General features: G+C 40.0%; 1 protein-coding gene across 2 annotated transcripts; it reads left to right on the top strand.

Annotated features, from left to right (window-relative positions):
* Positions 1-140,238: 140,238 nt before the first annotated feature.
* On the top strand, positions 140,239-276,880 carry KCNK2 (potassium two pore domain channel subfamily K member 2). 2 transcript variants are annotated; one of them, XM_016224668.2, is made up of 7 exons: positions 140,239-140,475; positions 201,189-201,499; positions 216,866-216,983; positions 238,453-238,613; positions 240,072-240,258; positions 251,541-251,680; positions 274,706-276,880. In XM_016224668.2, exons 1-7 carry the CDS (start codon positions 140,442-140,444, stop codon positions 275,021-275,023), a joined length of 1,269 nt encoding a protein of 422 aa, XP_016080154.1. In that variant the 5' UTR covers positions 140,239-140,441; the 3' UTR covers positions 275,024-276,880. The 2 variants fall into 2 exon arrangements, with proteins under 2 accessions (XP_016080154.1, XP_087683800.1); XM_087827674.1 differs by lacking the exon at positions 140,239-140,475 and adding an exon at positions 198,105-198,195.
* Positions 276,881-288,358: the final 11,478 nt, after the last annotated feature.

Below are 288,358 nucleotides of genomic sequence, written 5' to 3'. Positions count from 1 at the left end.
CTTTGTTTACATTGGGTACCCATTCATTTTTAGCAGGAGGCAAATGATGTTGATAAAAGCCATCCTGCCCACCGGATTGTGTCTCTACGTAAAACAGCCTGGAAAGGCTGTGTCCTAGGAGCTCTCGGCAGTTCCCATTATTACCATTCTTCATAATTAAACATTTCGAGGACATTCTCTAGGTCCATTTTTTGAAGATACTTACTCTCTTTGACTATGTATCTTTGATGCAATGCTTTGGTCTTTGTTTCCTCAGGGTAACTAAATAATTAAGCTCAGTGTAGTTTTCTTTGCCGTTGCTTATGGAAATTGAAGTAATATATTTAGCAGGACTCCAGATCTGTGGTCACTGCTGTGCTCATGACAATCACGGGTTTCTGCAGCTCCCCAGGAGCCTGGGGTTACTGGATTTGCTTTGATCTTCCCAGGCTGCCCTTCTGTGTTCCAAATGTCAGAGAGCCCGTGGTCAGGCAGGACGAGCCCTGGGGCTTGCCTTTCTGCCCTGGGCCTGGCCTGTACTATCCTTTCTCTTTTTCTGCATTCGGTCATCTGGGTCCTGCTCTCGATTCAGAGAGTAAGAACTTGGAGATGGCCCTTCTTTCCCTCCCTCAGGACAGTGCAAGGCCTTGCTCAGGATGCGTTTGGAAGGAGGCTCACTTAGCCACACTCCTCGCAACAAGCCTTCCTTGTTGCTTTCCCAGTAAACCTTCCTCCTCGCACCCAAAGGCTTTCCTTCTGCCGCAGAGCCATGGTGTGTAGCTCCTGGATACTGTAACTGGCAGAGGGGGAATGGACCCAAGGGTGACCCTGCTGAGTTCAAAGTGCTGTCACCTAAATTGTGCAGTTTGTGGTCCACATTCCTGGTGCTACTTGGAGTTGGGTGTATCTGCACCATGCCTGGGGCCCCCTTAACCAGAATAACAGTGCAACAGAACTTTAGCTTGAAGAATGACTGGTCTACTTTTAGTATTGGCAACTAACTTCCTAATCAAGTGTTTAAGTTGTGCTTATGAAAACACCACAAGTACATTGGAAACATGAAGTATTTTAATAGCAATTTTCTTTGAGGACTTAGAAAATCCATCGTAGTTGTCAAAAGCATTGTTTATGGTATTTAAGAAACAATACAGACGTGCCAATATCGTCCCTGGTCTCAGAGAGTGCAGGTCAGGTGCAAGGTGGTGTGAAGGGAGCTTATGTGCATCTAGCATTTTATGGAGAAACCTGTGGTATGATTCGGAATGAGGAAGGACATGGATTACTAGATTTTAGAACATCCAAACACAGAAAAGTTCTGTATTTTAAAAATAAAACAATCACAGTATTAGATAGAGGAAGACATTTTTCTACTCTTGACAGAGGAAGAGGGAAGAGGCTTTCCCAAGCAGATACAACATCAGAATTATAAAGAAAAAATGATCCCGCTTTCTCCCAATAAGGACATATTGCAAAACTATAGTACAATAATGCAGTAAAATATAGAACAGATATTGATAGTCAAGATGCATAATATTTCCATCATCGCAAGAAACTTCCAGGTTACCTTTTATAACCACACCTACCTTCCATGTAACCCCCAACCCCTTCTTAACCTCCTACAACCACGAATCTTCTCTATTTCTAAAATTTTGTTATTTCAAAGATATTACAGAAATGAAATCATACGGCATGTCATCTCTTGGGATTAAAAAAGAACTTCAGCATATTCTCTGGATATGCACCTAGGCCGTTGTGTGTATTAATAGCTTGTTCCTTTCCATCGCTGAGTAGTATTTCATGGCCTGGATGTGCCACAGCCTATTTACTCATTCACTCCTTGGAGGACATTTGTGTTGTTATATAAACCAAACATAAGATAATTAAAATAGAAATATGACTGGCTAAAACTAGTATATGAAATGTGACATCAAATTCAATTTAAAGCAAAATGATAACGTTAGAGAAGTGTTGCAAATTTTATGGTTCAAAATATAAAAGCCTTGATGAAAAAAAATGTAGTAAAACATCAGTCAATTTATTGTTTCCTATAGTTATAAGAAACTTTAAAAAGAACATAACTTTGGAAAAATTTTCATCCTACTGCGATGTCTCTAGTGGTTAAAAAAAGAAAATGTTTATAAACCAAAATGACAATTAACAGTTTACATGACTGTCACAGAGCTACGGGAGATTCTGGTAAAATTAGAGATGTAGAGAATGTTCTATTTTTTGTTATTTTTGTGAAATTCACAAAGGAGAAATAAAATTAAAGCACTGGAAGTACTCAGATAAGAATTCCTTCCAAAGGTGTAGAATTCTTGGTAATTTAAGTGAGATAAATTGTCTCGGTGAGAGTTAAATGATCTTTTTAGGGTATAACAGAAACATGCTATAATTTACTAAATGCATCAAATGACTGGGCCCCACGTAAGGAAAAAAACATTGTCTAAATATAAGTTTCCTTTTAAGGTAAGGGCTTACTTTTCCTGTTTCCCAAGATGCCTGCAGCTCTTATGTGCTTTTTATATGCAGTTTTAGTTGCTCAACACAATGCTCTTGAGAATTCACAGCACATCTCGTTTCCTCAGAAAAGTATTTTAGAGGATTACATTGCTTGGTTTTGTGTTACCGGCCCCACATAATCCCATAAGTTTTGTTTGACTGGATGAGAACTGCCTTGGAAGGTTTGGGAAATTTTACGGATGATAATGTAGATCTCTATTTCAACATCATATCTGCAAGTGACATTCACTTTTCTCCAAGGAAGGGGGCACAGGCACAGGATTAATCTCTAAACTTCATTTCAGCTTTGTTCATAATAAAAAGCTACTCAACTATAAACTATCAGGAAATCTAGTTTGATTTACACTTGCTTCTACCTGTCTATTTCCTGAGACAGTTGCTAAATGCAATCCTGGCTAGAAATAATAACAAAATGACTTGATGAGCCACGGTTGGCTGGAAAATTCTCTTCTCAAATGATAGATTCTGAATTAACAAATGTCTTCATGTCATGATGTAAGCATAAAATAAAAGTAACGATACGTGATTAATTAATGAATTGTGGAAAAGCGATGGCCATGCAATATTTGACAGCCTGAAAAAAGAACATTTCTTAATCTATCAGTGTATTCTCTGTACTGAAAGGTGGTGTTTGAACAGAGCTTTTAGGTTGGAGCCGTAGGAAATTGCCATTCTTGTAGGTCAAATACTGACAGTTTTATGTGGTTCAATCTATAGAGACCACACATTGGACAAGACACTTCTAAAGAGCAAAATCACAGGCCGCTCTCACTGTGGCGGGTGAGTAGGGATGAGATTGGGAGGGAAGGTGTAGCGGCTGGATCACACGGCGCAGGAAACAAGGAAGCCAACTCTTCTGTGCAGAGGGTGAGCAATTTTAAAAATGCTGAGCACCGTCAAACCCTTACCCTCGCCGGCACCTCTGTGCAGAGGTGTTCAAAGGTGCACTGAGATCAGTCGAGAGCATGAGGAACCCGCCAGCCCCAGCATGAGAGGGACCTGCAGCTGATGCTAAAACAGCATGAAACAAACAAATATGGAACCCCCCAAAAAAGCAATCATGGGAAGATATGGAAGTACAGTAATAGGAGCGGTGCCTCCGATTTATTTCTATCCTGGCATGTGACATGTTATATTTATTTGCCGCTTTATAAAATAATTCCTGTCTGCAACCCCCAACCCCCACCCAGATCTGTGGGCTGTCCTTGGGTCACTTGAGAACGGCGTTGGGTTTATGAACTCGCATGCTCCAGGGAGGAACAAAGCCAGGGTTCCCTGTTTGAAAGGGAGCTGGGTTTCCAGAATGAGTTGTTCTGGTCGTTGGCACAAGCAGCCCATGTCCATTTTAAAAATCATACAACCTCCTGGATCTAAATTTCTGTTAGCTGTTCTTTGCCCAGCACACAATCTTTGGTGTGTTATTAAGATGTACATTGGAGACTACAAAATACTCCTGAATGTGGAGCACTGGCTGCATGCAAGAGGAATAAAAGGAAAGCAGCCACTTTGTTTCTTTTGCAGGGCTCAGTAATTGTCTATGCTCACTCTAGCTGAAGAGGGAAAACAAAGAAGACATGAAGCCAGACAGAGTTTTGGACTTCTTCCTTGTGCACTAGAAAAACCACTGCACAGAGTAAATAAAATAAAAATTTAACACACCCTTATAAATCCTGTAGAAAGGGGCCACGTTTCTATCCTTGTCTGACTCTGAGTGACTGGGAGGAATTGCCTGGCGCTGCCTTTTAAGAGAAGGCTCAGACAGCGACCAGCTGAAAATCTACACTCGTGGAGAGAAGCTATTAAAAAGGGGAACAATTCTGAAGTGAGACTCGGAAGGGGAGGGGAAAGTGGGATCAGTACAGGCGCTCGTTGCTTTCTACAAAGCTTCTTTCTGTTAAAAAGATGAACTGAGCTTTCAAAGATTTCAGCTATGTCTCCTCAAGAGGCTATTTACTGCCTACAATATGTCACTCAAATTAAAATGGAAACAACCACCGAAAACATCAGTTCCATACTGAGTCCTCGTGAAGAATCCAAATTATTTTTGCATTTAGCGCACTTTCAACACGTGTAGATTGTAACTCAATGTTCACGCGCAGTGCACACTTCACTCCCACACATCTATCATGTACTAGAGTGTAAAACCAGGCATCACGCTGCTGACATTGCACATAAAAGGGTAACGCAAGGAGAAAAAGTTGTGGCAAATCTTCAAAAAAGGAGCGTTAACCGGATTCTTGCACAGTTTGAATCACTTCAAAACCATACCACATTCATTGCAGAGATGTCTTCTGCTTCTGATTTGGTTACCGGAAAATACTTAAACTCACGTGAATATCATTAGAAAATTCTGAGGAAGTCATAGCTACTAAGATTGGGATATATTATTATAATATTAGATAATATGAAATTGGCTGAAAACATGTTTTTTTTGAGGACAGATTTCTGGTTTATTTCTTAGATGGCACACCCTTGTGGTCAAAAGAAGTGCAAATGTTTATCACCCTACTGTATTTTACTAATCATTCCTCTCCCTAGGCAACGCAGACTGACGTGGGCTGGCCAGATAGCAGGTATGAAAACTGCAGTGTCCAAAATGCTGCAGCCTGAATGAATAAAGCTGTTATTTGAAACATCAGATTAACAAATTACAACCTATTAACCACGTGGAGGGATTCCATTCTCCCACTTGATGTTTTCCTATATAAAATATTTATTTAAAAATGTCTTAGGGGAGATGAAACCTTGTAGATGATAAGATTTCAAAACATTTCTGTTTTTTTCATGTTTTCAACTAATCTCTGTCTAGCTCTTGACAAACAACCTTGGCTTTAATTTTATAGACAAGACTGAGCTCCACATTACATGCATGTTTTAATTTTCCTTCTTGTCACCTCTAAAATCCCTATGTGTAGCCACTAAATCCAATGACTGGTGTCATTATAAGAGAAATGGGCAGGAGATTTAGACACAGAAATACAGGAGAGAAGGCCATGTGAACACCGAGTCGGAGATTGGAGTTAAGCTGTCATAAGCCAAGGAAACCTAGAGCTACCAGAAGCTGAACGAAGATTCTCCCCCGAGCCTCAGAGGATAGGTGGCCCTGCCAACACTTTGATTTTGGACTCTAGCCTCTGGCATGGTTAGAGAGTAAATTTCTATTTTAGCAAGCTACCAAGTTTCTGCTGGCCTGTTACAGCAGCCCCAAGAAACGAATCCAGTTTGCTTGCAGTTGTATTTGTCAGCTGTCTCCACTGCAAAGTTTCTGGTTTTCCCTTTCTACCTCACCGTATGGAAGCAAGTTGCTAAGTCCAGGCCACACTCACAGGGCAAGGAGATTAAGCTCCACATTTTGAAGTGAGGAGTATTGACATATATTATTTGGCATTTCTCTGTAAGAAAGATTTGTCTATTTTTTCCCCATTTATTTATACAATTATTCATTTATATCATTTTGGGCTTATGTATATTTTTCTTAAATTTTGGTCAATGGGAGTTCTTTCAGGTCGGCTCCTGTGTCCCTTTGACATGTCCCATCTTTTTTTTTTTTTTTTGAGTACTCCTTCACTTACTGGTATCTCCATAGATTTTTGATGCCACTAATTATTTACCAAGCTTCCAAACACGTTTTATTCTCTCCTTCTTGGTGCGTTGGGTGTGTGCGTGAGTGTGTGTGTGCCAATACCGTGCTGTTATTACTACGGCTTTGTAGTTTGTCTTAGCGCTTGGTAAAGAGGGTCCCTTCATCTCCTCTGTACCTGTTGTTCTTTTGCAAAATCATCTTAATTATTTTTATTTATTATTCTCGAGGACATAAAGTTCTTGAGAACTGTGAACATTATCTGTGTCAGACATTGTTGCTTGAATGACCCCAAACATTATTTCCAGCAGCTTTTTGAGCTGCCGAGGATTCTCTAATGCAATATTCTGATTATCTAGCTAGGGATGGTCTTGTAATAACAGTTTGCCAATGAAATGTAAGCTGGAGTCTGTTGTGGAGAGCGTTCCTGTGAAAAAATTTTGCTTTCCTGAAAAACAAGATGGATCCTTACTTATGTTCTTTTTTTTTTTTTTGTATTTCAACTATAAAATTTCTTTTGAATACTGCTTTAGTGGTGTCCCACCAATATTGACAAGCAGTGCCCATATTGTTTTTAGTTCTTGTGTGTTTCAAGCTTAATTTGCTCTAGGACCCATTTTTTCATCTTTCTGATAGTCAAGAGTATAGATGGAGCCCTCCTCGGACTCTATATTTCAAATAAACCAAATTTTTTCCTATCAGCCTTCTTCACTGTCCAACTTTCACAACCATACGTAGTAACCCAGAATCTATGGGTGTGAACAATCTTAGCCTTGGTCTCTACTGATACATCTTTGCTCTTGGTGATCTTTCCTGAATCTTCCATTTCTGCCCTTCTGAATCTCAGCTTTCTGTAGATTTCTTGGCTGCAGTCTCCATTTGAATTGATGACTGAACTAAAGTAAGCAAAATCTTTAACAATGTCAATGTCTTCATTGTCTACGTTAAAGTTGTATATTCCTTCCCTAGTCAAGATTTTTGACTTCTTGATGTTCAAATGCAGTCTTGCTTTGGCACTTTATACTTTCACTTTCCTTCGAAGTTGTTTAAAATCATTGTTACTTTCTGCACACAATGATGTACCTTGTCATTTCTTCTTTAGCCTGGGTGTTATTTCTTAAAATATCTTTTTGTTTCCGGATACGTCTGTTGTCATAGCTTTGTATTATCACCTCTGGACCTGTCTGTAAGTTCACTGAGACTGTCTTTCCTTACAATACCCACCACAGATATTTTATACCTCTATAAGGGGTTTTGCGCTTTTATGATGGAACTGGTGGTTCTCAGTAGAAAATTACAAAATTGATGTTTACATAGCATCGTTGTCATTGCAGGCTATGATGATTGATTTTCTTTGTGTCAGACTGTAAAGAATTATCCTCTCAAGAAAGTCATACCCTATAAATCTCCCAGCTGAAGAGGTCCATTGAACAAAAAAAAAAGCTTAAGAATTGCAAGTAGATGATTATATTCTTACTTTTGATGAAGCTCATATATCAACCTAGTCATTGAGCAACTTTCTCCCTCCTTTTGTTATGGGGGAAGCAAGCCACAAGGCTATGAAGGGCTGGAAAAATAATGACAGTGCTGATTCCAGGTCCATATCTATTTGTTTGCCCAACTCAATGAAGCCAAATAACTTATACAGAACTATAGATGCTACCACTTCTTGTTTTAATATCCCATAGCTTCACACGTATGGCTATTTCACTGTCTGTTGAAGATATTTGAAATTCCTCTCCACTTTAAATAGATTGTTGGGGGTTTATCACTTTGCTAGATATGATGAACTAAGAGTCATTATTTGTGGGTCCCCAAAAGGCATAAATATGTATAAATTTCCATTAAAAATTTTCTCAGTTAATTTTAAAGTGCAGAGACTAGGATATGAATAACAGGCATATCTTAAATCACTTACTGGCACAAGGCATTCATAAATAGTTTGATCTAACTATCCCTCCACTGCTGCTTCTGTGCTATTTATTATCCGGACTCTAACTATTATTTATGGATGACAGCCTACAGACAGTGACCCAGGATGCACGACTGCTCTGCGGCATCTGTTGGTGAAGAAATCACTATGGAAACTGTGATCTCTTTTCCCCTCCGCTTTCCCACCCTCTTCCCATTTACTGTTCAAGAGCTTCTGGATGCATTCATGCCCACCGCCGGGCAGTGGGATTGTGAGGCAGATGACCTTAATTTTGAATGCAGATCCAGGTTCCTTGGGGGAAAGAAAAATGTCTTTGTTTGATGTAAGGAGATGGATTGGGAAAGAGACACATCCTTGGGCATAGTACATTTGAAAGAGCCCCACCAAGTCCAGATCAGTTAGAGGACCTCCACCCTCCCTGACCTCCCCTCCCTCCACTCCAGCGAAAGGCACATTTATATGTAGTACTTAGTTGTTTGTAAAGCACATATGTTTGTGCTTTATTTTTAATTCTTTGGGTATGAAATATGTTTCTAGACAGGAAAACTCAGTTTGTAATATTGTGCCTACAGGGAATCATGGCTCAGCTTAAAACACTGCGACTTGTAGCTGTTGTCCGAGGAACCAATAGGTTGTGAATCACCCGGGGTCTATTTATTTATTTATTTATTTATTTATTTATTTAAACATATCTTTATTGATTCCAGAGAGAGGAAAGGAGGGGGAGAGAGAGAGATAGAAAGTCATTGATCGACTGCAGCCTGCAACCCGGGCATGTGCCCTGACCGGGAATCGAACCCCAATCTCCTGGATCCTTGGTCGATGCTCAACCGCTGAGCCACGCCCGGCTGGGCACCGGGGGTCTTTTTAAATTCAGCTTCTGACTCAGTACCTCCGGGTGGGTTCTGAGACTCTGCATGTGTAATGAAGGCTCAGGGGATGCCCACGCTGCTGGCCTGTGGACCACACTCTGCAGAACAAAGGTCTAGGTAATTTCCGTGGGTTTCTTGCAGCTCTAGATTTTAATGATCTAGATTTTAATGACAGTTTAATGGTCTAGAAACTGTCATGTTTTATTCCTGCAAACACTCCACTATCTCTTCTCTGCATCCTCTCTGGTTTATTAGGGATTCAATCACTTATTTAGCGAATGTTCTTTCAGCACCTACAGTGTGGCTGGCATTACTCTAGTGAAAGAGACTTATCAGTGAACAAAATAGACAAATACCCCAGTCCTTAAGGAAATACCAGAGTTTAAGTATCACTTCTAAATAAAAAACAAATGGCATTGTCTTTTATACAGTCTTTCCTCTGTTCCTAACTTCAAAAAATAACACTTTAAATTATTTTTACATGACAAAGACCACTAGCCCTACTCTAGCTTACCGTTGGCTCTATGTGGTGGTCTTTATTTAATGCTGTTTTAAATTTTATTGGGAGTTTTAAGAATACTCAAACTGTTTATAATAGTACCTTTTTTAGAACGATCAACTTCCATCTTTTGGTTGAAAGTTATTAATAGGATAAACCATGAAAAAAAAAAAAAGAGTGCTAAAACTCTTGCAAAATAAGCATTTTTTTTGATAAAAGAAAATCTGATTTCTGTATCTCTGCAAGTTTCCTTTTAGACTGACTTTCCCTCACTTATTATTTGGCTTTTCTTATCCCCCCCAGGAAGTAATTCTCAATAAACCATAAAATTCAGGGTGTCTTGGTGTGTGTTTCTCTCCACACAACACACTTCAAGGCAAAGCTTTTGAAGTGGAGGAAACTTCAAAGTTGAATCCCAAGCTTTTGAAGTGGATCTACCCGAGACCGATTTTTAAAACAAGAGGCTGATATGCTTATTTTCTCTTGTGCTTCACGCTTGAGAGAGAAGAAATTTGTAGGCATAAATAACGCCTCAACCAAGGCCCAAAGAATTTAAACCAAGACGCACAAGTATCCAAATGGTTTAACCTGAGATTTTGGAGGTGAAGTAAGGTTGGAGGCCCTCTTTACTATCTGTGAACACTGGGTTAAAACAACTGTTTAATATTCAAGCTTGATCTGAAAGATGTAAAAATGACTGTGAGATGACTAGAAAAATGCAGATTTAAGATATTTCTCTCTACACATATTTTAAAATATGTTTTTTTAAAATTGATTTTTAGAGCGAGAGGAAGGGAGAGGGAGAGAGAAACACTGGTTGGCTGCCTCCTGCATGCCCCCTACTAGGGATCGAGCCCACAGCCCAGGCATGTGCCCTGACCGGGAATCGTACCGGCGACCTCTCAGTGCATGGGGCAATGCTCAGCCAACTGAGCCACACCAGCCATGGCCAAATTTAAGATATTTAAACTAAACCATCTCATTGAGCTCAGGTTTATCTATGTTTAATGTGTTTAAAATGAGGTCAAATGACCTTTGAAACAGAATAAAACAATATAAAAAGATTATTATAAAAGTACAATAAAACCACAATATCTAGTTCCCTTAAAAAAAAAAAGTAAAAATATTGATTGGATAACTGACTGTGATAAAATAGTTCTAACAAGTACAAATCATAACTATGTAGCAGGTTCCCTTGTTTTCTAAATGAAATTGCAATTTTCTAGAGCTTTCTAAACTCTAGATATTTACATTAATCAATGACATGTCATGCTGGAAATAGTCTAAAACTCAATGTCTTTTAATTTCTAATTTATAGTCTCCAACAAGGGCTGTACGAATTCAATACAAAGGACATGCAAAAGCATAAATATTACAGTGCTAAACTATGATAAATAGATGCATTTATGAGAGATGAGTATGTTATTTTCACCTGAGCATCACCTTAGAAGCTAGGCCTCTGTTACTCATGTTATACTTATTAAAACAAAATGAGGTAAATTCGTGTTATCCCATTTCATTGCTGAGGAAACAGGCTTTTTGAATTTGAGTCACTTGCTCAAGGTGGCATGTCCTAAAATGAGGAGCTGAGCATGGTATGAATTCTGTTGGTCTCCCAAGTCCATTCACTATGTCGTTTGCAACATATATGAACAATCCCTGTTACCTCAACTGATCACCCCCAGTCTGTGCAGACAAACTGTTACGATGTAATTCTATAGATGGGGAAACTAAGACTCAGAGATGTATTTTTTTCCATGAAGAAAAAAAAGGTCATAGTGACTTGCAGAAAAACAAAACTAGTGAACGGAGGGGGCGGGCTCAGTGGGGATTCGTGGGCCACCTCTTTCTGCAGCACAGAATCTTAAAGAATCAGTTCCTAGTCCCTGGTTTCTGATCTCTACGTTATTAGATGCTAAAATTTATCTGTTTCTTTGCTCATTGGTCAACAAATATCTATTCAGTGCCTGGTAGTTTACAAGGAAGGTTAAACTATTTAAGGTAGTTGACATATTTAAGATGCTTCTCTCTAACCCTTGTCTCCAGGAATTTAACAAGAAAATGTGCATTTCCCACGTTTCTTGTTTGAAATAAACAAAACAACGAAATCTCCAGGGAGCACCTGCCTCAGCTTTCATTTTAATTTTTACCATTTTTATTTCAGCTCTGGCATAAGTTGGGTCCAATTTCAGGGAAAACCGTGGACTTGCAGTCGCTGAGACATGACTTAGTTAATTTTGCTGGCAAATTGCCTCCTTGACTAAGGAAAAGTCAAGGCCTGATCGTGCCTGTGGCCGGAACGATCTCCGTATCCTGGAGGACACGGCCTTGCCCACGCTAAAGCGAGGAACAGGCTCAAGTCGAAGAAGGGCTCGAGGCGGCAGAGCTTTCTTCGTGCTTGTGGTGGTATGAAACCGATGCGAAAACGACTGGTGTATTTTTATAAAGAGTAAAAAATACTTGGGATCGGGGTAGTATTATTTGTGATCTTTTCCAATTTCTTTGATTTTTAAAAAAAATTTTTATTTGTAAAACTAAGACATAAGACAACACTTAATCTTAAGGCCCCTCTGACCTTTACATCCCCCGTGTCTTTTACAGCTGCGGTCTGACTGCGAGGGGACGTGTTTGGGGTGGGGGTACTGGCTGGGGAAGAGGGTTTATCATTAATGTTTTATTAATGTCAAATGAACTAAGGTACAGCTACGCAACTGAAAGGGCATCCTGGAAAAATAATGACGTGGAAAATGCTCATGAAGTAATGAAAACTAAAAAAATCAGAAGACAATATCATACTACGGATTGAGACCACAGGCCTAGTGGAAAGACTGGAAGGTAAAACATCAAATACTGACTGTTACCTCTGGGTGGGGATGCTTACTACGACCTTAATTTTTTTCTAGTACTTTCCTGTGTTTCTAAATTCTCTGTGGTGACCATGTATTATTACTTTAGTAGTCAGAGAAGAGATTTGCCAGGAGAAATCATTATTTCCTGATTTTTGGGCTTGGACAAGATTTCCATTATATTCAGATCTAGTTGAATTTGACTCAGAAACCTTGTTTCCCTCACTGGCTTTCTGTTTCTTTATTCCATTAATGAATGCCGTGTATCCCTATAGTACTACTCAGGAAGAGATGAGACACTTAAATAACATCCCCAAAGAGAGAAAGCAGCAAAGAGACGGCACATTACAGGAAAATAGGGGGACAACCGGGGCAAAGGTGCAGAATCTTGCTTTACGTTTCACAGTCCGCCAGCGATTCTCTTGATATCCTTCTGTCTTTCCTCACGTGCTTCTTTCCTTTTTCCATTTTCCCCTTTCCCTTTTCTTTCTCATATTCTCCTCTCCTCTTTCAAACCTCTGATCTTTTTTTTGTTTTGATAATGATACTAATTAGAACCAGCTCCCATGTGCACTGCAGTGTAAGTTCATAAGGGGCTGAACCAGGATCCAGCGCAGGTCCTCGGACTCCCAAACCCTCCTCGTTTCTCCCTATTGAAACCCAAGGGGAGCCCAGCTAGTGTGGCTCAGTGGCTGAGTATCGACCTAGGATCCAGGAGATCACAGTTCGATTCCTGGTCAGGGCACATGCCTGGGTTGAGGGCTCGATCCCCAGCAGGGAGTGTGCAGGAGGCAGCCGATCCATGACTCTCTCATCATTGATGTTTCTATCTCCCCCTCTCCCTTCCTCTCTCTGAAATCAATAAAGAAATATTAAAAAAAAAAAAAAAAATCCAAGGGGAGAAACTGGTGTTTGATTTTTTTTCTTATTGTTAAAAATAAAGGAAAATGCAGATTTCAAAAATGCTTGTGATTTGCATTCGAACAAAAAGAAAACTAAACCCAAAGTAGTCACATCTTCCAGCCTTTCCAATATCTACGGGCACTGCAATATGTGAAACAGAGATAGGTGCCATCTTCCAAATCAGAATACAAGCTAGAGCAGCCAAGTGCATAAGCTGCTGAAAACAAAGGCCGGACCCAAGCCACAGACATTCGCATTCACGTTTCTAAATAGCTCTCATCCATTATTCACTTAGATAGAATTCTCGTCTTCAGCTGAGGTGAAAGGAGGGGACATTTCCACTTGTTATGGGAGCGGTGTTGAATCAAAAAGCAATTTGTTTTTTGTTAAAAGATGAAGGCGCCGCAAAGCTTCCCTGTGCAAATGTGGCAGGGATTCGGCCTCAACAAATCCTCCCCCATTCTCTGGACAATGCTGTTTCTCCAGTAGACTACAAAACAAATTTGCCACTTTGCTTGTTATGTTAATGACAGTGGTGCTTTGGCAATGCTGACTGTCCTTCACTGTGGATCCGATCTTTTGGAAGTCTTTCTGTCAAGATTTTTGAAGAACATAAATTGTGTTGGTTATTACAAAGCTTAATTACAGCTCAACTAATTGGCAATTCACGCCTAAAGCTTAATTACATATGGAATCTACTGGTTTTTGTGTAACAAGTGTTTAAAAATAGTGTCTTAATTTAGAGTGGTATTCGCATCATCGAAAACGAATTCTTTTAAAGCGAACAATTCAGTGGCATTTAGCACATTCACAATGTGTGCGGCTCCACCTCGGCGTAGTCCCAAACCTGTCCCCGACTCCTAAGCAGACCCCCATCCGTCAAGCAGTTTCCGCACACCCTTCCTCTCCCCAGCCCCTGGCAGCCGTCGCGGGATTTATCTTTTCTGCGTAGTTCACGTAAATGGAATCATATAACATCTGACCTTGTGTTTCTGGCTGATTTCACTCGGCATAATGCATTTGAGGTTCTTCCACATTGCAGCCCGTGTCAGTACTTCATTCCATCTTCTTCCAGCTTTACTGAGGTGTAACCGACAAATAAAATTATATTTAAAGTGTACAACGTGATGATTCCATATTCATACACATTGTAAAAGGATTTCCACAATTGAGTTAACACCTCCATCACCTCCATCGCCGCGTATATTTACCTTTTTGTGTGTCTGCGAGAACCCTTACGGTCTATTGTCTTAGCGGATTTCAAGTATTCAATACAGTTTATTTATTATTTATTTATTTATTTATTTATTTATTTATTTATTTATTTATTTATTTTTCTTACTTAATCGTTCTTTTGGGCTTCCCAGTTGAGAATCCCAGTTATACTGGCTGCTTAGAAGCCAGACTTTCAATAGCAGTTAGTAAGGTCTGTACTCAAATCCCTTCCAAGGAAAAACTGGGAGAAGGGTGTTTTTTGTTTTGTTTTTTAAAATAGGTTTTTATTGATTTTACAGAGAGAGGAAGGGAGAGGGAGAGAGATAGAAACATCAATGATGAGAGAGAGAGTCATTGATCGGCTGCCTCCTGCACGCCCCCGACTGGGGATGGAGCCCGCAACCCGGGCATGTGCCCTGACCAGGAATCAAACTGTGACCTCCTGGTTCATGAGTCAATGCTCAACTACTGAGCCACACTAGCTGGGCAATTTTAGAGCTTTTTAATAACTAAGATTGATCTTTAATTAAGTTCTAACATACGTGGTTTAGAATTAAGCAGTGTACTTACATCCTTGAACTCGTAGTGGCCGGTAGAATTTATAAGGGAAAGCTGATGGGAAGAAATGGACTTTCTTGTATATGTTAAATTATAAGCTGCACAAGCACAAAAGTACTTTGTTTTATGTAGATTCGTACTTGACTGTGAAAGGATGATTGTCGTAGTCAGCCTGGCTGCCATTACAAAATACCACGGACTGGGCTGCTTAAACAACAGGAATTTATTTCCCACAGTTCTAGAGGCTGGAAATCCAAGATCAAGGTGCTGGCTAATTTGGTTTTTGGTGAGAGCCCTCTTCCTGGCTTGTAGACAGATACCTTACGTGGCAGACAGAGAAAGAGAAAGAGGGAGAGAGAAGGCACTCTCTATGGCATCTCCTCTTACAAGGGCACTAATTCTATCGGATCAAGGCTCTACCTATATGACCTCATTTAATCTTACTTCCTTAGAGGCCCTAACTTCCCAACAGGCACACTGGGGGGAAGGTTAGGGATTCAACATATGAATTTGGAGGGCAGGGGCACAATTCCGACCATAGGATTGATGAACTCTTTTTCTTGTTTGTTTATTTATTATTTATTAATTTATTAATTTATTATTTATTTTTCTTGTGTTCTCTCTTTCTTTCAACACCTCTTCTGCTGCCCAACCCCTAATCACACCCTGAGAATGCCCTAATCAATAATTAGGTGCTGGGACCAGGTAGCCTTTTTAGCGCCATGTGATCAGGTTCCCCAGAGAGCACCCTCTTTGCAGTGGCCTGAAGGCACTGGATGACTCTGGGAGGCGAGGAAGAGAAGTGCTCTTATATATCACAACCTTTCTGTAACTCCTGACATGTCAAATTGTCACCTGGGAGTAAAATGGAGAGTTTCTGGCCCCCTAAGAATGTCTGAAACGTCATTCTCAAATGGAAGAATTTTAAGGAAGCCCCTGTTTGCATTACAATTCCCTGTTTTAAATCCATGTGTATGTGCAAGAATCCAAATCTTACCCCATCCATGTATACATGCCAGACTCATTGCAGGATAAAATAGGAAGGTACTTTGCAAATCATTTAGCAAGAATGGCAATAATTAACACTTTTCCTAATGAAATATTTTAAATTCTTACTATCCGACTACCAGATCAATCCATTGCTAACTGAGTAACCTTGAGACTTTTTCACTCGGAGGAGCATTACAAACCGTCAGAGGGACACAGTTTTGCATCTCAATTTGTAGCAACTCAGCTCTTAGCTGACCTTTGACTAGTTCTGGTCCCTGAATTAAACATAAAGATAAACTCGTGACTCATCTGGGTTTTAAATTTTGGATGCTGCTAGGAGAAAACGTTAAAGTAAACATTGCATTTTAATATGCTTATTTTTCTGAGGCGGGTGAATTGAGCATTTCAGATTTTCGAACCCATAATTCATTCCTCTATGTTTTTCAAATGGAAAAACGAGCAGAGGAAAAAACCCATCTTTATTATTTTAGCTCGGTATCATCTGACTTTGTGTTCAGTGAGATCATTTCGAAAAGGTTAAGTGACTTGGAAATTTACAAGATGTCCTTAATTTCATGTCCTATTCAGTTCTCCCAGGAGAGGATGTTGAAGACACTGCCCATGTTAGTCATCAGTATTTCTGACCTGTGGAGCCATTTAAGTAAAGCTGTACTCAAGGAGATAGGAAGAGAGTAATAAAGGAGTAGGAAGTTCTGATTGAAGGAGAGCAATAAAGATAATATGTATCTAGAGCTAGGGCAGGCCGAATAAAATATGAGGCGATTCCTGCACATATGGTGCTTTAAAAAAGATACTGTATTTCAGAGTGACATAAAAATTATAGAACAAAGAAGACAGTGTGTAATTAAGAGCTCAAATCATGTGGCATAAATTGTAAATGCTAACAAGATTCGAAGAAAGGAGACATTAGTGTGGGTTTAGGGGACGCGAGACAGCCAGCAGACCGTCCTGGGGCTTTGTTATCGAAGGGGAGGAAGGAGTAGGTGCTCCCCAGAGGGAGCAGCAGCCAGCAAACATGAGGAGGTGACAAAGGAGTGCTTTTGCCCCGTGGGAACCTACTGGAGGAAGTTCTGATTGAAGGAGAGCCATCGCATGGGAGTAGAGTTGAAGAAGATGCTTTCTCATGATGATAGGACCCCCTAGCCCCCCAAATAGCTGTTGGTTCTGGAAATAATTGTTTTCTATCATGCCAACTTGGGAACACACATCCGAGGACGGGGTTGTGAATAAATAAGGCAACCGTTCTGGTGGCCTGCCTCCTGGCGGGCTCCCCCGGGCTGCGTGGCCTTGGGAAGGTTTCTTCTCCTGCGGAGCCTCCTGGCCTCTCTTCTTTCCACTTACCTTGCTTTGCTTCCTCCTGTTTGCCAGCACACACCTTTCACACGCATCCGGCTGATTTCTGCCTCAACCCACACACTTCTACTTTCGGGCCTTTACGCTCAGGTCGAACTTTTAATTAAAAAAATGCCCTCCTGTTTGTAACATCTTGACGAAGGCTTGAGGCCTTTGCAGGTTATCTGGGCCTCTTTAATGTCCCTCTTTTCTGGACTCATGACACCTTGAATCTGTAGCACCCCATTGAATCCTTACTCAGACGCTGTCTTATATTATGTATATTTTTGGGTGTGTGTTTGTGTGTCTCACGCTTGGTTGCAATATTTTTTTTTATAGCAGTGACCATGATGTAATATGGAACCCACAGGCGATGCTCATGTGCATATATCAGTTAAGTCATTGGGTGGATATTTCTCAATTTTTGGTGTGTTTTTTGGTTATTTACATTGACATTCTTGAGGATTGTTTACTAAAATATGTTTTTAGAAGTTAGGGCTGGGGAAGAAGTTGCTGTATCCACCAGAGTTTTTATTCCCCTCTCCCCCCCATTTTTTAGGTCTTTCACAGCAAAAACTGAAATAGGAAATAAGAGAATGAAATCCTAGAAATAAGTCTAGTGAAACATTTAATAATAAAATCTATTTATAGCATTTTTAATAAAGCTTTCCCAGATGATGTTTTCGTAATTTTAGGTGAATAGTCACACAGCTGTGTTTTTCTCTCTAGGAAATTTTATATTTTCATTAGTAGACCTCCTGAATATTATCGCAACAGGGTTCATTATATTTTAATGTTTACTCTTTATGTAGTGAGCTTCGAAGATTATCACATATTAAAAGTAATTGCCATCCCATTTCCTTAGGCACTTATGTTTAAAAAAATCAAACTTTTGCCACTAAAATGCTCATCACTAGGTAGATGATTATGATCAACTCAGGAAATTATTTGCATCTGAATGACTAAAACAGATTTATAGGAATTTTTATTAATGAGCGTAGATGTATCACATCCCAGTAAATATGAAATATCTTCATTGGAAGTTGGATGGAATAATCCATATTTCTCTTTTCATGTGTGCTTTCTAAAGAACTGAAAGATTTTTTTTAAAAGCAACCAAATTAAAACAATTTTGCTTTTTTATGTGATTTGCTAAATTCTTCTTAAGAATCTTATTAGAACAATTGTTGCAACATTATACTCAAGTTACCAATGTAGTTTTAACAACAGAGCAGATTAATTTATTTTCCTTCACGTAGCATTTACTCTTCAGATTCTGCTTATGTTGGTAACGCTACTTTTAACACTCTTGTGGGCAAAGCTAGACCTCTTCTTTTGTTAAAAGAGGGTGTAATACTTGTATTTTGGGAAAAAACAATAATACTCACAACCCCTTCACATGGTTCTTCAAATTGTACATGTTACCAGGCTGACGTGGCACAGTAAACTTGATCTTTTTGACAGGGTGGCCACTGTGTGTAGGATTTTTAAAAAATTAAGTTTTGAATAATTCATGCACATATTAGGTACATAATTCAAGTGTTTCAAAAAGAGATATAAGGTAAAACAAATTTTCAACTTACCCCTGTCTACCAGCAACTCAATTTTCAGCAATCAGTTTATTGTATGTCCTTCCAAAGAGCCTGTGCTTGCAGATATTTAAATACAGTGCTGCCTCGGTTTTCGAGCATTTCGTTTTCCGAAAGCCGTAAACCTGGAAGGAAATGCTTCGGTTTTCGAACACGCCTCGGAAGTCGAACATGCCCCACAGCTTCCGCTGAGGGCAAGATCCTGAGGCCCAGCTGTGGGCTGTGGATCCCTCGGTTTTAGAATATTTCAGAACTTGAACAGGCTTCCAGGACAGATCACATTTGAAAACCGAGGCACCACTGTATATACATATTCTGTTTTTCACTCAGATAGTGTCCAGCACAGTTCTCCATCATTTTCACTTAACAGCATTTACAGGGGGTTGTTCAGTTTCCGAACCTGTGGAGTTGTGCTTTTTAGTGACTGTTTATTGTCTGTTCCAGGCACCTGCCAAGAGGCATGTAACCAGTCCCCTGCCAATGGGTTGTCTCAGCCTCTTTCCTAATCTTTTGTTCACGCTCAACAAATAGCTTTGCACCTACAACGCTGAGTTCATTTTAGAGTATGTCTAAGGACACATTTGTACATGTCAAGTTGGCACAAAGAGACCGTGCCTTTTAAAGTTCGGTGGACATTGACAGACTACGGACATAAAAGTCGCTCTAGTTTTACACAGGCGAAGAGAATAAGGGCCTGTTTACCCCTACTCTCACCCAAAAAGTGTCAAATGTCTTGTTTTTTGGAGTTCTGATTTAGTAAGTTAATAAATAAGGTAATAAATGACTTCATAGTTTTATGTAGAATTTCTTTTATTATGAGTGGAGTTCAGTATCTTTTAAATGCTTGAGCCACTTCTATTACATTACGATTTATCTGTTCACACTCTCTGTCCATTTTCCCCCCTCGGTCTGTTGGCCTTTGTGGAAATGACATTACGTATGAATGGACAAGGACACGGCCCTGCAGATGTATATTCCTATTTGTTTTATGCCATGAAGAAATGGATTTTTTTTTTCTATACGTTTGAATATGTTAATGTTTATCTCTTGGATTTCGTGTCATGCTTAGGAAGACCCTTTTTACCCTGAAATTAAAGAATAATTTTTTTTTCCCATTGGTGTTTGCTAATGCTTTATCATTTTTCTCCTCGGTTTATTTAAAAATGTGTTAAAGTTTTGCTCCATCTGATATTTACTTGGATATAAAGATTAAAATAGGAATGAAGTAATTACTCCTCATGTGGCTACCCTGCTGAGATCGCGTTATTTGGTGAGTAATACATTCATCCAAGAATCCGTCTTTAACTTTTGGGATGGAATGACACTTCCATCAAATTCTAAAGACTTCGATGTATTTGTCCCAATCTCTGGATTCTTCCTTCTGATCCAGTGATTAGTATGTCTTCACTACTTTATTGCTGTCACACTGTTTTAATTAAGGTAACTTTGAAATAGATTTCAATATCTGGTTGGCCTAGTCATCATTTCTCTTTATTTTTTCCCCAGGCTTTTCCTATGTATATATTTTTTCCATGGGAAGTTTAGAATCAGCTTGCCTATTTTTTAAAAAAATACACACCTCCTGTTTTATTTTAATTATAATAATAACAAATATATACTTGTGTAGGGAAAATGGGCATCTCTGCAACACTGAATTTTCCTATCTATTAATATTAATATCCATATTCATTCTGCATTCTAAGGTATTAGAAAAGGCACCAACTTTTGAAACAGACTTTGATTCTGCCCCTTAATAGCAACAGGATCTTGTACAAGTTAATTAACCTCTTTGAACCCCGTTTGCTCATTTGTAAATGAAATAATAATAGTGCTGCCCACACATGATTGTTGTAATAATTTAGCACTTAGGATGAGCTTAATAAATGGTTTGCTCGAAATAGATATGGAATACAAATGAACTGTTACCGTGAATTCCTTCATGATCCAGAACGTTCACTGGAGAATAACATAAAAGTGCTCCCCTTCCTGAGAAGTCCTAGGACTTCATGAGTCAGAGGATCCTGGGTCATATCCTAGGAGGACGCCGACACATCACCCTCGCAGCCTCTGCCTCACTGCTCTGCTCCCGCATCGCCCGACCGGCAGGCCCGAACGATTGACCTTTAGAATGTTTATAGATGTTTTGTGTGCAAAGGGTTTTGTAGTAAAGAAAAATTTACAAGAGCTAAATTAAGTGTTCTTTAAGGAGTAATTCTCGTACTTTTAGTATGCCATGAGTATGGTATAACTTGTAGCATTTTCCATCCTTATTTGACCACCAAATCCTTTTTTCTTTGCTTGCATCCTGTAGGATTGATTAGTGAGAGTTTCTCAGGCTATCCTTGAAAAAATCTAGGACCATTAGTTTCTAGTCTTGTGACAATGTGCTATGAAAGTAGCCCATCCAGTGGACAGGATGCTCTTCTTTAGAATATAGAAGAAGGGGTGAGAATAGATTTATGGATAAGTGTGACATATTCCTAAAATTTGTGCTTTGTGAGAACAATGGTTACTAAAACAATAGGTGACTAACCAATGTGATGCTTAGATAAAAAGGCAAATGTGAAAAATTTGCCTTAATCTCCCTGCAACCCTTAAGAGGCTCAGATCACTAAGTGTAGAAGTTGTTTTTTTTATTTTCTATTTTTTTATTTTTTATTGATTTCAGAGAGAGGGAGGGGGGAGAGACAGAGAGAGAAAGAGAAACATCAATGATGAGAGAGTCATTGATCAGCTGCCTCCTGCACGCCCACCCCTGGGGATCGAGCCCACAACCTGGGCATGTGCCCTGACTGGGAATCCAACCCTGATCGCCTGGATTATAGGTCAATGCTCAGCCGCTGAGCCATGCCAGCTGGGCATGTGTGGAAGTTTTAATTGGTGTGCTGGAGAGAAACAGAAAGCTTGTTTTCATTCTAAATGCATGCCTCTTAGAAGAGAAATTTAAGCATAACACGAGTAGAACCCTACAAGTGGAACTAGATATAATATAACATCTTGCATCCCATAGCCAGGGTATTTTATTTTTGACTCCTTATAGGGGCCAGAAAATGACAAAACTTCTATTTATTGGATATTATATATTGCAAGTTGAGGCCTGGTTGCCATTTTCAAAGTTTTGAAATTCTTTGATGAAGCTGAGAGGTTTTTTCCCCCACATGTCACGGCTGTGAATATCTGTTGGAAGCATTAAATAACACTTTGTGGATATTGTCCTAAATCAACATCTTTTATTATTGCAGTTTACTTTTTAACGATTTCCAAGAGCTGATGTTGAAATGTTGAGCTCTCCCTAAAATGTTTTGCTTGGACGCTCCATGCAATAATCTGAGATATTGGAAACAGTAGCCCCAACATTAATATCCCCTTTTTCTTTATATTTTCTCTATATTTTCTCTTTCATTTTCTTTTTTTAAGCAAAAACTTCTTGACTTTGCAATGCACTTTTCCTTCCTGAGGCAGAAACCATTAATATTTCTCTTTTATAAAACAGTCCTGGGGAGTCAGGAGCTGAGGATCTTCTGTGACATTGTCCACACACATTTTAATATTATGTATGTAACTTAGAAAGGCAACATTCTATATCATAAGGTCTATAGACATTTTTTTCAATTTTCACATTTACTTATAACGTAGGCAAAACAAAGAATAAAATTCTTTCTCAAGACTTAATTTTTCTACCTTTAACAACATTTATTGAGAATTTACCCTTTGCCAGACTTCAAAATAATGATCTAATCAGCACAACAATCCCTTCTTACATTTGAGAAAATTGAAAAGCCTGATGTCCCCTGGGCAGTGGTCCTCAGAGCCTGGTTCTTATGGTCTCCATCCAGTGCCCCTGCCAGCTGTGAGCAGAGTCTAAGAGAATCACTGGGGAACAGAGCCGTGCTTTCCTCTCCATCCCCCCTCCCACCTCGATCTCTCCTCTCCCCTTTCCTTAACCCTCAGCTCTTGCCTGTAAAGTAAAAATACCCTGTTACCCTTGTGAATAAATCCCCGAGTAGGGGTAAGGTGTGTAGTTGAGGCTGGGGCAGAGAGGCGATGCCTGCCTGCTCCTCATGTTTGGGCCCCAGCTCAGCCAGCCATACCTGCCTGGTTAATGATGAAACTCAGGCTAGCGTCTGGCCCCCTCTCCCAAGAGACCTTCGCCCTAGGGGGAGGGGCTGAAAAAGAAGTTAAAATAAAATAAAATGAAATAAAGTAAAATATGCACCGTTAAGTATCTCTTGAAGAAACTGAGTGAATATGCAGAGTTGGTCAATAAGATGTGCCACCAGTGGATCTCCTCCGGGTGAGCCCAGGGACAGTGAGAATTATGGCTGAGGCCGTCGGCTTGGCACTTGAACCTGAGAATGGGAGCGTCAGGGGAAGGGTGGGGTCAGCCAGGGCCCTCTGTGTGCCTGTGGGAGAGGCCCTTGAATGTCCCTGGGCCTAGAGGAGCTGGTCTGGCTCCAGAATTACAGTGAACCTGGAGGTCTGTTAGGTCATTGTCACCTTTTTGTATCCTCTAGTCAGGGAGATCTGGGTCACACAACCGGATGTTGATAAACCTGTTAGTGAGAAATTTAGATAAGAGGGTCTATACTCTCAATATGCCAGTGCTGTGCTTATTGAGCTATTCGATCTAATGAGGAATTTTTCTTAATTTAGGAACAAGAGAATCTAAGGATTCTGTTGGTCATTTTCATACTTTTATTTCTATTTTCCACATATATCATATTTTCATTTTCTTAGGGTGGTCTTCAAAAATCGATGAGAGATTCACACTGTTTGATATGAACAAGTAGGTACGTGGGTTGAAGTCTGCATCTACGCATATGAACCAGAGTGAGGACCCAAGCTGTTTTTTTAAAGTTCTGGTTTCTGAGCCACAAATTCCTTCTTTGCTGAAATTTTCTAGTATTATCGTGTCATCTCCCGAAATTCCCAACCAGAGAACAAATGTTTTCCTTCTAAATGGAGATGAATTATCTGCCATAATTTTTGGAAACACGTTTAATAGGGTCCCTTATGGGCTTGTGGAAAATAAATCCTTTTCAAACTGTTCCTTGTCCCCCCAAACTCTGCCTGGCTACCATATACCAGGTGACTATTAAATAGATTATTATAAACTTGGAAGTGGTAATTTGGGTAAAAAGGTATATAGAATTTTTTTGAGGCTTTCACATATACATTGTCAAGCTATTCTATAGAAATATTGTAATAATGTTATTTTAAGGAAGGAAATGACAGTTGATGATCGAGGAAAGGCCTTTGCATTTCTTGAATGAAAAGCACTGTAAATGAAGACTGCTCACACCCTAGAGAGAGCCATCAGGAACTGCAGACTGTTTGGAGAGACGTACAGAGGCCTGCCTGCCTGACACAGTTGTCAGGATAAGGCCACCTGGCCGCAGCCTAGGAGAATAAGTGTCCAAAATCTATTTACTGACATCAAAAGCCTGCGAGCTGTCACCGAATCTTGCTACTTAGGCGGAGTATGTGATGTATGACTTGACACTGAAAGACATTTGAGATGGAATTTTAAAGGTTTGGGTATCTTTTGGGAAGCTGAGAGAATTTGGTGGCACAAGAGTTCAAGCTCCCTTCACGTTCAGCGTCTGCAATGAAGTATTAATGTCCTTTGGCTGTGACGAATGAATGGTAACAGCCGGGAGTTTCTAGTCAGGCGTGAATGCATTACCACGGTTTTATGCCAGTAAATCTGACAGCGTGCTTATTTTCTATCCTGCTGTGTTTACTATGAAATATGATTAGGAAAAATAAAGAACAAAGGAGCTGTTCCATATTGCTGAGCAATTAAACCAATTAATCTTTAATAATGACTGAATTTCTACACGATACACAAAAAGGATTTAACTTATAACACATCTAATGGTTGTGGATATTTAACATCTCTTATGAAGCCCGTAATTTAAAATTCATTAAAGCCTTAGCGTCTAGGGAAGATACTTTAGTGTGACGTGTTACAAATAAATCAAAGAAATTTAATCAAAAATTTCATTTCAGATTCCACGACAACAAGGAATGACTTCTTTCAGTAACTGGCTCATGGGCCTATTCTAGGAAATACAGAGTGAACAATCGCAAACATAAGGCACCAGCCTAAGGTAGACGGTGTAACATTGAACTGGAAGAAAGAAAGGCGCACCTGCTGCATCTGGGGTCCTACAGCCCGGGGACCACGTGGGACCTCGTTATGTTATAACCAAGGCGACAGGCCTCTGGCCCCTTTCCCCGAGCGAGGCACCGTCTCCAGGGCTCACGTCCACTCCCGACTCTCAGGCGGCTGACTTTGCTTTCGTGGCGTCCACATGAGGAGCCCTGGCTCTGAGAGGATCTGGAAACACAGAAACTCAGGCTGAGTCGGTGTCCACAGGTGTGGTCCCCCAGCCCCCCCAGTCCAGGGAGCAGCGGGAGAAGGCGGCGGAGTTGGTCTCGAGTAGGCGCTTTTGCCAGGTTGGGCTCAGGACACTCAGGTTCTTCTCTTTACACAGAACCCACGTCAGCTTACGGGTTGGAGGTTGATGTGTTGACTTTATGAACCATTCGAATTCCATCATATTTGGGGCTACCTGCCTGGAGCTTCGGTATCCACAAAGAAAATATTTAAACTACTTATTTTTAAATAAAATGAGAAGGAAGTCCACACGTAACTATAATGCAGAGTGCCGTGAGTGATGTCAGAGAACAAAGAGGGAGTGCTCTGAAAAATTCAAGAGAAGGAAAGATTATGGTTCCTTTTTTGGTAAAGATTTGAAAGGTATCGCGGGGGAGGCGGCATTTGAGATGCGCCTTGACAGATGGCTGTAACTTTGACAGATGAAGATGTGACTCTATAGGTGGAGAGAACATGACAAGCAAAGGTACAGTATCATAAAATCACCGTATATGTTCGGAGAACAGAAAGTCACAAAGTCCTATAGAAACAGAGAGAAGTAGTGAGCATAGTGCCAGAAAATTCATCCACGACAAGAGGATATCACTTAATTTGTTAGGGGAATGATAGAGGTGGAGCGACGGGAGATGGGTGTTAAGATTTGAGGGGTGAAATGACATGATCCGAGTCTACACATGGTTAGAATGCTCTGGCTTGGATATCTTGGGTTGCTTACAATAGAGGGAGGCTGAAGGTGGGAGACAAAACCAGAAGGACATGGGGAAGGGGGGAAGGCGGTGTGTACACATTCAGGATCCCAGCTGTGAGCAATAGAAACATCTCTCCTTGGCCTCGGCTGAAAGGCAGTGTACTGGAAAGGCCGGTGGGGTGGCTGGAGAAAGGAGCACAGGAAACAGAATGCAGAGGAGGGAAGGGGGCTGGAACCATTGCCAAGGTGAACCCGCATGGGTAGCCTGGCTAGTTGGAGTCCTGCTGCTGGCCCTTGTTGGTGAATGTTATTGGCTTATGGATGAGTTTGCTGTTGTGCATACTTTCTAAAGTGTTCCTGCATGTTTACATCACATTAAGTTTCATAGGCCCAGGGAGGAGAATCTGACTGTCCTCAGGTGCAGGGGCTGGAAGGGAGGCGCCTCTGCTTTGGCTTCCAGAATGGGATGCGGGGCGCTGTACCTCCTCGGTCCTGCGCACGCTGAAGGGGGGGGTTGGTTACTGGGAGGCCAGAAAGAGAACAAGTCGGTGTTCACTGGGTTCTGCCTCTCTGGCTGCTTAAGAGATGTGTCCTTCCCCTGCACTTACACTGGAAAAACAACAACAACCAAGTGATATTGCTCAAGCACCCAAGAAGCTATTCACGCTCTTCAGTGGGAAGTCACTCAAAGCCTCGTCGTATTCTACCCCTGATTCGATGTCTCTGAGAAATGCCCAGCTTTCTTCTAGGTGTACCTTATCCTATCTGGGTACTCTGCTGTCTCTGAACTAATTTTTTAAGTTGAGCATCACCAGTAAAACTTGTATACAATAATGGGACAAAGGGCAAGGAAAAGAAAGGGAAAAGTTTGTGCACCTGGTTGAGAGGCTGTAATTAGAATTAATGACATGGCTTTTTCACGACCCTTTTGATAACCCATTGCCTCAAGTGTTCAGGGGGCCAGGATAATCTTAATCTTGTCTTTGAAAATTTTTTTCTCTATTAAAATGCCTATTATAGTGCCTGGCACAGAGTAGGTTAGTTAATCAACATGACCCCTGTATGTGACTGTACAGGGGGATTCCACAGATGGTGATCTGGGTTCCAGCCACCCTCTTTTCCTGTCCTCCAGGAAGTATCTGCTAGTCAGAAATAATCACTACTACCATAGCATCCTTTCCCTCATTTTTACCCATTTTCAGGAGATGCCTGAAACTGTCAGCTTCCAATGTAGGGAACCCTTTGTTGGGTTCCTCAGATGTGCTCCTGTTTCAGAGAGTTTGCTGCGTCCTGCGCAGTGGCACTCCAACCTGGCAATGTTGAGTCCTTTCAGGCACCATAACCAAGTCCCTAATAGGCTCAGTATATAATGTGGGCTTCCTGTAGATGCTGTGGAGTATGATAAAACCAGTGAATCCCCGGGCACCAGCTTGCGGCCTTACTCCTCTCGCTATGTGTGTTTATTTATCTAAAGAAATGTTACGTATGCTCTTACAGTGAGGATTGTTCAGGGAGTTCCCAAGGGTGGCTGTTCTATAATTTGCTTGTGATTTTGATGTGGCTGTGGGAGGAGGTGAGCTCAGCATTTACCTACTCCACCATCGTGACCAGAAGTTGCCAAGAGGGTTGGAAAGAGCCAGCAGAATAGCAGGAGCTGGCAGGTTGGGAGGGGTAAACAACTTGTTCAGGCAACTTCCTTGTGTCTCCCAAACTTGCTGGGTCCCAGTTCCCTGTATATCTTTTTCTCAGGAAGATGGATATGCCAGAATTTATGCCACCCAGCTCATATGTACAACTTAGACCACCTGTGCGGTCACCTGTGTCCTACTATAAGCCATTCACTCCGAACCTGGACTTAATAGCAAGCTGAGAGCTTCTAAAGAAGGCCTTTCTCTCTGATTCTCCTCTAGGACTTGGTTACAGTCTCCATACAACATCCTGATCTACCTGAGGCCCTTTGAGTTCCCCAACATCTTCGGGTCATAAGGTTGATTGTAGAACTCCTGGCTCTACTGTCTATCCGGCCAGAGAGCATTATCTTGCCACTGGCTGTCAGGTCACTTGGTAAACACATCAGAGAATTTCCCCAAATGTGACTTATTTGCCTTCTGTATTTGAAGAGACACACAGTGTACTGTGCCTCTTTTTTTATTGGTGGGGTGAGGAACTTGTCTTTTCCTTTAGAAGGGCTATCCAAGACACCTAAAACCACTAACCCTGACTTGTCTTCTTTACTGAGTTATCAGGCTTCCTTAATCCTATAGGATCTATTCCCTGCTCTCTAGCACCTATACCTCTTTCTAAGGCATTGAATACCTGCTATTTCCTGCTCTCTAGGTCCTGCCAGCATGAGATGACGTCATCAAAGTAGTAGTGGCCAATGTTCTGTAGACTCAATCATGGCACAGATCAGAGGGTTGACCTAACCCTGGGGCAAGAATGTTAAGGGACACTGCTCTCTTGCTAAATGACAGACATTGACTTCTGACATAATCTCTATACTGGGATACAACAGAAGCACTTGCCAGATTAAGAGCTGCATTCCAAATGCCAGACCTCTATTACTTTGCTCCTATGAGGAGACAACTTCCAAAACAAGTCCTCTTTTCCTGTCATGTGATTCAGCTTCTCAGAATCCACTTGTTTCCAAGACCTGTCTATGTTCTGCACTGGCCATGCTGTAAGAGTTAAATGGGGTGTATTGGGTCACCACTCCTGAATCTTTTAAATCTTTGATGATGACATTTTTCTACAATATCCCCCAGGGAAGCAGTTAGCACTTGGTTGTTTAAGTTTTGGATTTACCATTTTGGTGAGGAGGAGGGGAAGGAACAGACTTCTACTTCTCTTTTTTCCATCTTGTTTCTTATTTTCATGGTCTAGTGAGCCAGTACAGGGAGGCTTCCAGTTCCTGAAGATATCTATTTCAGCTCTTGGCTCAGAAACTGGGGGAAAAAACCATAAATGTGTTGGAAGATTTACTGAGATTACCATGTCTGGACTCTATTACCAGGTCTGAACTGCATTTGTTGTTTGTCACATCAGGCCTCTATTTATTAGGTTTGGAACATTTTTTCTTTTAAAAAAATCCACAAGTAGTATCTCAGTGAGCTACCCATATAATCTGTCCTTTGGACCCCCAGGTCACTGCTGAAGAACTTGGTCATTTGATTGCTTGCCTCGATACCTATTAGGGAAGCCACCTTACTGGGCTGCTGGAGATTAAGGCGTCTCCTCCTCCAGGATCCTTCAAATCCAATTAAAATCAGAAGGCCCATTTCAGTATAGTATCTTGCAATGGAATCCCTAGCTTATGCAGATCAGTGACTCAAAGAGCTTTTCATAGATATTGGCACTGTCCTCAAAGGACTCAGTGAAGGGCGTGCCTTCTGGATCACTTTGGGGCACATAGTCTGAGAGTGAGTGGGCACGGGTCATATGATAGATACACTTCAGCTTTGCTGTCTTCCAGAGTTTTCAGGGTCCATTTACCACGTTACACTGAGGAAGTCCTGGCACTTCAACTGTGCTCAGTGTGGTCCGACAGCAAGCGGAGAGTTTTGTGAACCAGCTGAGTGCTCTGTTAGAACCACACCCAGCTATTGAGCAGGGACATCAGATCCCGAATTTCTGCTAAGTGTGCTCGTGTTGATAAATTCAGCGCCAATATAAAGCTACATTCTTTTCTTCTGCCAAACACCTTAAAATACATTCTTATATTTATTCCCTAGAGTTTGGCCAACATAAGCAAGTAACATTCTGAATTGTTTTTGGTGTATTATAATTCTTTATTTTGGGGCTTGATTTTCTTATTGGCCCCTTGGGGCATGTTTGGATCTGGCTGTAGTTATAGCACTGGTGATAATAAGGTGGGTGTGCGTGTGTGTGTGTGTGTGTGTGTCTGTCTGTATTCACATCCATGTTGGGGGTGGAGCATAAGGAGAATTGGCTTCATCTTTACAGGTAATTCTCTGAGCCAAAAAAAAGATACCTTAAAATTTTATTCCACATAGATACATAAACTGTAGAGACATAGCATAAAAACCATTCAGAAAACATTGCCAAATTGTTGAAATCTAATTTCCCAAAGGGTTCATTATCATAACATCTCTTTTCCAGACTAAGGTGGATTTCCCTGGGTCAAAGGGGTTATATTTGGCTGGAATAGAACTGGTCTCTTGCATTCTAAATCAAAATCAAGATGCAAATAATTCCACTGAGACCTTGTCTCGATCTAATAGTCCTTGGGAGCAAAGATTCCCTTCCGCTCTCTGTAATCTCAGTGTTTTCTTCTTTCCTTTTTCTTGCACTGAAGCATTCAGCTTTCCCTGAGAAGATCAGATGAAGTCGTTTATCATAGATAATAACATATTAGATTTAAACAAGAACTTGATTTTCATATATTCTCTTGGGCATACAAGCATGTAACTGCAAATGTGAATCAATAAGGAATTTAATGAACATGTTTAAAAGTAGAAACAGAAGCCCTTATACATCATTTATGATGACGCTTATTTTTGTACAAAAATAGTCAACTAAACCATAAGAGAGTATAATAAATCAGAGACATTTCTCCAGTAACAATTACAATAAACAATTAAAGAATTCAGACATGAATGTATCCTACCCAAATTTTACCAAGTAGACTTTCTTTTCCCCAAATACCATTTGTACTCACTTGCCTGGGGATCTGTGGAAACTGGTGGCAGAGCCAAGTTCCTTTGATTCCTGCTGAGATTCTCATGATGCCAAGTCCCAGCTCACATCCCTGACCTTGGGCTGATGCTCTTGGGAGAATGCTATTTACCTAGGAAAGAATAAAGTAGCCACTCAAGTTTACATTTTTATATATTATTTCTTTATTTTTATAAAGGTATTATCAAAACAACTATAAAACATTGGGAAAGGAAATAAATCTCCAATTTTAACTCCCTGCAAAAGCAGTTGTTTTCATTCACTTGTGTTTCCTTCATTTCTGAATCAGTCGGAACACCCTTAGGGCTCTTGGGCAGCTCACCTTTCTTGGGTACTTCGTAAGCTTTTCATCTATTTGATTTGAATCAGTTTCATGTGTCAATAACCATACTACAGTTTCTTTCTAGACTCCCATACTTTTATACCCTCCCCAACTCTCTCTGCTCCCCTTGATTCTCTCTCTTGACTAAATTGCTAATCTGCAAAAAAAAAAAAAAAAAAAAAATGTCAGTACTACATGTCCAAGGAGGATTAACAGTAGGCTCTGCCCAACCTTTCACAGCTCTCTCTCTCCCTCTGTGTGTGTCTCTCTCTTGTCCTATGAAAAGGCTTTCTTGGACCCTACACCCTTAGCTGACCGTTACTCCCTGGTACTCTAATCCATTCAGAGATCAAGCCTTCTGACTTGATCCCGGCTTCAAGGCTGGGTTTTAATCAGCCTTGTTACTCAAAGCATTTCTAAATGTTACACTTTACTATTAGGGGCTCTTCAAATTCATGGACTCTGTTATCTTTCTTTCTTGCTTTCAAACTGGGCCAATTAGTTTCCGAGCTCCTCTCCCTGCTGCAAACGTGGCCAAATGCAGCAACAGCAGGAGCACACAGTGTTAACAGCATTTCCTCATTGCTTCCCCCCAGAGCTGTAAGTTCAGTAGGTGTATGACCTGCTCTCCACGTTACCACCTGTGACAGATTTTTGCAAGTGTTTGCCCCTGTATAACACCAATTACCACCTTTCCAACGTCTGTTAACAGTCTTCTGGCTGTCTGCCAATGGACCGTTAAGTTTAGGCTTTTATTAGGGTTGCACTCCACTGGTAGGTACCAGTTTTTATATCTGTCGGAACAACTTGGTTCTGGTGTAGCAACGAACACCTCTAAAACCTCGATGACTTAACATGGGGAACATTTACTTCTTGCCATGATGCTCAGAGACGGCTGGCTCATCGTGGCGACGGCATCAGGCTGATGGAGAACCACCCGAGCACGTCCATGGGTGGTTGCCGAGGCAGGAGGAAGGGGATGTGCAGGGTCACGGGCTGAAGTGACACACATTCGTGCTGCTCACGTCACTGGTTATGATAAATTACATGGTCAGACCCAACTTCAATGTGCAGTCTCACCCCCTCCCCAAACATGTGGAAGTCCTAATCCCCAGTACCTGGGGAAAGGGACCCTATTTTGAAGCAGGATCTTCACAAAGATAATAAAATTAAAATGAAGTCATCAGGGTGAGCCCTCATCCAATATGCCTGGTGTCCTTATCAAAAGGGGAAATTTGGACAGAAGCAAACATGCATAGAAGGAAGAAGATGTGAAAACACGGGGAGAACCTGATTTATAAGGCAAGGAAAGCCTGAGGCCAGCAGAAGCCAGGAGAGAGGCCCTCAGAAGGAATCAGCCCTGCTGACACCTCGACTTTGGACTTCCAGCCTCCAGAACTGTGGGAAAATAAATTTCTGTTTCTTAAGCCACTGAGTTTCTGGCACAGTAGCCCCAGCAAACTAATACACCGACTGTATCCAGAAGAAGGGGGAAGTTCGGAAATTTGTGAACAGCATGAATGACCATCCTGATGTCTTAATTTATGGAAAATATACATAATTTTACTAGTTTTAATTCAAGTTTATAGAAAAATTTCTTCACTCAGCATTATTTAACATGTCTTTGTGTTTTTATACTGACATCTTATTTTCATTATTAAATTGCTGCATTATGTAGTCTCAAGTCTTTAATTGACGATTTTTGTGCTGTTAACAAGTAGTATGAATTGCAAAATCAAACATTTAGAAAAGACTATAAAGTTTTCAGTTGCCTTACCTGGTTTCGGTCAGTGGTTAGAGCGTTGGCCCGCGGACTGTAGAGTCCTGGGTTTGATTCCTGCCAATGGCATCTACCTCTGTTGCAGGCTCAGTCCCCGGTCCCGGTTGGGGCGTGTGTGGGAGGCACCAACCGATGTGTCTCTTTCATGTCGATGTTTCTCTCCCTCTTTCTCTCTCCCCTTCCACTCTCTCTGAAAAGCAATGAAAAGAAACATATCCTTGGGTGACGATTAAAGTAAATAAATAAATAAAATTTTCAGTTAACATCAATTTCCAATAAATCAATAATTCTGAGGTACCCAAAGGGTAAACGCATTATCCAGTATTGCAAGGAATGTACCTGATGCTAAGGTTTAGAAAGTCAGATTATCGCCAGAACGTGACTGAGTTTATTATCAGGTAGATAACACGTACCAATCCGTTCTGTTACTAGGCTTTCTTAGAGCTGATAAAAAATCAGAGATAAAAATTCTATCCCTAAATATTCTAAGGAAAATTTCAGTTTTATCCCTTAATTCAGAGATAAAGAAAGAAAGCCCTTGTTTTCTAGGGAACAGTCGATGAAAAAATCCAAAGTAAATTTGTTCTTATTCTCAATACCTGGTATTGCTCAAGAAGAAACTCCTTTGATTTTTAACTCTACTCGGATATATGTATCCTTGAAAGGGATGTTGTATTACATGCTGGAACACTTTCTTCTTTCCCGCTCCAGCATTAAATTATGTATGACTCCCTGGTGTACATAAATATTTCCTTCTAGTTGGAATCTCACTTGCAAATAGTAGAATGTCATAAATATAAGTGAAAAAATAGTAATAGGCTCAGCATACTCAAGGTATATTAATCTCATACATGTACGAAAAATGCATGAGATTCTTTCTTAGAGTGATGATGCCATTTTTATTTCTTATCTATATCTCACCCCAAGAAAAGTGAACAAAATGACAGAACAAAATGAAACATTTTCTTTAGGCTACATTTCATGGTTTCAGGGTTGAATTAAAGAAATTCTTATTTAGTGCCCTGAAATTTAGGTGATGTGCTGAAACCATGTGTGTACCAAGCCCAATTTAATAAACTTAAAAAAGCTTTCAGCACAGTGCATGGGAAATAAGGTTCTTAACTCTTGTAATGTGTGTGCGATTCTTACTATATTTCGTAAAACTCCAGATATGGGGAAGTCCGAGTTCTGGTTATCTGAGAATGTTCCAGGAACAGCCCTGTACAATCAGTTTCATAATTTTTTCATTCGCATCAACCAACAGCTTTGTTGTCACCACCATCAGGACACGATTATTGTTTACTGAGCAATTGCTAAGTGCTGGGCACTGTGTCGAGTGTTTTACATGCATCAGCTCACAGAGTCTGCTCAGGGATGGGATGAAGTAGGTATTGTTATTCCCACTTTATAGATAAGGAAGCTACAGTGTTTTACATGCATCAGCTCATAGAGTCTGCTCAAGGGTGGGATGAAGTAGGTGTTGTTATTCCCACTTTATAGATAAGGAAACTACATTGCAGAAAGATTTTACCAAGAGTCCCTATAGCCAGTGAGCACCTGAATGTGGATCTGAGCCAGCTTGCTGCCTCAAACTATTCACCATTATTTCAATAATTTCCAACAACTATTCATGTAATAACACTCGTAGGCAGTGACAATGTTGGTGTGCAGACTAGGAAAACTGAAGGGGATTGGGAAGATTTATCCTGGGGCTTGGTGCGAACAAATTATTATGTTTTCCCCATGTTATATATAAACTACAATAAAAAAATACAAGAATGAGAAAAATATTAAACTTTGACTTTTTATAAAACTTATAAATGAAATCTCGTCACAGTTTAGATAAGAGACATAAACTCACTTCCATGACCATTAATTTTTGGTATCAGGTTTTAGGCTTCAAACGATGAAACGATTTTTGACCAGGTTTTTTTAATGACAATTGCTTCAAATTCTTGATAGCTATCATCACTTGGAAACATCTTATAAACAGGTGAAAACATTTGAATTCATTTTAATGGTCATTTACAGTAGCTGAATTATACTTAATAAATCTGAGGATTTCTTTTATAATGTTGAAAGAATCAGTGGTAAATTTTGTGTGAAAACGGATAGGTTTGAATTGAGTCTTTTTCAGCTCAGGTATTTGGGTGTAATGGTAAAGCTTTGCTTTCTCCTGGAGCCGTGTCTACAGGAGTCCCATCCCCGCAACTGGGGGCTCTGAGTAGAAGATCTTACATTTTAAAGGAGTTATTGAGCCCAGTGTGGCTCAGTGGTTGAGCGTCGACCCACACAACAAGAGGTCACCGGTTCGAGTCCCTGTCAGGGCAAATGCCCAGGTTTCAGGCTCAGTTCCCAGCAGGGTGTGTGCAGGAGGCAGCTGATTGAGGTTTCTCTCTAATCGCTGTTTCTATCTCTCTCCCTCTCCCTTACTCTCTCAAAATCAATTAAAAAAATGAAAAAATTTAAAAGAGTTATTGAGTGAGTACTGTGTTGAGAATATGCTGTATAGAGGCAAAAGCCGAAGAAAGGACACTGAATATAGTTTTGCAATAAGATTTTTTTAAAAAGAGAGAGATTAAAGACAATAAATTTTGGCTTAGACAATTGAAGTCACTTGTGCAAGTTCAGAGAAAATAAACTTGGATTTGAACCCAATGTTCCAAAGCCTGAGCCCTTGACTCAAATATTCACCCATCAGCTAACATTGTATGCTCAGTGCTCCTATCAGGGTTCTTCACAGTTGACTGATATTTAACATTAAAAAAATGAGCAATTTCTAAATGCTGTTCCAAGTCTTGGTTAATCTTTTAAACCATGAGATTTACATCTTTGCTTCTGCTACTCTAGATATGAATAGTTAAAGGGACCATCCTGCCTTATATCTATCAACAGTGCATTCCCAGAACAGCTATTGCCCAGAACAATATGGTATGAGTGTGCATTCATGATTATTGATTATCCAATATGTGCCAAGCATCACGCTAAATGGTGGGATAGTGTACCACCAATTTAGTGGGGGTGGGTGAGGGGAGGAAGTCCTGTAAATAGAAGTGGGTTGCTCCATATCATATCCTTACAGAAGATGATGCTATGAACTCTACTTGAGGGCACATAAAAGGCTTCCTAAAAAGGTGACATTTGAGCTGGGTTTTGAAGTGTGAATAGGAGTTCGACAAATAAAATATGTATGTGCATGTGCTGATCATGATAATCTGAGTTTTACCCATGTGGTGAGGTGATATTATGATATAGTGGAAAGAACGCCAGGCAGGAAATCAAGAAACACACGTTCCTGTCCCGAGTTGTACACTCCGACTTCTGGATAAGTCATTCAACATCTCTATCCTGCACACAGGTAACTCTCACCTAAGTCTAACGTTCAGTGAGAAGCAGTGACAGGTGCCCCCAAAGTGCAGCCTGAACATAATGCCCACAGAGTGCTATTCTACTCGCACCCCACTTTCTTTTACCTGATCTCATTTGATTCTCACAACAGAAGTGGGATGTAGGAAGGTATCATCTTAGTTTATGGGTGAGAAACCCAAACTCGGGGAAGTTAACTCGCTTCCCCAGAGTCTACAGTAGTGGGTGGGGCATCGGGGATTGATTTGTAAGCTCAGCGACTTTTTCATGGCATCGACTGGCGGGATACAGATGTTGGAGGCTGGAGGGGGGATAGAATGGGACTGAGTGACAAGTTCTTGATATGGCTTTTCCTTTTAAAGAATTCTTGGTTAGTTGATTTCCAGTGTGGGGATGTGGGGATGAAACCAACCACCTACATCCCCAGTTTCATGGATTAACCAACAGGTGGCACCAGGTCCCAATGCAAGCCTTTCTCCCTGAAGCTTTAGCACCAGACCACTGACCTTCCCAGAGGCCTTATCAGTTAAGCCAGGCAGGTTAAAGTAGTTATATAAGGAGCAGGCTTTGGGGGAAATAAAGCCTAGAAGAGGATCTCTTCTGCGGGTGACAGTTACTTCAGCGAGCTGCCTATCACTAAAGCAGAGATGCCAAGGCATTCTTCCAATATGCTCTCTATCTCCCGTCTCTTACTCCAGCAGCCAGAAATTATTAGAATTTAAATCATTCCAGCAAGGTCTTTCAGACATAGCAGAGTGCCTGCCCTTGGACTGTATTGTTCTCTTCATGAAACAGGCATGGTTAGAATTCAGGAATCCTTTATGGACAAAGATCACATAACATCATAATTGCACTAAATTCAAGTCTCCTATAAAGATAAAATAATAACGTGATAGGAAGTTCAAAGTTAGGCCTAGATTCCATCGCTCCTCTTTGCTTCCCAAGTCCATAGAGTGTGTCCATAAAGACGAGACCATATATGTTTTCCAGGACCACACAACAGTCCTTTCACCTGTTACTAAAAACAGTGCCCTTTAGTAAGGACCGAGCTGAGAGTGCCCCCTGAGAAATGATCCTGGGGCCCATGCTATCCTGGCTCGCCCACTCACCTGAAGACAGAAAGCTGCAGGGGGGCGAGCTTGCTGAAGCAGCTCTCTCTGCTTGCTGCATGGGGGAGGAAGCCAGGTTGTGTGTGTGTGTGGTGGTGTGTGTGTGTGGTGTGTTTTGTTTTTTTTTCCCCCCAGGCATCTGAGGCAGGTAGCCCACAGGGAGTGAGGCATGGAGGAGCCTGTCTTGATTTTGAGCAGCTTACGGGTTATAGGACCCAGTCTCGTTAGTCCTGTGACTTCAACACTGAGAGACCATATCCTTCCTCCTAAGGAAGGGGTGAGATGAGAGGTTGGACAGTGTATTCCCACTGCTCCTCCCTGCCCAGTGCAGCCAGCGTCCCCTCTCCCTGTGGACACGTGGGGCAGGGGATAAACGCTAACCTAGCTCTTCCTTTTCAGAAACTAACTTTTGTTGAGCACCCCTTATTTATCAACCACCAAATCAGGCTCTTTTGTACACACTTCTCATTAATCCTCACAACAATCTAGTGGCCAGATATCAAAAGCATGTTCTTTGATCTCCAGAAACCATTATTTCTCTCCTCCTCGCCACCCCTCAGAGCAGGGCTTTCTGATCAGGATTAGGGATGCAAGTTGGCCACTGGGTTAGGGGTAGGAGGCTTTCTTTGTTTTGTTTTTCTTTGTTTGTTTGAAAATACAGGGGTTAAATTATGTCTTCAGTGTGTTTTAGGTCAATTTTTGCTTTCGTAGTTCCTTTTGCTTTGTTATTTTGGAAACTCTTTATCTGCAGAATTCTCTTTTGAATCCTGTTTCTCACCTAGCTGGAGGTGGTAAGAGATGCTCACATCAAGGGACCAGCCCTATTGATCAATTATCAGTCAGTATTTCTTTGCAAATTCCACTTCTGAGGCAGATTTTTTAAGACCAATTTGAACATCCCTGAGCCTTGATATTGCTGTCACTGAATCAGCGAATATATAAGTAGCAAGAGCAGTATTTTCAAGCCAGGAGGAGGGGGGCTGGAAATGTGACTTTATTTTTCTATAATTTAACCTGATTCCTACTTTGAGCTTTATTTTTTCCTGGTAGTAGTACATTTACCTGGTTAATTCCAGACCATCACACATGAAACTTCCTTATTCTTTCCAATGTCACATTTCTGCTCTATGTATAGTTCATTTAAAAAAATGTTTTAATGTCTTTATTCACTTCAGAGAGAAGGAGGGAGAGGGAGAGGGAGAGACAGAAACATCAATGATGAGAGAGTCATTGATCGGCTGCCTCCTGCATGCCTCCCACTGGGGATCGAGCCCACAACCCGGGCATGTGCCCTGACTGGGAATCGAACCGTGATCTCCTGGATCCTAGGTCGACGCTCAACCGCTGGGCCACACTGACCCAGCTGCATAGTCCATTAATTCTTTAAGCTGAATCCCACTGGTAGATATCCTTTGCTACCTCAAACACTGTGTGGTGAATAGCCTGGCACATTTGTAGGACTTCCAAACTGCTCTCTACAGTGTCTGGACTGTCCATTGTCTCTAAACTCTTATAAAAGTTGTATGAGATTACTGCTTCCCTACAATTTCACCAACACTGAGACCTATCAAACTTTTGATATTTGACAATCTGATAGATAAAAAATTGTACCTCATTTTAGTTTAAAATTTCATTTTATTTTTTTCTGACTGAGATTGGGCGTCTTTTCATGTACAAAAGAGCTATTTATAGCTTTTGTAGTTCATATGTTCCTGTCTCTTTTCCATTCTTCTATTGATTTTCCTGAGGTCATTGTGAAGGAAATTATCTCTTTGTCTAGGATATGAATTTCAAATACGTTTTCCCTTGACTTTTCACGTGTATTTTGACTTTGCTTATGGTGAGTTTTGCCGTGCAGAATTTTAAATTCTGTTATTATTAACTTTATCAATTGTTTCCTTCGCCATATTACAACACCTGTGAATATTTAAAACTGGGACTGTAGTAAAATAAGTTGTTGTTTTCTTTCCCTCCCTGCCAGAACTGAAAGCAGGGGGCAGGATCACTGTTTCTTTGAAACTTTACCTTAAATAGTTCCTCTGCACAACTATAGCAGAGTGGATTTGAAGTGTTATAAACCTAGTTTTCACAAAAAAACACCTTTTTAGTTTGTCCCAATTTACAGACTTACTAATGCCTTGTATTTTTGAATTTCTGCAGAACTGTAAACAAGATTTTTTTTTTTTAAAGAGTTTTAAAAGACTCTGCACCCCCCTTGACTGCTTTGGAAAGAACTACCTTCAAAACTCAGCTCAAATCTCACATCTTCTCTGGATCCTTAATAAGTCTTTCTGGACAAGTTTCTCTGAAAAAGAAAGAAAAAGAAAAACAAAATCCTAATGGTGTAGATTAGTTACTTGACCAGTGGCATGCGTGAGGACACAGGCAGGTTTTGGCGTAACTATTCCACTATCGGTAACTGATGTCCTCTACTTCACTGCCCACGTTCATAGACAAGAATAAAATACGGAGGAAAAGAGAAGGTAGTGCTTTTTGCTCTCATTTCTTGATGGCCTTCAGTGAAATAGAAAAGAATATTCTCTACAACATGTTCTAACACTTATAACACTTTTCCAAAACCTCTACTGTGTTAATGCTACTGGATTATGGAGGGTAAGAATTGTCTTCTCATAAGAGACTTCATTTCTAAATGCTGCAAACCAGAGCTTGTCAGTTCCTTTTTTCTTACTGGCATTATTTTAAATAACCTGGCAAGACTATTCAAATAATTGGGTATGTGCCCTCTTGTAACCTCTTCTATGTTGACCGCAGGGTTTATTGTTAGGAACAAAATATGGCCTTAAAAATAAGTGAGCCTGTGGGCTCATTATTGTCAATAAGATTGACTTAACAGGAGCTAATGAAAGCTGAAATTACAGTCTTGGTTAGAAATTTCTCCAAATGTAAATGTAATGAAGCCCTACAACCACCTCTCAACAGAATGTAGCAAAAAAACAAAGGGGAAAAACACCATTTGGCATTGCAACTCATTAATAAAGAGATTGTAGCACATGGTCTTTTAAAATGTTTAAAGCCACACACTGACCTGTATTTGCTATTTGTTAGAAACCCTCAAACTCTTCTGAACATCACGTGGCTTTCTTAATGAAGGGGCAGGGACAGCCTGACTTAGGGATCAGGAGGGGATTGATCAGAACCACCAATTTATTTTATTTTCCTTTAAAATTATTTGGCTCCCAAGTAAGAGTCTGTTCCTTAAGAGTATTTTGGAAAATTACTGTTAATTGACGTACATCTATGCAGTTGTGACTAAGTGTCCAGGTGCTTAAGCATATTTAATGGTTCAAAAAGAAAAATCTTGGCCCTGGTTGGGTAGCTCAGTTGGTTAGAGCATCATCTTGATACCTCAAGATAACAGTTGAGGTTTATGTATTTACTTTTGTCTATATAGATTCCAATTTTTCTACTACCTTTGTACAAAAGATTTTTTCCCCCTCATTGAACTTCCTTGGTATATTGGGGGAAAACCAACTGATCATCTATGTGTGGTTCTGTTTCTGGAATCTCCATTTTGTCCCATTGATCTATTTGTTTATTTTAGTAGCAACAGCACACTGTTTTGATTAACATTTTTATGGTAGTTTTGAAATCAGGCAATATACATCTTCAACTTTGTTCTTTTTCAAAGAAGAAAACTGCTTCAGATTTTTTGTTTTTCCATAAACATTTTAGAATCATCCTGTCCATTTCTTCAAAACAGTCTGCTAGGATTTTAAGATTGTATTAAAGAGACCAAGTTGGGTAAAACAGACATCTTAATAGCACTGAGTTCTTCAAACTATGAACATGGTATATCTTTCCATCTTCTTTAAATTTTCTCGGAAACTTTTATAGATCTTAGTATAGAGGCTTTGCACATCTTTTGCTAGAATTGTTCCTAGGTATCTGATATTTTGTGTTGTTACTGTGAATAGTATTAAGATTGCACATTACAATTATTTTTGTAGTATATAGAAATAGAATCGAGTTTTGCATACTGCCCTACTGTTTTCTAACCTTTCCAAATTCACTTCTCAGTTTTAATAGGATTTGTGTTAGCAAATTCCATGAGGATTTCTGGATACAAATCATATTATCTGCAAATAATGACAGTTTTACTTCTTCCTATTAAAACTACATGACTTGTTTTTCTTTTTCTTGCCCTATCACCCTATCGCTTCTAGTACAATATCACTAATGTACTAGAAGAGAGTGATGACTATAAATAGTAAGAGTGAACATCCTGGGCTTGTTCCCAATCTTAGGGAGAAAGCTTTCAGTGCTTCACACCGTAAGTGTTAAATTAGCTGTTAGTCTTTTTTATATTCCCTTTATTAGATGGAGGTTTTCTTCTATTCCTTATTTGTTAAGTGTTCTTTTTAAAAATCACGAATAAATGGTGAATTTTGTCAAATGCTTTTTTTGGTCATCTTTTAGTTATTAAAACTTTTTAAGAGACAATGTTTAATAAATTCTAGGAATCAAAACAAATCTATGGTTTGGTCTCACTGATCAGTACAAACCTTACATTCACTGATTTAAAATAACCCATGAATTTTTTCCCCAAAAGTAAGATGATAATAAAAAGATTTAAAAAAAATTTCCCATGGAGGCTGTACTTTCTTTTCTTGTTCCCGCAAAGTATGAAGATCATAAAAAGAAGTTTAAGAAGTTAAGGTGCTTGGTTTACTTAACTTTTCTAATCACCTTTTTTACTTTTTAAATAGTGTTTTTCTTATTTGATGTCTGCTAACATTGTGGGCTGCCTCATATATATATTATTTTTTCCTAGAAGGATTATAAAATAGATATATAACTATCCAAACATTGAACAGATTGTTGTAAGTCATTTTTATAGTTCTTCCCATAAGATGTCACAAGTCAGAGGCAGGGCCACCCTTCCTGCAGTGTCAAATTATGTAGTATTTCTGTAGGGAAACAAGAAGTATTGTGGAGAAATGTAATGAGTACGTAGACATGTGATTCTATCTCTGTTCCAACAACTTCTGAATTTGTATCTCCTGCCAGGCTTCTCCTTGGCTGTCTTGTATACCCAGCTGCTAGGCAATGTTCTCACGTATATCTAAATGGCTTCTCAAGGTTAACATCCCAAGCGATTCCTGATCTTCCCGAGCATGTCTTACTCTCCCATGACCTTCTCCTTTCAATAAACGGCAAGGCCATTTCTCTGGTGAAGCACTGTGGAGTCATTTCAAATTCTTCTCTTTTACTCATGACTCTTACCTGATCCACATAAGTCTCACCCACCACATCTGCAAATTCTATCCTGAAACTGACCCTGTGCAATCAATTTTACTGCTACAGCCATGATCCAAGTCATTGTCGTTTGCCACCTAGTTCCTTAAGGTGGTTTTCTAACTTCTGTCCTGTTCTTTTCAGAATAATCTCAATAAGTCAAAGATCTTATTAAAACATAGGTCACTCCTCTGCTTCATCCCCTGTTCCAAGCTCTCCAAGAGCTTTCTTTCAGTCTGATTTAGAGTAAAAGCCAGAGTCTTGATAACAGCCTATAGCATTTATATGACCTGCCTCCCCATCACCTCCCTGAGCGCATTTTCTCCTACTCTTCTCAGCTCTCATTCCACTCACAGTGGTCCCTTGCTGTTCTCTAAACACGCTGGAAGCCTCCAGGGCCTTTGCACCTGCTCCTTCTCCTGCCTGGAACACTTTTTCCAGGTATAGTCATGTGCTAGTCTCGTCACCTTCTTTCATCCAGTCCCTCCCACATGCTCCCCTCTGACAAGACTATATTTTTAAATAGGTCCTATTCACAGGTCTCTGGCAGACACAAATCTTAAGGGGAGGGGACACTTTCAACTCAGTATGAGTTGCTTATTGTCAGTATTTACCTTGCTTATTGTCTGTATTCCTCACTAAAATGTAAAATCATGAGAACTTTGCTCATCACTGCATTCCTCATGCATAGAAGAGTCTGAGACACCGTAGAACTTAGTAATGTTTGTTAAATAAACAGTACTTTTGGTTGGTTATGCTAGATTTCATTTAGACGGTAGATGCCCAGATGTATGACAGCTGGTGATTACTGTGTTATATAAAGGAAGTCGTTTTTCTAGGTAGAGTCCATGGGCTAGGAATTCAACTATAATACTTTATTCTTTGAGCTTTCCCCTCCTAGATGTACCCACAGGCCTTGGACTAGCCTCCAATAACTTTTAAAATAAAAATAATTAAATTAGAAAATAATACCTGTTGTAAAAGACACTGAGATCTTGAATAAAATTACCACATGCCCTCAAGGACCATTCTTTTAAGACCATTCTAATGCCCCTTGATGATAGAGGGCACTAACGAAACTTCTGATGTACTTCTGCCTTCCCTAAATTCCCTGGATAAATAATAAAAAGTCAAATAAGACAGTCCAAGAAAAATATTTCCAAACAAAGCAAATAAAAGCCCCCGACATACTTTTGACTTCAAAGCAAAGCTCTACTCACATTTAATCCTGGCGTGTAAACTCTTGGGTACAGATGAGTCAACATCAGCTAAAGTAACAGATAAAACATGAAGCCTCATATCTCAATATGAGCCTTCATATCCCATTCAGAGAACTCAACTTTAAGGCATACATTTTTTTCTCAACTAGTGGAAATGACATTTGATTAGCAAAGGTTGGCACTCAGGGCACACCTTATGAAGATAACAGCAGAGATTGAGGTGATGCTTCGATAAGCTGAGAAATACCAAAGATTGCCAGCAAACTAGCAGAAGCTAGAAGAGATTCATGAAACAAATACTTCCTTGTAGTGTTCAGAAAGAACCCAACCCTGCTGACATCTTCTTTTGTTGATGTTGTTCAAGGTTTTTAAAATTTTTTTTATTGATTTTTAGAGAGAGAGGAAGGGAGAAGGAGAGAGAGAAGAGAGAAACACAGATTGGCTGCCACCAAATGCGCCTTGACTGGGGATCGAACCTGCAACCTGGGCATGTGCCCTGACAAGGAATTGAACTGGCAACACTTTGACACTCAACCAATTAAGCCACACTGGCCAACGTCCTGCTGACATCTTGATTTAGAGCTTCCAGAAATCTAAGACAATAAATTTGTGTAGCTTAAGCCACCAGGCTATGGTACTTTGCTGTGGCAACCCCAGCAGACTAATACAGGGACCTTTCCAGCTATAGCACATATAGGTGGAGATAGGCTATCACCTTGGAGTTGCTGAATACGGCCTCCTTTGGTTGGGTGCTTTTAGGATAAGTAAACCTGGAGTTGTCCTAGAGCAAAGATGCACAAGACCTTTTGTGCCTTGAACAACAACCCCCTCCATCCCTAAGGTGTTGGTCCACAGGGAAGATGGGTTCTCTGGGATTCTGGGTTTTTGTGATATTGGATGCTGAAATCAGGCCTGAACGTGTGCTTTGGGGCCTGATATGTCCACAAGAAGTAATTAGGGAAAATTGGAGAGTGAATCATAGAGAATGGGAAGGCCACAGACTCAAGGCCACCACAGAACAAAGGCCTTGTGAGTGGCTACCAGGAAATTATCTTTCTTGACAAAATCATTGTGAAAAGGCTGGGAAGTGAAGGATTTATCTCTAATTACTGACTAATGCACTTGACTCTTGAGGACAATTTTGATGGTGCAGGAAATGCTTCTCCTCCCAGAAAGTCATGGTTTCTTCAAGAGAGTCTGAGTTGATACTTTTTCAAAGCAAGCTTCTATCTCCTGCTGGGGGAACCCCACTGTCTTCACATTTCTGACCTGCCTTGCTCCCCAGCATCCCTGGTCCACAGCAGGCCAAATTCAGAAATCAAGCTTTCATCTTTCATCCAATTCAACCTTTTCTCCTCTCCCTAGATTGGGCGTGACCCACAGCTCTGCATCCAGCAGGCAAAGAGGCCAGTGGCTTGTGCTTTCACTCCCCTCCCTTCACCTTCTTGCTCACCCTGGAGGGTCAGTATTAGAGCACATAGGAGGCAAAAGAGAGGAGAAGGGAATAGGTCCTCTTGCTTATTATAGTTCTCTTGGCTGATAATGTCAGGTGTCCAACTGAAAATTCTTCTCTCATGAGGCTACTCTTGTGGGTTCTTCTGGGCCTCCCTATGGGGACCTCTGCACTGTACAATCTCCTAGCTCAGTGATGTTCTTTCCTGCAGGTCTCAGTATGCTCCCAGATCCTGTGTTCTGGAGGACATGCTACAGGGGCTCTTTCTGCCTGGAATCCCTCAACCTGGGCTGGGAATGGGGTGAATTGTGTTGTCCCCAAATTCCTGTGTTGAAGTCCTAAGCCCCTGCACATCAGAAAATGGCTCTATTTGGAGACCGGGTCTTTAAGGAAGTAAGTGAGTTAAAATGAGATCATTATGATGGGCCTAAATCCAATATGACTGATGTCCTTATAAGAAGAGGAAATTAGGATACAGACACACACAGAAGAAAGATGATGTAAAGACATAGGGAGAAGGCGACCCTCTACATGCCAAGGAGAGAAATCTCAAAAGAAACCAACCCCACCAACATCTTGGTCTTGAACATTCAGCCTTCAAGAATCTTGAGAAAAAAAAATTTCTATTGTTTAAGCCACCCAGTCTGTGGCACTTACATAAAAATTATGGCAACTCTAACAAACTAATACACCTTGGGAGACGCATGGGTGGGACTCTTTCAATATGTGCCCAAGCTGGTGGCCTTCATGGTGTCTACTTGGACAACAGAAAGATTCATGCCTTTCTTTTCTTCTGAACTCCCAATCCCTCCTTCTATTTCCAAGCCCTGCCTTGTCACTCCTTTCCTCAGAATTCTCTATTTCAGCAAATAGGCAGCCAGGGGTGTGATGTCAGGCTCTCCTTTGTAAAACCCCAAGCTCGCTTGAGGTCCTTCTCATCTACCTGGGAAGTAGAGACAAGGCTACATAAGCAAAGAGGAAATGCCACAGCACTCTCTCTGTGAGTTCCACACAACTCCACTCATTCATTGGTATTTATTCACCCTTCTCTCCATTCGTCCCATTGGCAAATATTTGTTGAGTGTCAGGCCCGAATCCAGACATAGGAGTAAGCAGAAATGTTTCCTGCTCCCTTGTAGTATTAAGGTGAGGACAGAAACTATTAACAAATATACAAGATATACGCTATGTCAGATGATGTTAGGGGCAAAGAACAATAAAACAGACTATGGGAAGGTTGGTAGTTCTCTTGTATCTAAGGTGATTTTATATAAGAGGAAAGGCCTCTTATATAAACATTTGTGCGTGCACTTGTGGGAATTGAGAGTAAAGGAGTCAGGCTATTTGAAGGATGAACTGTCCACGCTGAAGGAGCAGCAGGTACAAAGGCTCAGAAGGGACAGTGGGCCTGGTTTGTTCCCGGAAGAGGAGCGACAGCAGTAAGGCTGCAGCCCTGTGACCAGGGGAGCCCCGGCCGGAGATGAGTTTGAAAGGCGGGGTGGCTGCAGATGCGGAGAGGGCTGATCAACAATTGCAGGAACTTAGGGTTTTACTCTGAGGGAGATGGGAGGCACGGAGTTATTTTGAGCACAAGAGTGACATGATCTGAATTTTAATGAGAATTCCTCTGGCTGCAGGTGAAAAACAGACTGTTCAGAGGCATTACAAAGAAGAAGGGAGATCGGGGCGAGGAGAGCCTGTGAGCTGCCTACTCAAGGTCCACTCTCCTCTCTCACTTAGAAATTCCGGATTTCACGGAGGCGGTAATACACTCAGATAAAAACACACAAACAAGCAAACAAGCAAACAACAACAACAAAATAAGAATAAAATAAAAACCCCAGCTGCATTTTTCAGTCTTTCTTGCACATAGGGGAGGCCCTGTGACTAGTTTGGCCAATGATATGCAACCATGATTTGTTCGGTGGGGCTTCGAGGAATGCCCCTTAAAAAGGCTGCTAGCATGTGCTTTTTGCCTGATGTCTTTCCCTTCTTCCTAAAGTATGGGTATGAGGATGGAGCTGAAGGGGCCATCCTTAGAAAAATGCAGTTTAAAAGCACAATCAGATACCTCCTCCTACTTACTAGAATGGTTAAAGTTTAAGGAAAATGATAGTACTAAGTGCTGGTGAGGATGTGGAGCGACTGAAACTCTTATACACTGCAGATGAGAAATACAAAACACGACTCCATTGAAAATGTTAAAAACTTTCTTAGAAATTTTAACCTATCCTTACTATACGATCTAGCTATCTCAATCCTAGGTATTTACCCAAGAGAAATAAAAACTTAAGTTCATATACAAGTCTGTACACAAATATTTATAGAAGCTTTATACTAATCTCCCCAAATTGAAATCAATTCAATTGTCCTTCAGTGAGTGAATGGAGAAACAAACTGTGGTATGTTCATACAATGTAATACTAGCCAAAACCCACAGGAAAAGGAACTATCGATACATGCAACAGCTTGCATGAATCTCAAATGCGTTTTTCTAAGTGAAAAAAACAGACCCAAGGGGTATATATTACATGAGTTCATTTATATGACATTCTAGAAAAGACAAAATAGTGGGCATGGAAGAGAAAAGAATGGAGATAAAGGTGAGGGATGGGTTATTTACAAAGGGAGAGCATGAGAAAATTGTATGGGGCAAAGGAACTGTTCTGTACCATGATTGTGGTAGATACACAACTCTCCACATTCGTCAGAACGTGTAGAACTGTACATCGCAGAGTAAATTTTACAGAATGCAAAGGAAGAAATATATGTGTTAAAAATGGGAAAAATGGTCTGGAAAATTATCAGTATAAATCTGTCCCTTCTATTAGAAAAACAACCAAATGTGGGAAAATAAAATCATTGTGAGTCCTGAAATTCGGTGCTGTGGTTCAGATAACAGATGACTTAGTTTCTCCCCATGGAGTAGTCTTGTTCCCGTTTAAAAAATAAATACATGTGGCCCTGCTGGGTGTGGCTCAGCAACTGAGCATTGACCTGGGATCCAGGGGATGGAGGTTCAGTTCCCTGTCGGGGCATTTTCTTCGGGTAGCGGGCTAGATCCCCAGTGGGGGCATGCAAAAGGCAGCTGATCAATGATGACTCTCTCATCATTGATGTTTCTATCTCTCTCCCTCTCCTTTCCTCTCCCTGAAATCAATAAAGATATATTTAAAAAATACATACATACATACATACGTGTGTTAGGAAGGCAACATGGAACAGAAGAGTCTGAGAAGTTGGATTTTGTTGTATTTTTCCTATCATACTATCTACTGCTAAAAACATTTGGAGAGAGTCAGTCAGAACTGACAGATAAACTATATCTTTAGCTTCTTTCCTCTCTGGTACATGAAGTTAATATGCCAAGCAGATTTCACTGTGACAGTTGTGGGGATAACATAGAGATATCAACTTTTATTTTCCAGAAACCTCCCTCAACTGAGAAACATAATGTAAAAAGTTTTTATATGTAAATGATTTAGAAATACTGGGCTATTTTTGTTGTTAGAAATGAAAATGACCTGGAAGAACTCTTTAGCGCTGAGGAGCAATCTGAAGAGACAACTGAAATCCTGCAAAAGGGTGGAGAGAATTGGGGTCTGAACAAAAGAAAGCCACGGTCTGCTCAGCTCACCAGGTGGAGACGGCTGCAGGTCTCTTTCCCCATCACCAATTACTCCCCATCAGTTTTATTTCCAGGGACATGCTAGGAAAGTTCTACTCTTGAAAACACACGTGGAAAGGCCTCAAGTAATTCCCTTCCTTGCCCTAAGCTGTTCTGGGTCTCTCTCCAGGAGGCAGGTGAGAGCAGTTCTGGTGTAACTGGCAAGGAACACAAAAGCAGGAATGACCCTCAGCAGACAACGTGCCCTCATGTGGTGCAAATCTTATAGGGAATAAAGTAGATCTATATGGGGAGCTTTCTAAAAGAGCTTTCTTAGAGGCTAAGATAGACACTGTGTGTTATCCATGTAGAAGAGCCTGTAAAATTAGTGATGATGCCCTCATGTAGAAATGTCGTCGTGGCATTCAAAGTTGGTGTTCAGAAGGCAATATGAGCGAGCTGTCTTTATGAGTGCAACCCGAGCTGGAAATGTAGGAGAAACAGGGAAGTTCCCTTCTGGAAGGGCACCCAAAGCCCTCCTGATTATTTTTAAGCCAGCCAGAGCCCCGGCCTAATGTCATCTGGCTCTTCAGTAGACTGCTAAATGGTTCAGTATTCTATTTTGAAAGCCATTTCTTGGTCCTCTGGGCAGTATTGGCTCCCAGCCCCAACAGTCATCTTTTCCAGCTGTGTAAGTGTAGTGCTGTCTGGAAGGGTGAGGTTGAGGAAAGAAGAAGGTAGGATGGGCCAAGTGATGAGAAACATACCCATTGCTGTGCATAAAACCCTTCCTTTGTGACCTGAAACACACCTGACACGTAGGCCAGGACATGAACATTAGACTTAAGTAGAGCTAACCCAATGACACTTGCTAAATTGTGATTCCACATAGGGACATTCCACAAACCATCAGCAGAGGTGAAATCGGAAGTGTCAACAGAAGAGAAAAGAGAAAGTGTTTGCCTTGCACAGAGTAGAAATTCTCCTTTGTCCCCAACCTCCACCCCCTATGCCAACCTTCTTCAGAGCCTTTTTCATCTCCCTTGTGTCATGGCCCTATTTTCCATTTCTCGCCCAGACTCCCACAGTCACCTGTTGACTGTAATGTCTTGCTTCTGCATATCTTGTTTCCACAGTGCATCCAGAGTGATCTTAGAACTAATACACCTGATTTTGTCACTCCCTGTTGAAAGCATCCAGAGATTTCCTTTTCTCTTAGAATAAAACTCAACATTCTCATTGTAGCTAGCTTACAAGGCCTTGAACTCGCAGGGCTTCTGCTCACACCTCCACCTTCAATCTAGAACACTTACCAACTTATTCATGACATTCCTGGGCAACACTTCTGTTCTTCAACATGCAAAACGCTCTTCATTCCCAACCTTTGCCCTGGCTGTTCTGTCTGGAACGTTGTTTCTCCAGCTCTCTGCATGGCTGGCCCCATTCTTGGATAAAAGCTCAAGCCTTCCATGACCACTCCATCTCAACTGGCCTTCCTCAGGTAGTCCCCGCACATCACCCCATTTACTTTCTTTGTAGCACTTCCCAGAATAGGTACTTATTTGTTTAACTGCCTTCCATACAAGAATATACACACTATGAGGGTAGGTGACGTGTCTTATTTAGTGCCTAACGCAGGCTGGAATGTTGAAAGGAACTTTTAAAAAATATTTGTTGAGTAAGTCAGTAAATATTAGTGGAATAAACAAATGAATGACTAAAGGACCCACTGTTTTTCTGATATTTTGTTTGTCATCTTAGAAAATTTTTGATGATGGTTTAGCTAAAAGATAACAGGTGCTTAATAAAAGTGTGTTGACGGGTGAATATCCCTGGACTCTCCTTCCATACATTCAGTGGCGGTTGTTGCGAGACCATGTTTCTCCGTGCTGTTCGATCCTGATGCCCACTCTTGGCCTTCCCTCTGTTTGACTGCACCCTGTCTGTTGTCCTCACACCCTGGGTAATCCCCCCCCCCCCAGCATACTAAGATCCTGGCTCCTCTGGTGTCTGCCTCTTGGCCCCCAGGAGCCAGGTTCAGTTTTAGGCCAGCTCTTCCAGCATGCCCCAACCCACCCATCCCTGCTCAGTTGTTTCATTAGATATAGCAGCAACTGGAGAGAAAACAGGCATTTTTCACAGCCATCATTGAATATAAGCAAACTGGAGCACAAAGATGAAGTACTTGTTTTTAGGTAGCCATTCTGATCATGAAGGAGTCTTAGGCTATTGGTAGCTCATGTGTCAGGAACTTTTCCAAACTCCTAATTTCCAAAGGCTGTAACTCCATAACAAACTAATGGCAAATAGGTACGTTATCAGGGATAAGATGTGATATTCAGGGTCTCGGTAGGTAGATTGCCACTATATCTTTCCCGTGCTTGAAAAATGAGTCTCAAAAGATGCAGTACTCCATCAGCCTTCCCATTCATTTTTCTCTGGAGGCCTCGATTTTAGGTGCCAGGTCTGCCTAACATTGAAGATTCCAGTGAAACTCCTGAGGCTCTGCTATCAGCTCAGGTCTCAGAGGTTTGATTTGACTATGAGAATCCCCTTCTCACCCCTTTCCCCTCAGACATAACTTGCAGTTCACACTTACCCATGAAACATCAAAAAAGTCACTCAAATTGGATTTTTCCCCCAGTCAAAATGTCAAAAATAGCAAGATTCAGAGAGGAAAGAGGTTGTAGCAATAATCCTGACCCCTTTCCTCCCTCCCGTGGCTGCGCTTTCGCGTTCCCCTCTCAACATTGCCATAGAAACCGCCGACTCCCTTCTTGCCAGGGTGATTATACCTTTTCAGATTTTGAAAACTGGGAGACACCAGCGAAAGAAGCCTGGTCTAATTCCGACTCCCCTCCCACCTTGGCACTGCTATGCAAATGGGAGCAAATGGGCTTTGTTGAGTTTTATTTTGTATTCTGCTAACAAATACAGTGCATCTGCTATGCGCCTGTGTGAGAGAAGTGTACTGGTTACCCAGCCATATGGGGAGGCATCGGATTTTCTCGCTTTTATTATATTACTTTAACTATCTGCTTGACAGATACAGTCATCATTACAGATGGGAAATACCTTTGTCAGACAGCAATTTCCTGTGATGGGCAGCCTTATAATCCCGCATGATGTATCGGGTTGACAGCTTGTGGGGAGATGGGGGGGGGGCTGTGAAAGGGAAGAGCTTATTTTAGCCAACAGACGTGGAAATTTCACAGACGTTATAGGATTCTTTTAAAGCTACGCATGATTTCTCCTCATCAGCTGCTAATTAAGGACATTAATTTATCTATTTGTTTGATAGTGGAAACATAAGGCTTAGTTCAGCATGAGTTATAATTTATCTTTTAGCATCTTTTGAGTAATTCAAAATTATGCTTTGCAGTAAGTGATTTATGAGGGGTTTATAAAGATTCTTATTAAATCAGCATTTTTAATGTACTATTCTCTGGCATTACGTACCTCTGGAGACTATTAAAGTTTATTACTCAGTGTTCCTTTTAATAAGAACCTTCTGATGTCCCCAAGGGCCTGAGAAAAACTAGCCATAGGTTTCTGCCGAATATTGAATGTGTCTCTGTGGTCAAACAGTTCTTTCTATCAACACGTTTCAAAGGGAGAGAAGTCAGTGGATGGTCCAAATTTCAGCTTTTATGGCACGATTTATCCCGGAGCTTCCTAGCCCTTTTTGCTTCATGACTCACTTGTAAACGTCTAAATTTGCATCAGCAACACTGGCACGCAGAGAATGGGTGCACATCTGGAAAGACAGCTGTGCAGCTAGCTGCCGGGAAGGCTTACACTGGATGCCAGTCCCATGCACCTGAAACTGGCTGGGTCCTGAGTTCTGACTATGGTGGAAGAACAAAGGGACATGGACTTGTGGGGACATCAGAGAAGGTACTGGGTTGCTGGGCCTGCATTGTTCTGGAAGCATTTTAATTGAAAAAATTGTCTGAACTTCAGTAAAAAAGCCAAACTTGCTTCCCAGACAGACAGAGAGGGCAAGATACACAGACAGGCCCTCCACTTCACCCCGCTCCCCCCGTGACACCAGTGTAGGTTCCAGTTAGGATATTGGGGGCTTAACATTTGCCAACAGGACTATAGACATTCCTTCCCTTCTGTTTGGTATTTTCATCCACTATACAATAATTCACCCAAAATGCCTTTCTTAGCTGAATTTGAAGCGATGTCTACTGGCTACCGCTACTGCTTGCCAGCCAGTAGCTCAGCGCTGGCCGTATAGTAGTGTTTGTTTCTGTAATTATTTGAATAAATATTTTATTACATTTCATCCTTAATATTTAAACATGAGTGGAAAAGAGGAAAGCCAAAGTGTTGACACTAGTGTTGAAACTATTGAGACAGAGAATTGGCCCCCCAGAGTGTTTAATTTTTTAGCTTTAGTTGGGAACTCGTCAGACTGAAGAGTTGTTTGCAGCATTCAATTATAAAGGAAGAGAAACATAAAGAATAGGCTGGCAATGTGCCGTTGAAGATGGTTTAAAAGGCCGTGTAATTAAGGATTTTACTTTATTTCGTAGCTTTTTTAGATTAGGACTTCTCCTTGTAATATGTGAGGCTGTGGTTCAACTTTTCTGTACTTGGCTTTAGTGTCTTCTTCGGAATTCATCATGTGTAAAAATTAAAAATTGTCTTTCTACAAAGGGATACCCCCTTTGTTTCTTAATATACCAATACAGCTACTTAACATTATATGTGTTAAACTCCATGCATCCATCTTGCCAAATTTCAAAACTATTAAAACTCATTTTAGCAAGTTGTTGACAACTATTATTTTTATTTTTTTTTTCCTTTAAATAGATAGGGGGATTCTTCCTGGGAGATAACTTATTAGAATTATCAAAACTCAACTATAAACTACCCTGGTACTTTAAAGCAAAAGAAAATAAAACAATAAACCCATTAGATATTACCAACCTTATTTTAAAACATTAATTTTCTAAAATGTTTGCTTTAATGACCTTGAAAGGCATAGGCAGGAAATGGAAATGGGTGGGTAGAGGTTGATTATTTCTTTTTTTATTTTATTTTATTTAATCCTGACCTGAGGATATTTTTTCCATTGTTTTTCAGATAGAGTAGAAGGAGGAGGAGGAGAGAGAGAAACATTAATGTGAGAGAGACACGTCGATTGGTTGCCTCCAGCATGTGCCCCAACTGGGCTGGGGATCGAGCCTGCAACCGAGGTATGTGCCCGTGGCCAGAATCGAACCTGGGACCCTTCAGTCCACAGGCTGATCCTCGAACCTCTGAGCCAAATCGGCCAGGGCGAGGTTGATTATTTCTATAGGACTGATTCCTCAGAAGTAAATTGAAATTGTTATTCGCTTTCTTTAAAAATAAAAAAAGGGCAACATTCTGTGTTTTACTGGGAATTCAGAGAAATGAGGTCCAGGTAGACATTTGTCATTGTCAAGATATGCACTTGAAGAGATTGTATAATTTTGGGGATTCAAAAGACTTTACTTAGTGGCTTCCAATAGATTTTTACAAGCAGAAGAGAGCGTGGGTTAGCACAGGTTAGGAGGTAGGCTTGGTTTTGAATCGAGGCTGATTCCTTGCCTCATGACCGTGGGGTCGTTGCTTCTCTCAAAACGTTAGTGTCAGTCTTGCATTGGGTAACATTTGTAAAGTGCCCAGTACAGGGCTCAATATGTGACTTCTTGGAAACTGGAAATATGTTATGTTAAATGGCAAAAGGGATTTTGCAAATGTGATTAAGTTAAGGATCTTGCGGTAGGGAGATCACCCTGGATTATTTGGGTGTGCCCAATGTGTTCACAAGAGTCCTTATAAGAGAAATGTAGGAAGCTTAGGAAAGTCAATGTGACAAAGGAAGATGCTACACTACTGGCTTTGGTGATGGAGGGTGAGGCAATAAGCCAAGGAATGCAGGCAGCTTCTAGAAGCTGGAAGAGACAAGAAAACAGATTCTCTCCTAGAGCCTTCAGAGGGTATGCAGCCCCAATTTCTTGATTTCAGCCCAGTGAAATCCATTTTGGACTTCTGAGCCCCAAACTGTAAGATAATAAATTTGTATTGTTTTAAGGCACTAAACGTGTGGTAATTTGTTACAGCAGTAATAGGAAGTGAATACACTGATTATCATTTTAGTAGCACAGGAAAATGAGAGATGACCCCACCCCCAGAGTCCTTTGGGACGAACCACAGTTGGTCTAAGCCAGGGCGTGGTAATCTACTGGCCTTTGCTGCTCATGGGTTAGCAGTGGACATGTGACCCAGTGATTCACAAAGGGAAGGCTGCTGAGCGGGGAGATTTTCTGGGAAGGATTTTGCTCCCTAATAAAAAGAGCTGTTGCGATGAGAAGTCCTGCCCCTTCCTGCCTGCCTTGAATAAAGTTAAGAGTGGACATAATGCTTGCAGTTGCCTTGAAAGACCGTGAATCAGGATGGTGAAGGTCAGAAGGACTGACCAGATAACAACTAGTGACTGATTGAGGTGAAGAGAAACTCAATATATTCTCATCATCGAAGCATCAAAAAAGAGCATGGAGTTTGCAGTCCAGGCAAATTATTTTTCTGTAGGGAATTTGTGGTTGATTCAGGAACATTAGGTTATGAACTCAAGATGTTCAGTCAGAAAATAAGCATCAAACAATACACTGGTATGATTGTTCCAACATAGGGCTGGAAACTCACATAGAGCATTACGAAGATATCTATTTCTTCCACTTAGCTTTTCATAAAAGGACAAACTGGTCAAGTCCTGTAACACTGAACTTGACCAATGCAGACTTACTGTAGAGAAGCATTCCCTATAAGACTGCCTTCCTGGAACCTTCAGATTGTTTCCTTTTTGAAGAACGTCTTTTTGTTTTGCCTGTCATGAATGGAAGCCCAGTTATCTTTCCAGTTATCTAGGTTAGAAATCTGAGACTTTGCCTCTTTTCCTCCAGTCAGTTCTCTTGCCCCACATCTACTTGTTGCCTTTGCCATGTCCTATCCCTGTGTCCTCAGCTCCTGTGTTGGGTTGGCCTTGCATCATTGCTTGTCTAGACTACTGCAATGTCTCCTTGTCCCCTGTGTTTCCGCCTTGAATCCAGGCCTCAGGGTCAGGCAAATGATCTTTTAATTATTCAAGGCTGATTCTGCCAATTCCCACTTCCAACCATTTGATACCTCCCTATTATCTAAAGTCCAAACTTCTTAGCATCGCTACTAATAAATTCTTCCAAGGTGTGGCTCTTAATTGAGCCTCTGGTTGTGACTTTCCTTCCTAGCATCTTGAATGATCTTCAGGCCCATGGTGGGGCCAGGCTGTGTCATGCTTCTCTGCCTTTCATCATGATGCCTCCCCTGCTGGAACTGAAGACACCCCCCTCTGAGCTTCCTGACCCTCAGGAGCTCAGAATCTAGCGGGGAGATCACCACATGAGTAAGAGTAAGCAGCGACAGCACCGTATAAATAATGCTCCAATATGAATATGACCGATATGTTGTGAGAACATGAAGTTGGAGCTGCAAACTCTGTCTGTCTGGAGGTTAAGAACATTTTTTCAGAGGAGATGATATTGACAGCAAGTCTTGAAGAATAAAGAGAACTTTGCCTTGAATAAAAAAGGGATGCATTCGAGGAGGAAGCAATAGCAGGTATAAAGGACTGGAGGTGTTGTTTATTGAGAGAGAGAGGAAGAAATTCGGCACTGGGAGAGTGGGAATGTGGGTACAGGGAGAGGGTGGGGAATGAGCTTGGGGCACTCATGTGTCTTGCAGAAAAGACTGAATTTTCTCATTGGTGATGGGAAACCTCTGAATTGTAATATTTACTTATTTAACAACATAATCTGAATTTTTCAGGTTTATCTTTCTGGTGAGAGATGCATAAAAGTCAGGGGGAAATGTGTGCCTTAGAAGCCAGTTATGTTGAGAGCCACCCAAGTGGGACACCATTAATTTAGGGAGAGAAAACAGGAAAGGGAGCAGAATAAGGGGAGCAGGTGGAGCCCTCTCTGTGCGGGGAACACGGACGTGGGGGCACTGCTGGGGGCAAGGGGGCAGAAGCAAGTGAAATGTAATTCCCACCTTGAAGGAGGACATAACCTAGGGGAGGTGGCAGGATGTGAGCAAATTGTTTCAATAGAGCAATTGTTTCTTAGTGCATTTGGGCTGCCATAACAAAATATCAAAGGCTGGGTGTCTTATAAACATAAATTATTTCTCACAGGTCTTGAGTCTACAAGTGTGAGGTTAGGGTGCCAGCATGTTCTGGTGAGGACCCTCTGTTGAGTTGTGGGTCTCATTGTGTCCCCACAGGGTGGAAGGGGCCCAGGAGCTCTGTGGGGTCTCTCTCTGTCTTTTTTTTTTTTTTTTTTTTAATTTCCTAAGAAAATTTATTGGCAGTAGAAATTGTCATCATTTTAAATATCTATTTATTTATTTATATTAAATTTATTGGGATGACATTGGTTAATAAAAATTATACCGGTTTCAAGTGTACAATGCTATCATACATCATCTCTACCTTGCATTGTGTGCCCACCACTCAAAGTCAAATCTTCTACCACCATGTACTTGACTCCTTTTACCATTTACTACCCCATTCACCAACTCCTGGGGTCTGTTTTATAAGAACATTAATCCACCCTCTTGACCTAAGCAGCTCCTAAAGGCCCCACCTCCTAGTACCATCACATTGGGCATCAGGATTCCAACGTAGGTCTTTTGGGGAGTACACACTTATTCAGACCATACAGCATGATTAAAGCTAAAAAACAAAACACCATCGAAATACACTGAGAGGATACAAATGAACATGAGTTCCCCACTAATTCCTGTGTAAGGAATGAATATAGTCAAGGTAATGAGTTTCTACATATTAACACTCTTGGGTCTTTAAATATATCTTTTTATTTTACTATTATTGATTTCGGAGAGAGGAACGGGGAAAGAGAGAGGGAGAAACATCAATGATGAGAGCGATCGATCGGCTGCTTCCTGCACGCCCCCTGCTGGGGATGGAGCCCAAGACCCGGGCATGTGCCCTGACCGGGAATCGAACCTCAATCTCCTGGATCCCAGGTCAATGCTCAGCAGCTGAGCCACGCCCAGCCAGGCAGCACTCTTGGGTCTTTGATTCATTTTCCTGGGCAAGGATTTTGTCTGGTTCTATGGTTTGCGGATTTTTTTAACAAATAAGTATTTTTAACAAATAAGTACTTATTAATTGTGAAACTAGTATTTGCTTTCTTTTAAAATCGCACTTCCATTCCCATTCTCCTCCCATAGCTGCTCTCTTTCGGCTGGAGTTCAAATTGTTTCCTTTCTCATTTCCTTTTCTTCTGTATATTTGCTTCAATTTAAAAAAAAAATATGGCACCATCAGAGTTTTTGCCATTACAAACAAGATTATCCTCTACTATCATTTACTGTGCCTTGAGCTCCCCTACGCTTGAGAATAGAATGAAAAAAATCTGAGTTTAATACTCAATATATATTAATATCATAAATATTTGGCCAATTTCTATAACTCTTTTTCAAACTTTCCCACTGGGGATATTTTTTAATAAAGGGCAACTAGAGAAGGCATTATTTAAAGGATTTACATAATGTACAAAGATTCTTCTAAGGATAACTTCGGTGTGAGAACCAGCATAGTATAAAACGCTATTTATCCTAATTAAATACATTTCTCATCATTCGGTAACAGTGTATATTGCATTAATCTCTAATAAGTCATTGAAATTATAAAAAATGTATCTTTACTATTATTTTGGGGGCATATACCCTTCTTTTATTAACTGACAGTCAAGAAGTCCATTCTAGGGGACTGTTATAGATTCAGGGCTGGCCACAGTGAATTCCCCGTGGGCAGCTTTTCTTGACTGAGTCCCTTATTTATTTAAGGTGACTGGGAGGGCTCCTTATTAATCATCAGGGTAGGAATTTCATTTGTTTCCCACAGCCCCTGCTCTCTCTTTCGTCTGCCTCTCGCAGGAGCAGAGATGATCGCACACAAACCGGTTATTTTATGCCTGTCCCTGGCTTTCACCGCCTCGCCCAGCTCCGTGTCAGCTGCAGCAGAGCCCCACCATTGCTTCGGCAACAGCTTCTTTTAAAACTTGCTTCTGAGACGGAATTTGGAGTGGCAAAATCTGTCTAAATCAGGAAAGGTTTTCTAAAGGGTGCAATATTCTTTCAAAGTTAAGTTTTATTTTATTTTTTTACCAGCAGTTACAAGGAAACTCTAGACAAATAATGGATGATCTCACTTATGGGTGAAACAAACCCAAACTTATAGGGAAAGAGATCTGATATTTGGTTACCAAAACCAAATTGGATGAAGGTGGTCAAGAGCTACGAACTTACAGTTATAAGACTGCTAAGGACTGGGGGTGTGATGCCCAACGTGGTGACTTGGGCTAATGCTGCTAAGGACTGGGTGTGTGATGCCCAACGTGGTGACTTGAGCTAATGCTGCTAAGGACTGGGGGGTGATGCCCAACGTGGTGACTTGAGCTAATGCTGCTAAGGACTGGGGGGGTGATGCCCAACGTGGTGACTTGGGCTAATGCTGCTAAGGACTGGGGGGGTGATGCCCAACGTGGTGACTTGGGCTAATGTTGCTAAGGACTGGGGGGGTGATGCCCAACGTGGTGACTTGAGCTAATGCTGCTAAGGACTGGGGGGGTGATGCCCAACGTGGTGACTTGAGCTAATGCTGCTAAGGACTGGGGGGGTGATGCCCAATGTGGTGACTTGGGCTAATGCTGCTAAGGACTGGGGGGGTGATGCCCAACGTGGTGACTTGGGCTAATGCTGCTAAGGACTGGGTGTGTGATGCCCAACGTGGTGACTTGAGCTAATGCTGCTAAGGACTGGGGGGGTGATGCCCAACGTGGTGACTTGAATGCTGCTAAGGACTGGGGGGGTGATGCCCAGCGTGGTGACTTGAGCTAATGCTGCTAAGGACTGGGGGGGTGATGCGCAACGTGGTGACTTGAGCTAATGCTGCTAAGGACTGGGGGGGGTGATGCGCAACGTGGTGACTTGAGCTACTGCTGCTGCCTGGTACATGTGGAAGTTGTTAAGAGAGTAGATCCTAAGAGTTCTTCTCACAAAAAGTTTTGTACCCGTCCCTATGAGATCAATCAGCTGCCTCCTGCACCCCCTGACCAGGGATTGAGCCCCCAAACCGGGGAATGTGCCCTCACAGGGAATCAAACCAGCAGCCTTTCAGCGCACGGAGCAAGGGCCAACCGGCCGAGCGGCCTCGGGCAAGGCAGGGTTAGGGTTAGTTTTGTTCAGTGTTTTAATGTATTGTTATGTGAGAAAAAGTCCTTATTTTTTTTTTAGAAATTTACACCGAAGCATTTTCAAGTGAAATGCCATGACACTTTAGATTTGCTTTTAAATGTCTCACGAGGAAAAAAAACAAGGCGTGAGAGTGAGAACGAGAGGGGGGAGAGAGGGATGGGGGGAGAGAAAGAGAGAGAGGGAGAGAGAGGGGGGAGAGAGGGAGAGATGGGATAAATAAAGCGAGTGCAAAATGCTGACAACTGCTGATTGTGGGTGATGCATAGATGGTGGTTCATTGTGCTATTCTCTCTACGTGGTACGGATTCAAACAGTTTCATAATAAAATTAAAAAAAAAAAAAAATCAGTTCACTTAAGTTCACAGGAGCCCAGAGGTAATGCCAATGTCAACATGTGACAAGTGAGCGTGGTGGGCACAGAGAAACAGCGTAATAGCACCAAGCAATTTACATGGAAGTGTCATTTTCAGCCACAAAATCGCACTGTTTACTTTTCATGTGTTAGGGCTTTTTGGAAAGAAAACGCAGAAAGGCAATAATATCATCTAAGTCTGTTTACTAGGAATAAGGCTTGTCTAATTGTTTTAATGTGTTGTAGCGCCACATTTATTTTTAGCATTTTTTGTTTTATTGGATAATTCAAAACATAAACACTCCCTGGCTTGAGCAAAATAAGCTTGGCACTTTCACACCTGAGGACGGTCATAGTCACTTGTTCTCTCTCTTCTGAACTTTGGGAAAAGACAGGTTTTCACTTTTCCAAAGTTCACAAATAAAACACTTGCAACGTTTTTTTCAATTAATTGCATCCAAACTATCAGAATATTAAAATATATATACATATATATTTTTTATATTCACAGATCAAGTTTTATGTGAAAGAGATAAATGAAAACCAAAAAATTTGACAGCTCTTTTAAAAATATATATATATTTCTAGATTATGAAGGTCCATATAGATTTTGTCCAATCCTTTTTATTTTCTTTATCTATAAATATTTGTCTTCTCAAGGTTGATCCAGTGACTTCTGAAATATTTTTAAAAGATTAACATTTGCATATACAGTTCCACAACCTTTTCTCTGAAACCCTTGCAGTCAGGTGTTTTTTGAATTTGGAATATTTTAGGTTAAGGGAAGTAATATTTTGCATATAGTTCTATACACCACACAGTGTCCCTAGCGATGTCTCAGAGAGCAACCTGTGGTCAAACGCATTCATATTTTTGCAATGAAAAGTGTAAATATTACTTTAAGTGAGCTAAAAATTCTAAGGAGCTTCAAGTCAGTTTAGGTCAGATTTAGCTACTGGATGAAAATACCCTGACTCCAGAGTAATGACTTTGGACTTCCAGGGCCCTTGGGTGTCCGAGTTACACATGCAGGACTGTGGATCCATATCCTGTAGGGAATAGGACCAGCTTTGGAGTCAGCCAGACTTTGGTCTGAATCTTAGCCTGGACCCTTTCTAGCTGTGTGACTCACTGGCTTTCATTTTCCTCATTTATAAAATGGAAATAATGACTACTACTGTGATGATAATTTATGCAAAGTGCTTAGCAGAATGCTTGGCCCAGTGAGAGGTCAAAAGGCAGTAGTTATTATAATACTATTAGTGTTATTACTATTAAGTATAAGAAAGGTATGAAGAGCATTTTCTATTCTTTTAAGTAACTTCTGATGCTAACTTGAAGCACTAAAAATTATTTGACATATTTCACACATTTTTTGGATAAACATTTATTGAGCACATACTGTGTATAGAGCATTGAAAATTCAAAAAACAATCTCTACTCTCAGTTCCATTTCTTGAGCCATCATGTGTCATTTAGAAAAAATTAATAAAGTAATATCATAAAGGCATATTGGATGTATCACATTTAACATGAAAACTATTATTGTGCTTGCATAATACAGCTTTTTTCAAGCTTCAAATTAGCAAGCATTCAGAATTGGGATTTTCTCTAAATGAGTAAAAAACCTGCTCTCTTTTCCGAGGCTGGCTATATTTATATTTTGATTTTCATACATATGTATGGGAGGTTTATATTAAAGATTTTGTAACCGTTGCTCCTTTCATTTAATTAAACATTTGAAAGATGCATTTTTTTCCACATTCATAAGTGATCATACAATTTCCTCAAACTTTCCAGAAGAGGAAAAATAACTATATTTGGGTGGAGATAGAACATGCAATGGAAAGTTTTAGCCCCAAAGACTTTTTTTTTCATCAAGTTATGAACATGCGAACATGGAATTATAATTGAAACCATTTTGTATACTTCACCATCAAATTCATACTGCAACGAGTGTTTTGCTAATTTAAACAGCACATACGAACAACTCTCACTTGTCCACAGGATTTATTAAGTATCTGCTGAAGCACCTCTGTAGTAACTATGCTGGATGGTAAATGAAGTAACTGGGAGGCTCTTAAGGACGTTAGATGCACGTGGAACAGCTCAGTGCAGCTTAGAGAGAAGTCTATTTTATACTGAACCCAAAAGTTTTTGAGATGGTCTAATGCAAAACAATGAAGCTTAGCCAGTGTTATCTCCTAGAGCTGGTAAATTAAAACAAAATTTGCCCTTGACTTCTCATACTTTCCATTTTTATTGTTTACTCTCTAATGATGATTTAAATGAGCAGTGAAGACACCAAAAATGAGCCAAAAAATAGATATAAAACAAGCATCTGGAGAGAATGTCAGAGCAAAAGGACCCTAGAGATAATGGAACGAAAAACAAGCTCAATTTACTGCCAATAAATATAAGCTGAGGCCCAAAGAAACTGAAATATGCCTCGTTAAAAGCAGGCCAGTTCTGAAGCCCAGGCCTCGGAAAGGTCATCTCTGCGACCTTTCCTCTCGAGCCTTGTTCTGCTGTAGAACCTTCTATGTAGTAGATACTTACTCAAGTGGGTTTGATAAATGAAGGAGACATTGAGAATTGACTTTATATTTGTGCAGGTAGCATTTAGGTGATTGTAAGTATAAGATAGAAGTAAATGGACTACAATATAGTTTTTGTACAAATATTTAAACATTTTTCTTTATATGAGGGTTAAAAAATTTTAGCCACATTTCATTGTTAGCCTTTCACTAGCTTTAGCTCTTTGGCTAAAGTCTCCCTTCAGGAGACACAGTCTACACATATCCCTCTTTACTACCGTCTGGGCTGTCATCCATTCATAGCCTGGCCACAAACCCCTAAAATATCTATGAGTTTGGCTCTTGACCTAAGTACCCTAATTCTTGTGTCTTACTGGGTAGTGCTCATGCAGATGTCCTGCCAGTTTGCATTCTCAGAGTTCTCGATTGACTGCCAAGGCCGTCATTGATATTGGACTTCGATCCCTCTGTCATCATTCAGAGCTGCCTTACCCCTGACACCTCCAATCCCCATCTCCATCTCACCTTCCCAGGTTTTTCTGTCCCTTACTGTGCTTATGAGGTCTTTCACCCCATCAGATTCCACAGTTGCTATGTCCCTCTTCTCAGTCTCAAATTACCAGCCCACTCCGGCTTCCCTTCCTTCCTTAGAAAGAGCTAGTTGTCTGTCATAACACAGTTTCACACATACTTGTGAGGTGCTTTTCACACTTGTCTTTGTCACACTCTCTGTACAATTCTTTCCACTTTGTTGAAATTAATCACCTTATTTCTGTAATTCTCTGTGAAAATTGCCCCCAAGTTGAGGATAAGTGTCCCTATGAATTCAAAGCCTCTTATCTCAGCTGCATCTTCCTTGCCCCTCAGAGGTAAATCCTCATGGCTTTCCTTTGTGAAAGTAACTGAACTAAATTCTTCCCTCGTTTGGATCTCTCTCGCTTCCTTAGGGCCCTTGAGGTTAGCTATGTCAATCTCCGTTTTCAACTCCTGTTGCTCTTGCCTGACTCAACTATCCAAAGATAAAAACTTGATTTTTTCCGGCTCCCTTATAGCTAAGTGGCCAAGTGATATAATTTTTCCCAGCTAAGCTCAAGCTGGAGTCTTTGGGTGCTCTTTCCCCCCCTCCTCCCCTTCCTTTCTGGAAAATGAATGCGAAATCTAGGTGTGCAGGCAGGTTATAACCATGATGTATAAAGCAACATTCGAGGGGCAGGGAAGCAGAGAGCCAGAAGAGCTATGGGGCACTGATGATTTTATGGAGCCACTGTGCCTGCAGCTACCTCTCCAGCAGTCTCATCTCTCAAGTTTAGCAAGAGTCGTTTACATTGGCCATGCCTACTTCCTCTCTTCTTATTGACTCCTCAAACCACAGGACTGAAATTGTTCTTGAAAAGATTACTCCTAACTTCATTTTACGTTTCCAGTTAACTTAATTGAGTTTCCTGGAACATTTGCATTATTGATCAGACTCTACTCAAAACTCTCTCTGCCTCTGGCCTCTCTTGATTTTATTTTTACCTCTAAGACAAATCCTTCTCAGCTTCTTAATTTCCCACTGGACTCTCCCCACTCCCCTCATATCCTCAATTTCCAGTTTCTCTCTTTTCCTGACTGCCCCCTCTGTGATGGTGTCCTGGGACTCTGTCTTTAACCCTCTAATGTTTTTACTATTTATAGTCTCCATGATTAATCATGGTTTAAATACCTGCAACATTCTGGAAGCTTCTAAATACGAATCTGTTGTTTAAGTCTCTCTTTAAAGCTTCATCTACAGTTCCTTAAGAGGCATCTCTACTTGGATGGTCTATTGATCAGGGTCCAGTTAGGAGAGAGACGATACACCAGTAAATTTAAATAGAAAATGTTTAATATAAAGAATTGTTAACTAGTCAAAGGTGATTAACTATGAAAGGGGCTGAAGTTCATATCTTTTTGGAGAGGGTCTGGCTGCAGAGGAACATGAACTAGAATGGTGGAGAACCTTGCCAGGGGGCACAGGGATGGAGCTGGTCCCAGGAGGTTTCTCAGGTGAGTGCCTCTGGGCCTTCTACCTGTGGTTTCGCTTCGTACTGCTATGGCCTCACAGAGTCCCTTCAGTGCTCTCTGTTGACAAAGTCTAACATTGAACCAGTTGGCAAAGGAGAAATGTGTACAGGGTCCAGTATCCAAAGAAAGAAAGGTGGCTTCAGGGGCTTAGAGACAAAAATTGATAACTGGCAGAAATGGTCCACTTGTAGCTCCAAGTCAACCTGTCAACAATAGAACTAATTCCATTTCCCTCTGGTTCTTCTCACTAAATGGTATCACCATCTCCCCAGTCATACCAGCTAGAAGGCTGTAAGGCATGCTAGACTCTTTCCTCTCCCTAACACCTATGCTTGATCAATCTAGTCCTGCTGATTTTACTTCCTAGAGGTTTGTTCATATACTAAATGTCTATTGAGCACCTACTGTACCAGGCACCTTTCTAGGCACTGGAGATATACAGCAGTGACCAGAAGCAGATAAAAATCACTACCCACATGGAACTTACAGTCTAGGATTGAAGGGTGGGGCATAGAGGAAGAACAAAGAAATGAGTAAAATATTATACAGCATATTCATAGATAACAAAGTCATAAATAAAATTAAATGGGGAAAGGGAATAGGAAGCGTTGGGAGTTGCATTTTTCTATAGGGTGCTCAGGGAAGAGGGTGGCATTTGAGTAAAGCTTTGATGGGTGTGAGGGAACAATATGTGCGGGAAGGGCATTGCAGAAGAAGGGAGTAACTAAGGAAATGTCTCTTAGGAGTGAGCCTGATGTGTTGGGGGCGAGTAGTAGGAGAAGAGATCAGAGTGGTGACGGGACAAGGCTGTGTGGCCTTGTGGATCACTGGAAGGGCTTTGGTTTGTGTTCATGGTATGATTGGAGGCCTTCGAAGGGCTTTGAACAGGGGTCATATAATCACATCTAAGTTTTAACACAGTCCCTCCGATTGCTGAGTGAGAATGGCCTGCAGGGGAAGTGAGGAGGAATGGGGAGGCCAGTTGGGAGGTTTTCGTGAGAATTCAATCAAGGGACAATTATGGCTTCCCCAGCATGAGAGCAGAGGAGGCAGGGGCAATATAAGTTGACTTCTCTCTGTCATTGTCTTAGAACTTGCTCTGTGTCCCGTATGTAACCTCCTGGTTCATCTCCCTGCTTGCCTCTCCTTCCATCCCTCTCTAAAGCTTCTCTCTCACACCGATGCAACAGTCATCTTTCTATGACGCAGCTCTGAGTTTCTTAATGTGACTCCCCATTTCCAACAGGATAAAGCCCGAATGTGTAGCATGGCATACAAAGGCTTTTCATGCCCTAAATCTTTTCTCTCCCAGCAGGGGTCTGCATGCTCTAGACAACCCGGATTGCTCTCAGATCTTCCAACTGGCCACAATCCCCTGCCCTTTTTGTCTTTCCACATTCTGTCTCTTCTTTCTAGAATATTTTCATTTAAATAAGATAGACAAAATTTTCTAAGAATAAGATAAACAAAAATCACCTTCTTGTTGCATAGATCAGAATATTCTTCCTTGCATGTAATTTAATGCTATCTGAGATTTATTGAAATGGGGAGATGGGGACCGGCTACTCAGTAAACACCCTGGGGGAGATTTTGAGCCATGATAAAGGAGTTAGCACACAAAATGTTAGTGATTCCTAAAAAGCTTTAAGCGAGGAATACGCTGTTGCGCATTTTGGTTGGACTTCTGAGCTTATCTCCCCCTCTTCAGCCGTAGGCTATCTATTCCTGTCTGCCACACAGATCTGACGGTTGGCTTTACACCGCCGCCTTCCTTAGCATTCAGTGTCTTCCAGTGATGTTGAAAACCGCGGGCCATGGAGGTGGGAGCATGCGACAGTGCACCAGGGTCAATCCATAGCTCCATGTGAGAGTTGGGGCAAGCAGCGGGTCTGTGAAAGGAGTCTGCATGAGGCCAAGCCACATGTAGTTCCTAAAAGCACACCAAGGACAGGGGTGGGGCTAGGCTGGGAATAGAAATTTGAGCCAGGGCTGATTAAGCCCAGATTGGAACCTGCTATTTTTTTTGCAAAAGGCCTTGTTGCTCTTTAAGATCTTTTCCAGTGGCTCAGGGTTGCAAGGCTGTGGTAGCTCCAGCTCTGGGACTATATTCTTCTAAAATTAATTTAAAATTTAATCCAAGAAATTAAAAAAAAAATCAAACACTGCAAGAGTGCTAAAAGGCTTATGAAAAATATGAATCCCTCCCCTTAATTCCTCACCTTTGGTCTGCTCTGCAAAGGTAAATTCTTTACAGTCTTAGCAACTTCCTTTTGTATTTATCTTCATGTTTCTAAATATTGTTTACACTATTTCTAGATTCATCAGTTTTAGACATTGCCTTATAACTTTTGACTAAGGAAGATTAAGATTTAGCTCCCTTACACAGATTTGCTGCCCAGTCTCCCCACTTTCTACATACACTCTGAGTCCTCACACCCCATCTTTTCAATATAGTTATATCATAACTTGGGGTAATCAAGATTTAGGGTTTGCATTTTTATGACTATAGAAGTATTGTACACTGCTGAGCCAAATAGCATTGCAAAATTTCATTTCTTTTCTTGAACAAATACACCCCACCCCCCGGAGTTCATCATTGCCTCATTTTTTTTTTTTCTTCATTTGTTTGAGTTTTCGTTGTACCTATTGCTAAATATTTTCATAACCTTCCATGGTGTCTAAATACAATTTTACATATTTGAAATGAATGAGGTCATCCATCAGATTCTTGTTTTTCCATGAAGATGTCCCTGCTAGAGCTTCAATTTGGATGGAGTTCTCTGACTTGTGTGGTAGCTGGTACCCTTGGGCTATTCTTGGAGTGTCCTAGCTGGGTTCCTTGTTTCCTACATTCTGTGTCTTTTTCTTTCTTGCCTATTTCAGGAGAACCCCAGCTTTCAGTGGTTTTTGAGAAAAACACATGGGAAATAGTTATGAGGCATTGCATGTGTGAAAATGTGTTCATTCTACCTTCACATCTAATTTAAAATTTGATTTGGGCTAGAATTTAGGATTTAAAATACTTTTTCTTCACATATTGGAAGGATTTGTTCCATTGCCTTCTAACTTCAAATGTTGTTGACAACTGGTTCAATGTCATTTTTTTTCTTTCTAATCCTTTGCATGTGATTTATTTTTTCCTCTCTGGAAGCTTTTATGATTTCATTATTTCACATTTCAAAATGATGTACTTTGATGTGGCCCTGTTTTTATTCAATGAGCTAGATAGCTGGTGGGTCCTTTCAATCTGGAGACTTCTGTGTTCAATTAAGTGAAAATTTCTGGTAGCCTTTCTTTGATAATTTCCTCCCCACTCTTTTCTTGTTTCCTCTCTGGAACTTCCATTAATAGAACTTTGGACCTCTTGAATTTATCTTCTAATTCCCTTATCTCTTCTGCTTTTGTCCAGTGTTCAGTCCTCTTACTCTGCTCTAGGAGATTTCTTGGCTTTGTTTTCTAACTAAAATACTGAGTTATTTTAGCTGTTGTACCCTTAATTTCCAAGAATGCTTCCCTCTGTTCTTTGTCTATTAATGGTGGCTTGGGGGGGAGGGATACAGTCCAACTGTTTCTTTTACAACCCTCATTCATTTTCTGGAGTTTCCACCCCTACACTTCACTTCTGCCTGTTGTAGCATATTGTATTTCAAATATCTAAAAAATAATGTCACGAATCTGTAGGCACTCACGTCTCATTCTCCTCGATTCTGGGTTGTTTACCCCTCCTTTCCATTTTATTTCCATTTTCATTGATTATAGTTTAAATGTCTCCTGATTTCACTAAAGACGAAGCTTGTACTTTGATTCTTAATACTTCCTACCATTTTCAGATAATTTCTGAGAGAAGAAGACGGAAGTATCTATTTTACCATCACAAAAGCCCAAATCCTTGGGACCTATCTTAAAGACATAACAGTTTTTCACCCAATAAATGTCAGACTGAGAAACTACCCAGGACTCTATGATTGCTTGTTGAATCTAATTTAGGACTATAACTTTATTTTTATACTTACATGTGTGTAGCTGGATATTTACCTATACAGTGAGGAAAAATTGTAGCACCATGAGGTTGCCTCAACTTGAGGGGTTAAAACTGCAGCTTTATTAAGTAAAAATGTCTGCTTATCTCATTCTACCCATTTCTACAGAATTACGTAAGCTTTGTTCTGATCTTGTGCCTAAGCTTAGGCTCTTGATGAGGTGTTTTCTACAGCAAGAGGCTGATCATTTGAGACTGGACAAGAACTTCTCTGTTTACTCACTATTGTCTCATAGTAGTTCCTCTTTTAAAAAAAATGCAGGTACACGATTCATCACTACTTAGGAGAGTTTGGTCTGACCAAATGGAAAACTGTGTCTCCATGGGTCCCCTCACAAATTGTCAGGCAGTACTGTGCCAGGTCCTGGGGAGCTATAGCGCATACCTGATGTGATGTCCATTTGAAATGCTATGGCTTCTTGCAACTTTGAATACCTTTTGACAATTTGGGAAATTCCACAGCTTATGATGGTCTTTCCATTTCCCCTTGTGGGTGAAGGACAGGTGTGTGACTTAGCCTCCGCCAATTTGGCTCCCTCATGAAAGACTTCAACTCAGAAACGAATGGCTTTAAGAGGAGAAGGTGTATGGGCATTCAGCCTGGTCCAGTAATAGCACTAGCAGTGCAAACCGTGGACTCCCTGCCAGGGGGTGTCATCTTGACTGAGACAGGTCTATGGTATAACTGGGGCATTTTGCTCATGGCATAACCTCTAAATCTGGTTTTTGGTACTCCTTCCCACTCCCCCAAATATTTTGATAGTCTTGGAAGAATTGCTTTTCTTGTAAACTAGCCAGGGTGGGTCCTGTTTGCAAATCTTACTGATTCATCCATCAGGCATTATTGGGATAATAGGAAACCAAAGTGTCTGTCCATGTCTTCTAGTCCTAATTTTTCTTTGCAGCCGTTAGCAGCAGTTGGAGGTCACGGTAAGTACTCACTTGGTGATGGATGTTCTACGTAAGTGAGGACAACCGTTTCACCCTGAGTGTCTGCCACAGTTCATTAGTAAAGGCTGCCTAGAGCACTGGGAGGAAGATCCTGAGATTACATCTGGGCTCAGATAGAAAGCGTGTGATAACTGATGCATGATATCTGTATGTGAGCAGAAGAAGCCACATGTTCATACTAATGAAGAGTGTAATCATGTGTATAGTTTAATTTTTGCTTTTAAATCTAACGTATGATTTTTAAAGCAGTCTTTCTTTCTTGTGCTTTTTAATTTATGGCATACATTCATTAAATTCCAAGAAACTATAAGAAATTCATACTTGTTTCAAACGAATAATTTTGTGACTTATGCATACTTTTTGTGTGTGCATGTATTTGTGTTATAAAAATAAATTTCTTGAGAAAGGGTCCTTGGCTTTCTTGTTCACTGCTGCACCCCCAGTGCCTGCATATATTTGGTGCTCAATCAGTATTTATTGAATGAATGGGAATCGAAGTGTTTCTACCACTTTTTTGAAATCTTGGTTCTTTTATGTGTTGTTTTTCATTGATTAGAAGTCCAAATCTACCCTTGTGTGGGCATTGCATGTACTCTGAAAATATTAGGATCAAACAAGTTAAATAAGACATTTAATTTAATAATTTCTAGAGTTGTCTTATAGAGCACTGTGATTACATGGATCAAAATTTATAAACACTTCTTGACCTATTGATTAAATTAAGGCTTATTTAGTAGAATTATGTAGTTGCAGCCTTGGAAGGAGCCTGATAGTTGATTCATTTGCCATTTTCTCTAACAGTTGGAGAGTTGTAATGCTGGTCGTTGTATCACTAACATCAGTGTAATACCTGGTACTTCTTGGGGAGGGAACTTCCTCAATTCAGTCTCCTCTGGCTTCAAAAGTAGAGGAAGAATTGGTAACTCAACTGGTTAAAGCCACATTGTATTACTTGATTACGTTAAAGGGCATTAAACCCCAGAACTCACTCATAGTGTCTTTTATATATATCTATACCTTTATACATCTATGTCTACATCTATGTATTTATATATCCTTCGGTTTCTTTCCTAGGAAAATCATGACAGTAGGTGAAATTTCTCCATTTTTTGTTCATTGTAACTGGGTGGTTGAATGGATTTATGGTCCCTATTGTAACCTGATCATCTCTTTCTTTCTGAAGACAACCAATACATGCTGGACCCTAAGTCTATATTAGGAATAGGCTTGGGAATGGAAAATAAAATGTCTCAGTTAGATCTTAAGATTAGGGTTGAGTCTAAAGAGCTTTGAACTTTTGTCTATGAAGAGTACTGAACAATCAATAAGTTGATATTTTGATTTCTGATCTGGTACTGCGCCTTGGACATAGGATTGCTAATTTGAAATCCTTTAGGGAGGGGACATGAGTAGCAGGGAGTGATAGGCGCATTTCGGTATCATTGGTTTTTCTTCCTTTGACAGCTATAAAACTAGGCTCATAATCTCTTATGGTTCATTGTATTTACTGCATAAATGTTTGTTAAATGAATCGATAGCTCACATCAGCTTTGTTTCTCTTCTAGAACATCTCTCCCAAATAAATTGGCCTCTGCTTGAATTATAAAATGTCAACTACCTTAATAAGACTAAAATTTTAACTTAGAAATTGAGAGCTCTATACTATATTCATTTTGGGGAGAGGGGGGGAATTGATTATTGTAAAGACAGATGGTAGAGTTCTCACCTTTTTTTTCAAAAAACACAAACAGGAGCTTTTAGAAGCCTAGTGTGAAAATCACATAAGAATGGAAATTAAGGAAGGAAAGCTGAGATCGAGGAGATTATTTTAATGCACTTTAGATATTTTCGGTTCTATACAATGACAACTGAATTTGTCAATCATCTTCAGTAGTAACTATATAAATTTTGTACTTGGAGAATCTGATAATCTCTAAATTAGGAAAGAAAAGACAAAACATCTTGCTGCTGAAAACATCCCAGCACACGGGGAAATGAAAGTAAACACAAGCAAATGAAATGGAAGTCACTGGATTGAAGATGTACTTTAATACACTCTACTGAGCAAAATGCAGATGTTTAACACTTTAAAAATTGCATCTACTGATTTTGGAGCAGGTATTTTACTACTAAAGAAAGGACAACAACGAAAATCAAGACATATATAGAACAGGAATTTTCAGATTTTAATTTACCCCACAGTCCCATTTATCTCCTCTTGCCTCTCCATTTGATTCCTATAATTTGGGGATTCTTATAATTCTTATGATTCAATGAATCACTCTACCAAAAGAGATTTCCATTCTTTTGGAATGAAGATAGTGGGTGTGATTTCTATTATTGAAGAAACAGGGAGAAAGGAAGGAAATGAGAAGTGCCTGTGGAGGAGCCTGGGATAGGGTATGATGTCTTGGAAGAGAGGTTTTTATAAAAAATGGGTGAAGACCAAAGACTGTGACAACAGACAGGTGCTCGTTTTCAGTTTCATTTCTGTGAACGTCCCTCAAAATACTTTCTTATAAGTAGGATGACTATATAATTTATTGTCAAAACAGAGACACTTTTCTGAGTGAGATGGAGTGTTATTAATAATTATGGCTGCAGAGTGGTGTAAATGCAACTTTCCTGGGCACACGGAAATAAATGACCCGTCTACCCAATAGGCTTCCTGCAGGGTGAACTTTACCCCCCATGATACCACCTTCATCCTCTTGTGGATGCATTAGAATTTGTATTCTCAACCACACAGGCCCCCAAAGGGGTGGATACCATGCCTGTTTCCTCTGTGCCTCTCATAGCGCACAGCCTAGTAGGGAGTAAAGGGCGACTCTTTGCTTCTTGGTGCCCTGAAATTTCTCTCTCACTGCAATTAAAAGACTCAAAGTACTCTCCTGCCCAGTTCAGAGAGGCACCTTAGTAAGGCAAGGGTACATTGAGTTCTTATCTGGTAAATAATAGCATGAAGGTAGTCTACCACAAAGGAAAAAAAAACACAATCTGAAAGTGACTTCACAAGCAATTGTATTTTACATTTAATTCACAATGATTTCACCCCCATTTTTGTAAATGGCATAATAACATGAAAATTCTTAAGGTGGGTATTCAAGGAGAAAGTTTATCTAACCAGAATCATAGGCATATCCTTCCTACCAGGGCCTGCTTCTTATGTGTAATGATAGTAGAATAACAATGGAAGTATTGGGTGCACCTTTCCCCCAAGAGGCCACTGTTTACATTTTTATCATTATTAGTTTACATTTTCTAGCTTTCAATCTTTGATATTTCAAAAAGGTAATTCTTTCCCTTGGAACTGCTGATGGATGTCTTGAAGTACTTATTGGGAGGGCAAATAAACATTCACTTTGAAATGTGCAACTTTGAAAGTTGTTTCATTACTACGCTTTGTACTTTCCACATATTCCCTTTCTTAGCTAGAAATTGTTATGATTACAAGATGACATAGACTGTGAGGTGAAAGCAAAATAAGAAAAAATTCTTGATGAGAAAAGTAAAAATACTTTTTTTCCCTATAAGGCATAAATAGATGTGGATATATAACCTATAAGCTTACAAAATAAGCTGGCAATGAGAACACAATAGAAAATTCTGAAATCATGTACCTGTAGTTCACATAGACACGTAAAATATTTCAATATATGTCATGTTAATACCTTGTTTGCTTTTTTGCAGTTTGCTTTTTTTATCAGTCTTATTCTGACACCCAGAATCTTTATTTCTTAAGAAAAATTTATAAAACATATGAAGCAAGTTAACTTGAGTTGAGAAATCAACTCTCTCATTTTCCAGACTGAAGGCTAATTGTGGGTTCATCATAACAAGCTGAGAGGCATTTTCCATTCCTGTCCCTCCTGAAGGGTCAGCCAAGCATTTATATTGTAGGACCTAGACCAATATTTTGCCAAGCCCTAGAGCCACCTGTTTCCAATCTATCCAGGGTCTTCCCTGCAAATTTCTGAGATCCACTCAAAACTCACTAAGATGTATGTGTTTAAAAGGTACTTCAAGTGACTCTCATCCACACAGAGCTTTGGGAATGATTGATCAAGGGGCCCCTCTCTTCCCTTTGTATCATGGTCACATTCAGTCACATAGCCTTTGTTAAGGAAGTCGGGATGGAGTGATGCCCCGCAGAGAGGAAAATGAGGGGAGAGAGGCTGATGGCTGGAAAGAAGAAGGCAGTGGCCTGAGGTGGGGTTCACTGAGCTGGGCAGAGTAGATGAGAAATAGGCGCTCTGGATGACACAGATTCGCATAGCTCCTCAGGAGGTGCGAGCTGCTGTTGGTTGTGGCTCGTGGATGCTGGAGGATTAATCCCTGTAACCCAGAGCTGGCAGTCTGTGTAGACAACCTCTGGGAGGGGCACCTCTCTAGCTTGCTCTGAGAAGCAGTATCCAACAGATGCTTGAGAGTGACGTCAAGTACAGCAGAAAGTAAAGCAATAAATATGGAAACCACTACAGACCAAAGATCAGACTGACTTTCAATTTGCTGACATCACTTAAAAATTCAGTTTTGCATAATCCAATGGATACATGTATGCAGTAGGGAAGTAAGAGTGAACAATTTAATCCTCAGATATGCTCTTGAATTAAAAACACTCTAAAGACACTCACATGAAGACCAACTAGCAGCTCTCCATTGACAAGACACCCTTGTGAAAATCCCAGAACTGGGGGGTGAGGCTGATCATGGAGACCACAAAGAACCAAATTAGAAGGGTAAGAGGAGTAGTTTCACTTTGACTGCATCACCTCTCCCCAGGCTGGCATAGCACTGCACTGAGAGGGGCCCCTGGGCCTATGCTTTCTCCAGGGGGAAAAGAGCCCAAGGTGAGCATCCAGCTCCCGCAGCACTGCAGGACGCTTTCCGGGAGGCCCACTCAGGTCCTATTTCATGGGGATCAATGGAAGAACCTTAGGGGTTGACTACTGGGAATCAGAGAGAGCGGAAGCGGGCGGTGTTTACAACAACCTGGGCTCCAATCTCCGAGGACCACATTTCTGCTTGCAGCAGTGCCCAAGCAGAGGCGTCGGCCTGTGGGACCCCCATCCAGCTCAGAAGGCCAGAGCTGAGCAGTGTCAAACCATCTTTGCATCCCAAGGATGACTCCCATTTGATCACGGCCTACGATTCCCTTCATGGGTTGTATAAGTTGGTTTGCTAGTGCTGAGAAATTTTGCATCTACATTCATCATGAATATTGGCCTGTAGTTTCCTTTTCTGGTAGTGTCCTTTATCTGGCTTTGGTGTTAGGGTAATGCTGCCATTGCAAAATGAGTTTAGAATGCTTCCTCCTCTTTAATTTTTTTTTTTTTTTAAAGAAGGGTAACTGCAAGGTGATGGATGTGTTATCTGAACTTATTGTGGTAATCGTTTCACAATATATACATATATCAAGTTGTCACATTGTACACCTTAAACTTACACAATATTATATTCAATTCTAACTCAATAAAGCTGGAGGAAAAAGAAGAAAAATACTCAAAAAAATTGATAATTGTCTTTAAGGTATATGGAGCCAATTAATATCTTTAAACATGTAGAATTTATATAGTCACTAAATATTGAAATTATATCTTAGAAGCTTACTGAACCTTTTAAATTCTATTTCTTATTTCAATATACATACATATATAATTTTAAAACAAAATGTTTACTTTGTGAACCTAGCTGAAATATGCCTATGGCAGATGTACAAAGGAAGCCATCTCATTTTATTTACTGAGATTGTGTGAGAGATTGTAACCTTTAATGTAAATTCAAGGAAGTTTTTTTTGAAATTTCATCATAAATAGTGTCTTTGGGAAAATCAAAATTTATCTATTAGGTATCTGTCTATCTCTTAAACTACTGATCCAAGCGTTTATATTTATGGGAGTAAATAGTACAATCATATAATGATATAATTTAAACAGTCTTTAGATTTCATTTTTCCTCAGTTGTACATGTAAAATGGGATGGAAACTGAGTTCAATTTTGGTTAGACTAATAAAATCATCAAATACTTACCCTCTATTAGTTGGACAGTTGGAAATAAATTTAAAAAGCTTTTTCTTGAATTCCAGATAACTATTTAAATTCTCTGGTTTGGGTCTAGCTCAAGTGTTTTGACAAAGCTTTAGGCCTGATTTTTTTTTTTTTAGTTTTTTTTTAAGAGAAAAGCAGTCTGGATCATGACATTATAGGCTATTCTAAACTTTTCCTTTTTTTTTTTTCTATGAATATTGTGGAAAGCTTCAACTAAATCCTTGGATATGAATGGAAGCCTTTGGTTTGAAAAAAATGTTCCTAACTGGTTAGGAGGTAGTCCTCGAAAAAGCAGTACACAAGGAATAAGGCAGCCAGGCTGTTTGTCTGGCACTGACACTAATTAAGCAGGTGACTATGGAGTAAGTCACCTCATGTCTCTGTGACTTAGTTTTTCCATCTGTAAAAGGGAGATAATCTCTATTTTATGCCTATTTTTTTAGGGTTATGATGAGTGTAAGTTAAGCTCCTCTCTGAGGGTCAAGTGCTTCCTGGGATAAAGCAGCATGAATGGGCGGAGAGTTTGCAGGGACTCCAACGGGCACCAAGAGTCAGGATAAGCTGAAGGCATGGGTTGAAATTATTCAGAACTTGCTGGAGAAAAACACAGCAAGGTCAACAGCAGTGGGGGCTGGGACTGCGGGCATGTCCCCTTGGCTTTCGCTGGGGTCATTGTCAGTGTCAGGTATTAGGTGCAAGTGGGAGCTTTCAGGGATGGAGTGACAGGAGGACTGTTTGGAGGGAGACCCTTCCCTGGAAAGATGTGGCTCCTGAATCTGCTGAACATTTAGTTATAAGGCGCGGCGTAGCAAGAGAATATGCCGTGGGGAACTGATTATATACTTAATTTGAATGAGCACAAGAAGCATATTTGCTGTAATTTAAATTCTGGAGTTAGGAACAAATGCATTTTTAATCACCAGAAAGGCTAAATCTAATTTTAGCATCAATTGAAGAGAGACAGGACCCGCATCTTTAGACCTTAGCTGAAGGCTTCATCATCTGTCACTCAGACTAGTGTAATAGTCTCTATTTTTTTTCTTTCTACTGCTAGTCACTTCCTATCATTTCTGCTAGACACTGCTATCAGAGTTACCGTAAAAAACAAAAACAAACAAAAACCACCTCAAATCTGATTATTGCTTAAAAGTGTTCCTTACCTACAGAACGAAGTTCAGATTCTTCAATGTGTCATTGCTAACTTCGGTCATGTTCCAGCCTACCCCTGCAAGCTCATCTCCCAATACTCTTGACTACAGAAAGTTCAGTCCATTATCAATTTTTTTGCTCCAAAGAGTTACTGGAAACTTTGAGAATAGATCTTTCCTGGTTGCCTTTTGCAGACTTAACGTCATCTACCCCCAGATCCCCAAGTTGCCTGTGGGTGCTGGTTAGTCCACTCAAGATCGCTTTCAATGATCTACAAATTAGTTTTGCTTGGACTATAGCTGCTGTTAAAGCTGAAGCTGTGAAAAGATAACAAGCTCACCTGCCACAGTTTCCTATGGGTATGTCTGTCTCCATACCCATATCCATTCTATATCTGTACCTATATTTATGTCAGCATCGCCTGCATCTGTCTACAAGCATGAGGCCTCTGGGTCAGGGAACAGGCCTTTCTCACAGACCAGCTTGCTTCAGCTCCCAAGCCCTAGTTCTCTATGAGATGGCACAGCGAACACCATATATACCGGCACATGTTTGCCCACCAGGGGAGCAATCTTCAACTTATAAAACTTGGACTTTATAAAGGAGTTGCTGACACATCTGCCTATCTTTTCTTCTGGGACTTGCAGGAAAGGGGGTGGAATGGAAAGGGTGGGGAGAGAAGCACTCTCTGGGGGGAGGAAGGAAATCTCTCTACCACTCTGTGATACAAACAGATGGTTCCAGGGAGATAGACCTCCATCTCTCTCCAGATGCCTGCCTTGAGGGATGCTCTGCAGTTACCCTTTAACACAGGAGCCTGTGCTCTTTGCTCAGAAAGCCCTGGCTGCAGAAACCTGAATGTGTTCATGGAGCATTGTCTCCCAATGGGTGCCCCGACTTGTCGTTTCATACCATTACTTCCTTGTACCTCCTCTTATTTCCACGGGGGAAAGATGAAACTAGAGTACACAATTTAGCACAATTTTAATGGAAATTTGGGGATGGTAGGAAGAAAGCACAACACACAGAGGAATTTATAATGGATGTTAGATGTGGTCACTTTTAGGATTCATAAACCCTGAAACAGGCTCATTCTCTGAGGATACCTTTCAGATGCTCTCCTGCTTACATCACAGGAACCAGTGTCTGAGCCCATCTTAATTCCTCCAAATAAATAAACTGCCATGGAGCATTCTACCATGCTTGGGGAACCTGGCATTAATGCAAGGACAGTCATGCAGTGTGGTGGGGCTGAGTGGGTCAGCGAGGAAGGGACATAGGATGTCATGAATGGTTCTGGGACAATTTTTCATATTGAAGGAAATTAAAATATAAATTTTCATATTGAAGGAAATTAAAATTATACTTTACACCAAAAGCAACCTTTAGTTTAAAGTAGGGTAAGTGTTTAAGCGTGACAAATCTGTCTCAATAGCAGACTGTGTTTTCTGTCACATAGTATGTGCTTATTACATAACATTTGAAAATGTGTTTTGAGATGCAGAGATGTCTTTGTGTCTCTAGAGCTCTTTACAAAAAAAAAAAAAAAAAGTAATATTGTTATTATTTCCCTACTACCTTTATCTAAAAATCTTTGATATTTCAAGTACAATTTCTTAAGAATTTAAGGTAAAAAAGTATCAGAGATGTGAAAAAACTTGGGGAAGAAGATAACTACAGAAAAACCCAAGGAGGTAGTAGAATTGTAAAAATTTATTTATTTTTCTCAAAAAACTTAATAATTTGAATAGTTTCAGGATACTTAATTAAATATTAATGTAAGGCATTTTACATTACTTCCCAGCTCTCCTAATTCTAAATTATTGCTAAATACTACAAGTTAAGATTTGGCACATAGTAGGTACTTGTTGAATGGATTGAATTAATAAATTTAAAAGAATTTTTAATACCCAGCAAATTTCACTTCCTATTTATTAGCCCATTATATTGCTGTATATTTGGTTCCAAGATAGAAAATGAAGGTGATGATAGCAAGGTTAATTAACACCGATTGCGTTATAAACACCATATTTAAAGCGATGTTAGGATGTGTAGTGGGCATTTGCCATTGTCCTGTCTAGTCACGCTCTTTCCCGTGTTTGGGAATCCCCTGCCCTGGCGAGGGAGGGGAGCGCTGGCTAAGACCTTGGCCCTCTGCAGGTGCCCCCGGCCGGCCTGCTCTGTCCGCCCTGCAGTTAGAGCACAGGCCGGTCACCCAGGCCCCGCCACTCAGCACCCCTCATGCAGATGTTGTCTCAGGGCCAGTGACAGGAGGAGGAAGGAGGGGCAGCCCTTTCTTTAGTCACAGAAGACGTAGCAGCGCTTTAAGGTTGGGCTCCTGAAGGCAGAAGTGGAGCGGGCACAGCAAAGTGAAGTGGTTGCTGAATTGGTGCAGGTGGGACGTCCCCTCTCCTGGGCGAAGCCTACTCACAACCCAGATGATCACACCCAAACATTGTCCAAATATACTATGTTTCCAAATTCCATGTTATTCCCTTTTGAACAATACCACGCATTGAACTTTATAGTTCCAGTTCCTTTTTACAGTTTCTTGTCTGCTCACAGTATATATCATATTTCTTCTGTTTTTAGAGTCTTTGCTCCAAGATTTCCTCTGAGAAAGTGCTTGAACTTACACTCACACACACACCCCCCCTCCACAAAACGAACGGTATTATAAACACATAGCCCAGTTCTTTTTCTTACAGAAAACAAGAAACATTGATCTCTGCAAGCTGACTAAATCTTCGGGCATAGCTCTGCTAGAAACATCTGTACTCAGAATCTCAGAATGGATGCTGGGTTGTTGAACAGAGAGGTGAGTTGTGTTTTTCCCCCCAGACAATGAAGGAGCAATTTGTCTCAAAGGTTAATTCGATTCTCCATCTGTAAGGACACAAACAGTGCTTGCAGTTTTAAAAGGGCCTCCCCACCTCCAACCCCACCCTGTTTCTAGCCCTGAGATGAAAAGAAAATAAAAAAAAATCAAGCTAAGCATTCCTTATAAAAAAAAAAAGGAAGTAGAGAAGTAAGATTAGCAGGATTTAAGGGGCATGAAATAACGTTGTTGTTAATATAATGGATGTGTGTCTCCTTCAGCGAGGCAGGCTGCTCCATACCCAGCCAGTGTGATTTTTTAAAATGATCTCGTTAGGTGGGCCTCAGGGAGAAGCAAGCAGATTCTTACCTTTCACCATGGAGACTGATAAAAGCTGGTTAGCCCCTCGCTCTGTCTCTGGCAGCCAGAGCACAGGATTTCAGGTCCACGGTGAAGATTCTTCTGCCTGGGAACCTGACCCTGCAGAAGGAGCTGTGGCGCTGGCAAGATCTGGTGATGGCCGCAGCTGTGGGTGACGGGTGATTCCACCCTGCTCTGGGCTCCCAGGGCCCCCACCCCCATTGTCTGTTGTTTACACTTCAGACCTGCACCTCCGCTTAGTGACCGCCTCTACTATTTTATTAATCCCATCTATACATAAAAGGACCAGAGTTCTCTTCTACTGCTTGCAAGCAAGCATGCAGGTGGGAGTAAAGGATCACCTTTTCGAGTTATGGGGTTGAAAACCACGGCATTGGTCAGGTTGGGCTATGGGGGGCCGATAAGTAGCACCGTTGTATTTCTTAACCTAAGTTCTTGACCGATATGATTTTACTTATTTATTTTGTTTATCTCACCCAGCCGTAATGTTAGCGGCATAGCTCCATGAACACAGGAGTTTTGGACTATTTTGTGCACAGCTGTATCCTCAGCATGTGAGATAGGACCTGGTTTATAACAGGCTTTCAATAATTATTTGTCAATGGGTGAATGAATAACTAGGAAAGGCATGCGACAATAAAAACAACTTTATTACAGATATAAGATTATATCAGAGAATTGAGCCAATGTATACCCCCCGTTGTTCATTTTAAAATGTTTAATTTTATGGTATGTGAATCTCGTCTCGATAAAAATGACAACAAAAAATTCTATTCTTGGCAAAATACACGGAAACACATTCATCTCTCGGGAGCAGTCAGCCACCAAAGGCAGTCAGAACAAGCAACCGTGTGCTCAGGTTAGAAAGCCAGGGCTACGAAAGCCGTTCATTTAATAGGTATTTATTGAGCAACTACTATGTGCCAGGCTCTATTCTATGTACTTGGGATACATCAGTGGAAAAAAAGCAAGCAAAGTTCCTCCTCTCATGGAATCTGTGTTTCAACTGGGGGGACACATAATAAATAAAAGACATTTTATATAGAATGGTCAAAGGTGTAAGTACTATAAAAAGTAAAAAACCTATAGTAAGGTGGGGGGATCAGGAGTGCTGAAGTGTTTTGTTTTTTTTCAATTTAAAACAGTGTGATCTGAGTAAGTCTCATTGAGCAAAATGACATTTGAGCAAAGATGTGAAAGAGGTGATGAAGCTAGCCATGTGGATTCTTCCAAACCGAAAGAATAGGCTTGGTGTCTTAGAAAAGCAAAGCGGATAGAACGGAGTAGGAAGGATACTTAGAAAAGTAACAGGGAGCTCAATGTCCTACAGGCCATTGTAGGATTTGGACTGTCACTATATACAGCATGGAAGTTGTGTTTTGAGCATAAGAATGGATAACCTGACTTTATATTTTATAATGATTACTGTAGGCACCAAATTGAGAACAGACTAAAGAGAGGCACAGGTGGAAGCAGGGCGATGGCTTTGCTGTCTCTTCCTGTCGCCCTGGTGAGAGAGGAGGGTGGGTAGGACCAGAACAGTAACAGTGTAGGCGGGGAAAAGTAGTCAGGTTCTATATGTCCAAGGGCGTACGGACACGATTGGCTTGCTGGGTTGCCAATTCTTTGTGAGAGAAAGAAACAAGGTAAGGCTGACTCTGAAGTGCTGGCCTGAAAACTGGAAAGAACTAATACGGGAAGACCATGGATGGAGTAGGTTCCAGAGGAAGGTCAGGGGTAGGGTTTTGGGCACGTTAGGTGGAAGATCTCCTTTAAATAGTTAAAGGGAGATGTCAAACAAATACCATATGATTTCACTTATATGTGGAATCTAAAGAACAAAATAAACAAATAGAAACAGGCTTCTAGGGGCAGAGAACAGACAGATGGTTGCCAGTGGGGAGGGGTCCGGGGGGCCTCTGTGAGGGAATGAGAGGAACGAACTGGTCGTTACAGGATAGCCATGGGGGTGTGAAGCACAGCATGGGGACCAGAGTCGGTAATATTGTATCACTGTGTGTGGTGGCACGTGGGTGGTGGAAATATCCGGAGGGTCACTTTGTCAAGTACGTCATGTCTTACCACTACGCTGTATACCTGGAACGAATACAAAATGATATTAAATGTAAACTGTAGTCGAAAAACAAAATTTTAAAAAGCAAAGGAAGGTGTCATAGAGGTTGTCGGATGTATGAGGTGGGAGCTTGAGAGAGAAATCGGAGCTCGGACGGACAAGCATGTGAGCTGCTGGAACAGAAATGGTATTTAACGTCGGGAGGCCGGAGGAGTTTGCCACAGGGGCTGAGCGTGGACACGAGAGGAGAGCGCTGCGGCCGGGCGCTGGGGGAGAAAGAGGCGCCCTCCCAGGACACCAGGAGGGCGGCCTGGGGTGGCAGGTGCATCGGGAAGGGTGGCGTCCTGGGAATCCCAGGGGGAATCACGATACGCAGGGCGATGACCAGCAGAGCTGTCCCCTGTCTCAAACACCGCCGTGCACCCAGCTAGGCCCGGACTGGGACTGCGCCCCCGGCCTGTCCCCGCGGTTGTCAGCAGGGACCTTTCCAAGGGCGCCTGGCGGAGAAAATCCTGCTCGGGTGGGGTTAGGAGAGGGTAGCAGGAGACGGATTGGACACGAGGGGTGCAAAAGGCATTTTGGATGAATTTTGCTACAAAGCAGGGGCCGTCGGGAGCTGCTGGCAAAGGAAGTGGGTTCAAGGGGACTCTGGTGCATAGCACAGCACCCACCACAGCAGTTTCTATGAAATATTCTCTCTCAGGTAGGACAGTACTTCCTGATGCTATTCTTTTCCCCCAAAGAACAGTATTTGTTAACATTAGGCACCAGGCAGGTTTATATTGAAGATCTTGTTAGGGTTGCCTGAGAATAGTATCTAGAAGAAGAAAATAAGATTAAAAAAAAATCAAATTACCCCCGTCCTAGGGCAGATTCTCCTAATAGACACGTTTCTGGACATTTAATAATCTGTGTTTATTCTCTTATACAATTTACTATAACATCTGACCCAGTGACCTGAAAGATTTAATGCAGCTGCTGAATATGCCTCATTTTCACTAGGCAATGGCTGACGCTTGATAATTGCCATGCTAATGTCAGATTGGTTTTCTTGGGACTCTCATGCTACATGGCCCCTCAGGTACACCTATGATAACCATGGTTCCATAGCTGTGAAAATAAAGTCATATTCTGGAACATTTTGAACATATTACTCTGTTGGTGATGAGAGGTGGGTTAAAGACAAATAAACGATTAGAGCTAAGGAGAAATTAAAACAGCTATTTAATTCTAAATCTGCCATATCTCCTACGTTTTCTTCCCTCAACAAAACAGGAGAAAACCCAGTGTATGATTGTGGTCCCATGTTACATGATTTCTGTACAACATCAACACTGTGGCCAGTCTCTCTCCTTCTGGAGACTGTCCTCCCTTGGCTGTCAAGACATTAGTTCCCCCCGGCTGGTGTGGCTCAATGATTGAGCATCAACCTATGAACCAGGAGGTCACAGTTCGATTCCCGGTCAGGGCAGATGTCGGGTTGTGGGATCCATCCCCAGTAGGGGGCATGCAGGAGGCAGCAGATCAATGACTCTCATCATTGATGTTTCTATTTCTGCCTCCCTCTCCCTCCCTCTCTCTAAAATCAATAAAAGCATATATATTTTAAGACATTATTTCTTTCTGGCAGCTCCCCAGGCTCTATGGGGGCTCTTTTCCTTTCTCTGCTACTTATGTGTAGATGTTTCTCTTCACTCATATTATTACACTGGCCCAGGGTGGTGCAATCTATTGTATGGCTCCAAACCTACTGACATTCTGGCTATGTTTAAATATTTTTGTCCAGAGTTCCAGACCAGTAAATCCAGTGGTTGCTGGAAAACTCTGTAGCATGTTCCACAGACATCTTACCTCAATTGATTTTGAATCCAAGGCGCCTGGATCTATAGGACAACTGGAAGTTATTTTCAGTATCTACAAAAAGCCAGTAGAAGTGAGTCATGTACTATGGCAGACTTGCCCTTGCTAATTAAAATGTCAACTTTCTTTGCTTTGGTCTGGAATTGTAACTAGCACACTGCAAAAATTATAATCCCAGGCTGATTAGAAGCTTTGATGGGCCGTTATGTCTTTGATGAATGAAACTCAGCAAATGTATTAATTTACTTAATAAATAAAGTTTGGTAGATAAAGATCTCAAAACATGGGAAATAGAAGAAAATACTTTTTTGGTGGTAGGAAAACTAAGGAAAATTATACTTAAAATGTATTTTGTACCTTGAAAACCAGAAAAAGAGCAGCATTGGTTGATTTGACAGTAATTTGCAAATATCAGCTGGCCTTTGCCTCTCTTTTTGGATTTGGTCCTTTTATGTTTGGCTCATGCCTGAGCAGTGAGTGACACAAAGCTGCACAAGCAAGTCCCCCATTCATGACCCGTCTAATCCTAACCCACGCAATAACCTTCTTTCCATCACCCTGAGCAGCAACTCAAGGGGGACCTGTCCTGTTTCCTCTGTGGAGCTGGTTATCTTGACAGTATGGTCCAGCTGCAAGAGAATGCAAAAAGAAGAGATTTGACTGCTTGGCTTAACACCCATAAGTGCCACCACTAAGACAGATGAAAGTTAACCATCTTTGGGGTTGGTGACTCTGCGTTCTGCACCTCCAGCCGTGATGGCCACACCAACATCGACATAATGTGACCCCTCGCTTGTGTGCAGGACAGGCCACATTCTGTTCTCCTCACTGCAGCCAAAACAGAGACGTCAGTGATAAATATAGAAATGTAGAGAAGGGGATCTGATAACTCTGAGTGTTTGGGGGTTAACATTGAAAAGTGAGCTCCCACTTACCACCTGCGTGACCTGAGCAATTTGTCTCTCCCAGGCTTTGCTTTCTTCTTCTATGTAGCAGGATTCTAATACCTATTTTACTTGGTTGTTTTAAATTAATGTAGGTAAAGTCTCATATACAGGGTGGGGCAAAAGTAGGTTTACAGTTGTGAGTACACAAAGCACAGAGTTTATTCTTATATTCTTATTTATTATTGTATTCTTTTCCATACAAGCAACTGTAAGCCTACTTTTGCCCCACCCTGATACAGTTAGGCCTTCCCATGGAGTGAATGTCTATGTCCCTGAAAAATTCATATGTTGAAATGCTAACCTCCAAAGTGATGATAGTAGGAGATGAGTCTTTGGGAGTTGATTGGGTCATGAGGGTGGAGTCCTCATGAGTGAAATTAGTGCCCTTATAAAAGCAGCCAGAGAAAGCTCCCTTGCCCCTTCTGCCATCTGAAACTACAGTGAGAAAACAGTCCATAAGGAAGTGGGTTCTCACCAGGCACTGAATCTGCTGGTACCTTGATCTCGGATTTCTATTCTCCAGAACAGTGAGAAATAAATTTCTGTTGTTTTTGAGCATTTCATTACAGTAGCTTGACTGCATTAAGATAAACCTCTTCTCAACATTTCGTTGTGTGATTCTGCTCTCACCATGCTCAGCTGCCGTGTTATCCCCCTTTAGAAATGCCCACTCTTCCTTCTAGCCCCCTTCTTTCACTAGATCTTTTTCTCAGACACAAATATCTGTCCATTTCTCTACGGACAATGCCTACTCCTTAGACCGCTACTTTAACTGCTGTGATAAAGTATAATTTCAGGTTGATACTTAGCTATGTCCCAGTTCTCAGAAGTAAGCAAAGTCTACCTGCTTCATTATCCTCCTGGTGAGCTCCATTCGCCTCTCCCTAGATTGCAGGGCAGCTTTCATTTGTGACAATGGGAGTTCTTCCTGTTGAAATCAATTCAGAGGAACCCCCGCTGGGGAGGGAAAGGGTGTCAGGCAAAAAATAAAAGCAGAGACATTTGCTGTTAAGGATGTTTTAGGCCTTTCAATGCTTCCTTGGGTAGTCCTCTGTGAAAATAAACAGCTCCTGGTCAGTACCAACCACATATCTTTATATATATATGTGTATACACATATACACATATATATATGCTTGAGTTCTAATTACTTCATTCATTTTTATTCCATCTTTGATCTTAGCTTTAAACTAATACCACCATTAACCCTCAAAATGTTATTCAATTTAGTTTGGATCACTATCTGTCTCAAGAAATGGGAAAATCAAATGCTGAACATATCAGCAATGTGGAATGTGTCATTGATTAGGCCATTTAGTAATTACCAGAGCGGGCCTGGTGATTAAGTACTCGATCTTGGAAGTCAGATGTATGAGCTTCAAGTCTATCAGCTAAGTGATGATAAATAACTACCTTTCTGTGGCTGTTTTCTTTAATCCCAATAAGGGTAAGACCACCAAGGGGGGTAAGAAAGAGAGGTCTGAGCACAGTGTTTGGTACAGAGTAAGCACTGCTCACTGGCAGGCACACTAATCACAAACCAGGCTCGAACCTTCCCCTACTGGCCTTGGAATGACATCCCAACTCCTTACTGTGGCCCCCAAGTCCCTGTATGATCCAGCCACTGCCCACCCTCGACTCTCGTCCTATTTCACTCTCGGCTTCAATGGACAAGTTTCTGTTGCTCTAACAGCCACATTTTTTTCCTGTCTTAGGACTCTGCCATTTTCTGTACTTGAAAAGCCTTTTCCCTGCTCCTAAGGTGATGGGCTCTTACATTCAGGCAGAAGTTCAACTCCCCCCTCTGGAAAGCCGCCTCTGACTCCTCTGCTAAAGAAGCTTCCCCTGTCCTCCCATCACCCATGTTACCTCCTCTCATGTCTCCCCGTTCGTTTCCTTCAAAGCGTACATTACAGTCTATTATCCATACGCATTGTCATTTTGTTTACTTCCTTACTGTTTGTGTCCTACTCTCAGGACGTGATTCATAAAGCCAGGGACCTTGTCTGTCATGCTCACTGCTGCATCTCCAGCACAGAGAGGGGATTCTGCCGCATCAAAGGGGCTCAATAAATAACCTTAAATTAACATTTTTAGAGTATCCCACAGTAAGTATAATTCCTAAATGTTACAATTTCTTACATTAAGATGCCATCCTTGGTAATGTTAAATGATTAAATAGCAGCTGAAAAGTAATAAAAAGTCTTTAAAATGTTGTAGCAGTGAACAGTTAGACTTATTTCCAGGGCTGTTAAGGAGGAAAGCCAAGAATGCATACACTTGCCTGGGGAACTCTGTGTCAGATTTAAGCAATTGCAATTTCCAAAGCATATGAGTAAACCTAGTAAGATTCCAAATATTTCTAGTAATATCTAGAATCCTGAAATGTCACAATATTTCTAGTATTGTTTCTTGAGACAGATAGTGATCCAAACTAAATTTAACATCTAGAACCAGGTCATACCAATGATTCCACATGCATAGAAATACTTGTTAGCTAAATATTTGATAGGCTGATTTCATGCCTGTTTTTACCATGTGTGTTTAACTGAGGAAGCAAGTGGATTTCTGTTGTATTTAAGGTTTAATTATGATGCATGTCTAAATAGCAGCTTAAATTTTAAAGATAGGATATAAAGGCAAGGCAAGGACAAAGGGTCCTAAATTCAAAAGAGCAGTGATTTACTTCTGGTATTGTAACAAACTGCATGAACTTAAGGAAAGTCACTTCATCGCTTGAAGCCTGAGTTTTCTCATTGATAACACTAAGATAAGTATCATAGAACTATTACAGGAATTAAGTCACACAGTGGATAGGAATGTTCTTGGCCCGTAGTAGTTTGTGTCTAAGAAAATGTCGAGGAACAATGGTGCATTGGACTCTTTAATATACATTTCTTACTAATAATTTTCTTCTTAATATTCTGTAATATTTTATTTTTATTTTTTTTATTTTTTATTTTATTTTTATTTTTTTAAAATTTTTATTTTTGTTTAAAGTATTACAGATGTCCCTTTTCTGTAATATTTTAAATGTTGTTGTTTTCCATTGACCACAAAGTATATCTCCACTAAGAAACCAAAAACAAAACAAAGCTCAAACACCATATAAAAACAAAAATAATTCAGTACTTTTCAGTATATCAACAACCGTTACCTGTGGAAACTGAATAACTTAAGAGTATCCCATTTAAGAACTGATATAATTTTTTGAACAAAAAACAAGCCTATTAATAAATATTAATGCTATAGAGATTTTCTAGTAAAAGAGAATTGAGTAAGCTCTGTACATGAGTACGAATGTTCTAGAATTCTTTCCCAGGCTCTCATTCACCTGGAGATTTCAGTGTTGTTTTAGAATCGAAATGATTTGAATGCCCTGGTATTTGCCTACAGACTTTCCTTCCCCCGCCCCCCAACCTAGCTCAGTAGTTTTCTATTTTATTGTACATAAGATTACTGTGCAGCATTCTGTATATAAACCACGCTTTAGGTAAATATAAAGGGATTTTTCAAAGTGGTTTTGATTATATACAAGCATGGCTTTACCTCCTGAGACATAAGGATTAACTTGCCCAACTCCGATTAGCTGGCCTCCCAGGAAAAGAACTGGTTTGCATTCAACCTCCATGCAAATTAGTTTTGGGTCAGCGCTTAACAGTTAATCCTAGTCAACTGCAAGTTTGGACACCAACCTCCTATTCCCACATCATCATGGCAGGGAGGGGCTGGGATTACCGTCAACAATGAATGCTGAAGATGGAAAGATAGGACTGGAGCCAAGGTTCTGTCAACAAGTACTGCTATGTATCTTGGCCCCTGATCAGCCAGGGGAGGCACCATGTTTCCATAATCATGCAACGTAAGAGCCCTAGAGCACAAGAGTTGGGGACCCTCCCTTAAAATATGCAATACAGGCCTGCTGTGCACAGCCCAGGCAGGTCTGGGATATGTGATGATGGACTGTTTGTACTGGTTTGTGTGATACCCATTGACTTAGGGTCTTCCATTCTTTCTAAGACACAACTCCTTGAATTAACTTCCCATCATCTCTCCACCCCATCCCACTAAAATCATAATAGATGGAATAGTAAGTATAAATACATTTTCTGCATTTAAAATCTTTATTTCTTTTTATTTTGAAGATGAAAATTTCTCCAATTGCCTTCTTTATCTTTTCAAACAGAGTTTGAGAGGTAAGGGAGATATAAGACCAAACCCCAAAACCTCAGTTTTTCAGTCTCTAGCAAGCGCTCTTCTGCTTATGCTGCTATATCACTGAAATCCAGAACTTTTTATATCTGCCATGTGGATGGAGTCTGTTGGATCAAAGCAGCAGAAACAATGACAACCATAATTTTAATTTGAACACCACTTTCCAAGTAATTGTGACCAGCACTTCAAAATATTATCTTATTTAATTCTCATAAGTACCTTCTGAGGAAGCTATTGCTATTTGTGTTTATAAGTGAGTAAATTGATGCCCAGAGAGGCTAAGGGACTTGTTTGTGGATACATAGCAAAAAGATGATAGATCTTTGAATCAACCCAAATATGTCTTACTTGGACAAGTCTTAAGCTCTAAAAAAATGATTCTCAACCACCTTTCTGCTCTAGAAGTGAGAGGGATACCCAGGTCTGCCACCTCACCCCAATCTCTAGTTATGCCTCTTTGTCCCCAATACTTCGCGAAGCCTACTTTATATAAAGAAACTTATATTTTATTTTTCTTTAAATATATGAGACATTGTCCATGCAGTTACTGATCAAACGTTTTTTTCTTAGAAATGTTGTTTCTTAATACTTTAGCCATAAAAGCCTCATTATCAGTAATACATTTATTTATAAGTTCCTTACAAAGACATTCCTGGAACATAAATTTAACATACCTATACCTTTCTAATACTACTATTTTTTCCGATTTCTACATTCACTGTACCTTTGAAGCTTCAAACAAGAAGATGGCAGACACATTGATTGATAGAGGCTACATGTGGTAGAGAACCACTCTTTCATCATACTCAACACATAGTTGTTGTTGTTTTTTTTAGGGTGAGAGAGAAACATCGATGAGAGAGAAACATTAACTGGTCGCCTCCCGCATGTGCTCCCACCAAGGATCGAACCTGCGACCTGGGTATGTGTCCTGACTGGGAATCAAACCCTTAACCTCTTGATATACAGGAAGACACACCCACGAACTGAACCACCTGACCAAGGCTATAGTTTTATTTTAGTTTTAGGTTGTCCTGACTAATGAGAGAGGTGACAGAAAAATAACAAAAGCTGATATGGAAACTTAAATTTAAGATATGGGTAAATTATTTCCACTAACCTCAGGAGACCCTAGAGTGTAATTCTATGATAGTGCATTAGAATGGCTGATGTTTGTGTTGATTCTGAGCCATCATTCCACACATATACTCTCTTAAAAATGGTAAGAATACTTTAAATATATTTTAGAGTGCTTCGATTACAAGTAAGATTGAACAGTAAACATTTTTCATGACTCTGAAGGTAAACTCTAAATTAGAAATCCATCATTCAGAAACACACATTTGCCAGGGGAACTCCACGTTTATGGTAGAGGGCTTTAAACCCACGAACAATTGAGTCTACCATTTAATTTACTTCCGAAGTGTTTTGGAGTTGTGTGGTGGCTAGAACATCAGTCTTCTCCCCTTAGCTAGTCTGACTATACAGTAGTCATCCCTGATCCACAAGGGATACGTTCAAGACCCCTGGTGGATGCCAGAGACCATGGATAGTACCAAACCCTATGCATGCTATGGTTTCTATACACACACACCTTTCACTTAAAGGAAGCACCTAATGGCTTCACTTTGGCACGTCTGTAGCGCCAGCATCTGTACTCTTGTGCTTTGGGACCATTATTAAGTAAAATAAGGGCTACTGATCAACCATGACAGTTGATCAGATAATCTCAAATGGAGCTAAGTGGTTAATGGGCAGGGAGCAGACACAGGTATGTTGGACAAAGGGATGATTCACAGCCTGGACAGGACTGTGCGAGATTTCATCAAGCTACTCAGAACAATGCACAATTGAATACTTACGAATTATTCATTTAATGTTTTCAGACCATGGCTGACCACAGGTAATGAGCCATGAAAAGCAAAACCATGGGTAAGGGAGGACTACTGCATGTTACTCTCTTTCTTCTCTAGGGTGTGTGTGTCTGGGGCTCACAGTCAGTTCAGGTGAGAACAAATCCCAGGACTGTGGCCTTGGGCAGGACTTGTACCTCCTTTATGAGAATGTGGTAGCTACGTTTTCTTGCGAAGAGTGCTTTGTTGTTTTTTTTCTCATTTGTGATCACTGAACTCTTCTGTGGAGACCTTCTTCATGTGGTTTGGTTGAGTCTGACCACACTCCCTCACCAGAGAGGTAGGCCCGTGACCCAGGTCTGGCTAGAGCACACTGTTCTGGTCATTGGTTCAGGTATGGGGATATGATCCAAGCCAAAAATCCAGGGTCTTCCTCAGGACTTTTTTTCTAGAGTTGTTAGGGAAAGGGAGCTCTTTCTCCCTGTTGGACTGTTAGCTCTAAGATGACGTTGGCCTGGACCGCTCATGGTCATTCTTCATCCACATGAAGGGAGCCTCTCAGAGAATGAAGCCAACACAGAGGGAAGCAGAGCTGAGAAATGAGGTGTCAGAAATATGATGATAAACTTTAAACCTGTGCACTCAGCCAGGCCTGAAGACAACACTCTAGATGTTCCATTCGTTTGAGCCAACTAAGTTCTCTCTTATTTGAAATAGTTTGAATTGGATTTCTGGCAAATTCATCCCCCCCAAATCCCTATTCGTATTCTCCCTAAGCCTTGGTTTTTCTAATTTGTGAAATGGTGATGGGGTTCACTACATCAGAAAGTAAGATTAAATTAAAACGATATATGTCGACCACGTGGCACATGTTACATCCTCAGTAGATGAACTCGATGGCAGACAAGCTCTCAGATTTCCTCCACAACAGGACCTCTCACTGCGGTTGGTCGCTGCATGGCTCCCAGCTGATGGCTGTTGTTCTTGCCTTCTCCCGTCTTCATTTGATCCTGGAGCTGCCTGTTCCCTAGCTGATTGTTCAGGGAGCCTCCTCCTGCTCTTGGAGAGCAGATGTTCTTTAGAAGAAAAGGTCTCTGTCCTGCTGTGCACTGGAGTTGTGAAAGATCTCACCTAGAGAAGACAGCAAACCCACAAGAATTCCCAAGAAGACCACATCGAAGGCACAGATGAGCTGATTTTGGTCCTGGTTCAGGAACATCTGGAGGAACAGCTGTGGACGACAGGAACGTGTTTATCTCCTTTGTAAAGAAAAGTAGGGAAAAGGCAGGGAGTAAAGCAGGACAAAATAGAGATCTGTTCCCATCGTCCAAGCTTGGGACGGAAAAGAATTGAATAAAAACACAGCTTGTTTTTAAATCAAATAGCTTAAAGGGTAATGAGTTGGGAGGGTAGAAAAGAAACTAAAGTCTTTAAGCCATTAGCCCTATGCCTCCCACCTGCTGCTCATATTAATTGTAGGGATCTATAAAGTGTATCTGTATCTGATCTTGAAATTTCCTTCACCAGCAAAACCTAAACTCCTTTATTATTGGAAGGTTAACCCCTTTGAGGTTTTATTTGGGAGATGGTATTATTGATGTCCTGAAAAAGTCCTTAAAATTAACGATACTTTCACAAGTCAGTATTTTTTTCTTTCTTTTGGCAAGATTGAAAAGACTGTACTATGATTTTTTTTTTGAATGAATTCAGTAATTTGGGCTTCAACCTTACAAATTTATGATCATGGCTTTGAAAAGAATTTTGTTGTTTAGAAAAGTGCCTGCCTCATACTTCTCAAAACTAGGAAAAATAAAATTTAAGCATCTATGATACTTGGAAAAAAGGAGACTAGTTGCAATTTTATGGTCAAAACTCTAACTATAATAACCATGTATTTTTTTTTCTTGTAGCCAAGTTACTGAGGATTTTTTTCTTTCCTCATAAGCCAATGAACCTTCAAGAAATTTAAGAAGAATTAGAACCTGGTAATAAACTGGCTGTGGAGGCATGTTGGACTGGTTTTATATTAAAACACAATTTCTAATCCTCTTTGGGGGAAACTATAAAAATCAATTCTAGAATACTGGTCAACGGTAGTAGAAAAGAGAAACTCAGGTTTCTTTTTAAGAGGGCAATAAAATCTTACAAAACATATGGGCTTAGCTTTATAAGGAACAGTTTCTAGACAAACATAGATGAAGGATTAAACAGCAGCAGGACACCCCTTTATGTAAATACTGAGCTGTTGGACTCAAAAAAACAAATTCAAAGAAAAACATGATTAATCAGCTTGAGTTTTTCCCCTCCTCTCAACATTCTAAAAGAACAAACAGACCAACGTTGAGGAATGTTTTCAACAAGAGCAACAAGCAGAGCATGGTTCAGAGTGGCCCTTGATAAAGCTTTTGGGTTATTCAGAGACTTTCTCTTAGCTAGTCTTCATTTTGATGCATCACATATGTGAAAATGTTCAACTGTCAAAATACTATAATGTCCTACTTGCTTTTCCTTTACAGTATTGCTTGTTGAACTTCTGGTTGACCCAGCATATATGCTGCGCTCCCTTGTTAGGCGCAAGTAGGTACTAGATACATGCTTGGCTTAGAGAACATCTTACATGCCAACATTCAGGGTCCCTTCCTGAACCATGTTCTGTACAAAGGTGCGATAGAGTCTTAGCTTGGGATGTTATGTGAGCTAAATACGCAAAGTCAAGTGGAGATGTGAGATGTTATTCTGATGTTCTAAAACACTTTCACATAAACTAGTCAGGAAATGGACTGAGAATGATTTTTGTTCCTTGATTTTACGGTGTAATTTTCTTTACCAAATGACAACATCTGTGCAAATGTAGCTGTTCTGAGAGTCACAAGACAGACTCCAGGCACCTATTAAATGCTGAGTCTCCCACATCTTACCAAGCAGAAGACAGGGCCGTTGGCTCAGTTCCTTTTTGACCAGTCCTTTCTACACTCTTCTCTTCATGTAAGTTTGCTTACACATGAAGAAGCTCATTGCAGAGTTGGGATGGGGGCAACTTTTAGATATAAAAACAAAACTCTCTACGTGTTCCTAATGAGCAGCATTTACATTATTGGGTGGCTGATGTTAATTTGAAACTGTATTTGAATATCTCTTTACACATGTCTTTGTTAGGGCTAAATGTTGTATTTAACTGTAATTGCCATGCTGAAGATGCTCTTAACTTTATTTTTATAAATAAATAATTTTAAGTACATATAAAAAGTTTAATGAATTGTAATAGTGAGGTAAATAATTTCTCAAATACATTTAATGTGCATTTATAAAAATCGAACTGATATTACAAACTATCAGTAAAAATAGTTACATAAAAATAATTTCTCAATAAGACTATTACTTTTACTAGATTTGAGATCCAACAAATAGGTAGATAAATAGATAGATCAATCTAATTTCTAGATTAAAGGCTTATATAACTTAATATTACTAAAAACTGATAATCTGTGTGTGTATGTCTGGAGACCCAACTTTAGAAAAAAATCAGCATTCTATTTGGCTTAGTTTTATATTACTTTTTTATTAAATCTTTACAATACTTCATAATCAATTATCTGCTATTAGGAATCCTACTAATAGGCATTTTCAGCTATTTGAGAATTCATTATGAACAGGGTTTTGTAAACTATTACACAGTAATCCTTTGGCAAATGAGATTAGTTATCTTTTTTTACTTGTATCACAAAACATAATTAGCGATTTCTCACAAATAGATAGTTTTTCAGAATTGTTTTAGTAGCTATGGTTCTGTGTAGTTTAAAATATCATGTAAACATAATAGTAAAAATTTTTGAATCACTTTATTTACCTGAAATCTCCTCTCTTCAACAAATCAAACTATTTTTATATTATCTGCTTTCTTCTCCTTATCTATATGCATGCAACATTTTAAATAGTTTTAATTGTATAACATGCCTTTGTAAGGTATATGCATGTGCTGTTAAGTCATACTTAAAGGACATGATTGTTCTCTATACATTGGCTGTTGTGTTTCAGCTTCGGTTTATATGAAGTGCTTTAGACTGTGTGCTTTTTGGATATTTGCACTTACATAACCATGGAAAGTAAATGGGGGTCTTGGGGTATTAAAAGAATTGAAAAATGTTAAAACCATATTTCTTTTTGTTATTTAACCTTAAACATTACATTTTCTGACCATAAGGATGAAGTGTAGTAGGATAAACAGAAAGTTAGACAATAGCAAGAATTGTAACTTCTGATCTTGTGAACTTTTATAGTAATTGAATCTTTCCCAAACATGAAATTATATTGATACTATTCTTGTCCTGCTGTTCTGATGCACACTGAAGGATTTCAACATGTCAATTGGCTGCTTCTCAACTTTCCACTCTATAGGGAATCAAGCAAAAAAGAGAACACTCAACGGAGACACGCTCTGCTCCTAACTATCCATGGAGCCCAAACATGTGTAATAATTGACCCTTTCTTTCATCTCTACTCATATCTTTTTTCTGAATGTACTAAGCATTGTACCAAATACTTTCCTGACGTTTTTGCTTCAAATTCTCCTAATGAGCCTACAAATTAAGACCCATTTTGCAGATAAAGAAACTAAGATTCTCAGAGCTTGAGAACTTGACCAAAGTCACCTCTTTATGGAGCAATGCTGTAGAGCCAGGATTTGAGCACAGGCAGACTGACTCTACAGCAGGTGCATAAAGCCACTAGAATACCATCCACCTAAGAATGAAAAGTCTGAGAACATCACAGTTGTTGAAAAATACCTCATTGCTGTCACTGTCCAAAGATTTAAATGTCAATATCAAGACCCTTAGTCTGGTGAGAGCATTCCTGAGCCTGTCTTAGAGGTATCTCATTTCTCTTAATATTATGATTTTGTGGATTTTATATACAATATACTGTGGAACTGACTTGCATAGAAGATCATGACCTGGTCCTTCACCATTTGCTCAAAGGATTGAGTTCCTCTTTCCTGGAGGGCCTTGGATATAATTGGGGGAAAATATAAAAATATCCATGATTCACTTTTCTTTATGTAGGCGATCTAAAGATTTTTGAGACAGAAGAGAAAGTAGTACAGATGCTGTTTTCTTCATGTTACTGCCCAGTCATTATTGCAGCATACTTGGCCTTTGCCACAAATATCGGAGATTACTTCCTGGAGATTTCAGAACCTCTGTTATATGGCATGTCTGGTACCAGCAGTCTGGAGTGGCAGGGAGGGGCATGTGGATCACTCCTCCTAGCAACAATTGATGACAGTTAAGTCATTATATGTCGCTACTCTAGAGTCTAGAGCTATTTAAGGGAACATTTTAGCTCAGTCTCTTGTGGAGTCAGTGAAGAAGGCAATGGTCCATCTCTACCCACGGAGGATGCTGGAGTATGACTGCAGCTATTTCTTTGGAGAGGCGTAGTACTGAAGAGTTTCCTCTCCATGGATAAAGTTCTCTTTAAGGACTAGATTTGGTGAGTGTACTGGTATTGCCTGGGTCCACTGTGCTGCACATTTTGTTATCTATATTGTGTTCTTCCTTCGAGACATTATTCTGGTAAGTTCACCTTTTGTGGTTATAATACAGGTGTCATCCAGTTCTGTTAAGGCTATTGAACTCTCTGTGACAACACAATCCACTGGAAAAGCTACGAAATTATGCATCAGCTGTCTTTCTCAAAGTGGAAGTCATTCAAGAAGTAACCAGTGAAAGCATGTTCAAGAGGTGTTTACTAGGCAGAAATGGAACAAAGGTAGCTAGACATAAGAATACAAACTTTTAAAAAACATCTTCATGATATTCTGTACTTATGCATTGTTAATCCCCACTTTGATTAATCACTTTAGTTGGTTCTGTTTACATAAGTTTAAAATGTGTCTAACTAAAGGAATCATAATAATTACTCCAGAACCATCTGCCCCTTTGTATCTCCAGCAGCAGAGAAGGGCATGCTTTAGCATTTTAATTTATTTAATTACTAAGTAAAGAGAAAATTTTAGAACTAATATAGATTTTGCAGTACAATTTATAGTCCAATTATGTAACACTATACACAATTATGGAACATATTTTTCAATAACTTCTTAGGAATGTACACCCTAGTGAAAAAAATCAGATAAAGGCATTAACCTCTTGTAAAGAGACTTCATTAAGAAAAAAAATCTAAGAATTTATTATATGATTCATTAAAGATTTATTAAATATATACAATGAATTGTCAATTTGATTTACTATCTAGAGGGAACATGGTATTAGATTACATGATGAAGGATTAGGAGCCAGTAAAAATTAAGATTATAATAAATATTGCACTTGGTCTTAAACAGTTACCATTTTAGATCAGTGATTGAAATATCAGTGAAAAACAATGATCAGCTGTTTTATATAAAGAGTTGATATCACAAACTATTAGTGGGGTATGTGTTTCACATAGTCCTGCATTAACTTGTGAACAATCTCTTCTTCAGTGTCTTTAATGACTGGTAGCAGGGATGTGTGAAATTACATGGAGATACGTTCTCTTGCTAAAGTCTTCGGCTTTAGATGGTTTTTGAACTGGGTTAGGTTGCGCAGGAAGCAAGCAAACTGATAAATAAGTTGTTTAATTTACTAGACATTCTAACTGAAAGAAAAACTATATTTCTCTCTCTCCTCTGTCTCTCTGTCTCTGTCTCTCTTTTCCCCCAATCATTGTCATTGAGTAATTCATATGGAAAGATATGTAGTTATATCTATGGATTTAATTTGGACATGCTCACTGTCAATATTTTCTCTCTATATGCCTTCTAATTTGAACCTAAAGCTTTGGTTTAGCTATAGGAAGCTTTCTTTCACCTATAAGAAAGAAAAGATTTGGCTGGGGGACTGGATTAAAGAAGGTGAAGGGGATAAGCAAAAACCATATATATAATGGTTATTATATATATATATCACAAAGACACAGACAACAGAGTGGTGATAAATCTATTGCATGCTGTAGGAAAAGATACATTCGATTGGAAACTGATGGCATGAATTTTAGTTTCAGGCCTCCTTGTAAGGGGCCAATAATGAACAGAAGGACTATGGCAAATGGTTTAACCACTCTTGTTCTGGGGTTCCTTATTTGTTGAATTAAAGAGATTGGATCAAGTAACTGGTGGCTATTTCTCCTGGCCCTTTCCCCGGCGCTCATGGTTCCACTAGTCTTCTTTTAGTTCTGTGAATAATCCAAGTTTTTTCCTGCCTCAGAGCCTTTGCATTTTTAATTCCTTCTGCCGGGATCATTTTTTCTTTCATTGTTTCTAAGACTGATTCATCCTTCCCATCACACTTGGTTCCCTCTTTAAGGGGCCTTCCTGGAGCATCCCATCTAACAGCTCCATTCCCTATAGTCTTAATAGGGAAGCATTCCTTACTCTTTTTATTACACTAATTACAACTTATAATTATTTTAATTTTTTTGTAGACAGTCTTCCTGAGGCTGATGCTGTTAGATGCCACCTAATGTACGTTACTACTTCTTCCTTGTTAAGAAACTCTTGATATTATTCACAGTACCATGGTGTCCAGGTGAATGTAAATACTCACTTCCCTGAGCTCCCTTGCCACCAGGAGTGGTGCTGTGATACAGGTAGTCCTAAGCTGCTGGTTTCTGGGAAAGCGCTTCCTTGCCTGACACAAATAGCCTTGTACTTCCAGAATTCCTCTGTGATTCCTACATGAAGTGTGGATTTTATATATGGAGACTGAGCAGCAATTTTGAAATCATGAGTATGAACTAAGGTTGATGGAACAGAAAGAGACAAGTCTGGGGTCCTTGACAACAGCAACCTTAGAGCCATCAGCTGTACCAGGCTTGAACTAACTTGGAATTTTTTGTTAAACCCCATATGTTTAAGCTTTGATTCTAGTTTTCTGTAAGTTGACTGTCTGCTTCATTGCTCATAGTTACATTTCTCTCCTGAAAGCAACTATATGAGAACAGCAAACATGCCTATCTTGTGGTCCCAGCATGTTATAAATGCCTGACATAGCTCTCAATTAATATTTGTTCATTTATGTCTAGAACTTGAAGCACAAAACCAAGTGTAACCAAGTGTAAAAAAAGCACCAAGCGCACCTTGGGGGAAAATAATTTAAGAATATATGATAGAAATAGTGCTAATGCCTTTAAAATATACAGATTTGTATAAAGTGATAAGAAAACCACTATGACTCCAACAGATAAATGGGCAAAATATACAACACACCATTCACTTGAGACAAGAAGATTAATAAATCACCTTTTGTCTCTGGCAAAGAGTTTTGTGATCAAATAGAAAATAGCTTTGTACTAATTAAGCATTTCAGCAAGTGTTTGGCATTGGCTTAGGTAGAGACTGTAAGCGGGCAATCTAGGTAAATCAGAATTCAGTCCTGATTTCAAACCATCCTAACTCAAAACCACTTACATTGCATCAGAAAATGTTTCCTACAGTGTTGATTGGCTTTGATGTAAACATACCTATGAAGTTGGAAAATATAGAAAAAGGTGGAAGAAAGGAGAGTGGCTAAGTGGAACGGCTGAATTGCTAATTCTGTCATGTCTGAATGAAACAAATAATTACCCAAATGACTCTCTGTGGGATTCAATTTGAAAAGTAATCAGCTCAACTCCCAATTTCCTTCCTCTGAACAGTCCTTTCCTGTTTTGTGTGAGATCTGGTCCAGCTGAGACTGCATTGTATTTTGTCACTTAAACTCCTGTTTTTGTCTATACAAGTCCAATTAAATGGCCTTGGTGGAACTGATCAATTCTGTCCATGACACAATTTAATAAAAATAGCTGCCATTTGTAAAATGTCTATTAGCTACCCATCTCCTATTGTGGATTAGCTCAGTTAATTCTCACAGTATAGCTCTGGAAGCTAGATACTATTTCCTATTATTTTTTCACATTTCGTAGGTAAAGAGTCGGAGGCTCAGAGTTAAGCTATGACTTGTGACAAGGTTCGCAGGCCTATCTGGTTCCAAAGATCATGATGTTAGCATCCCACATGCAGCTTTAAAAAAATTTTTTTCCCTCCTTTTGAGACTTAACTTGCCTGTGCAGGTGTGATTTTAGCTTTTTATTGAAGACAAGGGTGAAAGAGAGGCATTACACATGCAGGGCTTTTGCAGATCTTAGTGCCTCCAATTTAGGAAAGAACCGTAATGATGCCACTCAGTACCCCACCTACCTCTGGTGAAACGACAAGTGGAAGGTTGGAAAATTTGACGTGACATTGATGTGTGACATGCTACGTAGGGCTGCACAGGATGAAAATTCTTTGGAAGGCTGGGAGCATAACTACTTTTGCAGGTGTTTTAGAGCAGAAATCTGTTCACTTAGTGGTTCCACATTTTTGGGAAGGACATAACCAGGAAAGATTTTAGTATGTTTTTTTTTTTTCCCCCACGGAAGGAACATGAAAACGCCAGAAATATAGAGGCAATTATTTTGATCAAGCATTTATGTTACACATTATGATGGCAAAATCAATTTATACATTATAGAATCATTTGTCAAAAGCTTGGAAATATGGCACATTGATAATTGCAGCGAAAGCAATTACATTTGGTTTCTTGATTAAGAAGAAAGAATGAGTATTACCCGTTAATTAACAGAATTACGAAGAGTCTCAATTCAAATGTGCACTTGTTTTCTTGACGAAGACAAGGTGATTGGGCATTCTTAAAATCATGTTGCAGAGTGCGTATGGAAGCTTAAACTTTCTCCGTGTTGAGGAAAGATAAATTTAAGCTTTGTTGGTAATTCATTCAATGAAATGCAAACGAAAAATAGTTTCCAAGAAGGAAAATGTTGCTGTATGAGGACACAGGAAACTATTGGGGAGAAGGGATCCAAGTTAGAAATCCTTCACATGGTTTTGGAATATAGCTTTGTATTTGGCTCTAATCCAAATTATAAATGTGTTTAACAAGTTGGCAACTAAGGTCAGGATCTGAAGTGTTCAACAGCTTGATCCAGACCTTTTGAGAAGCCCTGCTGGCTTTGAGACTTTCCCTCAGTATCCAAATTGACACAGAGAAGCATTGAATATCCCAGGACTGTGTGGGGAGTCTGCTCCAAAATAAGGCCCATTTCTTTGAAAACCATGGATTCCTTTCCATTAAGCATGCAAGAGTTCTTTTAGAAACTCTTTGTGTGGGCTGTAGCTCATTTTCATTCCTGTATTTTTTTTGCCACCACTTAGGACAATTCTCTAGAAAATACATCAGATTTATTTGAAGTAACCAATTAATCCTTTGAGATGCAATAATTAACATGCAAATTGTACCACATTAAGAGTCTCAGGAGAAATGAGTTAAATTGAAAATATACAGCCTTTCAGAAATTAAAAAAATGTATTGTTTTACTGTCACAGATTTTCAAATTCCATGTGATTTTTCTTCTATGGCTCATTTTATTATGTCCTTGCCTAGAAGAGCCAAGACAGATGACCAGGACTGTCTTAAATGCATTACATTAGAATACTAATAGGATATTACACATGATAGTCACATTGACGAAAGACCTGATGAGGCAAATAACAATATGCATAAAAAATATGAACTCAGAGCAGAATAATTACATCAAAAAGTAAATAATTATCATTGCCATTTCCTCTCAGACATCTTCCCAGGGAAATTAAGGTCTAAGGGGTCATTTTGAGAACAACAGGCAGCATCTTTACTCACCCATGTGAATTCTGCGGTACAATTAGGTTTGAAACGTTTTTTCCTGACAACCGGACAGTTAGGGAGATATGAACACAGCCAGTAAACACCTGGAAAATAGTGCTCAGCACGCTCAGAGGCCTTTCTGCATACGGCCTACTGTTCGCAGTGCCCGGCGAACCACCTCGACGTCACAGCAGCTCTGCCACCTGGAAACTGTCGTCACGCTCTTCCAGGAGAGGCACCAGAGAACCAAGTGACCGACCGAGGCTGCCCAAGAGCAGGGCCAAGGCCTGAGTGCGAAGCTTTCACACTGGAGACTGTGCCAGCTCGGAGAAAGGCGACAGAAGATAACATTGGCATTTTTCCTGAGGTTAAATATGAAGGCGTTAGAAAATGAGAGAGATACCTATTGCTGTTTAGAAAATCGTTATTGTGTTTACTTCTTGCTGTTATTGTTCTAAATATGCGGTAAGAAATACACAGTAAGAATGAAGGCACCGGTGCCTTGTTTCTCCACTGAGCTCAGGAGGCTTTAAATGTATCATCTCAGTATTTTACCCTCGATTTTCTTAATAAGAGGCTGGAAGAAGCCACATTTGTCCTCGTAGTGTAAATGAAAAATATTGAGGTGGTTACCTAAATATTGGTAGTGGATATTTGCAAGAGAATTGAGTTAGTTATCAGAATTAATTTGGGAAACAGTTACTTTCTACAGAGCTACCCAGCACTAAACCCTTCCTTCCTTCCTTCCTTCCTTCCTTCCTTCCTTCCTTCCTTCCTTCCTTCCTTCCTTCCTTCCTTCCTTCCTTCCTTCCTTCCTTCCTTCCTTCCCATCATCATCCTTGTCTTTTTCCCAAAAGTTCTGAAACAACTGCTTGAATGCTATACTTCAGGCAGAAGTCAATTTTTACCTTAAATATTAATTAATACAATTAACAAGTGATTATTAAGCATGTAGTCCATGTAAAACACTGCATTAGATGCTTTGTAACAGTACTTTTTAAATGTTCTAAGTTTCGAGAGCCTGCAGCTTCTTGGGTTAATAAGCCATACACACAATGATGACCCAAGGACTTCAGGGATAAGTCCCCTTAAAAGTGCAAAGTTGTGTAGGCCTTCAGAGGTGATCGCCACGTGGGAATTGGGGATACGGAGGAGGGAAATGTGAGGGTGGTCATCAGGATGGGGGCTTTGGGACTGAGTTTTGTGAGAAGAATCAGTTGTCTGTGTTCATGTAAATCTGTTATGTAACAGCTCTGCCAAGTCTTCTCTTAAAGACGGAATAGTTCTCTGCCGTGAAGCACACTATGCTAGGTGATCGGTACAGCGCAGCTTGACCCCCAGCTCTGCTGCTTAGTCACCGTGTCACCTCGCCAAATGGCTATGCTGGTTTCCTCACCTGTGAAATGGTGATGACGGTCATGCTGACCTCACTGGTTACTCTGACGATTCAGGGAATTAATGTGGGCGCAGCAATCACAGCCGTGCTGGCACTGTGTAGAAGTTAGCTGCCGGGATTATTATCTGAGCAGGGGGGCAAATTCTAAGGCAGTGGTGTTCGTTAGGATGAAGAGGCGTTAAGGCAAGAATCGTTTCGTATGTCTCACATTTCCTTTGCATTTTGTTTGGAGGAAAGTGTGTTTCTAGTTTGGAATTCAAATCACTGTTTGAATGTCCTATTTATCATAAAGCATATTTTCAGGCCAGATAAGGAACGGTAATGTTTCTGAGGACTCACGGACATTAAATGTTGAATTCTCCACTTTGCTTTAGACATTTTATATATATATTTTAAAATATATCTTTATTGATTTCAGAGAGAGGAAAGGAAAGGGAGAGAGAGGGAGAAACATCAATGATGAGAGAGTCATTGATCAAGCCCGCAACCGGGCATGTGCCCTGACCGGGGATCGAACCCCCATCGCCTGGATCCTAGGTCGACGCTCAACCGCTGAGCCACACCCGGCCGGGCTAGACGTCTTATATTTTGATAAGACTATAGGAGCAAATATATTGCCCTCCAACATTGCCTACATGAAATGGATAAAGTACTAGCAATAACACAAGATAGAACCCATTGAAAATTAACTGGTTCTTCAAAAGGATTAAAAGTAATCATTTTCTGCCCACATGTTCCTGAAGCAAAGAGGCCTTTTATGCTCGGTGTTTCCAGAGGATACTAACGGTTATCAACACTATACAATACTATGACTGATTTCTATAGGAACCTTCTCATTAGCAGTTAGCAATCCATCACTCTGATCACTTAGCCCATCCAATATTGCTAACCCTGGTGAAAGAGAAGGCCCTTCATTTCCAGTCTCTTACTCCCAAAGCTTGTTGCTTCATTTTTATAAGGCTGCTCAGATTTTTTCTAGTAAAAAGCCACTTGAAAATCTTGCCTAAATGCATTCAGGTGCATGCTAATTGATTTTCCTCCTTCTATGGAAATTTGCACAACAAGAGGAACAGCTGGAGATAGTTTATTAACTAATTGGAAATCTTGGGCTTGGGGGCTACTTGGAAAAGAACAGAAGGGGAAACTTGGATGATATGAAGGAAGACAAGTGTTCTTCGTGACAGTGAGATGTAATATTATTCCACTTGCCCACTGACTACTTCCTCTACAAAGCTCCTGGCTCAGAAAGAGCCTGGGAATCAGATTAAATCCTGCATGACGCTCCAGAATGGTGAATGTGTGTATCCTTTGGTGTTTGATATTTGCTGGCTGGTACTGCTAGGTTATATTTTTCAGGACTCTCTGTTTCAAGGGACAGTCACTCACCTCAAAATAGTTTAAGCAAAAAAGGGAATTTATTTAACTGGGAATTTCAAGGGTGGTTCTGACTTCAGGGAGAGCAGGAACTCAAGTAATGTTGTTGGGGTTCAAGAGTAGCCAGCTTAGTGCTTGGCAGCACCAGTAATTTCCTCCCCAGACCGGCTCTGCAGTGTCACTTTGGATGTTTTTCCTGGAAGATTACCTGGAATTCCGTGAGCAAACACCCCCCCCTCCTGCTGTGTGTGTTCACACAGAGTCAGCTCCTATTCCTTGGAATCCTGACCCATTCAAAATGTGGACCCCTGTCATTGTGAGCTTTTCTGCAACATGGGGGCCCAGTTTCTGAATTCTCTCACTTTGCAATGGTTTCAGCTCCTCCATTTTTCCAGCCAAATGCACAAGATTAGGATCTATGTTCAGAAATATATCAAATTTAGAAATAAATGAGGCAAGAACTCCTTGTTTAATCTAAGGCAAACTTCCCTCTTCAGAAGTCCATGAAGATGATTTAAAAAGAAACTGCAGCTAAGGAGAGTTGGTAAATGACGTGGTTTACTTTTATATTTTAAAAATTACAATTTGTTTGGAGATTTTTCTTTTTCTTTTCTTTACACCTGATTTTTTTTTCTTCTGAGATTGAGCCCTATTTTTGTACCTCAGCCCAGTATTAGAACTTCTTTTTTATAATCATTCATGTAACTGTTTAATGTGACCTCTCTGGGAGGCTGCAAGAAGTGGCCAGGGAGCAGCGAAAGTGCTAGTCTTGTCCACTATGGTATTCCTGAGCTTAGCACATAGTAAGTGATTGATAAAAATATTCCACGTTAAATGGAAAAAAAAAAAAAGAAATATGGTAAATGCAGTTGTTTGTTTTTTGAGTTTTCAAATATGTTTTTAAAATTTTTATTTTTCAATTATAGGTTAGAGTCAATATTTTGTATTAGTTCCAGGCGTACAGCATAGTGGTCAGGCAATCATAAGTACAAAGTGTTCCCCCAACATTTCCAGTTCCCACCGGGCACCAGGCATGGTTATTACAATATTATTGACTGTATTTCTTAAGCTGTACTTTAAATCCCTGTGACTATTTTGTAATTACCAAACAATTTTCTTTTACCATACTATTGACAGCTTCTCAATTTGTTTCCTTTTTCCCATGAAATGGCAAGATTGAAGAATTGCTAAAGCCTTTGGTGCATAGACATTTGTAGTACTGATCAACATAAAAAATATCTGAGTGATTTTAAATGTAACAAAACACTTTGAAGTATAACATATCTGATATGACCAATTAGGAGTGAAGAAATACATAGTCTCTTTCCATATCTCCCAGCCGACAAAATGAGTTTTGATTTACAGATAGGTTTAAAGTTCTCATTTAAAATTCATTTGTTTCACATTTTTAAAATATTGCAAACCCTTAAAATGTCTAGAGATTTTACATCTCAAATAGGCCCTCTCCCAGGATTTTCTTTCAGAAAGCCCATTAAATCTCCCATATTTGAAGAGCGGACTAATCTCCAGAGCTTTCTTCTAGATGTATGTCTGGCAGTCTCTGCTCTAACACATTTTCCTTTCCTTAAAAATACTTCTTTTTCAGTCTTTAAATAAAATTGCCACTTTCTCCTGGGACCTTTTTAATTAAACAATTTATCTGCCTAGACAGTGCTTATTTCTCCCTCTTCTAGATTAATAGTTATTTGAATGTTTTACTCGAAAGCATTTCTTGATTAAAAAATTATTTTCATTGATTTTTAGAGAGAGGGAGAGAGAGAAACGCTGATGCGAGAGTGCAACATCGATCAGCTTGCCTCCTGCACTCCCCCCACCAGGGATCAAGCCCGAAACTCATGCCCCAACCTGGAATCGAATCAGCAACCTTTTGGTGCAAGGTCGACCCCTGGGCAACTGAGCCACACCGCCAGGGCCTTGATTTTTTGATAAAAGTGAAATCTGAAGTCAGGGAACTTCCATGATCGACGTCATACTTTGCTGGCATTGAAAGGAATGGATGCCGTGGTGGGGATGGTGGTGAGAGTGAGTGAGTTGGGTCAACCTTTCTTGAGTATCTCTGTGGAAAGGCTACTTCCCTGTGGCCCCTTTAGATCTGGTTTCCTCATTCTGGGTTCTTTCTCTACTCCAATCAATTTTTTTTTTAAATACTCCTAATCCCTGCCTGAATAAATGGCCCTCAGCCCATCCCCAGGGAGCCAGAGGTATGTGGGGCCTTCTCCATTCTTCCTGATCTGTTATTATGGCATAAATTCTATGGATTAGCTTGCTGGGGCTACTATAACAAAGTACTAAGTGACTTAACCAACAGAATTAATTTTCTCACAGTTCTGAGGCTAGAATCTGAGAGCAAAGTGTCAGCAGGGTTGATACCTGAGGTTTCTCCTTAGCTTGTAGATAGCAAACATCTCCCTGTTTCTTAATGCGGTCTTTCCTCTGTGCTTGTCCATATCCTAATCTCTTCTTGTAAGGACACAGTCAGACTGTATTAAGACTTACATTAATGACTTTGTTTAACCTTAATTACCTCTGTAAATACCCTATCTCCAAATACAGCCGCATTCTGAGTTCTGGGGGTTAGGGCTTGCTTCAGCATATGGACTCTGGAGTGATGCAACTCAGCCCTTAATACTCTATACCTTGTTTCTTTGGACTTCAAGAGCCTATTTGTGAGTTGTAAAAAAATATGAACATTTGCTGTTTCTTTTTCTTTGTCTTCATTCTAGAACAACCCTGATTTTCCTGGAGGAAATGACTGAGCAATAAGCTACATATGAAGAGAAGCACACGGATTACTATTTTAAAACACTATTTCACTGCTTCTACACTTTGCCAGGAACTGTGCTGAGCACTTGCTGAAGTGACTGCCCCAGGCACCAAGGGTGTGAGCTCCCGCAAGCAGAAGCAGCCCTGCGGAGGGCGTAGGCCCGGTGCACACCCCCAGCCACTGGTCGCAGCGACAGTCCTGGGAGGCAGGACTGGCCTCTCTAAGGCCCAAGATCTAATTGTTAAGATGACTTTTCAATTTAAATTGGGCAAAACTGTTTCAGTGCATGTATATGCTACTAACAATTCATACTGCTTATAGTTAATGGAAAAAGAATGGAGAAAGAATAAAATAGTGGACTGCTCTGAAATTGGCATAGTGATAACTACTGGAGGCCAAGGTAAGTTCCTCTTATTGCCACAGGGGACTCAGTGATGAATTAATGAGCCTATGCTTCTGTCCTGTGGTTCTAAGATTCTATAGGGCAGGTTGGGAGAGAGTCTCTCTTCCACACCGATTGGAGCTGAGCTCAGGCCACTCAGGCCCCTCAGGTTTTAGCCCACTCTTGAGAGAACAGGACCAGTCACTTTGTACCCCGAAGTCACTTTGTGCCACTTGGTTATAGTACTTCTTACAAAACAGTACCAAGAAACGACAGAGCCAGTAGGTATATTAAGCTACTAGGATAGGAAAGAATTTCAATGGATGTAGATTTTTTTTCCACATTTAAGAAATAATTTTCTTTGCAGAAAGGAAAATAACCAATCTAATAATTATGATGATTATAATCATAATGACAATGAAATTGTGGAAATTATTACCATGTGCTATGTTTTGGGCAGTGCATATAATTCTATTAGTGAGAAAAAAAATGATCTTGACAAACCCATTGAAATGGAATAAATCACAAAATTAATTAAATATATTTGTCATTATCCCTGGTATATTTTATTTTTAGATTTTATTTATACCAAAATAAAAAATAAATTTATTTAGAACACAGTAAGTTAGTTATGTGAACTCCAAGTCCATATAAATTACTGTCTTCAGGAGTAATGCAGAAAATGTCTTTTGCCACTTTATTATTTTCTTATTAATAATTAAATTTTAACTGTGAGGTTGGAAAGAACACATTAATGCAGTGGTTATTTTCTAGACCAAAGGCTACAGGGAGAGGACCATAAAATGAGAGTAAAGAACATCATGTAGGGTGAAATGAGGAGACTGTGAGAGTGATCTGAGCCTGGGGATTCTGAACCAAAAGCTCAAGGTCCCAAGACTATTAAGAAGAGGTTGAAGGCCTAGGCTTATGTAACAACAGAAAAGGAGAGGGGTGTATAAAAAGATTATTATTCAGGGATGACCTGTGTTCACCATCTCCAATACAGATGAATTAGAGATAGATTTAAATTGTAGGTTTTAATTCATTTTAAAGAATGTCTCTAACTTTAAAGTTGTAAAAATCCAGATAAAAATTAATAAAGGAAAGTTGTTGATTATTAATTCACTTAACCAATGTTTGTTGAACATCTTTACATATAAGCCAATGTGTAGGCATTGGACATGCCTCAATAGATAAGAGAGATAATCATTGGCCTTATTTATCTTAAAATGCTGTAGAAACGATATAATCTTTCTGGATATCCTACTGACTAGAACAGAAGTCTTCAATGAGATGATTTCTTGGTGAATGTGTTTAGGCTTTCTCATCATAAGTATTAAAACTTTATGTGCTGAGTTGGCTTTTAAAGACTTTCTAGATTCCCCAAAACTACAAAGAAAAATAAGCTATTAAAATGTCCTATACAACTTGCTTTTACAGAAAATGAGAGATAATTTGTCTATTTAGAGCCCCAGGCTTAGAGTCATGAGGCTCTGATTTCTCTCCCCTCACTTGTCCACTTCCCAGCCGTATGAATAGTTAAATAGCTATAGTCTCTGATTTTAAGGAAGGAACCTAACCGATGAACTAGTAAGTGGTGTAAAGGGATACAAAGGTATGATAAAAAAATATCTAGGGGATAAAATGAAGGTCAAGGGAAGAAGAATCAGACGCCACGGTTGAAATAACCTTTGGGTGAGTTTGAAAGTCCCCTTGGTCAACCCCAATGCCCATTGAGTCCTGGCTCTAGCTAGTTCAGGCCAGGCTTGCTCTCCATAACAAAGCGCCTCCCCCTCTTGGATTAACTGTTCTAGTCCATAAAATAGCAAAGAAACACCACTTCAAAGTGTTTTGTTATCTTCAGCTTGAGGCCTTAATTAACCAGGTTTTTGCTGACCTATGATAATCTCCAATTAAGTGCCAAAGACGTGTCACAGTAGAATGGAAAGGCATTTGTTGCTGCTGTTGTTCAGAATTCACAGAAGATTGAAAGCTGTAAAAAGGCAGCTTAGAACTGGCTTTGCTGTGTACTTAGGCATCATCGATTTGGGAACGGGGATGCCTCACTGCTATTTAAAAGCAGAAACAAAAACCTCACCTGCTACTTGTGTTTTAAGAGACTGGCATTCAACATGTTTTTGGGAATTGACATATGGCTTCATTTTCAGCATTTCAGCAGCTGCGCCTCTAAGGGTTGTCTGGGAATATAGATAGTCATGGTGGCTTTATGGCTATAGTTTTTTTAAAGTATTGATTACCAGTACTATAGGACATATGATTCTATTGGTTATGGGAAAGAAAGTCATCAGACCCTGAGCTTGGGAAGTGGGTTATATTTTCAAATATCGAATGCATTTTCCCTGGTCTGGCAAAGCTTTTGGAAAGATAAAACTAAGGTTGTTACAAATAGACAAACGGTTGTTCAATGACCCAACAACAAAAAGTTTTAGGTTAAGAGGAACTCATCTTGAAAATTTGTCTTATTGTTTCTGCAATAGCTAAGTTTTCCAAAGAGAGATACTGCTGTCTGTTTTAGAGAAATTGGTAGCAAAATTTATTTCTATTATTCAAATGCTATCATCTCATTTCACTCTCATGTGAACTGTTTAGTGAATGATAGATTCAAATGTAAATGAAATTAGGTGGCTTTTCAGCCTCCTAAAGGTAGCACAGGGCAGGACTGAGACTTCAATAGGCCAAACGCATGTGATTTCCATCATATCGCTCTACAGCTTCAATAAATGTTGTGGGTGTCTTGAAAACAAGTGATAGTTTTTAGCATTTTTGTTCCTTGATGTACCAAAGGAGTCGATGGCCTGGTTTTCTCAAATTTTGCCACTATTCTCTAGGGATGTGTAGGCAACTATACCAAACAAAAGCCAAAATATGAAGCTATAAAACCTCACTGACCAACGTATTGTTTAGAACAAAGCACTCTAAGAACTGTGAAGGACTGGATTTTGCTTTACGTGCAAGCTATATAGTCAGCCTGCCATGACTTCATAGAGCCTGGTGGATGACAGAATTCTCAAAGCAATACCAGTAGCTAGAGCATCAGCATTTTTTGTGCCATTTCTCCAAGCCTCAGTTCCTGTAGGGTGATACCAACAGGGCCAGATAACACCTGTGTGTGCAGTGGGTTGCATTTAGGACAGAACCTTGAGCTTAGAAAACACAAATCTTTTTTAATTTTTTAATTTTATTATTAGTTTTTTTTTATCGTCCCCCGATGATATTTTTTTCCATTGATTTCAGAGAGGGTAGAAGGGAAGGAGAGAGGGAACATCCATTGGTTGCCTCCCCCATGCACCCTGACAGGGGCCAGGGATCGAATCTGCAACCCAGGTACGTGCCCTGACCGGGAATTGAATCTGTGACTTTCTGGTGCACAGGACAACCCTCCAACCCACTGAGCCACACTGGCTGGGAGAAAACTCCTATCTTTTCTAGTGGGTAGTAAGCGTGCCTGCCTTTTACTCCAGAGCAGTTTGTAGGGCTTATCACTGTGCAATGTTGGTGAGCCTTTGCTTGACAAGGGCTGGTTCCCGGCCACTCTGCCACCTGCTCGGTGTGGTTAGAGCTGTCCCCCAGGGTTCTGAGACAGCTTTTCACAGCAGGGCACCTTTAAGTCATTCCTTTTGCCTGCCACAATTTTGCTCAGGCTGTTCAATTTTCCTGACAATCTCTTGTCAGGACTGTTCTGTTGGGGAACGAGGTTCTTCATCTCCTGCCTGGAATCCTAATGAAGGCAAAGTGGTTCAAGAACATCAAGGGAAGTCTTGTCGCAGAACCTGGCACCAACCTTGAGGTCTATAGTTAGCACCGTGGGTGAGAGTGTCGCAAAGGGTGTTGTTTACCATTGGCTGCTCCCCGACTTGACCAGCTCGTGGACTTGTTTGTGGAGGTGGCTCCTCTGGGAGTCCCTCACCAATGTCAGGTGCTCTCAGAAGGGCTTCTGGTTTTCAGTCCCCTGCTGGTTTGGCTCAGATACTTCTAACTATCTGGATGCCCAGGCAGGGCCAAGGCAGCTACTTGGCTTATTCAAGGAGGAGAGACTCCGCTTCTATGGCTGTGACACTGAGCTGTTGCCCCTCTTTCTCTGCCCCTCCTGGACAGCTGGTATTTCCTCCCCTTCGCCAGGTTCCCTTGCCTGATCAGCAGATCTGCTTCCATACAGGATTATAAATTTTAACTGGGCACTTGAATCATTTTTACAAGCTGATATGGATTCTAATTTAGCTGCCGGTAAGGCCTTTTCTGTTTCTCCTTTCACTTGTATTGATGCTCCCCTAAAAGAGACCAACTTGAAGAAAGGGGAAGACCACAGGCTTTGGAATCTCACAGGCCTGATTTGATTCCAAGCAATGTAGACTTGGAATGAATTAATTTTGCAAAGCCTCAGTTTTCTGATCTCAGAAATGGGGATAATATTTTCTATCTCACAGGATTTCTTTGAGGATGAAAAAAATAGTGGTTAGAAATCACTTGAGTCCTGGCCAGTATTTCAGTTAGTTAAAGCATTATCCAGATAAGCCAAGGTGGTGGGTTTGATCTCTGATCAGGGCACATATAAGAAGCGTCCCATGAATGCATAAGTAAGTGGAACAACAAATCGATGTTTCTCCCTTTCTCTCACAATAAATAAAAAAATTTTAGGAAAGAAATCACTTGACATGTCACAGGCATTAAGTTTTCTTCTCTTCATGTTTATAATGATTGCCACAATTTGTCATCCTTGGGGATGATCTACCATCTGTTTTCTGTATGTGTCCTGCCAAAGAAAACGGTGCTGAATTATATATAGAACAACTACAACTCAGCAGCACTGTCTGGTTAAAAAGCAACTGAGACCTGTGAATTAACTAGAATTTTTCCATTCCTGTGCTTTTGCAGAACAAGATAAGTGACAGAACTTAGGGCATGATTGTCACATCAGCTGAAATAAAAAGGGAGAATTTCATGGCATACAGGGAGGGCTGATGTGTGATGTGATCTCAATTACATGCATATTATTGTACCGGGGTCACCAGTGAAATGTTTTCATACTGACTCTCAACACACCTGGACCCTTAATTACCAAAGAAATGCTATATTTATTATTAGGGGTCATGTTTGCTATATTTATTATTAGGGGTCATGTTTGAGTGATCTAGAAGATTGTGATGATCAGAAGATTCCAGTTGATCAAAGTTTTGTTAAATAAATATCCAGTAAGCGACAGGAACCACTGCTTCATTTTAGCACACGGACATGGGTTCCCAGAGCTGTATCCTGACTCTCTGATAATTAATTTCAAGATCATAATAGAAAACATGCAGAAGCTTCTAATCAGAGATTAATAGCTAATTACACCTAAGATCCCATAAGAAATTTTAGCCTCATTATACCTCAAACTATGCATCTTTCTGATTTAAATGTAAAAGATTTGCTTATAATTTATAATAAAATATAAAGAATAGAAAAGTAATTGATGACAAGGTGCACTGGTACATTATCATTTTTGATTCGAAAGAGAGTCAACTTATTCATAAATTTTAATCACAAATCTTATATTAGATGGCAGGATTTCATTGGGATATGTCTATGATGCTTTCCAATGGATTGGCCAAGTCATTAATAAGTGAGCAAAGTTCTGACTGAAGATTTAGCATATTTGATAGTAATTAGACTTGTATGTGGAGTCTCACTGGAAAAGACCCATTCCTAATACACTGCGATTCCTTTATTAGGCTGGTCCTAAGAGATAATACTTAATTATCTAGTCTGCCATGGGTTCACCTTGGTAAGGATGATTCACTTATATATCTCATTCTTAATTGTCCATAGCTAACCACTGTAATACTAGCTTTAGTAAATAAAATCCACAGGTGACATCAAAGTATATCTTGTTGTCTGTCACTTATGGAGGGGTGTGTGTGTGTGTGTGTGTGTGTGTGTGTGTGTGTGTGTGTGTGTGTTTGTGTGTGTACTGGCTCCAATATTTGAAGACAAGAGCTGGTAGCGAGGAATATTGATTTGTTGGCATAGGACTCAAACTTAGCAGAAATTTAATTAAGACTAATTTCATTTCTTGCTTTTCTACTTTTCATGTTTTACTTCCATCCTTTTGTAGAGATAACAGTGCCTATGTATCAGGCCAAGGGAAATAGGAGAGAAAAGGGAAAATGACAGGACCGTATGTTCATTGAACAATCCATGTCAAAATAGCAGAGGATTAACCAGCAATTATATACATGCCCAAGCAAAATTTTGCCAAGGAGATTCTACCAGCTTCACATAAAAATACTTCTGCCGCTAACCCTCAAATATTGTAAAGGCCATTTGGGACTAGAGTGTCCTTGGAAATGTTTGGAGATAGAGAATATGTCTGTATACAGATGCCTGAATTAACGGAGCCTGAACAGTCTTCTGACTTGTCTATGGATTTATATAAAAGCAGGGATCTGGAAGTCATAGTATTAAAATGAGCTCTAGTGAATTAGTTTAAACAAGATTTCAGACCTCTAGCCCTCTCTGGCTCTTAAACACCCAGCTAGAGTCTTGTTTTTGTTAGGGTCTCACCCCAAATTCAGGCAGGCAATGAGTAACCAGAAACAGATTCTTGATGAAAAAACCAAATCTGAAAGGTAGCAAATTAAATCTGAGTTGAGCAGCGGACAGCAAAAAATGTTCATGTTGGTTTAACTTCAATTAGAGAATCATAATGATTGGGAAGGGAAGAATCTCTTTCTGTGGGATTTGTATCAATGGGAAATCCTGAGCATCTCAGATCAATTGGAAAGAGCTTGGGCATGTGTAATGAAGATGATGAAGGAGCTGGAAGAACAGGCTTCGGGGAAGATTAAAAGAATTTCACATGGACAGACAGCTTGGCTGCGTGAAGGGCAGGTCCTTTGATTAATAACTATGCATTCTTGAAGTGCATAAGCACTAAGGAAAAGTCAGTACATTTTGGGTGTGGAAAACATGAATAATGGAATCAATTAAGCACAGTAAAATAGGCTGAATGTAAAATGTAAAATATCTATTTCTGGGTTTTTTAGATGTGCTTCTTGAGGTACTTTCAATGTTCATTATTTTGTAGTAAAAAGTTCTTAATGTTTTCAATCTCTCTTTTTTTTTTTTTTTTTAAACAAAGAAGTAAAATCTCCCAAGAGTTTTGAAAAGATACATTTTGTTCATAGGGGCATAGTGGTTGGATTGTAACCGCAGTTGGGAACAAAGCCAACCACGATCTTCAGGACAAAGTCTCTTAAATCGAATGTAATTGGTCTTAAAGCTGCAGAAGGGGTTCTAGTGTTCCTCTGGGAAGTTTGTCTCAGGCCTCTGAGGGAAGCAGATGGAAACCGTTGACAAGGCTTTGACACCGATTGGTTCAGGAGAGCCTGAATGCACATTGTCACCTTTTACAAGGTGTCTGGTTCCATTCAGAAGTTGGAAAAGTCTGGCGTTAAAAAACTTTAATAAAATGTCATCATGGTTATGCTGGGGCTTTGATTGCTGAGACAGAAGCTCTGGATGCACCTAAGGTGGGGGAGGAGTGAATTCAAGATTCTAGGCAGGTTGGCACGGTGGTTTATTGTCTGTAAATGGATATAGTCAACCCAACAAACCTTGAAATCTGGACTGGCCACTAAATGTTTCACATGGGGTATTTCACACCTATGTATTTTGCAGTAAACTCTTCCTGATTTAAACTGAAATCTGAATAGCCTGATGTCTAAATTATAAATAGAATAGAAATTCAGTTTTATTATACTTCATTATAAGTAATAATTGCTTTGCTTATATTCTTTTTACCCCAAGTCTTAATTTGCTAGTTTGATTTGTATTTTTCTCTGTTACTAATTTTAAACTTCTCATTTATATTTTACTGTTGCTTTTGTGTTTCCTGATTTCATTATAAGCCACCCCAAATGCTTTGTATAAGAAGTAAGGATGTAAACAAACAAATGAAATAGACATAGTTGAAATACTTATAAAACAAAAGGATATATCCATATTTTAGGAATATATGCTCATGGCATTAAAGGATAGAAAAGTTCATGTCAATGAAAAATAGCAAATTCGTGATGCTGACTCACCCTGGGAGGAAGGAAGATGAATTCAGGAAGGCAAACGCAGAGGACTCTAGCTATGCTGGCGATGTTTGGATGGATAGAAGGAAATCAGGAGGGTGTCGGCTTTTGCTCAATGACATAATTTCCACTCTGCGTGATCCTGGGAGAGCTGGTGTAAAGAATGACTACTCCGCCGAAGGCGGTAGATCCGACGGTGACGAGAACTTGAAGGCACAGTTGGCTTCGGCATGTGTTGCTTGTGCCTTGGTTCTCTGAGCTTCAGCTGGTACCTTCTAATAGTGCTAATGTTCCTCACGTGTGTGAATATTTTCCACCCTTATTCTCTTATTTTCCGGGAACCCACTGTACATACAAGGGCTCTATTAACAGCTTTGGCATCTAAAGTTTTTTAACACCAAATGCTTTGCAAGCGCCATCCAATCTGATCACTAGTTAAATTTCTTGATTCCATCTTCCTAAAATCTCTGTGATGCTACGGTCAGAATCAGAGCAGAATCAACTACATTTAAAGTCCATCTCCTCCAGGAAGGTTACTCCAACAACGATGTCAGAAGCTAAATTTGCAGATACAGGATTTGGCTGAACTTTCCTGTCTGGGTCAGTTGTTGCGATGGCAGGCTATGGGTTAGGAAAGCCTAAGAAAGGGGTAGAAATTGGAAATTAGAGCCTGAAACTGGAAATAAGGATCTTGGGTGAGCCAGAAATGGAATAGAAAAAGGGATCAGGATCACAGATGGGATTTGTTTGCCAGGACTAGTCAGATACATGGGCAAGGAATTAAGTTTGGTAAATAAATAAACATTGTAAGTCTGAGTCAGGTGAGGATGTCTGATGGGGAAACTGAGGCTTAGAGAGCTATCAATGGCTACAGAGCTGATAAGTGGCAGAGCTGGCTTCAAATCTAGGCCTCTCTTATATTAGAGCTTCTGTCCTTGACCTTTATGTTATAAACTTAGGAACAAATTTCAAAGTTCCTTTTACTCAGGTGAGCAAATGTGTAAATGCCTTCACTTGTCTATTTAAATTTAATTTCTATCTCTAGTCCCCATTGTTTCTGATGCAAACATTTTAATTTAGTCATTACCAGGAAAACTCAGTCACGTTCAAGTCTGTTGTCTGTCATTTCAGGTTTGGGGTTCTTCAACGACGCCCTTCTTTCCCCTGGAGTTAATGCTATGCTCAGAAGGCTATTATGTGAAAGGTGGAGAGATGTTTATTTTATGACTGGGATTTGTCTTGGTGGCCTGCTGTTATCCATTCATTTGACTCTCTGGCTTGTCTCTACGATAATGGCACCTATCACATTTTAACAACATTCTCAGCTGAACCCCTACTAGACAGACTAATTCTGTATTAGCCCACCTGCTGTAATTTCTTTGTAACCCACAGCACATTGTCTTTCGGCCAACTTCTACCTCCAGTCTGGGGAACACAACAACCTTTGGGCCTAAGGACTCCTGGGTTGTCCTTAGCACTCTCCCTTTGTAATCTGGGGTGACCACACCGCACTGGCACAACCAACTGCTTACTAAGGACTTTACCTGAAAATTGAGGCCCATGTCCTCCCATCTTTGACTCCAACAACTTAATTGGAGGGCTAAGGTATTTTTGGTTCCCCATGGAGGCTGAACTTGAAGTGAGGGGTTAAGACACAGCCGCCCCATCTGTCTTATTAATGGTTAACTTTCATGGCTTGTATCCATTCTGTCTCTAACATCTCTTCTTCCCCAGCCCACAGCATTCTCTATCTAGACTGATGTGTGGGTGAAGATCTGATTCAGGCTGCCAACATCTACTTCCTAATCCTTCAGTCTTATTAGTTGATCTGAAGTGTTTGAGTTTGCTTGCCCAGTTGTTCCTTTTGAAACTCATCCTTAGAGCAATTTGGCCACTGATCTCTCAGCCTAAGCTGGGGAGGGTCACTTCTGTGAGGGGGCTGAGATGGAATCACATTCCAGTTCTTGTTTGCATATTATTTTCCAATGTCAGTAAAATAGTTGCACCTTGTTGGAGGTATCCTTCTTAGGGGCGATTCCAAGGATTAGTAATTTTATTTTGTAGAAGTTGCTGATGTTGAAAGGTTACCTAAATACTTGGGACTTTATAAGTTCAGTAAAGGTTACCCAATTTGCTACACTGCTGTTACTTCAGGAACCTTGACATTTAAGACACATAAAAGGGAATAATTATGTAAGTTATAAAGTTGACAAGTACTGTGGCAGTTCACAAAGTAACTGAGCCAAGTCTATCTTAGTGCAGGTGTTGGGAATTCAAGGGTAAAAAAAAAATTGGCATTCCAAGGGCTGCTGATTACAGGGGAATGTGCAATTTACATTATCAATCATCCCTGTAAGCATAAGAAAAAGCCCTTTTATAACAACCTTTAAGCAACTGTCCAGACCCTTGTTCACATCAAAATGGTTTCATCCTGAGCTCTTCCGTCATAGCCACATCCAAACAAAAACCAAATTCTATCTCGCAAATATTTATCCTGGCTCCTCCATCCCCATTATTACTGCCTTAGTGCAAACCCTTTTCATCGCTTGTCTGGAATATTATAACAGCCTCTAGACTTTTCCTGTTTCACCCAGTCCACCCTCTGCTGATGCACAGGTATTCTTCATGAGATACAAACCCCATCTCTGCTCCCCACTTTGGAAGCTGTGATGCCTATCACTGCTTTCAGAATAAAATACCAACCCTTGAGCAAGGTGCCCAGGGCACTTGACTGTCTTCATCCAACCCATGTTAGCATACATACATGCATTTATTCGCTCACTCCATCGATTTTTATTGACTGCTTTATGGAAATATATACAAACATAAAATTTTCTCCCAGGTAAGAGTGGGGTGTGTGATTGAGGAACAGGAAAAGGGAAGGAAGACAAGGAGAGAAACATTGGCACAGGGAATATGCCGGAGATGTAATGGAAATGTTGGCCAAATTCTTCTAGGAAAGTTGGGGAAGACTTATCTTCCACTACTACTCACATTCTTTTCCAAAACGCCTTTCATTCAGCTGTTCCACAAGGGTGATCTTACACTCTGCTTGGTTGAGTTTCTCGGTAAGCAGATTCTTTTTTCTCATCTTTGACTCCCTAGAGTTGCCTCATGCAGTACTTGCACACCGTGGCACCCATGCTGAATTAGGACATTGCACTGAATTTTGCCCGAAATAAGCTGAAGTTTGGAACTGTGTTTGCTGTTGAGGGATGTTTATTTTAATGACAATTATTTATGAAAAAGAATATATTTATTATTTCTTCTTAGTGTGCCCTTAGATTTTTGCCTTAGTATCTTTTTGCTTTTGAACCATAGGCGAAAACTCACGCCCAACACCTAGACTCTGTACTCAGCCCTTTCAAGAGTGGGATTCTGTTATCCACAGAAGAGAAAGCTTTCTGATTATAAGAACAAACTTAAAATAATAGAGCTAATACTGTGACAAAGGCTCTGAGTAGCTGAGTAAAGAAGTCAGACTGGTCGTAGAAAACTTCACGGAGAAGGTGAGCTTCTAGCCTGATCTGAAAGAAGGGACAGCTGAAGACAGATAGAAGCAAAGAGAAAGAACATTCCAGAGAAAGTAGTCTGTATGTAAAGGTGAGAATGATGTGCTGGGCATAAGATGTGGATTTGTTAGACTACAGTGAAGAGAACATTTACCATTAAAAAAGTGCTTGGTGTGTCCACTTATTTTTTATTTTTTAAAGATTTTATTTTGTGCTTATAAGGTGCTTAGCAATTTCTTTATTGCTCAGATTAGCAGAAAGGTTAAAAAAAGTCAAGAAGATTGAAATCCAGATAGAATCCACTGGTTAATACATTAATATTAAATACATCACATTCCTTTCCTTGAATCAGAATTTTAGAATATAATAGTACAGCCTGGCTGGGCTTGGCTCAGGGGCTGAGCATCGACTAGGATCCAGGAGATCGCAGTTAGATTCCGTCAGGGCACATGCCCGGGTTGCAGGCTCGATCCCCAGTCGGAGATGTGCAGGAGGCAGCTGATCAATGATGACACTCTCATGATTGATGTTTTTCTCTCTCTCTCTCCCTCTCCTTTCCTCTATCTGAAATCAATAAAGATATATTTTTTAAAAAGAATATAATGGTATAGTAGACCATTATTAATAGCTGTCCAACTGCCCTCCCTACTTCTGCCCTCCCTACTTCATTTTGGAAAAGTCTCCAATCTCCACTTGTATGATGTGATCCTGGTGGAAATTTTGCATCATAGTAACCTGCCTGTCTGGGCATGGGGGTGGGCATGGGACCCAAGCTGAACCAGTCTATTCCAGGGTCTTTTAAAATCTGACTAAGGGAGTAGTAATCCCTCTCAGCAATGAGTAAAGCTGAGATATGAAGTGAAGAGCAGTAAATAACCATGCTGACCCTCTACCCAAAGCCCGTCTGAAAGAAGGAAGTTGGAATCCAAGAGAAGCTGACTTGAGATGTTGGAAAGTATCCTACCCCAGTTATCTCTAACTCCAACCATAGCCTAGAGCTGTTGGCAGCTGATTCCTTGGCCTCCAAATCTCCTCTTTGCCATGCAAGGTTAAGTTACGTTTCTAGCATTTGCAGCAGAAGCTGATCTGGTGAGTGTAATGACTTAAGACCCACAGACTCATAAAAGGGACTTTATGTTATTGTGAGGAGGCTCTCATGAGGGCTGATTTTTACTTTCCACTATCATCAACGCTCTGCTGGACTATTTTTATGATAGTCTAGATTAGAACACTACTACCTCACCTTCTAGGAAAAGAAGGTCATTAAGAGTCATCTTCTCCCATCCGGGTCTGAATATCATGATTCCAGCTTTCTCAGTCTGGTGAAAAAGCATTAGAGTGTAGGAAAGGGAGTCTGTTTCCTGGCAACTTAGAGTCCAATGGGCTCTTGTTGCTTTAGGTGCATCTGAGATTCTACTGAGGGACAAATGGGCCCCCGCAGTGACCAGATTGTTTTCATGTTTTATCTGTTTTCTTTTGGAAAAGGTTGAGCTCTCTACTTTGTTTTGTGATGTCTAGGGGGACTGTGTTCATGTGGATTTTGGCAAGTTTGCTTGACCCTGGATTTCTCAAAGTGTTGTTCTCTGAGGCAACAGAATGTGCACTGAGTACTCTTTTAAAAATACAAGAGTCTTTTTTGGGGTCCTTGCTTGATTATAGGTCTTTTACTGATGATCAGAATGAATATATTATTACCTGAACATTTTGGAGCAGAAATAAAACATTTAAACAACTCAATAATAGTGTCTATGTAAGAAAACTAAGGTATCTTTTGATGATCTCTTTAAGATTCCTATTGCCATTATAATTTTTGTGTCAAGTGTTTATTTAGTAGAATCTAATGCAAAACATCTTGCCAACACTCAGGGACACCAAGATGAATATAATATGTTTCTCAACTTCTAGGAGATTGCAATCTTGTAAAGAAGTCAGGGCACATATTGGTATAACCAGGGTGTTCCTAGGCTATACAAAAAAAAGTTCATAGTAATAGTAAAAACAAATACCAAACCCAGCAATATTTCTCTGGATCATCTACTATGTATATTTGGGCCTACCATTCCCTTCTGAAATTTCTCCTAACTAGTCCAGGAAGCTCTGAGGGCGTGTCTCACTTGTGCTAACCAACACAGAGTTCTTGTCTGTTAGGTGGAGTCTATGAGTTCTCATCATGCAGTACTGGGCAAGTCTCTTGGCTACCCTGAGAGGCTACTATATTCTCTCTCCTGGTTTTGGTTCTTCAGGGATGTCGCTCGCCAGCACTGATCTGTAGTGTTGTCCTCTCATATTTCCATGCCTAGGTCAGTCCAGCTTCCTAATCAGGCTTTTATGGCCTTCTCCCTTATTTCATCTCATGGAGATCTGCCTTCCAGAGTGACTGCCCTACTCAAGAGAGGAAAATACCTCTGTGCCCACTTGTTGCTTTAGTCTATTGTCTGAGCTAAAAAGATACAGCATTTTGTGTGTTCTGTGCCTTACAGAGGTCTTAATAAAGCAGCACTTTTATTTTATTTTATAACCTTTAAGTCCCAGGCAATTTGGTTGAGTTCTGCTTGAGTTATTGGGTAGGGTGGTGATTGATGGCCAGGGGAAAATGGTAAAAACATACTTTAGGTAGCACTTGAAATTACCACTTCTCTCCAACACTGACCAAATGGTCCTGGATGACCTTGTTGACAACAAATTACTATCACAAGATGCTTCTTTGCTTTTTAGGCATATAACTTTCATGCTTCCTCAACCTCAATATCCCTCTACATATGTATTTATCTGATAAAAATATATTGATACCTACAATGTGTCAGTTACTCTGCTAGACCATGGGGACAGAGTGGTTGCTGAAACATTCCTATTTCTGTCATTGTGCATCTTGGCATAAAGTATTACAGCCTAAAACTGTCTAAATAGTCAGTGGATAAACAGCTTACGTTGGCTTCTAACCTCTGCTGCAGAACAGATGAACGACAGAAGGTTGCATTTGTTAAATGCCAAGGAAAGAAGCCCCAGAGGATTTAAGAGGAGCAATGGATTATCAGAAGGGCTGGGCCAGGCTTGTGAAAGAGATGGCAGTTGAGTTGAGACACTGAGGGATTGTGAGGACTGGGTGAATGGAAATGAACAGAAATAGGATTCCAGAAGGAATGCATATGGTGGGTCCAAAAAGAGAGAAGCAGTGCAGATCTACACACGTGCGTGCCAGGAGGAAGGCTCAGGACAGTGTGGAGTTACGTTGGCCTTGATTCACATCACAGTTTGAATACTTAGTATGGATGCATGTGACTTTGGGTTAGTTAAATAACTTCTCTGAGCCCCAGTTTCTTAATCTGTAAAATGAGGATATTAAGACCTACTTCATGGGTTTTCATATGGATTTAAGAACACAAAGTATATAGATGTAGGTAAAGCCCCAAGAGTCATGTCTGGCAAATGTCCTGCCAGTTTGGTTGAAGCAGATGATGTATGTAGGAGAAGGAAGTACTTATTTTGATAATTCTTTTTTGGCGTTTACTCCTGGCTGTTGAGTGGGTGAAAATGACTGAGGAGCACTCTGCTTTGTTACCCACAAAGGGAGAGAAAAAATCAGATGAAAAATAAATGAAGGAAATGGACTATTTTCTTATACTTCTTCCAACCTCTTATCAGATGTGCTGAGCACCTGAATTACGCAGCCCGATTCTGTCTGTGCACAGGACACGTGCTGGAACCGGCTGGGGCCTGGGGAAGGACACTCCTGTTCTCTCGTTGCTTTCACCTTGCCCTGAAAAGCTGGCAGAAAGACTCGTAAGAGCTGATCTGACCAATCGCTGTTATCTCAAAACATCAAGTTGGCTTATTTGAATTTAAAAAGCTATTTAATAAACAGGGCTCATATGTTTCTCCATCTTCTCATAAAACCTCAGTTTCTAAACACTCGGCTTTATTTGCTCCAATTTTGTTTTGCCCTTTATTTGCAGCAAAATAAACTTCACTGACTGATTCAACTTGCTCAGTCCTGCTGTTGACTTCGAATCTGTTTCCTTTCTAATTACTTTACACCCAAAATCAATTGTGGTGCCCTAAACACTGCAGCTTCAAAGGGCAAAATAGATCAACGCTTACAATTCTCTTCCATTTAGATTCTGCACACACAAGGCTTGAAAACAAGTCCTTGTGGAAACTTCACCTGAGTGGCTGCGGCAGCCACAGGTAGGTGAAATTAGCAGAGTCAGAAATAACATGTCTGGCTCTGTTTAGTTCTCAGTGTTTCTTTGCTAAAAAGAATGCCGGCTCATCCCAGAAAAGCTAGGAGAGGAAAGCAGAGAATTTTCCTTGGGAGTGGGACATCGGATGGTTACAATGAAAACAATGAAAACCGGGATGAAAGTGAGGGCGTTTGGTAAACGCAAAAGAATAAAATCAATAAGTAGGCAAAGGAATTATTGGGGACAGGCTAACAGTTTGCAAACAATGCAAGTTGCAGAGAATTGGCGAAAGAAGAATGGTGCAGATACTGGGGGGGATTTAGCAAGTGGCCTGGAGTGAATAGCACAGAAGCCCTGGAAACTAAGGACTGATTGTCGGGGGAAGACTCGGATGGGATTATCATTTCATTCCGGCGTGTTTCTTTTATTCTGAATTACTAGCAGATTGAATAGCTCGCATCATGATTTAATTGAGCAAGGCGCCCCTGGATTTGTATTCCCTGCTCATTTTGTCCCTAACTCGGCTTCTTGGCCTTTTTGTTGACGTTAAAGACCTGAGACCATTGTATTATAGGTAATTGGCCCAGCGTCTCTGTAGCAAGCCAGTGAGAACCGTGCGGGTGCGGGGTGTGCTGTCTGTGACAGTGGCCTGTGGCCGGCCCAAGACTAGCACGCTTTCGGTGTCCCACGAAAGCTGCGACCCGTATCACTAAAGAAGCGCCCCTTTTGCTTGGTCAGACGCTCAGCCCATTCCTTTAACATTCTTTAGACAGATAATCTATTCTTTTACTTCCTCTAAAGCGATGAATTACCTCTGATAATGAAGAAACATTAAAAAATAAACAAAAGGAAAACACACAACACTATGAAGCTGCAGGACTTGGATCCCCAAAAGGGTTTCCCTGCCGACACGGCGTATTTCACGATGCAGGAGCCCAATCAGTCTGCACCTTCATGACTGTAACTGCCAGGCTGCCAAGCGTGCTCAGCCTGCTGAATCGCAGAGGGCGGGGTGTGTGTTCCATGCCCTGACAGTTTAAGCTGCTCCTGACAGATGTCTGTCAGGCTGCAGCAAGAAGAATGAACCTTGGGGACATCTGGTGCTGCTGTTTGCACGCGTGGCTGGACAGGAGAACTGGCCGCACTTCCCCTCTGCTCTACGTGAAGTGTTCTCCTGGCCTGGACCTGAGATTCTTTCTTTATTCCAATTCTGGAAACTTGAGTCACTGTCAGACCCAGAACTTCGATTGCCCTTATATTCTAGTGCATGGAGACAGCCTGCTAATAAGGGTAGAGATTTGAGAATCAGAATCGATAAGAAGTGAGTATGATACTCATTTCCCAGAATTGTTGTGAGAATGGAGATAATGTGCCTGGAATCTGCGAAATGAAACCAGCTATGCAGCGCATGCTCATGTCCCACCAGGTTCACATGTCGAACCTCATCTCGAGGGTGATGGTATTAGGGGGTGGAGCCCCTGGGAGGTGACTAGGTCATGAGGCTGGGGCCCTCGGGGATGGAATTAGTGCCCTGTCAGGCTCAGAGAGCTCTCTCATCCCTTCCAGCATGTGAGGAAACAGCAAAAAAGATGGGCTATCTGTGAGCCGGGAAGGGAGGCCTCACCAGATACTGAATCTGGTGGTACCTTGGTCTTGGACTTCCCAGCCCCTGAAATGGAGAAATGAATGTTTCTTATTGAAACCACCCAGTCTATCTTAGTTTTTGCTGTAGCAGCCCAAATTAAGCAACTGTTCTTAACTGCAACAATTTTGTATTCCCCTCCCTTGGGGGGCACTTAGCAACGTCTAGAGACAGTTTTGGTTGTCACAGCTGCGGGCAGGTGCTACTGGCATCTAGTACCTAGAGGTATAGGATGCTGCTCAGTATCTTACAATGCACAGGTCAGCCCTTCCCTTCCCCGCTTACATACACAACAAGGAATTCTTTGCTCAGAATATCAGTAGTGCGGAGGCCGAGAACCCCTGCTTGGACAGCAGGAAGGCTGTAGCCCTGTGCAGAAGCTTATGATTTTAATTTCTAGAAAGTTTGCTGGCTCATCCTATTTAAATAACCCCCAACGTAGAAACCGACCATCTGACCCTTGCTCCCCATTTAAAAAGGATCTGGGCTTTAAGCAACTAAAGTAGGTTGAACTAATATGTTCTGCACACATATATTTTAGTGACTTAAAGAACCACCATGTCCTTCAGCTCTGAAACCTGTGCCATTCTCCCAGTCTCCCAAAGTCCTCCCTTGGACACGCTCCATGTATGGTGTGCCGGTGGGCTGCTTAGGTGTGGAGCCTGCTTTCCGGCTCCTGGCTTGCTGTGATTTTGGAGAGCTCGCTCATCCCCCTGTTTCCTGGTTGTTATGACTAAATTGTGTCCCTTCCTAACCCCCCGATTCATATGTTGAAGTCCTGACCCCCAGCACCTCAGATGGTGGCTGTTTGGAATTAGGTCTTTAAAGGGGTAATTTTGTTAAAATTAAGTCACTAGGTCACTTATAAGGACAATAGGACTGGTGTCCTTAGAAGAGGAGATTAGGACACAGACAAGTACAGAGGGAAAACCACCAGCATCAGGATGACCTGGGAATTTGTTAGAAATGCAGACTCTCAGGGCTCACCCCAGACCTGCTGAATCAGAAACTCTAGGGGTGGGACATAGCAATCTATGTTTTAGCAAGCCTCCAGTCATAGTCCCCAACTGCAATATGAAATGTCCTTCTGTGTTATCAGGCTGTAAGTTCCTAATACATAGAGTTGAAGAGAAAAGGGGGAGGGGAAGAGACTTTCTCAGTACTTTCAGATAAATAGTCACATTAATAACATTTTAAAGCACAAAGCTCTTTTTATATCCTGAAACGTTAATTTCCTTATCTGTAAAGTGGGGGTAATTATGTCTAGCTAATAGGACTTTTAAAACAAGCCCATGGGTTTATTTTCCCATTCCTAGGTGAGAAACTGATACAGAGAAATTACATGACACGATGGTCCATCCTGCAGAGAGAGAACTTGGGCCTGGTTCTTTCTGATTCCATCACTTAAAAACTAAGACACCATTTGCGACAACATGGATGGACCTAGAAGGTATCATGCTGAGTGAAATAAGTCAGACAGAGAAAGACAAATACTGTATAATTTCACTTATATGTGGAATCTAAATCACAATATAAATGAGCAAACAAAACAGAAACAGACTCATAGATACAGAGAACAGACTGATGGTTGCCAGAGGGAAGGGAGTTTGATGGGATGGGTGAAATTGAGACTACAAATTGGTAATTACAAAGGAGTCATGGGGTTGTACAGAACAGCACAGGGAACATAGCCAACAATATTGTAATAACTATGTGTGGTGCCAGGTGGGTACTGGAAATATCAAGGAGGACACTTTGGAAAATATATGATTGTTTAACCACTGTGCCCTACACCTGAAACTAACACAAAATAATATTCAATGTAAACTGTAGTTGAAAAAAAATAATAATTAAAAATTAAAAAACAACTAAGACAAAACTCATTTGTTCTCAGTTTTTAGTACTGAACAGGACTGGTCCGGCCATCCAGGCCCCAGCACTTCCACTCTGATATGTGCTTAGGAAACAGATTATGCTTCTTTCCTCTTCAGCTGTTCACTATAAGTAACTAAAATGTGCAGCCCAGGGGACCCTGCTTTCAATTCTGTCTATAAATGTACAGAGGGGAGAAGACGGAATCCTTACTCTGGCTAATTAGGCTAAAGCTGTTAAAAAAAATGAATTGTGACAAATGCAAACCCTCAGTGGCATGGTGCTGTCAGCAGTGGGAGGACTTTAGAAGGCTGGTGATGCTGGGCCACAGAGCTCTCTGGAGACGAAGGTAGCGCTGCGGGTGTTCGCTGGATGCTGCCCAAAGGAGCCTGAGACAGCCAAGGAGGGACCGGCTCTGTCCACAAGTCAGGCAACTCCTTCTATATTTGAATCTTGACCACCGCCTGACTCAAAAACTCTGGCTGATGCGACAGATCGCTGACAAATAATTATCCTAAAAGCACCAAGGCAGAGTCATGTAAAAGACTGCAGGAAGCTAGAAAACTCCATTGAAACTTTAATGTGGCAGCAGAAAGAGAAAAAGTGCGCTTGTACATGTGTGTGTGTGCGCATGTATGTGTGTGTGCATGTTTATGTGTGCATGTGAGTGATTGTGCATGGATGTGTGTGTGTGCATGCTTATGTGTGCATGTGAGTGTATGCACATGTGTGATTGTGATGTATGTGTGTGTTTTAATATTTATTTTTTGCACCCTTTAAAATCCCCACAAATGTTTAGGGGAGGCAATTTTGGATGATGCGTAGGCGTGTCAGGTTGTCTCTGAGACGTACCTTTCTGGGAACCGTGGAAATTGACATGGAATTTTCCTAGGTTCTTTTAAGGAGAAATGAGTGCCAACATTTAGAGTATAATTAGAATTTGTTAAAGTGTATTTTTGGCAACCACCTACTTAATAGGCATTTTATGTCCTTCCCCCATCAAGGTGACAATCTTTGCCATCCCTTAGCATGCTGGCATGATTGGGACACACTTGCTCTGACCTCTGAAAATGCCACTTGTCCCTGTTTTTGGTTCTGAACAACAGCGGCAGAAGCCACTGTTGTTGTTTTTTGCAGTGTGATGATATAACTAAAGCTCTAAATAAATCACAATAATAATTCTAGAGTTAACCTTTATCATTTACTACGCAGGGGGAATTGGTCAAAGGTTTTATAGGTAATATCAAATCGAAGTCCTACATTTGGAGGCAGACTGAACACCTGTATTAGTTTCCATTCTTTTCTGTGAATTCGTTCTAATGAGAGCAGAGAAATAATTTTTCTTAAAAAAGGCATAAATCAGAGACTCAAAACTGGCAGACCAAGGGCTGGATCTTGCCAGTGGCCATATTTTGATTGGCCTGCAGAGTGTTAAAAAAAATATTGTTTCCAACTTTTAAAAACTGATTGTTTTTCATTAACGTTCATATATCTGGCCACTTTTGAAAAATCAAAGATTTGTCAACACTTGTGTTTTCTTCTCACAGGCCAGCAACTGGCTGAGGGTAAGTCCTGCTTGCCGTTTTAGGGGAGCACATCTTCAACACTCTGTGACACAGCGTTGTTTTATTCCCTGTCCTGGTTGTCATTCGATTTGTAATTCCTTAAAAAAAAAAAAAATTGATACCAGCAAAGGAAGCAGGAGAAGGCATCAATGAGAGTGAAATTTCAACACATTGAAATTTAGAAGATTAAAAGTGAATAGAAGGTTTTGATTGGGAAGTCACAGCCTAAGATACTCACAGGCTGAGCTAGCAGAGCCCTGGGGAGGCTCCAGAGTCTGGGCCATTGGCTAAGCAGAAGGTGGGAGGGGGACGTAGGGCTGAAATGAAGGATGTACTTGACAGTCTGTGGCAGGGCAGCCAACCCCTCCCCCATGCCATCCAACATGTAAAAGTCTTTTTCACCCAGATAAAAAATATGTGTTTTTTCTAGCTTTACAGAGGTATTATTGACAAAACTATAAGCTATGTAAAGTGGACATCATGGTGATTAGATCACATACACATTGTGACAATTTCTGATATAGGTAAAGGTTGTAAAAGGATTTCCACCATCTAGTAAATTTACACTTCCGTTACCTCACATCTGTACTTATTTGTTTTTGGTGAGAACATTTAAGTTGTAATAGCTTAGCAAATTCTGGTTACATAATACAGTGTCACCAACTCTAGCCACCACGGTTTAAGTTAGATCCTCAGGCTTTATTCATCTTATAGCTGGAAGTTTGTACCCTTTTCCCAGTCTCTCCCTGCTTCTTGCGCCCAGCCTTCTCGGGCAACCACTTTTCCACTCTGTTTCTGGGAGTTTGACTTACATTTTTAGATTCCACGGGTGAGTGACACCCATGCAATACTTGTCTTTCTCTACCTGGCTTATTTCACTTAGCACAATACCCTCCAGGTTCTGAAGAATGATTTGAAATTTAGGATTTGATTACCTACACAAATGAGAAATCAGGAATGGTGAATTAATAATTTGGTGTCCTTTTCAAACATGTGAGAAGGTACTCAGAAAGTTCACCTTATATAACATTCTCCAGAAAAGCCAAAAAGATAAGTTAACTAAAAAAACCTAAAAGCTGGAATATAATGTTTTATTGATTTTAGAGAGAGAGGAGGGGAGAGAGAGAAAAAACACACACATCTATTCGTTGCCTCCCATACACTCTCTGACCCGGGACTGAACCTGCAACCTAGGTATATGCCCTGACTGAGAACTGAACCTGAAAACTTTTGGTGGATGGGACAATGCCCCAAGCAACTGAGCCACCAGGCCAGGGCCACACTTTCATTTTTAATGGGGAAGAATCTACATATTTTTGTGATAACTTGGTTGAACCAATCTCGCAAACCATGAGGACTGGAACTGTATAGCTCACAGTTGTCCAGGACCAGGACTAGCTGTGGCAAATGAGGTATCTGCTTTGGGGCAAACAATTTTAATTGGGGGTTTGCACATCTAGTAGTCAAGATAAGTAATACTTTATTGGTAATCAAGATAAATAATATTCTAATGCAATATTTTAAAAAGCCAACATTAAAGCAAAAATCTGTGATAAATAACATATCAAGATTTTAATAAACATAGGATTAGTATCCCTGATTTCCTCTAGCTTCAGTCTCCATGATGACTGCACTCGGTGTTGATTTTATCTTTCGGTACTTAATAACCATTTGCTGAGTGAGTGACTAAATGAAGGAGAGCAAAGATATGCTAGAGGAAGAGGAACACAGTTTTTTGTTTTGTTTTTGTTTTTAAATTTAAGTTATTGTTGAAAGTATTACAGATGTCCCCCCTTTTTCCCCACTGACCCCTTCTACCCTGCACCCCCCACCCCAGGCCTTCACCACACTATTGTCTGTGTCCATGGGTTATGCCTATACTCATATAAATTCTTTGGTTAATCTCTCCCCACCCACCTACTCACCCCCACCTTCCCCTCTGAGATTCCTCAGTCTGTTCTATGCTTCTATGTCACTGGATCTATTTGGTTCATCGGTTTATGAGGAACCTAGGTCTTTAAGATCTTTCCTTGTGCCTTGGCTTTAATAACTAAAGCAACCAGCACTTGCTACGTGCCAGGTACTGATCAAAGTGCTTTATATATACTACATGATAACTTATTGAAACTTTCTCCAGATCCTATATATAGCTATTATTGTTATCATTCCCATTCTACAGACGTGGACATTGAGTTCCAGAGAGATGGAGGGACTTGTGTGAGCTCGTACACTAGTCAGTGGCAGAGTTAGCTTGATAGTGGCTGAGTCAGATCTTCTGTGGATAGGAGGTCTGATGGGTTTGCAAGGCACCAGGAGACATTCCAGGAAAAGGGAATCTAAGCAAATTCCTTTTACTATTATACAGCAAGTTCACACGGACACCAAAATAAATCATGAAAACATAGGAAAAAACAGATGTCACGATCCAAACACTAGGCTGGGGAAACTAATGTGGAATTATTTTACGAAGCATGTCAAACATATGGAACAAGTTACAAAGCAGGGCCATTATAGATTTAAAAAAAAAACTACCATTGGCTTCAGGAACCAGGGTGTAGTATAAAAGAAAGAAAAATGAAGGCAAGAAAGAAATTACCTTATTCTCTGCAGCAGCAGAGAGAGGTTGGTCTGTTGTTTTTTATTTCTTTTATCATTATAACCCTTTTCAAAATGATCTTTCCCAGTGAGAAATTATTTATGGTATCCTTCTGAGTATGCAAGCAATGCACTAAGCTCTAAATGGTGTTGTGTAGAAAGGATGGAATCACAGGTGGGGATCACTTGCAAGTCTATTCATAGCAAATGCCATTGACCTTAGCCACTCTAATTTAGAGTTTATGCTATAAGGACTCTGTTGAGGTTCATCATTGGAAAGAACACTTGCCATTTAAAACATGTAAACAACTTTTCAGGGAGTCGCATTAGCACATTTAGTTGAATGTAACCTCTCTACCCTGTATAGAAGCATGATCTCCCCCTGCTTTGTGTGAACTAGGGAAGCTTTATTGCGTTTCGTGAATGTTGGTCATCACATATGTAGAAGTCTTTGGGAAATATGTTAAGGTTGAACAACGTGAAAGGGATTTCCTATTTGCAGTCTCTTTTTTAAAAAATTGCATAGTACTTAGGATAGTGGCATGGGTTTGAATTTCAGGCCCTCAGATGAGAATTTAAGATTACCCTCTCCTCTTCCCAAACTTTGTCTGTAGTAGCAGATTTTACATGGACCCTGGAGCCACAGACTTTCCCACCTGAGCGCCTAAGCTAGCACCCTGGCAGCTCTATCAATGTATTTAGGCTAGGGAAAAAAAATTAAAAATAAATGTATCCATCCTCAGATTACAAGTGGAATTTTATATATTCTAATCTGACTTCTTTGAAGCTGTGTTGAAATACGGTCAGATTTTCTTTGCCTGCCTTTGACTTTTATGTAGATTTCTGGGACTCTTTGAAGTCCCAGAGGGGACTGACACGTGCTTCGTTGCCTTTACAAGCCCTTCTGAGTGCTTGTCCCCCGGCACCATTTCTTCCCGTGTGTTCCTGAGAAGTGGAAACTTCAGTTCTCGTTGGCTTCTGGTGCATGTGAGGGATGACCCCCGTCCTAAATCACTAAAAGCGCCAGTGGAGATAATGGAGGCATTTTAAAGTAGTGATTTAAAAAAAGGGGCATTGGCCCAAAGTGCCATTTTTTCAATATAAAGTGCAATCGAATTTGCTGTCTCTCAACAGGAAAATAAGAATCAGGGAGTTCTGAGACCGGACTTCTTTGATGTGCCTTTAGTCAAACAAATGGGTGTGAGAGAAGCCACTGGATTTGTAATAGAGCTTCTGTTAGGCAATATCGCAATGAACTACAGGCTAAAGTTACAAGCGGGCTGAGGGAGTGTGCATGGCAAACTCGCTAAAATGTCTCTGCTCTCAACTAGCTGTGTGGCCTTGGACAAGACACTTCATTTTTCTGGGTTTTGGGTTTTGTTTCTGTTTTTCTTTATAATTCATTTTCTCTAACCATGCAATTAATAAGTTTGCCCATATATTTTCATTCACTTATTTGTTCATTGAACAAATATATTAATCATCTACTTGGTGCCCATGATTTAGCGTCAGATGAGACTCAATTGTTACACTCTTGGAGTTTACAGTCTAGTAGGAGGAAGTATATACATTAATAAAATATCATGAGAATAAGAGAAAAAATATAAATATAATAACTTTAAAGAGGAGAAATGCTTTGAGCTATGCAAACATTTAAAAGGGGGAATTGAATTAGTCCGCTGTGAGTATTATATTTTGTGCAAGTGATAGTTTAGGAAAAATAAAGTGTTTATAATCATATTTTTTCACTCAAAAATAGTTGTATTGAAGCTCACAGAAAAAAAAATTTATATACTGTTTTATAACATGAAGAAAAAACTTTAGTAACTTATATGAGAACTTGTAGGTAGAAACCCAATTTTGTTTGGAAAAGCTGAGCTTCTAAGATCAAAGTATGAATGGATCTCTTGTCTGCGAGAGAAAATACAATGCATTTGTGAGCAGGCTTGAAGGCATAGGATGAAGGGAGGGAGTGTGTGTGGTGGAGTGGGCAAGATGACCGCTGCGAGGCAGTGTGAGGTGTGCCCTTCTCACGATCCCTGAAGCGTTAAAGCTACTCAGCTCACACAGTGCTTCAATGGAAATCGATGTAGAGGTTGGACTTTGCAACTCTAGGCAGGAGGCCAAGAAACAGATGCTTAAAGATGTAAACTATTAGGAATCTGCAGGAAGCAAGGCTGGGTCTTTGGGCTCTCACAAAGGTATGACACTGGATTTAAAGTTAAGCTCAGTAAGATTACTGTGGGCAAGTGAACCAGCAAACTTCGGAATTATTACTACAATTCAAATTGTGTGTTATATTAAATGGAATTGTACTCAAGAGGAAATTGGCTCTGCTTTTTAGGTATGCAAATGGTATCTGATGTCTCTGATGCTTATGCTAGAATCCTCTCAGCCTCACCTGGATGTGAGCTTCAACTCACCTCATGACAACAGCATCTTCTCTCATGTGCACATTTCTTTCTACAGTCCCTGGTGGAAGCCTGCTCTCTTGTCAAGCATCTGTTTGTACCTGGGCGTGAGGTGATTAACACCTCTGAGGGTATCCTTTTTGAACTGTGCAAAGAGATGGAGAAATTCATCCCCAGCCTATCCTCAGGTAGACAGTTCTAAGACATGTTAATATACTTCTTGTAAGTTCTCCTGCAAGACCAAATCCCAGTTGCCACAGAAATGACCTTGAATATTAGCTTTCCCCTCTTCCTTGACTCTTCCCATTCCCTCTCTCCTGCTTGGTGGAATTACTCCTCAATGGACTACCTACATACACGTCCTTGGTTCAGGACCCGCTTTTAGGGAAAACCCAAAGGAGGGCAAATGGTTTGTAAAATCTGTGCGTATAGATGCAGCTATCTTTCCACTCCTGAATCTGTTTAGCACGTAAGAGTCACCAAATCCTATGGCGATTACATTTCATCCTTGAAATTATTCTGAGAGTAAGAATTATTATTATGCCCACTGTGCAGATGGAGAAACTGAGCCCAAAGTGAAGACACGAACAGTAACTTGCTCAGTGTCACATGGAAGTTGCCCACGTGGAGCTAGAATTGGTTCGTTCCAATTAATATGACCTTCTTGGAATGTTTATTGTGCGCCAGGCCCTGGGCTGGTCATGGAAACGTGCTGTTCCTCTTTCCCTGGCCCTCTCCACGTGGTAGAATCTCTTCTCCGTTTGGGTTGCTTTAAGCCTGATCTAGAAGGGAGGGGCCTACGGAGATCCGATGGCTCCAGCCTCTGGGCGGACTGGCGGCTAGTAGAGCAGGCTGCTTTCTTCTTGGAGCTGCTTTTGCCCTAAGGGGGCAGAGATCCAATCCCTCATCCCCCCACTTCAGGGTGCCTTCATCTCAGCCTTTGTTCCATTTTTCACCCTTGAGGCTCTCTCAGCTGCAGGGCCCAGGATGGAGAATTCTAAAAAGGCTTCTTTCCAAAAGACTGTCTTGGTGGCTTTTCTTCCCTAGTCTCTATGCTTGGTGAGTACTGAAAAGTTGTGATTGAAATTGGATTACAGGAGTTTTCTCAAGGCTGTGCAGGCCATAGATTGCCACTCACAGGTTTGAAGTATGTTGACACTTAGGCTACAAGTGGATATTAAATTATTCTTCACCCACAAGCAGTGATCAACCAAGTACAAATGGTCTGATTTCTAAAAATGATCCATAAATCTAACAAAATTTAAGTTAGTGATACTGATCTGGATCAATAATACTGAACTCTTAGTCCACAAATTAATATGCATGCCTTTATTTAGATTTGAGTGATAAGAATAAAAATAAAATCATTGAAAAAGTCTACATTGTTTTGCGAACGCTGTTAGAGAAATATGTGACAAACGGCCTTAGGAGTTCACCTTATCATCTCTCTGATAAGACATAAAATAGCACACATATAAAGAACCATTGAGTGGACATTTTATTTTAGCCTCTGTTATGAGCATAGACACTAAAGCAGAGCTTTGGTTTTAGGCCCCACAAAATGTAATAGAAAAAATATGTTAAGCTAAAAAATAAGATAAAAATCTTCAAAGGTACTCATCTCATTTATATCTAATTTTTAGAGTCTGAAACCCTACTTTCCTAAGGGATCAGTGTTCTTATTGATCATTTTTTGAAGTTTATGGCTATTTTACAAAGTTCATATTTATTAATTCCTGTAAAGCTTTTTTGTTTTGTTTTTTCAGCAAAGAACAAAAAAAAAAAAAACCCAAAAAGAAAACAAAACCTCTGGGGTTTATAAATTCTTTATATTGATATTTTATTCCATAATGTCACCATGCTGTGCTTAAGGCTTCAGGATTTTAAGTGGTATGGACTTTTGTATGGAGGAGTAATGGGAACTAAATGGTTATTTATATCTGCATATATATGCCATATACATCTATATATAATTATATAACTATCTCTATATAGAACAATACGATATACATATGTGTATATCTGTACACATATGTATATATACATTACATATATATAAATCAAATTATACAGCACATATACATAAACAGATGTCTCACCTGGCTTTTCTTGAAAATTGAGCTGACACAGGCTTAAGTGCTAATGCTTTATCGGGAAGAGAATTCCAGGGTGACTAGAGCAGGGGAAGGGAAGTGTGGCAGAGAGCAGCGGGAAGCAAACGCAGGATGATGCGCCACCATGCTGACCACAGGTCACCAAGGGCCAAGAAGAGGCACAGCCACCCCATCAGCTGTGCACCGAGTGTAGCATTGTCTGGACAGCCAGCACTGCATCCGGACAGTGCATTTCAGGAAAGAAGTGAGGTGACATTTATCTGTCGGTTCTCCCATTTTCTGCTGTTCGTTGGTCAAAGTTTGCCTCATGGTAGTTGGCTGCCCCCGCACTTAAGAAGTTCTATCATCTGGTGCCCTTGACAGCTTCGGGGAAGCCAGGTCTTACCCCATGTGCAGTGTGTGCTTCTGGAACTGAAGCCTGGGAATGGTGAGAGGAACCAGGGACTCCAGATGTGTTGCTTGTTTGACTTCAGATATAAAATTATGCACCTGTGGTAGAGAGAGTGTATGAATGGTCCCAATTTTCCATGAATTCACATCTTTTGGTAGTAGATACCTTCCTAACACAGACTCTGGGCTTGCCTTGTATTTTGCTTTGGCCCAAATGACCTTAACAATTTGACCTAAACAGAGCTTTTAAAATACACTCATACATTTCCACTTCCTCTCTTGCCTCTCATTGCCTTGCAAATGTACTCAAGGTTGCTGAAGACCACACTTGGGCTCGTCCATTGGAGGGATATGAAAGACATGTGCAAGTGAGGGCTCGAGGGGAAGAGCTCAGTTATCTCAGGTAGACTATCCTATATCAGAGTGCAGGGAGCTGACCTCAAAACATGTCAAAGAGCCCAGCCAAGAGCAGCAGTCACCTACCCAACGTGCAGCTGATGCATTAATGAGCCCCAGAGGAGACCAGAATTGTCATGTTGACCCATAAGAGAGTCACCAATAATAAATGCCTATTGTTTTAAGCCACTGAGTTTGGAGTAGGTGTGTTACATAGCGATTGCTGATATAGTGTCCAAATTAGTGAGAATTTTGGGGTGAGTTTATGATCTAGTTTTCTCATAGGAAGACTATAGGAGAAATGAGCCTAAAGGAAGAGCTTGAGCTGTTACACACTTAACAATATACTAAGACAATATTCTTATTATATTTTAAAGTTGCTCAGAAGCAAAAGAATAAAAATTGAAGGGTTGCTTTGGGGTAGGTTGTTTTTATTTGGGAGAATGTAAACATGTCTCATCTAAAAACTGAACATATTCTGGGTACATTGAAACCCAATGTTTGTTTTATCATGGTATTCCAGAGCCATTTCCACATAGGTAGGGGGATCTTGTTTCCCAACAAACCATTGCATTCACTGTTACTTTGAGGTCTCTATGCAGAAATGTGAATGGAAATAAGTGTATTGGGGGACCTCAGAAGGTTTGGCAATGCATTTTAGATGCTTATATGAGCCACACAAGTTAGGAATCTGGGATGGAAATCTCCTAAGAATAACCATTCTCACGAAATTTCCAATCCCTCTTGTTTTTGGCAGAATTTAAAATTCCGTGGAAATGGCTCATGTCGCAAGACTTCTGTGTGGTGCTGGCCAGCACCAGGAAGAAGAGCAGCCCAGGAAAGGAAAACCAAACGAATGTGGCTGCATGTTTTCACGCCTTTCAAAAGGTTTGGGTTTGGCTCAACTCAAGAAAGAGCACTTGGGGTTTTTATTTTGTGCCAGCTCCTTCAAATACCATTCACCTGACTCATGAAGCTTTGAACATCAGCAGGAAACGAGGGAGTGAATAAATTTTCAATATTCCTGATGTTCAAAGATACTTTGGGCAAGACTCCTTCTTGCTGGGAGAAAGAGCAGGATACAGATTACCATTGGAACAAGATGTACTCATATAATTTTTCCTGGAGGGTGGAGTGACAAAGCAATTTATTAATCAGTCAATTCATTATGTGCCAGACACATAGGTGATCCTAAGGTATATAAGACTTAGTGTCTCCCTTTACATGGTTCACATGGATGAGTAAATTGGACAAACCTAGACTGGGATTGTCTTGCCCTTTCCAAATTTTCACTAGAATTTTAAAATCCTATATTGTATACTATTTGTGTTTTTGAGAGTAATTTTTCCATTTCACTCATCTCACTATTGCATAAGCTGATTCTCCTACTTGGAACATCCTACCACCAATTGTCTGCTTGGAAAATTCCAATTTCTATCCCAAATTCAGCTTAGATGTCAACTTAAATCTTGCCAAACATAATTAACTACTCCCTTATCTTCGCTGCCTTTCTATTTTGTATGTATTTATATTATTGCATTTAATATACAAAACTGTGTTCTTAGCAGAGTACCTGGGGCATAGTAGATGTTTGATAAGTGGAAATGGTTTGCACAATACACCATTGTACAAAGTTCCCTTTCTGAAACACATGAGGCTCAGTCGCCATTAGCCTCATCCTTAGCTCTCAACCCCATAGTCATTAACTATTTGGCAGTCCCAGCATGACTTTTGTCTCAGCAGCATCCACACGCCTCCATCCTGCAGGTCACTCTGTCAGCCTCCCTGTAAGTAAATATAAAAGGTCAGGAAACACTCATGGGTTAGTTCTTTCTTTATCAACTGGTCTAATTCTACGCTGCCAACTTAAAGGGATCTTAACTTCTGGACCCTAGCACTGTTTACAGCACCGAATTACTCGACATCAAATAATATGGTAATATTTGGACTTGAAATACAGAAACTCTAACTTAAAACAGGATTGGGATAATCCAATTTCATTTATTTTTCCAGTCGCCAGTGGCAGGGTAGTTCATCAGATTAAAGCATGAGATGGTACTAATGAAGCAAAGGTCAGGGGCTCACATCTCTGTCTGGTCCAATTACTAGTAGTATTTTTCACATTCCCTTTCCATTTCCCTCAATCTCAGTTCTCCTACAAAGTAGTGCGATTGTGCAAAAGGACATCCTGAAAAGGGAGCACAGGAGGAGTTCAGTGAAAACATACTTTATTTCTAGAAAGGCAACTGATAGTTTCTGTGCTATTGCTGGGTATGTATACATGTATGTTTGTGCCCAGGAGGGTCATTTCGGTATATGCACAAATACAAGTGTCTATCCATCTAATCTCTCTCTCTTATGTGATTTGAAAAGCATGCATTGTTTTAGTCAGACGGAAGGATTATGTTACTTGAATACCGGCATTTAATGTACATTATCACATTTATTATCATATCAAAACCAGATGTTTAAAATTTGGGCTAGAAATTCTATAACACGGATTGTATTACCTCGGGGCCACCCTCCCACCTAATGCTCACTGCTCAGTGGTATTTTGTTATGGCTTTAATAGAGCAATAATGTGTTTCCATGAGTCTTAGTCTGGTATCAGATGACATGTGGGCTAATTTTGGTGGGTTGAGCAGACCGGTAGGGGGTTATACAAACCAGAGCAATTTGCTTCCCCAACAATAAGAAAATATGTGAAGAATTATTGTCAATAGTCAAGACATCCCTCTCCCTCTCTCTTCTTATTTCCTGTCTTCTCTTTCTCACTCCCTCTTCCATCCTTTATCTTTATCTCTTTTATTTAAAACTTGCCATTTTTCCTGTCTCCACATATCCCTCAAACTTCATCCAGAAACAGAATCTACCTCTAATTACTGACTTTCTTATGTCAGCAAAAGCTACTTGAAAACTTCCTCTCATTTGCCTTTCTTGCATGGCTTCTGTACTGATAAAATTAAAACAAGCAAGCTTAGAAAAACTGATAGCCTTCTTGATTTAAAAAATGATAGTCAATGCAATTTAGATAAGGTTAGGAAAAGGGGTAGTGGTGGAATAAAAGCCTATGTGGAACCAAGCCAGCGATTCATCTGTTCGCATTAATAGGTTCCAGCAATGGTACTACAGGCACGGAAAGCCTGTTCGCCACTGCACTTAGCAAGCACATGAGCTTAAAAATAAACTTTGACAATGTAGATCTCTTTGTCCTTTCAGGAATGGAAAACATTATGTACTTCAAAGCATACTAAGCCCGATTTTAAAATGTAGTCGGGATATTGTTACTCTGGCAATTGGGAGGGTCTGCAGGCTGCACACAGTACATGGGTGCTTCGTGGGTAATAGTACTTGACCCGTAAACTAGTGAGAATAAATGAGGCTGGCAGTTTTGATCTGCTCATTCCTAAGGAAGGAACTTCAGTCTTTTAAGTTCTCTGGGATCCCTGGGATATAGTTCCTCATTTCAGCCAGGGAATTTCTCCCGGAACCCAACTGCAAAAGCAGAGTCTTTGAGGAGCGCATTGCACTCGCCTTCAGCAGCGTGTGTTCATTTTTGAGTGTTTCTGGACAGGAACTCGATCTATAGGGGAACATTCACGCAAGCAAGGAAACAGTATGGGACGATGGCTTGTTAGTACAAGTGACTCTGTTTGGGGAATTACGGACAAGAAACCTTGGAGGAAGAACGGCATTAAAGATCAAAGGCATGATGACTCCTGATGAAAACATCCCCAAATGATGAACCCACGAGCAAAAAGGAACTTCTACTGTGAGTATCTCAGCAATAATCAACTATCTGATTTGTTTTCACAATTTCTAGAGTATGCAAAGTAGATCTCCAAGCAAGTGCTTGATCCAGGGAGTCTTCATTATAGGCAAGTCTATAATTAAACTCATTGGGTGGTTCCAACAGAGGGTTAGTTAATGATTTTTTTCCATGACCTTGCAACCCTGAAATAAATTTCATGTAGATGTGGGCACATTTTATATCATAGGCATATTATGTTAGCCTTTAATTGTGTGATGTATTACCCTGGCAATGCGAAATGGATCAACATAAGTATCTATAAATTCCATTGCATTTGGATTCTGGTCATTTAAACTATGTTTACTTTGGTTTCATGCTATGCTTGATCCTGTAGTAATTTTTTTCATATATAGATTGACACATATTCTTTGCAATTTACTTAGAGAGAATATTAACTATTTCCTCAACGAATCGTATTTGTGTAGTGGGGTAGAGATGGCTTGGAATCTTGGAAATGGGGAGGAAAATGTATGCGACTTTAAACTAAAACTTGGGAACTAAGACCTTTTTTATTTTTACATTTTCATATTTATTTAGCAAGTCATTTTGTTTGAAAATTGTTTAGATATCTCTATAAGACTTGTAGGTCATAGGAATATTGTTGTGGTCTTAGAATGTGAATCGAGCTCATCAGCAGCATAACCGTATGTAAATATTAACTAGCTAAGCCCATCTTCAGTGCCTGGCATAGAGTACATACTTCATAGGTAGTTTTTGAGTGTTGAGTGTATGCTGGTGTGGGTAATAGGACAAATATCCTGATTGTACAGTTATCATTTCATATCAGGATTTTACTTTGCAAATTTATCCGTATGATTGAATTCTGTTTAATAATTCTGTATAATTATGAGGTTATATTGTATTAAATTCTAATTGATTTCTATTCTTGGTTGTTTTTCTTTTGAAATAAAATAAGAGTTTGTCAAGCTTATTGTTTATTTGAAGAGATATAAGGTTTCTGGAACAATTCAGTATATAAAATATCAGCTTATTTCTAATCAGCATGTAATATCCAGGCACTAGTTTGTGGCATTGGGACTTGGAATTAGCAATTTTGGAGCCCCCTCTGCTGAGGATTGATGGATAAACCAAGACACTGACCAAACCCTGAAATGGGGGAGCTCATTTTTTAGGTGTCAGGGGCAGGAAAATAAAATAAGAGCATGTGTATGAAGAGACTCTTGGAGTCAAGCCAAGTATTTCTGGAGGAGAGAAGCAGAAAATATGGAGAAATGTGTTGAGTGGGAGAGAGCTGAAGAGGTAAGGTAAATTCATTAGATACCATCTCCATCTTCTACAATGTCAGATAACACCTTTCTAATACTTTAATTTTCTTTTAGATCACTTGCCATAGATACTTGTTAAACTGAGCACGTCTTTAGGCTATTACAAGTATGAAGCAAGAATGCTGTGCACGTGGTTTTGTTGCATCTTAGTAGAAGGGTGGTGGGATCCTTTGGGTAGGAACAGACAGAAGCTGTAACTAAGCAACAGTTATCACCAAGGTAAAACACTTTTGGATAATCACATATAATATATGGATAAGCTTAATTTATCCCTTAACAGTTCACTTTAGTCTCCTACTTAGAGGTATATTTTATAGGTAATTTATCTAGGTAGATTTAATTAGAACAAGATATTCTACAGGAATCACTTGGAAGTTCTTTTCAAAATTAGGAGGTTGGTTGATATTGCCTGCGTGAACACTTTTTCAAGCAAAAATCATCTGGATTTATTATGCAAAACTCTGGGACCTCAATCAAGAAATGATGCAACATTAACAAAGTCTTAAGGTTTTTTCTTTTTAAGGAAAGGGAAGGCATGTGATTATAATATGAAAGCCAAGTAAGTAATTGTATGATAGTATGATTAAGACTTTGAGGATTATCTTCAAAGGAAAATGTAGACTTAGACCCCCCAGCAGGTTCAGGATGTGGTTACTGATGACAAATGATAACATGAATTTTTATGACATGTTGTAAATATTTTTCTAGTTAGTTGTTCAACATTAGAAAGATCTGTCAGAACTGTCCAAAGATTTGTTGTGTCAAGAGGAATGAGCTTCCTACCACTGGTAGATGACAAGGTTCATCACAGAGGGAAAAGCAAATACAGGGTATCCCCCCTGTGTAACGTATACACACCTTAACAGCTGATAGCTCAATTTTGAAAGTGAAATGCATTTTAATAAATATTGCCTTTATAATTATTCAAAGCGTGTGTTTACATATTTTTGGGGCACCCTATATTTTGAGTCAGACAGAATTGGCATTCCAGGTCCCCCACTTATAAAATGCATGACCCTGAGCAAGTTACTTAAACTCCAAGTGTCTGGTTCCTCATGTATGAAACTGGGTTAATAATTTTTCTGTCATAGAATTATTGTAAAGGTTAAAAGATAATTTATATCAATAGCTTGGCCTATCGAGAGTAGTTGATAAATGGCTAAATGACATGACCTTTCTAACTTTTTGGTTTTATTAATTATAGCTGTTTAACATAAGCTATGTTCTTAGATTGTGCTAGACACTATTCAAAGATGTAACTCAATAGAAATATCTATTCTTCACCTAGTGGGCTCCTAATGTAAGAAAACTGTAAAGCAAAGCTACTATATGTGCAGTAGAAGAATTTGTAAGGCAATCAGAATGTCTGAATTGGAAAAAGTGAGGTTTCCTTAAAGATGTTTTAGATGTGTTAGGAGATGATATCAGTTTGATTGACTGTTTTACAGTCCTCCATGATTAAGGCAGTGGAAACACTGGAGTGGCTATCGTTTATTAATTTCCCCTTTCATCCTGTGTCTAATCATCTTAAGAAACCCTCTGTAATCAGTGAAGTAATTCTCAGCAGAAATGAATGGCTTTTTGAGAGTTTGGGAACTGAAAATGTTCATCTTCAAAATATTTCCTATGACATCTTTCTATGGTGCTTGCAAAAGCCGAAGATTTATGTGGGTGGAGTTCTCGATGATTTGATTTATTGTGTCCATTTGGTGTAAGTGCAAAACACTTGGAGGAACCACCATTCTACTTCTTAAACTGGTTTAAGAAATGTTTACACATCACAGGTAGGAAATAACAATCTAGCTGTTAATTTATTATATAGAAAGTTGCTATGTATTTGGGAGATTGTCGATTAAAGAAAAGAATTGACACTCTCAGTGGCTATTAAAGAAAATATTATCTTGCATGTATATAGTGCCATTTTGTGTCAAAACATTTCCACCTATATTATTTCATTTTTTCTCACTTTGAAGTAGAGAGGGATGTTGCATTTTCTTCATTTGCTACGTTATATGAAAAATAAACCCAGAGTTTAAGCAGAAATGTCTAAGGAGAAAGTTGAATATGAAGTAATGAGACTTTGATCTAGTATAATTTGTCTAATGATTTTATGACCATCTCTGATTTCTATCCAAAAATATATGATTCACCTCGTCCTTTCATGTTTTAATAGGCGCCTTTAACTCTTACTTTGTATTGTACCATCAACCACAGAGGTCCAACCAGACACACGCAAAAGATACAGTGCAACAAGCTTCAACCTCAGTCAGGTGTGCAGGAAAACCTGAGGGTCTCGATTTCTCTGTCTTCTCTACTATCAGTATCTCCCAGACACTTCAAGAGAGTAAAGGTGTTCATATTTATTCATTTAAATTTTTAGTTTTACAGAGGAGTCAAGGCCACCATTGCACTCTTGGCCACCTTTCTTGCCTGAAATGACATGGCTCTGAACAATTGTATTATATATATTCCATATTATTTATATATTTTACACATACACATAATATATACTATGCTATGCTATGCTATGCTATGCTATGCTATGCTATGCTATGCTATGCTATGCTATAACATTATGTCATATTATATGACATTTTAACCAAGTGACACCAGTAAAACTCTGATCCATGTCTCTTCAAAGGCTAATAAACTAGATCTTAAGCATAGATTTTTAACCTTAGGGTGTGGTTATACGGGTTGATTTTGGTGTAATAATCAGAAGTCTTCCTTAGTGTGACTGAAGATTTTGGCCATCAGGAACCACAATTTACAGGTATAAGACCAACAGAAATTTATATAGTAGCAGAGTCCAAATATCTCACACAAGTTATCCACTAGGTGATTTTAAAATGAAATATGTTGATTTTTTCATACGAGTAGCTTTATCTGTGCAATATTTTTTAGCTTAGTTATTAATATTCTTTTCATTGAAAACCTTAACATTGCTGCATGTTCTGTAGAATACTTTTGGTTGGTAACATTTTGTGAGAACGTTGGCATAAAGAGGAAATCGTGCAATAGAGGGCTTTGATACATTGTGATTTGAATAGAATAAAACTTAGAGAAGTTCTTTTTGTGTATGAGCACTGCTCAGGCTATATTAGCCTTATTATTTTTTTCTCCTGTGAGAGAAATAGGCTCTAAGTTTAGACTAAGTGCAGCTGAGCTAAGAGAGCTGTAATTACAGGTCATTAAATAGTATGATGCTGAAGTGTTTTGTTTCCATTACGCTGTTTTTGTTCTTTTGAAACCTGAAGTCAGAGGTCAAGATGAATTGAACACTCATGTGGAAAAGCAACCAGCAACTTTTCACACCTTGAGATTTTAGAGTTCTGAGTAGTGTGACCCTGAAAACATCCTTGGTTTTTCTTCTCCATATTTTTAAGTTTCAATTTATTTTCAAAAAAAAGGTATACAAGATTCCCACTCCTTCAGGGTGATATAGTCTGCTCACAGAAAGCAAATTTTTGATATATATCTACATAATTATTTTTAAAATATATAAAATAAAATTCACTAATTTTTGTGTGCCTCGTTCTGTGAATTTCCATAATATATAGAGCCTTGTAACCACCACCACAATCAACATACAGAACAGCCCCTTGAGTCCCCAAATATTCACTCATGCTGCCCCTTTGCAGTTGAAACCTCTCCCATTCTTAACTTCTGGGACCACTTACTTGTTTTCTGTCTCTATAGTTTTGCCTTTTCTAAAATGTGATATAAGTGAAATTATACGGTTTGCAACCTTTTGAGTCTGTTTTCTTTCACTTTGGGGAATGCACTTGCAATTCATCCATGGTGTCTTTTCTATCATACCGCTGGGCAGAATTTTATTGTACCAGAGTTTGTTGACTCTATTCACCAATGAAGAACATTAAGGCTGTTTCCAGTTTGGGGTGATTATTAACATTGCTGCTCTAAGCACAATGTGCTCTAAACCTAGTTTTCTGTGTGGATGTAAGTTTTCATTTTTGTAGGGTAAATGATTGCCTACAAGTAGGATTCCAGGTCATGTGGCAAAGGTACATTTAGCTTTATAAGGAACTGCCACACTGTTTTCCAGAGTGACTTTACCATTTTGCATTCCCACCAGCAATGTATGAAAGTTCTAGTTACTCTGCCTCCTTGTCAGCACTTGTGATTGTCAGATTAAAAAAAAAAATCTTAGCCATTGTAATAAGCATGTAATGAGAGCTCACTGTGGTTTTAAATGGTATCTTTTCATGTAATAATTTTCAATCTGAATATCTTATTTAGTGAAATGTCTGTTCAAGTCACTTGTCCATTTTTTTTTACTGGATATTTGTTTTCTTATTATTGGTTTTGAGAATTCTTTTTAAATTATGGGTATAAGTCCTTTGTTGAATTTATGATTAAAAGGTATTTTAGTGAGTTTTTCTTTTATTTTCTTAATTATCTTTCATAGAGACACAGATTTTAGTTATTATGAGGTACAATTGATGTGTTTTTCTCTCACACGGGTCAAGTTCTTAGTGTTGTATCTAAAAATTCTTTTCTTAACACAAACTCATAAGGGTTTTCTTTTGTTATTTTTCAGAACATTTATAATTTTATGTTTTACATTTGGGTCCATTATCTGCTTTGAGTTAATGTTTTTCATAAGGTATGAGGTGTGGGTTGAAGTATATATACTTTTTTGCATATGAATTCCCAGTTGTTTCAGCACCATTTGTGGAAAAGATTATGTTTTATTCATAAAATTGTCTTTGCTCTTGTATTAAAAATCAGTTGGCTATATTTTTTCAGACTTATTTCTGAATTCTTTATTTTGTCTCAATAATTTATGTGTGTATACTTTCATTAATACCATATTGTCTTGATTAATATAGCTACACAGTAAGTCATGATTTCAGGTAGTGTGAGTCCTCTAAATTTGTTCTTCTCTCTGAGTTGTTTTCTATGTCCTTTGCCTTTTCATATAAATTTTAAATCAGCTTGACAGTATCTACAAAAGGCCTGCTGGGATTTTTATTGGGATAAGTGTTAAATCTATAAAGCAATTTGGGGAGAGTTGACATCATAATGATATTCAAGTTGTCCAATCCACTTATTTAGCTCTTCTTTGATTTTTTCCTCCAACAGTTTTATTTTTGTAGTTTTTATCATACATATTCTGCATATTTTTTGATGGATTTGTACCTAAGTATTTCATTTTTTGGAGCTATTATCAATGGTAATTTTAAAAAATTTGTTTCCAGTTTTTATTGCTTGTATATAGATACATGTTAAGTTGTTTTTGTGTATTGTCATGTGTCTTGCAAATTTGCTAACCTTATCTTTTAGTTCTAGGACTTTTTTCTGGAAATTATTTAGGTTTTCTATGTAGATCACACAGCCTATGAACAGACAGTTTGATGTCTTCCTTTCCTACATAGGTGCTTTTCATTTTTACCTTTATTTATTCACTATATTCACTAGGGCTTTTAGTACTATGTTGAATAGGAGTGGTGAGAACAAACCTCTTTGACTTGTTCTTGATTTTAGGGAAAAAGATTTAATCTTCAATATTAAATATGGTGTTAGCTATAAATATTTTTATAAACATATTTTATCAGGTTAAGAAAGTTTCCTTATACTATAATTGTTATAATCATATGATGTAGTTTAATGAGAGTTTTTATTATGAATGGACTTTAACTTTTTAAAATCCCTTTTCTGCATCTATTTATATAATCAGGTGGGTTTTCTCTGACAGTGTGTTAATATGATGGATCATACTGATTACATTTTGAATGTTAAACTAACCTTACATTTCCAGGATTAATTCCACTTGGTTGTGAGGGTGTTTTGTGTGTGTGTGTGTGTGTGTGTGTGTGTGTGTGTGTTTTGTTTGTTTGTTTTGTTGTTAGATTAAATCTGCCAATACTTCTTGAGGATTTTTACATATATGTGCATGAGAGGTATTGGGCTGTAATTTCCTTTTCTTGTACTGCCTTTCTATTGCTTTTGTGTCAGGGTAATGCTGGCCTCATAAAATATCAAAAATTCTCCTTCCTGATTCTCAGAATGTAAAGAAGCTAACAAAGTGTTATTTTAACAGGGAGAAATTAGCGATCAGCTTTGCCACAATGCTGTTCCATCTAGAGGGTGGTAATCTAAAGCTTATATTAAAAAAACCACACAAGTCGAACACATAATTCCATAAAATTCAGTGAGGCTGTGTCAGAAAATTGTTTAACATGATAATCCATATATGATGTAAATTACAAAATCACATCCAGCCAGGATCTCCTCTCATCCCCACCTTCCTGTCATGAGGTTATGTTTATACAAGGAGTCCATCTGGTAATTTTCCCATAAACTGATGAGAGTGTGTTTAGCGTTTCCATGTCTATTCTGAGGAGTATAATAGGCATGTTCCACAGAGAGATGAATTTTCCAGAGTTAGTGGAAACCTATATTTATCTTTCTATTTTCCTATGTTACGGTTGTAGGTTGCTTTGATGGTACTGTGATGCCAAATATAAGGATATCAGTTTAGGGAAGAAAGTTCTAAACTTCTGAGATTAGGACAAGGAAGACTGGTATGGTAGATGTCAACCTTTTTATTGCAGAAACAATGTGAGCAGTCAGTGTACCACAATACGATGGTTATTAAAGTGACCTCTGCAATTAGATTGCCTGGTTTGAACTTGCCAGCTGGGTACCTTAGGTAAGTTACTAAACCTCTCATTGGTCATTTTAAACAGAACTAGTTTAAAGTTCCTTTCCATTTTTCCTCTTATCTCTGGTTTCCCAGGTGCTCTAAGTCTCTGGGTTCTCTTCTGTATACTGGACTCCTGAATTTTACATTCTCAAATTATTCACTTTGCAAGGATTAACTTCCTGCAGTAGACCTTTGTGTGAACTGGGCTGTGGCTGCCACTCTATGGAGTGATTTTTCAGTGGCTTCAGATCCTGTGCTACAGAATTTAAGCTTTTCAGCTTGAGATTTCTGAGCCACATAAAATGCAGGCTTATACACAAACTATAAGGTTCTGGACTTTTGGGCAGATAACTCTGCATGTAACCTTATAACTGAACCGAATGCTCCACAGGTGCAGAAATTTTTTTCCTATTTAATTCACTGTTGTACCTATAACAATCTTGGTATATAGTAGAGCTTAATAAATGCTTATTGAATGAGTTAAATGGATATGCTGAGTAGAAGAAAGCAAGCTTCAGATTGTATTGAGTTTGAGGTGTCAGAAGGATAGTTGGTTGAAGGTGTCCCTTCTGTCATTGGAAATATGACTCTAAAGTTGGAGGTAAAAATTCAGAATCATCAGTGAAATCCATAGATGTGGTAAGGTAAGTGGTTTAGAAGAGGTGGGGATTTATTACTGGGTGACATCGGTTTGTAATGGGCAGATCGAAAAAGTAGAGCCAATAAGGAATCTGAGAACGAGCAGGGCCATAGGTGGTAATCTAGGAATAAATGGTCTTTGGAACAAAGAGGGATTTTTGAGAGAACAAGCAGCTGTTACCAAATGTCATAGTGATGTACAAATAAGAACAGAAAAAAGGCTAAAAAGTGTCCTTTGGATTGGTAGTTAAGATGATAATTTCAAATTAGTGTTGGCAGCAGAAGGCCGGTTGAGGTGTTGAGGAAAGTGCAGTGGTGTTGATAGGAAAGGAAAAAATAAAAATTATACTAATATTTTTTATGTTTGGTGGGGGTAGGAGAGAGAGAAAGAGAGAGAGAGTTTAATAGGAAAGTTTATATTTTAGTCACAAGAAAATTTAAGCTCAATTTTTATCTTGATAAGAGGGAACCAGAAAGAGGGAGAGATCAAACTGGTAAGACAGTGAATGGATTGAGGAATTAAGGATTTGTGCCTGCACAGACAAGATAGTCTAGCTTTCTGAAACAAATGGTTTGATAAAAGCATTGACCAAATATCCCATTGTGTGATGATAAAAAAGATGTGATATATATATATATATATATATCACATCTTTTTTATCCAACCATCTATCCATGGACACATGAGTTGCTTCCATACCTTGGCCATTGTAAATAATGCTGCCAGTGAACATAGGGATGCATATGTCTTTTTAAATTAGTGTTTTGGATTTCTTCAGATAAATACCCAGAAGTGGGATTGCTGGGTAATATGTTAGTTCTGTTTTTAATTTTTTTTGGAATACTGTCCATACAGTTTAATGGCAGTTACAAAATTGTCATGAGGATGTAAAGTACAGCATAGGGAATATAGTCAATAATGTAAAAGCTATGTATGGTGTCAGGGGGGTATGAGACTTATTGGGGGTGCACTTCGTAAGTTCTATGAATGTCTAACCACTATGCTGTACACCTGAAACTAATATAATGTTGAATGTCAACTGTAAGAGAAGAATAAAAAAAATTTTTTAAAACATTAAGTTATAATAGACAGTAGTAGAAATAAGGTTGTTTACTAATGGTAGAAGAAGATTTGGTGTAAATAAGGGGTGCTAGTCAGGCTCTGGGATAATACATATAAATGGTAAATTGAGCACTTAGGATTCATAAGACCCAATGTCTTTTGTTTTTTGGTTTCTTAAATATATCTTTATTGATTTCAGAGAGAGGAAGGGAAAGGAAGAGAGAGATAGAAACATCAATGATGAGAGAGTCATCGTTGATCGGCTACCTCCTGTACGCCCCCTACGGGGGATCGAGCCCCCAACCCCGGCATGTTCCCTGACCAGGGATCGAACTGTGATCTCCTGGATCCTAAGTTGTGCTCAACCGCTGAGCCGCTCCTGGCTGGATGGGACCCAGTTTTAAAAGCAATTTGATTTTTGTATCTCACGGTCTTTTAAAAGAAATGCCCTGTGAGGCTAGTCCTTCCCCACACTTGGATGCTCACTCAAGGAGACCCCAATAACTTCTTAGGTAATACGTGTGCCTGGGGTCCCAGGAAGAAGGGGAAATGGGTCTGGGTATCTGCCACAGAACCCCAACCTTTGAGTTAGAGAGAAAAGAAGGGAAAGCTCTTCCACACAGGGGAAAGTGCAAAAAGAGCAAAATACTGAAAGTACTACTTGCTTTCACAGCATAATGTACTTTTCATTTATAGCACACATGATAATTATGTAACTTTATGGGATTTGCTCTTGTTTATTTAATATCTCTGTTGGGTACTAGGTATACATGGAAGTTTTAAAAAGACGAGGTCTGCATGGAGAAAACCAGAAACTCAAAGTGCTCAACAGTCATTACTGAAAAGCGTGGCAGGCCAGTTTGAAAACATCTGCTGAAACTGGGAGGGGTTTCGCCCAGTCCGGTAGCAGTCAAGTGCAAGGGGCTCACAGTAAGATCCGAGGGGTAGAGCAATGGTTTAGACCCAGTGGTGAACTCTCACAATCAATGAACTAAGGGTCCCATCTAGAATGGAATGACTCCTAAGTTCACACTTCCACACACTTCTTTAAAAAATTAAGCTCTTCAGTGCTTTGAGAAATGTATCAAAATTGATGAGAAGATGAACGTGGACCATCTTATTGTATCACAGAGTGAAGAAGCTCTCCAGACTAATGGGGCTGTGCTATTGATTCATGGTTATGGAACAAATTTAAAAGGGTACTTTTAGCTAAAACTGGGACATTTGGAGTAGGATAATAATTGCAATAAACTGAAATTCTTGAAATGTTTCAATCCATGAATTCATAATGACAAGAAATAAGTTAACTGGAGATTCAGGGAAGGCCTCCTTAAAAGCTGCAGTTAAGCTGAAATTGAAGACTAAGTAGGAAAGGGCTCGGGAAGACAACGGGACAGTATAGGCGCACAGCCAGAGGGAGCAAGAGCTGTCTCGTGTGGCCGGAAGGCAGTGGGTGGAAGGGAGAGAGGTCAAAATGAGGCAGGAGAAATCACAGGACCAATCATTCGGGACCATGTGGTCATGCTAAGGACCTGATCTTTTAGTCCAAATGCAATAGAAACATCTCAAAAAGTTTTATGCAGGGAAGGGATGGGATCAGATATGTGGTTTTAAAAGATCTGACTGCTGTATGGACAATGGATTGGAGGAGTCAAGAGCAAAATCAGAGAGACACAGAGATAGAGACAGATATAGATAGAGAGACAGAGACAGAGACAGAGACAGAGAGGGAGGCGAGAGATGAGAGATTAGAGGGAGGGAGGGAGGGAGGGAGAGAGAGTTAGAGTTAGGGACTACTGTAAGTGAGAGATAAAACTGGCCTGGTCTGAGAAGCACTTGTGGAACTCCATTCCATTCTTTTTCAACATGAGAAAAGCAATCTAAGAAAGGCTTGTTGCTCTCTGGAGTATAATCTTCTATGTCCTAAGTAGCTGATGAAAAAAAGCCCTTTTCTCTTTATTCTACTACTAGATATAGCATCGTTTTCTCTGGTAGAAACTAGACACCATGTAATTTTTATATTTATAATAAAAATTTAGGAAGCCCTTTTCTGTCTAGTAGAGTGATATGACTTTGCTTTTAAAGTCTTCTGAGCAGATAAAATGACTTAATCTTACCATTTGTTTTTGCCTTTTCTGAAGAAATGTATATACCTTCCCCCAAAATGGATTGCAATCAGAGACTTTTTGTTTTATGTAAAGAAAAATAATGATTTCTATATAAAAAGGAGCTATTTTCTCCCCTTGAGAGTCACCGATGAGCAGGGCTAATCCTCGGCTGAGATGCTCAATATGACAGTGTCACTTGTTAACGGCTGGTGCCCATTAGTTGTTGCCTCCGTTCTGATTGGCCAGTGCTAATGCACTAATGTTTGTTAAATATTAAAAACTCACTCTGCACATATGAATTAAAATAACATTTCCAATCATCATTTGGACACACATTTCAATTAATTCACCTTCCATACGGTTGGCATTAACAGTTGAGAGTAGGCAACATTCAGACACTATCTGCGGTTCTTTTGGGGGATGGGAAAGGAAGATTGTTAAAGAGATTTATTTTAGAGATGCTATAGGTCATTTTTCTTGCAGTCTCTATTTTTCAGTATGCTTGGTGAATCTCCATGGAGAACACATCAACGGATTTGTCTGTCATGATTTTCTTCCTTTTTTTGACACAATATTATTGTTGTCTTTTTCTAATGAAGACCACAGTTTCTTGCCAATTTGTAATTGGGAGAAAAGAAGCCCGGAGGATTTTGTCCAACAGGAGCCATCATAGTCCAATAGTCACCTGTTGGTCAAAGTTCACAGTATTAACTGTCTTTTTCTCCCTTGTTGGATGAGTTTGCATTTTCTACCATCTACCAATCCTTTGGTAGTTTGTGATTTCTTCAAAAGTGTGTTGTTTTGGATATTTTCAACGACATCCTTTAAGGATGATTTTGTGCTGTTCACACCATTAATAATGTTTGGGATCAAATTTATTGAATAAGTGTATCAAGCTTTGAAATATTAATAATGAAAGGTAAAGTCTGACTACAAAAGCATTTAGACCTGTTTCTTGAATTGCTTGTAAATTGCCTAAGACCTAGTGAAGACACTTACTTTCTTGTGGGGTTCATACACCATCTCAGAAGCCAACTTCAAAAGAGAGGTTCCAAAAACATTTTCCGGATTAATACCCTTAGATTTTAGCGGCTTATCCAGTGTGATTACTGCAAGATGCACTTAGTCGGATGCATGAATTCCAGAAAGTTTGCTTTCTACTTTATTCTTTGTTCCTAATCACATTCACTCAAACAAATAATCGGGATTGAAGAATTCTCAATTAAAATGTCATACACAGGACATCACCTCTTAATTTCATTTTATAATCAGTCTCCTAGTCTGCCCATAAGCAAACACATTTTTAAAAAAATATATCTTTACTGATTTCAGAGAAAGGAAGGAAGAGGGAAAGAGAGATAGAAGCATCAGTGATGAGAGAGTCATTGATCAGCTGCCTCCTGCATGCCCCCTGCTGGGGATCAAGCCCACAACCCAGGCATGTGCCCTGAGCGGGAATTGAACCTCGATCTCCTGGATCATAGGTCTATGCTCAACCACTGAGCCACACAAGCCGGGCAAGGAAACACACTTTGATAGTGATGAAAAGACTTGACTTAATCATTTCAATGATTTTAAATGACCCTTTTTTAAAAAAACAACAACAACAGAATGTATATTTTCATTGAGAGATGATAGTTGGTTATTGGCTATTAAGAACATATTTTTAACTTTACAGAAATTGTCATCTATCTTTGGACAGTGAAAAAGGTATGCTTGAGGTAGTCATGTGAAATGCTTATGATTCTCAGCCTATAAACCTGAATGTTTAAACTCAACTTTCGTTTCAAGTTTCCTATTTTACTTGCTAGAAGTTTAATCTTGATCAATTTGGGCTTTCTTCCATTGTTTCAGGGTCTTTTCAGTCAATTCAGTGTTCCTCCCAAATCCCGGGTTTGCTTCTAGGTTCTGGAGCTTTCTGAGGTTCATATCCTTGGCATGGATCTTTTGACATCTGCCTTAGTAGCATTTACTGTGTCATTTCTGGTCACTGAGACCTCACAGATTGTGTCTTCCTTGTCTTAAACATCAGGCCTCTTCAAGTCTGCTTGGCAATTTCTGAGCCCCTCTCAGGAGACACCAAAAATGTGTTCCTTGTGCATTCTGGGTCCACAGGAGAGTCTCTGACGCTCTTTCAGTCCCCTTTGGGCAGGATATCATATGCAGTCATTGCTACTCAAGTACCACCTTGCTGAGCGGGGCATAATGCATTTTAAAGGAATGTGCTTGCTGCCTTACTGGGGTCTGAGAAGCAAGTTGCAGGTTTCAGGCTTTGCTGGAATCCCCAAACCTGCCTGGGATATGCACCCCCCTCCCCCAGCCTTGGCCCAGGGTCAGGGAGGGTATGGGCCCCTTCACAAGGATTTAGGAGCATCTAATCTCTCTTCCCCTCGCTGATTTTTCTCTCCTTTTCCAGCCCAGGTAACCTTTATGTGCTCTACAATAGAAAACCAAAAAAAAACAACGCAAAACACCTTGGATTTTATACATTCCTATTTTCCCAACTTTATGTTTACATAAAGACTTTGGTTTTTGAAACTCCAAAATTAGTGATTTACTTCTTTGCCCTTCTTTCCTTCCCGGAGGCTGTGAGTCTGGAAGTGGCTTTATCAATGGGGTAGAGTCCCGTGGGTAAACAAGAATTACTAGGAGTGGAAGGAAAGAGCTCAGTCGCACAGTATTCAGGCATGAATAGTATGGTTGTTTACACATGACTTTCCACAGCCCAGAGATTTTTAAACTGAAGGAAGTGACCCTAAAATGTGAGCCTTGTGAAATAACTGTGAAAATCCCTTTCAAGTGATCAACTTTATACTGTATGAACTTTTTCTTAGGCTTAGTTTGTATTTTTTGTTGTATATATTTTTTTCTTTACGGTTAGATTAGGGTGAAAATTTATCCTTGGAAATACGTGGGCTCTTTGGACTCCAGCCAGCCCTCTATTACAAAGACATCTTTCTAGGTACCCCTATTTGACAAAGAGAATTCCTGCTGTATTACCCAGCTGTGCAGAGCTGAACAAGTCAGTTCAGTGACCCTTCAATGAATCACCTTTTAATATCTGTCCCCTGGCCATCAGTACATCACTTTAATATTATTTCATAGTTTTAAATTCAGTTACAGTGACGCATTTTGAGAATGGAGAGACATGACAATATTTTAGGTTAAATGACTCCACAGCACTTACAGTCAATAGTTGAGTCCCTCGTCAGTGAGCCTGTCTGTGTTACAGACTTGGCATCTAAGGGTATGTATTACAGCTAAAGTCCATCAACCAGCAAGTGTATTTTAATAAGCATCAAATTTCTAGATTTGTTTCGACATCTGTTTTACTAATGGGAGTGATTGAAAACAATTATAAATCTAACAAAACGGTGTTTAGTTTGCAAGGCACTCTGTTTTCTAGGTGAGAAAATTTAGATGAGAGAAGTTGTTGATTCATGGCAGGGATGTTATGCTTGATCCCAGATAGCTGACTCTAAATTTTATGCTCTGTTTTATTGGTTTTGTTTTATTTCCCATTTACTATACCCACTCCTGCTGCCTTGGATGCAGCTCTGGGGAGTTTTCTAGTCAGAGTGGGCAGGAGAAAGGGAATGTGGCCCCTTTGTGGCTAAGTAGCCATGGCATGAGCTTTCTGAAGCAGGTAGAGGCACTTGATGGGAGAGGACTTCTGCAGGCACAGCCCTGCCCTGACACCCCGTGGGCTCCTTCTTTGGATCAGAGGACAGGCCACATGGACTAAAGCAATCTCTGGATGGGGCCAATATTTGGTCGAGGGCTTGCAAGTTGGAGCCAAAGTTAGGAGGCTGTGTCAGGTGTCTGCACAGCATTCACCGTCAGCTCCTCGTAGTGTTAGTTCACAATTTTAAGAGGCCCAGCGTTGCAGGTGCACAGTCCACATGCTCAGAGAATAAAGTGCTCCCAACCCTGGCATTCAAGGCCATACAAACCTATGCAACTTCAGGTGTACTAACACTGCTTTCATACAAAAATGCTTGTGCTAGGCCAGGTTCCCCAAGCAAAATACATTTGGAAGATGACTTGTGGTTTTCTGCCCTCAGCTTTTTCTCACGGTATTCTTCTGACTTCTCAAAATCTTACCTTTGCACCGCCTCATAAAGCTTTTCATGCCTGAAATCCCCACTGAACAAATGTTACTTAAGTATTAAAGAGTCCTAAATGAGAAAAAAATCTCAGTGATTCATAAATTTTTATACTATTTAAGAGACTCGATGATTATATATAGCGAATTGTCCCACTGTTGTCTGTAATATCCATTCTCACCTACCAGAGCTCATAAGTTAACAGCCTGCAGACTAGACTTCTACACCTTTCTTCTTGCTCGAACAAATATACATACCTATAGGAGTTTCTTTTTGTACTGAAATAAAATCATATTATATCCATTACATTGCGAGTGTGTATTTGGCTTAATGATATGACCTGGACATAAATTGGTTAGGAGCCAGTATATCTAGTGGTTAAGAGCAAGGCTTCAGGGTTGCACTGCTTGAGTTCAAATCCAAGCCCTGGAGCTCAACAGCCCTGCAACTTTGAGAAAGTCATTTAACCTCTTAGTTTTCTCGTTTGTTAAATGAGGATAGTGGTAGTTTGAACCTCATGGGGTTGTTGTAAAGGTTAAATAAGTTAGTACATACAAAGTGTATAGAAAAGCACACTCAATACATGTAGCTATATATTGCCCATGAGGGCCAGAAAATGTGTGTATACACACAAACTTATCAATTTATGTCGATGAGATGATCATAATATTCTTATTTTAAAATAGTATTTCCTTTTTTGTTTGTTCTTTTGGTCCCTACTGTCTTTTTCCTTCCTCCCATATTTGCCTCTCCTACTCCAAACACTTGAAGTAGTGTAAAAATAAGCAGATGTAAATCCCTTTAACTCGTGTAGTCTTATATGTATTGTTCTGTAATGTCCCTGATGATTATCAAACCAGATCTCACATGTAAACATGTACACATAATATATATGCACACATATGTATATGCTTGTGTCACTGTTTGCTCTGCAAAAGTGAAACTATACTATACACATTTTTTTGGAGAAGGTCATCTTACTTTTCTCACTAATTGCTTTTGGAAACCCCTCCAGGTTAGCAGATATAAACAATAATATTTGTGTTCTGTGGATTACCTAAATTTTCTGAATTATCTGAAGAATATTGTGTCCTATAGATTAATATAATGTATCTCTTTGTGTACCCATTTTTGTCAACTTGGAGTGCTGCAGTAAACATCTGGGCTCACATATTTTTATTTACTGATGGTTATATTTCTATGGGATGTATACCCAGGAGAGAGATTGCTTGGTCAAAAGTTTATGTATTTTTAATCTTAATAAATGTTGCCAGATTGCTTTCTAAAGGAGTTGTAGCCATTTACATTTCCACCAGCAATGTAGAAAATAAGTTTTCCACATATCCCCACTGACAATATTACCACTATTTAAAATTATTGCCAGTCTAATAGGTTTAAGACGGTCTATTGTTAACAGTTTCCATTTCCCCATTAGTGAATGTAAATATATATCTTTGTTGTTCGGATCTGTTCATCTGTGAATTGCTTATTTATATTTGTTGCTCACTTTCCTCTTAAGCTGTTGTCTGTTTCTTGTCAATTTTTAAAGCTTTTGTCATATAATTATAGCTTTTAAACCCTCATCTGTCATTTGTAATACAAACATGTTTTCTAAATCTATTATTTGTTTACTGTCTTTATTTATAGCATCTTCTACCACAAAGCAGTTTTTTCATCAGCTTCTGTCTAGGTCTTCCCAGGAAGTCTTGATAAAACATTAAAATTATATTTATATATAACACTTTACCTGTATTTTGTATATGACATGAGATAGGATTCTTATTTTAATTTTTTCAGAATGAATACCCAGTTTGGGGAGTAATTTTGTGAAATATTTTTTTCTCCCCCAAATTAAACTATATCCTGGTCAAAGGTTAAGAAGATTAAGATCCATAGATCTCATAGGTTCTATGCCTTTCTTGTTCAACTCAGTTTATATTGGTATTTTAAAAGGAATGTCTTCTCCTCTCTCGTTTTCTAAGAGCATATGTTACTTGAGAAGAATTGATTTTAGTCCGCTTGCCTGGTATCCAGCCATTCCACAAATTCCCTTATCAATACTCATAGCTTTTTTCTCTGTTTAAACTCTCTAGGCTATTTAATTACATAATCATATAATCAGTAAAACAGGGGTAGTTTTATGTCCTCATTTTTAATATTTATACCAAATACTAATTTTCTTATCTCATTGTTTTCACTAGACTTTCTAAACTAATATTGATTATATAGCGATACCATGATCTCTACTTAGTTCCTCGGTTTTATTGGATTCTTTCTATCATTTTGGCACTGAGAATACTCTTGACTTTTGGTTTATAAATATTTCAACGGTTACCTTTTCTTAGCATACCTAAAGATTTTTATTGAGATTGGCTGTTAATATGATCAAGCGTTGTTTGAGCATCTATCGTAGGAGTTGTTTTCCCTCAATTTGCTGAAACACTAAATTATGATGATAGTTCTTCTAACTCAAACCTCTCCTTGGATGCCTAGAATAAACCTTACTTAGTTCGGGGCTTTTATTGATATGTAGTTGGATTCTATTTGTTAATATTTTAGATAGAATTTTTGCATTTCCTAAGTGAGATTGATCTATTTCAATCAAGATTTGATATTTAATTTATGCTAGCTTTACATAAAATTGGGGAGCTTTCCATGTTTTCTGTGGTCCGGAATAGTATACATTATATTCTTTAAAGGTCGAATAGACCTCAGGTATGAAAATACTTGATGGATCTTACTTTCTGTTCACTTCTATAGAAATTGCTCAATAAAAGTTTCTTTTTTTCCCCTCAAAGTTTCCTTTTCCTCAATAAAAGTTTTCATTTGGTTGATGCTAATAACTTTTGTATTTCACTAACAATGATTCCTTCCCACCAGCTTTTCAAATTAATTGTCATAGATTTGCATGTAATATCTCCCTATAATTCTTTCAATTCTTTCTGCATTTGTGTCTTTCCGTTTACTTAAGTTGTCTTTAGTTTCTGTTAACAGTATTTTGTTTAGTGTACAGACCTTGTGACTCTTTCATTAAATTTATCCCTCAGTCTTTAAATTTTTTGATGGTATTGTTTCCTTAATTTTATTTTCCAATTGTTTGTTGCTAATATTGAAGGACTCAAACTGATTTTGTGGCCTGCTAACCTTATATCATGCAACCTGAATAAATTTCGTTATTTGTTCTAGTAGCTGCCTTAAGATGTACTAAGTGGATAATCATGTCATCTGTGACTAGAGATTGTTTTCCTTCTTCCTTTTAATTCCTTGTGCCTTTGATTTTTTTCTTGCTTTGCTGCACTTGATATGACTTCAGTTCGATGCTGAACAGCAGCGGTGAGAATGGGTGTCATTACCTTGTTCCTGGTCCTAGGTGGCCGAAGCATTTGATGTTCCTGGTTATCTATGCTGGTAGCTCTAGGATTTTTGTACTGCTCATGTTAGGTTTAGATATGAGTTACACTGACCTTGTAAAATGTATTATAATGTATTCCCTTCTTTGTTATATTTGGAAAAAGTCGTGTGAGGTTGTATTCTTTCTTCTTTAAATGTTTGATAGAATTCAGAAATGAAGACTTCACTCAAGCCTAGAGTTTTCTTTGAGGGAAGTTTTAAAATTATGAATTTATTTATTTAACAGTTAATATTTAGATATTAATATTATGGTGGTCTGTTTTTCCTGAAGGTTTTCGTAATTTAGGGTATTTATCAATTTCGGCCTAAGTTTATTGGCACTGCATTTTTAAAAATATGCTCTTATTGTCTTTTTAAGGTTTATAGACTCTAGATTGATCTCTTTCATTTCAGATATTGGTCATTTGTGTTTTCTCTCCCTTTACGTGAAAGATAGCCAAGGTGGCAGGAGGCAGCTGTGTGTTCAATGATGCAGCAGCTGGTAGGTGGTTGACCCCCTTCCAAGTCATAAGAGGGCACCTCGAAGCCCCCTCCTTGTCTTCTCCTAACTTGAGAGGTGAGGAGAAGGCAATCGGCCCATTTTCAAATCTTAGAAACCAGAAAGACTCTGCGTCTCACTTGGGACATCACAGATGCACTCGCCCCTTCCAGGGGCCTAAGGGGCTCAGAGGTCAGACCTTCTCCAGGACCCACTTCATTCAGTTCCTTGCCTTTGGGCTCATCAGTGTTGTTCTCTGAGCTTCAGTCAGGCCCCAAATGGGGCAGATTCACTGCTCACTTATTCATGCCCTCCTGACCCCCCCCCCCCCAGCATATTTCGCTTGCTGGTACCAACAGTCACCAGTCCCACAAGAGACAATGATTGCTTAAAAGCTGATAGTAAATGAAGTTGGTGTGTGTTAAGGTGATAGCCCCTTTCATTTCAGTGTCCAAACTTTATTTTTTTAATTTAAATTTGTGAACGTTGTCTAGAAGCCTCTACCTATAGATTCTCTCATTTTTGTACTGTGGACAAGCTACAGAATCATTTATTTTTTATCTCCATGTACTTGACTTTATCCCCAAAGAATGTGGGGACAGAGGCACTGAATCAATTGATTGTACTCCTGAAATAGGAAGCTTTTTACCTTTGTTCCTCCGTAAATTTTAAAGAAATATTTGTTATTTACAATATCTAATCAAGAGGCATGGTTGTCTGATATTCTCTCTCAGTTTGACCTGAATGTTTTCTTTATCACTGAAAATATTGAAAAATGTTTAATTCCTAGCACTTCTGCTTTCTGAATGCCACTTTGTTTGCCTCTCTCTCTCTCTCTTCCTCTCTCTCTCTCTCTCTCTGTCATAAGGTCATTTACATGAAAATGGTACCTTAAGATGGTTTATCAATATGTTATGATTATTTTCACCTGCAGCAGAGAATACTCTCACATCTTTTATTGTTGCCATGGAAACAATTATGCTATCAAAGAAAAGAAATAAGATTTCAGCTGGGGTAGAAATTAGGTTGAACAGATAATATAGGAGAAATGAAAAGGTGCCTGCTATTTGTTTCTGAAGGAAAACAAGATATAAATGAGATAATAATTAGTCATTTTGTTTTAAGACTATCTATAAGAATCTAAAATCACACTTGGAGCCATTTGTGTAAGTTTTGCCCAAATAATAAGGCTAAAAATAGTGTCATACTGTGTTTCTAGTCTTTATTAACTGCATCGGGTCACAAGCACACAAATTACTCTAACCTGAATATACTCTCGTTTTCACAAGCTAACCTGTAACATGGACTGTAACTCTTCCAGCAAGGTGGGGACAATTTTATCTGTTCATAAAACTTAAAAACAAGATTAACCTTGAAAGCTGAAGAGTAGCTTGATCAGCTACTTATCACAAAAGCTACTGAGTTACATAGTAATTTTCTTGGAGTCTCCACTTGGGAGACTCTTTTCCAGTTTCCTAGTAAAACCCACCCATGGTTATGTTTCCATTATCTTCCAAACCAGAAATAAATAATTTTCAAATAAGTATTGGAGATTGAAGAGAAGTAAGGTGAAGGTAAGCTATTTGGTAACTTGGTAGAAGAATGCAATTTAAATGGAAAGGTAAGTTACAAAATGGAATCTGGAATTGAGGCATCTTAGGGAAAACTTAGGACTTTAAGATAGTTTAAAAATTATTGTCAGAAACCACACACAATTGTACTTAATGGACTGTTCTGGAACTTTTAAGTTCCTTTTCCACAAGTGTTTTTCTTTTTTTAGGCTATAAATAGTTTAGTACTTGGATTATTGCCATCACATACAATTTGCTTTCTAATAATTTTTTATTTATCCTCTGGAGAGCTCATCTACCCCGAGGTTCCTGAGATTGGGGTGTTTTGGACAGAGGAAGAATGAATGATGGCTTTTGCTATCATTGTTTATTGCCTCCCAGGAAAACTGATTTTCTGCAGCACATTGCACTTAACTAGGGACTGAGCTATGTGGCTGTGCCACTCTGCAGAATATTATGGAGTGTCACTCCTTGGGTAAGCATGGTGTGATGGAAGGAGCTGAATTGAGTGTTTACAGTCCAGTTCCACCCAGCCAGTGTTGCTCAGTGGTTGAGCGCCGACCTATGAATCAGGAGCTCAGGGTTCAATTCCCAGTCAGGGCACCTGCCCAGGTTGGGGCTCAATCCCCCAGTAGGGGGTGTGCAGGAGGCAGCCAATCAATGACTCTCATAACTGATGTTTCTCTCTCTCTTTCTTCCTTTCTCTGAAATCAATAAAAATACATTTTAAAAAATACAGTCCAGTTCCTCTGCTAAGTACTTTGCATTATCTTACAGTAGTGTGATGCTTTTGAGCCATATAGTCTGGGGTTGGCGATAAACTCATTTACTGTTATGGAATGTTGAGCGAGTTAATTAACCGATCTGCCTCTTGCTCTTATCTGTTAGAAAAACAGCACTCTATTCACCTTACAGGCCTGCTGCGAGGCACATGATCAATACTATGGAATATTTGCAACTACCTTTAATTCTTAAAGTAAGCCTATCAAGAAAGCATTATCCTTACTTCCATCTCACAGATGACAAAGCAGGTGATTAGGTTCCATAGCCTGTACAAGGTTCCATGGGAAGATTAGAATCGGAACCTGGGGCTGTTGGACTTTAAAAATATTATCCTTGCTGATTCTACCGGCTGTGGCTCTGCTTTGAAGAGGAATGTGCTACTAGGAAAGATAGTTAACCCTTCAGGGCCTCCGGTTACAAAGCTGTATGGTTAACGGGGATCCTGGCTTAATGCAAACAAAAGACCCACCCTCTTAGTGGAAGGCTGTGCTTAGGAAGGAGGGAGTCACTGTCACTAGAAGTGAACTGCATGATGTCATAGGCAGCCACTCGGCGTTTTAGATACAGCGCGGCTACTTGCTAGCTGTGAGGTCTTGGGCAAACCAGTTTTCTCATGTCTAATCAGGATTCAGCTATTCATTTTCATTGGTCGTCAATGCTTTACCAGGTGACATATCCACAGATACGTCAACCCCTCGAGGCTGTTGAAGGATCAAATGAAACATTTGACACGAAATTGCTGATTGCACAAGTTCTGTGCTCTGATGGCAAGAGGGGCTGTCTTTTGCTTGGACAGCTCTGCCCCCCCCCGACTCAGAGCTGGCCAAGCAAACAGATCTAACAAGGCTGGACCTCTGACCCTGGGTTTGTCTTCTTGGTTTTTGAAAAATTGATTTTAGAGAAAGAGGGTGAAAGAGGGAGAGAAACATGAATATGTTGTCCCCACATGCACGCTGACTCGGGATTGAACCCACAACCCGGGTATGTGCCCTGACCGGGAATTGAACCGGTGACCTTTCGGTGCTCAGGACAATGCTTAACCGACTGACCCACACTGTCCAGGGCTTGTCTTCTTTTTATACTTTTTCATTCATATGTTTTACTACTCCCCTCCTCGTCTATCTAGATGGACTAAAAAAAACTATCAAATGTTCAGCACCAGGGGTCAATGTTTCAGGAACCAAATATTCCATTTTTCTGTCTTGTTATATTTTTGGAGCTTAAGTGACTCTGCCACTTCTTAGGGATTTACTTTGAGTAAGTGGTTTTCCTCACTAAGCCTCAGTTTTCTTATCAGTAAACTGAAAATAATAAAAACCACTTCCAAAAGTTAAATATGATGGTATAATTCAATATGATAGTACATACAAAGTGCTTAACAGAGTGCCTGGCTCCTACCATGTGCTAACTGGTAGTTAGCTGGTGAGAAGAGCTCAGAGAATATGAAATGAAATGAAACTTAAATGTATAAATTTTGTTTCTTGTGAGTAACTGATCCAAGGTGATAGGAAGACCAATTTTTTTTTCTTGCCTAAAATTGGATTTAGACACTTTCTGTGGTTCATGTTGTTTCTATATACCATTAAAATGGACACAAGAAAATTATATAAAGTCAAATTTTGATATTATTTTGCTGAAAATGTTGAGTTTTAAACTCAGATATTTGTCCTTGAAACTGTGTGCTGAATTATTTAGTTTATATGTGCCTGGGAGATGCAGAGAATTAAGATATAGTTTCCACCACTGATGATTTTTGGATAAATCAAGGAGTTCACAAGTCTATTCTGAGGTATGTAACTTTCTCAGTAAGGAGCACAGCCTGTTAAACATAGTTTTGTTTAGAATATCAGGGTTGGGGCTTTTCAGGAGCCTACTAAGAAAATAGTCTTATTTTCTGTAGGAGTTCACAGTTTCACAAACCATATTTATGAAAAAATTCATAGAGAAGGCATAAAGACAAAGAAATAAGTACTGAAGAAATAATTACATTGTGGGCGTGACTGATCCAAAGAGGGTATTTTATTGGAGGTGCTGGTTCAGGAAACAGTGGGGAGGAAAACAAACTCGAGAATGTTCCTGTAGCAGCTAGAGTTTTATAACATGGGTCAGGGATGGACCCTGATAATTTTTGGATGCAAAAGAGAGAGCATTACCATCCAAAATATAACCCTGGGAAAGGACACCAGCAGAAGTAGAATGGATGAACCAAGGGAGGTAATTTGCCTAAAAATAATAGCAGGAGAGTAGAAAGTACAAACTTCAAAAAAATAAAATAAATATTGAGTAGTAAAGAGCAAGTTAGATACCCACAAAAACTGAGTTAGCAAGGTAGATGACAAACTTAAGAAATCCACAGATGAGGCCAAAAAAATTAATATCATAAAAAAGATGAGAAAAAAGATAGATGTATAATAAGAATTCTCAAAATGTGTAGAGAATAAGAGGATGAGGCAAGATGATCAATAGCAGAAGATGCTCTTGCTGAGCTGAGAAAGAACTCAAGTTTGCAAAATGTGTAGGCTCTTTAGTCCAATAAATTAATGAATAGAGAAAAACACATAGTGCAGTTTTTCCCAAAGTACATTCAAGAAAATACTAGTTCTAGCCCAGCCTGGGGGGGGCTCAGCAGTTGAGCATCGGCCTAAGATCCTGGAGATTTCGGTTCGATTCCCTGTCAGGGCACATGTCCGGGTTGCAGGCTCCATGATCCCCAGCAGGGGGCATGCAGGAGGCAGCCGATCAATGACTCTCATCATGGATGTATTTCTCTCTCTCTCTCTCTCCCTTCTTCTCTGAAATCAATAAAGATATATTTTAAAAAAAGAAAAAAAAAATACTAGTTCTATATGATAATCTGAGTAGGGAGAAAGGGTGACTACATATGAATAAATTTTGTAAATATTACCCTCTTCATGATTTGTAAACTCATTAGCTCTGGGAATTCCTATCATGAAGAAATTGTTAATTTTTATTTAACCCAGCATTTTCCTCATTTATTTGAATGAAACACCTATTACTATCCTAAAACATGCTGTGGGAAGAATATTAGAATTGAAAGTACATGATATTTTTTAGTTGGCAGGCTTAGGTGTGAATGTCACTTTGCTGAGTCTCAATTTTCTAAATTGTAAAGTGAGAATAATCATAATGTTTATCTTATAAGGTTGAATACTAGACGGAATGGTTGCTTGGCAAAGGAATGGATTAGTCCATTTAATTCATTGAATAATCAATAATGTCATAAAAGAGTAGGACTACCAAAGAACACAATTTGATGGGGAGATGTGAAAACTGAGCCATAGTTGGGGATCCTGACTGGCCACAGTTGTGTTCTATGACTAGGTACCGGGAGTTAACATGTGTGTGCGCACATGTGCGCATGTGCATTGATGGTGAGTTGGCAAGAATTTATTAACAGATGAACAGAGTTAAAGAGAAATTTGGGATTAGCTAAACTATGATGCAGTAACTGCTACCAATAGGATAAACCTTTGTGGTCTCATATAAAATCCAGTAATGGCCTGGGGGAGCAATTTGTCTGGGTCTTTGTACCATTAATTATGTCCCTGTAGAAGCTGCTGGAGGGATCTAATCTCCTTTCTGAAAGTGACAATTTTCCTTTGCAAAATGAAATTCAAAGAGAGCTGTAATCTTGCTTGTTGCTGCGCATCAAAGGATAACCTTGTGAGTAATACTTGAGATAAGAATTTTTAAGGATTCTGCATATCTCAGGTTTTTCCTAAATGCATATAAAATAACCCAAAATATACATATAACCTTTGCTTAATTGAGATAGCCTCTGAAATTCTGCCCTTGAGTTATAATCTGAAAGTCCTTTTCTACAATCTATATGTAGTTTGGCCTTGAACAATTATTTAAAATAAAAATGCCCTTGAATCCTGTTAACCAATGTCACCCCTATAAGTGTAATTTTAAAAATGCCCTGGAATAGTTATCCAAAGTGGTCTATGTGTTCCCAGCAGGTTTTCCGGGGCTCTCACCTATAAATAAAATTTACAATTCCGTTGTTCCTGGTTTGGCCACGCTGACAAATGCATGCCTTACGAGTGCTGATGTGTGTTCTGTGAATATGCCCCTTGATGCTAATAACAGTGCAGTCGATTTGTAGTAATTACCTTGTTGAAGGACTCACCATTGGCAGAACATAAACATCCATCATATTGTAAAAACAGCTCCAAAATGCAACAAGTAGAATTCTACAGCTTTCTGCGTGATGGATTATACATATTAATAGTTCAAACAGTCATGGAAAATTCTAGTATAGCAAGAATTGGTTACACTATAGGAGTGATGAACAAATATTTAGATCTTAGGTTACACTTGTAAATTCTAGGTCATAGCCAGGAAAATAGAGCCTAATGGAATTGTCCCCTGGGGTGAGTAGAAATCTCTATTAACTAATGAGTTTGATTTGGAATATATGGTTTAAGAAATATAGCAGCAATATATTTTATAAAGATGGCCCTTGGCAAAAAAAAACACAAAAAAACATCATCTAAGAAAACTCCCTAAAAGATTAAATATATGTATATCATTTTAATATTTTCCAGGTGTTGTGGATATGGTTGGGAACTATATTGAACTAAGGTCAAATTTGATCTTAGTATATAAAAATATGGAATTTAGGGAGACTGCATTTCCTGATATTGAATATTCATTCTGATGTTTTCACTCTCAACTTTGGAAGATCACAGGCAAACAACCATGTATAGCATCGTTAGAAGAAGCTGAGCGTAGAGTAATAAACAGATACAGGTTTTGTTGAATTAGTACCATATATATAGGCTCAGATCAGTTTTCTCAGCCCTTTAAAGCCTGTATTCTTTCAAATAAACAAAATATTATGTTGTTTTATATTATATAAAAATTTAAAGTGTATAAATAACATGACAAAAATTAAGGCAACAGTAAAGTAAATTTTACATCAAAAGATATATTTCTTGACTTCACCATGTGATATAAATTTGAGCCTTGCCTTTGCTTGCTTGTCAACAAGCTTTTTTATCCAAGAAGGTATTGAAGTTTGAGCAGAATGTGGGTCAATTTCAATGCTAAGCTTGTAGCAAAAGAGAAACTAATATCTATCTCTATAGTGATTTTCTAGCAATTATCTAAGATGATCCAGTCAAACTTCATCTCAAAACTTCTTAGCTAGCGCCTGGAAGAGATTGAAAATGGCTAAGAATATGGTTCCTTGTAAGATTCAAAATTGAAAATTTCAGCCTCATGACAAGAAAATAGTGCTTGAGTTCACTTTACAGAAAAATTCAATATAACTTAATGCTCTCCTTGAAAAGATTTTTCTCAGAATACGGACAGATATATTGGCATCAGTTCCTCTAGTAATAGTAGGTTTGGACAATATTAATGAAAACAATACCTTATTGAACACTTACCATGTGGCCTTTGTGCTAAGCATTTTTCACTAAGTTTGACAGCTACAGGACTTTGATTGATTTGGATTTTTCCAATTTAATTCTCAAAGCAACTGAATGAAGTAGTTTGGATTATTACCTTCATTTTAGAGATGGGTTTAATGAGGGATAGGAATTGAAACTTAAATTAAGTAACTTGCCCAAGATCACACATCTAGCAAATGACAGAATCTAGATTCAGACCTAGAGACCTTTGATTCCTAAGACCCTGACCTTGTTCATGACTTCACAATATACATAATCAATACTATCCAGCCAAAACAGGGTGTTGGCTCCCTATGTTAATGAGTTAAAGCTTCAAATATCTCTGGAAAATGTTCCAAACTCTTCTGACAATTTTTTTTTTTTACATTTGTAGTTATTGAACTTGCCCCCTTTGCTTTAACAATGCAGAAACAATAGCTTTTATGTCACAGATCCGATGAATATTTTCCTTCAACAATCTCTACACAGTTCAGTATCTCAATATGATATTCTCTCTCTATATTGACAGGAACATTTTGTGAACAGGGGTCAGATCTGTATCAAGGAAGGCAAATAAGCTGATGTTAGCGCACTGGGCAGGAGGAGGACTGTGTTTGCAAATAAAAATCCAGAAAATTCTCCCCAACATTAAGTTTCCTTCATTGAATTGTGTCAAGAATATCGATCACACATCCAGAGTCTCAGTGAACATTCCAATAATATCTTTTCCAACTCAGTTTATATAATTTTGGCAAACCTTCCAAGATACTGCTGGGCTTTCATGGGGATCTCCTGGCCCGAGAAAACAGTAAGTATTCTTCCATACCGGGAGTTTAACAACTAAAGAGCTGAGCACAACTATTCTGCAATAGCTACATCACTACTAGCTGCAAAAAGGGGTGATACTTTTATTTATTTTTGTAAGTTGTGAATTTAGTAGCAACTCTGTGATCAATTTAAACACTTAACCCAGAGCTCAAGAAGAAATATTCCGAAAAGCCCTTTGTGTTTCCTCTCCAAGCAAAGTGTGAGTAGCATGCACACTGCAACCTTCACGAGCATCTCCAGTGGCGTGAGGATTTTGGTTTTTTAACATGCTTAGTGATTCAAAGGGAGGTTTCATATAACATCGCCATAGTCTTTGTGGTTTCCCGATTATATTTCTAACACTGGCTGATCTCACGTGCTGCAGAGACTAGTGCTTTGGAACAAAAAAAACAATAACAACAAATAAAACAAAGTCCTTCGAATTCCTGCTTTTTTAAAAGGCTTGCATTATTTGGATGTGAATTTTATTCAAGTCGAATGGGTCACTAATGTTTTAGACAGATAATATACAGAATAAATTGCATTCCCCCTCTTTTTTTTTTTTTTTTTTTTGCATGCTGGGACTTACTACTGAGCACTCAGCCCAGGGTAGGGAAGGCTGAATCTGCTTGGCTGCTTCAGCAGAGCCCATGCTTCGGCCCAGCTGTGCCAGCCTGGAGGAATTCCTCCAAGCCTGGAGATGCGTCCAAGTTCAAAAGTATCCGCAGTTTGTACCTTTTGCTGAGTAGCACTCTGGGTATTGTACACCTCAGTTTAACTGTTTATCTAAGAGCACCCGGCTTGTTTCCACTGTTTGACTATGATGAATAATAAAGCTGCTGTGGACATGAGGTATAGGTTGTTCTGTGCATAGAAGTTTTCATTTCTCAGTGGCTGTGAAGAGCACACTTGCTGAGTCATAGCATAATTACGTGTTTTGTTTCCTAACAAACTGCTGAAGTGTTTTCTGGAGTGACCGCACCATTTTACACCCCCATCTGCAATACTCGAGCGGCCGGTGTCTCTGGGTCCCCGCCAGCATTTGGGGTTGTCTCTAAGTTTTCTTCTGGCTCCCTGGAAGGTGTACAGTGACATCTCACTGGGTTACTGCTCTTCAAGTTTGCATTTTCCTAATAGCCGACAAGCTGAACCACATTTCCATGTGCTTATATTTGCCATCTGTAGGTCTTTTTCTGTGAAATGTCTCTTCATGTCTTTTAGCCATTTTTGAATTGGATTTTAAAAACAACTGTTGCTTTTAGAGATGCAAGGGTTAAGAAATCATGTCAGAGAGGCTGTAATTGGTCAGGTCAGGTGAGGCCTTGAAGGTAAATGAAAGGGCTTTAACTTTAACTCTGGGTGAAATTAAAAAACTTTAGATTGCTTTGAGTAGATTTAATAATATAAAGGTTATTCACTATTTTTAAATAAAGAATATGCTCACCTTCAAACATAAAACACATCATTGTTTATGACGTTCAGTCATTTATTCATTCAACAAATATTTATGAAGCACCTACGACATTCCAAGTGAGTTCTCTGGGCCATGGGTCACATAGCTGCAAATATGATGGACAAAGGACTACATGTGATGGAGCTGACATTATAGTAGGTAAAACAAGTAAAAAATGAAAAGCAATGGTAAGTTCAAGTAGAGATGATGGACGTAACTACAATAAAAATTAATGCTGGGGTAATGGCATATATTGTCTGGGAGAGGGGAGTTATTTACATAGGATGGTCCAGGAAGAACTTGCTGAGAAATGATATTTGAACAAACCTTGAATACTACAAAAGAGTCAGCATTCCAAAGAGAGTGTGAAGAAATACCCTGAAGCGGGGAAACCTGGCACATGTGAAAGATGGTATACAAGCCAGTGAAACTAGAAAATGTGAATAGGGGGAGTCCTGGGAGTGAATGATTAGCAGTTCCTAGGGGACTGAGAAGCCATTGGAAGGTTTTAGGAAGAGAAATGATATAATCTGATTGAGCTTTTTTAAAGATCATGCTGACCATAGAGCAGAAAGTGGCCTGAAGGGGGCGCAGTGAAGAGCTACTGCAGTGGTCCAAGCGAGGGGTGAAGGCTCAGGTCTGGGGCAGATGGATGGGCCTTTTTGAAGAGACATTGAGATTCAGGACAGGTTTTGGAATTCCAGCTTTCAGGACTTGCTGTTAGAGTCATTTGTTCTCAACAGGGAGTGATTTTCACCTCCCAGGGGATATGAAAATGTCTGAGGACATTTTTGGTTGTCATGACTGGGATGTGCTACCAGCATGTGGAGACAGGGATGCTGCTAAACACCCTGCAGGAAGGAGGACAGGCCCCGCCCCAGCAAGAATGACCCAGACCCAAACACCAGTGGGTTCAAGGCTAAGAAGCCCTGGGTTAGATGTTGTGGGAAAGGAATCAGTGATAATTTCCAGCGTTCGGACATCAGCAATGAATGGGTTTATTAGCCACATCCCGAACATTTTTTGAAAGGCCTCAAAGGCTGCTTTGTCTCAGCACCATCCCTCCACCAGGACACACACTTCATCACATGAGTATAAAACTTGCTATATTCTGTTCCCGAAGGTTTGCATCATGACTATCATGTAGAATTAAGCAGTGTGCTGTAGATGGGGATAATTGTAGGTATTTCTTTGAGTTCTTGCCATGGTGCTAGATTCCTCTCTTCTCTGTAAATGGTTATGTTAAAGTTGTCTGGGTAGATTCAGGAGATAAGCAATAGCTTTCTTGTTTTCCCCAAACCCAGAGGGATTTGAGCTTCTCATGGTTTCACTTGCAGGGTTTTTTGGTGTTTGGATTTCTGGGGCCAGCCATTTAACATGAACTTGAGGCTCCCATTCATAACGTGGAGACAAGACTAACAAATCCATGGAGAGACATGGGAAACTAAGCTCCTCTCTGGCAGGAGGATGCTACCTGTCTCCTGGAAATTCTCCTAGGATAATACTGACAACGGCATATTTTCCCTAGGAATTCTGGATGATTTGTAGGGAGGTATCAGAAGTCAATTGGTCAACTGAAAAACATTTGAGTCCCTACTATATGTGAGGACATGAGATTAGACAGTGGGAAATTTGTTGAATGAGCAATGAATAAGTCAGTGAACAATTAAAAAAACGAATAAAAATGAACATACATAGGTGGGGAGAGATAAAAGAAACAAGACAAATTAGGTGGCTCAGCGGTTGAGCACCTACCTAGGATCCAGGGGATCGCGGTTCGATTCCCAGTCAGGGCACATGCCCAGGTTGCAGGCTCGATCCCCAGTCGGGGGCGTGCAGGAGGCAGCCGATCCATGACTCTCTCATCATTGATGTTTCTGTCTCTCTCTCTCCCTCTCCCTTCCTCCCTCTGAAATCAATAAAAAAAATTTTTTAAAGAAAGATAAATTATAACATGTTATAAGTATGTTTTTAAAATAGGAAATTCACCTAAAAAAAGTGACGCTTCATGCTGGAACTCAAACCACAATTGTAACTAACTGGAAATTCTGGGAAATGGGAAGTGGAGAAATAAATGAATACTTCCTCTTGTCTGTGTTGCATTTCTAGCTTACAACCGTAGAAAAAAAGCACGTGATCCACATTTGTGGACTGTTGGTCTTTGCTTTCATGTTATTGTCATTTATTCTTTATCATAACTTTTCAAAGGTGTTTCTTCTCAGTAGATCAAAATGGCCCTCGGCCTTAAAAAATGATAGCTTAGACACCACAAGGCCTGTGATTTTTGAGCTGAAGCCATGTTTTTTGCAGCTTTGCTATTTCTGTTCATTTTAATTCCATGATTAAAGAAATCTACGGTTGCTGAGATTTCCCTTAATTCCAGGTGCTCAATGTCACATTCCTTGGTGGAGAGGAATTAGATAGTTGGTTAGGAAACTGTTAAAGGGGGTGTTGAATCTTATCCCCCCAAGTCCTTTTAAATGTTAGCCCTGACTGACAAAGCCCCCAAGCCAACCCGAAAAGCTTTTGCGAGGTCTCAGAGGCTGCTCTGTTTTCGGCACCATCCTTCCATCCCTCCACCAGAAGCACACACTTCATCGCGTGAGTGTGAAAGGTGCTGGATTCTGTGTGGTGTAACTTAGCGTCTCCTGGCATGTACCAAGTGCACGTTTGGGATGGTAGGTTGTCCTGTGGGCTGCATGGCACACCCACCGGTGTTTTGAGAACAGCCAGGGACAGGAAGGCACCCACAGTGAGTTACTGTGCACGAGCAAGTCTGCAAGTTCTGAGTAAGGTCCCCAGTGTGTCTTTCTATAAATAGAAAGTGATCTGCAAAGTGGTAATGCAAACCACAAAAATGTGTGGAGACTAGGAAACTATTACCTGATTGGGGACATTTTTTAAGTTATAAGAGAGGGCTTTTGGGTCTTTTTCCACACAAACCAATCAAGTCTTGTTCAGAAAGACTATTCTCTGTGCACATGTATTTTAAACCATTTTTCATTTTTCCTAGCATGTTCTTTCCACTAGGTTTGTTTTTACTTGTCTTTACTGAATACTGTGAATGTTCAAGAAACCATTTCTTGAAATCGCTAATTTGAATGTTGAGCACACGATTCAAGTGTTAGATCACTCATTTGAATAATAAACATGGAATTAAAATTTCAAGGTAATTGAATTGGATGAATTGCTTATTTAAGTATATTATATGAATATCATAATTTATCATTAAATCTAAAACACATCAGAATTCCAAAAGTGTGGCCAGGAATAATTTATTGATAGTATGTTATGAAATGTGTATGGCACCTGTCTCTTAAAGTACATTACTGTTATTTGTACTATAACAACAAAGCTACACTTAAGATTGATCAGTGTCTGGATGTCTTTTTACCACCTTCAGACAACTGTTGTATGTTTTCCAATCACTGTCTGTGATTAGAAACATTACTGGCCCTGGCTGGTGTGGATTAGTTGGCTGAGCATTGTCCAGTGCACCAAAAAATCAGCGGTTCAATTCCTGGTCAGGGCACAAGCCCAGTTGGCAGGTTCGGACCCCAGTCAGGGTGTGTCCCTTGGTCAGGGTGTGTCCCTGGTCAGGGTATATGGGAGGCAACCAATGAATGTTTGTCTCTCACATCAATGTTTCTCTCTGTTTCTCTCCCTTCCTCTCTTTGTCAAATCAATAAAATCAATCAATCAATCAATCAATAAAAAAGAAGTCTTCACCACATGTTCAGAATGTCTTCCCATTTCAGGGAGACAAAGACATATATCAGTTCCTCAAGCTATAAGAAAGGACTAATAAGTGAATATTGACTGTACTGCTCTTTGGTTTAAACACGATACGGTAAGGCATCCCAAAGCACTGCTCCCGTAGGTACAGGTGTATTCTCAGGAGCTTGGGAGGTCTAGCAGAGGAAAGGATGTATTCATCTAGTAGCTGTTTGAACAGCTTTGATTTTATTAAGGAGGAAGTAAAATAGGTCCGAGAATGCCCTGGGCAGTCTTTCCTATCTTCTTTTGGGTCTTACTTTTCCCCACTTGAAGAAAGAAAGACAAGATTTCTAGCCTTTCCTTTCTCCAAATTTCCCTCCCATCCTCCATGCATTGCTGTTTAAACCTTTTATCTTCTGGTTGGATTTCTGCATCTGGTAGGAATGTTCATTGGGCCTATAGCAGGAACTCTTTTCACCTGCCATTGACCTTCTGGTCCACCTGAGCAATGGCTATGACCAAGTCACATGGAAATCTAAACTCAGTGATCATATATTGCATTGTCGTTGAAGGATTCCTGTTGGGTAGCTCAGCAAATTACTGGAAAATTCTCTTATATACAATAGCTTACCAGTTGCAAATCCTAAAGCATACATTTAAAGCCTAAGGCCACCTCAAAGCGAAATCATTCTGTGTTTAATTTCTTAAAATGTGTCATGTTACCTGAAGACTAAAAACCATGGGAAAGCAAGAGCATAAGGATACCTAAAATAGTTTCTTCCCTGGCAACTATATTTATTACTAGTGTTTATCAAAAGTGCTGACTAAAGATGAAGTTCTGGCATTATGACTTTCTGAAAGCTTGTTTAGAAAAAGAGAAACAGATGAAGACAATAATACCATGGTTACCTATATGTTTTAATGTATAAAACCCTTGTGAACAAGTAGCGTTCACACCATGTTTGTACTGCAGGATGTGCTTAAAAGCTCACTCAGGCTGTGGAGACAACAGAACCAGATTTACTAAATGGAAATGGCTTATCACTTGTCTAGCTCAGAGTGAGTGATGTATGTTTGTTACTTAGCTATATCACCCCTTTTTAGATTTACACACTGCTGCTCATTTCCGAACTTGCCCTTAGCCATTTCCCAGCTATCTTTATGATGCAGTTGAATTACCCAATCGTCAGATTAAGCCTGTGCTTGCAGCAATAGCAAGCCAGGGGTACAAACATTTTTTAGAATGAACTTGAGCTTTGCGTGTTGAAGCACAGACGTATAACAGGGTAATCATAATTTTTTGAACATGGGTTGGTCTTACTTTTGGACTCAGTGTTATCTTCATTTTGAATTATACATGGCGGGTAATGTGGGGAGACAGACGATGATCTTTTGAGCACTTATGACCCTGGCGGAGGGTGTGACAAAGTTTCCACAAGAGTAGAGCGGCTGAACTGGAGGTCAGGGCAGGGGGAGTAGTCTGCACAAATGGCACAGCTCTGGGTGTGAGAGCCCAGGCAGGGCCCACGGGTGACAATGAAAAACGATGGTTCCTGCCTTGGTGTGTATTTACAGGATAGGACTTTGTGGAATAAAAAAGCTGCGTGGACCTGCTTTTAAGTCTTGACTCTCCCACTGAGGTTTTTTTCAGCCCTAATAGCCTATGGCTTGCATTTTTCTATTTCTAATAATATCAAATTTCAGATTAGGAATAGCAAGAGAGGGGCGAGGGACCAGGCCAGGCAGCCTGACTACAGTAGAAGGAAGGAGGAGAGCTACGAGGTGGAGGCAGATAGGCCAGGAGAAGGCTGGGGGGTGACAAGAGGAAGGGGAGGGGGCAGAGGAGAGAGGAGAAGGGCAGTGGGCGCAGAGGAAGGAGAAAGGAGCCAGGAGCAGAGAGAACAGGCTGAGAGCACAGGCTTCGGGGCCAGACAAACCTGCCTTGCACTTGGCTCCCCACGCTGCAGCCTGGTAACCCGGGCAAGCCGCTTCATCTCCAAGCCCCAGGGAGCCTTTCAAGGGGCTAATCACATCTCCCCGACGGGGCTGCAAGGAGTAATTCAGACCATAAAGGTGTGCTGGCTTAATAATGATGATTATGATGTGATGATTAAGGGAAAAATTAATAAGTTCAAAAAGTAAAAAAAAAAAAAAGTTGCTGAAGAAGAAGCCTGAGGATGGGAAAGTAGAATATAAGGGGGGAAAGTGAGTATGAACGAAACTGATTTTTTTTTCCCCCCAAATGCCAGCCCTCTTCAAGGAATACCATCTCTCTCTTTCCTGTGGCCACGTCCCGCACCAGATAAAGACTTTTCATTTAGCTGTTCACTGGCGGGCAGAGGCGCTCACCCCACACATTCGTGATATTTGTCTCCTTTTTGCTTCTAGTAGGGACAGAATTGCATCTTACGCTGGTGCCTTTTAGGACCAGGAGCTGAAGCTGAATTGAGGACAGAATCCAGGACCATTGGTTATGCAGGCCCGAGATGCACGTATGCTCACTCTAGCTCTACATATCTTTCCAGAAAATGCCCAAAGCAAAGAAATTATTCTTGACTTCTCTTTCCCTCACCCATCGTTACATCGTGTTCATTTTACCTCCAAAATAATGCATGGAAATCTGCATTCTTTATCCTATGGTCTCAGCAGCCCAAGCCTCCATTGGTGATCACCAAGATTTCTATAATAATCTTTGCTTCCACTTTGCTTCCTTCAATCTTTCTCCAAAGAGAAAATCACTCCCCCCATTAAAACTGTCTAATGGCTCCCTTCGCCCTAGTATGAAACCCAAACCCTTTCTGCTCATTTACAAAGCTGCACCTAATCACCCCAGGGACCCTTCCAATTTGATTCCACTTTTCTCCTTGCCATTTACCCTCAAGCCACACTTCATGTTTGTCTCCCTGTTTTTTGAAGTTGCCAGGTTTTGGTTTCTTTCCAACCTTTAGGGCCTTTTGAATGGCTATTTCTTTTCTTATCTTCATGTGCCAGACTCCTTCTCCTCATTGAGATTTTAGCTTCAAGTCCCTCCCTGAGCAGCTTTAGAGTGCCACTCCATGCAAAAGTCACCCAGCTTCCTGGATCACACAGCACGTTCTCCCTTTTGTTTTATCTGGTGTGTGGGGGAAGGAGGGGGGGGTACGCATGGACAGACACGTATGTTTATCTCTTTATTCCCAGAATTTCAGCTCTAAGAGAGCAGAGGCCTTGCCTTTCTTATTCACAGTCTTTTCCCAGGGCCAAGAGTGTGTCCAGTATATAATAGAAACTCAACGAGAAATCTGCTAAGTTCATGATTCAGTCTCTGAATACAGAATTCTTGCCAGTATTTAAAATTCTGGTAGACCCTGGCCTGGTTCCTAGTTGGTTGGAGCATCTTCCCAATATGCCAAGGTTGTGGGTTCGACGATCCTTGTCAAGGACATACAAGAATCAACCAATGAATGCATAAATAAGTGGAAAAACAAATCCATGTTCCTCTCTCTCCTTTTCTTCCTCTCTCTCTCTCAAATTAATAAATGAGGAAAAAAATCACAAAATTCTTTATAGGTAACCAGCATTTTGTTCAAGGCATTCATTCAGAAAGTCTTCCCATCCCTCTCTTAATCTGCTAAGTTCATAATGAGAAAATATCCTGTCAGTAGTAATAAAAATAACAAAATACTATTTAGAAAGAATTATATACATATATATATATAGACTTTCAATGTATAGCTCATATATTACAACTTTTAAAACAGAATCTTGCTGCAAATCAGTGGCATTAGAAGGTAGAGATTGTTGAAAGGGAAGGAATTTTTAAAATATCTAATAGTTTAAAATGCTGAACCTGGCCAAATTAGATCACAGAATCTTATATACAGGTAACTGTGATAGACAAAAAGGGGAAGTAAAAGAAAAGCCTATGTACTCTAGCCCTGAAGAAGGAGAAAGATAGAAAGGTGTGGGAGGTAGAAGGTCAGAAATGCATCCTTTATTCCCCCTTTCAATCTGAACACCAGGGTTACAGAGGGGTGCATTACAGAAGCCCAGGGAAGCCCAGGGCAGATTTCTCAGGTCCTGTTCCCCATTTGTGATGAGATTCCCCCACAGGGAGGTGATCCCCCACAAGGAGGTGCTAATGCAACACAGAGAGGTGGGCTTGAGCCTCCAACACAGTTGACAGGACAAACCAACGCAGTCAGCAGGCCTTGGGATATTGCAATCTGGGCTTAGAAAGGGCTCCAGATTGCAGTGTGCAGCCTGGCTTCAGTTTTCCTGTAGCCTGGGGCCTTGCAGACTTGGCAAGATTCAGGAGGTCTGCAGTGCCAGCCAGCAAGAGCTGCGGGGGTGCTGAGTAAGCAGGCAGGGCCTGGCCCCAACTGAACACAGGAAAAGGATTCTAGGTGTATGAACTGGAGGGGTCAAGAGTTGATACCAGCAGAATGATTTTCCCCTTTCTTTTCCCTCCCTCCCTCCCTCCCTCCCTCCCTCCCTCCCTCCCTCCCTCCCTCCCTCCCTCCCTCCCTCCCTCCCTCCCTCCCTCCCTCCCTCCCCCTCTCCCCTTCTTTCTTTCTCTCCCTCTGTTTCTCATGCTATGTAGCAGGTAAGGGATTTGAGGAACCCAGAGCAGTCTTAGAGAAAATGATGAACCTACATTTTCTCTACAGACCTGAGTGTAATGTGAGTTGCCGCCGTAGCCCATTCTGCAATGTTGAACTGAAATTCATCCCTCATTCTGATGCCTTTAGGTGTTCACTGAATACAAATTACTTTCTCCAGAAAATATGAGAGTAACAATATTAGCACAAAACATGATTTCTGTGCATATAAAAATATGAAAGAATAAATTTAGGAAGACATTTAGCTGTTTAAGTTAAATATTCAGTTTAAGGATATGTGATTATACAGCTGGAAGACTATATACAGGTATTTTAATTTCTGTATAGGTTTTCTGATTACAAAAGATATATATTAGAAAAAGTTGATTTACATACAACCATATATTAATACAAATAGATCTGATACAAAATTGTTAGCACTTTGTATATTCTTTTTTTTTAACTTTCTTTTTTAAGTTGATGTTATAGTACCTAATATGTATATTGTAATATGTACTATGGTCAATTTATAAGCACTTTAAATATTTATTTAATCATTTGGGAACATTTCCCCATGCCATTAAAATATCTTCAGAAACACTTTTAAGGTTTATGTGACATTCAACAATACATATGTTTTATGTTTATTTGACCACAGATCTAATGATGGACAATAAATTTCTTAGAACATTTTTTTCTTTTAGAAATATCGTGTTTATACATAAAACTTTGAGCATAATACCCCATCAGTCAAGATATGGTAACTTGTCAACTAGCTTATATGAGACTGGAAGTTTAGTATTATGGATTCATCTGTTATCATCTATTATCACCTCCAAACAAAACGGCCTTTGCCTGTTCCCAGAATGTTTTGAAGCATCTGTTTTAAGCTTCCACATAAAAGAAATGAGATTGGACAGACTTTAAACTTTAAAATTAGATATAAGTGTGGTCTCTCCAGCATTTATATGGTTTATTTTTCAAATTAAGTTTCAATGTTCTTGTTAAAAGTTCTTTTATATTTTTGCTTTTTAAATTCAGAAATATGACATCACATGTTTCTATGTTTAAAAGTATTAAAAAAATCTCCAAAGAATGAGTTTTCCCCCTTTTTTTGGTGTGGTATTTTTATGATACAAAAATTATTTATGGAGCTTTTAAAAATTATGATAGTCTGTCAAACATGCAAACAGTCTTGTGGGTTAAAAATTAGTCAATTCACAAAGCGCTAACTCTTGGGGTCTTCTGTAAAAACATTTTAAGAGTTAGTTTGGATAACTGAATGGATTTAAAAGGGATGTGAATTTCTTTAAAAATACCCCAGAAGTATTTTTTCCTATAATAATATGAATAATAATAATAATAATAGGTTGTCCTTGTAATTAGTTTTAATTCTTGAGGTTAAACCCGAGACACTGGCTCAGGCTGTTTCCTTGGGAACAGATTATTTAGGAAATAGGCAAAGGGTAGGTGAGATAAAGAAGAAATTAGTAGTATTTGTTTTATTTTTAAAAGGAAATAATTCTTGAAGTTTTAGAAGATTTAATTAAACACTAATTTTTAACTCCAAAAATTATAAGACAGTTTGGAGTAACTTTATAGTATAATAATAGATGCTAACAATCTTCAGGACAATATTATGATTTTAATGGTAACATCCTCTTTTTTTTGCTCTGGATTTCATTAAATACTACACAGGTCTCTGACAGAGTTAATTGTCTAAGCCTGTTCCGAAGGACAGAAATTACTCTCAGGGAATCAAAGCATTATGCTGGAAAACCAAAGACACAGATATGAGTGTGGAACTTGAATTTAAAGAGAAGAGGTGAGTTCTGGGCAATAAACAAAGAGAAATGGTAGTGTTTGAATAGCTATAACTTTTTTTTAAAAAGTATCAGCTCAAATCCGTTGAAACACCTTGAGATATAAACATGAGATGTGATCAGCTCATGAGCCAAATTCGTTGAATAGTGTGAATAATACCTTAGTCATTCTACAACATTTATGTGTAGGTAGAATGCACTGGGGAAAATGAATATGGTATTAAGCTTCAAAAAGAGCAATTCTAAGAAGGTAGGTAGGACAAACAGAGACTCTATAAGAGCCTTAAGTCAGAAATACATAATAAAATCCTTAAGCCAGTATTCATAATAATTAGATGTGGGGTGGGCTGATCCCACATTCAGCACTGTTAAGTGATTGTTGGTTAGGCAATGAAGATCATAGGAGGCTTGTTTAAACCAAAGATCAATTTTAAAATATTTTGGTATTTTAAAGCCAATTTTGCTGATCTTAAGTGCATGTATTCGCTCTTCAAATATTTATGAAGACATTCAGTTTATGCTGGGCACTGATCAGAAAGTTTAGGACATAAGAAGTGAAAGATATAGTCCCTGATTTCGAAAGATCATCTTGAACACACCAGAAAAACAGTGAATATTATGTAGTCAGATAAGAATTTTAAAGGGTACAGCAACAAATTGGACAAAGTAGAAGAAACTGATAAAGTCCTAGAAACATGCAACCTACCAAGACGGAATCATGAAGAATCAGAAAATCTAAATAGATTAACTACTAGTAGGGAGATTGTATCAATAATCAAAAACCTCCCAACGAACAAAAGGTTAAACTTGATACTAGAAGAGACGAAGTCCAGCAAGTTTCCTGGGAGAAGGTAATGCTGAATCTTGGAAGGAGTTCTGAGAGTTGAGTGGAAGTCAGCCAGATGGATTTGGGTCAAAGAGCGAGAGGATCTCAGGCAAATGAGTGGAAGCACCGGGGACCTTGGCCTGCTTGGAGGACCTTAGCAGTAATAAGGTCAAGGATGAAGGTCATAACGTGGCAACGAGCTAGAACATGAAACTGGAGAAACATGCAATTGAAGAGACTTTATTTCTTGCCAGTAGCTTAAGTTTTATCCAAAGGATGTGGGAAGCCCCTGGAAGGTTTTCAGCGAGATGGTATTCTGACCACAGCAGGGAGAAAAAATTAAAAAGATATATGGCAGAGGCAAGGGCACCAACTCGGAGGCTACTGCAGCGAGTCGGGGGAAAATGATGATGTGACATGTTCGTCTTGCTGAGCCAGACCCGGTCCACATGCCCATGCACGCTGGCCTGGTGAGTTTTCTAGTCAACATGTCATGAGCATTTGAAAGCTACTTTTCCTACGTCTTCAGAGAGCAACTGTGCTGATAATAATAATTCTTATCTATTGAGCTCTTACCATATGCAGACACAATTCTAAACCCTTTACATGTCATCAATTATGCCATTTGCATCTCATCCCTGTGAGGAAAGTATGAGGAAAGTACTATTATTGTCTCTGTTTTAGAGGGGGAAAAAGGAAGGAACAAAGAGATCACAAAGCGGATAAGGGACAGAAATTTGATTCAGTCTGTTTTGACCAATTTGCTATACCATCTCCTTGCTGGCATTACTGTCTTTAGTAACATAGCTCTGAGTAACTTCTCTCCTTTGCCCTGATTACTCTCCCCAGCTCCATTCTGAGTTTGTTTTGGCTTAATGAGTTGTCAGTCACTCACACACACCAGTGTCCAAGTTTCTGTCCCTGGACTGGACCCCGGCAGGGCCCTGGGCTGAACTCTCAGCTGGAGTCATCTGCCTCCGGTTAAGACTTGACAGCCTAAGCAGTGGAATGGAAAAGAAAGGTGATTTTTAAAACTATTTATGAGTTAGAATTTGTGGGATTTGTTGACTAAATGCATGTATTGGTTAGGGAGAGAACAGGTACAAGGATGTTATACCACAATTATTGGTTAAGTCAACAGCCAGTGTTTTCATTATTATGATTAAAAATGTTATTCGCTGAGCACCATATAAGGACCTGTGACTATATTCCCTTTCTAGTGCTCCTTGTTTATTTTTTATTTGCTTAGTTTCCCATGTACATCACCGTGTTGTTCTTTTGACTGAAGTATACATCATTTCTCAGTGCACCACCCATGAGGGAATCTGTCAAGTTTATTTTTTATTTGCAGACATTTCTTCAGCCTTTCTTGCATTGGCTCCGAATCACAGCATTTGCTCTTTGACGCTGTCTGATATCTGAAGTCCTGGGGCTTTCCTTTACCACCTTTCTAGGAATTGTTTTTTGCCTCACTTCTATACCCTGCACCCCATGTCTTCCAATTCCTTGTTCTATTTCTTAGCTTTGCTGGAGCATATTCTCCCAAGGCTGCTGAGAAACAGCTCATGGAAACTGGGCAGAATCCACTTTATGTCCACATATTGATGATGGACATGCATTCTTATGTAAGGCTTCTGACCGGATGGCAAGTGTCATGCCATGCTGGCTTTTAAGTGTTTTGAGTGTCACCTCAGCACAGGAGGTAAATATTTTGAGAATTTGCATGTCTGAAAATAATTGTTCTATACTGGCATATGATTAATTTGGCTAGGTATAGAATTTTCCTTTGGATATCATTTTGCCCAGAGGGGACTTCCAGGTGCCCAGCCCCACGATGGGCTTTTTGTCACCGCTGGAGAGCATGATGTGACTGTCCATGACTACTGCACCCCATAGACCCAGGCCCAAGGACCAAGACTATCTTCTTATTTTTTTATTTTGAATTTCTGTTATTGAATTTTCACTTAAGAAGATAGATTTATTTCTTTTTTTCCCCAGATTTGTTGCAGTGTAAATGACAAAAAATTATACATATTTGAGTATACAAAGTGATGGTTTTATATATGTATGTATTATGAAATAATTACCACCATCAAGCTCATGAACATATCAATCGCCTCACCTAGGTACTTCTCTTAGCTCTCAGAATAATAGTTATGGTTTTCTCTGAAAATTTCTTTTGGTCTCTGGATTGTCTCTGTCTGAGATTTTTGGTTTTCTATTGTTCCAGTCTTTTTTGTGTTAAAGGATTCCCTCTTCTGTTGGATAATACCTGGGGGTCCATTTCTATGAGAACCATAGAAATGTGTGTGCCTGGTGGAGAGATCTTGTGGAATGGTGAGTTTCCCCTTACAGTAGGGATCAGGCAGACAGTGAGCTACAGACTTCTCTCTTCTTGGACTGTCAGCTTCTCCATAGAGGAATTCCCTAATTCTCACCCTAGGGAAGTGACTTAAACCTGCTGTCAGCATTCTGGGACCCAAGTAAGGGAAGGGAGTATTTCTTTGGACTACTTTAAAAATAGACAGATTCTTCTTTAATTTGAGCTGTATTTCCTCCAACTTGTTGGTATTAGTAAGACTTTTCTTCGTGAACAATTATTTGGGCCATTCCTATCAGCTATGACTGTCACTATATGCTTTAAGGTTTGAAAGACTCTAAAAACCATCCTTGCAGATGATTAAATCACTTTATCAGCCTACCATAATGGTTGAAAAATTTACCTTTAAGCTCTGTGAAAAAAGTTTCCTTTCAATGCACCTCTGCTGCCTGAAAGAAGTGCCCATCATGAGTTAACACACTGTATTAGCTAGTCATCTCTTATTCAGGATTATTGGAAAGTGACATGCAGACCAGCTCCCTTTTGACTGGGAGGGGATTAGAGTAAACATACAATGCTCCATACACTAGCCTTTATTTCCCCAGTTGAGTATTGTAACCAAGGGTCCTGGGGTGCATTAGGAACCTGGGGGATAGGATGCTAAATGGAAATGGAGAAAGAACCACCCCAAAAAACAGAGCCATGAGAAAAATTTCCCCTTCATAATATTTTCAGAGGAAAATCCAAATTAACAGCTGCTGAGTTCTGTAAAGGTGAGAGCTTAAGGGTAACCAGAGTGGACAGAGGCACGTAGAAGGTACCTAGGAAGGTTTTATGGATGAACCTCCCTGAGTGCCATGACTGAGAAAAAAAATCATTGGGGGGAGTGACAGGACTGAGAAAAAAAATCATTGTTATCTATCAGGTTATTAGCATTTTTCGTTGTAAAGTAATCTATTTGGTTCACATGTGCTCCTGCAAAGGGAGTCAGTGAAATGAGGTTCTACTTGAATCTTTCAAGCTAAAATTTCACCTTTACCAGAAATAGCTGAAATATTCTGAAGAGTGAGACAAAAGTATGTCAGTTTTGCATTTTAAAAGCTTTTGTGCTATGGATAATTGCCTCAGGGGTGTGTGTGTGTGTGTGTATTTAATATGGATCCAACCAAAGAAAATAAAGAATTGGATTTCACATAGATCAGAAAATTCAGAAACTAGCCAGGTCCTAGACACAGGATGTTTGGCTGCATCTCCTCGATGATGAGGCTGCAGAATCCAATGTCTAGAACAGCGTTTGCTTCCCTGGGTGATTCCAACAGGCTTGGACTTGCTCAGTACTTTCTAGGGAGCGCATGGTTTGGACACCCAGCAGCTCCACACAGGGATGCAGTTTACCCAGAAAACCAGGGCTTTCTGCAGGTACAGCTGGAAACTGGGTCAGGGGAGAAGGGTTCCAGACTGCTACTGAGCCCACTCTTCCAGGAGGCTGGGAAACAGAGGCCACTCTGCTTTTCTTCAACATCAAGGCCAAGCTTCAGCATCATTGAGGGCAGGGTTGTTTAATATTCAAGGGCCCAAGCTGAAGTCCACCTCTGGTAATTGTATTACTTATATTTAAATTCCTTTGCAGTTTCTGATAGAAACGTCTAACTCCCTCTTCTTGCTCTGTGCCCTCCATGTGCCCTCCTTATTTATTTTGTTTGTGGGTTGTGCAGTGTTGTGGTACAGTTTAAATATCAGCTGTGTTTTATCAAACGGATTGGGTTATTATTTGATTTGGGGAAACTTTGAAAATAAAAGGTGGTTAGGGATTATAAATTTGGAGGTATTATAATATAGCCCTTATTTAAAGTAGTTTAAAATTGGGGAATTAGATATTACATTATCAAGGCTTTGCTTTCTTACCCATAGAGATTTAGATATCTAAATACTTCAAGCAAACATTTTCAAAATTTTGTATAAACAGAACTTTAAAAGTGGAAAAAAAAGAGCTTTAAAGGCACTCCTAATTGGTTGAAGTCATGAGATAAATCCTTCTACAAAGCCAGGGCCTGTTTTCAAAGTATGGATTTTGTACATGGGTATCTTCAACTATATATTCCTGTGAACCAGTTATTGCAGAGAAACTTATATGTTCTTTAATTTTTTCCTAAAAGACTTCTTATTGGTCCTTAGTCTTAGCCATATTTTCAGAAAAATATATATATATATAAAGCAAGAAATTGACTTATGCACCAAATTCATAAATTGAGATATATGAAATACATTTATTGGAACATTTGGGACTTCAGAACCAAAGCTCTTTCCTTAGCAGTAGTCATACAGCTACTGACTAGAGGTAAATTATGACAATGTTTCAGTTTCACATCAAGTGAGAAATCAGGTACCCAGGAGTCAAATGATGAAAGGTACTTTTTCTAGGCAAATGCTTTTAGGAAATTTTGCATGCAATTAACTAACAAGTGTCTTCTTCTAAGTCACTACTTCGTTTTCACAAATATTGTACATCCTTATTTGATGGGAAATTTTGGACAATTTGCATCAGCAACCCATGCACTGAAGTGGTCTGGCTATTAACAAATTATGTGTCTTCTAAAAGAAAGTTGAGGGGGAAGATATCTCTTCTGAAATTTTAAAGGAGACAGTCCCACCTTCTTTCCTTGCCAAATGCTCTAAACTGTGTGTGAATTTGGCGAGGACTGGATCGTTTTTGGCATGGATCTCTGGGCCAGTATACACAGATCATATGCCTTGCCTGTCCTTTCTAAACCCTGGCTCTTAACTCAGGGTTTTTTGCCCCAATACAGTAGTCTGCAGAGAAGCCTGGCCACGGTAGTCAGATAGGGCAAAGGCGTGAAGGAGACTCTTTGCTCCTCAGTCTTTGCCTCATATTTATAGGAACTTCTTTCATTTTATTAATTAAGGCCAAGTATTAGATTTCAGATGATAAAGATGTTTACTCTAAATTTGACCAGGAAAGTAGGTCACTCTGAGAAAGCCCTGCTATCTCAACATGGATAAATCCTGACAACATAAATTTTAAGGGAGGGGGGAGCCAATTGAAAAGAATTCGCATAACATGACACCATTTGCTTAAGTTTTAAAATACTTTATGTTTTTATGATGACATACATACACTGGAAAGATATATTTACATTTACAACAAAGATAAACACCTGCTCCAGAGATGGTTATTTTGGGGGAGGGAAACAGAAGAAAGGAAGGGGGTGGGCTGAGTGAGTTGGGGCTGTGGTTAAAATCTGTTTTCCTTAAAAATGAGGAAAACTATGTCTGAAGCAAATATGGCATCTTATGCTATTTTCTGTTATTTTAGAATGTTTAATAATGAAAAATTTACATTTATATAAAAAAGCCTCTGAGGTTGCTGAAATACTTGCATTCATTTCAACAAGCCTTTATTAGGCATTGGGGACACAGACATGAAGGTGACATGGTGCCTACCCCAAGGAACTTCAGCAAGAGGGAAACAGACTAACAAACATCCACAATAAAGTGTGGTGACCACAATCACTACACATAATGGTGTCTGAGCAGAATGATTGACTCAATGATGATGACTTCACAAGACAATTTGAAGAAATCTAGACCAGATTAATGACAAAGAAATCAACATGAGTTGAACTAAAAAATAACTTGCTTTCTTATTTAATATTTCACATGAATTGTTAACAAAGTACTCTCAGCTAGAGGTCTGCAGAATATTACTGGCAAATGCTCCCACGTCATTTATTGAAATAAATATTTATTATTTACCTTAGCAGATGTTTCCTTTGTGGTCCTTTCCAAGTCTGTCATTATAATCTCTTTTTTTTTTTCCATAGAAATATTGTCCTCCCAGATAGACAATCAAATCTTTACAGGAAGGGCTGCTTTGTTTTCAGATTTTTTATCGCCCAACCTCTGGAGTTTTTAGTATATTTCTATATAAACAATAATGATAGTTCAATTTTTATCGAACATCTACTATGTGTTACGGAATCATAGTAAAGGGGTATTTAATCCCAAACTCAGTATTTGGAGCCAAGGACAGCAGGGAGGCACCTGTGGTTAAGAGCTTCACTGTCCGAAATATACAGATACGGTATACGAAGAATGTAATGCCATGGGTGGAACTGGAGCAGAAGACACCCATCATTTCAGGCAAAAGAAACTACAGTTAATTACCAAGAAGTTTGGCAAGGCATGTTGAAGTGTAAACAATACACTATTGGTTCCCTGCTTGAGAAAATATTAATGAAAAACACTAAAGTTTTTTTTCTACCTACCTTTCATCCAAAGTAAAACCACCACAAACCCTTAACCTTCCACTGTGGGGGCAGATATAAAAACAGGAGAAAAGCCAGTTTGTTCCTTTTATAGCTGTATTTGGTCAGCTATAAATGTTAACAGATTTTCATCAATAATTGTTAAAAATAGAACAGTAAATATTTGACATTTCAGTTTTAATTAAAATGAGCATAATGTGATACTGGGGTGATAGTAATAAGAGATCTTTGATAAATGAGCAAAGAGGGAACAGATAGAATATCTAAGTCACAGTAGTAAATACACATTATACCTCTTGGCTCAATAGAAAACTTCGTTCCTGGGGCCCTTATTGAGTTTATATGTTATTTACATACATTGATTTCTATATCAGTATTTGGGGCCAAAGACAGCAGGGAGACACCTGCAGTTGTAACCAACAACTTGGGTTACAAAAGTTTTACTTTAATTAAAAATATGTTTGTGTAAAGGAAGAGTTTTACATGTGCATAAAAAACAACATTGATAATAATAAAAGGGGGGGGGGGAACAAGCAAACCCAGGAGCATTTAAAGCTATCATGGCTGCTAAGGAGATAGAATTTAAGGAACAGTTTCAGAGAGCAACAGTCCAAAATATTGGGGCCACAGCCAAAGGGAGATCTAAGTATGTGACTGGTAGAGAAAGTGGCAACACAGCATCTATAATGGTGAGAATGGACCTTTAAGTCTGTTTGTGGTCTCCCACTGTAGCCTTGTGAACCCACTTATTGTCTCCTTTTCCAACCTAACTGGATCCCACTTATCCATCTTTTGGTGGCTGCATCCTGGTACACACTTTTCCTACACCAGGGACTATGAACAAAACTCTCTGCCCTAGAAAGAAGTGACCTGAGTTGCAGAGTCCTTTTCTTTCTAGAACAGAAAGGCTGGAATTTGATTCCGTTTTTTTTTGCAGCCTCGATTACTACCTGATTCCTTCCTGAGTCTCATCTGCTGATTTGGGATTATGTAGTACTAAGTTTCTATGCTGGTTTTAATTGTTTTCCCAATGGTTGCTTTGACAGTTCATAGAAATATTTGCATAATTGGTTATGTTAGTCCTGGTGTGATGTTGACAAGTCTTGTGACTCTCAAGGTCTGAGAGAAGCTTGTAGAGATTGTGACAAGCATGAGTTAACATTTTGCCCTCTGTTATTACCTAATCATGCACATTAATCATCGCATGGAGGGGTTCGTGGTGATGATGAATGAGAAGGTCTGTACTTTCAGTAGCTGCTTAGGAAAGGTCTCAAGTGCTCTCTGTAATCCTGGAGAATCCACAGGAAGTGTAAGTTAATTCATCAAATTTGCAGTGCAGGGCATGTTTGGGCACAGAATGTTAGGTGGTGAAGGGCTGCTTATTACGTGGTGTAGCACAGTACCTGGAGCTCCAGGGAAGGGGAGCCGATGCAGTAAGAGGGTCCACTGTGTGATCGAGCAAGGGAGGTAAGTATGCAAGAAACAGGGCAGCAGGGTGAGGAGTGGGCAAAGCAAGTGAGACCAACACGTGCCAGTGCAGGGTGGGATCTTATCTTTATTTCACATTTTGAATTTTTGTTCATCGTGGATTTTTTTTTTACATTATATCAATTTTTAAAACATTGTATTAAAATATTTTTCTTGGTTATTATATTTTTGACACCTTCTTAGATTTTGTGCCAAGGGGAATGCTTTACCCTCCTCGCCCTAGTGCTGTGAGCTGCATGATTGTACTGGAGGTGAGATGCTTCCAGTTACTATTGTCCAGTAAAGAGAGTCACTGTGCTGTATTGCAGCCATGACCTCACAGAGTTTCTGATGTTACCTTAACCCAGAGGCTGCCATCAGGGGCCTTTGGGTCGGTGTTCAGCCCGTAGGCCTGTATTATTGCTACCAACATTGTGTATTTTTTAAAATCACACTGCCTTCATTTTGAAATGGAAAAGTGCCTTCTAAAACAATGTGGATATCTGCTTTCTCATGAAAATTTGGATCTATGCTTTTTCATGGCAGTAATCAACCAACACTGCCTAGACTATCTCCTCAAGTTCATTGGGCCCATCTCATATGGTCATGTTACTGCCTGGGGCTGTAGCCATTGAGATTCTGAGCCCTGATTAACTGCAGGATTCTTTCAATAATACCTCTCAAATATGAGCTTTCATTCATTTAATAAATATTGACTTTTGTGCCTATTGTATAAGATGTGGCTGAAGAAAAAGATGACGTGGTACCTTCCCCTCTTGGAACTTGTTTTAATCTCTTGGGCAATAATGTTATAGTTTATGTTATATCTCCCCCAAAAGAAATACTGAAATCCTAACCCCAGTACTTCAGAATGTGACCTTATTGGGTCTTTACAGAGGTAATTTGTGTTTTGGCTTACATAAATTTTGAAGTTCCACAAAATTCTGCTTTCTTGGATGTTTTAGGGTTTTCTTCTAGAATAAATACGCCCTGAGCGATGCATGGATTTTATTTCAATTCTTCCATAAACTTAGCAGATGGCCTTGAGCAAGCCTTGCAAGTGCTCATTTAATTATAGATACAAAATAGACATGAAGGAAAGCTGTATTAATACATAGTGGAATTAGGGTCCTTTGGAGATTCCAAATACTCTCATTCTCTATTTGTTTTTGCATTGCCTTTATGACTTGTGACTTCATCTTAGAAGAAAAATGGAATTGATTTGCTCTTTACAAAGCCACATTCATTGCTATCAGAATTTGTGGCCTCAGGTGAAGGCAAAATGCTGGACTGGCAAATGTTCACAACGAATATAAGTTTTAAATAAAGTACTGGATGTGCTGAAAACTCATTAGGTAATGAAAGCAATCAAGAAAAATGGAAAATGCTCTAATTCTCTCTGGATTTATGGTTGACTTTAATACAAAGCATTATATTTGATATAATTTGTTTGCCTAATATTGCCAGACTGAAAAAATTATCTAACGAATTCATTGTCAGTAAAGGATTTACCTGTGATGCCAGAGGTGGAAAATGTTAGTCTAGAGACATATCAGCAAAGTGTTCATTTCCTAGTGAGTTTATGATACTCAGCTTTGAAAAGGGAAAGGCAATCTGGGGCAGAATTTCCTCTCTGTAACTTAAGAAAATCCCAATGTTTTCTGAATTTACTCTATTGTAACAGAGTACCATTTTATAAGGATTTCTTTCTTTTTTCTTTTTTTTTTTTTTTTTTTACAATGCCCTTATTCATGATCTTACTCCCTGTGGAACAAAATTATGTATGGCTATTAGCTTATTTTTAATAAATCCTTGTGTGTGCACTGATTAAAGTACTCATGTTTATATGCAAAAGGCTGGTGTTTTGGCTTACATGAATTTTCAAAACTAAAAAGAAATCACACGGGACTAAGAAATACCATTATGAAAGAGATTCTTGTTTGCATTGAAAAACCTTATCTTTCTTCACATTTTTTTTCTATATATGTATTTTATTTTAAAGTGAGCAATACACAAAACCATTAAAAAAGACATTGCAGAGTGTTACATATTTTAGGGTGACTTTAATTTTATTTTTTACAAAATGAACTGCCCGACTATGATGAGTTTTGCAAAGTTTTACGGCAAATGGCATTTTTTCATATTTCAAGGCGAGGTGCTTTAATCAGAAATCTTCTCAGCAGCTCAATGATGTTTACTAAATAGACATAGACATAATTTTACCAGTGCCATTCTTTCCTTGTATGATTACAGAAACTTCATGTATCGTCTTTGCTACTGTATGTCCTCAAGTGCTAGAAAAGTGCCTTCCTGGTACACAGAACGTGCCTAGTAATTACTAGTTGAATAAGTGAGGAAATATATTTCTTGTACCATCAATGACTTACTGCATGTAGGTGATACTGTTAATGGAGAGAGCTTTTGAACTGTTTAGCTCTGAGACAGAGAGTGAATGCTGAATGGGCCAGTGCCTGGCATGATCTGCCAAACTAGTGGGCAGGGGACCTGAGTTGCCCAGTAGCCCAATTTTTCACCAGCGCCTAACCAGTCTCTGTAACTGTGAGCTATCAGAGCACAATGAACCCAAACCCTATTTTCCATCCAGGATCCTCTGAGTGTGCTCCCTGAACACTGGCATCAGCATCATGTGGGAACTTGCTATCCATGCCAATTCTCAGCAACCCCCCAACAAGACATGACCCATCAAAAACTCTGGGGGTGGGCTCAGCAATCTGTGTCCCACAAACCCTCCAGATGATTCCGATGCACGCTCAAGTTTGCGACCCACTGCTGTAGACTATGCTCTTATGGGCCTCTTCTCTTCCCTTTGTGTTCTTCCAATGATGTCCAACTTCCCTTCTAGTAGGCACATTCTAATTTTAGGGACACAAATATTTCAAAATGAATAAATTTTGTCCTTTGAGAAATTGCCTTCTTAAAGTAATTTGCATAGCTCAGGTCCTACTGACACTTTATAAGCTTGCTTGGGATTTAACTCTTAGAACTTGTGTTATTACCTATTGCTACACAGCAAAGGACCCCAAGACTCAACAGCTGAAAACAATAACCATCTATGATCTCATGGTTTTTGAGGCTTAGTTGGGTGGTTCTGGCTTAGGGGTTGCATTCGAGGTGTTGTCTAAGACTACAGTCATTTCATGGCTTGGCTGAGGGGGGGATCCGCTTCCATGCTCTCTTGCACAGACTATTGGAAACCCTCAGGAGATCCACTTTTAGGCTTACTCATGTGAGCCTCTCCTCAGGGCTGCCTTATGACATGGCAGCTGGCATCCATCAGAAGTATGCATCCAAGAGGGAGTGGGAGAGCAGTCAAGAGGGGAGCCAAGGTCTTCTCACAGCCGAATCATGGAAGGGATGGATATACCCCTCACTAGTGCTGTATTCTGTTCATCAGCCACCCACATTCAAGAGGAGGGTGTAACCCAACGGCATGCATACCAGGAGGCAGGAATCATTGCAGGTCAATTTATAGGAAAATTAATTCTCACTTTGTCCAATTCTTTGTATTGCAACGTTTCTTTCAAATAAGACTCTTGATTTCTAGGGTCAGAAATCTCAACACAGATTGGCTTATCCAAAAAGAAAATGTGTGCAGCTTACGGTGGGGTGTGATATGGGGGACTGAGCAAACATTGTCACCTGGATCTGGTCATCTTGGTTCTGCTCCATTCTCAGGTAGCTTGTCCTGTGTTATTGGCATAAAAGCCTCCAAAGCTCTCAGACTGAAGGTCAGTGGCACAGCGTGAAAGTCTCTTTTCCCAGAAACTCTGGCATAAATTGCATTGGCTGAATGGTTCACAAGCCAATGCCTAAACAAACTGAGGAATCATGGCTGTGTGGCTGAGGCCCAGGACACACTGCACCCACAATCAGGGATGGGTCCACAAGCTGTGAGAGGGGAAGGCAAGTACCCTTAGAAGGCCCACATCAGGCAAGCAATTCACTGAAGTGCTGCCTGCCCTGTTGTCTCCCCCGAGCTTGCAGTCAACTAAAACTTCTTGGAAAACGCCTACCCTCTCCCTTACCACCCACCTCACACCCAAAGGATCAGAGACCTGTGGATCCACTGTCACCTCTCACGTCCTCTGTTCCACCCCCGCCCAAGCCACCATGAACCTCTCACCTGGTCCAAAGCAATAATGCCTAAGTTTGCTGCCTACATCCTTACATTTTTGTTGACCTTCTGTCTGTTCACATAGAAACCAAAGTGATTTTTTAAAAAAATGCCATTTGATGAGGTTAGTCCTCTGCTGGAAATTCATCAAAGTCCCATTCATTAAAATCCAGGTGCCACATGACCTGGTCTTTGCCTGCCTCTCCAGCTTGTTCACTCTCCACCACCAATCCTCAGTCTCTGAGCTCCCCCAATCCTCCGGGCTTCTTCCTGCCACGGGCCTTCGGCATGCTGTCCCATCCTTTGAGGAAGCTCTTTCCGTTCAGCCTCTCCCTCTCTGCCCTTGCTCATCTCCAGGGTCCAACGTCAGTGTCACTTCTTTAGCGAGGTCTTCCCTGACCCTCCAGCATTAGAGTCCATCACAGTACCCTGTATCCTTTATTGACATATCTGAGTTTGAATTTTATATATATTTAGCACCTTCCCTCTTAAGGCAGCAACCTCGTTATATCCTCAGAGCTCCTGCTTGGCACCAAGTTGGCTTTCAACAAATATTTGATAAATGTGATTTATTCTCTCTCATCTTAGACCTGTGCAATTGTGTTATCTAGAAGATTAAATAAAAGAAAAGATTCCTTATAGAGTTGGAATTTGTTGGTGGTCTTGCTTGGCCAGGAACCCCTTGGTTCATGGGATTAGGTCAAGCACGGGAGAGAGCAAAATGCTTTTGAGAGCCTATAATATTTAACACACACAAACACCCAGTTTCACTTTAATTTTTCACAACAATCTCTTGTGAGTACCGTGTATTTTGTAGATGAGGAAACTGAAGGCCAGAGAGCTAAAGGGACTCCCTCAGACTCACACGGTTCAGAAAGGGTAGAGTTAGGATACCACGGAAGTCACTCTGAGGTCAAAATTCCAGGTCTGATTGGAATTATGGAAAAACCTGTGGTATGCTCATATTTTAAACTATGAATTTTTGAGAGGCCAAAGTCAGAAATCAAAATGAACATGAAAGTGAAGTCCCGTAGATTCCATGCTGCCAGTTAGAGCAGAACAACAGCCCTGAGAGCACTGGACTGAGAGCAGTGTAGAATTTGAGGCAGGTAAATCTTTCGATTACACATTTCAGGTATTCCTACCCATTACAATAAAATTCAGGAGTGTCGAGTGTCCTGCAACATAAAAGAAACCGAGTCTACCTAGTCCTTCTGTTCCACTTTTAATGGGATTTATATGTATTGAGTAATGCAGGCATAACATTAAACAGGATAAACCATCCCATTTCCTTGTTTCTCCAGTTACAATGATACGCAAACTATTCCATTTCCTTTTTTGACTTTTACTTCAAAGACTGTAAGTAAATATGTGTTTGGCACAGAGGGCTCTTAAAGGGGTAGGAGTACTTACCTCGGCGGGCTGTGAATGGGTGCAGTGGAGAGCAGGACTGGGTTCTTGCTTCTTTCAAATTATTTGTGAGGCTGAGGCTGGCTTGGCTGAGTGATTCCTGCTAATGATACACTTTGAAATTTGCTTTCGTTTCTAAAATCTTGTTTTAATGTCTCTGTAAAGAAAATCCACCCTTCCCCACACTACATACACAGGTGCTAAATGTGAGACGAATGCAAAAGGGAACATGGAGGAAAAGTGCTACCTGTGAATCAATGAAGAGAAGGAGGGGACATGGCATTTCAGCATCGGGATTGGTGGTGAGCCCCACATCCCATGAGCCTGGGAAGAGGGAAACACTATACAGGCATATTATACTCAAGAGTTAATCCCCCACTGCAGAGAGCACTAGCCAGTTTGACAGAGGACCAGTGCTTGGCAAGGTGTGGTTAAGTCTGCAAAAGACCCAGAGGGAACAAAAAAGAATCACCAAGTTGTCGAACAAAAGGGGGAAAAAGTGAAAACAAAAAACACCCCAAAACAGAATGCCCAAAGTGTTTAGGATCATTTCATCTAGAGAACAAAAAGCCTGTGAATGAGTAGAAAACGATGCTGAGGGTGGTGAATTCATCTCATGTCCTATCCACGTAGGATACTCTGGTTCCAAACGCTGGGGGGACGCCCGGTGTGATGTCAGCCATCCCGTTTTCAGTGAGCCGTCTACCCAACACCTGTTTAGCGCCAGTCACTGGTTATTGTGCATACCCTGGGGAACACAGAGACACGGTTAATGCCCTCCCTGAGCTTACAGTCTACAGAAGCACAGCACAATGTGACAGGTGCAAAGATAGAAGCACAAATTGCCCTGGGAAGCAAAGAGCCAGGATTCAGGATAAATTTCCAGACAAAGAGGAATCTGAAGGATAATACCGGCGATGGTTACTTTATGGGTCCCCTAGACTAGGCTATAGGACCCAGTTATTTAATCGAACACATATCTAGGTGTTGCTGTAAAAGTAAGTTTGTAGATGTGGCTAACATCTCGCATCAGTTAACTTTAAAGAAAGGTTACCCGAGACCATGTGGGTAGACCTCATATAATCAGTCGAAGGTCTTGAGAGCAAAAATTGAGGTTTCCCAGAAAAGAAGGAATTCAGGAGTGAAGTTATCAGCTCAACAGAGTTTCCAGTCTGCCAGAGTTACCCTAGGGGTTTGCGATGGATTTGCCAGCCCCCAGGATCCTGTGAGCCAATTCCTTAAAATAAATCCTTTACACACACACACTGTGGGTCTGCTCCTCTGGAGAACTCTACTGATACAGTGTCTTAGTCATGTCAGGCCGGGTAAAGGACTGCGGAAGGTGTGGGAAGGAGTGACGGTACCCAGGAAGGCCTGGGGTTGAAGAGAAACTATTAAGGAAGCACCTTATTTGCAGGCCACCCTGAGAGTCTGAAACGGGTTTCAGTCTGGGAGCGAGAGGATCAGATGCACATTTTAGACAGCACACCCGATGATATTACTATTGAGAGCAGAAGTCAGGAAAAACATATTTCAATCCCAAGCAGCAAGGGATTCCTAACAAAGAAGTCATTTAGTTTTTTTTAATAGGAGAAAGGGGTGCTGAAACTATTCGGGAATTTAAAACATAATGTGACCTTTTTAATCGCCGGTGGCCACGGTGTTGCAGAAGGGTGACAAGGTTCTTGTTAGAATCAAGAGTCTCTGCTCTCCCGAAGCCCCTTCAGGGCTGCTGGCTTTCACTGGCCTCTCGTATCTGCAGCTGTCACCAGGCGAAGACTCCGGTCCGGCCAAGCAGCCTTTCTGGAAGAGGCACCGTCTCACACGGCGGTGGAGGGGGTGGGGAGGGCGGCTGGGGGTTCCAGCTGCCGAAGTGCAAGGGAAGGAGAGTTCCCAACCCCGCCGAAGTTCCGCGGCCGCCCGGGAGGGACGGAGGACACGCCCACCGCGGCCGCGCCCCGCAGGTTCGGTTCCCGCGCGCGCCCCCGGGGTTCCGCTGCCCCCGCGCGGCCGTCTGCGGGTCTGGGCGGGGTCCGCTCCCTGCCACGCTGGGGGCTGGACGGGGAGGCGTGCGGGGCGCGCCCAGGCCTCCCGCCCCCGCTGCTCCGCCGCCGAGGACAGTCGCAACCCCTGTCCCCAAGCGGAGGGCTCTCGCCCTCTCCGAGCCTAACCGATTTCCCTTCCGTTCCCCCCGCATCCCTCGATGTCTTCACCCTGGCTCCCGGTGCGTCCCCCGTCCGTTTGGTCCCGAACATTCCGCTCAGAGCTCCGAGCCCAGGTCGAGCCCTTGGAGATGGGGGGGGGGCGCTGGTGACTTAACCCTTCCCCAGGCGTAGACCAGAGGAAGCCAGCACCCTCATTGCCGCCCCACTCCAAGGGTCTCAGTGCCAAAGGGGGCACTTCTCTGTATGTCCCTGCGGGGGGGGGGGGCACGACGACCAAGGGGTCCAGGGACCCTCGCCCCAGAAATGGGTTCTACACCCCGCAGCCCAACGGGGAAGGAGAGCGGTCGGAGCCCGGCGTGCGAGGGGCGGGAGTGGGGCTGGGGGCTGGGGGCAGGGTTAGTGGAAGGGGCCGAGAGGACGGGAGGCGGCAGGTGAGTCCGGGGACCGCGTCCCTCCGAGGGGAGGCGGGCCCAGCGGGGCTTGGGAAGGGAGCGCGGGGCCCGGGCGGTGCAGGCGAGGGTTGGGCTAGGAGGGGTGCGGGGAGGCGAGCCCCGGCAGTGGAGGGGGAGCGCGGCAGAGGCGAGGGGAGGGAGTTGGGAAAGGGGGGAGCGGAGCCGGCCGAGGGCGAGAGCGCGAGCCTGGAAGGGGAGCCGCGGAGGGCGGGCGCGCCGCGCGGTGCCACAGCTCGCGGGGCAGAGGGGGCTCGGCCGGGGCTGGGGGGGGGGGCACAAAGACATGCGGAGAGGGGCTGAGCGAGGCGCGCGCACAAAGACGCCGGGGCGCACGGCCGCTGGGGCTGCACCGCCCGCCCCCGCGCCGCGCCGGGGCCGGGCCAGCGCCGAGCCCGGGGCGGAGCGCGCGGCGGCGGCGGCGGCGGCTGCGGGCCGGCGCGGGACCCGGGTCGCCCGCGCTCTCCGGGTGACCCGGGCCCGGCCGCAGGCGCGCGCGGGGGCGGCGGCGCCGGAGCCCAACTTGGCCTCGGCCTCGCCCTCTGCCCAGCCCGCCGGTGTCCCCTCCTTCCCGCGATTTCGTTTCTTCTCACGCTCCCCCCCCACCCCCTCCCGCGTCCAGCCCCGCGCTCCCCACCTTGTAAAACAAAGCCGGGGAAAATGCCTGCCCGTGCAGCTCGGAGCGCGCAGCCCGTCTCTGAATAAGAAGTGAGTACAATGGCGTGTTTGTAAAAGGTTCAAGTCCGTCTGGCTCACAAGCATTTTGCATGCTGCATGCCTCATGCTTCCCGGCGCCGCGCCGGAGAGACCCGGCTCCGGAGCGGGAGGTGAGACCCCGGGGACCCCCTGCGCCCCCCCCCCCCCCCCGCGCCTTCCCGCCCCAGCCCGTCCGGGGAGGGCTGCAGAAGCGCCGCGGGCTGCAGGCGGTCGTTTCCACCTTCGTTTCCCGTCCAAGGTGTTGGCTCAGAACCGGGCTGGAGGCAGACCTCCCCCTGGCCCTCTCCTGGCTGTGTCTCCCCGCTCCCGCAGGTGCCTGGGGGTTCTGCATCAGCCTTGGGAAAGGGTTTGAGACGCCTTGGGGGCGGGGGTGTGTGTGCAGTTTCCGAAGAAGGAGGAAGGTCAGCCCTTTGGGAGTAGCCAACAGGCAGGACGCGCGGTGACCCTGGTCACACTTGTTGCCCGGTGCGTGGTGGGACAGGCAGTGGTGCTGAAAAAAGCTCGTTTCTCCTGGTACTGAGTCGTCCGTGGGAGCCGGGACCGAGCGAGGGAGCCGTGCCCGGGTGAGGGTGGGAGACCTGGCCTGCGAGGCAGGGGAGGGAGGCGGGGCTGGTGCCCAGCGCGCAGGGGCCAGCCTGACTCCTTGTGCCGAGCAGCTTCTCCTCCCGACCATACACCGAACGACTGGAGATGGAAACCCAGAGGGTTCCCCACGTCAGGCGGCGAGGAATGGCTGTTGCTTTTTTATTTTGCTCTATCACCAGTTTCTGCCCATTCTGTGTGCCAAATGTGCATTGTATGTGTTTCTGCTAATTAAAAAATACAGCAGTAGCTTAAAATAAGGAAATGCATTAGCTTAGCACACACACACACACACACCCCTTTTAAAAATGATCTGTCCCCTTCTTCCAGAAGCGTATAATGATAATGCGTTAGTTTGGCGCTGGGAATTAGGATTGGGAGCATCCAGGTAAATAGTCCTGGTGTTTTCCAGTTCTGCAGACTGGAAACCACTGATACGAAAAATCAGAAATAGGGGAGAACAGAGAACTGGAGAGGAAGGCTTGGGAAGCCTCCTTCAGAGAGAGAATGTTGAGCTTCTATGTGATTTTGTTATTTTTGTTCCAAAAATAGGTTAATTTTAGGTTATGACCTTTATTTTTCACTCAGATTTGTAAAGCAGCTTGGAGGTCAGATGGGGTGGCTATAGACAGCAGATGAGTGATTTTAGCTATTATCCGCATTTTAGTAAAAAGTTTGTTTTTTTTTAATTATTAAAATACTAAACACGGAGCCAGTGCTAATTTTGAGTGAAGTTGCGTTTATAAACATTAGATGTCAAACGTGTCTCCTAGTTTGGGGCTTTATTCCGAGCAGGTGAGTGTCTCAGGAGAGAAACGTGTACATGCCTGTACTTAACAGGTTGGATCATAAGAAATTGCTGTAATGTACGTACAGGTACAGTTACCTCATCAGAGCTCTGACTTCATCTCTTCAAAGTCAGAACGGTTCAGAGCTCTGCCGATTGAGGATCCCGCCGTTGTCTGCCATCGTTTCACAACACTGCTTAGCTCTGGTGCTTCAGATAGCTCATTTGCAAAGCTGCTTTTTGATGGGCAACTGAAGATTTATTTTATGAACTCAAACTGTGGTAGTCCTACATTTAACTCAGTGGTAGTCAAGAGGGCAAGGTATGTGAAAACTGACACCCTCTGTTCCCTCAAGTAATTTCAGGTTCCAGTAGTGTATTTGGAGGCAATTCCATAGGGGTTCTCATATACTTACCCAAAAGTGTCTTTTAGATTAGGTTATCATTTTATTAAACCTGTATTATACACACTAATTTTACTTATATCTATAACAATTATGGACATTAAATTGATTATTCTAGTTGAGTTGGTGGCTTTTTAAAAATCCCCCATTTTTTTTGACCATTCTATTACCCCTTTTGGTTCAATATTGCTTTTCCAATCAAATATATTGCAGTAGATGGCTGATTTTCGCCTTAGCAAGTGGAAGTCTAGTATCTCTTGTATTTGCCAAAAAGGAATCCATTAATGATATTTTTGAACAGCTCAGATGAATAATAAATGGATTTAGAGTCACCTCAGAGTATATGGGAATTTGTAAGAGAACACAGGAATTCATTCTAATGGAGCAATTAGCTTTGTACAGAGAGCATGTAGGGTCCAAGGTGTGAGACAGGTTTTAATTTTTTTTCTTGATAATGTTCACTGTTGAAATGGAAGGAACTTGTCATGTCTTGGCCCCACCACAGATTTTGCCACAGTGGGAAACAGTACTTCTGTTTTTATAAACATGTCAGAGATCAAATAATGAAACATACAAGATGCTTAATCACGATCCTACCTAATAGGATAAACAAAAAAAATGATTGGGCTATGGTGGTTTACTTACCATCATCTATTACCAGAAAATTACTAATATTTTACTTTGAGCAATAATGTGTGGGTCACAGAGTCACTTATAACACAGTTCCTTTATTATAATGAATTTTTACATAAAAATAGAGAATGTTAGTTATGTTCATTGCTGTGGTAGAGACTGTTCAGTGCTTGAGGAGGGAAGTGATCCATGAGCCTTCTTTACGAGTATTCAAATATCTACTTTAGTGTCATCAACTCTTAGGAGTTCAGGAAGTTTTTGTGGACTAGCATGGTGGACAGATATAAATTTTGAAATTAATTAGAAAGACCTTAAGCATGCTTTTATTTTTTTAAGTTTCTTGACCCACCTCCTGTTTGTTTCTCCCTCCCATCTGGATCCCCAATAGCAGCAGAGAGCTAAGACCCTGCCCCTTTTCCTTGAACCCATATATACAGCCCTGGGTGCACTTCTGGGTTTGGTTCCAGAGCTTCCACCAGGGGAGCAGAGTCCAGGCAACCTTCGCAACCCCTTAAACGAGCCCAGCCACTGTCCCTGTGATCTCCTCCAACCTAACCCTGCTTCTCTGTTGTTGTCAGTGGCGGCACCTGACTTGCTGGATCCAAAATCTGCCGCTCAGAACTCCAAACCGAGGCTCTCGTTTTCCACGAAACCCACAGTGCTTGCTTCTCGCGTGGAGAGTGACACGACAATTAATGTTATGAAATGGAAGACGGTCTCCACGATTTTCCTGGTGGTTGTCCTCTATCTGATCATCGGAGCCACCGTGTTCAAAGCGCTGGAGCAGCCTCACGAGATTTCGCAGAGAACCACCATCGTGATCCAGAAACAAACGTTCATTTCCCAACACTCCTGTGTCAATTCGACTGAGCTGGACGAGCTGATCCAGGTAACGGCACAGAGGAGTTGTCACTCCGTTTCCTCTATGGGGAAAGCAAGAGTAAGCGACAGAGGAGAGGACTCAGAGCACAAAGCCATCCTGATGTGCCTGTGGGGGCCCTAGACCACTTTCCTCCTTAGCATAGACTTCCCCGCAGTGTCTCCTTTCTACACTTCTCCCTCTTTTCTTTTGCCATCTTTTTCTTTCCTTTTATTTCTCCCTCTCATTGTTCCTGCTCTTCTATATTTCTGTCCTGGTGTCTCCCAGCTTTCTTTCCCTTTACCCTGCCTTAGAACTGCCAGTGGACACTCATGGGCTTGGGGTTACCTTTCCAGAGGCCCTCCTGGCCGACTGAGAAACTTGGCTGTGGCAAATGAGAGGAAGGCCTAAGGCAGAAAAGTGTGTTAATTGTGGCGGTGGCCATCGTAGGGCAGGAAAGTTGAGTTAGTGGTGTGATCTTCCTGAGATAGGCTCTCCTCATCGTTAACAAGTTGTAGCTCCCCTCTTTAATCCAGCCAAAGTGTAACTCTGATAACTGCCTTTTCTAGGTACCTAGGGAGAAGTGATTAAGCATTGCTTCTCTACAACCCAACTAAAGGCAGTGTACACTGTACAGAAAAACAGAGTTTTCGAATAAAAACTAATTTAGCTTTAATTTACTCTCTAATAGCAGAATAGTATCTTTATGGAAAAACATTTTGTCTTCATTCCAAAATGACTTGAAAGTTTCAGTTAGTCTCCTTGGAGATAGTTATATTTTTGTTGTAGATTTTTGCATAAAATGTAAGTCAAACCAAGACTCTTGGTCAAGAAGAAAGCCCTGGAACTTCCTTTTAAGGAGGGACTTGACCGGTTGTTGAAAACGTGCTTTCTTATCTTATAGTTGGTTTTACATCATTTGAATGAGTTGAAAGAGTAGATTGAGGGGAAGAAATTATTATTGATTTTAATCCAGTTATTTTTTCTAAGACCTTTCCTCTTTTATTTCCTCTGGTCACGGATTTCCAAATACTACCTCTGCCCTTCATAGCCCCATGTATTTGTAGAATACACTTACAAGTTACTGTTCAAGTTTTATTCAAAATTATCAAACCTAATATTCTTTGACCCTCGCTTAGCTCCTACCGCATTCAGACACCTCTGCATCTCACTTACTTGGCTTAAATTCTGAAAAGGCTCCTCATATGCTTATAGGCTGAATTCTCTACTGTTTTTAGGTGATAGCGACAGTTTCAGTATTGAGTGTGAACCTGACGGCTAATATCCCTGTCCCACCCATCCCACTGCCTGTTCCTACCTAAGATCGCGATCACTTCACTCTCTTTGTGCCTCATCATTCTAAGAGGTACCAGAAACCTTTGAAGAACCCTTCCGTCCCTTGGGTTTTAGAAGAAGAGCTCTGGGTTGTCTTGGGGGTAGCTTAAACTTGGGGATCGGATAGCTGTGTTTTAAGCTCCAGCTGCGTCCTGGTCTAGAGGTGCCGTCTTGAACAAGTAATCTTGCTCTCTCAGCTTCCAGTGACCTGTCCGGACTGAGGGAAGAACACTGATAAAGTAGGGCCGCTGTGGCGAGTAAAGAGATAATCCAGGGAAAGCGTTTAAGTGCTTAAAAAGCGTTAGGTTTGTTTGCTGTTTTACCCCCTTACCCGCACACCCCCACCCCATCCCTTTTTTCCGGTTGAAACATGTGATTCTTATCATCTGAACTGAGATGTCTTTGGTCGTGGACAGGGGAAAGAGAAGCCTGGAATTTCAGGGCAGCGCTGGAGGAAACTCTATGAATTCGAAAATAGTCCCACCGTTCAGCACCACCCAGATTCATTTAGAATTGTGAACATAACTGGAAGGTCATGGCAGGTGGAGGCAGTCTGGAGGTGGAGACATCATTTTTGCTATGTTGTTTTTGGAATGGCAACAAACAGGGCTCAATATATGACCTAATTTTTTTCTTTCTGCCCCACAGAGGCAATCCACTTTAGCTTCATTAATATTCACTGCTGGTTGAGTATTTTTGTGCTTATCCAGTCCTTTTCAGTGCAGAAGATGCCCATTATTTATTGTCATATCACCCACCTTTATAACCCTATGGCTTTAATAAATTTGTTTCTCTTTGAATAGAATTTCTTCTGATAAAAGAAATCTTTATAATGGCATGGCCTCAAGGACCAAGATCAGCATTGAAATTAGGAGGAAGGCAAATAAATGAGCCAGTAATCGTTTATTAGAATCACATTTCATTCTTATGATTCTCATAAATTTCAAAGTGTTTTCCATATTTATTTTCCCATTTACTCATCCTTTATAACCTTATTAATGCATATATTGCTATAACTTTGTTTCTGGAGATTTATTCTGTGCCTCTGATGGAGCCATGCTTCCCTGTTTTATGGTATGCCTTGTAACTGGGTCGTGGTCTATCCATTTGAGGAAACAGCCACCTCTCTCAGTCTTTACAGGTTGGCTGTGTACAGGGAAAGACTTTCACCAATCAAACCTTGGCCGTGGATTCATTTTCTCTGGACTTGTGCGTGTAAATTCCCAATTAGATGGATTTTCCAGTTTCTTTTTTTTATGAGCTTGTAATCTCTTGCTACCTCTGGTGTCTGTCTGTAGAACTGCAAGTTTTCTGGAGCTGCTGGAAGCCATTCAAGTCTCTTACTCTCAGAGGTCCCCAGGTTTCTAGAGTATTCAGCATCCCATTAGTACTCTGTGTTGGACAAGACAGAAACCATTCCTCTGGGTAGCTCCCAAAAAGCCAGGGTGTTGAATGCATGCTCCACTCTTTTCTTGACCCACGATGGAGAGGTCGCCAAGCCGTGTTGCCTTCTGTCTGCTGTACCATGTGGTCCTCTGGAGCAGAGGCAAGATGCCCAGCTCACTTTTGCTCTCAGTGTCCCCCAGGCATCTAGAGTGTGCCGGGTCTCATCAGTGCTCCAAGATAGGCAAGATGGAAACCAGTCCGTTGGGCAGCACCCTCAAAACCCAGAACATTAGATGCACATTCCAACTCTTTTTTTCCCAGGTTGAAGCCAGGGTCTGGGAGTTTTCTTCTGATCGTGCTGCGCTAAACTGGGGGAAAGACTAAGGTGATCTGAAAGATAATATAAGCATATCATGGAGATATTGTGGCTTTGGTTCTAGACCACCACAATAAAGCTAATATTACAATAAAACAAGTTGCAATTATTTTGGTTTTCCAGTGCATATAAAAGATATGTTTACACTATACTATAATCTGTTAAGTGTACAATAGCATTACGTCTCAAAACATTGTAAATATCATAATTTAAAAATATCTTATTGCTAAAAATGCTAACCATCTTCTGGGCCTTCAGTGGGGCTTGCCGGCTGCTGACTGCTCAGGGTGGTGGTTTCTGAAGGTTGCCAAATCAGTTGACTCTCCCTTTCACGACTACTTTCTCTGTAGCACGTGATGCTGTTTGATAGCATTTTATCCACAGTAGAAATTCTTTCAGAATTGGAATCAATCTTCTCAAAACCTGCTGCTGTTGTTTCAACTAAGTTCATGTAATATGAACCTTTTGTCATCATTTCAACAGTCTTCACAGCGTCTTCACCAGGAATTTGTTCTGTCTCCAGAAACCACTCTTTGCTCATCCAGAAGAAGCAACTTCTCATTCATTCAAGTTTGATCATGAGACTGCAGTGGTTCAGTCACATCTTCAGGCTCCACTTCTAATTCTAGTTCTCTTGATATTTCCAGCACATCTGTAGTTACTTCCTTCACTGAAGTCTCTAACCCCTCAAAGTCATCCATGAGGGTTGGAATCAATTTCTTCCAAATTCCTATTAATGTTGGTATTTTGACCTCTCCTCATGAACCACGAATGAGTGTTCTTAATGGCATCTAGAATGGTGGATCCTTTCCAAAAGCTTTTAATTTACTTTGCTCAGATCCATCAGAGGAATCAGTATCTATGGCAGCAGCAATAGCTTTACAGAATGTATTTCTTAAATAATAAGACTTGAAATTACTCCTTGATCCGTGGGCTGCAGAATGGATGTTGGGTTAGCAGGAATGAAAACAACATTCATCTCATCTTACATCTCCATCAGAGCTCTTGGGTGACCAGGTAAATTGTCAATGAGCAGTGATATTTTGAAAGGAATCTGTTTTTTTGAACAGTAGGTCTCAACAGTGAGCTTAAAATATTCTGTAAATCATGTTGTAAACAGATGTGCTATAATCAAGGCTTTGTTGTTCCATTTATAGAGCACAGGCAGAGTAGATTTAGCATAATTCTTAAGGGCCCTAGGACTTTTGGAATGGGAAATGAGCATTGGCTTCAACTTAAAGTCCCCAGCTGCACTAGCCTCTAACAAGAGGGTCAGCCTACCCTTTGAAGCTTTGAAACCAGGCATTGATTTCTTTCATTTAGTTGTGAAAGTACTAGATGGCATCTTTTTCAAATAGAAAGCTGTGTTGTCTACACTGAAAATCTGTTGTTTAGGGTAACCACCTTCATGAATTATCTTAGCAGGATCTTCCGGCTAATTTACTGCAGCTTCTGTGTGAGCATTACTTGACTTACCCTTACACTTTTATGTTGTGGAGACAGCTTCTTTCCTTAAACCTCACGAATTAACCTCTGCTAGCTTCAAGCTTTTCTTCTGCTGCTTCCTCACCTCTCTCAGCCTTCATAGAATTGAGCAGAGTTAGAGCCTTGCTCTGGATTAGGCTTTAGCTGAAAGGAATGTTGTGGCTGGTATGATCTTCTCTGCAGACCACTAAGACTTGCTCCACATCAACAAGAGGGTCCTTTCATCATCTTATCATTCATGTACTCACTGGAGCAGCACTTTTACTAGCCTTCAAGAGCTTTTCCTTTGTGTTCACAACTTGGCTAATTGGTGCAAGAGACCCATCTTTCAGCCGATCTTGGCTTTCAACATGCCTTCCTCACTGAGCTTAATAATTTCTGCTTTTGGTCTAAAGTGAGAAATACGTGACTCTCCCTTTCATTTGAACAGTTAGGCCACTGTGGGCTTCTTAATTGGTCTGATTTCAGTATTGTTGTTTCTCAGGGAACAGGGAGGTCCAAGGAGAAGGGAGAGAGATGGGAACCGCTGGTCACCGGAGCAGTCAGAACACACACGACATTTACCCATTGTTTGTTGTCTTATATGGGTGCACCTGGTTGCACCCCTAAATAATTACAATGGTACCATCAAAGATCACTGACCACATATCACCATAACAAATATAATAATAATGAAAAAGTTAAAAGTTTTGTGAGAATTACCAATATGTGACATAGGGACACTAAGTGAGCAAATGCTGTTGGAAAAATGGTGCCCACAGACTTGGTTGACCCATGGTTGCCACAAACCTTCAGTTTGTAAAAAACACAGTATCTGCAGAGTGCAGTGAAGTGAAGTGCAGTGAAACAGGTATACCTGTAAGCTTCTGGCCCTGCCAGGGCAACCGCAGGCAGGGCTCGAAATTCAATCAATCTAGGAGCTTTTTGCATAGCTAATTTTAAAGTTGGTAATTTTGTATGGCCCACAAATGATGTTCTAAATATCCAAATGGTCTTTTGCAGAAAAAAGGTTCCCCACTCCTGCTGTAAATGGTCAACTATGGACAGATATGTGGACATCTGGGGGAAGGTGTTCCAGGTAGAGAGGAAAGTGAGAGCAAAGGCCCAGAAGCGGGCACATTCTTGGTAGAGATGCCACGTGGTTAGAAGGCATGAATGAAGGGGGGATTTATATGAAGAAGGGCTAGAGAAGTAACAGGGACTTAAATCCTATAGGGCTTTGTAAATCAGTGTAAGGGATCTTGGATTTTACTGGGAGTGAGTTACGGGAACTTGGGAGAACTTTGAGCAGAGCGGGGACATGATCTGACTTATAACTTAAAAGGATCACTGTGGCTGTCCCATAAGGAATAAAATGCAGGTGGTCAAAGTTGTGGATCCACTGCATGAACCCAGGGGGGAGATGGTGGTGGTCTTGGTGAAGACAGACGCCATGGAAGCCATGAGTTGTGATTAGATTGGGATATTTCAGAAATAATCTTGACAGGGTTTGATGTGAGATGTGAGAGAAAGCAGTAAAGGATGATTCATAGGTTTTGGGCCTGAAGAACTGGAAAAGTGAAGTTGCCAGTTAATGAGATGGGAAAAACTCAGATGGAGCAGGTTTTAGGGGGGAGCGCAGGAGTCTGATTTGGCATATGATTGGCTTGAGTTGTCCTTCGGACACCCAGTCAGGGGAGCGGTCCAGGGTGAAGAATACATTTGAGAGTCATCAGCATCTTGGTGATATTTAGAGCCTTGAGGCTACATGAAATCACCTAGGAGTGTGGATGGAGAGAGAGGAACAGGACCAAAGGTTCAGAGGTAAGGCAGGTAAGACAGAGATCAGGGAGACTGGAGGAAAGCAGAGAGCGTGGTGTTCTGTGAGCCAAGTGAGGACATGTTACAAAGTGGGAAAGACTAGCACTGTCAAATGCTCCTGCCAGTTCTTACTGTCTTTACCATGATCTGTAATATGCAATTGGTACTCTAGTCTATACATTCACGATAGTGATTTTATGTATACTTAGAAATCATTAAGCCCAAAACATGACACTAATAATTTCTGAGCAGTTAGCTTTACACTGAACACATAGGCCATATATGACACAGTCGTAAAAGTTGAGTCCTGTGACCATTTGGGATACATTATGCACATGCAGGTAAAATAAACAGAATGTTCGCCCAGTTTCAAACTTATGAATGGATTCTTTTTAAAAATTCAATTATAAATTTATTTATTGCTTGGAACCTTTCAAGTGTTTTCACATAGAAATAAATTATAAAGGAGAGCTGTACCCAAAGCTAGGCAACCAAAGCTATCATAGAGCTAAATTGTAACACCAAGACCTGAGACTGAAACAATAAAATCTAAAAAAATTTAAAAAAACCCATTTTATTGTTTTTACTTATTTTGTTGTGTTTTTTTTGTTTTTATTTATTTGGAACTAGTGATTCACTTAACCTCTCTATACTTCAGCTTCTGTGGAAGATAAGTAACATGTATCTGATTTGTGTTATGTGATACCATATTGATAATGGTCACAGGGTTATTTTTATGAGGTGGTGGAACACCTCAGGCTTACAGTGCTGGTGCCAAATAGTTATTTAAGGAGAGGTAACTGCCTAGAGGACGCCCAATAGATGCACAGTAGGTGATTTAAAATGAAAGAGTGAGTGAAGTTCAAATGCATTGTCACCTCCTGATGGCCGCACTCTTCCTCCTCATGTGTCCTCTGGACCCTCAAGAAACCCCACGTTGCTTTACTGTGACTTTTCATTCCCCTTTCTCACCGCCCAGTTTAAATGCATCCTGCTCATTCCACCAGCATAAACACTTTCTTGGTTTGAGAGGGTTTGAGGGCAGAAGTGGAGATCACTAAGGATGTTTGGCCCAACTTGATACTGCTTTGGGCGTGAGACCCATTGTTCCTTAAAGATCGCTCTAGTGCCCTGGCCTTGTGGCTCAGCTGATTGGAGCATTGTCCATACACCAAAAGGTCACGGGTTTGATTCCCAGTCAGGGGACATACCCAGGTTGCCCTTTCAATCCCCAGTTAGGACACGTATGGGAGGCAACTGATCGATATTTCTCACTAACGTAGACGTTTCTGTCTCCCTCTCCCTCTCCCTTCCCCTCTCTCTAAAATCAATAAAAAAATTAAATAAATAAAAAGATTGCTCTAGCAATGGCATCTTCATAGGTCGCTGTGCTCTGAAATGCTCTTGGGACTGGTATCCTTGTGTGAATGGAGATGAACAATGCAGCATCTGTGAATGACTAATGTAGAAAACATGGGGAGGGATGCCAGGCTCGTTTTTGGTGCTGATGGTTGCGGTGTGACACTCTGAAGTCGGTCTGAGAGGTGCCCGAGGGAAGGGTTTAATTGCATTTTTGTGCAATAAGTATTGGACACTTGTCAAAGGGTAGCTCTGTCATTCCAGTCAGCTTGAAAAAGTATAAGAAATTCTATCTCATCCCTGTTTCTCAACAAAATAGATTTCAGCTAATTCAGTATTTACTTTAACTGGGGAGTGCATGGGTGTGTAATTGAGAAAGATGGGGAAACTTGGAGGAAAGTTAAGAAGCTGAGACAGGAAGAGCATGAATCACTGCATTTTAGGAAGTCATTCATATACTATTTTTGCTGTCTTGATTTGGTGACATTGAACCAAGAAATATAAACACATTAAACAGTTTAGCAAGACTTCCTTTTCTGTGCATGATGTTAGCCAGCCATCAGTAAAGTTAATCTGCAGTGTATGAAGAAATTTTACCTGGAACCTGAAAGCACAGATATTAATGGCGATGAGTCAACTTAGTGGAAGTGAGAAATACATAAATTTTATGCAGGTCCTGAAACAGAGGAACTATCAGAATATTATTGGAATATTTTAGTATTGTGATAGCTGGCCTTTACTGGTGACTAATTTGGGTTGTGAAAAGTTTGATTTACTCAAATACAGATTGGATTAACTGGTCTCCTTGTTGGCTGTGCATGTGCACAGCTGCTGAGATTTTCAATCCTCGTTATGATCTTTTAGTTACATACTTGGGAGGGGCAGGAAAAAATCATTTGTTTTTGAAACCTTTTTTTAAAAATCCATAAAACCTGTTTAAACTTGCAGCAGTTGTATAGGCTTAAGTGTACTGGAAAAATCAAAGGAGCAGAGATCAGTGACATTCTATTGAAAAAGCCAATAAAATCTCCAAATTTAGGGATTCTATGGATGCATGTAATTGACAGAGTAAAACTCCCTTCATTCCATTTGGGGCTATTTCTTTTTCCCATTAGTTTACAACATCAGTCCTTAGAAACTACATAAGTAAATGCTGGTTAGTGTGGTCAGCCTTAGGCAAATGGTATAAAAATTTTGTCTTTGTTGCTGTGTCTCCTTGATCTCAGTCTTCTGCCCACACAAATCCTATTTTAAGGACAATTTCTTTTAAAAGAACTTCCTAGATAGAGTGACTGTAAGTAGTATTAAGTTCCTAGCTATTCTTGTAGAACTAGCTCTTCTTTGTTATCTCAGCAACCTTTATCCTTTCACTTCTGTATGCCTTTTTATTTCTTTCCGACCTCTTAACTCAACCTCCTCTCTCCCTACTTTTCTTTTCCTTTATTAATCTTGTCCCCCCACTTATGCTGAGAAAGAAGGGGCCAGAAATATAGACAGATTGATATTCTCATAGAATATTAATAGTCCATACAATAAATCACAATCTGCGAAAACTCATGAAAACACACCAAGCAGGTCTCAGTGTGCTGGCTTCACTTTTTCTGGATCCTTCTGTGTTGTAGGGACTCAGGGGGCTTGACAGTGTTTTAGCTTTCCTGCACCACAGTGTCATTTCATGCAGGGCTCAAAGAATAACAGGACTTCCAGTGTTTGCTTGTCTGGTATATAAATCATCTCTGCAGCCACTTGGAAAATGGTCACTGAACTTGGATGCCGTTACACAAATTCATTAGTGATAGAGTGGTTATGTAAACCGTGTTACATGTAGCTACTCAGTGAGATATTGATGTCTATGAAGTGAGATATTGATGACTTCAGAATGCCTTGGAACATGCTTATGTTATATGGAAATAGTTGAAAGCAGGTTTAATGATTATAACGTTTAACGAAACAAAAATTTGAATACATGCATGTTGCAAAAAAACCTCTTTTACGGACCCTGAGTGATTTTTTTTAATTCTTATTTTTCCAAATGTCCAATACTATGTATATTACTTTTATGATTAAACAAAGTCTTCCAAAGTGGATATAACCAGGGGATAAACCCTACACCCAGCAGTACGCCTCTTGCTTCTAGCCTCTAGCTAACTCCGCTGTTCCCTATTTAGGATTTTTAAACTTTTGTTTCTACTAATAGGAAATCAGTTTGCACTTTCAAAAGAGGAAGAAAAAAGGTGTATGCACTTTACTAGTCTGTATAAAAATAGCTTTGCCGTGCAATGGTGTAATCCCCAAATAGAAGGAGGGACATGGGCAGGTAAGCAAAGTGTTGACTTTTAGAGGTGTTTTCTAAAATCTGGAGTGCAGATAGTGCTTCCTGTAGGAAATGCTATCCTTTTAAGTTATAAGGATTAAGTCTTTTGTGTGTTTTTTTAAAAAGGGTGCTTTATAAGAATTTCTAATTAATGTGTGGTTAAACGTAGGTCATCCATTACTTGGAAATGCATTCAAGAAGTTTGAAAGCCTTTTTAAGAAACCACGAAATAGATTCTGATTCAAATTGTTTCCAACAAAAACAATAGATTAAAAACATTATTGTATATTGCCTTGCTCACTTAAAAGATGTACTCTGGGGAAACCTTGAAAACTTGCTTCTTTACCGGACTCTAAATATAGCATATTTAATCACCAGTGTTCTGTATAAAATATGCAAATGTACTACTTCACCCATTTTTGTGCATGAAATGAGAAACACGTATTTTAGAAAGAAAAAGGTTATTGATGTTAGATTTAGAAAAGGTGATTGATGTAACTGTGGAATTTTTCTTTTTTGGATTTATGTAGATGCCTCTATTTTTTCTAGACCAAAACAAACAAACAGACACCAACCCCCCTCCCAAAAAAACCCCTCCAAAAACAAAAACAAATGCCATCTCCATATAACTATAGAATTTCTGAAAAACTAAGTTACATGGAATGTGTCTCAAGTTCATTTATCAAATTGGAGCCTAGAAGGTACATTAGTATAGAATATTTGATATCAAAAGATGAATATACAAAGTTATGTCTATAATCTGAAATATTAGATAATATCCCTTGATTTCTCAGATATATGCCAAGTCGGACACAACTTGAATATTCAATAAGGATTCAACAATTAGTCCATGCTTTCCCAGAATAGCATTCTCAGACATAGAGGGTTTTACTTAAACTGACAAGTATATATTCTTCATAGCAGAACTATAAGACCATAATAGATTTGCTCTGAAGTTTTTTGCTAATAGGAATTAGCTTTAATGCTGCAGTAGTAAATATCACACTGCAATGAAATTTAGCACGTTTAACACGCTATTTATCAAAACCTAAGTACCATTCTTTTGCATGTTAATATGAAGTTGTCATTTTGTAGGCCGAAAAGTGCTTGGTATTGGCAATATTATATGCTTCAACCCAGTATTATCGTTAGCTGAGAGCGGCACTGGAGTATACTTGTGGAATAATATGCTAATATGGTGTGGCTTTCAAAAAGTTGTTTGTTCCCTTGTTGGATTATCAAAGGCCCCAGAAATATTATCTCATGCATTGAACTCACAGAAATGTTTTTATGACTGTCAGTACCTGCCTTGAGCTCCAAGGCTGTGCTAGTTTCATATGATTACAAGCAAGTGTCTTAACAATGTTTGGTGTTAAAGCTGATGATAGTTCTAGAAGGCTAGATAACACTGAGACATCAACTTTTAATAATTCAAGAATGTACAAATTCATAGTAGAATGCTGTGAACTTTGATTCTAAAGCCATTGTTGTCATGGAAACTAAGATTTTCATAATTATATGAGTAATTACCTTTATCATCTCTATGAGTATAAGCCTCTTAGAGTTCTATTTCTTAAGTATGAGCTTATACTCTTGACTATAAGTATGTATTCAACTTCCTTTCCTTATGCACGTTCTATTATTGACTATAAACTAAAGAGCAAAACTGAGTGAAGACTCAGCCAAGATCTACTACATTTATTGTAGATTTTAAGTTTGGAAGCCTTTCCTTAATCCTTCTGATAATAATAATACATTAGGATTAAATGCATAGGACCCAACATTTACTCACCCTAACCTAAGTAATTCACCTTAATCAGTTGTCAACATGACTTGATTTTCCACAAAACTTGCCTTTAATGGAAAAGTGAATTTTTATTATTGATGAAGTGATTGTTCAGTCACATAATATGGCATATACAGAAACGGTGCTCATGAAGGTATTTGTTGAATGATCTGATGGCCTGAATTGATATCGAAGTTGCAGAGACTCTTAGATCTATGACAGTGCACTTGCGAAGGGCATTCAATTTCCTGTGGATGTTGACCAAGAGAACTTGTACAAAGATATAAAATAAATTTACAAGAATAATCCAGAAAGAGGACCTTATGGTAGATTCATTCTCATAGTGATTTCACATATTCTCAGTCCCATCTCAGGCTTCTGTTGCAATAATCACAGCTCTGTGATAACTATTTACAGCCCACACATTGCCAGACATACTGTTTATAAGTCTACATTTGCTTATTTTGCATTTAAATAATTTGTGGACCTTATCCAAGTGTCTGCGTAATGTTGCACCTCATCACGGGCAAGCAAAAGAACAGGCTAAAAAGGGATGGTACTGATCATGAAAGCTATAGTAAGTCAAAAGTTGGAGGAATTAGCTTGTTTCCAGTCAATAAAATAATTTTGCTTAATGGGGTAGAGTCTAAAGATATGCCTTATCTTTTCTTATCTTTATCACCCATGTTGTTACCTCTCTTGCTTCCCTGTGCCTGACACCTGAAGCAATTGTTCATCTTTTTTAATAAATGAATGTGTTGAAGAAATGCCTGTAAAATATAAAAACATACTTTGGATGCAATGAAAGTCTGTCTAAATCCTACCTCCTCTTCTTTGATTTTTCCTGGAAGCATTAGTTTCTCCTTTGAGTTACAAGGCTAGAGATCACGAGCCTGTAAATGTGTGTGTTCTTATCTTAAGATATTTTCAAAGACATTTTTAAATTGTTAGGTTTTATTTATCTGTTCTTTTTAATTTTTGCGCTCATAATTATTTAACTAAGTACCATTTTCTTGCCAGTGGTCAATACATTTAATGATAAAACACTGAAGTCACTGAGGATTTTATGTGACAAAAAAAGCCCCAATCTGTTCTCATTTTTATTTAACATTGCTTTCAAAATACTGGGCAATGTAAAAGAGATGAAAAGTAATAAAACAAAGCTATCAAAAGATGCGGAGATAAAATGTCATTATTTGTAAACTATAAGTTTGCTTACTCTCGTTTTTCAGGTAGAAAACAAAATCAACAAAACAACAAATAATAATAAGAGCAGAGATTTTAAATAGTCTAGGGCAGTGCTTCTCAAGATGTGGTCCCAAGACCATCTCAGAGATTTGATGAGGTCAAAGCTATTTTTTTAGTAATGCTAAGATATTTTTTGCCTTTCCAGTCTCATTGTCTCATGTGTGTACAGTGGAGCTTTCCACAGGCTGTGTGTGGTTCACTCCCAACATGTTGAAAGCAGAAGCATATATTAGAACCTGTTTTCTGTTATAAAAGTATAGAACAGCACCCCCTTCTCACTAAATATTTGTTCATTTCGGAAAACAATTATTTTTCGTAAAAGTAGCTTACTTATGCTAACATATAATGGGATTATTGTTATCTTCCATGAATTGATCAAAACATTTTGAAAATTAGGAATTCAAACAAATTTAGTAAATATCAAGTTATAACTCACATGTACAAAAGCCCATTGATGTCCTCAATAGTTTTTTGAGACTGTAGTGGTTTTGAGACTTAAAAAATTGAGAATTGCAGGTGCAGAGAATGGCAATTACAGCAATAACCAGTTATAATTTTAAAATGGAAGAAAAAATAAAAGACCTAAGAATAACCTTACAGACCTATGTGAAATATGTAAAAAGACTCTATTTCAAGATATCAAAGGGGACTCAATAAATGGAGATTCATACCATGTTCATTGAGGGAAAGTGTCAGTATTACACTAGTGTTCAATCTCCTTAATTATTTTATAGATTTCACATATATCCAAGCAACAGATATGTTAAACCTGTGGAAATGAAAATTTCTATAAAATTTAACTAAAGGATTCTAAAGTTTGTATAAGAATAATAGATGGTAACGGCAAAAACATTTAAAAATAATAGACTTGCCTGATTTGATGTTAAAGTTGCAGTAGAGAGTCAGATAACATTCTGTGTACATATTGGGCAATGATTCAACAAATATGGAAACAACAAGGGAAAACTGAGTATAGAATAATAATTAAAATAGAAAATACATTTCATATATTTCATAAATCCAACTTTGTAAAAAGGGTAGCAAAGTACCAGGAGTAGATACCTTAATACATGAATGGTGGTTATCTCTGGATTCTGGAATTATGAAGTTTTTTATTATCCTCTTTATGCCTTTCCGTACTTTTCTAACTTTTTGCAATGAACATATGCCACTGTTCAAGTAAATAACTACAGTTCAATTAACTTTACACACAGCTGTTGAAGTTTTAATTTATAGTTTAAAATAAATGAAACCAATGAGATTTCTACTGCATTCCAGCTCTGGATTACCTGACAGTAACCCCTTGGGTCATGCCTCCTGTATTAACACAGTGTAGCATTTGTCCATTCGCCAGTACACTGTATAGCCTTAAACAAGCTCCTTTGGTCTTTAGTTTCTTTGCCTATGATGACGTTTCCTCTCATTTTAAAATCTGTAAGTTAAGCGATGAAGATTTCTAAAACTCTATTTCCAACAGACCGGTCTTGTCTGAACAATCTCTATGTCTCTCTTTCACTACACATTTCCTCCTAACATATTCCCTTCTATGTTTAGTGCTTGTGGAGCTCTTCCTTTCCTCCCCAACATCTGATGATTGAAGAAGGGATTAAAATGTCACCGTCTGTCTGTCTGTCAGTGCTGTTCAAGGCAGCATCCAGATCCTAGTGCCCCTATGTGCATATTGTTGACTAATTGTCATCTACGGGTCTTTGGTGATATTGTCATAGAATGTATAGAAACCGGGAGAGATTCTGAGATTCTAGATATAGATGGACTTCATTAAGTTACATAGGGAATTGCTGTGTCTTTTCCATCTCATCTGAGCCTGTTTTGTTGGACCTCATTGATATATACCCTCTACAGTTAACACACATCCCAGGTTTGGCTACTTGTGTTTAACATTCAAAATGATTAGGAGTTTGGAAATAGTTGTGGTTTTGATGAAGCTATATTTATTTAAATTGTAGCTTTCCATCTGATATTTTAATTATGTGATGTTTACTAAAAATGCATTGCTACATTTAGTTGTTATCATAAATAAGTCACTATATATGTTAATGGATGATATGAATGCATATTGGTACAATATGATAAGCTTCATGCATATCCATTCACTTGATAGCAAATATAATTGAACTTACTAAATTCTTTAGTATAAAAGTGTAATCTATATTGTATACTGTAAATAGAAAAGCAAACCTTGGAATTGAGTCTCTTTGTGTAAGTAGTCATCTGGGGTGGGATGTATGCTGTTTGATGCCTCCATGTGATTCATGTGTACTGATGAATTTCTTTTTAAACTTGCAGCAAATAGTGGCAGCAATAAATGCAGGGATTATACCGTTAGGAAACACCTCCAATCAAATCAGTCACTGGGACTTGGGAAGTTCCTTCTTCTTTGCTGGCACTGTTATTACCACCATAGGTAGGAGACAACTTATTTTGTTTTTTAATTTTGGTACAGCTTGTGAGCTAAACTTCATTTGTTTGAATTATTTTTTTACAGTTGGTCAAAATGGTCTTCGTAAGGTAGAAAATTAGATTTTAGTGAATTAATTTTGGAAAAAGGGTTTAAAGGTTTGAACAAGGGGATAATGGAAATGAATTAGTTATCGTTTCAGAATACTGAGTTGTTTAAAAAATACACATGAAATTCAAGAGCAGCGCAGTTGTCGTTTGACTAATGGACAGGAACTTCGTGAAATGGCTTGAAATTATGATTTGTGTGTGTGTGGAGAGGGTGGGGCAAGTAGTTTTAAATTTTCCTGCACCTTTGATTCTTTGATTGTAGAAAGAAAGGATTGGAGTACAATTTTGACTTTTTTTCATGATCTGATATCAACTTTTTCAATTTATAAATTTTAACTATATTTCAACAGGTTATTCCTGTCCTTATATAATTCCTGTCTATTATAATTACTTCAGGACTTTATTTTTATACATTATGTGTTTCCAATAGCACATATATAAAAAATTAACACTGATTTATGAGGATTACAAAAAAGAATTAAAGTTGAAATCCTTGCTGTTTTACCTTTTAATCATGTTGTTTGTTATAATGTTAGAAAGGTCACGTAGTGGAACGTGATCTCTTTCAGGCTTGAGTGTGCACACACTCAGCACCTTCTGGCAGCAGAATGGGTACATGTAGATGATTTCTCTACTGTTAGTCATTCAGTACCCAAGAAATATCCAGACCCCACAGTGAAGGCCACGCTTGCCATGCTTGGGGACCAGGAGGAATTATAGCTGTCTGGTTTAATGGCAAGAGGTCAGTTTAAAGCCTAAGATTTAAGATAGGGAAGGAAACTGACTCATTACAGTTATGCAGGGGTTTTAAGTGGAAGAAAATACATGTGCACAACTGAGTTCTGCCCCTCCACATATGCTTGTGATGAGAATGCCACTCCTGGACCTGATCTCTGATTTTGGGGTGTGAATTAAGATTCTAAAAATTTTCATTTTATTCCTTGATGCCATTGACAAAAGCCAAATGAAGTGTATAAGGTTTTCAAATCAGTACTTTATATCAAAGTCCTAATGAAGAAAGCATGGGCAATTTATGGATGAACTCTCGCTTAACATTTCCCTTTGAGAGGAATTTGTAGTGACCTGTCATTATGTGAATTCACTGCAGTGCCTCTTGGTGCAGGGTCACTTGCCAGTGAAATAAATACCTTAGCATGTTGATTTTTGCCTTTGTTCAGAGGTCAGGGAACTATGTTTACTCTTCCATTTCCATTAGCTAGGTCAAGAAGTTGTGTGGCTGTGAAAATCTGGAAGAATGGCAACCTTGATTTCTAACCATAATAGCAGGTTAACTTTGCAGCTTAGACATCTTGGTCATTTCGATTATGGAAATGACTGTTTATTGTGTAAACTGCTTAGAGTCTGGAAGGGAAAAAAGCTCACAGACTGAGCGAGAATGGTTTGTTTCTGCCCAATGAAAGCTCAGAAGTCCAAGGTATAACTCATCATGACCGCCGCGAAATTATTCCACAGGAGACTTACTCATTATACAGACTTGCTGCTGCATCATATGTTTATAAACAGTCTCATTTTTCAAATCCCAGATTCAGTAAGTTTTGCAGACATATCCTTCAACACATGAAAAAATAAACCATTATTACCAGCCTCACCCCAAATTATAGCCATTAAACACAGTAACTGATTATTTAGGTTGTTTAGGTAGCTGCCTGACAGCCCAGATCTCCTACTGTTCTATCTCAGGCTGTAGCAGTAGGTGAATTAAGTCATTCTAGGTCATCCAAATGTATTTCATGGTCTTTTACTCCTAGGTCAAGGCCACCTCCTTGGCTACATTATGATTTAAGGCTAGGTGAACATTCTGGCCTCTTTCATAGGTGTGCATTTGAAAATTTAAAGTATAATTGCTAATACTGCTAACGATCATAATTGTGTGAGCCTTGAAGTGGCTTTTAGCAATCCTGGAAATTGTAACATCCCGCACTATTTTGAATCAGTCATTTCAAAATAGGACTTGAGACAGTTTTGGAGAAGAAATTACAGTAGGTTTTATAAGGTGCTTGGTACAAGCAGTGCTTCAGGGAGCGGCACTGGCTGTAGTTGCCCAAGATTTTTCTATTCAGTGTTATCAATTTGCCTTGGAGGCCAATGTGACCTTTACTATTCATTGGAAATATGCCCAAGGGGAGTTCAATTACACAAAATGGAACGTTAAAATTTAAGGAATAATTTTAGAGAATCTCTTTATATGTCTATATACTTTTTCCAAAATCCTTCCAAACCCTTAACAAATTCCATTCCACAGTAGTATAGACTAACACCCATTATTGACTCCTCTCTCTCGCACCTTACTTTCAGTCCATCAGCCGATTCTGTTGGCTTGGCCTTTAAAGGGGATCCGTAATCTAACTATTGCTCACCATTCAAACTGCCAGCATCTTGGTCCCAGCCAGCATCATCTCAGTGTTAGCATCCTTACAGAAAGGAACCTTCTGCTCAGAACCTTCTGTGGTTTCTAACTCCATCAGAACAAAAACCATACTTCATTGCCTTTCTCACCATAGATACAAGTTCTGTGAAGTTTAGGGATTTTTATGTGTTTGAGTCTTTTCTCCGTTCCCAATGCCTGACACATAGTGGGTGCTTAATGATTATTTTTGGAATAGAAAACAAATAGGCATTCTAAATGGTATGGACTGTGGCTTACTAGACGTGACATAATGCTAAGTTGATACCTATTATACTAAATTCTTAGCTCTTTCAATAGATTTCATTACTAATTTTTTATTTGTTCAGTTGTTGATTCAACAAATAATAAAACAGTATCACTCTGCTACTGTAATAATAAAAGATAAAGTATTTGAGCTTAAGTTGCACACAGACCAGTTGAGAAGCCAATGGGCCAATAGTCATTTACCATATAGTGGCAGGTACATTTAAGAGCATTTAATGGAAATAGAATGGAGTAACACTTCACATAAATATTGGGGCAGGTGGGTGCGTAAGGAAAAGGGCAAGGAATATTTCCTTAGTAAGTGTCCTAGTTGAGACTGGAAAGAGAGTTAGGAATTTTCCAGGTGAATAAAGGTGGAAAGGAAACATTTGAGGCATTGGGAGTTCATGTGGTAAGACCAAGGGTCAGAGACAGAATGTTCTGTTTGGGAATTGCAAGTTATCTAGAATTGTTGCTTGTCATTGAAGGGACTCATGCTCAGGACCATGCAAATTAGTAAGTCAGTGTGAGTGGCTCCTGTTGGATCAGTGCTACTTCTGCCACTGCCAGGGGTGTAAAGGGCATGGTCCAATTTGCAAGATAAAATTTACACATATGATATAATCGAAGAACGAGAGAAACAAGTATAAACACATGGTACGTGGAACCATGGTTTAAGTGCTATAAAAATGGAGAAAAAGGAAAGATCATGTGGGCTGGAACTGGGAGGAAAGACTTAACTTAGATAGGTTGAATTTGAATGATGCTTTGAAGAAAAAAGTTTTGGTTTTGATTGATGAAGGGGAAAAAGCCTCCCAGTCTGTGACATAGTTAAGCAAAAATAACAAGGAGTGGGGTGAACTTGATTCATTTTGAGGACAGAAAAGCCAGTATTTGAGTAGATCAGAGGAATTGTTTAAAGGAATAGTGGGAGATATTGTTGACTGATTCAGATGGGAAAAATACAGTTGAATATAATTTGATTTTTGTGAATTTTGGACCTACTATAAGACAGAACGTGGATTTTTTTTTTTCTTTTTTGGCAAATGAAAGGACAGGTTAAAAGTGACATTAGAAGATGCATCTGTGAGGAAGAGGACCCCCGGAGACCGACAGCTGAGAGGGCAGTTAGGAGGTCATGTCAGTGGCCCACGGAAAGAGTATGAGAGTATTGACTGGATGCTTGGAGTGGCTTTGGAAAGATGAGAGTAAGAGAAAAATGTTAAAATAATTAGATGCAAGAATCAAGAGGTCTTGGCAACTAATACAATGAAGAGAGAAGGGGTCAAGATGTTGAATAACGAAGTGTATATTTAGGCAGCAAACCTGCAATTCATGGAGAGCGCTAGTGGATCCTGTAAAAAGAAAGGAGGGGGGAAAACTATCAAGATTTTACATGTCATGTTATATCCGGAAGCTTCCTTTTAGTAGTCCCCCCCTCCGTTTTTATTTGTTTCTTATTTAATTCAGACAGACTAGGAATACAGGTGGTCAGGCTCCCTCCTGGAGCCCACGTTGGGGTTGAAGGGACCAACAGTCAATTATCAGCACCTTAGAAAACAAGACCGTTGTCCATGGTCCTAAGCAGCCAGTAGGTAGCGAGTGGGAGGGGTTCTAGGGGCCACTGTGGAAGACCTCCAAGCAGGGGACATTTAGGCTGACACCTGGAGGATGGGAAGAAAGCGGCTAGGGAAAGGGGAGCACAAAGACTAGTTCAGGCAGAGGGCGAAGCGTGGAGGCCAGAGAGAAGGCTGGTGCATTCACCCGTAGGCAAGAAGATGCTGAATTGAACTAAGGGGGGCCCAAAGTGGACAGATACACGATTAAAAAAAAAGAAAGCATACTGATGGAGATATGCTTTATCTCTGAGAATACTGCCATAGGGGTATTCGTGTTTTAAACTGTGTTATTTGAAAGCCAATAGGAAATCACTTACACTATAGGAGAGACTATTGACAACTTGATGTAATGGACAACTGCATTCTATTTTGAGGTCCATTTAAAGATAAGAATAAAATTGTAAGATGGTTTTATTACCTGAAGGCATTCAATATAATAGCATTTTCCCCAGTGGAAAGTAAACTGGAATGCTGGTTGCTGAGATCTGCCCAAGCTGATCACTCAGTCATCATGATCTGCGAGTGTGAGAATGCGCAAGGCTACCACCATGGTCTGCAGCAGCTTTAAGATCCCAAAGCATGACCTTAAGTCTTAGGGGAAGCTTTCCCTTGGAGTAGCTGTCCTCATAGTTACAAAGCACTCTTGTTTTGTGCCACTTGGGTGTAGAGATTGAATTCAGTTATGTAGTTTCTATATTTAGTTTTTCTATATTTTGAACCAGACAAGGGGACTTTTAATTTGCTTTTACCCAGGTTGAATTGCTAAAGATTATCACAGATTTACTGCAGATGCTTAATGATTAGAAAAACAAAACAAAGTGGGGGGAAAAAAACAGGAAAAAATGGAGTTTGGAATAACTTTAATAAACAGTTTATCTGGATTTTTATCTTCTTCTTAGAAGAGGTCAGTTTTGGAAATGCAGAGGGTGTATTGCAAGCTGTAGAGCCTTGTACATTCTTCAGCAAGGAGTCTAGGACCTTTCTGTTGGACATGGTCGTAAACTACAACTTCAAGGGTGAGGGAAAAATTGTTCAATTTTGTGATCTCAAGGAGCTGCTATCTGAACTTGGAAAGGAATGCCCTTGAAGCAGTGGTGTAGAATTTGGCAGCATTTTCCCAGGGGATGGTATCACTGCAACTTTGGTGGGTGGGTGTTATCTTATTAATTTAGTGCACCCGTAACTCTGTGACATTTCACTGGTCTCTTGGCTATTCTCAGAAAACTGCATATTGGATTTTGGAAACCCATGTTAGAGGAGAAGTTAAGGTTCTTTGAGGTGGCTTAAAAGGCACATAATCTTGCAAGGTGACTTCCAGGTCTGACTCTACAATCTCATTGTGTTTTTCTTCCTACCCGTTTGTTGAAGTGTGTGTTTATTTTCTCCAAAATATGTAGTTCTGGTGTTGGGCAGTGGAAATTAAGAAAAGGCTTTGGGTTTTTCATTCTCTGTTTCTCTTCCCATCCACTTAAGTTAATGGAAATAAAAACCTATCTCAGGATATTAAAAACATATGTTCCTGCCATTCACATAGGTTTACTTACTTTCTAAGTTAAAATGCATTTCTCAGAGACTGTGTCTTATGAGTGGTAGTTAAGTTTGCAGAGTTCAAAATTATATTTGATAGGCAATAACGCTGAATTATTGTATTAATAGTGTTGTAGACTCCAAAGCAATAATGAAATAGACGAATTCTCTTCTCATTACGTATGTATGTCGCATCAGTCAAAAGGGGTTCAATTCGGAGCACCTAGCGCTGGTTGGAAGGATTGGAGACAGGATCTTCCCAGGGCTAAGGAAGTTGCTGCTCCCCCGCCTTCTCTCTTCTTCCCCCTCCCTGCCCCCCCTTTTTGTAGCAGAAGAACACAGAGCAAGAGAGTATAGATCTAACAGACCCTGGAACTCCCAGGGAGAGGAGGGCTGGCTATGGTATCAGCGTAGCAGTCAATCACATCTTGGGTGTGTTCAAGGTCAGGAATCGCTTGTATTCTGAAACAAAACACACTTTACTCTATTCCTGCATACTTCTGAAAAGTTTGCACTAACGTATTTTTAATCTTCTGGAAAGTTAATCACTGTTAGATTTTGTGATCAAGAAATTACCCCCAAATTGGGAGCAAAGAATTGTCATGAAGTTCATGCCCTGAATAAATACAGAATCTATTTTTGCTTGTCTTCTCCCCCTTCCTAAGCACTGAAAGCCAGCGCTGTTTTGTCATAAATTATAGATTTTATAGAGCATCTGACTGACCACCGGCTATGCAGGTATGGCTCTGGATGTGATTAAAACTAGGTCAGATGATTATCAGAAAAAAATATTTTTTGCAACTGTCTCAAGTATTTCATTTGATAAGGAAGGAATGCAATAACATTGGTGTGGGCCTGCCTGCTTTCAGCTAGTCACTATGCTACATATTTATTTTCTCCCCAATCCTTTTTTAAATAAATTTTTTAGACTTGTGCAATCTTACTCTTGGAAAATTGACATTGTTATATATGTGGTACTATAAATACAGAATGATGTTTACAAAAGAAGTACCCGTGCCAAAGGAGGGTCATGTGTAAGTGTTGTGGTTTGTGTGCACCTAACGTATAATGCAGACATGACTAACTAACTCCAAGTGGAAAGGAATTCCATGCAGCCAGCTCTTGATTCTGATGTCCCATTGCAGGGAATACAGGGTGGGGCAAATGGAAGTTTACAGTTGTCTGTATGGAAAATAATACTATAATTAATAACTAATAATACAAGAATAAACTATGTTTCATGTACTCACAACTGTAAATCTACATTTGCCCCACCCTGTATTGACAGTATGAATAATTGAAAGTCACAGGTCATCAAAAAATGCCCATTAATTACAAATATTAAACTCTACCCCTTCCAACTTTATTTTAAAACAGAAACAGCAAACGTGGGCAAGTTTGGTTGAACGGTAAACCTGTCCTCTCTAAGTCCCACAGGCGAGCAGCAAGGGAAGAAAAAGTGAAAAGAAAGGGTTTGAAATAAGCCATAATGTGCCTAAATAGCATGTTTTAATAGGCAATATAGGCAATTTCAGTGGTGTCTGTAGGTACCCTAATGGAAACTATGCTGTAACTTAATTTGATGCATAAAAATAGATATAGACACGATCTAATAAATACCATATTACAACTAAATGATGAGTTATATGTGTTCATGCAGAAACTTAACCTAGTACTACTTACATAATACAGCTTAGAATGAAAATCTTTTCCCGTTTTTTTGTTTTTTTTAAGGAATGTCATATTTCATTGTAAGCTTAGATTTGTGTCTTTGCTATGAGCTAGGGTTGTATTCTTGAGCAAATCATAGTTCCATTATCTTTAATTTTGTCATTTGTCAAATGGGACTAGTGTTTCTCCCAATCCTAGCTGCTGAGAAGGTTAAATAAGATTCTGTATGTGAAAACAGCTTGTGCACTGAATGACAGTGTACTAATTTACAGTAAGCTGGTTTTATTATTGTAGTAATTTTTATTTTGTTAAAATAAGCCAGCATTATCTTTTGCACATTCATTTATGTTACTAATATTAATAAAAAAAAGAAAATACGTTCTTTCTTAAAGCTTTGAATACCCTCCTTCAAAGCTACTTGATATTCAAACTAATTAAACATTATAAGAAAATATTTAATTTGCTTTCCAAACTTTGTTTCCTTAACCCCATCACTGCAATGGGATTTTTTTTTTTTTTCTCTTTTCATATGTATTGTTGGCTCCTACTGTATTATTGAAGGAGATTGTGTTCCTGAACTGCCTTCTTATAGGAGGGAAAATATCTCAAAATAAAAATAAACATGTAAAATTATAATCTTAGCTTTTTTTTTGCAGAGATTTTGCAGTTATTGATGGTATTATTTAGGGATTCTATTAGCATTTCAGTAAAGATCACTTAATAAGGTCAAAATCATGATGATAAAAACATTCAGGCCATTTAGGAAAATTAGTTAAAAGACTGGATTTATTTTTGATGTAGAGGCAAAATACTGCAGGGGTCCACAAACCATGTATGGCCCGTGGGCCAGATCCAGCCTGCCACTTGGTGTGTCATTTGTCATTATCAGAGCACAGCCACACCCAGGGATGTTAGTGTCTGTCGTCTTTGGCTGCCGTCTTGGCTATGATGGCAGAGTTCAGTAGTTACAACAGAGGCCATATGGCCTGCCAAGCTGAAAATATTTACTGTTTGGCCGTTTACAGGAAAAGTTTGCCAACCAGGGACTAAAGAAAAAAGTGTAAAGCAAGGAAAGAAAATGCAATTTGTAAATAGAAGACCTGGATTAGAGTCTTGATTCCAGTAGTTATTCACTGTGTGATTTTGACTACATCATTGAACTAGATTTCTGAGTTGTTTCCTTCCTGTGGATAGTCTAAATAGCTCCCTAATAGGTGAATAATAATAAATGATTGATTTTATGAAAACTCAAAGAATAATATACTTAATAATGGTTAATTAACTACTATCTACATAGCATTGTGTTTTTTGTGTGTTTTTTTAAGAATATGCTGTATTTCTCCATTTGTCTTCATTGTTCAGTAAAGGTGGAAATGAGCTTTGTGACTTAATTTCTGTAAACCCTGGAAGCTATAGGATAAACTTTAAGTTTATGATCATGTCTTCTGGAGAGAGGGCCCACAGTATGTATCAGATTCTCAAAGGAGCCCACAATCCTCAAAGGAGTTTAAACCATTGGCTTGAATAATTCTACTTTTCAAGGTGATGAAAAATGTAATTTTTGTGGCACTTCAGAAATTGAGAGAAAATACCACTTTAGAAACAGAAACAATATGCTCATGTAGATGCTAGCGATTCAATAACGGCTTAGAGAGCTGAGGGTAGAGCTCAGAAGAAAACCATGTGAAACTGTTTCTAAAAATAAAAAGTCTTATTCTATTGCTGAGCTCTGAGTGATATTATAGTGTCAAATATTTTCAGTTCTCCCAAGCTGCTACCAATTCTGAGTTGTTTTCTGTAAACATGATGGGAAACGTTATAATTTAGAACTCTGAAGCCCAGTCTCCATCCATGACACTCTGGGTTTAAAAAATTCAAACTTCGGGGAAAATTTTAAGAAAATGAAATTTAAGTGCCAGAAAAGTCAACATAGTCTTTGGGGGATAAATTAGAGAGTGGAAATTATGGATTTATGGTAGTAGAAAGGAAGTTATTATGATAAAGATTTTCTTAATTATGGGTAATTATAGGGAGAAAAATTAGCATAGGTCTGATAGTAAATCATATTTAATAAACTCTGTGTCTCCCTACAATGTTTCCTGGTTCGCGTTTATAAATGTTTGCTGGAAGTCTGAAGATGTGCAGTGCTAGTTGCCTTTCAAAAGCCACAGAAACTCTGGGAAAGATAAATCAAGGCAGCTTTAGATAGTGTTTTCCTTATGTCAATACAGAAAATAAATCACATTATTTTATATGGCAACAGTGGGTATGCCAATCGTGAGGAATTAATGATTTGCTTACTTAAAATCAAATGCTGTGTAATTTTACTTAAAAATGTATATTTACATAATTAAACAAACAAATGAGAAACAAGCCATATAAAAAATATGCAGTGACAGGTGAGCCACCTGCTGCTGACCCAGAGTCAACCACTATTGCCATTTCTTGCTATTATTCTAGAAATCATTGGCATGTATATACATGTGTGTGTGTAATTAATATATACATGGTCCTTCCTCATACAAGTGAAAGCTGCCCTACCTTACTATCTCCACATAATAATATATTTTGAATCTGTTTTCTTACCACTTCCTGCAGATTTGCTTCACTGTTTGAGCAGCTGCATATTATTCTAATTTAAGAGCATGTCATATCCTCTTGGGGTGGTGAACAAACAATACAATACATAGATGATGTTTAGAATTGTACACCTGAAACCTATATAATTTTATTAACAATGTCACCCCAATAAATCCAATAAAAAGAGAGAAAGAAAAGGACATGTCATATCTTTATTCTTTGATAACCATTAGTTGTCACTATAATGCTCATTGGATATTTAACTGTTATATAACATATATAATAAATATACTTATATTTACTTACTTTCCTTTATCCAGTACTACTTTTTATTGATTTTTTTGTTTTTTAGAGAGAGGGAGAGAGAGAACGCACACAAGAGAAACACCAATTTGTTGTTCCACTTATTCATGCTTCATTGGTTGATACTGATACGTGCCCTGACCAGGGATCAAACCTGCAGCCTTGGTGTATGGGGACAATGCTCTAACGAACTGAACTACCTGCCCAGGCCCAGTACCACTTTTTCATAGTCTTTTTCCTATGCTTTTTAAAAAAAAATTGTAACTATTTTATTTATCAAAAATTTATCATATATAGATTGGTCTTTTATATATTGTAATATGTGATTAATAGGAGAGTGCAGAAGTATATAAAAAAGAATATAACTAGATATGACCAAGTTTTCTTATAGTAACTTTCCTATATATGCTTGATATAGTTGGTATCATATGATTACTGATTTTTAGAAACATTAATATGCTATTACCCGTGATCCTTATGAATGTTATAAATTTGAGCTTGGTTGGCATATGATAGCTATCCTTGAATGGCTTATTAGTCTTTCAAATTAAAAAAAAACTAAAACTAAAATTCAGATCTTTTAACTTTAATTTCAAAGATACAGAGAGTCGTTACTTAATATGGTGGTTTATAACGGCCAGTAGTTACACATGCTGCTCTACTTTTGTAAAGGAAAACAAAAAGTTTTGTTCACTTATTTTCTAGACACATGACCCAGTCATCTAAATTGTTGTGTCATCCAATGTAAGATCTAAAATGTGTCACTTAAACTAGGAGAAAAAGAATGCAGCGTGCCCTATAAATACCTTGTTAGTATGAGGATTTATCTCACAATTGGCTTATAGTGTCCCTCGGCCAATTTTTTCAATTTGAGTGGAATAAATATTTGCATATTTGTAAATGGCTTTCTTTTGCACACATGGCCAGGTATAAAATTCTTGGATTGCAACTTTTTCCTATCACAACTGTAGATGTTCTTTTGTCATTTGCTGTTACACAGGAGGAGTTTGATACTGGCCTGAGTTTTCTGCTTTTATGGGTAACCTGTTTTCCTTAACTGTCCCCCCACTTTTTTTAGATTAGAGATTTTCTCTTAATCTTGTACTGGTTTCATTTACTTTGTTAGTCTTTTGTTTTGTTTTGTTTCAGAACAACCTTTGTTTATTTATAGTTCTGATTATTCTATTCTAATGATTTTGTTTTTCCACCTTTAGGGACACTGACAATTTTTATGTCATTTCTCTGTTTTCTTTCTATATCATTTGCCTCCTAAAATTCTTTCTACCTTTTTTTCTGTAATTCTAGAAAATCATTTATATTCTATAAGCTGCAGCACTGATTAGACTTTCAATTTCAGTTCTGCTACTTACTTACCTAGAATACAGAGTTTAATTTTGCAATTGGACATTTAGCTTCCTTTCATATTATATTATCAGACCCTCTCTTTTTCATTACTTAATTTTGTCTTTAGATCCCAGTGAATTCATTTTTGTTTTGTTGGTTTTAGGCTCCCAATTATTGATATGATCTTTTATCCTCTCCTTTGTGGCTCGCAAACATATTCTGGGTCTTGCATGTTCAGAGACATTCTTTTCCTAATCATTTAGTCATTTACTTGGCAAATATTTTTTGAGTGACTATTGAGTAGTTTCTTGGTGGTTGGAGTACATCAAATAGACCAAAAAAAAAAACAAACCTAATGAGAGACTTAATAAGGAAGCAAGTTATATAGCATGTTACCTGTTAGGGAAAAGTAGACCAGGAAAATAGGCTGGGAGTGGCAGTTGGGAATTTAAAATACATTTCTTTTCGAGTTTTCTACATTACTTTTTTTTTCATTTTGGATTTGTTTTTCTAATCTGTGGACATAGAGTGGGGATGGGGGCCACAAAAGTTATTTCTACTTCAATGTGGACAGGCTTAATAGCAAACAAATATAGCACTTAGTGTGTTCCAGGTACTCTTTTAAGTGCTTTCTATATATTAAAAACTGTCAACCTTGCAATAACCTCTGTAAGATTGTTTCTGTCTTTACTCCCATTTTCGGATGAGTAAATAAAGGCAATTGAGAGATTAAATAATGTATCTCAGTTATGCAGTGAGTACATGGCATTAATAGGGTTTTAAACCCATAGATTTTGGCTGCAATGTTGACGCTCGTAACCTCTGACCTGCATTGCATCATATGTTGAGAAAAGTGAGGTATTATGTGTTTTACCATAAATTCTAAGTGAGAGATGAATCTATTCATCTTTCTCTCCTCATGGTTAGAGGTTTACTGCAAAGACTCCACCTTTTTAAGAAAAGGGGCTATGCCATTGTTACCTTTGGAAAATGCACAAAATTGGATTGAAAAGCACTGGATTCTGATGTGTCCCCCAACACTCCTTTTACTTGTAAATATTGAATTAAGCAAAGTATATCTGCTTTTACATCGTGTGAGAAAACCTTATATGATATTGAGACTACATGGTCTCACTCTTTTGATATTGAGGATATAGTTTTTAAACATGTAAATGTACATTCTTAATTTTTTTCTATAGTATATCTTATAAAAATTAAGATACACAAGTAAGTTAGTTCAAAGATATTTAATTTGTCAAAGTAAATTTGAATGAGTCTGATTGCAATTGAGGAAATTTATTACAAATCAAAGACGGCATAGCTTTCTTTGACAGTTCAGATTAATATCCACCAAGATCCAACTTTCTAAAATGAAAAAAAATTATTTTGCATTTATTGTATTGATTATACTACTATTAAGGCAATTTGGCGATGGGCGAATTGCATAGTTTTATCATTTTACCGCTCATAGTGTTAAAGAAAGAAGTATTCAGTGACATGGTTAAAGAACAGTAAGGCAGGCCTTTTTCAGGACTACCATGAAAGATATAGGGACCGCTGCAATGGGATTTTGTTAAAGGGGAGAGGGGTTGGGCTTAGCTCTCCAACAAGGCAAAGTGGAAATATATAACCAAGAAGCAGGAATTAGGGCCAGAAGATTGAAAATTACTAAGGGGAAACCTTTTTCTTGTATTGAAGAAAAAGCTGGGTAAGTTTGAAAACAATGTGAAGATTGTGGATTTTGCTTAAAATAACCTAATAGGATTCTTGCTAAAGGCCCATAAAGCTGATCAAATATCGCCTGGGTGGTGGTGGCAGATGAGAAACCTGAGTAGATATCAAGGGTGATCAGATATTGAGGATGGGGAATTCTGCCAAAACTGAATTAGCAGGCATAGCCCGTGTGGCTCAGGGGTTGAGCATCTAACTGTGATCCCGGAGATTGCGGTTCGATTCCCAGTCAGGGCACATGTGGGCTCGATCCCCAGTAGGGGGCGTGCAGGAGGCAGCCGACCAATGACTCTCATCATTGATATTTCTATCTCTCCCTCTCCCTTCCTCTCTCTGAAATCAATAAAGACATATTTAAAAACAACAACAAACAAAACTGATTTAGCAGGATTCTTGCTAGATGTGGACATTATGAGAAAGGCCAAGGGATCACAAAGACTTGGTGAAAAGGAGAGCTCAGGAGATGCATTATCATAAAAGTCCAGATTCCAGACCTACAATCTGTCCATATCTGGGAAAGCTTGGTTATCTTGGGATAAGAGCAGAATCAGATAATAAGAGGCAGTTAAATAGCATGTGAATTCACAGCCATTTCTACAAGAATTATTTCATTACACTTTGAACAGATCTGTTTATTGGCTTGAGCTTCACATAAAATAGCTGGCCAACATTTAGTGGTCACATTTTATTTAAAATGCACATCTTTCAACACAATTAAATCCACAAAGTGAGATGCTCTCACAGTAAATGGCCTGTGGGGCCCGAGAAGGACCTTGAGATGAGCTGTTTCACTTCTCCCGTGTCATGTTCACTGGAGGCTTTTGTCACTGGCGAAACAGTGGGTGATGGTCTAGTACTATTTAAATGCACTGTTACCCCTGCTCCCCTCATGATTTCTCCCCCTCTGCTCCCCCACTTACCAAGCACATACTTGCATCGGTGAATTTGATAGGATGCAAACCAATGTGTTGAAGAAAAAGCTGGGTAAGTTAGAAAACAACATGTAGATTCATCATTATTGTTGTTCTTCTGGCAAAATTCCTTTGCAGGGGAATTTCCTCTCCACCTTTAGCTGCAGTGGTGCCTTGTTAGCAAAAAATGTTTGCTAGGGGCTCATTCAATGAACAACATAAGGAACTTGTAACCTCTTAAAGAACTGCAAATTTACAAGTGTGATGTAGAATTTTGTTACGTAAGTTGCAACCAAAGATAGCAAGGGAGCTGTCTGGTGAAATACTGTGTCAAGTGGCTTCTGGGCCAAACCAGAAGTGTTTAGAAAGGCTCAACTGACAGGAGCCAAAGAAAGACTTTCGTAGAGAATAGGTGGAAACAAAGCAAGGAAGTTCTCTGATTGGCTGTAGCTTGCCGAGCTGCCTTATTTGGGAAAGCCCACTTGGCTGTTGGTGATGGGTTGTCCTTAGGTTTTGGTTTCTTAACCTTGGAGCATTTACTAGGTTAGGTTTGGGTTTGCTTAAGTAGGCTGAGAAGGTATTGGAACCACCTCAGTCTAAATGGCTCCCTAGTTTAATTAAATTGAGACAGATAATTAAAAAATTACAAATTCTTACAGTGTTTGAAGGAGAGCATTATTTATCTATGATATTAACAGATTCTGTCAGAAAAATGAGCTGTCCACTTGGGACTGTTCAGAAGGGGTGGCATACACAGCCTCCTGCTAGATGCTCCACTTCCAGTGAACAGCAGCTGTCTATAGAAGGCCCTTCCCTGAAAGTGATAGGAAGAAGAGATGATAGTTATTCTGGGTGATGTACTCATATAAATGCCAAGAGTTGGCTTATTGGTGTTGGCTTGGCTTCTGTCTAAATCCATGGCACAGGCTACTTACGGTCTCTTAAATTTGACTATTTTATTCTGTAATGTACTGAAAAGTAGGTGGCAGAGAGGGGCAAAGCCCTAACTTGTAGTGCTTGCCAATCTCTGCGGCATAAAATATTCCTACTACAACTGATTCCAAGCTACTAACGTGAAGTCAGCTGACTTGCAGAATTCCTGAGAATTTAACAGTTGATCTTCAAGCCAGCTCTGGAATACCATCGAACCCCTCTCCTTGCCCCCCAGGTCTCACCCTCTGGCCTCTGCTCCACCCCACCTCCTCCAAGGCCACGTCCCATGGTCCCATCTCTCCTCCGTCTGCCCGGTTCCCTCGAGTTCTTTGGACGCCCCCTGACTGACACACCTGTCACTCTCTTGTTATGCATATGAGATGCCAAAACCCGAGGGCTGCTTTCTCAAGGAGGAGCGTTTTGAGTGTGGACAACATTCATTTAGGAGTTAAAGGAAACCACAGCTTAATTCTGCTTCCTTTTCACCTTGCTATAACAGTCATACCTCAAGGCAATGAAGAGGCTGCCAACTGGCCAGGGAGAGAGTCGGAAAGTCCAGACAGTCACAAAGATTAGTATCTTAAAAGCTGACAAACTATGGCTTAGCGTTCATGGATACCTTTCATCTGGGCTCATAAATCCGTGCATAGTATCAAGTCGGTTAACCAGCGTCTTTCCATTCACTGGGTAGAACACTTGGTAAATCTGCGGAGGGAAGTCTCCTCTTACTTTATACAGGGGGGGGGCGGGGGAGAAAACACGAGGAGCCATCCCCCCAAATAGCCACTTGATTCTGTCACCCAGGGAGCTGTGTGGGGGTCTGCAGGAGCGCCCTTCCCGTCAGGAAAGTGCTGGGTCACTCCGTGTGTGTGCCCTGGGGAGAGGTGGCTGAGTGAGGGGCGCTGCCCCCGAGGCACGGGTTCGGCCGCAGAGCTCAGCATGATGGTGGCCAGAGAACCATTGGGAAGGTGGAGCAGAAGACGCTTGGAGAAGAGCCATATCAGGCCCCCGCCGTCCTACTCGACTCCCTTCTAGTTTCCTTCTGCTAACTTTGTTATGGAGGTCATGAAAAATCCAGCACGGAGGTGCCACATGGGATTGGTCTCAATTTTTTGATCAATGAAAGGCAGATTTCCTTATATCCAGAATTCTCATTGGATTTTGGGCCCTTTTATTGGTGATGCAAAGAGGCTTCCTGAGGAAATCCTGTCAGCTTATCCGAGGATGTTCTAGCTGCCTCCAGGCCGAATCTGAGCCAGTGGTAGATGAGAACTTGGAGCTGTTGTTCCTTACGCCCTTTTAACTTGCATGGTGCAGATCAAATGGAGCCCTCTAACAGCTAGGCTTTTCTTTTTTAAACAATAGGATCTATTTCTAGCAATGCCACAGTCAGAACAATAAAAAAAAAAAAAAAAGTTATTTCTTTATTTTTGATCTGGATCCTTCCGGCAGGTAGGTTACTCTTATGGCTGTAACGGAAGACATTTGTGCTCTTGTGCAAAAAGAGAAAATGGGATGGACTAGGGTATCACGCAGACGCCTGCCCTACCTCAGGCCACATAGTCATTCATCTGGAGAAACAGTAAAGAACAGTGTTGGATCTTAGCAGGGCTCTCTGGAATAACCAGAGGACTCATGTCAGAACAGTCCACCCTGCCAAGTTGACCAGGCCTCGCTTACTGATGTTAGACTACAGGACAGGGTTGAGGTGGTTGAGTTCCATTCTTGGATAGTGTACAGAAATGATGCACTGTTGCAAATAGTTGTGGTCAAACATTCCCTGACTTTTTAACCTTTGCGATGGCCTTTGTCTCCTTCAGATAACCCTGATACTGTCACGGGACAGGGACCGGGACCCAGGTGGGTCTGCCCTGGCACGGTCTGGAACGTGTGGGTTCTTGACTTCATGCAGGAAGGATAAATACAAGAGTCCACCTGATTTTGAGAGTATATTTATTAAAGTTGGGGACAAGTGTAACAAAAGAAGAGCTTAAGATAGAAGGGCAAGATCGTAGCAGCGAGAGTGAGCCTAGGCAGAGCTGCCTGGCCCTTTGGAAAGAAAGTCACAGAGGCAGAAGAAGTGAGCCAGCTGGGCTGCATGGACTCAGCAAACAAGTTACACAGGCAAAAGGAGGGCCCTTGGAGACAAGTTCAGGGGAGAGCCCGGGACAGGCTGCCGCTGCCCACTGCTCCCCTGGTTGCAAGCCTCCAGGGAGCTATAGAGCTTAGGAGAAAGGAAGCAAAGATACACACCAGAGGGAAGAAGCGGGAGAAAGGGACGGCGTGCCCTGGGTCCTTAGTCTTAAGGGGTTTTATCAGTTTTCTAAAGATGGGGAATTTGGGGGGAGGTCTCAATCAGAATATTCATCAGCTTTCCAGGTGTGTCCTTTAATACTCTGATGCATCAAAATGAGCAGATAGAGGGGTCAGGGTCATTCTCTGGTCAGTTTCACCTTCAAAAAATGTCACCAGAAAGGGAGTGTGACCGAGGTGGGTCTGCCCCAGCAAGGTCTGGAATGTGTAAACCATTTGCTTCTAAGTGTCCTCGGTTAGGGAAGACGAAATCTTGCGATTTATTAGCTAGCTGTAAATTGCTCGGCCGTCTGTTTAGTTATCTGTCCCAGTTTCCCCATTCCACTTGCCAACGAATTTTCCTAGGTCTTTGCTAACCTGCCTCAGTACAAGGTTTCTGGGCCCTTATCACGTGTGCCCTGGGTGGATCCTTTGCACATATTGCTCTGGTATAGACCGTTGTAAAGGCCTTAGCAGATAAAAACAGATGGGAGGTAAATGCATTAAATGTGTGGACTCCTTACATCAGGGCCTGTGGTCTTGCCAGTTTTCCCTAGGTCCTGAGTGCCAGCCACGGCAGGTTCTTAATCCATCTCAAGGGCTCTCAGCCCTCCCTCATGCTGATACAGGAACTTCTGGGTCCATTACAACCCACAGAGATTTCGGAAGCCACGTCAGAACAAGACAGTGGATGGACAAGAACCTCGCTCCCTCCTCTCATTCCTTCTTCCCCACACGGGGATCTGCTAGTAATTCTAGGCTTGTTTCTTCTATATGAAATGATTATTACCCCCTTTACTGTCCTATTGCTTCATCTGCCTTCATGTTTTCTTTTCTGGCGCTGTTTATGTGTTTATTTCCAGATACTGTAGCTAGTTGGTGAAAGTTTGAGGAACAGAATATTTATATACTCTCAAAGTGTTTCCTCCTAAATGACTTAGTAATTGCAAAGGACAAAATAGTAACTTTTCAATGGGACAATCTAGTGGACGCACTTTTAGCCGACTACGCAAAGTCAACATCGCCACCTAAGACACAGCATCATGGGCCTCTGGCTGTGATTCACTGAGAAGGACCCAGTATCACTTATGTGATACTCCTGCCAAAAAATGTATCACTAGAATCTGTCTCTGAGGAGGTACTAGACACATTTAAATAACAATAACTCGTTTGTATTTTTTAAACAGCCTCAAAGTCATGAAAGACAAAGAAAAGCTTAGGAACTATTCCAGAAGATGAAAGGAACCTGAAGAGATGTTCTAATTAAATGTACTGCGTAATCTTGGATTGGATCCTGGAACAGGGAAAACAATGTCCTAAAGGACTTTAATAGGACAGTGGCAAGATTTGAATATAGATTGTAGGTTAGATGATGGTGTTGCTCGGTCCAAAATGTCACAGGCTGCAGGTGCTTCTTATAGCCACTTACGCCACTTCGGCTGTGGTTACCCCAGCATGAGCTCACGTTCTGTAGCTTGGACCCGTCGCTCTTGTTCTTTGCCTCACGCGCTTCAGCAGGCCCGTTTCCTTTTCTGTGTTTTAATCATTCCGATAGATAGTTGAAAGCAGCTCTCTGCCTTCTTCCATTCTCGGCTTCTTTTCTTCAGCCTAAACATCCTGATCCTTTCAACCATTATAGTGACAAATTGCCTTGCCCTCTGCGCGCTGTTTTCCAGGGCTCCTTCCAAAGAATGGCACCTGCATTCGACAGAACATTTCGGAACATAGTGGAGAGCTTTGTGTGATCGCGACCCTACCCATCTGGCTCTTACATAGTTCGTATACTGATAGGGCTAAGTACGTGATTGGCTACTCTTTGCTTCTACCAATGCTATTACAATGGTAAATTATAATAATAACTATTATAGTGCCTAACATACAGGGTGGGGCAAAAGTAGGTTTAGTTGTTCATATGGAAAATAATAAAATAATTCATTAATAATAATACGAGAGTAAACTGTTTTGTGTACTCACAATTGTAAACCTACTTTTGCCCCACCCTGTCTATTGAACACAGATAGTATAATAGAATTTGCTAAGCTCTCTTCATGTAGCGGCTTACTTAGTTCTTACACCTCGATGAAGTAGATAATAGTAACAGTCACACCCTTTTACCAAACGAGGAAATAATCTGCCCAGGGTCACGTATCTAGTGAGCAACGGATCCAGAAATGGCTATAATATAGTGTGAAACTTTTAAAGGCTATTAATCCTGATTTCTCTCTCAATCAGATAATTTTAGACTTTTGAGTAAAATGCTTCTAAAAACCATGATGTTTGTATATCTTACTGTAAATCTGTGGACTTTTTATAAGATGATCAGTAGTGACCGTCTTAAGAGACATCGTTAAATTCTCACATCTAATTCCCTATCTGCTACAAACACGAATTTACAAGCTGTTTGATATAAACGTGCATTTACCTCGTATCCCCAAAACGTTACACCAAGATGACAGAAAACATGTAAAAATAATGGGGACAAGTTCCACAGTGAGGTTGAAGGCAGGGGAGGTGGGGTGAGGGAACCCCACAGGAATGGATTTGGGGGATGATATGAAACATATAGATTCAGGTTGACAGTGAACCCTTTTTGAACTGAGGAGCCCACATCTCCCATAGAAGCAAAATAGAGGATTCCAAAGAGAAGTTTTTCTGAAGTCACCAAAATTAGAAGCAGAAGGGAGCCTGTGGTCAGTAGCCTATAAATTAATCAAAATTTGTGGAATTTTGTAGCGGTCTCCAGTCTTCACCTCCAGCATAAAGATGTGACTACAAGCATTTCAGAGTTAAATTACAGATATTCCCAGAGCAGGCAGTGGGCCTGAGGCGCGGTCGGTGTCTGGGAGCTGGCGGCCACCGTGAGGAACCAGGGGACCCTTCTCTCGGGCCTTATGTGAGGTGCACGCTCAGAGGAAAGCCCGGTCAGACGCCAGCCCCCTTCTCTCTGGCCCGCCCAACTGCCGCTTCAACCAGGGCTCCTCCCAGAATCTTACGTGCACCGTGATTCCCACTGAGGCTGGGAATACATTTCAGCCGCAAACACCAACCAAGCTAGTGTTGTACTGTGCTTACAAGTAGGAAAATAGGTCCAGGGGCTCGCAAACACTTGAAGAAATTCACCTAAATAAAGGAAGCCTGGGACTTCTCGCGTGGAATTGAATTAATACGGGGTACAAGACCAAAAAACAGAGAAATGAATATAATTATTACTTTCATGGCATAACAACAGGCTAATGAAAAAAGGCAAAGTTCTTGGAAGTTAGATACATTAAAAACAAAAACAAAAATCTTAGGAAGTGAGTTGACTAGCAATGAACACCAAACTGACTGAGTAGGAGGAAGGGAAAGATGGAGATATTATGGGGGGGAAAAAACATGTGGTTAACGTGATCAGATACCAGCCCAATAAGACAACACACTCTTCTCAGCAAATGGCAATGAAAGCCTTGTACTGTAGTCAACAGGATTATAAGTATAGAGAGACCGAAGTACATTTAATGAAAATATTTGCTTTATTACATGTGGTACCCCTTCAGTTTGCATTATCTAGTGTAACTGGAACAATGGCTCTACTTTGTAGATTTTTTTAAATGTTTGCTTATGAGTATTTTATATTAAAATATATTAAAAGTATATGTAATATAAAGGGATTCTTAACTAGTTGAAATCTGTGATTGATACCTTTAATATTTAGAAATTTTTGAATCAACCTTGAAGTCATGTGCTTTAAACCATTACTCATTTATAAACAACTGAATTCTTTTTTTTTTTTAATATACCTAGGGTTTGGAAACATTTCACCACGCACAGAAGGAGGGAAGATCTTCTGTATCATCTATGCCTTACTGGGAATTCCCCTCTTTGGTTTTCTGTTGGCTGGAGTTGGAGATCAGCTAGGGACCATATTTGGAAAAGGAATTGCAAAAGTGGAAGATACGTTTATTGTAAGTATGATAGCCTTTTCACTACACGCAGTTATTGCTTAATGCATTAAAATATTACACTTTTTCTATTACCTCGGTGCATTTATATGTACTCCTATCAGCATGTCACTCACTGTATAGTTATTTTTATACTTACCTGAATGAATAAGTGAAGTTTTTCAGTTTAAATCATAGTTCCAGTTTTTGGCATTCGCTACCTTTCATACTAAAGTTCGAAATTCACTCTCAGATGTTTTTCCTGTTAGAAAGGAGTAGGTGTGGTTGTGCCAGAGCAGAAGTTTTATCGTCTGGGCATTATACTTATGTTGATATTAAAATCCCTTGTGTTTATATTGACTGAGAAATGGGCTTAGGGGCGTGAACTCGGGAGGACTGAGTGGCTCATTTATTCAGCTTCGAGCGCGTGCTGGGTGCTGGGCAGTGTCGCTCGCGCTGTGTCTGGTTAGGGACACACCCTAGCGGCCCTGGCTCAGCGTTGAGCGTGGACACTTCTGGGACCTCGGCACGTGTGACTTCATCTCGCTCCCAGATACGTGATGAGGATGGTGGACTAGAGCACCTTCTCACTTTTTGTTCTGTGGTTTCCTGGACCTTTATTTCTAGAAACATTTCAGGCCCTAAACGTCACGGTTCTTCCATGGCAGGGCTGCAGCCTGTAGTTTTCACAGTAGACGGGACAGATCCGGTCAGAGATGAAACCCGGGCGGTGATCAATCCCAAAAGGAGGTCTGGAGATAAACTGGGGTCTGCAGCACCTTCATTTAATGCCACACTGGGGAGGCTCCTGATAAGAGAAGGTGACGGCACACGGGTTCTCCGATGGCTGCAGCTCAGGGGAGTGGAAGACTGAGCCCTGCTTACGGATCATCTTTGATACAGTCAGTCTTACGGTTCAAGGCCGTAGAACAGGGAGACAGTTCCTCTGGTTCACTTGGGAACCAAATGTGGGCTTTAAGCCTCTTAATACTGCACTTTAATCAACTGAATATTGGTTGGAAAATGTGATAGAAGTGAGAATGCGTCATTTTACCAATTATCGGTAGTAAACATTCAACTCATGGTTCGGTTCTTTCCATTTTCATATATTTCTAGATGGCATTTACCCCTCAATCAATTGTATGCCTAACAGCACAGAAATATTTTAAGGGTAGTTCAGGTAAACAAAAGAATGATGTAAATTGGAAATGATGTCCTCAACGCAAATGTCCTTTATTTCGGAGAGTATTTTACTTTGGAGAGTACGTTGTAAAGCTGTGGAAGACTAAGTTGGCATCATTATTAGCATTGGGTGTTTCGGGCTGTTTCGGGTAGACCCAACTTTGTCGTTACTTATAAAGGCAATCGAAAAGGGAACAAGATAACATTCCCGCCTGCTAACTTGCTGTTAACAGTGTACATAGGTTACTCTGCGCCCGGGCCAGTGGTCAGTCATCTCAGTCAGCTTCTCTCCCCCCCCAGAAGTGGAACGTTAGCCAGACCAAGATCCGCATCATCTCCACCATCATATTTATACTGTTCGGCTGCGTGCTCTTCGTGGCTCTGCCCGCCGTCATATTCAAGCACATAGAAGGCTGGAGTGCTCTGGACGCCATTTATTTCGTGGTCATCACCCTGACAACCATCGGCTTTGGAGACTACGTTGCTGGTAAGTTGTCCCTGGCCCGGCCGGTGCCCTCCTGACCCGTGTCCCCTCGGTAGGCTCTTCGCTTGGGCTTGCAGCGCAGCGGGGACGGCGTTGGTTGGCCAAGGCCGCCGCAGCCAAGCCCACAAACCGGGTGGCTTTAAACAGAAGAAATTCAGCCTCTGTTGGAAGTGCAAAGTCAAGGGGCCAGCAGGGCATGGGGCTCTGAGATTCGGGCAGGCCCCGTCCTCACCTCCGTCCAGCTGCTGGTGGAGGCCGTCGGTCCTTACTGGCTCTCGGCTTCCACCCGCGTCACCCAGCTCTGCTTCCAGCATCCCGTGGCTTTCTCCCTGTGTCCCTGCCACCGTGTCCAAAGGATGCCAGTCATGTTGGATTAAAAGGCCACTCTGGCCCGGCCGGGCGTGGCTGAGCGGTTGAGTGTCCACCTAGGGCCCAGGCGATCGGGGTTCGATTCCCGGTCAGGGCACATGCCCGGGTTGTGGGCTGCAGCCGATCAATGACTTTCTCATCATTGATGTTTCTATCTCTCTCTCCCTCGCCTTTCTTCTCTCTGAAATCAATAAAGATATATTTAATAAAAAAAAAAAAAGGCAGCTCTGGTCCAGTCTGAGTGCATCATAACTAGTTACATCCGTAAGGACCGTATTTCTAAATCAGGCCGAGTTCCAAAGTACTGAGGGTTAGGACTTCAACATATATTTCTGGAAGACACATTTTAATCCATAGCAGTGACAAAGCCAAAAAAAGTCACTCCGTGAGGGGGAGGTAAGCATATTGGTGCAGTTGGACCTTTATTTTTTATTCCATGAAAGAAATAAAATTGTTGGGTGTTGAGAATTTTGTATTCCAACCCTATTTTCATAAACCAAATATCTGCCTCTTAATGTTTTATTTTTAGTGATACAAGAATTTGAGTTTAACTTACTTTGCTCTTTTTACGTGGGCTTTTTCATGCCTTAGTTTAAAAAAACACCTGTAAACTTTAGAAGATGTTCTTAGTTACTTAAAAGCTTCTTTTCTCTAAGATATTTACCTTCTTTAATTTTCAATTCTCAGGACAGTATTTTTGGCCCTTGCTAAAGTGTCCACTTCTTTAAATTCATTAAAAATTTTTTTTTCTTTTCTATAGATGTTACTTCAATTGTTTGCTTAATTGTTGTAGCTCTTAGAGTGTACATTTCTGTCATTTCGACTCTCTTTTTCCCGTTATATTATTTAACTATTATTCTAATTCCAGTTTTAAATAAATTATAATTGTGGTAAAAGTAAGATAATGATGATCATGGATCATTTTGACCAGTTCCTGAAAATCTAAACCATTCTTTAAAAAGAAAAAAAGAAAAAAATCAATTTGAAGTCTTAGAAAAACCTGGTGAACATTATAGCAGGGATGTACCATTGAATTTTCCAGAATAAACTCACCAGCCTAATTTAGTTTCAGGAGAGTTTTATACTTTCTGGCTATTTACTGTTCTTTTTTGACCCAAACTTCTCACTTAAATATTTTCAGAAAGGGAACCTGTGGCGTAATTCTATAAAATCTCACAGAAGGCTGCTGGTTTGTATGTTTTTATTGATTGGTTAATTACAGTTTAGCTTGACCAAGCCTCCCTTCCTGGGGAATGTATAATATTTTTGATGTTGAGGATGTTTTCACGAGTGAAGCTTCGCTTTGGTCAGAAATACTATGTACACGTCTGTGTGCCGGATGGAGGCCCCGGGACAGGCGGGCACACCGCTGTGCTGGGATCCTTTAGTTTTCCAACTGGCACAGTGTGGAGAGAAGAAGCTCAGACATTTGTACCTCCATATACGTACCTCTGCCCTAAAACACCCACTTTTCTACGTCTCATCAAAGCTGTACACTTGGCTTAAGTACAAGCGGAAAGTGTATTAATATACACTTACACTTGTGGAATGTTAATCTTAGGCTCTTGTTCCACTTTGTAATATAATTAACAAGGTCTCATAATAGCTAGAATGTATAGGTATTCAGTGGTGCATCTTCTATTTGTAGGCTGACAGCATTGTAGTGCTTTTATTATCTTATTTAATTTTTAACACTTATTTTTATAGTTTTGCATAGTTTTATTTAGTTTGCAGCTTTATGGCGTGCAATTGATAAATAAAATTGTAAGATATTCAAAGTGGTGTTTCGTACACATACATGTTGTAGAAGGATTCCTGCCATCTAGTTAATTAGCACACCCATCACCTCACATATTTATCCGTTTTTTCAGTGAGAGCAGTTAACTTCCATTCTCTTAGCAAATTCCAATGATATTCCAGTGTATGTGTTATTTTCAACAGTTGGCCCACATGGTCTGAGACTCTAAATACCCAAAAATTATAAATAAAAGAAATGTGGGTGGAATCCTAATATAGTGTTGTATATTTGTGACCAGAGTACCAGAAAAAAAAAAAAAAAGGACAAATATTTTTATTTTGTGGTTTTGTAGAAGATGAAAAACACCTTTTTTTTTAACTTACTTTAAGAGATCAACACTCTGAAACTGGCTAGATCACGTGGGTCTGTTAGTGACGGAGTGCAGGTCAGTGAAAACATCTGTGTTTCAGTGGGGACCCTGAAGTTTAGAGCCATGGCACAGTATTGTAGGGGAACAGTAACAAAATGGTATTTGTGTGGCTTCGAGTTTGGACTAATAACCATTTTTATTATTACTAGGATCTTTTGTAACAGTCTTTAAATTGATTATTTTAATTTTACAGAGGAAATAATGAAAAATGGTAGAAATACACTTTGCTAATCATCAGCAAAGGAATTTGCTATGATTATAGTGGCAAATGCTGAGAAAGGTAAGTTAGAGAAGAGGCAGATTGACACTAGTTTCGCTGACTTATCTCTGTCTCCTTATTTATGTATTTTGTAGCTATTTTGGTCTTTGTGAGACTGTAGTGCCCTGCTTCTAAGATTGTAGTCTTTACATGCCAGGTCCCTTTGCCCAGGGAGTGTTTCTGGAATGAGAATGTGGGTGGAGGGGCAGGTGCATGGCACAGGCTGGGTAGGAAATGTGTGCCCTTTGCAAAAGTCTTTGGAAAAACAAAAGTTATGAGGGTTTTTTTTCAAAAGGATCTTGGGAAAGAATTGCCTCATACAGTTCGATATAAAAATTGTGTTTGCTTATGGGTGCTTTGTGACTATAAAGTAAAATTAGTCGTTGAGTTAAGGCAAGTACCCCACCTGGGAAATACCGATTATTTACTTTTTTAGAACCTTCCCTCTCGCTGTTAGATGTCACCTGTGTTTTCACTTCATTTTGAAATTTTTGCTGGGGAAACACAAGAGGCATTGCTGTAACTAAAACCTTCTCATCTTTCTATTGGGCTGTAAATCTCCGAAAAAAAACCCAACGTTGAACCTCTCGTGATGCACACTCACGGGCTAATGCCCTTCTCAAGCCTGCAAACCCTGCTTTGTCAGGGATTAGGGTTCAGCTACACTGTCGTGTTGAATTTCTTGGATAACAAGTTCAAGAATGAGAGCCTTCAAACTGGTGCCATGAAAAGAAAAGAAGTACATTTTGCAGAGTGACGTATGCATGTTTAGGACACAGGTTGCAACCTTGGTGTAACTACTAGAAACATCTCAAGAGCAGCAGGTGAGACGTAGTGTTTTAGACCAGAGCTCGGAAGCTGAGTCTCATCCCCAGGGAAGGAGCAAGGAAGTCTGTGTGATAGACTGTCTACCATGGGAAAAAAACAGGACGACTCCTTCTATGTATTCTTAAACCCCCTTCCTTACATGTCATAATAGCATGATATAAATTAGTGTATAAGAGATTATATTTAAATTTGCATGTGAAAAGAACTTTTCATTGCTGATGGTAATGAATTTAGAGACCACTAGTCAAGACAAACGCCCTAGTGTTCAGGTTTCTCTGTGTATGTGACTGAAGGGAGGAAGTCAACATTTAGTAATATTTCTGCAGGAAGAGCTCTCCCAGAAAATTTTTTAAAAAGTATTTTTTATTGATTTTTAGAGAAGGAGGAAGGGAGAGGGAGAGAGAGAAACATTGATGTGATCCCTACCAGAGATGGAGCCCAAAATCTGGGCATGGGCCCTGACTGGGAGTCAAACCTGCAACCTTTTGGTGCAAGGGACGACACCCAACCAACTAAGCCACACTTGCCAGGGTGCTCCCAGCAAATATTAATCTTATATTTATATTTATGCAAGGGATGTGTTTTAGTGGCTGGTTGGCTACCTTAGAGATTGGTGTTTGCCTCCTCCTGATGGCCCATTGTTCTAGAGCTCAATGTTTTAGGGCTAAAAAAGGATCTGAGGGCCACTCCAGCACCTTTATTTTACATATAAATAGACCCCTATTGCTAAGAGTAGTGCATGCAGAGTAAGCCTTCCTAAAAGGCAAGAAGAAAGTAAATTATTTAGCAAAGTGTCATATACTTGATTTTAGCAGTGCCTGTAATGACATAGTCCAATTTATAGAGATAAGTTAAAGTTAATGGCAAAATTATGTTTGAGAACTAATTGTTGATTTCCAGTGTTCTGTTTCTTAACTTTTGTCATTTTATTTTTTATTTGAAGAGAACCTGGAGTTAATAAGTTGTTAAATCATGCTTGCCTTATAGACTGAGAACTAGTTTTATGGAAATGTGTGAAAAATTGAATTCTGTTTATTCAGGCTTGCTTTTACAGCTAATCTCCAAAGTCTATGATTTAAAAAAAAAAAAAAAGTTGGTGATTCCTTAGAATTGGAGAAAAGTCAAATTAATTACCTGACAATGCAATTTAAAATATTTTTCAAACCTAGTTTCTTTTTTAATATATACTGTTAGGGTTAGAGTGGATCATGCAAAACAAGAAACATATTTCCACATATTGTTTAGAGGCTGTCCTAAGAAATCCTTTGAAGTACTTCTTTTCATTAACTAGGCAGATTCGTAAGAGATAATATGAATGAGTGAAACCAAGATGCAAATTTATAGTTTCGCAAAGCAGTGAGCTTCTATTACTTACTTTACTAATAAAAACCAAGAGTTTTAGCCAAAAATATACATGTTCTAAGACATCATCATGGTTGATATTATAAACACACATTTTTTCATCTAAACATAAATTTATTTACCTATTCAAATAAATCCTTTTGGAATTTTGGTCAATAAAATTTAGTATATTTCATTAATAGTGAAATTTTCTTCATCTCACATGTAGCTATTGAATGCTCGCTGGGTAAATCGGGCTTTGTGTTTACAGCACTTATGTTCCCCTGTAAAGCAATATAATTTGGGTCTTTCCCACATGAGATTCTTCTTCTGGTGCATTTACTTTTATTAATTTTTACAAATTTTCACAGTTATATAGTCATTTGGCATCACGTTTTTTTTTTACTTGGAAAAATATGTTTGTTTATCTCATATTAAGAATTAAGTTTTCTTGAACTATGTTTTCAAAGTCATTATTGGAAATGTAGTTTTTAGTAACCACACTCTCTCTTCCCCTTATAACCAAAAACATGACTCATTGAGTGGAGTGCTCAGAGCTTGCTTAATTAATAGACGGGGATTTTTATCATGAAAACATATAAATCTCTATTGAGAAACCATGGCAAGATTTTTTTTTAGTTTGTTTAAGACAGTTTGTTCTAATAGAGACCTGCAGAAAACAGTTCCTGATGTTGCCCTAAAAGCTTTGCAACTATGTCAGAGGCCAGTTATTAAAACTGCTATTATGGAGATAATCACAGAATAAAAGTTTGCCAGGAATTCAGGAGATAACAAGGAAAGTACCTGATGAGAAAGGAGGCCTGATAAAGAACACTCAGTACTACCATCACCACCACAAGGGCTCAGAAAAACGGCTTTGATTGGAAAGAGAGGGTTTATGTGACTGCCAGAGAGATGTAGTATATCATTCATTCATTCGGATATTTAGGGAACACGTGTTGTATAGTCCACACTGTGCTTGGCACTTAGTGATGATGATTGTCTGTTCCTATGGGGCAGACTGTTTGAAATCCGGGACCAGGTACTAATCCTGGTAGTTACTCTGTTTGATAGTGCAGGGAAATTCTCCAGGGAGTCTGGTCCACCCCTGATTCAGCAAAGGACTTTCAGAGAACTCACAAGAGAACTGGTAGCTATCCAGGTGATTAATTAAATGGGATTTGACCCAAATGGCTCAAAAGCCCTAGACACTGTAGACAAACCAAGAAGTTATGTATCTTCTAGAATTCAGAATGAATGCATAGAAGCATTGTAGAAACATAGGGACAAAAAAACAAGTAAATCATTCCGTGATTAATAGCTGTGGCTTAGGGAGATTGGCAGTGAATTGTACTCAATTTGACAAAAAAAATCCAAATTGCTCTATATTGAGACTTACCGGTAATTTCTAGGGATAATAATTGTGTACTTCTCATATACTGTAGATTTCCATCCCCATAAAGGATGAGTGAGTGAGACAATGTGCTGAGCTTCTTTTCCTCGTGATCACGAGACGTACTAATGACAGTTTTCGACCACGTGCCTGACAGGAAACGGACAGTGTCTTGAATGCTGAAATTGAAATTCCCAAAATATAGGGTCAGAGGCTAGAGAGGTTTACCTTTTTTGATCTCTGTTTTTCTGACTCAGTCGCTTATGAGAACCTGGGTTTAGTGGGTGAGCTATTGTTTAATATTGAAGTCATATTCCCATTTGTAAAAAAGGAAAACAGTATTTGTAACATTTCTGAAAGAGCCTCTTAGTCCCTGAAGCACGGGGAGAACATTCCATTCAGTTAAATTGCTTTACTATAAAAAAGGAAAAAAAATAGACTAAAGCAGAACGTTTCTTTTCTCACTTCGTATGAAGGCAGGATGGCTTTGATTAACAAAAATAAAGTCAAACAGGCAAGAAAATCGACATTAATATCTGATAGACCAGTGTAAGAAATGGTCCCCATTTTCTTTAGAACAAAGTTATATGTCTGTATCTCTATTTTATAATACATATATCATTTTAGAAATCCAGAGGAGGGGCCATAGAGTCGATAACTTAGCCCAGAGTGGCTAGATGATTCCCAGAATAGATCTTATTTTTTTAATTTTTATTGAATATATTGGGGTGACATTGGTTAATAAAATTATATAAGTTTCAGGTGTACAACTCTGTAATACACTGTATTGTGTGTTCACCACCCCAAGTCAGGTGTCCTTCCATCACCATTTTTTTTTCTTTATAAGTATTCTGTGATTCAGGAGCATCACAGGGAAAGGAAATTAAATTTAAGGGGAGAGGGCGTTGTATACGCAAGTTCTTTAGGGAAGAATAGGGCCAGCTGCTAGAACCTGCTGGAATGAGGGCAGGAACAAGGTAAGGAGGCTCCTGATAAAATAATACTTGCCTTTAGACTCCCCTGGTTTCTAGGTAAGACCTTGAAGAGAAGAGGCGCAGCTTGTTTCATTGCTTAGCGTTTCCAGCCCCACTGGGTGCTGCGGCTCGGGGCGGGCCAGCCCGGCTGGCGGACACATGATGGGACCGTGGGCGGCCAGGTCGGTGAAGAAAGCCTGTGACGTGGAGCAGGCGGGCCTGCGTTTGAACCCCAGCTCTGCTGCCCCCTTTCCCGTGAGACCTCACATGTCATTTTAGCTACTGAGATGCCTTCTCTATTGAAAAGTGGGGACACTTAACTGTTGCGATTTCAAGGAGTCAACACAAACGCACCTTTCACTGCTGAGTTCTGAACAGCCTGGGAGAGTGATGGTGATTGAATTATTAGCTTAATGACTGATCAGGGCAGCTGGAGTTACAGCTGAAATCTATGGACAAATGGCCTTCCTAAGCGCCCTGCCCTAAGTTAGTGGAAATTTCACGAGTGGGAATGCAGCTCCTCTCCAATTTTTAGGAAGCCCATCTGGGGAGAGATTGAGTTCTGAGCATGAACGCCAGCCCGAGCCTTCCCCGGGCTGCATTTTGGTGCCTGTAGTTTAACCTGCTAGATTTGATTAGGCTCTGGCTGATTTCGTTATCGAAGCACCAGAAGACGTCCAGAGAGCAACGGCACCGTTTAAAAGAGGCCGTCACATGTGAGAGTCAGGGAGAGGAGTTATTTTCACTACTTGGAAAAGTTTATAAGATTCCTGAAACCTGTGTACTTCCACCCGTCTTTGCTATTTTTATTGCCATCTGTCTGCTCTCCTATAATGATTAGCCAAAAGCTCTTAAAATGGAAAGGATCTGTGTGCATATTTTTGGTGGCAAAAAAGAAAACAGCAGTGAGGTAACTGTTCCTGCCAAGTGGGTGAGGAACCCAAGAGCGGACAGTGGGCTGTAGCGCTCCGCAGGCCGCGTCTCAGGAGCCTGTGGAGAGAGGAGAAGTGATGGAGTGGCAGGGGGACCCGGGGGCAGGGGGCATGCAGGAAGGGAACCCAGGACAGAGAAATGGCCCTGCGTCCTTACCAAGCAAGCGACCCAGGGACAGGTTTCCTGAATGTAGCCAGATGAAAATGAATGCTTGTAACAGCCAAGACATTTTCTGGATGTTTTCTAATTTAAAAACAAATCCAATAGCTCTTTTTTAGCAACTTATCTACAGATCATTTAATTTGGGTAAGATTCTTGGGTCAAGTGAATTGATTGAGGAGGAACTTAATTCATAAATCTTAGCCATCAGAAAGTGACCAGGATTTGTGAGTTGTTTGACAATACTCCCACATACATTCGCTTTTCCTAGATCTTTGGACTGCCGGTGTTTCATCTTAAGAGTGGCAATTAAGAATGGGAAAACATTGCCCTCCGGCCCCCTCAACCGTGGCTTAGAACCCACTGAAACTGGTGGGGTAAACATTTTACCCAAATATAAACCTTTTAGTGATTAAGCTAATTCACTCTTTTCAAACTGTGACATCCTGTTTATAAGAAAGAAGACTTATAAAAAGTCATATTGGGCTTGAACTAACTTCTAAAATCAACATCTTGGTGAATTTAAGTGTTAAGTGAGTCACAACTATTTGGATGAAGATTTTCTGGTTTTGAAAGAGAAAGTGCTCGGAAAAAATGTCATTTTGGTTTTATTGAAATGGAAACATTTGAAAAATAGAACTCGCTAGTGAGCCTATCGTATAACAAGTTTCCACACACATTTCTTCAGTCACTTCTGTGAATCTGTAGAGCTGCAGCCCTCACGGGCCAAGTCTCAGCCATCATGAGATGCATTTAACCTCCATAATCCTTTCCAGAAATGATGCTTTTTAAAAAACATTGCACAAGGTAAAAACGTTTTCACAATATTTTGAAGGTAACATTCTTTACTTTGAAACTATTCTTAAAGCTCTTGTCTGAAATGAAAGCCAAAGTGAACATTATTTGCCTGATAGAAAAATAGTCTCTTTTTACTCTGACCCTTTAATACTTGAAAACGTCATTGCAGGCAACTCAAAGTCTAATTTATATAGAGGAACGTTACAGTCAAAATTTTGTACTTGATTTTTTTTTTAAATCCTCTCCCGAGGATATGTTTTTATTGACTTTTAGAGAGAGAAGGAAGGAAAGAGAGAGAGAGAGAGAAACATCTATGTGAGAGAAATATCGATCAGTTGTCTCTCATACCGGGGATTGAACCCACAACCTGGGCATGTGCCCTCCCCTGAAATCAAACCCTTGACCCTTTGGTGCATGGGATGACACTCCAACCAACTGGACCACACTGGCCAGGGCATTATATTTGATTTTTAATGTATCGAGGCTACTTATTAGCTGTTCTTACAATTGTATGAATTGAATTTTGAGATCTGAGAACATCCATGGCCCTATTTAAACATCCCAGTCTAAAATCGTTATCTCCTGCTCTGCCCTGTTAACAATAAATCTGTATTTAAGGATCCTACTGGGCGTCTCCACCTGTTTTGTACCTCAAGCACAATCCTGTCACGTCCCAGTTTAAATTACTTCTCTCTTTTTTCAGTCACTCTTCCTTCCCCTGTGATCCCTGTTCAGTTGCTAGCACCACGTCCCCCGTGAGGGTCTCTGGTCATTCTAAGGCCTTCCTTTCACTTATCGCACTGACCAACTGGTCGTGAACGCCTAGTGATTCTGCCTCTGAAATGCCTCTTTCTTCCATTCCAGCCCCAACTCAGGCACAACAATTTCTTGGCCTGTCTACGACGAAAGCTTCTAATGGGCTTCCCTGTCGGTCCTTCCTTTCTGCCACTAGGACTCTCTGTGCATGTGGTCAAACAGGAATGGAGGACTTAGCTGTCTGTCCGCTTTTCCCTGCTCCCCACCGCGCCAGGAGCCAGTCCTTATAGCCCGACACAACTTACTTTCTCTAGATTCCTCTCTTCCACCCGCCTACCCCCTGGCGCCCATCCATATATAGCTTTAGCCACTCCTAAAAGTCCTTTGACTGTGCCACACATTTCCACCTAACCTTTCCTCTTTTTTTTTTTCTTTTTTAACATATCTTTATTGATTTCAGAGAGGGGAAAGGAGGGAGAGAGAGAGAGAGAAACATCAATGATGAGAGAGTCACTGATTGGCTGCCTAGCCCACAACCTGGGCATGTGCCCTGACGGGGAATCGAACCCTGATCTCCTGGATCCTAGGTCGATGCTCAACCGCTGAGCCACGCCCGGCCGGGCTAACCTTTTCTCTGTGTTTATTGTTGTCAGGGGAGACTCTTTTTCTGTCTTATCACCCTTCCCCTTCCAGGGGGGAAAAAATCCTTCCTTCTGTGTCTTCCAAAAAGTCAGAGACCAGAGAATGGCTGTATCCACCTGCAAATCACTGTTTATGTCTCTGGCATTTGTTACCAATCTGTTGTATTGATGGTTTTTAAACTAAGAACCACTCTCTGTGCAGGTTGGCATGGAACTGATGGGTTAGCATGTATTGATTGGTTAGTATGATTGGTTGGCAATAAGGTAAATTTACTCAGTTACATGCCTACCAGGAAAGTGGCGTCTCTGTCTTCTACTTGTCAAAACAAAGGTGGAGAGAGAACTTGGAGTAAAGTGCTAGACTTAATTATAAGACACACTGTAATAAGTAAAAAAAGAAACGTGGGACAAGAAAAAACACATTATGACCTGGAGGGTTAATGAAGTTGCCTCATTAAGAAAAACTTATTTAACTGGTTTTTGAAAAATAGAGAAGAATTATGTGGGGGCCAAGGAAGAATTCCATATGAAGGAAATAACGTGGATCGATTGACAAGAAGGTTGCTATGATTTGCAAGCCAAAACTCCATTGGTAGTTTTAGGAAATGTCTGTATTGTTGATGTTTATGATTTGGAAGTTATTTAGTTCTACTTTCTTTCTCACAGGTGGATCAGATATTGAATATCTGGACTTCTATAAGCCTGTCGTGTGGTTTTGGATCCTTGTAGGACTCGCTTACTTCGCTGCTGTCCTGAGCATGATTGGAGACTGGCTCCGGGTGATATCAAAAAAGACAAAGGAAGAGGTGAGCATAAGAAGTTTGCAAAAACACTTCTCTTTAACTAATTTAGTAAAAGTTAAAAAAAATTTATTATGTCTTTTAAATTTTTTAAATTTTTTAAATAATTTATCTATTGTTGAAAAATTACAGATGTCCCCTTGTTCCCCCCATTGACCCCTTTTACCCCACACCCACCCCCGCCCCAGGCCTTCACCACACTATTTTCTGTGTCAATGCATTTATGCATATAAATTCTTTGGTTAATCCCCCCCCATCCTCTCCTTCCCTCTGAGATTCCTCAGTCTGTTCCATGCTGCTTTTGATTGGAGCATTTATTCCATTTACATTTAAGGTTATTATTGATGTATAGTATTTCAATATTATTTAATTTTAAATTTTGTGTTTGATGTGAATTTGTTTTACAAGGCTATCACATGAGTTGTAATTCATTCACTCACCAAATACTAAACACTTCTACGTTCCTGATGCTATCTAGGTGCTTAGGGTAATTTGTAATGGAAAAGATATAATTAAAATGTATTTTTTATTATTTCTTTTTCTTTTGTGTCAGTTCTTTATTTTCTCTCAAAGAAACAAAGTAAACTTTATCCTTAAAGAAAAGTACAATAGAAAATATTTGTGTCAAGATATCAGTAGCATAAAAAAGTGAATGTATTATGTAATATTGAATGTAGTCAATTATTTCCTTTTTTGTTATGTCTGCATAGATGTGTGCTAGTCCAGGTGTACACACACATATATGCCCCACAGCTGTATGCGTTATGGCCAATTTCCTTATATACAGATTTCATCTGCTCAGAAAGATATCCTTTTACCTATTTTGAACAATTGTATATATAGAAATGAACATTAGAATGTTGGCTCATGACATTTTGGAAAATTTAAATTTTAAATCTGATTTTGAAATTTTAGAGCTTGGAGATTAAATTTTGATTTCATATTTTCAGGTCCAGAAGTACTATTAATTTGAGTGTGACAGAGTAGTGTTTTATTATGAATGTTGTGGGTTTTTGCTTCTGGGTCTTAGCCAACTTTACTAATTTTTTTCAGAGAACAAGTCTATAAAACCTGCACCTGTAGAACTCATTGTCTCCCTTTAACTACACCCTTCAATTCATTATCTGCTATTCATAGGCTAAGAGACATCAGTGCCAAAATCTTTGATTGATACAAGCACTGTTCTTTAAACATATACCCAAAAGAAATAGACTAAAATAGGAATGATAAAATTAACTTCTCTCTACAAATAATTTTATTTCAAATTCCTCAAGTCATATAATTTCTTATGAATACTGAAGGTACCTATGGTGACTAGAAGGAGTGTAAGTTATCCAGTAATTCCCTTCATGGATACTGTATATCTCAGTTGGGAAGCCACATGTTCTGTCTGTATAGCATTCATCTATACCTTAGTTGCACCATAAAACCAAAATCTTTTTATTATAAACAAATCAGCAAGACAATATGCTTGACATTCTACTTTAAGTCATGTGACAAGTTCTGCTTTGTAGAGGACCCCAGCTTATTTGCCCTAATTTTAGACAGGCTGATTGTGTGGGGGGAGGGAGGGAGGGAGAAGAGAGGAGGGAAAGATAATTTTCAATGTACTTTTAAGGATCTTGGGATGCTAAGGAAAGAAAGAAATTGTAACTAAGAACTATTTTAGATGCCAGCTAAAAAGAGAACTTCTCAAACATCTAGCCATAAACTGGTTTTCTTTCAACTGTTTTTTTTAGAAACACTCACATACACTTATCTTTTAAATAAAACGGAACTGAACAGAATATATCTCTTACAGTTAGATAGTTTTAAAAAAGTATTATTTTGTGAAATATACATTACACACATATTATAAACATACTATGTATTATATACACACATGCTTGTGTACATACTAATATTTTTGTGAATCATAGTTTAAAAGCCACTGAGGAACAGGGGGGAATTTTATCTTTATTACATTGGTCTATTTAATTAAATATTAAAGGAATTAAAGGAATATTTGATTACAGTTTTAAAAGCTGTATGTTAAAAGCCAGTGCTTTGGGGATAGAACTAACTGGTGCAAAGCCTGAGCACACTTCTGCGGAGCAATGAGATGACCATCTGTACTAGTGCTCCAGCTGCCATAGGGAAACACCACAGGCTGGGTGGCTTGACTCACAGACATCGATTTTCTCACAATTCAGGAGGCTGGAGGTGCCAGCAGGTTTGGTTTCTGGGAGGTCTCTCTCCTCGGCTTGCAGATGGTGCCTTCTTGCCGTGTCCTCACATGGCCTTTCCTCTGTGCACATGCATGGAGAGAGCTTGGGTGGCTTTCCACTTCTTATAAGGACACCAGTGCTATTGGATTAGAGTTCCATCCTTATGACCTCATTTAACCTTACCCACCTCCTTTAAGTCCTTACCTCCAAATACAGTCACACTGGGGGGTTAGGGCTTCAACATATGAATTTGTGGAGAATACAGTTCAGACCACAACACCATTCTTTGGAATACACTTAAATTTCTACATTAATTGGTTTGTTTTATATGCAAAACAAGTCTGTGTGCCTCCATGTGAGTGATCTTCATGATTCTGAACCAAAAGTATGTAATGTATCATTGTGTTTTCATGCGATTAAACACTGAAAAGTAGGACGCTAATGTTTTTTTCTGTTGGCTTCTCCCTAGCCTTGTGAGTAACATCCTTTCTGGTGGCTGCACCTGTAGGAAGCTCATGTGAGTCAAGGCCATGAGCAAGCTCATGTGAACCCTGCGAGCTGCAGCTGCTGCAGACAGTTGAGCCAGTTGAAATGGAACTGTCGATTTCAGCAGATGTGTGTTTTCTAATTTAAAATGCAGTTTAGGGACGTGACAAAATCAGGTCAGAAATTCAGCAGAAAATGTGAAGAAAGGAAGGGAAAGACAATTTATAATTTATTTATAGATTATTGGGACCAAATTCTTCATAAGTAAAACACTACTAGAATTTCTACAGCTCTGGAAAAAAGGTTTTAGATCATTTTCATTTTGAAATAACTCACTAATGGGCATAATTAAATAGAAACCAACAAATGCACTCTAGTTGTCATCTTTACATAGGTGAACCTGGCCATGTGACTGTTCACTCTCTATGCCTTACCTCCTAACCTAAATCACTCCAGATACTCCAACTTTTAAACACTTCCTAAGTGTTCAGAAGCAACAAAGGTATTTCTAGTTTTCAATTTTGATGTATGAAAATGCTAAATAATTTTGATAACTTGGAATCCTCCCTATTAAAAAAATGTAACTAGTACAGAATGTAAAAAATACAAAGTCATATATAGCATCAAATCTCCAGTTGAAAAGACTAAAACACATGCTTCTTTGAATGAAAAGATTTTGACAAATAATAAACTCCAACCTTACATGATTTTTTAAAAAACAAGTAATCTCATAACAAATAATATGGTTATTTATAGTTAAAAAAAACCCAATATGATATATTGCTTAAGTATAAACATTTAGCGCTAATCAGATGTGCTCTTATTTCTGTTTTTATGTTAAAATATATTCTGTTTCCAATGAAGACTAATTTTAATTAAAATATTATGTTTAGAATTAAGGAGGAATAGCTTTTGATGAACATGCTGAAAGGAAACATGTTGGTATGGCTAATCCCTCTGACATAGTTGAAGAGGAGGTGGTTAGTTGGAACAACACAGAAGTGTCACATGTAAGTTGATGTGCATCCCTCAAGGAAAATAGTAATGACCTCAGTCATTTTTCCATGGAGAAATACGACTTTCTGTAGAAGTGTTTGTTTCATTATTTTTAAATCTCTGATGGAGAATAGGTCTATGTTCTACACTAGAATCGATACAACTAATGATCTTTTTCTAAAGCCGTGTGCCCTCTTCTGAGGAACTAATGTTTCCATTGAGAAAATAAAGATCATTTAGGTTTCCTGGGCAATACATTGATACTAATACCTGAGGCAGGTGTAATAAAAATAAGATGTGATCACAAAACTCAGAAGGTAAATTCCTAAGCAAGCAGGGCATAGTGCAGCCGTATTATGCATAACCAGTTCAGTTTGCTACTGTTTACATTCCCTGAGTAGGAAAGGCCTGGATTTTTGTTCAGTTCTTGTATTGATGAAGATGTACCACAGCGTTTAGAATATTACTGTCCATTTGTGAGACAAACACCACCACAGCCCCTACCACAGCATGCCGGTGTCCTGGCACTGCAGCTGGCCACAGCGGGTGGACAGCCAAGCATCACTTCTTAACCAGTAGTCGGCAGGTGTTCCTGCACATGGAGATGCTCACGTTAGGAGGTTGACCTTACATAATATTAAGAAAACTCCCTTTGCTTGGGAAGCTCTAGTGCCAAGAAACCTTGAAAGACTCTTTCCAGAACTTATATTTGGCCCCAGCACTATGAAGGAACCTGAAAATATGGAGGGCTGTAGTTTTTCCCCTGCTGGTTACCTGGCCAGAGAGCATTTGGTCTTTTCTGAATGTCATCAATCCCTTCAGTGACAAAGCTAGGACTTGGTGGCTCTTTATCGTGTCTGGAGATGGGCAGTTGAAGAGCAGTTGCAGCCTGGCCCCTGGAAAGGTTGCTATAAAGCACTTTATCATTGTGTCTTATGGGAGAAGTGCTTTTAATATGAAAGGCTCTAGATGCCATTTGAAATAAGACTTTATTCTGAAAACCTTAGGGAGCCATTGAAGGATTTTAAATAAGGGGAATGAATGATCTTGTCAACAGGGAGGAAGATGGCTTAGAAACAAAGCTGGATGCAGGAAATCAGTTGGGAGAGATTATTGCATAGAATAAAGGTCTATTACCTTATGACAAAGGCACAGAGATGAATCGGGGATTTCAAAAGTATTTAAGGGACAGAAGGAGTAGGATTTGGTAATTCATTAGCTGTGGGCAGAAAAGAGAAAGGGAGAGTGACATTTGCGATTCTAGCTTTGGGTGGTATTACAAAACACGGGAAAATGAAAGATTTGGAACATGTTTTGATTGATGGATATGTTGGCCACGCAAGTGGCTAATTTTAAGTGTAGATGATTGGGTATGCATGCCTGGAATGTCTGAAGGATGGGAGCTGGAGAGATAGTTTGGGGGCCCGGGGTGATCATGACATACATGACGATGGAAGTTGTGAGTACAGGTGAATTCACCTAATGAAGATTTGTAAAGTAAAGCCACCCAGCCTAGGCTCCCCTGTTGCTGCTTCTATGCCCTTCCTTGTTTCATTTTCCTAAGTATATTTTTGCTGCAGCCAATAAATTCTTGCTTGCTTTTCTAAAAATAAAGTAAAATAAAAATAAAAATAAAAATGGAACCTGGAGTAGCACCTTCATTTAAGAGGGTGAATGGAGAGACTATAAAGGACTGTTTAGCAAAACATAGCCAAATAAACAGATTCACAGTAAGGGTCTGTTAGAAGGTCAAAGGAGTTGGGGTCCTTTTTTTTTTTAATTTTAATTTTATTGTCGACAGTATCACAGATGAGGTCTTGAAGAAAAGGTGGTTAAAGTAATGGATCCGAATGGCTAAAGACCGTGGAGAAGAAATGGAATTCAAGGAAAGGCCGACCCAATAACATAAAATAGAGAAATAAAGGAATGAGACTTTTCAGTGAGGTTGTGCTCCGGGGATGCCACCTCTGTAGAAAAACTTGTAAATGTTGCCCCCTGCAGTTGTTCAGTGGAGTGGGTACAGCCTAAGATACTTCTTCGGGCAGGCACATCAAGCACAATCCCAAAGGGCAGCTTTTATGGTGTAATTTTTGGAAATGGGAGCCTTTGGAGCACAAATAGAAAGCTGTGAATAGTGCCCCCTGGAGACGAGCAACGTAGCCGCCCTGATCTGGGCTCTGTTGGGACAAGTACATGGTAAAAATAGATGGTGGGGGGTGGAGGTGGAGGGGTAAGCTGTGGAACGGCAGTGTCAAAACAGCAGGAAAGGGAAAAGTGTAGCGGCATGGAGACCAGTTAGGAGATTATCTAAGGTCCCATTTATTCCTAAATCATGCAATTATTCGTTCATTAAAAAGGTATTTACTGAGGACTATGATTAGCACTCTGTTAGGTTCTGGGAGTAAGTCTTCACCTGTGGTAGTTTGAGGCCGATCTCTGTATTAGAAGAATGACATGGGAGATGCTTGTTGATCTATATAGTGTTTGCTTTTACTTTTCTTTTAGAGATGGAAAAAGGAGTTTTGAATAAGAAGCCACTTAGTCTTTGATTAGTTCTTAAAATAGCCAGCTTTTACTCCCCCCCCCCTCCCTTCTTTAATCTTCAGAGAGCACATCAGACTTTGTAGTTGTGTTGCTTTGATTTCTAACATGTTTGAGAGAGGGAGAATTACTATTTAGTTCCAGTTTTTCCTTGGTATTAATGTTTTTGTTGTTCTCTTGTTGAGATACTAAAGTAATTACGAGTGACTCTTTGGAGTTGGACTATGGGCACAGTATACAGTGATCATAAGGCTTCACAGGTTTCTATTTTAATGCATATAACTCTTTTGGCCAACAGGTAAGAATAAAATAAAATAGAGGCGAGCAGTAACACAGTGGGCCATTAAAAGTAAGGCACATATAAAGAGTCTGTTTTCTACTCTGGGGAACAGATCAGAGCAGTCAGACTTTGAGGTTCATCTAGTGGCCTGCATTTGCTTCTGCCTAGTCAGGCCAACGAGAAGGCTCCTTCTCTTTCCAGTCCCAGACTCTGCTCAGCACGTTATTACTTGTTTAGTAAGTAGGCAATTGGAAAGGAGACTACAAATGAAAGAACAAATAATAATATAACACTTAAATTATGCTTTGAGGCAACAGTGACTCTCACATGTAAGTGCATGTCTTAATGTCCAAGTGAATTTTATGAGCAGTCATTTCTGTAGAGCCAAGACCCCAGGTTAGTCTTTGTGTAGTTCCAGTATTATGTTGCATATGAACCATTGAGGGTCAAATGTTAGGCAGGTCAAAATATATGCCAAAAATAAGATTTGAGAGTGGTAAAATGGAAATACTTTTCTTTTGGAATATACTTTATTTCCTTTTAAAATATTAAATGAGATAATGATATAAAGTCCACAGCTGTCAAATAATAATTGCTAATAATTGCTAATAATTGCTAATAATTGTCAAATAATAATTGCACAGGGAGGTAAGTAAGGTGATTTGCTTAAGTTTTCACAGCTAGTAAATCGGTGATCATCCCAGATGGCTTGACTCCTTGGCCCAGCCTTCTTGCCTTATTGCTGTGCTGCCTGCCAAGGGCTCAGGAAGCTGGTCATGTGTGGTTGTTATTGTCATTCTTTTCTTCTTTCTATTTTATATATAAGTAATACCAATGCATTAGAAGTAAGTGCCTGAATCCCACCCATCTGTTACTATACAGCTACAAAGAAGAGCTTTGTGAATATAGTTTGGTCACTAATTGTGTTACCATATACATCAGTGAATCTTAAAAACCTAAAGTTTTAACATTCTTTCAAATGAATAGAAATGATTTCTGAAAATGCATGGGCTTTGAAGCCCGTAGAAATAAGATGTATTTCTGTATTAATTATTTACTAGCTCTGCAAACTTCACCAAAATATTTCATCTTTCTGAGTCTCAATTTTCTTATGAAATGAGATCGAACCTCCCTTATGAGGCTACGTGGAAATTCAGTGGGTAGAGCGTGGGATGCGTTAAGTGCTTACTAAAGGCTTGTTTTTTTCTTCATGGGTTTCGGAAGAAATTAGTATCAAATATTGTTCTTAATCAGACAACCCTGTAAAGTTCTAAGATTCTCATCGCTCTATCATCATATATTGTTCTGTACAAGCATCAAATGCTGTGAGTGCTTACATGTCTGACATCTTATCTGGTTGAAATTATAAGGAAATGTAAACAAAAAGTTAAACAATAAAACATTAGGGTACGTATGTTATTGCTGAAAGTTCATCGCAAACCCAGAGGGTCCAGCATGGCCTAGGTATAGGAATTTTAAATATGTTGGATATTCGGTGGGCTTGAAAACTAGTTTCTACATTAAGTGTTTCTTAAATCTACCCATTACTATTATCTTAATTCTTTTCTTGAATTAGAGCCACAGATTTCCTGGTGTCCTGATGTGACTGAGGTAGAGTCCAGTTGTATTTTCCTTTTATGAAGCCAAGAAATACACATGCGGGAAGATTCCATTTTTTAATTTTTTTTTAGATTTTAGGTTGAACCCTCACTATTTATAAATTGTATCTTCTTTTTGCTTCAAGTATTTCACAGACTGCAATATCTGGTAATGGCCATTCAGAGTCATTTTTTCTATTCATTTGTTCGTAATAGGAAAGTAAGTTAATAGTTTTTGCCTCAAAGCACTTTTCAAGTAATTTCATTTTCTCTAGCTAGAGAGTACATTATAGGGAGTTAATGCATCAAGATATAATGTTATCTTTCTCTTTTGACTGTTTTGAGACTGTCATCTGTTCTGAGAATTTGTGTTAGAAAAAGCAGCCACTCTGAACTTTGCTTTTAAAATTGTTTTTGGACTTTCTGCATCAAGCCGAACTATTGTGCTTGCTTATATCCAGAGCTAAAATCAATCACATTTTACAAAAAAATAAAGCCTGTGTTTGATGAGAACACAAGCAAGGGTGTTTACAAAGATGGGTCAACAAAATGAATTTGTTTTTAGTTCCTCTTCATAGAGGGTTATTTCTAAAAGAATATTAGTTTGTTTGTGGTTGGTTGGAGCTGAGAGTAGGAGGGAAATATTGACATTTAACCAGGGATTATTGGATCATCTTTTACAACAAAGTACAGTGATTTCTTTAGTGTGCAGTGGATGGCACCCGGTCTGTAATAAGGGAATTTAGTTCTTTCTGCCTTAAACTGATTTGAACCAAAGAACAGCTTCCAATTAATAATACATGTGTGTGTGTGTGTGTATGTGAATATATGGACACACACACACACATGCACAGATATAAAATCTCTCTTCAGGACAAAGAAGAACCCCTGCTCTCCCTCGTGAACTATTTCCATGTCTCTCGCCTTCCACACACACGTGCACATTGCATGTCTTCTTTCTCTGGTGGTTGGTGAGCCATCCGAACAGTTCTGGCCAATGAATGCGGGTAGAGTGAAGGGGGAAGATAGGAAGGAGATTGAACTTGAGCCCCTCAAGAGCTTCCTTGCCTCTGGCCCAGTGACCATAGGAGATCAGGGTGCCTGGGTCCCTGAGTGACTGCAATGAGCAGAGCTGAGATACTCCTTTTAGTGAGGCTATTTTTATGCCATCTAGTGTTTGTATATATGTGCATATATATTCATCTTTATACATAAATATATTAATGTATATAAATACATACATACATATTCATCTTTATTCCTATCTGTGCCATTTCTACCACACTTTGAGAGCCTGTTGGACAGATTTAGCCTAAATATAAGTTTGGTTTAGGGACTAATGTTTTGTGTTCAATACATGTTTCTGAATGAGCAATAAAGACCGAGAGGACACATATATAAGCAGGGCAGGATAAAAACTGATTTCCTGTTTTGAAGCCACGTGAATTGCAACATGAAAACTTTGTCATAAATGTGAGTTGACCACAAGGCAGTAAGTATAGTCTAAGCTTGACATTAGAAGAAATAAGAGTTTTGCTGAGCAGTGTTTCTGATACGCACGTTGGGGACTGTTTATGCCTCTTGCAAAAGGTGCATAGCTCAGGTGGCTTCATTGCAGCATTGATTGGCTTGTTCATCAAACATGTTTTGATTGTGATGGTGTGTCAGGCACTAGGTATTGGGAATAAAGGTAGAAAAAAAGTCACTGCATTTGCCCTCAAGGAGAAATTTATAGGCAGTGGGGATATAGAAACATGTACTAATAATTACTACAGGATAGATACCATGATAGAGCTATAAAGAAGGTACATTTTGAGCCTTGATACACTGAAATGGAATTACTAAATCTAATTGGGTGACCTGGGGGAAACTGCATAGAGAAGGCGACATCCCTGACTTTCTTTCCCATTTTACATTTAATCCAATGGCATTGATCTGAGAAAAATACCCATTCTTATAGTATTGATCTGCAGATGTATCCAGAATCCAATTGCTTCTCTCTTATTCATCATCTCTCTCTGTGCAACCGTTAGTTTCCACCCAGATTATTCAAAAGCCTCCTAACTGGTCCCCTGCTGCCCCCTTTGTTCTATATAAAGTCTTATCTCAACCAAGATGCCAGAATAATCCTCTGAAACAAGTCCTATTATACAATTTCTCTGCATAGAAGCTTCCTGATAACCTCCCATTGTTCGCAGAGTAAAAGTTAAAGTCTTTAAAATAGCATTCAAGGTTCTATATGATCTAGCCCCCATTACCCTAGCCTCTTCTCTTACTATTCTTGTCCCTGCTCCCCCAGCCTCACTACCCTTCCGACCCCTCAGTGTTCCTCCTGCACCAGGCACGCCCCTGCCTCAGTGCCTTTGCACTGACTGTTCCTCCCATTGGGAATGTTCTTTTCCTGGATACCTACCTAGCTCACTTCCTAATATCTCCAGATCTTTTTTTTTTTTAAACTTTAATTTTTTATAAGTTTTAATATTTTTAAATACATGTTAATTTCAGGTATACAACAACATAATTTGATATTTGTATATATTGTGAAATGATCGCCACAATAAGTCTACTTTACATCAGTCACCATACATACATAGTTAACAAAATTTTTTCTTGTGATGAGTACTTTTAAGATCTACTCTCTTAGGAAGCTTAAATGTGCAATACATTTTTAATTAACTATAGTTTCCATGCTGTACAGTACGTCCCAGGACTTACCGATTTTATAACTGCAGGTTTGTACCTTTTGACTCCCTCTTCCCCTCATTTTGCTCCCCTGCCCCACCTCTGGGAATCATCAATCTGTTCCCTGTATCTATGAGCTGCTCTCCCCCCTGCCCCCCAGGATTCCACATATAAATGAGATCATATAGTATTTGTCTTTCTTTGTCTGACTTATTTCACTTAGCACAAGGCCCTCAAGGTCCACCCCTGTTGTGTGATGCTTAAGTTTGACTGGAATGAAAGTTTTCCTGGCTTTGGGATGTTATGTAGTTTAAAGCTTATCAAAAATGAAAATGTATTAGATAGTTTTATATCCAAGAGAGACAAAGGTTTTCTCATGCTATGTACAACCAGTGGGAAAGCTCACGGGCTTCAAGCAGTCCTTTTCATGCAGTGGGAAGGTGACGCCATCACCAATAGTTTGGTGAAGACGACTGATGAAAACTGACCAAGTCAGAGCACTCTTCTTATTTTAAATAAGCAGAGTCAACCTTACCAAAAAGTTCTAATTTTATAAGCATCGTAGCTATGAAACTATTAGAAATGATGGTTCTTGTTATATAGTAATATGCTAAAGCTGAATCTCATAAAGCAGCACTTCCTTAACATAAATAGAGGAAGTGTTAGAAATACAACTTGAAGTTGCCTCTAGGACCCTCACCTTACCAAATAAACTGTAGGTTCTCTTGATTAGAAGTTACTTAAGTAGAAAGCACATAACTTAAAAATGGTGCTGCAAAAGTTCTTGGGAAATGTGAGTTCTAGAATTTAATATTTGAAAAATATCCTATGTTTAACCCATTTCTCCTGTTGTCTACTTGTGAATCTTTGCAAGCTTCCCTCACTTAACACTTCCAGTTGAGCCAGAAACAACTTCAGATATATATAACCTATCATTGCCTCTTTGAACCTGTTCACTATTAAAAATACGTTGCATTTGTCCACATTTGTCATCCATGAATAGTATGATATTCTCATATTTTCTAAAGCTCTCAGGTAGCTAGGTATTTTGTCCCACAAAGAAATTATGTCTGCGGCTTGTCCCTTATTGGACAATCTAGCAGTTGGAAGAGATTTTTAAACCAGAGAAAAATGAGTTGGTTAATTGGCTGTTTTTTGCGTGGAATTTTCCACCTTCCATTATTCAAAATGTACAAGCAACCAACATTGACATCTGAAAGAAAAGAAAGTAAGGAGGCTGGTGGGGGGTACCTTGGGAATAGTTAAAGCCTTTGAGAGCCTTGTCATGAGCCCTGAAGGTGTTATGATCAGACCTGGGCAGAGGTTCCACTTCACGCCCCACTCCGGGCACTGGTTTAATATGACCAGTAATGAAGCTGGGTTTGCAGCTGGGTTTTCTGGGTTTGCAGCTGAGTTTGCAGAAATAATAAGTAACTCTGGAAAGATGCCTGGAGAGGTATTTGGACTTGTCATTGCTTCTCCCTGCCTTTTCTCACCTTCCTGAATATTCCTTACTGCTTCAGTACTCAGTGCTAACAGGCTTCAAAAAATAACCAGACCAAGGTATAATAGAAACCCAGTATAGCACAGCTGTCTGTTAACTATATGCAGACAAAAATAGGCCAAATTGTGTTCTCTGAAGCATCTAGTGATACCCTAAGGGCCGTGTGAGAAACTCAGCCCTCCCGAGGAGACTAGCAGAGGAAGGGAAGGGGTTCCATTCCGTCGGACCTGTTTCCGATGGAGTGCTTGAGTGTTTGTGTCGCCTGAGCAGATGCTCTGCACAGCTCCGACTGCCACAGGTGAGCGTGGAGCATGTGTGCCCGTCACCCCGCCTTTCCACACGCTGGCAGAAGCATTTGTTGAGGGAATGTTAAAATACAGCTCTTTGCCTTTGCTGTCACAATGGGGGCTCCCTATGTCTTATGCTTACATTTAGAGAGTTGTTTTTCCCTAAATTCTAAATCTGTAAGCCATCGGTGGGCAGAGGCGGGAGACAGGTGCAGGGCATGTCTGAGCCCCCTTGTATGACACCCAGGCGCACCCGGGGTAAGCCCCGCGCCCTTCCAGGCTGACAGCTGGCCTGCCCTGCTGTCACTTTCGTAGTACTTCCACGTCCCCTCTTTTCTTTGCTGTGTTTCCTCCTGTCTCTGCGGCACCTCTGCCGTTTGGTGACGTTACTGGAAGTGCAGGGGCACGCTGGTAAGACAGGGCGGGCCCCATTTCTGTAGAGCCGATGGGCAGAGCTCTCCTGGGCCTGGCAGAGGTGCCATGGTCATGTGCTTCGTGTGCGGGGACACGTGGCGTGTGGTGTTGGACCCTCTCTGCTGCTTGGACTTGTTGAATTGAGGGGGGGGAAATATTTGGTTTTGCATTATTTTCAAAAAATATGTGATCCCTTTTGCTTTTTCTTTCCTGAAAGTTTTTTTTTACACATTTATAAAAGAATAAAAGCGTGATTCTGTGTGGTTCGATTTAAAGATGGCACAAACGCCCTGGTCAGGTGGCTCAGTTGGTTGGTGCATCGTACGCCAGGAGGTTGTGGGTTCAATTCCCGGTCAGGGCACATACCTAGGCTGTGGGTTCGACCTCCAGTCAGGGTGCTTACCAGAGGCAACAGGTTGATGTTTCTCTCTTTCTCCCTTTCCCTCTCTCTAAAAGAAAAGCAACAATAAAAACATAACTTTGGGTGTGGATTAATAAACAAATAAATAAATAAAAATAAAAATAAAGATGGTGCAACAGAAAGGCATCCTATGGACCAGGCTGTCTAATAGAAATATGATGCAAAACACAAATGCAAGCCACATATTAACTTTAATTTTTCTTATTAGCCTCATTAAAAAAAGAAAAGAGATTAAAATAGTTTTAATAACATACTTTACTTAATCCCATCTATCTAAACTACTGTCATTCTAAGTAATATAAAATTTATGATTGAATATTTTGCATTCTGTTTTTGTAATAAAATGTGAATATCTGGTATGTATTTTACACTTATAAAACATCTCAAATCAGGGACTGGCCACATTTGAAGTCTCCAATCAGTCAGAATGGCAGTGGCCACTGAATTGGACAGCACAGCTATAGACTAATATGATAATTCGGATTGTAGTCTATATTATAGAATATAGATGAAGGATCTTTGGCAGTAAGTGGGGAGAGATTAATCAAGGAACTTGTATGCCTATATGCATAACTCATGGACACAGACAATAGTGTGGAGAAGGCCTGGGTGGGGGTGGGGAGCGGATGCAGGGTGGAGGGATCAATGGGACAAAGGGGGGGATATCTGTAATACTTTCAACAATAAAGATAAATTTTAAAAATAAATAAAACAAAACAAAAAAAACAAAGCTGCTGCTTCTGTGCTAATGCCATAGATTGTGTTTTTCCTCTTGGAATTTTATTGTCCTTAATTAATACTATTTCAAAGAGTTAGACAGGAGACCCGTACAAGCTAATTGCAGAGGCAGTGAAATAAATGTGTAAATCCGCATTACTTCCTCCTTCCCCATCTGAAGCAGCTCTTAGAGAATATCTTTGCTCCTTATATTACTGTTGTTCCTTCCTGCATTTCATCGTTGTCAAAGAGCACAGCTATACATGGATCGTCAATTATTTCAGAGGCTTTCTGTAAACGTCGACACCCATGCAGTTCTACATGGGAGAGTTAACTTTGTGAGAGAACTTTCTGGAAGCAATTTCCCCTGTGAAAAAGAAGTTGGAAATATAATTTTCCTGGATCTGCTTAGACCATATTGAATATTTTCTCCCATAGTCCATTTGCAGAGTTGAAATATGATAAAGATATTTTTAAACCGATAGAGCATATATTCAGAGGTAGAGAATAACGTTATCTGAAAATAACAGCAACAAAGAACAGCAAAGTGAAGGCCAGTTCTTTTCTCGCACCCTTAGTAGTCACGTCTCACCTTTCTCTTCTCACTCTTGAACTCTCCAGCTGCTCATCTGTAACTTGTCCTGACACCCATGCTGGGCATGCACCTGCTCAGAGGCTGGTTTAGCCTTAGGTGCCGAAATGACTTTTTCCTTTGACTTTCATAGAATAAAAGAATATATCGGGCACCGCTTGCAATGGAATTCCCAATGTGCTTACATTTCATGAATACAAACTGGACTTAATGGCTTTAAATTAGAAAACAATCACCTTTAGTTTACCTTATTGAATTCGATTTTTATGCATTAATGTGTGTGATTTAAATATTATTATAAATTTAGGGTAAATAGCTTAAAAGAAAAAGCAGTTAATTTTATTCACTGTAAAGTTACTTCGTAAAATTAACACATTTTGTGGGGAGGTGCTTGGAGATTTTTATGGATGTTCCTTTCCCCCTTGAACTCTCTATTATTTATTTATTTACATCAGTACGGACTCATGGGTTTTGGATGTAATCTATGGGTTATAACCTGTTAAAATCATCATTTATTTTGATCTTCAAGTTGCCCCAGTCTTGGCCAGTGGGAGAACCTTCAAGCTGTCTTTTGGGTCTTTTGGTATATCCCCATAATTTGGAAGGGGGCAGTTTTTTTACTTTCTGGCACAAGAAGAGGTTCTGGGTTCAACCTAAACAATTTGTCCCTCCCTGGAATCATTCATTTCTCCAAGGAGCCGTGATTTCTTTCAGTGGATGATGGTATTTAGTAATGAAGATACGGGCCCTGGTTGCTAATGGGGCTGTCCCTGCCCCCTAGTACTCCAAGTAAACAGAGCTAAGGAATATATTTTATATTCGTGCACATACATATTCCCATCTATATTTATTTTATATCTAAATACCTTGAAAGTCATGAGTTCATATCCATATCCCTAATTCCAGTCTAGCATATGAATGAGTTCCTTTTAGTTTTCTGCATCTATATTTATAATTCCTTTCCCTTATAGTAATTGCTGTTCTCATTATATATATATTTTTTAGTCTCCTTGTCTGTAACCTGGCTTGAATTGTCACTTCTGCCACCACCCCCACCCTGTAGAGATGCCCTCCCCACCATGCTTGGTCCCCAGCGCTGTATGCTGGGCCTCCCTTGGGAGGGTCGCCCTCTTTCCTTTTCTCAGGCTGATCCCCGACCCTGGGCTGCCACCCTCGTGTGGGGTCCCCTCGTGGCACTCTGTAGCTCTGGCACTACAGCCCTTCCCCAGCCCCGCTGCCCTGCCTCCCTTGTTCTGCTTCCCCCTGACTGCCTTGGGGCTGACTTGTTTAGGAAGGAAAATGGAAAAGGAAAGGAAAGGAAACAAAACTATTTTTTTAGTGGCCAGGTCTTGTATTTCTATAATGAACATAAAATGCCCTTTTGTTATAGGTAAACTACTGTTAAATCTAGGTTTCCTGAATAAGTTTGGAAACATCATTAAATGTTTGGATTTTATTAAATATATAACGAATATATTTTGTGGAGAATGTTCTAAGGTGTCAGCCGACCCCTTCCTTCAGCTGTTACTTTTGACTTGGGGTATTTCTCATAACTATACTCCTTTAAGAACTTAAACAATACATGATTCCCCCTCGCAGCCCACCCCCAATCATAGAGTTTCCATTGTGCTGACAAGCAAACACCTAGTTACTATAACTCAGTCAATAAGAGTATGTGGAATTTCAGAAAAAGCACATAAATTATTTTATATTGTTTTATGAATTTTAATATCCCCACCTTTACAGTACAGTTAGCTGTTATATAAGTTAGATGAGCTCCATCAAATGGATTGTTAAAGTAACCCCAATACCCGACCAGGGGGAATTTCGAGGATGTTCAGTGACACAGTGACAATGTGTTACTACAATGACACAAGTTAAGAAGCTGAGTTTATTCTCCAAGTGAATGTTTGATGTTGCAGCCCCACTTCATCATTATGTGTATATACATGATATATAATACTTTCAAATTTTTAGAAGATATTATTTAAAATCATGGTATTAATATTAGTATTATTCCTTTTCTTGACATCATTTTTTAGTAAAACTATTGGGCTTAATCTTTATACAGTTATGCTAATATGTATGGCATTAAGAAGTAGAGAAATTGCTAACTAAAAAAAGCAGTTTAGATTAAAGAGACCTTATGAATATTACATATTCCTGAAAACCAAAGTAAAACATCATGTACTGTTCTGTCAAGACAATGTGGCACTTAGTAATTATTTTAGTGTGTTTTTTTTAACCTGATCAGTAAAGAGAATCATTTGGATTGTTCTTTTTAACAGTACAGTTCAACAGTACAATGAACTGTCAATACTTCAGAAAATGAATTAATGGTAATTACCAGGAATTATAGTCTAGGCAGCCGCTAAAAGTAGAATGCAAAGTAGGCTTCAAATTATTTTTACACATTGTTTCAACTTATGGCCTGCTTTTAATAATCAACTTTCCTCAGGTTGTTAAGGTATAGAAGCATCTGAGAAAAGTAAATGAATATTCCACTGTCAGAGGGGCAGGAGGCAGCGTTGGTCAAAGGCGAGGAAATCCTCCTCAGTTTTATTTCTGGTGAAGAAAATTACTAAGTGGCCATGAAATCCCAAAGGCTCAGCTTTGCTTCAGATTCTCTTGAAAATGTCCCCGAGGGAAAAGACTGAGTTATTCTGCCCAAATCAAAAACAGTGATGAGATCTGCGCAGAAATAGAGTATTTTCTTAAAGAGAAGTTGAAGCTCTTCCAAGTATTATGCAAGCACAGCAGCCTCCTGCTCCCCCCTTATCCACGGGGATGCCCTAAGACCCCCAGTGGATTCTATATATTCTGCTTTTTCCTGTATGTACATACCTATGGTATAGTTTAAACTACTCATGTGCTCTGGAGCCATTATTAAGTAAAATAGGGGTTATTTGAACACAGGCACTGTGTTACCACGACATCTGATAACCGAGACGGCTGCTAAGTGCCTAATGGGTGAGAAGCATCTCTAGCGTGGACCAAAGGGATGATTCACGTCCCCCGTGGGCTAGCGGGAGTTTTCACTGCACTACTCAGAATGGTGCCCAATTTTGTATCTGAGTTTTTTCTTTCTGGAGTTTTCCACTTAATATTTTCAGACCATGGTTAACTGGAAAACTGGAACCAAGGAAATTGAAACCGCAGATAAGGGGGGACTGCTGTACTTGAGTTGACTTGGTAATGGGAAGAACTTTACACATTGGTCATGGGAAGAACTTTTAGAAAGTTTCAGAGTTTCAGAAAGAATTCCTCATCCAGTTATGACTGCATGAAAGGGACTGGCTTACCTGTAGCAAGTGATTATTATTCGTAGTTAATGGAGAATTACATGAGAAGGGAAATTAAAGCCAATTAGAGTAGGAAATACAGATAAGGCTGGGTAAGATCTATAAGGAGAAAATGACTATTAAAGATTGTAAGACTGCCCCCAAAATGGCCTTGGACATGAAGTGAGAATGGGAAGGGAGTGATTCAGGGGAATGATGGGTGAAGGGGCTTTGAGAGAAAGAAAATTAGAATCGCTATCTTGCCACGGAGAATAGGCAGAGTTGCTGTTGCCAGATTTCCAAATCAGACCACAAATTTGCACTGTCGGGTAGCTGCCTGCAAACAATTGGGAAAATGTTGCTGAGATTGTCATCTTTGGCAACAGACAATTTAGAATATTAGCAAATTGTGATTATTACTCATCTGTTAATGATCAAAAGAAAAACTTCAAGTGAGAATTATTCTAAATTTGAGGGATTTCACACTTATCTAGATAAATTAGGTAGCAGGTTTAAGATGGTATAATATTCAGACTCTTGGTGGGTGTTTGCTGGATTTTGTAGAAAACAGGACACGTGTGACGACATGGTTTAAAATTGTACAGCCTCTTACATATTAGCCGATGCTCAACTGCTTAGCCACGCTTAGCTGGGCAAGTTGTATTTTTTTACATATGCCTTCAACATGCTCAAAGCACCTCATGACTTAAAAGTCTGCATAACTCAGGGTTTAGGCAATCCATCGCATTTCTGGTGAGACATGCAAAGAATCTCAGGCCATGCTGCCACTGGATTCTTAGAACCTGTGAATTATATTCCAGGGGGAAGCGTCCCATTTTTTTCAGTTCTGTATCTGGCACTCTCCTTTAAGCTCTTAAGATACCCTTGGCAAGCCATATCATCATCACCAACCTCATCATCATAATTAGTACATAATTAGTAACTGTATAGTCCTTTACATGTTAAGCATACATACTCATTGCTTTTTTGTCCTGTGAAATAGATTATTATATTCCTTATTTTATAGATAAGAAGTGGGAAGCTCAAAAAAGGTGCAGTTGCTTGCCTGTGGTCCCCTAGAATGGGAATGCTAGAGCTAGAGCTAGAGGCTCTCATCCCTCCTGCCACTTCTGCTGACCCCCCCCCCCCCCCGTTTTCTGACTTTTTCAGCTACAGCCCTCATGACTTCCACAGATTATCTTCCTACCCTTGGGAATGCTAGAGAAATTAGAAAAAACATGTCCTCCAAAGTGAATAAGAAATACCAGCCTCTTCCAGAGAGTGAGTGCAATTAAAGATAAGAAATTAAAGAGGTTTGCGGATTCAGACAAATCTGAGCTTTCCTTGCATTTAGCCATTTCCTAATTTGCAGGAATCATTAACTTGTAGAAGCACTTGCCCCTCCAGAAAGCTTTGTGTGTGTCATTAGTGCCGCCTAAGAGATCACGGGGACTTTGTGAAACCTGCTTCTCGAGAAAATTCAGATCATATCTAAGGAAGGTTTTTATTCTTTGTCCAATTTATCATGACCACTTAAATTTCAAATTGCAGTTATTGAAACATTTAAAGAATTTTCTATGCAGGTGCCAATCATCAAATGGCTTTTTTTTCTTTCTGTGAACAGAGGTTACCCAAGTGTCCAGAAGAAGGAAATATTGGGGCAACTGCAAACACTGAATCTAAAAACAATGATGATTAGATGGAAATTTCAGTGTCCTCGAAATCTGAAAATATTCTTATCGTTTTGAACCAGCATTTTTACCTCTAGTATTACCTGAACATACTGGCAAAAATATGGGTGCAAGAATATTCCCTGAAGTTTTACTATCAATAGCAGAAAACAAAAACCCAATGACAACAACAACAAAAACCACCGTAAAGTTCATCCATAGTAGCATACCATGTCCATCGTCCTGTGCAATGCGAGGCAGCTGACATGGACTAGGAGGTAGAATAACGGTTAATAACGGGGAAAAGACTAAAATTGGTTGGGGAGAGCATTTGCAAGACAATGTTTATTATGAGACCACTTTTGCAAAAATATTAATGATACTCAAAATGGAAGAAGAAGAAAGTAAGGCTTGTATACAGAGAAGAAAACCAGTTGGTGGTCTGTGTGCAGCACCATTGCTCATTTTTCGTTGAGGTGTGAGATTACAGAGAACATGCACTTTCAGTGATGTATTTATTCATTTCACAGATACTTTATTAGACGTCTGCTTCATACCAGCTGTATTTCAGGTGCTGAGGATCCACATAAAACTTAGAGACGACAAAAAAATCTTCAAATAAGTAGATTCACATTTGAATTTTGAATAAACCAAGTCTGTTATTATGAATAATGAGACATATTTAAGGTAAAAAGATAGGAGACCATGACCAAAGAAAAAGGGAGGCAGAGCCTGGGAATGTCAGTGGGCTTTCCTATCATGGAGGTAAAAGGCTGGTAACCAAATAAAACCAATGGAGTAGACCTAATTTTAGGTCTATCAGTCTAACAGTCCCCAGGATTTGAGCCATGATGTAAGGGCTTGTCTTCTAGGCCAGATATTATTTTTGGTTGATCACTTGTTTGTGGGTGGAAATTGAATTTAGTAACTGGTTCTTGTACTTTTCACAGACACTTATTTAAACAAAAATGTAGATTCTTTCCTGTTCCCTTTATTATATTAACCTTACTACTATGAAAAGCTCTTCATAGAAAAAATTATATTAGCATTTGTTCTTTTTACATTGAGAAAATTCTGAATTCTCAAATGAAACAGGTTAATTCCTTTTTTATAAAATCATTGGTAAGGTGCTAATAAAGGTCGGTTGGAATTTTTCAGTTTTCATTAATAATAATTGTTTTAGTATAAACTGCAAATTTCACACTGTTCAGAATTGTCTGGGAGAATTTAGTAACATGCTCAGAAATAACTTTTGTTCAAGACCTTACCGATCAGGGTTTCTTTTGGTATTTGAGCACAATCTTTAACATGCTGCAATTATAAGTCTTTAAAATTCAATTGAAACTGGCAGAGAAGCAACTGAATCTCTTAACTTTTTATATTAAAAGTATTATTTCAAAATTTTATACATAGTGTTTATTTATTCAGTAAAATTCAATAAGTTTCTACTGAGGGCCTTCTCTGTACTTGACATATCAATGAATATGGTATAGACTCTGGACTCAAAAACTCTTAATCTAAACAGACACACAGTGAGGTAAACAGGAAAACAATACAAGTGTTTGGGGGTGTTATTTATAAATGTGTATGGAGTGATTCAGTGTTTCTTACCACTGATGGATACGGCCTGTACTTATCTAACCAAGGAGTCCCTGAAAAGCAGAATTAAACAGTCAGTAATCTCTTCTATACTGAAGTATAGTGGGACAGGGTCCCTTACAGGAGCAGTGAGAATCTTCAGGCTAAATTGCTGCAAATTCAGCACCTCTTTCTCTTCAGGCTCCCTCGAAGTTGCCTCAGTGATTAAGAAATGCTTGATCTTGCCAATTATGTGTGCCACGAAGTTCTCATTTTTCCAGCTTTGCTTTTCTCAGAACCAGATGCAGATAACGAGCAGTTATTTCTTGTTAGGAGAATACAAGTAGGAAATAAAAGGCCTCTTTAAAATAAAAAAGTGGATCATCAGGGAGGTGTGTATATGTGATTATGGATGAATGAGGAAGAGCTGATCTGCTGTGTGCCACCTTCTGAGGATATTTGAACAGTTTCTGTTTTGTTTTTGTACACACACACACACACACACACACACACACGCACACGACTATCCAAGTATATGTACACATCATATTGAAATATATGTACATGGGTATCCCCTCTCTTTTAAAAAAATATTTTTATTGATTCTTAGAGAGAGAGGAAGGGAGAGGGAGAGAGAGAAACATTGATATGAAACCAAAACATGGATCGGCTGCCTCCTGCATGCCTCCCTATAGGGGATTGATCCCACAACTCCCCTATGTGCCCTGATGCGGAATTGAACCTGCAACCCTCGGTGCCCAGCCAGCCAACCAACCGAGCCACATCAGCCAGAGCGCATGGATATCCCCTCTTATAATCCAAATCTTCAGTATGAGAGGAACAGTGATCAGTTGCCTCTTGCCTGGGGATTGAATCAGGAATTTAACCAGCAAACTTTCAGTGCACAGGGCGACGCTCCAAACAACTGAGCCACACCGGCCAGGGCAACTTTTTTTTTCTTTACCCCTTAAAAGAGAAGTGCCCAATGATAACTCCACAGATTCTTACAGGGGCCAAGTCCATTAGCCCAACCACCCTGGTAGGAATGGACCATGAAGCTGCCTGTTCTATAGCTGAGGAGATGAGAGCTCAGACAGGCCGAGCAGCTTCACCAGTTCCACAAGCATTCACTGAGAAACGATTCCTTGGACTCACTTTCTCTCTTAAATGGCCTTCACCTCAAAATGGACTTGCCAGTTCTCATTTACTTCCTTCAGAGGCAAAAACAAGACACTCCATTGCTTATTTAGTAAATAGAGATTTCCTAAACGAGCAGTATGAGGTAGATACGGAGTTTTTGCACACACCACTTCTGATCTCTAAAACCTGAATTTATATCCTGTGTCAACAGCTGTGGTGCTGTGGTCACCTGGGTTCACAGTCTGGGCTTTTATTCTGCCCTGCTGCTCCTACTGCCTTTTCTACACCCAAATACTTCTTGAAATTACAGATCAAAAAAACAAACACCTCACCATGTTTGAAAAGGTTAGACTGCTTTTATTTACAGCATCTCAAGTTTCAAAGACAGGATCCATGCACAGTAAACAAGCACATTTCCTACCTCTGATATAATTTGATTGAGTTTACGTTCATAGATTCCTTTTTAGAGCCGTCACTTTATAAAATGCAACTTGGCTCTGCATATCTTGCCTTATGACGTCAGCTCTCTGAGGCCTCCAGTATTACCACAGGCTGGTCTTTTGTTTAACCCCTACCCCCACCCCAACCAGAGGAAGATAAAATGTTTGACTGTCATATTGGTGTCTGTGTGCTCCAGGTGGGAGAGTTCAGAGCCCATGCTGCTGAGTGGACGGCCAACGTCACGGCTGAGTTCAAGGAAACCAGGAGGCGGCTGAGCGTGGAGATCTATGACAAGTTCCAGCGCGCCACCTCCATTAAGCGGAAGCTGTCCGCAGAACTGGCCGGGAACCACAGCCAGGAGCTGACCCCTTGCAGGAGGACCCTGTCTGTGAACCACCTCGCCAGCGAGAGGGATGTCCTGCCTCCCTTACTGAAAACTGAAAGCATCTATTTGAACGGATTGACGCCACACTGTGCAGGGGAGGAAATTGCTGTCATTGAAAATATTAAATAGCCCTCTCTTTGGAGAGCCTTAGGCATAGCCATAGGTGAGGACTCCTAGATGCTCTTTAAGACTGTTGCTGGTAGCATTTTTTTAAATTGTGCATGAACTCCAAAGGGGGGGGAAATAAAGACACCCATCACGGTCATCTGCCATCCAGAGGATTTGGAATTCTGAGCCAGCACTATCTTCTTGATGATGCTTGTTGAATGGTCCACTTTCTTTGACCAGTGGAATACAACAAGCAGTGTCTGATGCCTTTCTGTGCCCAGACTGTTTTTCTTCCTTTCTCCTAATGTGCCATGAGGCTTCAGAATGAATTATCATTGTTTCTGGTAGGAATGTAGCTTTGAGGGATGAGTCCTTAACTTTTCAGGGTCTACCTAACTGAGCCTAGATATGGACCACTTATGGATGACAACATTTCTTTTTGTAAATGGCAAGAGAATCTTATGCAGCCTTTTACCTAAGAAATTTTCTGTCAGTGCCTTAACTTATGAAGAAACAGAACCTCTCTAGTTAATATGTGGTTTCTCCTTCCCCGCCCCACCCCTAGGCTCACCTGCAGTCCTTTACCCACGACTCCCATTTGAATACCATACCTTGCTGGAAACTGTGTGTAAACTGACTGAAGTGGTGATGCCCGAAGAAGGAATAGATGCCAAATTAGATGGACATTGAAGCAACACTCAGAAACCCTAGTGTAAAAGGCACTGCACAGAAATGAGGTGCACCGATGGCCCCTCTGAGTATTTATTTGTCTCAGGTACCAATGGTACATATATATACAGTGTAATTATTACCAGGCCGGTGAAATTGGCAGTCTCCAGTTTTTTCCTGGCAGTATTTGGAATTTATCATTTATTAATAACTACATTTTTAAAGGTGGAAGAAGAAAATATATATATGATCTGACAGAAGAAAACTGTTAAAAATAGATATTATTGGAGGCAATTCGAGACAATTGGTGTGAATTACCATTCTGATGAAAAGAAGGTAGCCAAACAATGTGTTATGAGCATTTGCTAATAAACGTTACACTGCCAGCATCAATTTGCTTTTTGGTGTATAAAAAAGGCTTATGTGATTTTCTTTCTTTGGGTGACTTTTGCCAGTCGAGGGGAGGCGACCAAGCAGGCAGGGCTGGGCTGGGCGCAGGCCTAGCCTCCCGTGGGTGTACCTCTGGAGCTGTGACTGAAGTTGAAACTGGGATCACTGTGATTTTGCGCAAGGAGAATGCAGATTGCAGGCATAATTCATCTCTGACGTTAGAGGAAAAGCTGTTATAGCACAATTTAAATCTTGAGAGCTTTTTTGTTTGTTTGTTTGTTTAGATAGAAAAGGCCGGTAATCCTTATTAGTTTAATTTTATAGCGTGTAACTCTTTGGATGTTTCCAAAATTCAGAAGAAATTCAGTAAAGGCACCCAATAGATTGCTACTCTTTCTTTTATTTTCATACTCAGATCTGCTGTACATTGTATATATAATTTTTGAAAATGCAGAAAGAAAATGATGTCACTAAATATAATTGCAAAACATTTCTTTTACTGTTGCGGGGCATATCTAAATAAGTGGTATTCATATTAGAGTCTTAATAATAAACCCAGGATCTTAAAAAAAAGAAACTTAATAGATGCTTATTTTCCAAAATTTAAATTTAAGCTAAAAATGTAAATATTCAGTTAACTTGTTAAAGGTACTTTTATAAACTTTAAAAAAATTCTAACTGAAATTTTAGAAGGTCAGGCTCTTTGAGAAAGAAAGCTACACCCATTTCCTCAGTAACTGTTCTGAACGTTGATATGGTGGACTGCACCATGTATAAACTGTGAATTGTATTGACAAATAAAGTTTGTAATTAAAGTCAGCGTTTTCTGAGTCTCCTGCTTGCTGCTGAGAATTGAAGCCTGGTTCTGACTAAGGAGAACCGCGGGATGTCGCTTTCCGTGCTGAGTTTTCTGTGGCTCCTTCATTGAAAAATTTCAATAAATATTTTTGAAGCAGTATCACTACCCTGGTTAAATACGTGCCGAATGTTCTTCTTGATGGCTGTTCCTCACAAGTAAAAACCCTGAAATTTCATTTTTGAAGTATTTTAAATAGCATCTAAGTTCCAGATTGTTTTTAAATTATGACATATCAGTATCTTATTTTATTGTTGTTAGACCTTGTCTTGACACTGAAATAATCTGAATGCCACTCACAGGCACCTGAATGCTTTTCGTAAGAAAGACACTAACATCCTGGTAGCGCTGAAGCTTAAAGAAGGTCCTTGCCAATCTATCTCCTAGACTTCATACCCCAAATATTTGGACTACATACCTTGTCGATATCTTATGTACATTTACTTATTCATTCCCAAGCAATTCGATGCTCAGTAAATATCTTAAAACTGGTCCTCAGCGTTATCCTTAGGTTGGGGGAAAATCTAAAAATGCATGAATATTGTTTTCATGCTTTATTTTGTTTACTTCTTGTAGAGAACACTGATAATGATTTTGACACAGTCTGGAGTTTTCTAGTGAGCTTTTTTTTTTTTTACTGGACCAGTTTAAGAGTGAGTACTTTTGCCCCAAAGGATGTTTGAAAAAAAAGTTAAGTACTAGAATCAGCAAAGGTAGGAACTCTCTGATCTGAAGCCTCAGACATGGATTCTAGACAAGGCTCCACCCACCTTACAACTACTAAACCTTAAAAGTGGTTATTTTGGAGTTCTTCCCATTTATTACATAAATCTATATACTTTGCTACATAGTTCATGTCACACACTCTGTTTTTCAATAATATTTCACTCTCGCAATACAGAAAAGAGGGAAACTTCTAACACCAAGAGGGAATTGAATAATTTGTGTCTTGGCCTTCAAAAAACATGAAAAACAAAAACAAGGGAGGAGTGGGTAGGGCTTTGTTTCTTTCTCAAATTCTAAGGAACATGTGACACATAGAAAAGACCAACTCCCACCTCAGTTTGTGTAAAAAATCTGTAGAATTCTTTGATTCTTAAGGTTAGAAGTTCAAACAGAGTAAAGGAAATTTTAGGAGGAATACTAAAAAAAATTTAGACATTCTGAAGATGTGAGATAAGTATTTATGCCTAAGAACTGGAGGCCCAGATCAACTATTTTGTTTTCCTTTTTAAAAATATGTTTGCTGTTCTAGTAAAATCAGAACTTATTTGTGGTTTGCATTCCTTGTTAATGTGTGAGTATAAATTTGCTGTTGTGTGAAGTAAGAAATGTCTCTATTTGAATACTCATAACTCCATTAAAATTAATATATGAATTTGCCTTCAGTGAGTTTACTGTAAATGTCCTTTTATAGTGAAACTTACTGACCTTGCACATGCTCATGTGTTGGTTCCAAGATCGCATGGACCAGCATGATTACTTTTAAAAAAATATGTTTTATTGCTCTTTTTTTTTTTAGAGAGAAAGAGGAAGGGAGAGGGAGAGAGAGAAATATCTATCAGCTGCCTCCTGCATGCACCCTGCTGGGGATCGAACCCCAAACCCGGGCATGTGCCTTGACCGGAATGGAACTGGAAACTTTTTGGTGCATGGGAATATGCTCAACCAACTGAGCTGCACAGGCCAGGGCAAAAAGGATATAAAATCAGCTACCTTTATAATATACTTTATAAAACCTTGTTTCTTTCCCTTAGGTCATGATTAGAGAGCTGTTCATCACTCTTCTTATGTGATTATCTGTCTTTCCAGTAGAATGTAATTCATTGGTTTTAACTTACTATGTTATTTCCAGATACCAGCAAAATGCATATAGTTAGATGCTCAAAAAATACTTGGTGAACAAATGAATGAAAAGGAAAACGGGTTTAATTACTGTAGCCATCCGAAGGACCTTTGCGTATGCATATCCCAAATTATCTCAGTCCCACAAACATGTATCTGTCCCCTTCTGCTGGCTTATAGTAAATAGGATACAAGCAGCAATTATTTCTCCTATTAGCTGACAAAAAAGTGAGCCAAGTCTTTCACTAGACAGACTTGCAGTTTATTTGTCACTCCTACTCCTTATAAGCAAGGGTTTCATTATTTTTGTTTCTCAAATTTTGACAGATACTATCAGAGCTTTTTGAGTATAATCTAATCTTGAAAATTTGTTTAGAAATCAACTGCAAAACAAATTTGCTAATAGTAGTAAGTGGATGCCTTTTATTAGAAGGAAGCAAAATGCACATTTATTATCCTTGCCAAATAAAATGTAGCTTTTTCACGCTTAAATTTATAAGCAGTCTGGGAAGAAATCCATTATTAGGCACATTTTGAACTGTATCCAACAGAGAATGTTAGTCATTTACATGGTACAATTTTGAAATTAACTCATAGAATAAACATTGGTTTTCATTCAGTTTATGCCTGACATTGTAGATGTATCCCTTTTCACACTGTCCCATTAATACAGAACAATCTGTAGATGATTTTTATCATACCATCTCTTTTGTTTTAAAAACATTTTAGATTTTTAAATATTATTTCATTAGATTGTATATTTCTGTATTTTTATTAAAAATTTTAAACAAGCATCAGTAAGTGGCAACAATAAAGATAAAGACACTTAAAAAAAAAGTATTTTCCACTGGAAGCTATCAAATTAGAAAGAAAAAAGAAAATCACATCTAACTTTATAAAATACTAATTTCTAAAACTGTAAATATATTTAAATGTGCCTGAGTATAAAGTTGATAACTGCCTTCAAATCTTTTTAACTTGAAAAAGAGCAAATTACATTTATCAATAAATATATAATGAAAAAGATAAGTAAAATTCAGAGACAGATCAATAATCATATTAAACATTTTGAAATAAAATCAAAACATGGATAACAGAATGTTAGAATGGAACAATAGTAGGCTGAATAATGCCCGTCCCCTGGAACTCTGTGAATGCGCTACTATATATGATAAAAGGGACTTTGTTTATATGATTAAGTTAATGGTTTTGAGGTTATCCTGGATTTCCTGGGTGGGCCCAATGTAATCACAAGGGTCTTTTAAGAGAGCAGGCGGAGAATCGGTCAGTAGTAGGAGATGTGACAATAAAAACAAGAGGTTGGAGTGATGGGAGGAAGGGATCTCAAGCTAAGGAATGTAGATGGCTCTAGAAAAAGATAAGAAAATGAATTCTCCTTTAAAGCCTCCAGAAGGAAAGCATCCTTGCTAACACCTTGATTTTAGATTTCTGACCTACACAACGGTGAGAGAATACATTTTTTAAACCTCTAACGAAAAAAAAATTAAAACAAGCACCAGTAAGTGGCAATGACTAGACCAGACTCAAATTTTACCACACCCAAGTAGTTCAGAGCTGAAGGGTAATAGCACCAAGATACTGCCAAGAAATCTAACTAACCCATCCTGTTTCTCAGTCAGGTGCCCAGTTAGAGTTTACACGCGCACTGAGGAAGGCGACTCTAATGTCGCCAAGGTCTCGATATGTACAAGCAGATTCGCCAAGTGTATGAGTCTCTTCCATGATTACGCTGCATGTACAAACAAATGGTTCACCAAGTCAGTATTTTTGGAGAGCCTTTAATGTGTCAGTCACTGGAAATACTAAGAAGCCAAATAAGCATCTGCTGTCTAGGAGACAGCAGGCAGGGGTGGGACAGTGACATGCGGCACCAATGAAGATTCTGCTCTGTGCTGAGGAGCCCTGAACAAAAGGCTCTTGCCTTTGTATGGATGGGGAGACTGAGGCAGAAGGAAACGGGGAAGGGCTAGCAGTAGAAAGTTACTGAGTCAGGGTGGGGGAAAGTGCCTCAACTGAGCCCCAGTAAGGAGGCTTCCGAATGGAGGCCCCTGTGTCTGAGCTCTGGCCTGCAGCTCGGTCCAGAAAATCCCAGTGTGTTGCCTGTGGGAAGGACAGTTTCCCCCATGACGCCAGTTTCCCCCATGAAATGCCTATGGTTGGGCCTGAAAGATCACCCATTGGATCTTGGCCTGGAGTGATCTCAAACTGTAAAAGAGGCAGTAATGTGAATAGATCTGTGCTTTTAGAATAACCACTGGTGAAAGTGTGCAATAGATGCTGAGGGAAAAGATGAGATGCATGGCAGAAAGTCAGAGGACCTGTGGGGTCCCTGAGAGAGGGATTTGGGTCTGAACCATAGCAGGGCACTGGGGAGATGCCGGTGCCTCGTGCTAGCATTAGGGGCATGGGCTACAGGAAAAGGGGAGAAAGTTTGAGGGAGAGACTGATGTTTTGAATTTAAGACACCAGAATTGCTGACTGAGGCTCTGTGTTGAAGGCAACTATAGACATTATATACTGGAGTAGAAAGTTGGGTCCATGGCGGAGAGAAATAAAATTAATACATTTTTATAAACAGAGGTGACGCCTGGCTGGGGTGGCTCAATTGGTTGCAGCATTGTTCCATACACCAAAGGGTGGCGGGTTCGATTCCCAGTCAGGGCACATACCCCAGCTGCGTGTTCAACTCCAGTTAGGGCACATGTGGGAGGCAACTGACCACTGTTTCTCTCTCACATCAAAGTTTCTCTCTCTCTCCCTCTCTCTAAAATAAATTATATATATATACACATACACACACACACACACACACACAGTGTCCCAAAAAAGAATGCACATTATAAAGGCAGTGTTTATTAAAATACATTTCATTTTGAAAATGTAATAGAATCTAGAGCTATTGGCTGTTAAAGGGTATATACATTTTTTTGGGAATACACACTCTCTCTCTCTCTCTCTCTCTCTCTCTCTCTCTCTCTCACACACACACACACACACACACACACACACACAGAGGCCATGACTGAGCCATTTATATGGCTCCTAGTGTCTAGGCAGCCAAAGTGAAAAATGAAACATTTTCAGTTCAGCCCCCAAATTTGTTCAAATCAAGGGAATGAAACCAATGAACGAGGAGAGGTAGGTAAGTTGCCTGCAGTGCCTTCTGAATGGGCTTGACTTAATTCAAGCGCTAAACAGAGAGCTCTCATGATTAGATTAAGTGCACTCGAAGCCATTTTTGACGTTGTGGTCTGAAATTCTTACATGGCCATCCGTGGGCAACCATCATGACCAAGGGAAGTGGTCAGAAAGTAAAGAGTTCCATCTGCTGTGCTTGCCACAACCTGCATTAGCGAGGTCTGCGTTTCGCAGGTCAGTGGCCTAAGAACAAGCCTTTCTGAGAACCCTTTGCCCTGAGGTTCCTGTAAATCCTCTTGGAGCCTTTCTCCCCCTGGTTCCCTGAAGAAGCCTCCTGCAATAGGGTAGTCTCCCTTAAAAAGGCCTTATTCTCATCTGAATCTAAATAGCAATATCCTGCAGTAAAAGGAGACTGCGTTTCCACGGAGGAATTAAGTATACTTCCTATTAATTTGTGAATGCCCTCCGCATGGCAAGGCTGAATTTTAAAGGCTTACCATTTGCAGTTTGAAAATTTCTTACAATGGGCTGTGGAACATGACCCACATTACAATGAGGGACTCTAAGTTCCCTGAATTCTTTTGGCAGTGGCTCTCTGCAGAAAAGTATCTATTTAATCAGATCTTGATAATTTTCTGCCAATTAGGTGTAGCAATGCCCTCTGCACAGTGCAGAAAAGTGCTCCGAAGATCAAAGATTTGGATGCGTTTCACTTCAGTGCACTACTTAGCCTAGTGCATCTGGGCCTTTCCAAATTCCTCTAAATTGACTGCTCTGAAATTGTTACTTAACCAAGTGAATCTGACCTCTTCGTTACCAGGACTGTGAAGAACCGAAGCTCTATATCAGTCTTTCCCGAAAATATTGAGTGAAAACTACCTTCAGGATTCTTTGGGAGGAAAAAGAATGTTTTGTGGTAAAAAAAAAAGGGGGGGGGCGTGTACAGTACCATACAGTATATTCAACTCCCTTGAAGGGCCACAACTAACATCAGTAAGCTAAAGGCTTACTTGCAAAACAATGTGGCTGTGATACCAGCATGCCTGTGGGATGCTAAACAGTGTGACAGCTCAATTAGAAACAGAAGGGTTGTGGAACAGCATAGCTGTAAGGTGGCTCTGGGACCAGGGAGCCCTGTGGCAAGGGCCCTCTCCTGCTAGACAGCTCGGCTGAGATGTCTTCGATGTTCTAGCCCAGAAACACAGTCTTCAGTCTTTGGTGGAAAAGTAAAATGTGCTCCCTGACCCAGAGGGGAGCTAACTTATAGAGAGAAGTCACTGCCCCTGGTCCCTGATTGGGTTGTGCTTAAGCAAATGAGGACTCCAAATCCTTGTAACTTTGTTGGTCCAAAAAGCACTGTCCTGATTGACCAGAATGAAACTGCTCTGATTGGGGGAGTGAAAATGCTAATAAGAGCGGGGTTTACAGCTGCATTGCTCTTATTGGAGAGGGAAAGTATCAGTCTTACTGGTTGAAATGCAATTTCAGAAACTCCTTTGTAAGGGTTGGCTGTATCCTGCAGGGGCGCAGTGCAGGCAGGCAGCTCAGTGCAGAAGGCAAGCGGCTTGGTGCAGACGTCTTCCTGACGGCCAGTTTGTGTGCGAGGGCCCTGGTTAGAAATGGCTGCTAGGCTGGTATTATTTTTTTTTTTTTGGTTAATCCTTAGACGAGGATATTTTTTCCATTGATTTTTAGGGAACATGAAGAGAGGGAGGGAGGCAGGGGAAAGAGAGAGAGAAACATTGATGTGAGAGACACACATCAACTGGTTGCCTCCCATACATACACCCTGACCCAGGCCAGTCAGGGATCGAACTTGCAACCCAGTTATGTACCCTTGACCGGGAATGGAACCCAAGACCCTTTGGTGCTCAGGCCAACACTCTAACCACTGAGCCACACTGGCCAGGGCTGCTAGGCTCTGTTTTTTAATTTGAGACCAGTTTGCCACCAGCAGCCCTTCTTCGTAGGTATCTTCTTTTTGGGGGATTGACACTTGTGAAGTGTACATGGGGAGGGAGCTGGTGTATTCAAAGAGCATCTACTGACTGCAGTGCTAGTCTGTTATCTATGAAAGGAAAGAAGGGAAAACAGATTGGACAAGAGGAACCTCAGATCACAATACAGGTTTTTAAATTCTGGCCCTGCTGATGTAGAATCCCCAGGTATAGTTTGGCTTTTAAAAAATTCTACCTCAAGCAGAAATAACCTTTTTCTAATATCCACACTATATTCAGATATTGGCTGGGAACAGCCCGGTAGAAATGTGCCCTGGTGTGACTGGAACCCCAGATTTTGCAGTTAGAGGCAACCAGCAATGCGCCCTACCTCAGTTTCCATGAAGGGCAATCTGAGCAGGGCACTGCCATGGCCACTGTCCATTTTTCCATACCTATTTGGAGAGTACCTCCTCCATAGTTCCTGTGAGCTTCTCTTCCTGAGACGAAACTGTTACAGAGCAGGAAGAGTTAGTCCACCTGGCACTAACACAGCCAAACACTAACCGCTGAGAATTGCCCTGGAGGAAGATTGGCTATTTTATTATGAATGACACCACCCAGCAGGACAGGAAGCTAATGCTCAAAAGCTGGAACTCCTGATCCAGGGTCCAGGGAGGGTTTTTATAGGTATAGAGGGGAACAGGTATGTGGAAGCGCTGGTGGGGCAAGTCTTAATTGGATGACCTTGGAGCTTGGCCATTTATGGCAAAAGGGTGTCAACACGGGATCTTCCTGGACAACAGCCTCTCTGTTCTGAAAGGGTCCCAATGTTCAAGCTCTGGTTACGTCCTGGTCCTTTGGATCCGTGTGTCTGTGGGGAGCAGCAAGACTTCGGTTCTGGGTGCAGCTAGAGATCAAAGGCCTCTCCTCTGAGCTTGCTTCAGCTGCACGGCTTGCAGTTCTGGTCTGTCGTCTCTGAAAAGCAATTCAGTATCTCGTTTAACAGGATAGGAGCATTTTGAGCTGGTTTTTTGGATACAGAACTTACCAGAGGGAGGGTACTAGGGAGACCTATAGCTCTCATTTCTGCAACTGGTCTTGGGGTTGCAATTGGCACCTGTTCTTTTAACCCACTATTCATATTACATTTCCCTCGCTTTCAGCAGGTCTTGGTGACTTACCTGATGGCGTGACCCAAACCTTAATTTTTGAAGGCTCTGAATCCCTGGTAATTATAGCCACCTCAGGTTGGGTCGTTGTTCATGTTCATTTCGAGTCACAGTTGGGTAACTGAGTACCTGGAGACACAAAAGTGAATTGCAATTGGTTTCACATACTCCTCTATGCCTCAGTTGTATAAAAACTGTCCTATGCCTTCCTGCTCACTGGGGCTAATTATAATTACTCTTACCAAGACAGTGCTGCTTCTCAGCTGATGAACCCTGGGCACAAGGAGTGCCTGGCAGCAGCCGAAGCTGGTCTTTCAATGGGATCCTCGCTGTGTACCTCACAAGGGCGTGCCTTCTATGGGGACCAGAATGGGCGGCCTTGCAAAGCTCAGAGAGCGGAGGCAGGAAGTTTCCCAGTGAATCACTGCGAAGGATTCCACCCCTTGGTTCCCAGGCCCTTGTACCCTTTGTAGTGAGGGCGCCGTGACATGCAAAGGTCTTGATTTAATGAATATGCTACCTCCTGAAAGACAGTACCTCCTCCTTGAAGTCTGTGGCCTCCAAGCTGGTGCCTGGACTGTGCTTTTCAATATTTTCCAGTAATTTGTGGCTACATCATGGACACCCTGAGGCTGTGTTTCTTTGACTTTCATTCTATTTACAAATTTTCATGGAATATTAATTATGGTTTCAGTGAAAAAGAAGCATTGTACCATGGGCAAGAAATCCTATCTGCACCTCACCATGGAAATAAAAGTAAAAATTGTGGAGGAAAAGGGGCCACATGCTAAACCTGACAAGCTCAGGTAAGGCCTGCGTGGTGGCCTTGCAAACTCAGAGACCTAAAATAACCACAAAGGATGGCCTGAAATTAAAACTTTTTAACTAAAGTCAGTCTATGGTGGGTAGTCATGACCGAAGGCAGTATTTTTCCTTCACAAAGGTTAATTTTCACCTCAACTAAGCTGGTCCTTTGTCTTTTGCAACTGAGATAACATAACTGATTAACATGCCTTTGCAAAACAAAGTAATTTCCCCTTTTTCCAGGCCCTCAACGCACCAGGGCAGGGACCAGGAATCTTCTCATTGTTACTGATATTTTGTTAACTGTTAACTATCCTCTCTCCACCTAGGTAAAAGAAGTTCTGTGTCTATCATTTTATTTTTTATCCAATCCCAGCGGTCCCACCCCCCCACCCCCCACGCCTCTTTGCTTTCTCCCACCTCCCTTATCTATCACCAATGCATTTCATGTCACCCACTTACGGCTCCCCTTTGATTGTAATCTATAAAGCAAGGTGCAAAACTGCCATTCTCCAGAGCATTATCTCAGTCCGGGGAGGTTTTGGCTTCCTGGCAATTGTCGACAGTTTGGCTCAAATAAACTCACAAAAATTCTTCACGGGTTTGAATGATTTCTTACATTAACAAAATGACGTCTCTTATTTTTAAAACACTATTAAATATGAAAGAAAATATGTATCTTTTCATTACTTACTGCTTTCTAAAAGTTCACTTGGGTGAAAATCTCTGTATTTGTGGAGTTTTGCTTCGGCTGCTAAGAATCATTTCTGCAGGTAAACATGTCCTACTCAATCTCATTGCCAGTTATAAGAAAGGAATTAGTTTCTTTTCCGATCCTAAGGGACTATATTATTAGATAAGAAAACAAAAACAAAAAACTGAACAAGTCAGGATTGACCCAGAGGCAGGGAAGGTTCTGGAATAGCCCGAGGGTGATGCCGACCATAAATAAAATGTACCAGGACTCTACCTTTTAAATGGATCTATATGTCTAATGACTCTGAAACCAAATTAGATGCAATCATCTCAAATAAGTGTGTAATTACAGCCTATCCGATTACATCTATTCAGAAGCCATATTTCTTTCTTTGATCCATTAAAGTTAGTAAGGGGAGACTTTAATTAGTGCCAGCCCTCTGAGAATGAAGACTACGAAGATTGATAGAGCCTGGAATATTCGTGGCTTCAGAAGTCTCATTTGCCCCCAAATACATTTCCCACTGGTCTCCTAAAGGAACTGTCTTTTGAAAACCCCAGAAGTGAATGTATTTTCAAAAGAGACATAATGTTACCCCAGTGTCGACACATTCCTCTCACTTCTGGGATATTAGCTCGAAGAAATAATTTTAGGGAGGAAAAAAAATCTGTGAATGCAATGATGTTTTAGAAGTGTGGTTTATGTAACCAGATGCCCCAGTCGTCATTAGGTCACAGGAGCTAATGGGGCCACATCATTAGGAAGAAGTGGAAATTCTTAGGGTCTTTTCCTCGCCTTCTGGTCAATGCTATTCCCAGGGGGGTCTCCCATGTGCCCATAAACAAGTGTCCCGGTGAGCCTCTTCTTTGCTTTGTGTCTCTCACTAGGCATCACCATCTCTCATTAGGGGAAACACTCCATCCCTCACATCTGTGTCCTAGTCTTGGTTCTAGTCCGAATCCTGCTACTACCTAATGATCACACTACTGTGTGATTTTACCAGCCCTTCTGGGTTGAGGACCCAAACCAGTGTCCTTCTGCTCAGTGCCATTCTCACCAACAGAACAAGACTGACTTCAGTAAAGCAGAGCAGAAACTTTATTCTTGATCAAGGAACGAATGGAGAAGGGTGAGCTCATGCACTAATGGTGACCTCCTCGTGAATGGGAGGAGCCTTCTGTATTTATGGGCTGTGGCTGGAGTGACTAATTCTTTTGGGCATGTTAGTTACTCTTTTGTTGCATTCTGCCCTTTGGCATATCATCCTTTTTGCACACGATGGTCTTTGCACTTGGCACCTTGGTCTTTGGGTTGGGGAATCCTTTTCAGTTCCCGTGAGCAAGCACAGCACCTGATATAGGTTAGGCATTGAGAAATGTTAGGGTCTTTTGGATGATAGCCTGGTGACAACAGCAAGCAAAGTGAGCCTCAGTTTCCCCATATTGCAAATTCAGGGCTGCAACTGAATATCCCTTTAAGATAAAAATTTCTGATAGCATTCTGCCTTCAAGGCCACGGAGCCTTCTTTTGTAATCTCCTGAGCCATTAAAATCAATCTGCTATGAGGAGAAATAGAAATGGAAATGGAAAAAGACTAAGGACAGGCCAATTCAGCCACTGAGAGATGAAAAGCAGCACAGACTCATATCGCCAGTGGAAGGAACAAGTGCTTCGTTTATGCTGACATGAGAAGAATTCAGCTACTTTCATTTTCAACCTTATTTCAGGCTACCGAGATCCACTCAAGGCTGTGAGAGAAAAACCCAGGGCCCTCTGGTCATTAATATTTGGAACAAAGGATGCCACGATGCTTGTTCCCTTGTGAGC

Source organism: Miniopterus natalensis, chromosome 19 (genome assembly GCF_054644295.1).
Source record: "Miniopterus natalensis isolate mMinNat1 chromosome 19, mMinNat1.hap1, whole genome shotgun sequence".
Taxonomy (NCBI): Eukaryota; Metazoa; Chordata; class Mammalia; order Chiroptera; family Miniopteridae; genus Miniopterus; species Miniopterus natalensis.
This window is presented reverse-complemented; position numbering and strand designations above follow the sequence as displayed.

What these genes read in the sequence shown, in the direction of transcription:
- KCNK2 (XM_016224668.2), top strand. Translation starts at nt 140,442, where the DNA reads ATGATGAACCCACGAGCAAAAAGGAACTTCTACT. An exon ending in AGCTGGACGAGCTGATCCAG is followed by an intron (nt 201,500 to 216,865) that starts GTAACGGCACAG and finishes TTAAACTTGCAG; the next exon opens with CAAATAGTGGCAGCAATAAA. An exon ending in AAGTGGAAGATACGTTTATT is followed by an intron (nt 238,614 to 240,071) that starts GTAAGTATGATA and finishes CTCCCCCCCCAG; the next exon opens with AAGTGGAACGTTAGCCAGAC.